General features: G+C 37.3%; 2 protein-coding genes across 2 annotated transcripts; one reads left to right on the top strand and one right to left on the bottom strand.

Moving 5' to 3' along the window:
• Positions 1–153,434: 153,434 nt before the first annotated feature.
• Positions 153,435–278,007, bottom strand: LOC131032592 (uncharacterized). The gene is made up of 4 exons (XM_057963610.2): positions 277,407–278,007; positions 222,191–222,269; positions 153,858–153,945; positions 153,435–153,708 (listed from the first exon to the last, which is right to left on the bottom strand). Exons 1-4 carry the CDS (start codon positions 277,692–277,694, stop codon positions 153,615–153,617), a joined length of 549 nt encoding a protein of 182 aa, XP_057819593.2. The 5' UTR covers positions 277,695–278,007; the 3' UTR covers positions 153,435–153,614.
• Positions 203,633–206,908, top strand: LOC131873676 (uncharacterized). Its single transcript, XM_059216843.1, has 6 exons — positions 203,633–203,672; positions 203,788–204,020; positions 204,121–204,273; positions 204,380–204,780; positions 204,889–205,015; positions 206,766–206,908. The coding sequence occupies exons 2-6, from the start codon at positions 203,807–203,809 to the stop codon at positions 206,906–206,908; spliced, it is 1,038 nt and encodes a 345-aa protein (XP_059072826.1). The 5' UTR covers positions 203,633–203,672; positions 203,788–203,806.
• Positions 278,008–288,358: the final 10,351 nt, after the last annotated feature.

Raw genomic sequence — 288,358 nt, 5'->3', positions numbered from 1 at the left:
ACCAACATTCTGATGGAACAAGTTATCCAACAGAGCCTCCATCTCCTTAGTGTTTAAACCTTGGGAAGCCTTAAGTATAAAACTTATTCTCACTAGAATATTGTATGTAGGACTAATGGTAACAAAACTCATTCACAAAGGAGGTAAATTTGAATGTCAAAATTGAAAACTATGATTAAGCAATGCAATCTGTTATAAAATGATTGGTTAACAAATAAATTAAGCAATGTGAATTATGGGTCTGAACAATAAATGCTTTTAAATCATAACATAACATGTCATAATAATTAGATTTAAAATACACCTGTAAAATTTTGCAACCCACAAATTAATTTTAGAATAACAAATTAGGGTTTTTGTGAATTTAACATCTAAATTTATGTAATCTGATTGAAAATAAAAGCTATGAGTGCAAATTTGAATTTTAAAATGCATACAAAAATATATTTGAGACAATAAATTAGAATTAAGGATGAAAGATGTCAGGTTTACCAAAATGTAATCGTGTAATTTGGAATTGCGGTTTCACCAATAAAGTTAACAAAACAACTACTAATCCAAATTAACCAAAACAATTGAAAGAGGGGTGAACCCAATAGATCTAGCCTCAATCCAAGAAACTAAGGGGCTAAGGTTCTGATTGGATTCACCTAGATACGAGTTTTCCTTTTTCTTAGTTGAATGTGGAATGTAATTGTGAAATTAAGGTAAGAGTATGAATAAATGAAGGAAATTGTTATAAATAGATTGTTACAAATATCCCACCAAGCCACAAACTGAGATCTAGGGAAAATAAGATGTTTAGACCCTGTTCCTAGAAGTTTTACCTGATTTTTCAAGACTAGGTAGCACAAATCCACCCTGGTCCTCTAAATTTTTCATCATCGAAAGCTAAACCTATTCGTCATCATCGACACTGTCAGAATTCCTGCATACAACTCCCATACCTATTCCCTACACACATAGAGATAGGAAATAGGTTGGGAATAAGGGTTTGCCTTAGGTCAAACCCTGATTTGGAATTAATCATGAAATTGAATTGCTAAGTGTAATGAAAGACTATAATAAAATACTTTACTTTTAAGAGAAATGTTGAAATGCTTGAAACAACAATGTATAACTTAATGAAGTTTTGTTTGACCTTCACACAAAGGTTTTATGGTTTCATGTAGAATGTCTTTATAAAACATTGATCATGGATGTCATCTTCAATACTTACACTTGAATTCACTTCTGCTCCAATGCTTTATGAATGATTGATTGCTTTCTCACTTGACTTAAATTTTGCCAAAATGTAATAGAGATCATAGAAGATTGATTATGTAATTGATTAGGTTTCAAATGAGAGGGTAGACCTCCTTTTATACTTGACTGCCCGAAAACAAATAGAATTTCTAGAGTAGGTCAACGTGGGATCCAATTTCCCACTCATTTGAGATGAACATTGTAGGGCCCAAAAATGGGTCCTAATTAGGAGGACTAGTGTGTTGGGCACCTTGGTCCTGATTTAGGATCAGGGCGTCCAACATCTTGGTCCTAAAAAATCAAGATTCACTTGAGGGGGGAAGAAGAATAAATGATGAAAATGCAAGATTGATATGGGGTGTGTGGAGAATCAATATTTCTATTAGGCATTAGAAGCTTGAATCCCAAAGTGAGGCCTAGGCGAGGACAAAATTGTAAGCGAGTACAATTTACAATGCTAAAACTACTTTTTCAAACACAAATTTACCCACTAATTCATAATCAAGAATGCCTTCAATTCCCTTTATTAGATAGGTCACAAAATTTGTTTCGTGTTAATCATTGTAGATACATCAATTTCCAATTGTCTTACTTCCACACCAATACTAACTATTGTTAGGATAACCAATGAACAACTGAGGGGGGGGGTGAATGAGTTGTTAACAGATTATAATAATTAATCCACTATACAACCTTAAACCAGAGCACATAAACATTTAAATATCGGTAAAGCAGAAACAGATGCCAGCAGATACAAATATCAATAAATAATGCAACTCAATAATAAAACAGATAATCAATGCAATGCAACCATACCACATAACACCAATATTTGTACATGGAAAACCCGGTAAAGGGAAAAACCACGGTGGGAAGCCTACCCACAGTTAGATGATACTTCTATAGAAAGTATGTAATACAATGAGAGGCCTGCACATGCAGGAAGGCACGCTATCTAGAGTGCACTACTCATTACAAAAGAGTTTCACTGACTACAAAGAGGTTAAAACCACCTCAAGATATTTGGACAACAATCCAATAAAATGAGCTGCCAGAGATAGCATCTACCATGCCTGATTACAGTCTCGGTTAAGCTCAACACCGGAGACCTTTGACCTCTTCCTTAAACCAAATTTGATCCTCAATGATCAACCTAAACTCCTTCACATATGATATTACAATTCATGACCATGATAATCGATCTACAATGAGGTCTTACATCAATTTATACCAACCCTAAGACCTAAACCAATTAGGTCGGCCACCTAAAATATATTACAATAATATCATTACATAAATAAATATTACAATGATATGCCACGTCGGTTTTAGACCAAAACAATATTAACCAATCCGTAAATCATCCCGGTAACATGTAGAGAACACGTTAACATGATATCACTCCATAACATAAATAGGCACCAAACCTATTCTGGGTCCACCACGCCAAAGGGACGTCTCCTACTGGTTGAAGCACGATTAGAGAACATCTTCAGCATCCTGAAAGCCGCACCAACACCACTTATGCATCCTATCAAGAATTCTCAATGAAAGCTCTATCAGTAGAACCTTAAACTTATGTTGGTAAGGGTTTACTAGAGTGTATGATAGCATCCGATTACCAAGTCAATACCATCTGACCAAGACATGCTCCTAAAGCACGTACCAAATGTAACCAAACACATTCCATTGATTCAAACATGTCAGAAGTGTCCAACAGATAGTCTCTTCTGTTGGTAGCACTAGATCTTTTGTTGGTAGCCAAAACCTGTCTGCCAGTAACCAACCATAACAACTAGTGTTGAAATCAATGACAAAACATCAATGCAACACATAATCAATTCCTCCAAAATGCCAACAAATGCATGAAGATAAGCTGCAAACATGTCGATTATCTCATCACTACGACCAATCAATTTCAAATAGTCTAAAGTCACATGATCTCTAGGGAAGAATCCAATGGCTTCTCCATATTTAAGATATATGTTTTTTGTAGTTGTTCAATCAATAATAAAAAATTTACCCATACCATAACTAAACAATATAGATCCCTGATCAATTTTGAACCTTTTAATGCTATTCAGAAGAGAGTCTCTAACTACATCTTGCCTTTTAAATAAATATGAGTCATCCTTTTTACTGACTTGACCTATAAGAATAGAAATCTCTTTTCCATATTAGAATGCCCATTTTGATCCTTCATAGAAAACTAAGCCATTTCCCTCCTCTGGGTACCTTCTTCACAACATCAAAATTGTTGATAAAAAATAACATTAATTTCCAAAACACTAATAAGCCTTCTCTACACAATCCCTAAGTTGTCTTGATACTTTGCAAAAACTAGAACAACAGTTTCTACTCGATATGACCTCACTTCATCAAAAAACTTCCCTGCAATTGTCATCTTCTTCCCACACCAAGGAGATACAACATACTTAATTGTTTGCCCCACATGTTGTTCAAGAGTGACTGCAAGGTAAACAAGAGCACCTAAACACACATGCTTTACATATAATATTTCCAAGCAACCAAAAGCAACCGTCATGACTGCTTTATTAATGTTAGTTAGTTTAGAAAGACCATTTTCTCCCTTTTTCACAATGACCAAATTCAAGAGAGAGAGGTTAGGATTAATGCATGCAAACAATTTTTTTGCATAATTGGAAACCCCATTTTTTTGCATAATTGAATTTGCTTCTTTTGGAAGTCTTGTGCTTGAAAATGAAGGTTTTCTATTTTGTCAACCAAACATTCATTCTTCTCACCACGATTAAGAACCTTCGCAATGTTGTTCATCATAACACTCTTCACTTCAAAAACCTAGTCTTTCACTTTTGTAAGGTTGTTGATCTCTTTTGGATGATCCACACAATATTTCATAAGTTCCTTGTGTTAGAGTAAAGTAATTAATTAACTTTACTCTCCTCTTAAGATTTCCCTTTATGCACATATTAGTCATTTAATAATTAATATTTAATTATTAAATGCACACACCTTAGGGTTAGGTTTTCCTTTTGGTGTTGATCTCCTTTATATGGATTTATCTATTGTATTATTCATATTCTTGATTCATTTTTCTCTGATAATACATCTTTTCACTTTGTCAGAGCCAAAACCCTTGTATTCGTTCTCTCTCTTTCTCTGTGATAGGTTTCTTGCATGCAGGTTTCTTTGGGTTCTGTGGATTTGTATTTCTCAAATCCTACATGGTATCAGAGCTGGATCTGCTGCAGCTTGTTCAGACTTTTGAAAGATTTTGAGATCCAGGTTTTGGTTGCATCAGATTTGTGTTTGTCTTCTGTTTTTTATTTTGGAATAGGGGGTATTTTTTCGATGCACTTTGAGCCCAAACGGACCTCACCGTTGATCTCGTAGCACCCAAAAACCCCTATTTCCATTAAAAATTCGTCCGATTTGGACACAATTGCTCCAGAAGGCAAAAAATTTTATGCCCCAAGGTCGTACGGCCCCAGGGCATGCAACACGAGGCGCAACAATAAAAAAAAAATTAAAAAAAAGTGGTTTTTTGTTTTTCGGTGGGCGCAGCCAGTTTTCAGGCCCGAGCCACCGGTGTGCCGCCCGGCGGTCACTCCCCGGCCGCCGCCGCCGGTGTGGCCCGGCAACCACCGCCGTGCCGCCCGCCGCCCATCGGCGCAGCCCACAGCCCGCGCCCTGCCCGCGCGCCGCCACTCCACCGTTGCCACCCCTGCGCCACCATCACGCCACCCACCACTAGCGCTAGCCCCTGGTCGCCTAGCAAGACCAGGGGCTTATTTTTTTTAGCCCTTGAGGGCTGAAAGGGCCTATCTGGGCTTTTTGGAGTTGTTTTACAAAATCGGGCATAACTTGGGCATCCGATCTCCGTTTTTCGAAAACAAATAGGCGTTGAAAATCTGACTCCGAGCCTGTTCTAATGGTATAGGAATTTTTTCAAATTTCTCTAGTTTGATTGCAGTTTTTCGTAGTCAAAGTCCGAAGAGCCTTTTTGCACTCCGAGGGGCATAACTTGCTCGTTTTTGCTCCGTTTTTCGAAAATGAATAGGCGTCGGAAAGGTGGTTCTGTGTTTTTTCTAGATCTATAGTATATTTCATCAATAAATTCTTTAGGTGCTCCAAATTTTGTCTCAACCCATTCCTGCTTTCTATCTTTTTCTGGCTTTCAGTTTGTACTGGGGATTAGTTTTTTGCATTGTGGGGGGGTGTTTTTCTCTTGCTTTCTGTTATTTACATCAGAAAACTAGAATATACAAACACCAATACAAAACAATCAAACCCCTTCTGCATCTTTTTTCTAGTTCTAAAAGACCACTTAATAATAATTAAAACATTCAGAGCAATTGAGGCACAGTTCATAGGATGGCCGACAAACCTATTGACTCTCTCACACCGCATAATTACCACACTTGGAAGGGTCACATGATGACTCTTCTCCAGTCTAGAGGGTTATGGTCCTATTTGGATGAGATTCAACCTCAGTTGACACGTCCCTTTGAGGTTATGCAACACAGGAACAATATGGATCAGGCTATGGGATTGATGGCTTTACACATTTTCGATAGTCTCCAGTTTCATCTTGAGGGTTGTCTCACACCTCGAGCCATTTGGACCAAGTTTGAAGGACTTTTTGGTACTGTCAACGAGTTCAGAGCTTTACAGCTTGAGGCAGAGTTAACTTCCTTGGTACCTGATTCGTTTCCTTCTATTGAGGACTTTCTGATGAAGTTCAAATAGGAAAGATCTATCTTGCAGGGTTGTGGTAAGACTAAGACTGATACAGAGTGCATTTTCCTTATCCTCTCCAAGCTTTGGGGTCCATTTCAGATCTTCTCTTCGACCTTCTATTCCACCATGAATGCCTTGGGTGCTCGCCATGTCATGCCTTCTTTTGAGGTCTTTTGTGATCTTCTGACTCGTGAGCAAGCTAAGCTTAAGCAGTTGGATTCACTTTCAGGTTCACAGAACCAAGCATTGGTAGCCCAGTCCTCCAAAGGAAAACAGAAGCAGAAACCGAAGCCTAAGAAAGATTCAGAGGCTAGTGAGAATCCCTCCAAGCCACCACCTAAGTTTGAATCAAAACCACAGTCCAATTCTAAATAGGGCAAATCTTCAAAGTCTGGTGAGTCTTCCTCCAAGACTAAGAAGAAATCAGGTGATCCTTGCAGTTTTTGTGGCAAGGAAGGACATCCCATTTCCAGGTGTTGGAAACGTTTAGAGGCTTTGGAGGAAGCCATGCAGCAGCATAATATCAGTGCACCACAGCCTCCTTCACAGCCTACAGGGAAAGGTCATGCTCTTTCTGCATGAGCATTGTCCTCCGCATCCACTTGGATTCTAGATTCTGGTGCCTCTCACCATATGACACACACAGAGGATTTGGTCACCGCTCTTGCCCCTACCGACACTAGACATATTGCAGTTGGTGACTCAGCACAACTTTCCGTTCAGGGTTCTGGTACTGTTTCATTGGATGGTGGTTGTCTTCAGGATGTGCTTTTGGTTCCTGACATTTTGACAAACCTTCTATTTGTTTATCAGATTTGCCACTCTGGCTCTGGTAAGACAATTGAGTTCTCACCTCATGATGTGGTTATTCAAGATCTTCATGATCCTAACTTGGTTGTGGCTACTGGGAGTGTGGATTCTGCATCTCACTTATATAGTTTTGATGGCTTTGAGAGTTCAGACACTGTTGGTTCCTCTCTTATAGCACATGCAGATTCAATGAGCAAGCTTTGGCATGAGCGTTTTGGCCATGTCAATTACAGATATCTACAACAGATGAGTACATAGGCACTTGTGATTAGGCTTCCACAGATTTCTTGTACGGATGGTGTATGTCGTGGTTGTATCCTAGGCAAACATCATCGAGATCCTTTTTCTAAGGGTCAAGCCTCTCGTGCTAGGGCAGCCCTAGAGTTGGTACACAGTGATCTTATGTCCTTTCCAACTCCTTCCTTTTCAGGGGCCCGTTATGTACTCACTTTTATTGATGACTTCTCCAGACGTACATGGGTGTACTTTCTTAAGTACAAGTCTGATGTCTTTGACTCATTCAAGATTTATAAGACATTTGTGGAGAAGCAATCTGGACTTTCTATCAGGCGAATATGCACAGATAATGGGGGGGAGTATGTAAATCAAGCTTTCAGAGATTTTTGTACTGAGCATGGTTTACAGCATCAGTTTACAGTTCCTTACACCCCTCAGCAGAATGGTGTTGCTGAGAGAAAGAATAGAACCTTACGGGAGATGGCAAATTGTATGATACATTCTTGAGCTATGAGTTCTTCATTTTGGGTTGAGGCAGTCAATTGTGCCAATTATATTCAGAATCGGATGCCTCATAAGGCATTGCGACATATGACTCCTGAGGAGGCTTGGACCCATGTCAAGCCTGATGTTTCTACATTCTGAGTTTTTGGTAGTGAGGCTTGGGCATTTATTCCTGATGCTCAGCAGAACGCCATGGAGAGGAAGAGCCGACCACTCATATTTGTTGGCTACTATGAGGATGTTAAGGCATACAGGTTGTTTGATCCTACTTCCAGAGAGGTCTTGTTTCGGCGGGATGTCCAATTTGATGAGTGCTATCCTCAAATGGATTCTCCATCACCAGCTTCTCCCTCATTGCCTACTCCTTCCTCTTCATCTCTTGAGGATTACTTATCTCTTGAGGATGATGTAGATGATGATCCACCATCTCCACCACCACTAGTTGCTCCATCTTTGCCGAAGTGGGCCTGTGATGCTGTTGATGCAGCTGGTTCTTTGGCAGGTGATCCTTCAGATACTCGTCGCACTCGTGCTCAGACATCTGGTTCTAGTCTTTTGAGTCATGCCCTTTCAGATGATCCTCAAAAGTTTTCAAAGGCGACAGGACACCTTGAGTGGGATAGGGCCATGAATGAGGAGTATTCTTCTTTGATGAAGAATCATACTTGGGATCTTTGTCCTCTTCCTAAGGGAAGAAAGTTGGTTCGGTGCAAGTGGGTGTATCGTACCAAGTATGCTACAGATGGTTCTATTGATAAGTATAAGGCCCGTCTTGTTGCGAAGGGGTTTTCTCAGGTAGAGGGTATTGACTACTCTGAGACCTTTGCTCCTGTTGCCAAGATGAATTCTATCCGCCTGGTACTTTCACTTGCAGCTTCACAGGGATGGACAGTGTTTCAGATGGATGTGAAGAGTGCTTTCTTGCATGGAGACCTACATGAGGAGATCTATATGGAGCAGCCTCAGGGATTTGTGCAGGACACTTCTTTGGTTTGCAGACTTCGTCGTTCATTGTATGGTCTCAAACAAGCCCCTAGGGCTTGGTATGAGAAGATGGACTCTTTCCTACTTTCCTCTCACTTCACATGCTGTCATTCTGATCACACTGTGTATATTCAGCGTCAGGAGGGTGATCTTTTGATTCTTGTGCTATATGTAGATGATCTCATTCTTACAGGTAGCTCATCCTCCATGATTCAGAGTGTTTAGAGAGCTTTGATGGAGCAGTTTGAGATGACAGATCTTGGTCTCTTGCACTTCTTTCTGGGTCTACAGGTTATTCAGTCTTCGGATAGGATTTCCATATTTCAGGAGAAGTATGCTCTTGATATGCTTCAACGATTTGGCATGCTTGATTGCAAGTCTGCCCCCACTCCATTTCAGTCAGGTGTTGTTTTGTCTTCCACTTGCTCTACTCCTTCAGTAGACCCCACTTTATACAGGTATTTGGTTGGCAGTTTGTTGTACCTGACACATTCTCGTCCTGATCTTTCCTTTGCGGTTGGCCTTGTCTCTCGGTTCTCCCATGATCCTCATGAGAGCCATTGGCAAGCAGCCAAACGTATTTTGAGGTACATTCAGGGCACCACACATTATGGCATTCACTACACTTCAGGATCCCCTCACATCATTGGCTTCACTGACTTCGATTGGGCTGGTGATGTCAATGATCGGAAGTCTACTTCTGGCTTCATTTTTTGCCTTGGTTCTGGTCCTATTACATGGTCTTGCAAGAAGCAGTCTGCTATTGCATTATCATCTACAGAGGTTGAGTACCATGCAGCAGTGTTAGCCAGTCAGGAGGTTTTATGGCTTCGGCAATCGATGACAGAGTTTGGTTTTCCTCCAGATTGTCCCACTACTCTTTGGTGTGACAATCAAAGTGCCATTCATATTTCTCGCAACCCAGTGGAGCATTAGCGGACAAAGCACATTGAAATCCACATGCACTTCATCAGACAGATGATTCAGGATGGTTCTCTCATCTTGGAGTATATTCCTAAGAGAAGCAGGTTGCAGACATCTTCACTAAACCTTTGGCATCTCCGCGCTATCTTCAGCTGTGCTCTATGCTTGGGGTGAAGGAAGTTGTCCTTGGGGGGTCTCAGTGAGGCCTTCCTTCCTTCATGTTTTTTTCAGCATGTTTCTGTATCTCTTTTTGGAGAGGAGTTTTTTCCCACTGGGTTTTCTCCTTTACTCCGCTTTATAGAGATTTTCTTGTATTCGGGTGCCTGATCAAGCCTTGTTGTCGGGACACTCTTTTGCATTGTAGTTCCTTTGCTTTCTTCTGCATTGTTTGTAGCTGCATTGTAGCTCATCTTAAGGGGGGGTGTTAGAGTAAAGTAATTAATTAACTTTACTCTCCTCTTAAGATTTCCCTTTATGCACATATTAGTCATTTAATAATTAATATTTAATTATTAAATGCACACACCTTAGGGTTAGGTTTTCCTTTTGGTGTTGATCTCCTTTATAAGGATTGATCTATTGTATTATTCATATTCTTGATTCATTTTTCTCTGATAATACATCTTTTCACTTTGTCAGAGCCAAAACCCTTGTATTCGTTCTCTCTCTTTCTCCGTGACAGGTTTCTTGCATGCAGGTTTCTTTGGGTTCTGTGGATTTGTATTTCTCAAATCATACACCTTGTGTAGAACCTCTGTTATTTCATCCCACAATTTTATCTTTCTCCTGCTATGGAAAAAAAATGCTCCACATCCCAAGTAGTTAACAAGCCTACATATACTTAAAATTTGCATCACCTTTGTTCTCTATTTTTAACTTTACCGCACATATGATCCTTTATTCATGAGATTTTGTCCCATTTGTTCCTCAATTAGATTGTTCTCTTTCCTTTCCATTTTAGGTTTGGGATTTAATTTTTCCCTTTACCTCATCCCCTTTTGCATCAGTTCATTCCCTTGTCACTTTTGTAGTGATGTTTTTCCTAATTGCATCCCGATTAGGGTTTTTTGCTCCTAATTTAGCCCTCTTGTTCAACCTCTTTCACACCTATCTATATTCTTCCCTTTTCTTCCCACTCTTGGTGTGAAAGGTGCATTTTGACCCCTGATTTAGCTTGTTTGTGTTGGATTTTTACCCTCTCACTTCGGTAGTGTTTGTTTTGACCATTTACTCCATCTCAGTTTAGGGTTTTTAAGCCCGCTTTTAGGGTTTTGCCTAGTCATATGAAAAAGTTTCATTTTGACCTCTTTTCTAGTCCCAGGGTGTTGCATTTGTCCCTTTTTCGTACGGTGACCCGCTTTAACTTGGTTTACTTGGTATTGCTTGGTTTGCCCTAATTTGCAGTTTTTCACTCGAATTGCCTTGTTGCCTATCCAAAACTTTTTATTCTTTCCAATTTCATTTATTTTGACCCAAATTGACTTAATTTGACCCCTTTTAGGTCCTTGGACGTTAGTTTGACTATTTTTCCCTTTTAGGTTTAATTTCTTTACTAATTAATTAAGCCCCCTTTTTACTAATTATTCCACTCTAATTTATCATCAAACCCCTTCCCCTTTTAAAATTAATTAAATAATATTTTATTATTTGATTAATTAATTTTGATTTATCCCCTTTAATTAAACAATCTTAATTGATTAATTAAAGGTGCATTCATTTTAACCTATAGTTAAATAATTCATTTTAATTATTCAATTATCTACTTATTTCTTTGAATTAAATAAATATCTTTATTTATTTAATTTTCGTAATTATCTTCTCGAATGAGGATAATATCTGCTTTTTTCATTTTTTAATTTATAATATCTTCCCAATTTGGAAAATGGCAACTTTGTCTCATGAATTATCTTTGATTTTCAAAAATCCTAAATATCTCATTTTAATTCAATTTTTAATTTGAAAATGAGGTATGCATCCCCAAAAATCTACTTTTTGGCTTTTTCGTAGCTTTTTCCCTCTTCTCCTTCATCCTTCCCTGAATGATAACTTTGTCATGCGTTTGATCTTGTTCGTCCACCTAATCAAAAATCTTTTTAATCTTGCTCGTTCGTCGAGTCTCCAATTTCTTTTTATATTGAGGACTCCCCTTCAATCAAATGATCTAACTTTCATGCATTTTTACTCAGTCGAATCAATAATCTAGTTTTTAGCATTTTTATTTTTTCCTAATTTTGAGTAATCATTTAGATTAATCAATGTCATTTTGTCTAGATAATCATCTTTAATCACACATTTTGAGTAAGGTTCACATATCAACCCCTTTCGCTTTTGTTGTTTCATACACCTGGCTTCTCAAGAGAAACATATCTACATTAGAGCCAAAAGGAAGAGAAACAAGGTCTAATCGAAGAAGCAATTAATGGTTTGCATTCATTTTATACTTTGTTTCAGTTACTCTGTAGGTAGGATTAGGAATTTCAGCTTGCAATTTGAGTTTTTGTGATTACCTTAGGTAGATTGCATGCGATGTTTCATTTTTTGACCTGATTCTCGGTTTCCTGATCTACAAAGCCATCAACAAAAATAGATTTAAACTAGGCCATAATTTAATCATTAGGATCAATACCTTGTTCAGTAACAATATCATTTTCAACAACTGATACTTAAGAAAATTCCATTTGTTGTGTGGAAAAATTCTTCCCTGGGCTTTAAATTTTTGAGCAAATTTTACTCCTTAATTTTCAAATTGCTAAGAAATTCCTCAATAACAAAATCAGCTTCATCATATAATTGATCTAAAAACCTCTTTTGGGTAGCCAAATCCTCACACAATGATAGATATTTTGTATGCAATGAAAGAGTCGGCGTGGATTGAACAACTCCCACTTCAAGGTGGCCCTCTACTACATACAAGGTGACTAATTTTCTACCCCAAGCAATTTCCATGGCCTCTTTCATTACTTTTCATCTATTAGATTCAAAAGTAACTTCACATCCTTAAGAATCCAAATGTCTAGATGAGATTAAATTTTGTTTGAGCTAGGGAATACATCTTACATCCTGTTACAACCAACTATTGCTATCTTTTAGTTTTAACAAAAATATCTCCTTTACCAACAGTATCACAATATTTAGTATTACCAAAAAAAACCTTACAAAAGTCATCGTGGCTCTCTACTACATACAAGGTGACTAATTTTCTACCCCAAGCAATTGCCATGGCCTCTTTCATTACTTTTCATCTATTGGATATAAAAGTAACTTCACATCCTTGAGAATCCAAATGTCTAGATGAGATTAAATTTTGTTTGAGCTAGGGAACACATCTAACATCCTGTTACAACCAACTATTGCTATCTTTTAGTTTTAACAAAAATATCTCCTTTACCAACAATATCACAATATTTAGTATTACCAAAAAAACCTTACAAAAGTCATCGATTTATAGATTTTTGAAATACTTCTTTCACAAAGTGGCATGAAAATATGCTCCCGAATCAAGCACCCAACCATTGGTTGTAGTTTCTCTTAAGATTAGAATAAGAAAACTAACATCTTTTTTGTAAGCTAGTCGACTCCACCATCTTTTGGCTATTTTTCAAATTTATTATAAGACCAACAATTCCTTTTGATGTTGTCGTATTTGCCATAATACTAGCAACCAATATCTCTACCTTTGGATTTTGATCTTCCTCGTGATATCACATGACTTGTTGGACTTTTCCTTCTCTTTTATTTATCTTCCCCTATCATCTACATTCAAAACATTACCTAATGTTAGAGTCTCATCCATGCTCTTCCTTCACATTTCCTTGCTTAGAATTACACCAACAACATAATCAAATTGCAATGTATTTGATTCAGAAATAAAGTTATAACTATCATAATCAAGCTATCCCAACTTTCTGGCAAAGAAGACAAAATTAATAGATCTTGAACTTCTTCATCAAAACTTATTTTTATAGACACTAACTAATAGGTAATTGTATTAAATTTATTTAAATGTTCTTCTATAGAACCATCTTCAACCATTTTCATATTAAAAAACTACTTTAAATCATAAATATTTGATGTTGAAGTATTATCATACATATTCAAAATACTCATTAAATCAACAATTGTTGTTTCTTTAGATATGTTAAATGCTACATATGGAGATAAACACAATCGAATCACTGCTAGTACTTTTCCATCCAAAATATCTCAATCTTCATCTAGAATAACTATTGATTTATTTGCTTTACAATGCAATGGTCACCACAAATCTCTCTGGTATAAATAATCCTCCATCTGTATTTTTCAGAATGGATAATTGTGGTCATTGAACCTTTCAACCTTTCCTTCTTTTGTCAAAATTGATCCCACTCAAACTCAAATCTCTCATGTCAAATGATCAAACACAACCATCTCTAATACCAATTGTTAAATAATAGTGGATTAACAAAAATAAAGAACAAAATTGGAGATTCATAAAACAAGAACAAGACACAACATAAATTTATAGTTGTTCACCATAAAGACTACATCCACTCTCAAACAAGGCAATATATTATACACTATTTTTAGATACATTTCATACAACAACAACATGATCTTTATAAATAATCATAACAAAATTATCCAAAATGTGAAAGAGCCAAAATTTATTGGAGGGAAAAGAAGTGACTGATGGGTGCCATATTCAATAGGAATATCATTGACCTCTATATTCCATGTTCTCTCCACCTTGGTGGAAACCCTTCGAATTCTTGTGCACATTTGTAACATGACAGTTCCAACAATCACAAGGTCAAAGACACTTCAACAATAACTATTAGTTATGCCCCCACATGGCCTCACAAAACAACTTCCCCTCTGTGATTTCACCAAGTCATTTGGAACTCCCCAATGGCCTTCCAATCTATGACAGTTCTTTTTTTTTGGTATTTATGTATGCCCTTGTTCCTCTACTCTAAAATATGTTGGAATGATATAATTAAGGAAAAACATTATATTTTCATAAAGAAGCAATCAAATCCTTCCTTTGAGGTCTTAGGCACTCCAACATCTTGAATTACTCAGTTGGATGAAATTTTTGTTTGTTGTTGATATTGAGAGTGGATCTTTATGTCTTTAGAATTTTTTTTTTGCATTTCTATTTTCTATTCTTTGATTTACATTTAATTGTTTACTTTATACTCAACCATTAATGGCTTAAAATAAATTAGCAGCTTAATTTAAAACTCGTAAAGAGGGGACAATTTTTCTTTCTACTATAACTTGCAAACATAGAGGTATTTTTTTAGTGTAGATACTCATTGAAAGCTTATTGAAAGCCAATTCTAATGAATATTTTCACACATAGGTTGGATCTCAAATTAGAGCACTTTTTAATCATTTAGTACATATGCAATTAAAAATAGGCCCTTTACCGAGAAATTGACAAAATTGAGCACTATTTTTTTTGTAAAACTGCATATTTTAACATACTTCTTTCACAAAGTGGCATGAAAATATGCTCCCGAATCAAGCACCCAACCATTGGTTGTAGTTTCTCTTAAGGTTAGAATAAGAAAACTAACATCTTTTTTGTAAGCTAGTCGACTCCACCATCTTTTGGCTATTTTTCAAATTTATTATAAGACCAACAATTCCTTTTGATGTTGTCGTATTTGCCATAATACTAGCAACCAATATCTCTACCTTTGGATTTTGATCTTCCTCGTGATATCACATGACTTGTTGGACTTTTCCTTCTCTTTTATTTATCTTCCCCTATCATCTACATTCAAAACATTACCTAATGTTAGAGTCTCATCCATGCTCTTCCTTCACATTTCCTCGCTTAGAATTACACCAACAACATAATCAAATTGCAATGTATTTGATTCAGAAATAAAGTTATAACTGTCATAATCAAGCTATCCCAACTTTCTGGCAAAGAAGACAAAATTAATAGATCTTGAACTTCTTCATCAAAACTTATTTTTATAGACACTAACTAATAGGTAATTGTATTAAATTTATTTAAATGTTCTTCTATAGAACCATCTTCAACCATTTTCATATTAAAAAACTACTTTAAATCATAAATATTTGATGTTGAAGTATTATCATACATATTCAAAATACTCATTAAATCAACAATTGTTGTTTCTTTAGATATGTTAAATGCTACATATGGAGATAAACACAATCGAATCACTGCTAGTACTTTTCCATCCAAAATATCTCAATCTTCATCTAGAATAACTATTGATTTATTTGCTTTACAATGCAATGGTCACCACAAATCTCTCTGGTATAAATAATCCTCCATCTGTATTTTTCAGAATGGATAATTGTGGTCATTGAACCTTTCAACCTTTCCTTCTTTTGTCAAAATTGATCCCACTCAAACTCAAATCTCTCATGTCAAATGATCAAACACAACCATCTCTAATACCAATTGTTAAATAATAGTGGATTAACAAAAATAAAGAACAAAATTGGAGATTCATAAAACAAGAACAAGACACAACATAAATTTATAGTTGTTCACCATAAAGACTACATCCACTCTCAAACAAGGCAATATATTATACACTATTTTTAGATACATTTCATACAACAACAACATGATCTTTATAAATAATCATAACAAAATTATCCAAAATGTGAAAGAGCCAAAATTTATTGGAGGGAAAAGAAGTGACTGATGGGTGCCATATTCAATAGGAATATCATTGACCTCTATATTCCATGTTCTCTCCACCTTGGTGGAAACCCTTCGAATTCTTGTGCACATTTGTAACATGACAGTTCCAACAATCACAAGGTCAAAGACACTTCAACAATAACTATTAGTTATGCCCCCACATGGCCTCACAAAACAACTTCCCCTCTGTGATTTCACCAAGTCATTTGGAACTCCCCAATGGCCTTCCAATCTATGACAGTTCTTTTTTTTTGGTATTTATGTATGCCCTTGTTCCTCTACTCTAAAATATGTTGGAATGATATAATTAAGGAAAAACATTATATTTTCATAAAGAAGCAATCAAATCCTTCCTTTGAGGTCTTAGGCACTCCAACATCTTGAATTACTCAGTTGGATGAAATTTTTGTTTGTTGTTGATATTGAGAGTGGATCTTTATGTCTTTAGAATTTTTTTTTTGCATTTCTATTTTCTATTCTTTGATTTACATTTAATTGTTTACTTTATACTCAACCATTAATGGCTTAAAATAAATTAGCAGCTTAATTTAAAACTCGTAAAGAGGGGACAATTTTTCTTTCTACTATAACTTGCAAACATAGAGGTATTTTTTTAGTGTAGATACTCATTGAAAGCTTATTGAAAGCCAATTCTAATGAATATTTTCACACATAGGTTGGATCTCAAATTAGAGCACTTTTTAATCATTTAGTACATATGCAATTAAAAATAGGCCCTTTACCGAGAAATTGACAAAATTGAGCACTATTTTTTTTGTAAAACTGCATATTTTAACATACTTCTTTCACAAAGTGGCATGAAAATATGCTCCCGAATCAAGCACCCAACCATTGGTTGTAGTTTCTCTTAAGGTTAGAATAAGAAAACTAACATCTTTTTTGTAAGCTAGTCGACTCCACCATCTTTTGGCTATTTTTCAAATTTATTATAAGACCAACAATTCCTTTTGATGTTGTCGTATTTGCCATAATACTAGCAACCAATATCTCTACCTTTGGATTTTGATCTTCCTCGTGATATCACATGACTTGTTGGACTTTTCCTTCTCTTTTATTTATCTTCCCCTATCATCTACATTCAAAACATTACCTAATGTTAGAGTCTCATCCATGCTCTTCCTTCACATTTCCTCGCTTAGAATTACACCAACAACATAATCAAATTGCAATGTATTTGATTCAGAAATAAAGTTATAACTGTCATAATCAAGCTATCCCAACTTTCTGGCAAAGAAGACAAAATTAATAGATCTTGAACTTCTTCATCAAAACTTATTTTTATAGACACTAACTAATAGGTAATTGTATTAAATTTATTTAAATGTTCTTCTATAGAACCATCTTCAACCATTTTCATATTAAAAAACTACTTTAAATCATAAATATTTGATGTTGAAGTATTATCATACATATTCAAAATACTCATTAAATCAACAATTGTTGTTTCTTTAGATATGTTAAATGCTACATATGGAGATAAACACAATCGAATCACTGCTAGTACTTTTCCATCCAAAATATCTCAATCTTCATCTAGAATAACTATTGATTTATTTGCTTTACAATGCAATGGTCACCACAAATCTCTCTGGTATAAATAATCCTCCATCTGTATTTTTCAGAATGGATAATTGTGGTCATTGAACCTTTCAACCTTTCCTTCTTTTGTCAAAATTGATCCCACTCAAACTCAAATCTCTCATGTCAAATGATCAAACACAACCATCTCTAATACCAATTGTTAAATAATAGTGGATTAACAAAAATAAAGAACAAAATTGGAGATTCATAAAACAAGAACAAGACACAACATAAATTTATAGTTGTTCACCATAAAGACTACATCCACTCTCAAACAAGGCAATATATTATACACTATTTTTAGATACATTTCATACAACAACAACATGATCTTTATAAATAATCATAACAAAATTATCCAAAATGTGAAAGAGCCAAAATTTATTGGAGGGAAAAGAAGTGACTGATGGGTGCCATATTCAATAGGAATATCATTGACCTCTATATTCCATGTTCTCTCCACCTTGGTGGAAACCCTTCGAATTCTTGTGCACATTTGTAACATGACAGTTCCAACAATCACAAGGTCAAAGACACTTCAACAATAACTATTAGTTATGCCCCCACATGGCCTCACAAAACAACTTCCCCTCTGTGATTTCACCAAGTCATTTGGAACTCCCCAATGGCCTTCCAATCTATGACAGTTCTTTTTTTTTGGTATTTATGTATGCCCTTGTTCCTCTACTCTAAAATATGTTGGAATGATATAATTAAGGAAAAACATTATATTTTCATAAAGAAGCAATCAAATCCTTCCTTTGAGGTCTTAGGCACTCCAACATCTTGAATTACTCAGTTGGATGAAATTTTTGTTTGTTGTTGATATTGAGAGTGGATCTTTATGTCTTTAGAATTTTTTTTTTGCATTTCTATTTTCTATTCTTTGATTTACATTTAATTGTTTACTTTATACTCAACCATTAATGGCTTAAAATAAATTAGCAGCTTAATTTAAAACTCGTAAAGAGGGGACAATTTTTCTTTCTACTATAACTTGCAAACATAGAGGTATTTTTTTAGTGTAGATACTCATTGAAAGCTTATTGAAAGCCAATTCTAATGAATATTTTCACACATAGGTTGGATCTCAAATTAGAGCACTTTTTAATCATTTAGTACATATGCAATTAAAAATAGGCCCTTTACCGAGAAATTGACAAAATTGAGCACTATTTTTTTTGTAAAACTGCATATTTTAACATACTTCTTTCACAAAGTGGCATGAAAATATGCTCCCGAATCAAGCACCCAACCATTGGTTGTAGTTTCTCTTAAGGTTAGAATAAGAAAACTAACATCTTTTTTGTAAGCTAGTCGACTCCACCATCTTTTGGCTATTTTTCAAATTTATTATAAGACCAACAATTCCTTTTGATGTTGTCGTATTTGCCATAATACTAGCAACCAATATCTCTACCTTTGGATTTTGATCTTCCTCGTGATATCACATGACTTGTTGGACTTTTCCTTCTCTTTTATTTATCTTCCCCTATCATCTACATTCAAAACATTACCTAATGTTAGAGTCTCATCCATGCTCTTCCTTCACATTTCCTCGCTTAGAATTACACCAACAACATAATCAAATTGCAATGTATTTGATTCAGAAATAAAGTTATAACTGTCATAATCAAGCTATCCCAACTTTCTGGCAAAGAAGACAAAATTAATAGATCTTGAACTTCTTCATCAAAACTTATTTTTATAGACACTAACTAATAGGTAATTGTATTAAATTTATTTAAATGTTCTTCTATAGAACCATCTTCAACCATTTTCATATTAAAAAACTACTTTAAATCATAAATATTTGATGTTGAAGTATTATCATACATATTCAAAATACTCATTAAATCAACAATTGTTGTTTCTTTAGATATGTTAAATGCTACATATGGAGATAAACACAATCGAATCACTGCTAGTACTTTTCCATCCAAAATATCTCAATCTTCATCTAGAATAACTATTGATTTATTTGCTTTACAATGCAATGGTCACCACAAATCTCTCTGGTATAAATAATCCTCCATCTGTATTTTTCAGAATGGATAATTGTGGTCATTGAACCTTTCAACCTTTCCTTCTTTTGTCAAAATTGATCCCACTCAAACTCAAATCTCTCATGTCAAATGATCAAACACAACCATCTCTAATACCAATTGTTAAATAATAGTGGATTAACAAAAATAAAGAACAAAATTGGAGATTCATAAAACAAGAACAAGACACAACATAAATTTATAGTTGTTCACCATAAAGACTACATCCACTCTCAAACAAGGCAATATATTATACACTATTTTTAGATACATTTCATACAACAACAACATGATCTTTATAAATAATCATAACAAAATTATCCAAAATGTGAAAGAGCCAAAATTTATTGGAGGGAAAAGAAGTGACTGATGGGTGCCATATTCAATAGGAATATCATTGACCTCTATATTCCATGTTCTCTCCACCTTGGTGGAAACCCTTCGAATTCTTGTGCACATTTGTAACATGACAGTTCCAACAATCACAAGGTCAAAGACACTTCAACAATAACTATTAGTTATGCCCCCACATGGCCTCACAAAACAACTTCCCCTCTGTGATTTCACCAAGTCATTTGGAACTCCCCAATGGCCTTCCAATCTATGACAGTTCTTTTTTTTTGGTATTTATGTATGCCCTTGTTCCTCTACTCTAAAATATGTTGGAATGATATAATTAAGGAAAAACATTATATTTTCATAAAGAAGCAATCAAATCCTTCCTTTGAGGTCTTAGGCACTCCAACATCTTGAATTACTCAGTTGGATGAAATTTTTGTTTGTTGTTGATATTGAGAGTGGATCTTTATGTCTTTAGAATTTTTTTTTTGCATTTCTATTTTCTATTCTTTGATTTACATTTAATTGTTTACTTTATACTCAACCATTAATGGCTTAAAATAAATTAGCAGCTTAATTTAAAACTCGTAAAGAGGGGACAATTTTTCTTTCTACTATAACTTGCAAACATAGAGGTATTTTTTTAGTGTAGATACTCATTGAAAGCTTATTGAAAGCCAATTCTAATGAATATTTTCACACATAGGTTGGATCTCAAATTAGAGCACTTTTTAATCATTTAGTACATATGCAATTAAAAATAGGCCCTTTACCGAGAAATTGACAAAATTGAGCACTATTTTTTTTGTAAAACTGCATATTTTAACATACTTCTTTCACAAAGTGGCATGAAAATATGCTCCCGAATCAAGCACCCAACCATTGGTTGTAGTTTCTCTTAAGGTTAGAATAAGAAAACTAACATCTTTTTTGTAAGCTAGTCGACTCCACCATCTTTTGGCTATTTTTCAAATTTATTATAAGACCAACAATTCCTTTTGATGTTGTCGTATTTGCCATAATACTAGCAACCAATATCTCTACCTTTGGATTTTGATCTTCCTCGTGATATCACATGACTTGTTGGACTTTTCCTTCTCTTTTATTTATCTTCCCCTATCATCTACATTCAAAACATTACCTAATGTTAGAGTCTCATCCATGCTCTTCCTTCACATTTCCTCGCTTAGAATTACACCAACAACATAATCAAATTGCAATGTATTTGATTCAGAAATAAAGTTATAACTGTCATAATCAAGCTATCCCAACTTTCTGGCAAAGAAGACAAAATTAATAGATCTTGAACTTCTTCATCAAAACTTATTTTTATAGACACTAACTAATAGGTAATTGTATTAAATTTATTTAAATGTTCTTCTATAGAACCATCTTCAACCATTTTCATATTAAAAAACTACTTTAAATCATAAATATTTGATGTTGAAGTATTATCATACATATTCAAAATACTCATTAAATCAACAATTGTTGTTTCTTTAGATATGTTAAATGCTACATATGGAGATAAACACAATCGAATCACTGCTAGTACTTTTCCATCCAAAATATCTCAATCTTCATCTAGAATAACTATTGATTTATTTGCTTTACAATGCAATGGTCACCACAAATCTCTCTGGTATAAATAATCCTCCATCTGTATTTTTCAGAATGGATAATTGTGGTCATTGAACCTTTCAACCTTTCCTTCTTTTGTCAAAATTGATCCCACTCAAACTCAAATCTCTCATGTCAAATGATCAAACACAACCATCTCTAATACCAATTGTTAAATAATAGTGGATTAACAAAAATAAAGAACAAAATTGGAGATTCATAAAACAAGAACAAGACACAACATAAATTTATAGTTGTTCACCATAAAGACTACATCCACTCTCAAACAAGGCAATATATTATACACTATTTTTAGATACATTTCATACAACAACAACATGATCTTTATAAATAATCATAACAAAATTATCCAAAATGTGAAAGAGCCAAAATTTATTGGAGGGAAAAGAAGTGACTGATGGGTGCCATATTCAATAGGAATATCATTGACCTCTATATTCCATGTTCTCTCCACCTTGGTGGAAACCCTTCGAATTCTTGTGCACATTTGTAACATGACAGTTCCAACAATCACAAGGTCAAAGACACTTCAACAATAACTATTAGTTATGCCCCCACATGGCCTCACAAAACAACTTCCCCTCTGTGATTTCACCAAGTCATTTGGAACTCCCCAATGGCCTTCCAATCTATGACAGTTCTTTTTTTTTGGTATTTATGTATGCCCTTGTTCCTCTACTCTAAAATATGTTGGAATGATATAATTAAGGAAAAACATTATATTTTCATAAAGAAGCAATCAAATCCTTCCTTTGAGGTCTTAGGCACTCCAACATCTTGAATTACTCAGTTGGATGAAATTTTTGTTTGTTGTTGATATTGAGAGTGGATCTTTATGTCTTTAGAATTTTTTTTTTGCATTTCTATTTTCTATTCTTTGATTTACATTTAATTGTTTACTTTATACTCAACCATTAATGGCTTAAAATAAATTAGCAGCTTAATTTAAAACTCGTAAAGAGGGGACAATTTTTCTTTCTACTATAACTTGCAAACATAGAGGTATTTTTTTAGTGTAGATACTCATTGAAAGCTTATTGAAAGCCAATTCTAATGAATATTTTCACACATAGGTTGGATCTCAAATTAGAGCACTTTTTAATCATTTAGTACATATGCAATTAAAAATAGGCCCTTTACCGAGAAATTGACAAAATTGAGCACTATTTTTTTTGTAAAACTGCATATTTTAACATTCTATATGCAATACCTTGATGCATTTTAAAAAGAACTAAGTTATAAAGTGCCAAAATCTGGATGGGTCACCAGATATTGCATAAGCGAGAAGTTGGGGCAGTGGGGAGGGGGGTTGGGAGGGGTGTGTCTTAAGTTGTGCCATTGTGCACTTCCATGCTTCTTGTCATTGAACACTTCCACATCTCCCTTTTAGCATATCACGTTTTCAAAAAAATCTACTATGCATAGAGTTCAACAAAACCATTAAGCCTTTAACACCCTTCAACTATAATGAATGGAAATTGGTCGTTTCCCTTATTTTGAAGAATTAAGGATTATACAAGGTAAATATAGGTATAGAAAAAGATCCCAATGCAACAAAAGATAAAGAAAAATGGTTAATAAATGTGATCAAGCCTTTAGCTTTCTATGTCTAAATATATCTCTAAAACTTATATTCCATGTAGAAGGCTTGAAAACACTCAATGAAGTTTGGCTAGCCCTTGAACAACTCTCAAGGAAGGTTGATGAACTAGGAAGTCATGAATTAGAAAATGAAATCTTAAGTTTTAGTCTAGTAACACTTTGAAGTACTATTTCAAAAAAAATTTGTTGGTGTAAATAAATATTCATCATGGATATTATTACACTTTACTTAAGTTAACTTAGGCTAATGTATCTCTTTGTAGTTTGGATATGAGACACTTAGGGAAATGTACACATAGGGATATAGCTTGTAGGAGAAATTCCACCTTTTGTGGTCTTATTTTGCGGTTACACTCCACATTCGGTGGGTCATCCACCTCTTGTGGAATATTATATTATTTCTCCTACCTACCCCTAGTATTTCTTACCTACCCTTGTTTCTCATTGAGCCACATGTCATGATTGTGTGCTCACATATCTATATGGCCTTGCCTATATAAGTAGGCTCATATTCATTGTATTGGTTAATCCAGTTGATCATTTGTATATTGATGAGAATACAATTTGTTCTTGTCATTCTATTGTCTCTCTTTATGCTTTTCATTGTGCCCTTGATCTACCCCTGCAGTACCTTTTCGCGGGTTTTTGCACGTCCTGTGCTCCGGTAGCATCTTCGGGCCCCGGCCTTGCCGCTCCAGCTGCCACCATCGGCCCTTCGGCCCGACCCTGCCATCCGTGTGGCCCCATAGCCACTTCGACAGATGTCGTCGACTCTCCAGCTAGGCCCCCACCGATCCTCTGTCGTCGGTACCTTCACCACTGGCTCCTCTAGCTCCAGGCCCCAACCCCATCACCATTGTTGGCAGATCTCCCGCCAGCCACCGTTGACAGCCCTCCAACCATCACCACCTCACCAGTCGAGCCCACCTCAGTCTGCCACCTCAGCAGCCAGGTCCACCGCCTGCCACATCAACACTGCGGCAGGTGCCCAATCAGTACCACATCAGAATTTTCTGCCCAGTTAGCCTGGTCCAGGGGTGCGACGACCATTTTGACGGTCCTACGACCGCCAAATTTAGAATAGTGTTTTTTCGACATTAGCATTTTTTGAAAATTTTAGACCCCTCTTTATTGAGCAGTTTGGATTTTTGGGTCAACTTTGGAGGCTCATAACTTGCTCAATTTTTCTCCTTTTTGGGTGCAATTTTTTTTTATTTGGGCTAATTTTTCATTCTCTTCGTAGTGGTGTGGTTATTTTCTGATTTTGGTGTATAGGTTTTTTAGAATTTTTGGATTCTCTCAGCTATACCTATCCAATCCTTGATTTTGCAACTTCAAAGGCTTCGTTTGGGCTCATACGACCTCCTTTTTAGGTGCCATTTTTTTTTAAGTGCATATTTTTTTGTCTACTTTCATAATCTATGATAGTTTTCAGATATTTTGAGTGGATATTGTACTTTTAGATATTAGTCTTTTTTGGCCTACTTGATACTTGTAATTTGCTTGGATCTTAGTTTAGATCACTTGTATTATTAGTTTGAGTCTCCTTTGGCCTCATTGAGGCAGTTGTAAAGTTAAAATCAGAAGTCCACTTTGCCATTTTTTGCAAGTGGCCCATTGTACGTGCACTAAGTATAAAGTGCCAAATCATCTTTTTTTTGGGGGGGGGGGTTCTTTGATTGAGTGAATTTGGGGGGGTGTCTTGTGTGATTATGCCTCTCTTTCCTTGTGCTCTTTCATTTTTGTTGCAATGATTCCTCATAAATTTCCACCTTTAACTCCACATAATTATGCATCTTGGAAAATTAAAGCATGGAGCAAATTAATGGAAAAAGGTCTCACGCATTACATAGATGGAACAATAGCGGCACCACTAGATCCTAAGACTGATCCTAATGCTCAGTTAGAATGGCACGCTAAAAATTGCATGGCTCTTGGAACTTTGCACAAGTATGTATCAGATGACCTCATTTTTCATATTGAGAAGTGCACAACAATCAAAGAGGCTTGGGATATATTTCAGAAATTGTATGGTCAAGTTGATGAAATCGGAGGTTACAAGATTGACAATGAGCTCACCAACTTGGATCCCAAGAATTTTGATACAATGCAAGATTCTGTGACCAAAGAAAATGAGCTAAGAGCAAAGCTTAAGGATTGTGGAATTGACAAAAAGGATGCTTAGTTGATATTCAAATTGTTGGACAAGCTTGCACCATAATATACGACATTTGTTTCTAGCTTCCAAACTCATCGTTTGTCAGTGGGGAGTTCCTACACTATGCCTTCATTTGATGCTTTCACAGAAATGTGTTGGAACAATCTAAGTTGTTGAACATGGGACTTCTCAAGTCTTCAAAGTCCAAGGATTTGGTGGCTAATCAAGGGAATCAAGGAGGTCAAGGCAAAGATTTCAACAAGAAGAAGAAGCAATCTAAGTCAAAGCCATGGCAAGAAACAGGGCAATCCTCCTCTCCATCACAAGGCAATTTTTCATCCTCTTCCAAGAAGGGGACTCCACCTAAGAAGGATAAACCAACTTGTGCTTATTGCAAGAAGTATGGTCATGATGAGCATCAATGCCACACCAAGCAAGTTGATGAGTTGACAAATCTTCTTAAGAAAAATAGCATCAACTTGCCATCCACCTACACAAAGAAGGATTCAACTCCTTCCTCTTCCTCACAGTCTAAGGGAAAAGGGCAAGCATTTGTGGCTACAACAGGTTCTTCACAGCAATGGATACTTGACTCGGGTACCTCTTATCACATGGGTTCTACAAAGGAGCAGTTTTCTTTATTGGAACCATCAAAGGTACCTCACATTAACATAGGTGATGATACACAAGTTGAGGTTGAAGGGAAAGGTTCAGTTGACAGGGATGATGGAACATTTGAGAATGTTCTCTATGTTCCTAAGTTGTTTACCAACCTTCTCTCTATCTACCAAATCACTCACTATGGGAATGGGAAAAAGGTTGAGTTTACACCTGATTCAGTTGTAGTAAAGGAACTTGATAATGATGCCTTGGTAGCAGTGGGACAAGTCAATGACAACTCAAGGATTTATTCATTCTCCCACTTTGTGCCAAGTTCTCCTTCTAGGGCCTTGCTTACTCATTCAAATTCAGAAAGTAAGCTATGGCATGAGCGGTTTGGTCACCTTAACTACCGCTATCTTCAGCAGTTCAGGACTAAAGACATGGTCACATATCTACCTCGAATCAATTTTTCAGAGGGTGTATGTTCAGGTTGTTCCATGGGCAAGCATCCCAAGGAGAAGTTCAATAAGGGGAAAGCTTGGAGAGCTTTGGAAGTTCTTCAACTTGTTCACAGTGATGTAGAAGGTCCATTTCCATCACCTTAATTTAGTAAGGCCCGCTATGCCCTCACCTTCATTGATGACTACTCCCACTTCACTTGGGTTTACTTTCTTATTCATAAGAGTGAAGTATTTGAGAGATTTCAAGAGTTCAAGACTCGTGTGGAGAAGCAATCCAAAAAGTGGTCAAGATTCTTCGTATAGATAATGGGAGGGAATATGTGAATAAAAGACTGGAGGATTTTTGTACATTTGAGGGGATTGATCTTCAACATTTTGTTGCATACACTCCATAGCAGAATGGAGTTGCAAAGTGCAAGAATAGAACTCTCAAAGAAATGGCTAAATGTATGATACATGCACGTTCTCTTGATCCCGCCTTTTGGGTAGAGGCTACCAATTGTACCACACACATCCAGAATTGGGTTCCTCACAAAGATTTGCAACGTACTACTCCTTTTGAGGCTTGGGCTGGTAGGAAACCTATTGTGAGACATTTCAGAGTCTTTGGGTGTCTAGCATGGGCTCGCATACCTCTGCAGAAACGCAAGGCATTGGAACCTCAGAGTAGGCCTTGCATATTTGTTGGATATCCTGAGGGCATTAAGGCATATAGATCGATGGATCCTGAGACACATGAGGTGTTTATTGAGAGGAGTGTTCACTTTGAGGAAAGCTCTCATATCTTAGCCTCTCTACCTTCTCCACCTTCCTCCATTGTGGACAATGATGCCATTGATTTAGATGATGAGACTCCTTCAACTCCGACTCGCAAGGTTACACCTCTGTAGGGTCTACTTGTAGTTGAGGAGCCTCATTCTCCACCTCCACCTAGACATCATTGGGCTCGACAGACACTTGAGTCAATAGGTTCTCTTGTTGGGGATCCTTTAGATACACGGATGACTCGATCACATCATCAGAACCTTCCATGTGCATTCATTGCTACCGCTTTCGATCCATAGACATTTTGGGAAGCATCAGAGGTTCCTAAGTGGGACCAAGCTATGGAGGAAGAGTATAGTTCCTTGATGAGGAACAACACATGGGATTTAGTCCCTCTCCCTAAGAGGAGAAAGATGGTTTGATGTAAGTGGATCTATTGGACCAAATTTGCAGCAGATGGTAGTGTGGATAAGTATAAGGCTCGACTTGTTGCGAAAGGCTTCTCTCAGGTTCCAGGTGTTGACTATACTAAGACCTTTGCACCCATAGCCAAGATGAACTCCATTTGCTTGACACTTTCTATTGCTGCCACTCATAGTTGGGATGTACATCAGATGGATGTGAAGAGTGATTTTCTTCATGGGGATCTTGATGAGGAGATTTATATGGAGCAACCACAAGGTTCCCTCCAAGATTCTTCCTTGGTTTGCAGACTAAGGAAATCTCTCTATGGCCTTAAGCAGGCCCCCAGGGCTTGGTACGCCAAGATGGATTCCTTTTTTCTCTCAGCAGGGTTCACCAGGTGTCATTCTAATCCGAATGTCTACATTTTGCGATAAGATGACTCACACTTGATACTTTTGCTCTATGTTGATGATTTGATCATTACAAGGAGTACCACATCGATCATTAGCAATGTCAAATCTGCTTTGCATGACAAATTTTCCATGACTGACTTGGGTCTTTTGCACTCTTTTCTTGGGATAGAGATTTCACAGTCATCTTCCGGGATCACTCTTTCGCAACCCAAGTATGCTCTTGATCTTCTTGCACGCTTTCATATGGTTGATTGTAAGCCTACCCCAACTCCCTTTCTTTCAAAAGTCAAGCTTGAGGCTCGATGTTCTTCTCCACCAGTTGATGTCACATTGTATCGTCATCTTGTGGGTAGTCTCATCTACTTGACTCACACACACCCTGATATTTCATTTGCGGTTTGCATGGTTTCCTGCTTCATGCAAGAACCACATGACCTTCATTGGAAAGACGCCAAACACATCCTTCATTACATCTAGGGTACACATCACTATAGGATTCACTATGCAACAGACACAAGACTTCACTTGGTTGGTTACACAGACTCCGATTAGGCTGGCGATCTTGATGATTGCAAGTCTACTTCAGGTTACAACTTTCACCTTGGGTCGGGCCCCATTTTTTGGCAGAGCAAGAAGCAGCATGCTATTGCTCTCTCTTTGACCGAGGTTGAGTATCGAGGCGCTATTAATGCAACGACTGAGACCATTTGGCTCCAATAGATTCTCACAAAGTTTGGGTTCACCACTCCATGACCGACAGTTTTACATTGTGACAATCAAAGTGCTATTGCAATCTCAAAGAACCCGATCCAGCACCAACGGACCAAACACATCGAGATCCATATGCACTACATCCGAGAGCTGATTCAGGACCAGGTCATTGATTTGCAGTATTGTCCTATAGCAGAGCAGGTTGTTGACATCTTTACCAAACCTTTCACCGAGAGTAAGTTCCAGCAGTGGCGAGCTCTCTTGGGGGTGTGGGATGTCTCATTAGGGGGGGTCCGCTGACTTCTCCTTCCTCTCTTATGGGGGGGACTTTTTCCTCTTTGAGGTTTTGTCCTTCTTCTTTGAGAGTCTTTTGTACATTCATCTCTCTTTTGGGGGGGAGTTTTTTCCCGCTGGGTTTTCTTCCTTTCTTCATTTGTGAGAGATTGCATTGCATAGTTTTGCTTGCATTTGCATATTGTACATGGGTACCTATCATGGCTTTGTAGCTGAGACCCATCTTGCATTGCTGACTTGAGTCTTCATTCCCCTAAGTTGCACTTAAGGGGGGGCATTGGTGTAAATAAATATTCATCATGAATATTATTATACTTTACTTAGGTTAACTTAGGATAATGCATCTCTTCGTAGTTTGGATATGAGACACTTAGGGAAGTGTGCACATAGGGATATAGCTTGTAGGAGAAATTCCACCTTTTGTGGTCTTATTTTTCTGTTACACTCCACATTCGGTGGGTCATCCACCTTTTGTGGAATATTATATTATTTCTCCTACCTACCCCTAGTATTTCTTACCTACCCTTGTTTCTCATTGAGCCACATGTCATGATTGTGTGCTCACATATCCATATGGCCTTGCTTATATAAGAAGGCTCATATTAATTGTATTGGTTAATCCAGTTGATCATTTGTATATTGATAAGAATGCAATTTGTTCTTGTCATTCTATTGTCTCTCTTTATGCTTTTCATTGTGCCCTTGATCTTGGTAAAATCTCACAAATTCAAATTAGTAAGGTTGCAACTTAAAGAATGTGACATAGAAAAGAAAGAGGACCAACTCATTCTTTGTATTTTTTCTAGACTAAGTCTTGACTATTCTAGTTTTGTACCCACCTTTTATTCCAGTAAGAGAGCTCTTGTAGCCACATACTAAATGCCATATTTGGAAATTTTCATTGTAAGCTTATTAAGGCAACAAGATAAGTTAATCCAAATGAGCACCTTGAAGGCCACTAAACCTCAAGCCCTCATTGCAAGAAAAGGTTAAAAAAAGGCTTCAAACAAAGGGGAGAAACAAAAATATCAACAAGATAAGGAAAGTAAGGAAGACGATAAATCCTCCAATCAAATTGACACTTTTTCAAATCAAGGAAAAACCAAGACAGAAAAAGTGAAATGTGTCTTTTCCACAAAATCAAGACATAATAAGAATACATGTATGCAAAAAAGGATTCATCACCTAACACATATTCTTGAGCAACATGGGATTTTTTAATCCAACAAAGAGTGTCCAAGTCAATGAATAAATCTAAGGGTCATGCATTCTCAACTTTCAGTATGGATTGCTCATCTCCACCATCAATTGCTGCATTAGAATTCAAAGACGTTCCACCAAGATAATCAATATATTTTTCACAACAAAGTGACACATGGAGAATTTGAGCATCATATTATGGGGAGACTACATATTCTCTCTTTTAAATTTCCTATAGGAGATCATTTCATGCATATTTTGTATCATCTCTCTTTTGGGGGCTAGTTTTCCTCCCGTTGGGTTTTCTACCTTTCTCCGCTTTATTGGAGACTTGCATTGTACATGGGTACCTACAATGGGTAGTAGCAAGGACCCATCATCGTCGTCGTCGTCGTCGTCATCATCATCATCATCATCATCATCATCATCACCATCATCATCATCATCATCATAATCAACAACAACAACAACAACATCATCATCATCATCATCATCATCATCATCATCATCATCATCATCATCATCATCATCATCATCATCATCATCATCATCATCATCATCATCGTCGTCGTCGTCATCATCGTCGTCATCGTCGTCGTCATCATCATCATCATCATCATCATCATCATCATCATCATCATCATCATCATCATCATCATCATCATCACCATAATCAACAACAACATCATCATCATCATCATCATCATCATCATCATCATCATCATCATCGTCGTCGTCATCGTCATCGTCGTCGTCGTCGTCGTCATCGTCATCGTCATCGTCGTCATCATCATCATCGTCGTCGTCATCATCATCCTCATCGTCATCATCATCATCATCATCATCATCATCATCATCATCATCATCATCATCATCATCATCATCATCATCGTCGTCGTCGTCATTGTCGTCGTCGTTGTCGTCGTCATCATCATCATCGTCATCGTCATCTTCATCGTCATCGTCATCGTCATCGTCATCGTCATCGTCATCGTCGTCGTCGTCATCATCATCATCATCATCATCATCATCATCATCATCATCATCATCATCATCGTCGCCGTCGTCGTCGTCATCGTCGTCGTCGTCGTCGTCGTCATCGTCGTCATCATCATCATCTTTGTATACATTACTCCCTAAGTTGCACTTAAGGGGGGTGTTGGTGTAAATAGAGACATTACATAATTAGTTAGTAGTTATCTACTTCTTAGGATGACATATTCACATTGATTAAGTTTACTTAGACAAGAATTAGATATTTTTCTCCCCTTGAATGTGGTTGAGACGTGTAGTTACCTAATGAGACACCTCTTGCATACACCCATCACTTACCTATACATTTGTCAAAATTACTCATAGGTGTCCCACATGGGGTATTTACTAATAGTTCCTTACCTTCTTACTTCACTTTCTTTTCTATATAAGAAAGCCTACATTGTACATTTTACTTATACTTTTATTTTATTATTCTTGTATTGAATTGTTATTTTCAGCTTCATAGATTGAGTGTACATTTGCTTGACTTATATAACTCATTGATGTTAGTTTTCAAATCAATGATCTTAGAAAAACTAACATATCATTCTCAACACTCCCATCTATGAGAACCAAATATATTATATGCAAGTCATTTTGTCACTTGTTCAAACAACCTTTGTTCTATAAAATTTTTTGATTTCCTTCATCATGTTGTTGAGTTCCAAACTTCTCATGAAATGCCAATGAATGAATATGATAAGAAAACCTTAGTTGTGCATATTGTAGTTTGTTGATTGAACAAATTATGTGCAAGGACAACAACTGTATAGTTCAAATATCCATTTTGATGCATCACCATCATAGTTTTAGCTCGTATTTTCAAGTAATGCTTCCCCTTTCTATGAAAACAACAATTTAGATTTAGGATCTAGGTGATAAACAAAGGAACCAGTCTTCTCTAGAGGTTCCCTTTCATAATAGGTGGCCCACAACTTGAAACTTATCCAATGTTTCACTAGGTTATTGAGTTAGTAGCTCAATAAGGGGTGTCAACTTTAGTGATAATAATAATGAAATTTTAAGTGGATGGAGATGTTGGCATGTGGAACACATCCCTTAACATAGTTATATTCAATATGGATAAATTTTGTAATCAACTATAGTAGGTGACAAGTGAGCCTTCATTAAGATTACCCTCTATTATGTTCTGAGGAGGAGGTGTATATAAAGGAGCTGATTGTCATTGCATGGATATGTCATGAGTTTGTTACTGTGTTTCAAATCTCTTGGAGATATAGCATGGAATGACTTCTTCAATAAGAAGTATTGTATGTTATTGTACTATTTATGTGTATATTGGATATTAAGACATTTTGGGCTATAAACATCTCTTGTTTGGTATGAGATCAATCTTCTACATTGTCTGGTTTTCATTATTAAGTGTTTGGATCATATCATAAATGCTCATATTTCACCTACTAAGATCCCCTTTATTTCTCCCTCCACAAATATGCAAGGTTTTTTCTCCTAACAATGTTCGAGTCTTGTATTTTACTAACTTACGTAAACTTTCTAAATATAATTATAAAGTGTAATTTGTTCTTTAGAATTGCACCTTTGCAAATAAGAAATAACAAGTGTGATTAGTTTTATGTTATATTTTTCTTCTAATGTCTTAATATTCAATCTAACAATTATTATTTTTTTTGTGAAAGGTTTAATTTAAGGTTTTTTAGTCTAATTTATGTGTAAGTCAAAATTATAGAAACATGTGTAAAACCACTATGGGGGCTCCTAATGGGGGTGTTGTGGATGTGAATATGACTAGGGACCCCATGGTTCTGACCACTGTTGGTGCCGCTGACATGGGTAGCTCTGAAATGCAAACCCAGGACCCCATTGATGTTAAGGATACGACCCCTATGAACACGGGCACTAAGGGTCTTATGGGCGAGGAAATTTCCGATAACAAAGCCCTGGACTCTGGTAACTTGGACCTGGATTTAAAAATGGTTGAACGGTTGATGCAATCTATCCCCCTGATGGGATTGGTTAATAATAGTGATAGCTCCCTTGCTGGAGGTGTGCCCAAAGAGATCGAAGAGACTACAGATGACATGGCTGCTGAGAACCCCCAAGGTGTCCCTACTCTTCAGCAAATGAAAAAACTGAGCACGGATGTGTTGAACATCACACAGAGGATTGAAAAGCTCGGCCCTATGCTTAATTTGCAGACTATCAAGGATGATGTCAACCGACTCAAGAACAAGATGGAGGCTTGAGAAGCCCAAATGGCAGGCCTTAACAAATTCCATGCGCAAGTGTTACACAGCTCGACACTCGCCCTCTCTCTATTGAGGGAACGTTTTGCGAACATGGAAGAGGACAAGCAAGAGGCTAGGGACCTTTACAAGTTCCTGTCCAATGAATGGAACAGTGGCATCCAATGAATGGAACAGTGGCATGGATGCCACTGGGGTGCGCAAGGCACCCCTGTAGTTTGTTTTTCGTTTTTTGTTTTCTGTTGTTGTTTTTTATTTCTAAAGACTAATTGTTGTTATAGTGTTGTTTCCGCACTATGATTTTTAATAGTTATGCTATATAAAGGGTCAATGTCCTTGTTCTCACTGCTTTATTAATCAAAAAAATGTGTAAAACATTATTCCAATATCTCTTATGATATTGGAGATTTTATATTCAACAAGATTATTGTTTATAATTTTAATTATTTAATTTAATAAATAAATCAACAAATCTTTCAAATCAACCAAATCAATTTTGGATTCATAAATATTTTAACCAGCCTCATTCACACATGACATGATAAATGTGAATAAAGGAAATGTTTGTTTGATATGATATATGTCAATAAATGAAATGTTTTACAAACTTAATAAATGTAAATAAATAAAATGTTCTTAAAATAGATAAAACAATAAATGATATTTAACTGAAAACTATGATATATTTCATGGTGACTAGTATATAATGGACAAATATCAGTTAAATGACATGTCTGACATTTTGGGCCCCTTGAAGTGACTGCAGTATATAGTCTCTGCCTTTAATCTCTCCTCACTTTTAGATTGTGGATTTTACTGATACAAAAAGCCATGCATAAACTCTTCTAGCCACACCTAGTGCATCCAGGCAATTTAAACAGAAATGTTAATCCAGGGAATGTTAACTGCCCATAAAAATATTTATGAGGCAAATAAAGCCATTCAGTTGATTGTTGGATCTGTTTATTCCATAAATCAATCATGAGATGTTCATCATCCATGGCTCATATGAAGCTCCTGTTGATTGCTCTGCTCATTCTGCAATGTGGGCTTGCTCACTGTGGATGCCACAACAGATTTATTCTTCAAAGCTTAACGTCCCAACAAAACTTGGTATCTGATGGAGTTGATAAATCCAATCTGCTGGAACTCACAGAAATGCTTATAACAGAGTTGGGATCTGTTAGAGCCAAGTCTTTTTCTGCAGGTTTAGTTCAAAGAAGTTTCTGAGTATTACAATTTATTTATCAAAATAGGAAACAAAATATTTAGAGAACTTAACTTCTGCTGGTCTCTTATGGGGGCATCTTGGTCTAAGGTTTAAGAGATTTCATGAAGTAAAATACAATTGGTACAAGATTAATTGAAATATCTGTCTTAAAAAAAGGAGCTCCTATTTTTTTTCAGGTAGGGATTTTTCAATCCAGATTTAAGATTCAAGAGATCCCATGAAATCCAAAAAGAAAATTGCTTTGAAAAATAGCATATGAAAGAGTGGAAAAATTCTGATTATTCATGACAGATAGGCAGTCCAAATATAACTATTTGTGGAAATGGGTAATTGGGTAGCCTAAAAGTAATTATTTTTATTTTAAGTAAAATTTAAATTTTGTTTAATATAAACAAGATAATCATGTAAAATTACTATTTAAACTATTCAATAAAATTATTATTAATTTAAACAGTGTGTCCAAAAACTAAAAATTTGATAAAATAGTTCAATTTTTTCTACCTATTCAATGACAGTACTAAGGAACAGGATGACTCAGGTTCAAATTTCAGCACTACTTGTCAAAAGTTTAAGAACAGAAATAGATTTGAAGAGCTGAAATAGGCATAAAAACACTAACCAAATATAAGCAGGGCGTGAGGTAAAGCTCCAAGCCACCCACAATAGCAGGACCCATTACATTTAACAGAAGCTTGGCCGCCTTGAACATGAAGAAACCATACAAGCCCAGCAAAAACAGGGTACCAAGCACGGTTTTGTCAAAAACCCACAAAGTCTCTTCACAGTTCGCAGAAGAAGATTTGGCTCTCTAAGAGATCGGGAATCTCTTATAAGAATTTGTGTCATTTCCACTAGATTGGATCCATCAACTCCATCAGTTACCAGGTTTTATTGAGATGTGGAGCTGTGAAGAATAAATCTGTTGTGGCATATCTACAGTGAGCATGCCCACAGTGCCGAATGAGCAAAGCAATCACCTGGAGCTTCATGCTAGCATTGGATTATGAAGATCTCATGACATAAACAGGTTGATTTAAAACATTCGCCGGATACACCTTGGCCATAAGGGTTTATTGCATTCTTCTAAATAGTACTTTTTTCAAAAGCTGAAGTTGAATTCAATGATATAAAAGTAAGCATTTTTTCTATAAGATTGAGAAAACAAGCTGAAATCAATAATATAAAAGTTTACATATTTTTTTACAAGATTGAGAAAGCAAGATCGCTTCTGCACAGGTGATCTGTGAGAATAAGTAAGGGAATTGCTCCTGCACCTGCCGTGGCTACTCAATCTGCAGCTGCGTCCGCTACTAAGGGCTCTGGGTCTCCAACTTAAATGGGATCTGTATGTGGAACGTGTACAGAGACTGGAAGGGATACCGTGTGCTATGGAACAGGATCCGCGCCTGGAGGACCTGCTCCTGCCTTTACTGTCTCTGCTACTTGCTCCATCGCTGCCTCTTACTCTGCAACAACTCAATTAGAACCAGGAGATAGAGGGGGATCCACCAAGATTGAGAAGATGAAACTAAATTCAATAATATAAAAGTTCTTTTTTTATTCATAAGATCAAGAACATCAAGCTGAAATCAATAATTAATATAAAAGTCTGCATTTTTTCCACGAGATGAGAGATAAAATTGAATTCAATAACCTAAAAGTAAGTTTCATCGAATTTTTTAATTAGATTAATTAGAGGGAAAGGAAAATCAGACTGAATTCAATAATCTAAATGTCAGATTTTTTTATAAGACTAAAAAGATAAAGCTAAAATCAATAATATAAAAATTTACATTTTTTTTCATAAATCTGAAAAAAGCAAAAGTGAAATTAATAATTTAAAAGTTAGCATATGAGGAATAGATTTTCACCAATATTTTTACATTATATACAGATCAACATGCTAAATATCTTTTTTTTTGAACTTCCAAAACATTTTATTTATTTACATTTATTAAGTTAGTAAAACATTTTATTTATTGAAATTTAGTATATAAACAAAACAACGTTCCATGGAAATTTTGAATGTAACTATTATTTTTGTGTTTAATTTAATTTATTTTTTTTAAAAATCTATTTAAAAGAGGTTTGTTAAAAAATGTAATAATTAAATATTGATTAGTAAGATTTTTTATATTAGTTAAAATGTCTTTGATTTATTTGTAAGATTAAATATTTGAACTTGTTTTAATTTTGTTAAATATAAAACTTAAGTATAAATTTATTTATTTATTTTTTGATCGACAAAGGCTATGTCAATTTTTTTATATTAGTAAGGATGTTTTATCTTTACAAAAAAAACATAATAGTTTTAAGCTTGGGTTACTGAAAATAAATATTGGAGTTGAGGAAAAATCAACTCTACAGCTCCCAAAGATCACCTACATAAAAACTTGTCATAGAAAGAGAGAAGCAAAAAAACTATGGACGCCAGAATTCAGAGATCCAGAAAAGAGGAGTCATATTGATTGTGCAACAAGAATGCAATTCAATAATTACAATTGTTATTAAAATACAAAGAGAGAATCCTTATAAAAGGATACTCAAAACCCTAAAGAATTATAAGATTTCTAAGTTTAGCTTAAACATAGAATATAATAGACTAATAATTAAATAAATAATTATTAGCTAATAAAAGATAACTCCAACACCCTCCATTAAGATGAACTTAGGGAGTAGCTAAAAAATCATGTAAAAAAAGCAGGAAAGCAACAATGGGTCCCGACAACTAGGCCTGATGAGGTACCCAAGTACAATAAAATCTCTGTAAAGTGGAGAAAAAAGAGAAAACCTCGTGGGAAAAAAAATCTTCTATAAGAAAAGATGAAAGCTCAAATGAAGGACTAAGAAGCCTTCAAACAAGAGTGTTCCAGAAGATAGGAACAAAAAGAAGAGCATGAAGAACACCACTGAAGCATGAAATAGCTGCAAACATTGACGAAGAGTAACTGCTGATCTGAAGAACCTCCACTGAAATAGAACATGACAAGGTGGAGAAGATTATAATCTGCATGAGTGCCCTCAAATGACACTACTCGAATCAGATGGCAAACAAAGGCAAATAAATGAACTCAAAGATATAGATGGAATAAAACACCAAAGCCTAGAGAGTTGATCAATTGAACCAAGGAATCATTAGAACAACATGATAAACCTCCCCATAATGTTCAAAAAGGAGAGGGACAAGTACACTGAAAAGAACGACCAACAAGAACTGCATGACAAAGAACCAGGAACATTGAAGGTGCAGAGAAAGTACATAGTGTCGTGGAAGGAACACTCACTTGACACACATCATGAGGCTAATGTTGTGGAAGGAACACTCACGTGACAAAGGTAGATGGAAAACAAAAGGCAAACATCAACCCCCTCCCATGACACTTTATAAGTAGTGCATGTACAATAAGGCACAAGATGTGCAAGATCCCAAGTATACAGTGCATGATGGCACTTTATCTCAGTGTGTGTGCATAAATAAAATGCTACAATGATCAAAAGAGACAGAAGACTGGAAATAGAAAGAACAGCCAAAGACGAGACATCCTACTCAAAGAAAGAGATCCCAAGACCTGAAATGTCTAAGATATTCACCAGAGTGCTAAAAAACAAAAAAACAAAATAAAATATACCTGGATCAAAATTTGGAAAGAAAAATTATATGAATGGAAAGAACATAGAACAAGTTTTCGAACGATATAAAGTTTTCAAAAAACGGAGTGTGGATGCTCAAGTTATGTCTCTCGGAGTGCAAAAAGGAACCTCTGGCTTTGATAGCAAAAAATGCCATCAAAAAAGAAAAATAAAAATTTCAAACCTTCAAATCTTGATAGATCTCAGAAAGAGATTTCCGATGATATAAGGTTTTGCAAAAAATGACTCTGTTTGCCCAAGTTATGGCAAAAAAACCAATAGCTTGTAAAAAACCCTTCAAGAAAAAAAAAACCTTGCTAGTGGCAGGGAGGTGGTTGTTGGGTGGCGGTCGAGCAGAGTAGGTGGAGGGTTGGCGGCCAGCAGGTTGGCAGGGGCAGTGATATCGGCCGGAGCATGCAGTGGCGGTTGGCTTGGGCGGGCAGGGGCTGGGCAAAGCAGGCAGCGGGCGGCGGAGCAAGTAGCTTTTGGGCGGTAGCGATGATAGGTCTCGGGAAGAGGTGGCAGTGGAAACTCCTGGGCGGCAGTGGTAGCAAGTCCTAGGCGGTGGCAGCGGCAACGCCAACTCTCGGGCGGCAGCAACGGCAGGTCCTGGGCAGTGGCGGCAGCTCTCGGTCAGTGTAAAGACCACTGAGTGAGATCACCGAGTCATGATCGTCTGGAAAACCAGTGGTAACTTCCAACGCGGCCCTGATGGTCCGCGTTAACCCATTGGCTTGGGCAAGCCATTAAATTGCACCCAAATTATTTTTTTCGAACTGTGTGCCCGAGGCCGTACGACCTGGACTTAAAAATGTTTTTGCCTCCTGAAGACTTGGCACCAAAATATGTCAAATTTTATATCAAAATTCATGGAAACGACCTCCTAAATCTAACTGTGAGGTCCTTTTGGCACCAAAATGTACCAAAAAATCAACTACCCCCAAAAATGAAAAAAAAATAACTGCACAAACCCTGAATACACAGATCTAAAGAACAAGGCCCAAAATATCTCATGAAGAGAATAGGGGCATGTAGATCTAGAGCTCTGATACCATTTTGGAGTTGATGAAAAATCAACTCTACAGCTCCCAAAGATCACCTGCATGTAAACCTATCACAGAAAGAGAGGAGCAAAAAAGCTATGGAGGCCAGAATTCAGAGATCTAGAAAAGAGGAGTCATATTGATTGTGCAACAAGAATGCAATTCAATAATTACAATTGTTATTAAAATACAAAGAGAGAATCCTTATAAAAGGATACTCGAAACCCTAAAGGTGAAAACCCTAAAGAATTATAAGATTCCTAAGTTTACCTTAAGCATAGAATATAATAGACTTATAATTAAATAAATAATTGTTAGCTAATAAAAGATAACTCTAACAATAAACTACTATCCATCTTCTCTATCTGAGTAGTTTTGATTATACTTGTCTATAATAATTAAAACAAAACAAAACATAGAAACATCTCTTTGGAATTAGAAGGAACCAACAAGAATTAAGTTCTAGAAGGACTGTCTCGACCCCTGCTATGGCCACGACCACCAGCCCAACCTCAACCATGTTCCATGCCACTGCTACCTCCACCAACACTAGCAAGGGCTATAACATTTTGAGATTCCCCACTTGGGTGGGAAGAGGCAATCATTTCTTCATTAGATGCCCCACTTGGGAAGGAAGGGACGATTGTTTCTTCATTTGGGAGGAAACCATTGTGAGTAGTGTATTTTTTGAATTCCTACTCCTTGTTTTGGTCCCCAGAATGCTCTGACAGAACTTTCCATTTGAGGAATTCAACCGTTGTCGAAACATTTTTTCTGTGTGTTCTCCTAGTAGGCCCCTTGAGGTCTAGTAGAAGAGGATAAAATATCATATTTGTTCCATCTTCATGGGTGGCTTCAATATTTGCTGGTCGCATGACACTAGAACCTGACAAAGCATAGGAAAGAATCTTGTCAAGCCCACCAAGTAAGTTAGGCTCAAATAATTCAGAGGTGAGGGAGGAAGTGGGGGCTTTTGAGAATCATGCATCCAAAATAGAGGCAACAAACCATGAAGAGATCTACGTATTATCCCTATAGTATTATTTCCTATCAAGGTGGCCCTGTCCCAAGATCATCTTTGTTGCCATAATTACTAGAAGGTTAACTAACTGTGTGAAGGAACCACTTAATTCTTAGATCCATGATTTCCTTGAAACATCTTTGGCGGACATTGCTAGATAAATAGATTGGGGTGTCCACCCCTAGGCTTAGAATTGGATTTGTGGGAAACTTGATGACAGTTCTAAAATTTTCTGCCATTGAAATGTTTGGAATGAAACCCTATGATCAATTCAAGAAAACCAAACAGCTATAGGAGAAAATAGCTAGGTAGGAAGTAGAACAATATGAACAAAATAGAATGAAGTGTCTTCTTTTAAAAAAACACAATCATCCCAATGAAAACGAGTCTGGCGCCTCTAGAAGGAAGTGCATGAAAAGACATTCCCATCCCGCAAGAAGGTAAGAATTAAATGTCTAGACCCTTAGAAACACCGCATTAATCCAAATTTGAGGTGGCCAACTTGGCTTGGAGATGACAAATCAGACTTCCATAGGGAGAAACTAATGCATCCCCCCTACGAAACAACTATCAAGGCAAGTGGAAAGGACATGGGACTTAAATGACATGGGACTTAAATGAAGGAGCCTTTTAGAGAATAAAATCTAGGAAATAAATTGGTAGATCTCTAAAATTTTGAGAAAAGCAAAAAACATCGTGTCAATTTTAACGATGGAAGTAACCGCCAAGAGGCTACCAAAGGTAGAAAGAGCCATCCTGAACGAGAAGAGGAAAAAGGACCTCTGTATCTTAGCCAACAACCCCTAAAATTGGCTTCTTTTTTAATTTAGAGGAGAGTAAATAAAACCTACCAAATCTAGTTGAAAATAAAGGATGACACAAGCCTTGGAAAATTTTGGCATTGGTAATTTAAATAAGTAGTCCCTCCTGATAGCACCATAAATACATCTACACCAAAATGCCATCATCTGACTTGGACTCTAGATTCTGATTATGGACAACTCAGAATGAGTTCAAGCCACTTCAAAAGATAATGCTATGCCACCTCAACTGCCAAGAAGGGAGTTTGGCATCCATTTCGTATGAGGAAGTGACCATTAAAAATTCAAATTTAGACAATTGGAAAAGCAAACAGCATCTGTCACTTCGGGAGCTTATGGAAACGTCAATTCTTCATCCACCAAAGCAAGGAGACATAAATGACTCTGCCAAATACCATCATCCTTCTCTATTAACAGTTATATATTTCAAGCATCCCATGTTAATTTTAGACCAGTAGTTAGAATAATTCTAGAACCACCTCAATTACCATGATTAATGAAGATCTTCCATTGCATTTGGAAAACAATGGTTAAGAATTCAAATTTACTGATGCCAAAGCTGAGAAAATAAAAAGATAAGCTCCCTTTCATTTGATTAAAGTAATCATTGGGTATTCAAATTCCAATTGGTTTGATTGTCACTCAGTCCCTTGATATTGATTTAATCTATGGGGATAGATTGATTCCTTTGCCCACCACCTTAGTTCAGATCCTTTAGCCACTAGCTTGGAGAGTAGATCGGCCTTTGTATTGGCTTCCCTGTAAATATGTCCAAGTGAATAGTGATCAAACTCAGACATAATTAACAAAGTTTGTTCCAATAAGGCCTTTAAATGTCAATTAGGCGTGCTCCCAACTCTGATCATATTAATCACTATGATTGAGTCAGCTTCAATTTCAACTTCCTTGATGCCTTTCTTGAAGCACTCAACAAGACCCATGAGAAGAGCCTTGAACTCTGTCATATTGTTAGTAATCGAAGGCACTAAAATAGAAAATTTGCTTATAAAAGATCCAATGTGGTTCCTAACGATGCATCCTATGCCAGAAGGTCTTGGGTTGCCTTTTAAGGCCCCATCAAAATTGAGTTTTAACTAGCCAGATTTAGGTGGGGACTAGACAACAGAGCTTCTTGCTTCAACCTTCTTTCCAAACAAGAAGGAATTTTAATGTCATTCCATCTAAATCTGATCTTATCATCCCAATCTATAAATTCCCTATTGGGATTGAGAGAGAAATCCAATCTGCAGTTAATGATCTCAACTATAGAGCTTTCAATCAAATTGATAACTGACTCTACTTTCCTAGCTTTGCTGTCAAAAATTATCCTATTTCACTCTTTCCAAACTTCCCAAATGAGAGAGGAGGGGAAAGGACTAAGAATGCCATCTTTAGGTTTGATTGGTCAACCTTGGAAAAGGGAAACAATGTCATTAGGAAGAGCAGTAATCCATCCTAGCTTAGCGCAAAGCCACCTCCAACATTTGGTTTAGAAAGGGCAATTAAGAAGAAGATGACCCATTAATTCCTCTTGAGCCTTGCAGAGGACACATCATGAAGGCCCTTCAAAACCCATTTTATTGAACCTTTCTATTGTAAGAATTTTCTTTCTTGTGGCTAGCCAAGCAAAGACTCCCGCCTTAGGTATTAGTCTGCTACTCCAAAATAGTTTATGATTCATTCCAAGATTATTTTTCTCAAGCTGACTTCCTAAGAGATTATAACCTTCTTTGGCAGTATATTGACCTGATTTTGAAGGGAACCAAATTAGAGAATCACTTCTAGGTCTAAAGAATAGTTGCATTTCTTGGATAGTAATATTAAGTTGGTCTATTTCATTAGGAGGGAGAGGGAGCCCTTCAAATATTTTCCAGCATCACCCAAGGGGATCTTTCTCAATGTAAACAACATAATATTTAATATGTGGACCCAGGTTAAATTTGAGCTAGTCTCTTGTAGTTTGAATGGTAATCAAGCTATAAATACTTGGATAGCTCCCTCCCCCCAAGAATCCTCCCAAAATAAACTTGAGTATCCATCATGAACTTCCCATGATATATAGTCAGCCACAAGGGGTCTACATTTAATTGTGAAGTTCCATATTCTTGATCCTTTTGGCGAATTAATTACTCTCATAAAATTGACAGGATCCCCATCCTTGATGTATTTTTCAAACATATGTTTTACCCATCTTGTTGATGGTTTTTTAACCATCTTCCACACAAGTTTTTTTCCTAAAGCTTAATTTTGAAATTGCTTATTTTGGATACCCAAACCACAAAAGGATTTTGGTTTACAGATTTTATCCCAAGCAATTAAAGCAATTCTATGCCTCTCCTCAGAGCATTGCAAAAAAAAATCTCAGTTTTTTGAATAAGAAAAGAATTCATCCCTGTAATAAGGGCAAGGTAGGAGAGAAGATAAATGGGGAGTGTTGAGATAACCACCTGGAGCATATCAATTTACCTTCCCATGAGTCATTTTTCTTTCCAAAAGTTAGTGTTGTGCTTCGTTTTCATCCTTAACGGATCCCAAAGTTTTGAATTCCTCATACCTCTGTCAATAGGGATTCCAAGATAGACACAAGGGAGACATCTTTTTTACAATTGAAGATCTTTAAAATTTTGATTTCTATTTTTGGAAGGGTGGAGAAGAAATAAATCTCTGAATTTTCTTTGTTGACAACCTAACCAGATGTCTTTCCATAGCAAGTGAGAATTAATTGTATTTTAGTTGCCTCTCTTGGATTGGCTTCTCCCATCAATAGGTTATCATCCGCAAATTGTTGGTACATGGCTGAAAATTTTTTGGGTATTTTTATACCCTTTATCAAACCTCTTGTGTGCATATCTTTCATTACTCTGCCCAAAGCTTCTGCCATAATGATGTAAAGGAATGGGAAAAGAGGATCTCCTTGTTTAATACCTTTGGAGGCTGAAAAATATCCTTCTGGGGTCTAATTTATAAGGATAGAAAATCTTGGAGTCGAGATGCATTCAAAAATCCAATTGATCCATCTATTGTTGAAACCAAAAGCCTACACGACTTTACAAAGGAAGCACCAATCAACATTGTCATAAACCTTTATTATATCCAATTTAATGGTCATCCCTACTTTATTAATGTTTTGAAGTGTGTGGATTGCTTCTTGGGCAATTATTACTCCATCAAGAATTGATCTTCTTGGAATAAATCAAGTCTGCACTTCCAAGATTACGTTGTCCATAAGAGTTTTAAGCTTGTTACTGAGCACCTTCAAAAGGATTTTATATATTGTGTTGCAAAGAGATATAGGTTTGAAGTCTCCCAGCTTAACAACTTTCTCTTTTTTGGGGAATGAGAGCAATGACTGTATTGTTGATTTCCTTGAGAATATTGGAATTATTTTATTTTTTATTTATAAGTTTATATTTATTTAAAAATATAAAAATTATAAATTTATTTAATAATATTTTTTATTTTAAATTTGAATATTAGATAAATTTAATTTTTAAATTATTATATATTATTTTGAAAAATAAATTAATTTAATCTAATATATTTAATATTTTTTTGTTATTTTTAGTACATTAATCGTTTTTACAATTATAATATGTTATCATTAATTTTTCTGGTTTTGATTGTAATATGTTATTTTTTATTTTTTTTGGTTTTGATTGAATATGTTATTTTTAATTTTAATTAATCTTAATTTTGATATTGATTGTAATCTTAATTTAGGTGGGGTTGAAATTAAACAATGTTTACATATTTATATCTAAATGTTTTTATTTTTTATTTTTTAGATGACAACTTTTTGTTTTAATCTATGTTTGGTTTATCTATACTTAAGTGTTCTTGTAGTATAAATGATTTTATTTTTTATTTGTAAGTTTATATTTATTTAAAAATATTAAGATATATACTTATTTACTAATATTTTATTTTAAATTTCAATATTAAATAAATTTAAATTTTAAATTGTTATATATTATTTTTAAAAATAAATTAATTTAATTTTAATATATTTTATATTTTTTGTTAATCATTTTCAAAATTATAATATGTTATCATTAATTTTCCTAGTGTTGATTGTAATATGTTATTTTTATTTATTTTTGGTTTTGATTGAATATGTTATTTTTTATTTTTTATTTTTTGATTAATCTTGATTTTGATGTTGATTATAATCTTAATTTAGTTAGGGTTGGAATTAAACAATATTTACATTTTTTACATTTTTAATTCTTTTAATAATTTATTTAAAGTTAACATATTATATTTTTATCTTTAAGGATGTATTATTTATATTTACAAAAGTATATAAGATAAATTTATTCTCAATTTTATTTTGAAAATTCTTTTTATCAAATTTCATCCAAATCTAATTTCAATCAAACATGAATACAAAATCAAAATATAATTTCTATCAAAACCAGAATTGATTTGCATTATCCAAGTTGAGTACCATAGTACTTATGATTTCAGCAGTTGCTTTTACAACTTTGTGGCTCAGATTCATAATTATGTGGAGGGAACCCTTAATGTTGTTTATCTTTTCCTCAAAATCAGAAACCTTCCTTTCATAATACTTCTTCAAAATCTCAATGGCCTCAATAGGCTTTTTCAAACAATCTACCATCAATTTTTTCTCTTCTTCGGTCCAAATTGCTTTTACACTAGAATCCCTACTATTATCAGTGTCAGATGCCTCCATCACCTCTAATTGACTTCTAGCAGACCTCTGTTTAAACTGTAATTCCTTGATCTCATGGAAGACCCATTTGAAGAGATTGAAGAAATCAATAGCAATGTTTTTCACCATACCCATAACATCAAATAACTTCTCACAATCAAGTTTCAAGTGTTGGGAATCAACATTCAACTCCAAAAAGGATGAGGATCTTTCTTGACCATGAGAGGTAGGGTGAGGTGAAAAAGAGCCACTCGAATCAGGGGATAAACTAGCATTATTCTTTTCCACCCTGTAGGAAGGGCCACCCATCTCCGCATTTTTCCCCTTACACATCCTAGAGCTTTCCTTCCACCCCATGGATTTACTTCAATCATCATTAGGGGAAGGTTCAGAAGAAATCCTAGTGTTCTACATTTTTCCAAACCCAACCATGGAGGGAGTAGAAATATCCTTCCCCTTCCCCTTACCTTTCCCCCTAGTCAAAGATTTTTTGCTAGCTTTGGGAGGATTTTTAGTCTTCTTAGGGGGCACATAATCTTCCTCCTCAATATCAGTATCCTATTCATCCTCCTTAGACCCACTAGAGTTCATCTCATCCTCCTTCGAGACATTGATAACATTGAAAGGAGAAGGCAAAGCTTTAACATGGTCATGAATTAAGAGAAGAAGACTTTCGTGTAGAACCATATTTTTAACATGGTTCTTCCTATGATCCTTAATGTTGGAGCTTAGGGAAGACAAAAAGAAGAATGGAATGGAAACCCTTACCTGATGCCTAAAATGATTGAGAAGTATAAAGTGATGGTTGAAGGCTCTAGTAAAACACCCATCTAAAGTGATATATTCCATTAGAACTTTCAAAAGGTCCCTCCAAACTGGCTTAATCTATGACATATCATAGCTTCCCTATGGAGACCTAACCATTTTCTCTCTTTCCTTCTTTGATTTAGGAAATTTATTCACAACTAGCTTAGAGTATTTTCTATTTATATATAATTTTATGCCCTCCATAGACAGACCTGTTACCTCCAAGATAAGCTTCTAATCAACCACCGCATTTCTACCACACAAGGAAATATTTCCATTTTTCCAACCCTTGGCAAAGAGCTCAGTGACATTTGGATTCCACCCATGAAGCTTCTCAATGTATGGAGTGAGCCCACCCCTAACCAGAATTTGCCACATGGTCAAATTCTTCCTCAAGCCATAGCAATCAATTGGATCTTCACGACGCCTATCATCCCCCATTTTGATACTAACAATGCATATATGCTTAGACCTATGTCGAAGAATAGAAAACCATCCATGCCACTAAAATACCTAGAAAGTGTGTGGGTAAATAAGACTTAATCTAGCAATAACTCTGCCCACATGAATAAATGCATTGGGAATTATACCATAACACATAAGAGAAATCATGACACAATGCGAGAGAGGTGGTATTAAATTATTGGAAAAGGTGGGAGTTATTTCCTCTTCCATGAATCTCATCATACTTAAGCAATGTTGCAACATATTCATCCAGCTTGTCATTGAGGTTCCATGTCATCCTTTCTCTAGCCACAACCCCTTTATTGGCAAAAAGTCTGCCACCGTGTTATTTTCCCTGTAGGTATGGGAAATCACACAATTTTCAAAAGTTTTGATGATTTTTTTAAGATAAATTAATCCATCCCTCTACATTCCAAGAAGGCTTATAGTTCTGATTAATTAAAAAAATAGGTTTTTAGGACCCAAAACCTTTAACATAAGTTTTAAGAAAGGACACCAAAAGGAATAGAGCTTAAGAGCCGCATACAAAAAGACTGGTAAAAAAACCAGTGAACAGAAAGGACAACAAAACTAACAACAGCTAATAAACTAAGAAGGCGCTACACAGAAATTTTCTTCAACAAGTCCTTCGCCTTTGTCACCAGCTCATCGTAAGAAGCCCCGATAGCTTTAAGGTCTTCCAGATCCTTATTGGGTTTTTTATCCTTCTTTTTGCCTCTGGTGCAAGTTCTGGGACCTTGAACTTCCCCTCTTCCTTCCGTTTCCGGGTCAATGTCCAGGATTTCCTTTTCATCGTCCAGCTTACTGATGAGAGTGTTGGTGTTGTTGGCTGAAATCTTCAAGATGCTAAGGCTCTATTCAGCAATGTTCTTCAGGCACTCCTCAATTTTACCAATTTTGCCAACAGTTTTCGTTAGGGTGTGGTCATTAATGTTAGCAAGATTCTTTCTTTCCAACAAATCCTTCTCAATTTTTTTGAACCTGGGGTTGAAAGAATCTCTTGTGTCTTCAGCTTTGGCGATGGTACTTTTTAGGTCCTCTATGAAGTTGGCCATGGTTTTCCCTTCCCCTGTATTGATGGTTTCTAGGATCAAGATTCTGTTACAAAGTTTTTTATTTTCATCCACAGCTTTCTTGTAACCATTGATGAGCCATGTAATGCCCCTACCCTAGTCGGACTTGTAATACCTGTTTGACCTTGGTTGACTTCCTATGTGGCATTCTTGAATGGTAGGTTAACCATGATGCAATGTGTAGTTTAGATAATATAAATAATCGTGCATACCTATTATTGTGCTTTTGCTTCGATTTGCATGTAAATGTAATTATTTCCTAACCCTTGTGATAAATCTTGAGCTAACACCTTCATTGAATATGTATATGTATATGTATGCTTGCGTGATTCATGGGTGCAGGAGATTGCAGGAACGACACCGCCTAAGGTGAGGTTCATCTCCTTCGAAGTTCGCAAGTTTGAGTATACCTCCTTCATCCTTGGAATTCGGATTTGGTGGTCATAATACTCTCATCTTGCCTTAGCCATGGTCGGGAGAGCGTCATGTGTGGTTCATGGGGCTTTCTTTTTGTTGGGTTGCGTGTCGGGTGATTTGGTGGACTTCCTCGGTTTGCGTGCCTGGCGCGGGGTAAGTGGAGTTTGTTATCCCAGATATTCAATTCAATTTAATGAGTAGAAGTACGCACTAGTATTTTGGAAATTTAAAATAGGTAGTTTTCTTTTATACAATTAATCGTTAATTTAAAGAGATTGCTTTAATTATTAATGTAGCAAGCTTAAGGTATTTAACTTGGATTAGTGTGCTCATTTACGTATTTGTAGTTGAGAATTTAGAATAAATAAGACTCTTGCATTAGACTAGTCATTTATTTGAAAAGGTCACTTTACTATGTTATAGCAAGTCAATTTAATAGTTAAATTCGATAATAATGAATTTAATGAGTTATGCGTTTTAGAAAGGAAAAATTTAAAAGTCAATTGAGGAATAGAAATAAATTAATCATTTTCGCATGTTGGAAGAGAAAGGGTAAATTGTATTATTTAAAAAGGAAATTATTCTTTTTACTTGCAAATTAATATAGTATAAAGGATTGATTTTTGAGATTTAAATTAATTTAAATATCTCCCCCTTGTTAACAGTTCAAAATATAAATGTAGGCCTAAATTGATATTGAGAGATTAAAATTAGAATTAAATAAGAAATAAAAGCATGTTAATTTTAATTAGAATAAAACAAGTTAGAATTATTGAGCAATGGAAAATAATGGTTTCCACTTTCTTGTTCCTTTTATTTTCAAAAAAAAAATGCCTAAATTCGAAATTGAAAATTAGTTCAAAAATAGGGTTTCTCATTTTAACCTAGCTTTGGAAACATTTTGGGGGTTCTCTCTTTTGAGGGATCTTTTTGGAAATGGAGATGGGGAAAAATGTTGAAAAAAAAAATGGAGTTCTCTTGCTTGGAGTTGAGCAGATTTGGGGAGCTCTTCATCAAGATTCTTGCCCGGAATGCATTATGAGGTAGGATTCGAATCTACCTTTTTATTTCTTGTTGGATAAAAGAAAAAGAGGATATTACCCATGAATGTTTTTTTTTGAAGGATAGTTTCAGTTTTCTTTTAAGCTTGGTTGTTCTAGAATCAAATTTTGGTTCTCAATAGATTTTGTGTTTAAACTTGATGAGGAAATATAGTTTTCCCATAATGGAGTTTTGGGTAAAATCTGGAAAATGAATAGGTCTGTGAAACACAAAAAAAATAAAAAAATAAAAAAATGAATGATGCAATAATGAAGGATTTCATTTTTGTTAAATTTTTATGCAAAAAAAATGGTTTATTCGGACTGTGAATCGAATCAAAAAATTAAACAAAAAAAAAAAAAATATAAAATTTAGGGTTTCGGGGGGGGAGCCGAAGCTCAACCCGCCCCTCCCCGCGCGCCGCTCGCAGTTCCTTTCGGTGCCCACACACAGTGGGGGCCGAGGGGACTGCGTCTCCCATGGAGGCCGCAGTCCCTCCCGGCGCCACTGTGTGGGGAGCCGAAGGGCCTGCGACCCCCACGGAAGGCGCAGAACCCCCGACTCCACTATGAGTGGAGGCCGAGGGGCCTGCGTCCTCCGTGGAGGCCGCAGCCTCTTCGGCTAGGGCACGGCCGCCCTAGGGTTTCGCCGCCTAGGGTTTGGCCGCCCTTTATTTTTTTTTAAACTGTTTTTTTTTAAATTAATTTTATTATTATAGTTAAAACTTGCATTGGGGGTTTTCATGGTATAAAAGGGGAGATGCTTATTGATGCAAATTTGTTTTAAGTAATATTGGTATTGTCAAAATGAGTTGAGATTTTATATTAGTAAATAATGTTTGAAAAAAAAAAAAGGGGGAAATTTACTTATTAGTATAAATTTATCATAAGAAATATTCTTGTACTAAAATGTGAGATGTGGTTTATATTCTAACAAGTATGTTTAAAATAAAAAGGGGGACAAATGTATATATTAAAATATATGCTAATATAGATGACATCTATTTATCATATATTAGTAAGTATATATATAGATTATTGGGCTTTAATATAGCAATGACTTGGATTGTATTTTTAAACCGAATGATAAATCACTATAGGATAAAGAGTAGGTTAAATGGAGGTGATGGTCTTTAATCCTTAAATGTATGCAATAGAAGCTAATTTAGCTCGGAAATGATTTTTCCATTTCTTCGTTCACTCATAATGTATTTGTTCTTCATAGAAAAAGGGTAATTTTGTTTTGTGTCGTTAGAAAAGGGGCTAGACTATTGTTGTAAACCAACTTGTCATCAGTGTTTATCTAAGGGTTAATTAATCTGCTTAGACGTTTATGTCAACTTGAGAAAGTGTTGTAATTACCCGTTAACGCTTGAGCATGGCTTATTATTTTGGTAATTTGATGCGTCTGTTATAATAGCACGTCCTTGATAGGTATGTTGGGTCCCCGTCGTCTGATTGCTTTTGTCTGACCAACGTCGGTCAAGTCTCCATTTAGGGTATCGTCAAATATGGAATCCTTGTTTTTGCTTGATGTATTGGATAGGATCCGCTTCAAATGGGATCATTATGCAATTAACTTCCGAGGTGGCTGTTGTATATTGGTTGTATTTGCCTAAGTGCGAAGGATGTAAAAGACTTATAAATTATGTATTCTTAACTATATTAAATGCCAGAGGGGTCTTGCAGTTGAGCAGACCCGGAGATGTAGCCCTGTAGGGGTGAACTCCGAGATCATACCTGTGTTATGCGATGTTTTAGTTTCCTTTGTTTCATGCTTTAAGTTATCATGTATGGTTGTTATCTTGTATAAGTGTATGATGGAAAATTAACGAATTTAAATCAAATGCACAAAATCAAACATCTTGAGGAATGTAGTAAATCAAATTCATAAGACATTGTAAATTATGTTTATGGCAAAGTATTTAAAATATGTTAATTAAAGTTGTAATAGTGGAAAGAATCTTGCTAGATTACATCGTTGGATTAACTTGTTATTAAGCATGTAAATTGAACAAATGGGTAGGGGAAATAAAGATAGAATTAATGTTATAATTTCTAAGATGGAATCTAAAGGATGATCATCATATAGGTATTTACTTTTTTTTTATCTTCTTAAATGAATTAACGCCATGTTAATTATATTCCACTATATTGGATAAAGTTGTTTAGTTATTTACGCTTTAATCTTAACAAATAATCCTTACCATAATTAACTTGGAAATTGGGTTAACTCAACTATTTATCCATAATTGTAATCCTTAATAAAAGAATCCCTTATAATTGCTAAAATGGAACTAAAATGGGAAGTATGGGTATAGTTGATTTTATCTCAACCTTAGTAAATGTATCTCTTCATGTTAACCTTATTTGATTAAAAAGGAGTGTCATGCAATAAGATAATTATACTTTAATCCTAATGAAAGAACGTCACTATGTACTCATGTTTTAATCATGTAATGATGAATATCATCTTGATAACTATATTTTAATTTAAGGGATGCTCTCATGTGTCCTAATACATTTTCACCTTATTGAATTTAGCCATCTATTAGTATTAATAAAACTTCAATGAATTCTATGGCTACTCACAATTTATCTTTCATAAAAGAACTACAACTCATTAGTTGGCTATGCATGAAATCAAATGAAGGGACCTCACTCTATTAATTGTAGTTTATTCCTTAATGAATGTATCTCATCTTATTAGCCATACTTATAATATTAAAGGATGATATCAATTGTGAATGGATACCCTTAACCCAATGAATGAACTTTGTTATAGTTATCACATTGAACCTTAAGGGAGGCCTCTTAAATTAAATAGGTGTTAATGTGCATTGGGTAGATAACCTCACGATAGCCTCCTAACCACCCAAAGTAAATGAACGCTTCCTATCTATTAAAAGATGTCAAATCATTAAACATATGTATAATCAAGCCTTAAGCATTATCTCGTAATTAAGTCATCCAGTTTATTGGATCAATTGATGCAAGTTGAGCTAGGTGTAAGGTTATGTAATCGCGTTGGGAAACTCCTTAGGATCGTTTAGCCTTCCGCTGTGTTATCTAAGTTTCAGATAACTCCAAATTATCTTAATGTTGTAACTTTTCATTAACGCTCTTAATTATTATTTTAAAAAAAATATATTTACACTCTAATTGAGTGTTTTTAACTTAAACCCTTAGGGGTTTCTTGGCGGGGCATTACAAGCCACTCCATAGTTTCCATGAAACCATGCAAACCCTCGGGGGGAGGGTTAGAGGGGGGGTCAGCTTTTCCAGGGGTTGTCTTTTCCTCTTTAGGAGTGTGCTGGATGGTAGTGTCAATAGCCCTAAGAACCTCTTCCATGGTCTCCTTTTCCAGATTTTGATCATCTTCCAGGGCCTTAACTTGCTTGTGGGCTTCTGGTTCCTTAACAGTCTCCTCTTTCTTCTTGTGCTTTTTCCTTGCCTAGGTGTGAGCTTTAGTCTTCTTCTTCAGCCGACCTTGAGGGTGCTCCTCCCCTGAGTCATCTGAAGTCGCTTCTTCTGAAGAAATGCTAATCAGGGGACTACCTTTAAGCTTTTTGCCTTTAGAGGATGAAGGTCTGGCTTTGATGTGTTTCCTCTTCTTCCCACTTTCATAGTCTGAGACATCCATGTTGTCCTCAGTATCAGTTGAAGGGTCACTTTCAGACTCCTCTTCCTTAGAGAAGGAAGGGTCAGATCCCTCATCCTCAGAATCTGCAGAGGGCTGCAATCAAGCAATTTGGTTGGCCTTAAGGTGGTCATAGATTAGAACCATAAGGCCTTGGTGCATGGTCGTATCACCCCGTGGGTTCTATTTGTAGGCCTTCAGGGATGCATTCATTGAACATAGCAAAAAATAAGGGAAGTTAACCTTATCATTGTGCCTAAAGCGATTCAATAAAACAAAGTGATAACCATAAACTTTGGTGAACCTACCATCTAGAGTGATGTACCGCATTAAAACAAAGAGGACTTCCTGCCAGGGTTTGGCAAAAGCCCTGGGCGGGTAGTAGGTTATGCTCAACTTTACCAGTCTTTTCTTCTCTTTCTCAGTGACTAGGTATCTTTCGATAGCTTCCCTACTGACTTTCCTATCTCTGTAAAATTTGCACCCTTCTCTTGTGAGGCCCGTAGCTTGAGCAATTAAATCTTCATCGATTTCTACAGTTTGGTCTCCCATTTTCAGCATGCTCTTTTTCCAGTTTTTGCAGAAAAAACCGGTGATCATACCGTCGCGACCGTGGAGTCTCTCCATGAATTTTGAGAAGCCACCCTTCTGCAGAATATCCCAAACCTCCTCCTTCTATTTCCATTCTTTACAACTACTTGGTTCATATCGCCTCTTGTTACCACCCATGTTGTCACTGCTCAACACCAAATTTTCAACCTTCCAGAGCATATTAGCCGGTGATTTTTTCAGAGCTATCAAAGTTACCCAGAAAGCGTGGGAGCTTATGGCATTGGTAATATAATAAATGAGTCTCTCATTATTATAATGACTCAAAGTACTCAAGTCAGTTCTTTTCATAATTATCTTGTCCATCAAGTATCTTAGGAGTACTTTTATAGCGATCATAGCAAATGATTTGCCTGACATCTTCGGGGAGTCCTTGTTCTCCCATCCATGTGGTAATTGCTTCCTTGTTAACCACCGCAGTGGCTGCCCAGTCAACCGAGCCATTGGCCTCCCGGTATATGTGGGATATGTAGCTTTTTTCAAAGGTACTAATTATGTCTCTAGCAGATATGATGATATTGTTGATTGACCATGAAGGTTTTGAGACCCACTTAAGACAATTTATAATATTGTTTGAGTCCCCTTCAATCCATAGGTGGGAACAATTCCATTTCTTTGCTAGGAGGATCCCTTGGAGAGAAGCCATCACTTCAGCTTTATAGTTACCATTGAGGAATTGAATAATATTATTCAAGTCTCCTTCAGCCCAAACACATTTACAATTGAGCTAATGAGCCAAATTTAAAACTTGATAGGCCCCAATGGCTTTAGCAATGTGGTTGGTCAGGCAACCCAAGGGGAGTGCCACTGCTGCAATAATTTGACATCTTTGTTGGATGTCATCCTTCCACTTCAATCACTTCAACATTTTGTTTCTTTTAATCTTTTTCATCCACCAATATAGTAATATAATAATAATGTAGTCTTAAAAAATTTCCTTTTAATAATAATAATTTTGTACTAAAAGTTTTTTTTTAATATTTTCAATGGAATATAGAAATATAATAACAAGAATATATTAAAACTTAATAGCATAATCATATATTTATAATAATTTAATGTTAATTGCAATATCATAATATAATAATGATTTAACATTAATTTAAATATAATTATGTGTTGGAGGAAAAGCGAGATCAGGTGACTCGGACCTAATCTTACCTTTGCCAGCACATTGGGAATATGAAACAGCCTAGGGAGACAGATCACTTTGGCTACTTCTTGTGATAAAAAGAGAGCAAAGGAATATCTCTTAGGTTTTCTATTCCTCTTGTTGCAAATGATGAGAAAAACTAGGGTTTGGATGATCAACTAGACTAGGAGATAAAGAATGAAGTATAAATGAACTTGGAATTGCACAAACTTGCAAATATGAAACTAAGATATTGAAAGAATTAAAGGGGGGGGATTTTGGATGTGTACCTGATGTTGCAAACTGAGCCAAACTGACCAAGACCAGGGTGTCATGCCGTTGTCCCTTAGAATATGGTAGAGAGTTGTAACTAGAAAGATGGAATCTGAAGGTCCTGAACCTAAAACCTACTACAAATCACTACAAAATGGAGGGACCAGGGCGCCATGCCCATGTCCCAAGAATATTAGGGTAGATCTAACGATTATGGGTGGTTCTGATGTCTTTTCCTATTCTACAACTACTTCTGGGTACCTGTTCTTGCACCTACAACTGAAAAGGAAAGGTTTGGGTGGCTATATAGGGTTTTGCCTTAGTCAAACCCCTATTTTGGTGATTTCCACCTCCACAAATAGCTGATAAAGTATTGAAAATATGTGTGCTAGAACCTTGTGTGTATGCAAGATCCTAAAATGAAAGAAACTAGAGCTACCCTACACATGAGAATAAACCCTAAATGTAAATGTGAATGTAAATGACAATTCTTCAAACTAGACATGCTAAATGATCTAAAGCATGAATTTAAATGTGCAAATTGATGTAAAGAAGCTCATACAAAGACATGAAATCATACCAATCCCCAAGGGAGATTACTCTTCAATGTCTTCAAGGCTCCTAATTGATGATGAATGCTTGATGAAATGTTGTTGAAGACTCCACATAGGCTTCTCTTTCACTACATAGAAGGCTCCTTGTGCTCCAAAAACCTTCTCTTAGATTCTTAGAAAGACCCCTTCAAATGAAGAAAGAGATCTCTTATGTATGAAACCCTAGATCTTAAATTCGACTTAATTTCATCTTTAGGCTGACCTAGGATTTGAATTTCCTGCCAATATTTTTGGGTTAAGCATTATAATATCATAGAGTTGTGCTCCCTAAATTTTGGGAAAAATATCAAGGACCATGTGCACTCTCGCCACGGTCAGACCAACTTTTCACCAAATTTTCAGGGTTGTTAGATAAGATTACATTAGAGCGAATCCCAAAGTTACAACCAATTTCGAGGTGTTTTGATATGTGAAATCAAGCCTTAAAGGTCGAAATAGGACATACTTAGGGTTTATGATTAAATGATTTATTGGAGGAATAAAATAAAAAGGGGCACACTTAGGGTGAAGGGCCAAATTTTATGATGTTGGGAATGATGAAATATGACTTTAGATTTAATTTAATTAATTAATTAATTAAATGCTTAAAGGGAAATTGCAATGCAAAATGCAAACACACTAAGGCGGGTGCTAAACTAAGTGTGAAATTGTACCACCCTAGCAAGGGTGTACAATTAACGACAGTACAAATTATATAGTAATTTTTCAGTATAATAATGAAAAAATATGATATCTTTTAGTGGACTTTACCTATATTCCTCTAAAAATAAGTATGCTAGTTTATAATTGTGTTATTTTATCATGTATTTGATTTCCCTTCACTAAATTCTCATAACTATGAGATTCACCTTGATTATACCTTTGTTTTGACTATTTATAATAATTCTCTAATGCAAGAGGGAGGATTCACATCAACACAATAGATTTATTTGTGTAACCCTTTAACCATATCAACGTACTAAGACAAAATATGCCACTTGTGAACAATCCTTAATATCTTTCAGTAGAGACATAATTAAGCCAATTTCTTCAGTGAGATTTAAGAAAGCATAAATACAAACCTTTCCTCCAAGTTGTAGTCAAATCCAACGATTAAAAATAAAGTTATGATACTTTTCCCAAAACTGCTAACCCTAGGTAAGGTTCCAAGCAACCTGCACCAAATTGCTTATCACTTTTGAAAGACAATGAAATTGAATCAAAACACCTTATATTAAACTATAATAATTTTTTTAACTTTTTCAATTGGTTTTAGGGATTTTATGTACCAACAATTTCCAAACCACAAATTTTGTAACCTATTATCTTCACCAAAAACTGTCAAACTAGAAAGCCTTCACCAAAATCGCCATCTTACACAAAACTCAATAAAGTTTAATGATACAAAAATATTTGGAAATTAGAAACAAATATATTTCCATTCATATATTATATTCCTCAATATGAGACCATTAAAGGGCTGTAAAATAGCATGTTTTAGACTGCAAATTCTGAAAAACTTTAAAAAACAATGTAAGGATGCTACAAAAATAAATTTTCTTTATTCCATCCTTCTCCAACCTTCAAAAACCTTCACCAACTCTTTTAATTTATGTTGGAGGCCATATTTATTCCCTTTTCAACCAACAATGATCAATTACAACTGACTTTTAAATGACTTGACCCTTCACCTTCCACATACAACCAAAAATGCAAAATTGCATGACAACATTTGACAACATGACAACTTTTCAAAATATTTTCTATATAACCACAAATGACCTCCTAAGATTCAAACTCAATACAAATAAGTCCAAAATTATCTAAAAGACCTCATTACATTATCAAAACACAATGCTAAAGCCAAATTTACTAAATTGCCTCATGGAGGCATAAAGTCCATCAGGTGCTCCTACACTATACTCTCAACCAAATAAAATCTCCAAGTCCTCTTGGAGTGAATGAAGTAACAAGTCACCGTAATCAAGTTATCCTCCTTGATGCCTTATATGGTCTGCCCTTTACCTTGGATTTCATCTTGAACTTTGGTTTTCCATTGTTTACAATCTCAACAAGAACTATGTATACTCCTTCCTTACTCTTTCTCCTTTTTGGTGTAGGTATTATCTCTTCACCTTTGGTCCTCACTTTTCCCATCTGTTTCTCTTCCTTCAACCTTATTTCTTTGTTAGGATCACAAACCTCTTCTATTTCCACATCTTCATGGTTTTTCATGGTTGCTTCCTTCATGGGTATGTCTTCATCTACCATCATCTTAGCTTGCTTGGCTTGTCCAACTCTAACTTTTCTATTCCATTCATTCTCAATGGCTGCATATGTTGTCCATAAATCTTCTTCTTCATCATTGATTGTTGTCCTTGTTTGTTTTCTTTGATAAATCTTGTTAATGGGCCATAATACCCTTTTATTTATTTTCAAGTGCCAACTTTGTTGCTGCATCTCAATTCTTTTGTCCAATTCTTCTATGTTTTTTCTTATTTGCTCCATAGCTTGTCTTATTTCTCTTATCTCTTCCTCAAACTCTTTTTGCCTCATCATTTCCTCTTTCCTCTTACTCTCTTTTTCTTCTTGTCTCTTCTTTTTCTTATCCTCTTGTGAACCCTCACCTCTCAAGAACCTCCTCAAAAAATCCATTTCTTCAAGAAAGTCCATTTAACCTTGCTTCCACATTGTATTTGCCTCACCTAGGTCTTTCTCTTCTCTACCTATTCTTTTGGCAACCAGGTTCTCTTCTCAACCTACAAACACACAAACACTCTCTTTGCCCAGAACTTCTAAGCTTTCATACCAATTGATGTAAGAGTGAGGATTCATATTAACACAATATATTTATTTTTATAACCCTTTAACCATATCAACGTACTAGGACAAAATCTGCCACTTCAGAAAAGTCCTTAATAACTTTCCTTAGAGACAATTAATCCAATCGCTTCAGTAAGATTAAAGAAAAGAGTAAATACAAACATTTCCTTGAATTTGTAGTCAAATCCAATGGTTAAAACAAAAGATATGATATTTTTCCCAAAACTACTAACCCTTGGCAAGGTTTCGATCAACATGCATCAAATTTCTTATAACTTTTGAAAGGCCTAATGAAATTGAACCAAAACACCTTTAGATAAAACTAGAATAATTTTAAAAACTTTTCCAATTGGTTTGAGGTATTTTATTGTACCAACAATTTTTATACCACAAATTTTGTAGATTGTTATCTTCACCAAAAACTGTCAAACTGGATAGCCTTCACCAAAATCGTCATCTTACACAAAACTCAATAATATTTAATGAGACAAAAAGATTTGAAAACTATAAAAAAATATATTTCCATCCATATATTACAGTCGCCAATATGAGACCATTAAAGGACCATAAAATAGCATGTTTCGAACTGCAAATTCTGAAAACTAAAAAAAACAATGTGAGGATGCTACAAAAATAAATTCTTTATTTATTTCATCATTCGCCAACCTTCAAAAAACTTCACCAACTCTCATAATTCATGTTGGAGTCCATATTTATGCCTATTTCAACCAACAATGATCAATTACAACTAACTTTTAAATGACTTGACCCTTCATCTTCCACATACAACCAAAAATGCAAAATTGCATGACAACTTTTTACAATATTTTCCATATAACCCACAAATGACCTCCTGAGATTCAAACTCAATACAAATAAGTCCAAAATAGTCTAAAAGACCTCGTTACATTATCAAAACACAATGCTAAAGTCAAATTTACAAAATTGCCTCATGGAGGCATAAAGTCCATCAGGTGCTCCTGCACTATACCCGCGACCAAATGAAATATTCAAGTCCTTTTGCAGTGAATGAAGTAACAGGTCTCCAACTTATAATTCTCGTCCTTGATTCCTTCTATGGTCTTCCTTTTTACCTTGGATTTCATCTTGAACTCTGTTTTTCCCTTGATTACAATCTCAATAAGAACTATGTGTACTCCTTCTTTACTCTTTCTCCTTTTTGGTGTAGGTATAATCTCTTCACCTTTGGTCCTCACTTTTCACATCTGTTTCACTACCTTCAACCTTGCTTCCTTGTTAGGATCATAAACCTCTGCTTTTTCAACACCTTCATGGTTTTTCATGGCTTCTTCCTTCATGGGTATATCTTCCTCTACTATCATCTCAGCTTGCTTGGATTGTCCAACTCTAACCTTGTTATTCCATTCTTTCTCAATGGTTGCATATGTTGTCCATATATCTTCTTCTTCATTATTGATTTTTGTCCTTGCTTGTTTTATTCTTTGAAAAATATTATTAATGGGCCAAATACCCATTTATTTATTTTCAAGTGCCAACTTTGTTGTTGCATCTCAATTATTTTGTCCAATTATTCTATGTCTTTTCTCATTTGCACAAAAGCTTGCTTTATTTGTCTTATCTCTTCCTCAAACTCTTTTTGCCTCATCATTTCCTCTTTCCACTTCCTGTTTTTTTCTTCTTTTCTCTTCTTTTTATTATCCTCTTGTGAACCCTCACCTTGCAAAAACCTTTTTTTAAAATCCATTTCTTCAAGCAAGTCCCTTTAACCTTGCTTCCACATTGTCTTTTCCTCACCTAGGTCTTTCTTTTCTCTACCTAGTCTTTTGGGAACAAGGTTCTCTTCTCAACCTGCACAAAAACAAACACACAAACACAAAACACTTTGTTTGCCTAGACCTTCTTATTTCTGATACCAATTGATGCAAGAGGGATGATTCATATCAACACAATAGATTTATTTTTGTAACCCTTTAACCATATCAATATACTAGGATAGAATCTGCCACTTGCGAACAATCTTTAATAACTTTCAGTAGAGATATAATTAAGCCAATACTTTTGGTGATATTTAATAAAAAGTAAATAAAAAAATTTCCCCCAACTTGTAGTCAAATCCAACAATTAAAACAAAAGTTATGATACTTTTCCCAAAACTACTAACATTAGGTAAAGTTTCAAGCAACCTACACCAAATTGCTCTTCTCTACCTAGTCTTTTGGAAAAAAGGTTCTCTTCTCAACCTGCACAAACACAAAAAACTCTCTTTTCCTATACCTTCTTATTTGTGATACCAATTTATGCAAGAGGGATGATTCACATCAACACGATAGATTTATTTTTGTAACCCTTTAACCATATCAGTGTACTAGGACACAATCTGCCACTTGCGAACAATCTTTAATAACTTTTAGTAGAGATATAATTAATGCAATATTTTGGTGAAATTTAAGAAAAAGTAAATACAAATATTTCCCCCAAGTTGTAGTCTAATCCAACAGTTAAAACAAAAGTTAAGATACTTTTCCCAAAACTGCTAACATTAGGTAAGGTTCCAAGCAAGCTAAACCAAATTTCTTATAACTTTTAAAAGACTTAATTAAATTGAACTAAAACACGTTTAGATTAAACTAGAATAATTTTTTAAACTTTTCCAATTGGTTTTAGGGATTTTATTGTACCAATAATTTCCATACCACAAATTTTGTAGACTGTTATCTTCACCAAAAACTGGCAAACTAGAAAGCCTTCACCAAAATAGTCATCTTACACAAAAATCACTAAAGTTCAATGAGAAAAATATTTGGAAATTAGAAAGAAATATATTTCCATCCATATATTATAGTTCTCAATATGAGACCATTAAACGGTCGTAAAATAGCATGTTTCAGACTACAAATTCTAAAAACTTTAAAAAAACAATGTAAGGATGCTACAAAAATAAATTCCTTTTTTATTGCATCCTTCTCCAACCTTCAAAAACCTTCACCAACTCTTTTAATTCATGTTGGAGGCCATATTTATGCCTTTTTCAACCAACAATGATCAATTGCGACTGGCTTTTAAATGACTTGACCCTTCACCTTCCACATACAACCAAAAATGCAAAAATACATGACAACATTTGACAACATGACAACTTTTTAAATTATTTTCCAAATAACCCACAAATGACCTCCTAAGATTCAAACTCAATACAAATAAATCCAAAATGGTCTAAAATACCTTGTTACATTATTAAAACACAATGCTAAAGCCAAATTTACTAAAGTGCCTCATGGAGGTATAAATTCTGTCAGGTGCACCTGCACTATACTTGCAACCAAATGAAATCTCCAAGTCCTCTTGAATTGAATGAAGTAACAGGTCTCCATCTTCAAATTCTCCTCCTTGATGTCTTCTATGGTCTTCCCTTTTACCTTGGATTTCATCTTGAACTTTGGTTTTCGCTTGTTTACAATCTCAACAAGAAGTATGTGTACTCTATCCTTACTCTTTCTCCTTTTGGGTGTAGGTATGATCTCTTTAAATTTGGTCCTCACTTTTCCAATTTATTTCTCTTCCTTCAACCTTTTTGCCTTGTTAGGATCACAAACCTCTTCTATTTCAACATCTTCATGGTTTTTCATGGCTGCTTCCTTCATGGGTATGTCTTCCTCTACCATCATCTTATCTTGCTTGGCTTGTCCAACTCTAACCTTTCTATTCCATTCATTCTCAATGGATGCATATGTTGTCCATAAATCTTCTTCTTCATAATTTATTGTTGTCCATTCTTTTGTCTAATTCTTCTGTCTTTTCTTACTTGCTCCATAGTTTGCCTTATTTCTCTTATCTCTTCCTAAAACTCTTTTTGCCTCATCATTTCCTCTTTCCTCTTCCTCTCTTTTTCTTCTTGTCTCTTATTTTTCTTATCCTCTTATGAACCCTCACCTTGCAATAACCTCCTCAAAAAATCCATTTCTTCAAGCAAGTCCATTTAACCTTGCTTCCACATTCTTTTTGCCTCACCTAGGTCTTTCTCTTCTCTACCTAGTCTTTTGGCAACTAGGTTCTCTTCTCAACCTGCATAAACTCAAATGCACAAACACATAAACATAAAAATACAAAGCACTTCATTTGCCTAGACCTTCTGAGTTTTCAAACCAATTTATGCAAGAGGGAGGATTCACATCAACACGAAGATTTAATTTTGTAACCCTTTATCCATATCAACGTACTAGGACAAAATCTGCCACTTGAGAACAATCCTTAATAAATTTCTGTAGAGACAATTAATCCAATCACTTCAGTGAGATTTAAGAAAAGAATAAATAAAAACATTTCCTACAAGTTATAGTCAAATCTAACGGTTAAAACAAAAGTTATGATATTTTTTCCGAAACTACTAACCCTTGGTAAGGTTCCAAGCAACCTGCACCAAATTGCTTATAACTTTTGAAAGTCTTAATGAAATTGAACCAAAACACCTTTCCATAAAACTAGAATAATTTTTTAAACTTTTCCAATTGGTTTGAGGGATTTTTTTGTACCAACAATTTCCATACCACAAATTTTGTAGACTGCTATCTTCACCAAAAACTGTCAAAGTGGAGAGCCTTCACCGGAATCGCCATATCCTACACAAAACTCAATAAAATATAATGAGACAAAAATATTTGTAAATTATAAACAAATAGATTTCTATCTATATATTATAGGCCTCAATATAAGACCATTAAAGGTCGTAAAAGAATGTTTCTGACTACAAATTCTGAAAACTTATAAAAACAATGTAAGGATGCTACAAAAATAAATTCCTTCTTTATTCCATCCTTCTCCAACCTTCAAAGAGTTGGCATATGATGAAGTGGTGTTAATGTATGTTTGGCATTGATGTTCAAGCAAGGGAACCGGTATGAACCGGTATGTATGGAGATCGGCAGTGGTTATGGACAACCAAAATGGAGTGGACCGGTGTCGGGGTTCACTAAGTGTGACTACCGGTTGGTAGTCTCAGTTCAGTTCTAGGGTTATCAGTTTGGCTTATGTGGGGCAACCGATGATTTTTTGTGACCTGCTAGGTAAGGAATAAGGATAAGGATCAAGACACCACGTCAGCTGTGTGAAAGACTAAATGCATTAATTGCCTACCTTGGCAATGCACATTTTTCTTAAGTGGTGTGGGAAGAGTGCATGATGGGTTATTAATTTGTAGATGTGGTAAATATCGGACGATGCAGAATGTCTCAAGATCTATTTTAGATCGTTTAATTCTATGCAATGTGTTTGGATGGTCAGGATCGGACCGCTTGTAAGTAGATGGTCAGGATTGGACCACTAGTAAGAGTAAACCTAAAATATTTAGGGTTTAGGGTTTATGCTACCGACCTAGTCGTTGTCTATAAGGTCAATGAGTTTTGTTATTGTAGAAGTTGGCAAAAGTTGTACATGTGTCCACATGTTGGAGATTTGATACTTGCCAAACCAGAGAGAGATATCTGCAAAGTGTGATTGCAGAAGAGAGGAACTAAAAAGGATCTGCCCTAGCAAGTTGTGCTATCTTCAAATTAGTGTTTTACCTATTATCTTCTAATCATTCCAATAGATGGAAAATCCCTTGATAGGGTAGCTTTAATAGGATTTGATGTAATTCCTCTAACCAGGTGGCTCAAGTTTACTAAGTTATTTAAATCCTCTAGCAAGGTAACTCTTAACAGGGTTTCAACCTTTAATAGGGTATATAGCCATCCCTTAACCGGGTGATCCCTAACATGATCGGTTCCTAACAGAATCTTTATTGTAAATTATTTAACCAGACTAGGCTCCTAATAGAGCGGACTTCCAAAGAGTTCAAAAACAAGCTTGTGGATTTTCATCCCCATCGTGGTTTTTCCCATTCGGGTTTCCACATGAAAAATCTATGTGTTATGGGTTGTGAGTTTTTCATGTGATGATTGTGTGATTCTGATTAAGTCTGATATGCATGCAATGTCAAATTGGTTATGATATTATTGATATAACTCATGCATGATTATATCAGTGAAGTAATCTTCATGGTTTGAAAGCTATAAATTGTTGTATGAAGTATTTATGTTTAACCGGTATAGCTATCTGGAGTATCTTTATTTAATGGGTATTGCTATAATTAAGTTGAGAGGTGATGATTACCGGTTAGCTGTGTTTTGATTTATCAAAGTGTTGAAGTAGTAGTTTTTGTGTGTACTGATTCACCCCCCTCTCAGTACCGGTTAGGACCTTAGTTGTTCATCATTATTCATCAATTGGTATCAGAGCGCATCCAAGTCCTCGGTGATATAAGCTTAACCGCTTGAGGTAAAAGATCATGTTTTAATGATGAAGAGGGAAGGTCCTAAGTTCAATAAGGAAAAATTTAAAATATGGAAGGAGAGGATGAAGATATATGTCAAGAGTTTGGGTGCACAACACTAGAGCTATGTTCAAAATGTCTATGTAATCCCCACTGGCACTCTAACCAATGATCAGAAAAGAGAGATACAAGAAAATGGGCAAGTCATGGAAGCCCTTATTAGCAGCTTGTCTGATGTAGAGTTCATTGATGTACAAGACAAGGACAATCTGAAAGAGGTATGGGACAAACTGGAATCCATTTATGGCAGTGATGAACATGTCAAGCAGGCTAAGGAAGCAAGCCTTAGAGGAAAGTTTGAAAATATGAGGTTGGTTGAAGGAGAGACCATTCAACAGTATGGCATAAGAATCAAGATAGTGATTGGAGAAATCAAGAACACTGGTGGAACAATTGATGATCCTACTATTGTTAGTAAAGTTCTGAGATCACTCTTACTGGTCTATGCAATTAGGGTTGCCGCTATTCAAGAACTAAGGTCTATCAACAAAACCAAGGTTTCCTTAGACTCTATTATTGCAAAGTTGACTATATATGAATTGAATAGCTATGATGGAAGTGTTCAGAAGATTGAGTCAGCCTTAAGAGCATCTGCTTCCTCTGCACCGACCAGGAAAGGAAAAGAGGTCAATACCAGTTATGAATCCAGGCCAAACAAAGATATGGACGATGAGGAGATTCTAATGGAGTTTGAAGCTCTTCTTGCCAAGAGACTTCCAAAAGGCACCAGAAAATACAGAGGTAAGCTTCCTTTGAAGTGTTTTTCCTGTAATAAGATAGGACATATAGTTGTTAACTATCCTAACAATGACAATAAGGATAAACCAGAGAGGTTTAGGAAGTATAAAGGAGCAGGTAGGAGAAATTGTCTTGTTGCAGTGGATGAAGGTTCTACAGATGAGGAATCTGAGGATGAAGAGAATGAGGACATAGTGTTTGTGGCTGTCAAGGAGGAGTTGTCTAACCAAAAATACCTTGTCTCACATATTGACAACTCTAACAAGTGGATCATTGATAGCGGGTGTTCTCATCACATGACCGGTGACCAGAGAAAGTTTATGTCTCTTGAAGAATATGATGGTGGTGTCATCTGGTTTGGCAACAATGCACCATGCATGGTGAAAGGAAAAGGATCCATCTCACCGAATGGAAAGAGCAGTGCAGATGATGTATACTGGGTGGAAGGCCTTAAGCATAATCTTTTGAGTGTTGCTCAGTTGAACGACAAAGGACTTATACTGGAATTCAAAGGTGGAGTCTATAGAATAATTGGAAAGAGTGGAGAACTTATTGCCACTGGTAAGCAGACCAGAGGAAACTCATTTCAACTAAATGCCAAGATTAGTCAGTTCCTAATGGCAAAATTTGATGACAGTTGGATATGGAATAGGAGACTTTGTCATGTAAATTTTGACAATATTGTAAAGGTTAGTAAGATCAAGGCAGTAAGAGGATTGCCTTTGCTGAACAAACCAGAGAATGCCTTGTGTAGAGAATGCCAACTTTGGAAGATGTCTTCCTCAACATTCAAATGTAAGTCTTTTTCCTCAAAGAAATTACTTTATCTAGTGCACACCGATATGTGTGGTCTGATGAAAATTAGAAGCATTTAGGGATATCGGTACTTCATGATTCTTAAAGATGATTGCTCAAAAATGATGTGGGTCACATTCTTGAAAGACAAATCTGAGGCATTTGGAATGTTCAAAGCCTTTAGAGCATTGGTGGAGAAGGAAAGTGGTCAAAGGATTAAATGCCTGAGAACCGATCAGGGAGGTGAATTCACATATGATGAATTCAATAAGTACTGCGAGGATAATGGTATTAAGAGGCAATTGTCAGCCCCAAGGACACCACAGTAGAATGACATAGTTGAAAGCAACAACAGGACTGTGGTTGAAGCTGCAAGAACTATGTTGATCCAAGGAAATGTTGCTCACATATTTTGGAGAGAAGCAGTGAGCATTGCAGTCTATACCATGAACCGGGTACTCATTAAGAAAGGTAAAGTCAAAACCCCTTATGAGTACTGGACCTCCCACTGTGAGTTATTTCAAAGTGTTAGGGAGTAAATGCTATATCAAAAGAGTGAGCATCTGAGCAAGTTTGATGCTAAGTGTGATGAAGGAATATTTTGCGGATATTCCACTAAAAGAAAATCTCTCAAGTGTTACAACAGCAAGACTCAGAAAATTGTTGAGAGTATCAATGTCAGGGTTGATGAATCCACTGAGAAGCCTAAGGAAACTGGCAGCAAGCAAACAGAACATGAACTAGGTTTAACCTTCTAGGAACTAGTTAAGAGAGAAATAAGTAAAGACCTCAATGTTTATGTACTGGTAGAAGCATCAATTGGTGAAGAAGAAGATGAAGCTGAAAATGAAGAGGAAAAGCAAGTGAAACCTGCTATAGTCATTCCTAGGTATGTAAGACTACATTATGATCCAAACCAGATCATAGGAGACAAAGATGCAGGAATACTTACAAGAAGAAAGGTGAAAGAAAACTCTTGCATGATTTCAGAATTTGAGCCTAAGACCACTAGAGAGGCATTTACCAATGAAGACTGGATAAAGGAAATGGAAGAGGAGTTGGACCAGATAGAGAAGAATGCAACATGGTCCTTGGTACCCAGACCGGAACACAAGAATGTCATAGGTACCAAATGGGTCTTTAGGAATAAGCTGAATGAAGAAGGCACAGTGGTAAGGAACAAGGCAAGACTTGTATGCAAGGGATATGCTCAGGAAGAAGGAGAACACTATGGAGAAACCGTTTCCCTAGTGGCTAGACTGGAAGGTGTCTGAATGCTACTTGCATTTGCAGCATTCAAGGGATTTAAGGTATACCAGATGGATGTTAAGGCTGCCTTCTTGAATGGAATTCTGGAGGAAGAAGTGTATATTGAGAAACCAGATGGGTTTGCTTTGTCAGAAGATAGTGATATGGTGTGCAGATTACACAAAGCCCTGTATGGATTGAAACAGGCACCAAGAGCATGGTACGAATGGTTACACTCTCATCTTGTGAAGATAGTATTTCAGAGAACAAGTGAGGACAACAACATCTACTTGAAATATGAAGGTGGTCAAATTTTGATATGTGAAGTATTTGTAGATGATATAATCTTTGGTGGAGACAATGATATGAGTCATGCATTTGCAAATGAGATGAAAAAGGAGTTTGAGATGTCTCTTATTGGAGAGATAAAGTTTTTTATTGGTCTACAAATTTAGCAGATGAAATATTGTATCTTCATTACCGAGTCCAAGTATATCAAAGAGGTATTGAAGACCTTTGACATGGAGGAGAGAAAACTAGTTGGAACACCGATGGTAACCAGCTGCAAAGTAACAAAGGAGGATGATACAACATTAGTGGATGAGAAGGAGTACCGGTCAATAATCGGTAAGTTGCACAATGTGGTGCACAACAGACTGGATATTGCTCATGTAGTGGGCATAGTGGCCCGTTTTCAGAAGAGTCCAAGAGAATCCCACTTGGTAGCAGTAAAGAGGATTCTTAGATACCTAAAAGGAACAATTGATTATGGATTGTGGTATCCATATAATGGTGACTTTGATCTCAAAGTGTTTACCGATATAGATTGGGCAGGAAATGTGGACGACCGGAAGAGCACAACTGGTGGAGCATTCTTCCTTGGTGGAAGACTAGTCTCGTGGACAAGCAAAAAGTAGAGTTGTATTTCCTAGTCTACGGTTGAAGCAGAGTATGTGGCAACATTTATGAACTACACTCAAGCAATCTGGATGAAGCATGTATTGAATGGCTTCAAAGTGATTATATCTGAACCGGTGAGTATATTTTGTGATAATACAAGTGCAATAAATATTTCCAAAAATTCGGTATTGCATGCTAGGACCAAGCACATTGAGCTTAAGTATCATTTCTTGAGAGAAAGAGTTTAGAATAAATAAGTTGTGTTAGAACATGTTTCCAGTAAGGAGCATCTAGCAGACATATTCACTAAGCCCTTACTGAAGACTACATTCACCTATTTGAGAGGTGCATTAGGGGTTCTGGCCCCTTCATGAAGTAAATTAAAGATGTGTGCTCCACATCAGTCAGGTACTACAATGTCAGACCTTACAGGATTGATGTGTTCAAGGATGCTACTCCATAGGGGGAGCAGCATAGTGGAAATTGCTAGTATATGTATGATGTTTTGTTATAGTGGAGATTGGAAGCTTGTGCCTCCACTTTGGTATTGTTGTCAAAGGGGGAGAAGATATATTGATTGGAGAAGATTGATGGGAGAAGATATATGTTATAGTTGCACCGATATATGTTATTAATAATGGTGCAGATACTGCGAATGATACACTGAGTATTACCATCAATGCCAAAGGGAGAGATTGTTGGCATATGATCAAGCAAGGGAACCAGTATGAACCAGTATGTATGGAGATCGCCAATGGTTATGGACAACCGGAATGGAATGGACCGGTGTTGGGGTTCACTAAGTGTGACTACCGATTGGTAGTCTCAGTTCAGTTCTAGGGTTACTGGTTTGGCTTATGCAGGGCAACTGATGATGTTTTATGACCTGCTAGGTAAGGAATAAGGATAAGTATCGAGACACCACGTCAGTTGTGTGAAAGACTGAATGCATTAATTGCCTACCTCGGCAATGTGCATTTTTCTTAAGCAGTGTGTGAAGAGCACGTGATGGATTATTAATTTGCAGATGCGGTAAAGATCAGATGATGCAGAATGTCTCAAGATCTATTTTAGATCATTTCATTCCATGCAATGTGTTTGGATGGTCAGGATTGGACCACTTCTAAGCAGATGGTCAGGATTGGATCGCTTGTAAGAGTAAAACTAAAATATTTAGGGTTTATGCTACCAACCTAGTAGTTGTCTATAAGGCCGATGAGTTTTGTTATTGCAGAAGTTGGTAAAATGTGTACGTGTGTCCGCATGTTGGAGATTTGATACTTGCCAAATGAGAGAGAGATATCTGTAGAGTGTGATTGCAGAAGAGAGGAACTAAAAAGGATCTGCCCTAGCAAGTTGTGCTATCTTCAGATCAGTGTTTTACCTGTTGTCTTCTAATCATTTCAATAGATGGAAAATCCCTTAACATGTTAGTTTTAACAGGCTTTGATGTAATTCCTCTAACCAAGTGGCTCAAGTTTACTGAGTTATTTAAATCCTCTAGCGAGGTAACTCTTAACAGGGTTTCAACCTTTAACAGGGTATATAGCCATCCCTTAACCGAGTGATCCCTAACAGGATCAATTCCTAACAGAATCTTTATTGTAAAGTCTTTAACCAGACTAGGCTCCTAACAAAGCGGACTTCCAAAGAGTTCAAAAACAAGCTTGTGGGTATTCATCCCCACCATGGTTTTTCCCATTTGGGTTTCCACGTAAAAAAATCCGTGTGTTATGGGTTGTGAGTTTTTCATGTGATGATTGTGTGATTCTGATTAAGTCTGATATGCATGCAATGTCAAATTGGTTATGATATTATTGACACAACTCATGCATGATTATATCAGTGAAGTAATCTTCATGGTTTGAGAGCTATCAATTGTTGTATGAAGTATTTCTTTTTAACCGGTATAGCTATCTAGAGTATCTTTATTTAACTGGTATTGCTATAGTTAAGTTGAGTGGTCATGATAACCGGTTAGCTGTGTTTTGATTTATCAAAGTGTTGAAGTGGTAGTTTTTGTGTGTACTGATTCACCCCCCCTCTCAGTACCAGTTAGGACCTTAGTTGTTCATCATTATTCATCACAAAGCTCTTCACCAACTCCTGTAATTCATGTTGGAGGATGTATTTATTTCTTTTTTCAACCAACAATGATAAATTACAACTACTTTTAAATGACTTGACCCTTCACCTTCCACATACAACCAAAAATGCAAAATTGTATGACAACATTTGACAACATGACAACTTTTTACAATATTTTTTATATGACCCACAAATGACCTCCTAAGGTTCAAACTCAATACAAATAAGTCCAAAATAGTCTAAAAGACCTCGTTACATTATCAAAACACAATGCTAAAGTCTAATTTACAAAATTGCCTCATGGAGGCATAAAGTCCATTAGGTGCTCCTACACTATACTCATGACCAAATGAAATCTCCAAGTCCTCTTGGAGTGAATGATGTAGCAAGTCTCCATCTTTAAATTCTCCTCTTTGATTCCTTCTATAGTCTACCTTTTTACCTTGAATTTCATCTTGAACTTTGGTTTTCCCTTATTTATAATCTCAACAAGAGCTATGTGTACTCCTTACTTACTCTTTCTCCTTTTTGGTGTAGGTATGATCTCTTCACCTTTGGTCCTCACTTTTAACATATGTTTGTCTACCTTCAACCTTGCTGCCTTGTTAGGATCACAAACCTTTGCTATTTCTACACCTTCATGGTTTTTCATGCCTACTTCCTTCATGGGTATGTCTTCCTCTACCATCATCTTAGCTTGCTTGGCTTGTCCAACTCTAACCTTGTCATTCCATTCTTTCTCAATGGCTGCATATGTTGTCCATAAATCTTCTTCTTCATCATTGATTGTTGTCCATTCTTGGTTTCTTCTCTAAATAATCTTATTAATGGGCCATAATACCCATTTATTTATTTTCAAGTGCCAACTTTACTGTTGCATCTCAATTATTTTGTCCAATTCTAATATGTATTTTCTCATTTGCTCCATAGCTTGCCTTATTTCTCTTATCTCTTTCTCAAACTCTTTTTGCCTCATCATTTCCTCTTTCCACTTCCTCTTTTTTTTCTTCTCGTCTCTTCTTTTTGTTATCCTCTTGTGAACCCTCACCTTGCAACAACCTTTTCAAAAAATCCATTTATTCAAGCAAGTCCCTTTAACCTTGCTTCCACATTGTCTTTTCCTCACCTAGGTCTTTCTCTTCTCTACCTAGTCTTTTGGGAACAAGGATTTCTTTTCAACCTGCACAAACACAAAACACTCTCTTTCCCTAGACCTTCTGATTTGTGATACCAATTGATGCAAGAGGGATGATTCACATCAACACAATGGATTTATTTTTGTAACCCTTTAACCATATTAGTGTAGTAGGACAAAATATGCCACTTGCGAACAATATTTAATGAAAGTCAGTAGAGATATAACTAATCCAATATTTCTTTTGATATTTAAGAAAAAGTAAATACAAACATTTCCCCCAAGTTGTAGTCAAATCCAACAGTTAAAACAAAAGTTATGATAATTTTCCCAAAACTGTTATCATTAGGTAAGGTTTCAAGCAACCTACACCAAATTGCTTAGAAATTTTGAAAGACTTATTGAAATTGAAACAAAACACATTTACATTAAATTAGAATATTTTTTTAAACTTTTCCAATTGGTTTGAGGGATTTTTTGTACCAACAATTTCTATACGACAAATTTTATAGATTGTTATCTTCACCAAAAACTGTCAAACTGGAAAGCCTTCACCAAAATTGCCATCTTACATAAAACTCAATAAAGTTTAATGAACAAAAAGATTTGGAAATTAGAAAGAAATATCTTTCTTTCCATATATAATAGTCCTCAATATGAGACCATTAAATGGTCATAGAATATCATGTTTTAGAATACAAATTCTGAAAACTTGAAAAAAAACAAATGTAAGGATGCTACAAAAATAAATTCCTTCTTTATTTCATCCTTCTCCAACCTTCGAAAACGTTCACCAACTCTTTTAATTTGTGTTGGAGGCCATATTTATTCCTTTTTCAGCCAACAATGATCAATTACAACTGACTTTTAAATGAATTGACCCTTCACCTTCCACATACAACCAAAAATGCAAAAATGCATGACAACATTTCACAGCATGACAACTTTTTACAATATTTTCCATATAACCCACAAATGACCTCCTAAAATTCAAACTCCATACAAATAAGTCCAAAATGGTTTTAAAGACCTTTTTACATTATCAAACACAATGCTAAAGACAAATTTACTAAATTGCCTCATGGTGGCATAAAGTTCGTTAGGTGCTCCTCCACTATACTCGCGACCAAATGAAATCTCCAACTCCTCTTGAAGTGAATGAAGTAACAGACCTCCATCTTAAAATTATCCTCCTTGATAGATTATATGGTCTTCCCTTTTACCTTGGATTTCATCTTGAACTTTGGTTTGCCCTTGTTTATAATATAAACAAGAACTATGTGTACTCCTTCCTTACTCTTTCTCTTTTTGGGTGTAGGTATGATCTCTTCAACTTTGGTCCTCAGTTTTACCATTTGTTTCTCTTCCTTCAACCTTTCTACCTTTTTAGGATCAAAAACATCTACTATTTAAATATCTTCATGGCTTGTCATGGTTTCTTCCTTCATGCGTATGTCTTCCTCTACCATCATCTTAGCTTGCTTGGTTTGTCCAACTCTAACCTTTCTATTTCATTCATTCTCAATGGTTGCATTTGTTGTCCATTAATCTTCTTCTTCATCATTGATTGTTGTCCTTTCTTGTTTTATTTTTTGAAGAATCTTATTAATGGGTCAAATACCCTTTAATTTATTTTCAAGTGTCAACTTTGTTGTTGCATCTTAATTCTTTTGTCCAATTCTTTGATGTCTTTTCTCATTTGCTCCATAGCTTGCCTTATTTCTCTTATCTCTTCCTCAAGGTCTTTTTGCCTTATCATGTCCTCTTCCTCTTCCTCTCTTTTTATTATTGTCTCTTCTTTTTCTTATCATCTTGTGAACCCTCACCTTGCAATAACCTCATCAAAAAATCCATTTCTTTAAGAAAGTCCATTTAACCTTGCTTCTGCATTGTCTTTGCCTCACCTAGGTCTTTCTCTTCTCTACCTAGTCTTTTGGAAACTAGGTTCTCTTCTCAACCTGCATAAACACACTCACACAAACACAAAACACTATCTTTCCCAAACCTTCTGAGCTTTCATACCAATTTATGCAAGAGGGAGGACTCACATCAACACAATAAAAAACAATGGTAACCCTTTAACCATATCAATGTACTAGGACATAATCTGCCACTCGAAAAGAGTCCTTAGTAACTTTCCTTAGAGATAACTAATCAAATAACTTCGATGAGATTAAAGAAAATCATAAATACAAACTTTCCCTCAAAGTTGTAGTCAAATCCAACAGTTGAAACAAAAGTTATAATATTTTTCCCAAAACTGCTAACCCTTGGTAAGTTTCCAAGTTGTTGGCCATTTGGTGGAATTGATTATGTGTTGCATTGATGTTTTGTCATTGATGTCAACACTATCTGTTTGGATGCTTTACTAGCACCCTTCTAGTCCCAGTAGGTTGAGTGGTTTTATGGTTGATTTGGATCTTGCATGATCCAGTAGGATTCGGTATGATCCAGTGATGGCATTGGCTTGTTCATGATTCTTACACTCATATCTGGTCATTTGGTTTTGGTCTGGCAATTGGATGTTGTCCTGCTTGTTGAGAAGCTTGATTTCTGGTTCCAGCGAGGGTTTCACCGGTAGAGCTTTTGGTGGAGATCTTTTATGAATTGCTTAAGAAATGTTGGTGTGGCTTCTAATAGAGTTTCAGGATGTTGTTGGTGATCATGTTCGAGACCTAGCTTTTGGAGATCATTGATAAAGCGTGCAGACCTATACTTGGTCTCGATTTATCTAGGTTATGGACCGGCATTGATGTAACGTATCGATAGGACCTATTGATGTATCTCTGGGATGTCTTATGTGTTGGATATTATTTGTTTTTCCTAAGGCCGACATGGTTTGTAATTTTGTAATCAGTTTATTGTCTAGTGGTCGACCTGATTGTTTATGGTCGAGGGTTTGTATATATGGATATAAGATCTCACTATAGATCATTATGGTTAATGTAAGAGGTCATGGTCAAGGAATGTATTATGTCAATAATATAATATCATTCAAACAAAGGAGTTGGTCGATCATTGAAGATCGAATTGGGTATATGAGGATTTAATCCTCTTGTTTTGAGCTTAACTGAAACTATACTTTGGCATAGGAGATGTTGTTTCTTGTAGTTCAACACTTCTCCGGATTGTAGTCTGGATTTGTATGTAGTCAGTGAGACTCCTTTTGTGATGAGCAGTGTGCTCTAGGTTGTTCATCTTCCTGCAAGTGCAGGCCCCTTCATTTAAATTTGCATACTTATTGTAGAAGTATTATCTGACTGTGGGTAGGCTTCCCACCATGGTTTTTCCCTTTAGCAGGTTTTCCATGTACAAATCTCTGTGTTGTGTGAATGAATTTTATTCTGTGATTATTGTTTATGCTTACTTGGATTAACTGCTATTCTAATATTATTGTTTTGAGTTTCCATATTAATGTTTAAATTGCTAAAGCTTTCAATAATCTGTGACAACTAATTCACCCCCTCCCTCTTAGTTGTCTTCATGTTATCTGAACTGTCTAACAATTGGTATCAGAGATTTGGTCCTCTCCGTAGAAAGCTTAACCGCTTGAGGAATATCCTATGGCAACTAATAGTTCAAGTTCATCCAATTCTTCTGGAGCTATCTTTAGAAGGGATATTCTGAGGCTTGATGGAATAAATTACACAGTATGGAAGATTTAGATGGAGACTCATCTAAGATGTCTTGGCAAGGAGATTTGGGAGATCACACAGAATGGTGTCACACCCTATAATCTAGGATCTGGAAATCCTCCTCTGGCAAACCTGGAGAAGGAGCTTGAGAATGATTGCAGAGCAAGAGAAGCCCTCTTGTGTGCACTTTTTGATCAACAAATAATGGGATTAACTGACAAATCATCTAGAAAGGCTATATGCGATAAGTGGGAGACTCTTAATGAAGGTGACCCTATAGTGAAGATTTCTAAACTTGATGGTTACCGGGTGAGATATGAGAACTTGAAGATGGAAGAAGATGAAAGGATTACTGCATTCATACAAAGGGTAAATGAGATTGTTATGGGAATTCAATATTGTGGTGGAACTCTGAGTGAAGATGAAATAGTTTGTAAAGTCCCGAGAGCCCTACCACCGACTTACAAAATGAAGGCCACTGCTATTAATGAGTTGAGAAAAATGGCTAATACATCTGTCAACAAAGATACCTTGGTTGGGAAACTATCCTCTTTTGAGCTTGAGGAATTTGGACCCTTTGAAGCTATGAAAACTGAACCTTCTTTTCATGCATCTACATCTGCAACCGATAAGCAAGACTGGAAAGCTTTATATGCAAAAGAGTTATAAGATATGAAGAGAGAAGATGATGAGTTTGAGCAACTTGAAGCACTATTTGCTAGAAGGGTACCAAAAGGACCGATAGGAAGTAAGTATGAAGGAAAAGTACCTTTTAAATGTTTTGCATGCAATAAGATTGGTCATTTTGCATCTAGATGTCCTGAAAGGAATTCAAGATTTGAAGAAAGAGTTAAAATATCTTTTAATCCTAACCCTGGATATCAAAATAAGTATAGATTCAAGAAAAACAGAGACAAATCATGCTACATAGTGGATGATGAAGGCATTACTAATTCACATGATGAACCGATAGAAGACTCTGCTAGTGGATAGGGCAATGGTAAAGAATAGGTTTTCTTGGCTATCAAGGAAGATGATCCGACACTAGATATACCAGAAGAGAGGGCACTTGCTACTAAAATTGAGGACAAGAATGAATGGGTAATTTATAGTGGTTGTTCACATCATATGACTGGAGATAAAGGGAATTTTTTGTCTTTGCAAGAGTTTGATGGTGGACTAGTTAGATTTGGAGATGACAAGGTATGTATGATCAAAGAAAAAGGAACTATATCATTGGATTGTAAGAAAAATACTGACAATGTTTATTATGTTGAAGGTTTGAAGCATAATCTTTTGAGTGTAGGACAATCGGTAGATAAGGGATTTCAATTATAGTTCAAGTATGGAAAATGCAAAATCATTAACAGATCTGGCTTGGAGATTGCAACCAGTACACAGACAAAAGGTAATATCTTTCATTTGAACTCTGGTGAGAAAACATGTTTGATTACACATATTGATGAGAGTTGGTTATGGCATAAAAGGTTGTGTCACGTGAATTTTGATTGCATTGTGAAGATTAGTTCAACTAAGGCAATTAGGGATATACCTAGCATTATGAAGCCCTATAATCTGATATGTAAAGAATGTCAAATGGGTAAACAAGTCATAACCTCTTTTAGGAGTATACAAGATAAATCAAATGATGTTCTTGACCTTATTCATATTGATGATTATTCTAGAATGATGTGGGTTACTTTTTGGAGAGAAAAATCTGAAGCATTTGAAAAGTTTAAAATCTTTAAGGCTAAAGTGGAAATTGAGACAAGATTGAAGATTAAATGTTTGAGATCAGATCATGGTGGAGAATTCACTTCCGGTGAGTTTAATAACTTTTGTGATAAGTATGGTATAAGAAGGCAATATTCTTCTCCCCAGACACCTGAATAGAATGGAGTTGTGGAAAGGAAGAACAAAACTATCTTGGATGTTGCTAGAAAAATGATGATGGAAGCTAATCTACCTCATATGCAATGAGTACAATGGTTTACACATTCAACAGAGTACATATAAAAGGAGAAACCAGTAAGACACCTTATGAATTATGGTTAGGCAATACCCCTACAGTTAAGTATTTCAGAATTTTTGGTAGTAAATGTTATATCAGGAGAGAAGATACTATTGGTAAATTTGATCCTAGATGTGATGAAGGCATATTTCTTGGTTATTCTAATGAAAGCAAAGCATATAGATATTATAACAAGAGATTGCATAAAATTGTGGAGACTGCTAATGTCAAAGTACATGAGCTGAGAAAAAGTCAAATCAAAGTTTATGAGAAGGAATCGGCAATGGAAACAATTATATCCCAGCAGCACCTTTACTGGAACAAAGACTTGAACCAGTTACTCTGGCAACATCAAAGAATTCTATAGTAACTGAAGAACAGGGAAGAGGAACAGAGAGTTAGAAGACTCCTAGGTATGTGAGATTGAACCATTCTGAAGATCAAATCATTGGGGATAAGAACAATGGAGTGATGACAAGAAGAAGACTAGGAACTAATGAGGTATGTTTAATTTCACAAGTTGAACAGGTATCAATAATTAAGGCTTGTAAAGATGAACATTGGTTAAAAGCTATGGAAGAAGAATTAGATCAGGTTCAGAAAAATAACACATGGACTTTGGTTCCCCGGCCTAAAAATAAAAATGTCATTGGAACTAAATGGTTTTTTAGGAATAAATTGAATGAGGATGGTCAAATTATAAGGAATAAAGCTAGATTGGTTTGTAGAGGATATTCTCAGAAGGAAGGAATTGATTATGGAGAGACCTTTGCACCGGTAGCTAGGATTGAAGTTGTAAGATTATTTCTTGCCTATGCTACTTATAAAAACTACAAAGTTTATCAGATGGATGTTAGATATGCATTCTTGAATGGGGGTCTTGATGAGGAAGTTTATATTGATAAACTTGATGGTTTTTCACTATCAAATGATACTAATATGGTTTGCAGGTTAAGGAAAGCTTTATATAGACTGAAACAAGCACCTAGAGCTTCGTATGCAAGGTTGGACAAATTGATCGTATGATGAAAGAATAAGTATCCAGTAGATTACTCAGAGGGGGGGGTGAATCAGTAAATAAAAAAGCTGATACAAACTTCCCAAACTCAAACTCAATCACACAAAGTAAACTTATCAATGAAATACCACTTTTAAGATCAATACTCATAAGATTACCGGTTGACTATTATAGCAACTTAACAGTAAACAATATTCAACTTGTAAACATCCAAATGCTTCATTTCTCAATGCTTTCAGTTACCATACTTCATCAGTAATAGTTAAGTAGTTAATCAAATCAACAATAAGATCATAACCACAAAAACATTCTCCACATGATACAAGTATTTATACGTGGAAAACCCAAATAGGTAAAAGACACAGTGAGATGGGACTCACGAGAAAATATTTGAACTCTTCTAAAGTTCACCCTATTAGGAGACTAGCATATTAAAGCTTTTACAAAAAGTCTTGTTAAGAACTAATCCTGTTAGGAATCACTCGGTTAAGGGATTGACTACAAATTCCTTGTTAGAAGCAAGTACCCTGTAAGGAGTGACGATTTGAGAATCCAATCTAATGGACCACCTTGTTAGAGGATTTAATAAGTAACCAAGCTTGTTAGAGCTTACCCAGTTAGGGGATTTCAGTTTTGCTGTAATTATTAGAAAACAACAGGAGTTTCTTGATCTGTCTGAATAGCAATACATTTGCTTGATCAGATCCATTTAAGCTTATATCTACCTTTACTCAAACTACAGACTCATTCTCCAGTTAGGCAACCACACACTCAACTGATTTCTGCCAACTCTTGCCAACACCAAAATAAAACAACTTCATCGACCTTAAATACAAATCAACTAGGTCGGTAACATAACAAAGATCTAATCTTCTCATCATCGAGATTACAAACAAGTTGGTACAAGCATGACCGTTGGATTTCATAGAAATCTCATCACATCAATCAAGAAAACCTCACCCGCTCCTTGATTACTACTTCATCGAGCTTTGTAACTCATCACGTGCTTTGCATTAGATGCAATACAATTTGCTCCTTCCCTAGACAAATAAACGTGCCAAAACATTTTGAACTTGTCTTCATACAATGACCTTATGTGTCACCATCATTACAGCTCAAATCATAAACCAACATAACCAATTCAACAACCTTAATCGGTTAGGGTTTAGAAAAAATAATTGATAAGGTTTTACCGGTTACATAACATAGAAAGGGTTTAACCTTATACACTGGTTTACCGGTTCAGCTCACCAACTTACATACCAGTTTACAATAACCTTTACAATGTTCTTCATATCAAGTTCTTCTTACCGGTTACAAGACAATATCATTACCGATTCAATTGACATCAATGCCAACATAACATATCATTAATGCAATCTTCGTGCAAACGCCAACAATCTCCCCCTTTGGAATTGATGGCAATACAAATATCAACACCATTTCTTTGCTACTGTGAATGTGAATAGGAATCCTGGTTTACATTACCAAGTATTCACATACTCTTTGTCTTCAGTCTGTCACTGGTTTTCCTGTACACATAATCACATAATTCTTCTCTCCTTTGACAACAATGCCAAATTAAAAGTAAAACATGTAATGTCAAATTTTCACTGTGCATCAACAACATACTACAACTTGATGCTCCCCCTATGGAATACATCCACTTCTACATCAACCCTTGTAAAAAATTTATAATTAATTCAAGGATTGATGCAATCAACATCATATTCAGCTAACTTCATGAAGAGCCCCCAACTGACTTCTAAGATACTCAAAAGTAGTCGTAGGAAGAGGCTTGGTAAAAATATCTCCAAGCTACTCCTTGGTAGAAACATGCTCTAAGATAACATCTTTACTCTGAAATTTTTCCCTCAAGAAATGATACTTCAATTCAATGTGCTTGGTTTATGCGTGCAAAACAAGATTCTTAGAAATATTAATGGCACTTGTGTTATCACATAAGATCTTTATAGGTTCCGAAATCTTCATCTTAAAACCTTCCAAAATGTGCCTCATCCAAATAGAATGTGTGCAATTCATATAAGCTGCAACATACTCAACTTTAGCAGTAGATTGTGAAGTACAACTCTACTTTTTACTACTCCATGATACAAGCCTTCCTCCAAGAAAAAATGCTCCACTGGTTGTGCTTTTCTGGTTATCAACATTTCCCGCCCAATCAACATCTGTATATGCTTTCAAATCAAAGTTTCCTCCATATGGATACTATTATCCATAGTCAACAGTACCTTTCAAGTATCTAAAGATTCTCTTGGTTTCTATTAGGTCTTATGATTCTTCTGGAATCTACCAACTATGTCAACTACATGGGTAATGGTCGGTTTGCTGTGAACAACATAGTGTAACTTTCCAATCACTGACATGTATTCCTTCTCATCAACAGACTTAGATTCATCTTCCTTGGACAACTTACGAGTTGTAACCACTGGTGTCCCAACTTGTTTACAGTCACTCATGCCAAAATTATTCAAAATCTCTTTCACATACTTAGACTGTGTAATAAAAATACCATTGTTCATTTGTTGTATCTGCAAGCCTATGAAATTTTTTATTTCCCCTACTAAAGAAATTTCAAACTCATTTTTCATTTCATCTAGAAAACTGTTGCTCGTGACATTATTACCTCCAAAAATAATATCATCAACAAATAATTCACTGACCAATATTTTGTCTCCTTCAGACTTGAGATATATATTACTATCATCACTGGTTCTTAGAAAGCCTATCTTCATTAGATGTGTATGAATCCTTTCATACCATGCTCTAGGTGTCTGTTTTAATCCATACAAAGCCTTATGCAATTTACATACCACGTCTTTCTCATCAGTCAATGCATAACCATCTATCTTCTCTATGTATACCTCTTCTTCCAATATTTCATTCAAAAATGTAGACTTAATATCCATCTGATATACCTTGAACTTCTTATGGGCTGCAAATGCAAGTAAAGTTTTGACACCTTCCAGTCTTGCTACTGGTGCAAAAAATTTTCCATAATCTTCTCCTTCTTCTTGTGCATAACCCATGCACACTAATCTTGCCTTGTTGCAAATTACAACACCATCTTCATTCAATTTGTTCTTGTATACCCATTTAGTACCTATAAAAATTTTATTTACCAATCGGGGTACTAGGGTCCAAGTGTTGTTCTTCTCAATTTGATCCAATTCCTCCTCCATAGCTTTAACGGAATAATCATCGCCAAATGCCTCCTTAGCAGTTCTTGGTTCAATGGTGGAGATCATGCAAGAATTCTCTCTGATTCTTCTTCTGGTAAGTACTCCAACATCCTTATCTCCAATAATCTTCTTAGGATTGTGATTTAGTCTCACATATCTAAGAATAACATGATTATCATCTTCAGGTTCAACTACTTCTTTGTCATCATCTTCTTCTGAAGTTATCTGTACCAGTTGAACTATTGCATCAAAATTTGCTTTGTCGGTTTCAGATTTTATAGTTTTTGGTTCTAAAAATAAAATGCAAGGATCTTCATCCTTTTTCTTTGAATTGGTTCCTTTTGTGACTTCAATAAATTCATCCACTCGAACAATATCACTCTCAACAATTCTTTATGTCCGGTTGTTAAAACATTTGTAGGCCTTACTCTTGGTGGAATAACCAAGAAATATAACTTCATCACTCTTAGCCTCAAGTTTGCTAATGTAATCACCTCTCTTAATAAAAAATTTTCTTCCAAATATCTTAAAATAGCTAACATCAGGTGATCTTCCATACCAGTAATCATAAGGAGTCTTTTCCTTACCTCTCTTCACCAGAATCCAGTTCATTGTGTAGACAGTTGTGCTGACAGCTTCTCTCCAAAAGGTTTTTGCTACACCTCCTTGTATCAACATTGTCCTAGCAGATTCAACAACTGACCGGTTGTTTCTTTTTGCGATGCCATTTTGTTGTGGTGTCCTTGGTGTAGAAAGTTGTCGTTTGATACCATTCTCTTCACAATACCTAGTGAATTCCTCAAAAGTAAATTCACTGCCTTGATCTGTCCTCAAACATTTTATCTTCTTACCTCTCTCTTTCTCAGCTAAGACCCTAAATTACTTGAACTTGCCAAAAGCTTCAGACTTATCCTTCAAGAATGTGACCCACATCATCCTTGAGCAATCATCAGTGAGAATCATGAAATATCTATCACCTTGAATGCTTTTTGTTCTTATTGGTCCACAAAGATCTATATGAACCAAATCTAACAAGTGCTCTGCTGAAAAGGATTTTTTTTTGAAAGTTGAAGAAGTCGTCTTTCCTAACTAACATTATTTGCAAAGAGTATTAACCGGTTTGTCTAAATGAGGCAAACCTCTAGCTGTCTTGGACTTACTCACTTTAACAATGTTATCAAAGTTTATATGACAAAATCTCCTATGCTAAAGCCAGCTATCATCTATTTTTGCAATAAAACAGTTGCTAACTTTAGAATTGAGATGAAACAGGTTACCTTTAGTTTGTTTCCCAGTTGCAATCAATTCACCTTTGTTGTCAAAGATTTTGCACATACCATTTTTAAACTCCAATGGGTATCCTTTGTCATTGAGTTGTGCCACACTCAAAAGATTGTGATTTAGACCTTCAACCCAGTAGACATCATTTGCATTGTTCTTCCCTTTAAGAGAAATAACTCCTTTTCCTTTAACCATGCAAGGTGATTCATTGCCAAATCTAACTACACCGCCATCAAATTCATTCAAGGAAATAAATTTGCTTCGATCACCAGTCATATGATGTGAACAACCACTATCAATGATCCAATCATCAGAGTTATCCATCCTGGATACTAATGCCTTTTGGTTTGATATCTCTTCCTTAATAGCTACAAAAACTATATCTTCACTAACATCATCATCAACTTCTTCATCAGTGATACCACTACCAATAGCAATAAGACAATCTCTTTTGCCTTTACCCTTATACTTCTTGAATTTGTCTCTCTTTTGTCATTTTCATCATTAGGACAATTAGCCGCTATGTGACCAATCTTGTTGCATGCAAAACATTTTAAAGTTAGTTTACTAGTGCCTCTAGGCAACCGCTTTGCCAACAATGCTTCAAGCTCCACTAAACCATTTTCATCATCAGCATCTCTGCTGGATCTAGATTCATAACCATGACTAGTATCTCTACTTTTTCTCATAGATGGGTTAGAAACAGAAGCTCTTAATGCAGACTCAGATTTCTTTATACTACCATCATAATCATTTAATTCAAAAGCAGTAAGCTTGCCAATGATGGATTCAAGAGTTACCTTAGTTTTTTCAATGGACTTCATCTCCTAAATAGCTGCAAATCAAATAGCATAGACCGATAGCAGGGTTCTCGGTACCTTACTGATCACTATGGCATCTTCCACTTTCCCTCCTGCACTCTTAATTTCACCGGCTATCTCTTTTATCCTTTGACCATACTACTGGATATTCTCACCTTTAGACACCCTCATGTCATCAAACTTTCCTCTTAGACTCTCCTCTTTAGCAATCTTAACATGTTCATCACCACTATAAATCTCTTCAAGTTTTTTCCATACTTCATATGCAGTTTCAAGACCATGAACATATACATATTCAGCATCAGACAGGGAACTGATAATAGCTTCCAGTGCTTGATGATTTTCTTATTGTTCTTTCTTTTGATCATTAGTCAAAGTTCTGGTAGGTGCAACATACTGAGTTTCTACATGATCCCAATACTGACTTCCCAGACTCTTGATGTAAATCTTCATTCTGTCGCTCCATATCCTAAAGTTATCTTTGTTGAACTTTGGAACTTCCTTCTTCATCATGATCTAGTATATCTTTTCCTCAAGTTGTTAGCCTTAGACCTTAGAGGACCTAAGATGCTCTGATACCAATTGATGGTATGATGAAAGAATAAGTATCTAGTAGATTACTGAGAGGGGGGGAGGTGAATCAGTAAATAGGAAAAGTGATACAAACTTCCCAAACTCAAACTCAATCACACAAAGTAAACTTATCAATGAAATACCACTTTCAAGATCAATACTCATAAGATTATCGGTTGACTGTTATAGCAACTTAACAATAAACAACATTCATCTTGTAAACCTCCAAATGCTTTATTTCTCAATGCTTCTAGTTATCATACTCCATCAGTAATAGTTAACTAGTTGATCAAATCAACAATAAGATCATAACCATAAAAAACATTCTCCACATGATACAAGTATTTATACGTGGAAAACACAAATAGGTAAAAACCACGGTGAGATGGGACTCACAAGAAAATATTTGAACTCTTCTGAAGTTTGCCCTATTAGGAGCCTAGCATGTTAAAGCTTTTACAAAAAGTCATGTTAAGAATTGATCCTGTTAGGAATCACCCGGTTAAGGGATTGAATACAAATGCCTTGTTAGAAGCAAGTACCCTGTAAGTTGTAACCTCAGTAGAGGATTTGAGAATCCGATCTAATGGACCATCTTGTTAGAGGATTTAATAAGTAACCAAGCTTGTTAGAGCTTACTTGGTTAGGGGATTTCAATTTTGTTGTAATTGTTAGAAAACAACAGGAGTTTCTTGATTTGTCTGAATAGCACTACATTTGCTTGATCAGATCCATTTAAGCTTCTACCTGACTTTACTCAAACTACAGACTCATTCTTCGGTTAGGTAACCACACACTAAACTGATTTCTGCCAACTCTTGCCAACACCAAAATAAAACAACCTCATCGACCCTAAATACAAATCAACTAGGTCAATAACATAACAAAGATCTAATCTTCTCATCATCGAGATTACAAACAAGTCTGTACAAGCATGACCATTGGATTTTATTGCAATCTCATTACATCAATCAAGAAAACCTCAATCTCTCCTTGATTACTGCTTCATCAAGCTCTGTAACTCATCATGCACTTTGCATTAGATGCAATACACTTTTCTCCTTCCCTAGACAAATAAACATGCCAAAATATTTTGTTTTGAACTTGTCTTCATACAATGACCTTACGTGTCACCATCATTACCACTCAAATCATAAACCAACATAACCAATTCAACAACCTTAATCAGTTAGGGTTTAGCAAAAACAATTGATAAGGTTTTACCGGTTACATAACATAGAAAGGATTTAACCTTATACACCGGTTTACCGGTTCAACTCACAAACTTACATACCGATATAAAGTAACCTTTACAAAGTTCTTCCTATCAAGTTCTTCTTACCGGTTACAAGACAATATCAATATCAATAACAATATCAATACTGGTTCAATTGACATCAATGACAACATAACATATCATTAATGCAATCTTCATGCAAATGCCAACACAAATATCTTTTGAAACTTGGTTTTACTAAGGGAAGTGCTGACAGTAATTTATATTATAAAATCACTAATGATGATATACTGATTGTTGAAGTATTTGTTCATGACATTATTTTTGGAGGTGAAGATAAACTATGCTTAGAATTTTCTACGAATATGGAGAAATAATTTGATATGTCTATGATTGGTGAGATGAAATTTTTCTTAGGTTTGCATATTACTCAGAATGACAAAGGCATTTTTATTTGTCAAACTAAATATGCTAAGGAATTGTTGACGAAATTTGGTATGGGAGATTCTAAACCGGTAAGTACACCTATGGTTACAAGTGAGAAATTGACAAGAAAAGATGTTTCTGCATTGGTAAATCCTACAAGATACAATTCTATGATTGGAGGTCGGTTTTATTTGACTCAAACTAGACCTGACATTATGAATGTTGTTTGTATTGTTTCAATATTTCAGAGTGATCCTAGAGAAAATCATGAGATGGCAATGAAAAGTATTTTTAGATACTTGCAAGGTACATCAAAATATGGCTTATGGTACCCTAAGGATGATAACTTCACTTTATGTGCATATACAGATGCTAATTGGGCTGGAGATGTTGATGATCGAAAAAGTACCTTCGGTGGATCTTTCTTTCTTGGAAAGAAGTTGGTTTCACGAATCAGCAAGAAACAGTCATGTACTTCTCTATCTACTATTGAAGCTGAGTATGTTGTTGGTGCTACTAAGTGTACACAAGTTTTATGGATGAAGCAAATGTTGAAAGATATAAAGGTGGATTGCAATGCACCGGTAGTTATTCATTGTGATAACTCTGTTGCTATTGATATATCAAAGAATCCGGTATTTCATTCTAAGACAAAGCACATATCTATCAAGTATAACTTTTTGAAGGAGAAGGTGTAAGCAAATGAAGTTAAACCGGTTTATGTGAACACTAAAGAATAGATTGCAGATATTTTTACTAACCCTTTATCCAAGGAATAATTTGAGTACCTGAGAGACAGATTGGGGGTTTCTGCCCCTCTGGTAGAGACTTGATTTATGCAGTTTGGCATCAGTTTGACATGCATTATTAGATATACTATTCATTTCGGCACTGATGTGGGATGCTACTGGTCAGGGGGAGTAGTCAGCTTTTGAGATTCTGAGGTTTATACGTATGCTTTGATATTTTTGTCAGATTTCTATCATTGTTGTCAAAGGGGGAGAGATGGTGATGTGAAAAAGTTAAAGAAAGAGCTTTACAGAGATATTATTCAAAGGGGGAGACTTGTTTGGAATTTCTTGATACTTAAATATTTTTCACATCTAGTGTTTCCATCAATGCAAAAGGGGGAGATTGTTGGTTGTCTTCCACATGGGGAGACTTGTTTGGCATTTCTTGGTACTTAGATGTTTTTCATATCTAGTGTTGCCATCAATGCCAAAGGGGGAGATTGTTGGCCATTTCGTGGAATTGATTATGTGTTGCAATGATGCTTTGTCATTGATGTCAACACTATCCGTTTGGATTCTTTACTGACACCCTTCTGGTCTTAATAGGTCGAGTGGTTTTCTGGTTGACTTGGATTTGGCATGATCCAATAGACTCTGGTATAATCTGGTGATGGAATTGGCTTGTTCATAATGCTTACACTCATATTTGGTCATTTGTCTTTGGTCTGGCAATTGGATGTTGTCCTGCTTGCTAAGAAGCTTGGTTTTTTGTTCCAGCGAGGGTTTCACCGGTCGATCTTTTGGTGGAGATATTTAATGAATTGCTTTAAGAAATGTTGGTGCAACTTCTAATAGAGTTTCAGCCTGTTGTTGGTGATCATGTTTGAGACTTGGTGTTTATAGATCATTGTTGAAGCCTGTGGACCTATACTTGGTCCCGGTTTATTTAGGTTATGGACCGACATTGATGTAACGTGTGGATAGGACCTATTGATATATTTCCGGGATGTCTTATGTGTTGGATATTATTGGTTTGGCCTAAGGCCAACATGGTTTTCAATTATGTAATTGGTTTATTTTCTGGTGGCCGACCTAATTGTTTATGGTCGAGGGTTTGTATATATGGATGTAAGATCTCACTATAGATCATTATGGTTAATGTAAGAGGTTGTGGTCAAGGAATGTAATGTGCGAATAATGTAATATCATTCAAGCAAAGGAGTTGGTCCATTATTGAAGATTGAATTGGGTTTATGAGGATTTAGTCCTCTGGTATTGAGCTTAACGGGAACAGTACTCTAGCATAGGAGATGTTATTTCTTGCAATTCAACACTTCTCCTAATTGTAGTCTAGATTTGTATGTAGTCAATGAGACTCCTTTTGTGATGAGCAGTGTGCTCTAGGTTGTTGGCCTTCCTGCAAGTGCAGGCCCCTTCATTATAATTCACATAATTACTATAGAAGTATTATCTAACTGTGGGTAGGCTTCCCACCGTGTTTTTTCCCTTTACCAGGTTTTCCACGTACAAATCTTGGTGTTGTGTGAATGGCTTTTATTCTGTGATTATTGTTTATGCTTACTTGGATTAAATGCTATTCCGATATTATTTTTTTGGGTTTCGGTATTAATGTTTAAATTTCTAAAGCTTCTGGTAATCTGTGACAACTGATTCACACCCCCCCCCTCTCAGTTGTCTTCTAATTATCTGAACTGTCTAACAATAAGCAATATGCACCAAAATGCTTATAGCTTTTGAAAGACAATGAAATTCAACCAAAACACCTTTAGATAAAACTAGATTAATTTTTAAAACTTTTCCAATTGGTTTTAAGGATTTTATTGTACCAACAATTTTTATACCACAAATTTTGTAGATTGTTATGTTCACGAAAAACTGTCAAACTGGATAGCCTTCACCAAAATCGCCATCTTACATAAAACTTAATAATATTTAATGAGATAAAAATATTTGGAAATTATAAACAAATATATTTCCATCCATATATTAAAGTCCTCAATATGAGACCACTAAAGGACCATAAAATAGCATGTTTCGGACTGCAAATTTTGAAAACTCAAAAAAAACAATGTAAGGATGCTACAAAAATAAATTATTTCTTTATTTCATCTTTCTCCAACCTTCACCAACTCTTGGAATTCACGTTGGAGGCCATAATTATGCCTTTTTCAACCAACAATGATCAATTACAACTGACTTTTAAATGACTTGACCCTTCATCTTCCACATACAACCAAAAATGCAAAATTGCATGACAACATTTGACAACATGACAACTTTTTACAATATTTTCCATATAACCCACAAATGACCTCTTAAGTTTCAAACTCAATACAAATAAGTCCAAAATAGTCTAAAAGACCTTGTTAAATTATCAAAACACAATGCTAAAGTGAAATTTACAAAATTGCCTCATGGAGGCATAAATTCCATCAGATGCTCCTGCACTATACTTGTGACCAAATAAAATCTACAAGTCCTTTTGGAGTGAATGAAGCAATAGGTATCCATCTTCAAATTATCCTCCTTGATTCCTTCTATGGTCTGCCTTTTTACCTTTGATTTCATCTTGAACTTTGGTTTGCCCTTGTTTACAATCTCAACAAGAACTATGTGTACTCCTTCCTTACTCTTTCTCCTTTTTGGTGTAGGTATGAGCTCTTCACCTTTGGTCCTCACTTTTCACAATTGTTTCTCTAGCTTCAACCTTGCTGCCTTGTTAGGATCACAAACCTCTGCTATTTTAACACCTTCATGGTTTTTCATGACCGCTTCCTTCATGGGTTTGTCTTCCTCTACATCATCGTATCTTGCTTGGCTTGTCCAACTCTAACCTTGCTATCCCATTCTTTCTCAATGGCTGCATATGTTGTCCATAAATCTTCTTCTTCATCATTTATTGATTCCTATAAAAGCATAATGATAAAACCCTAGATGAAAACCCTAAAGGAAAATTAAATTAGTTAATTCCAATTGTCACAGTCATAATGAATGAGACAACTTAAGCTATTATTAGCCTAAATTAATATTTAGGAAAAAGAACATAATTTTAGCTTAAAATTGAATAAAGTGGTTAGAGGTGTTGGGAAAATGATGTCTCAACCTTGCGTTTACATGAGGTTACTATTTATAGTCCTTGCTTGTTTTCTTCTTTGAACAATCTTATTAATGGGCCAAATACCCATTTATTTATTTTCAAGTGCCAACTTTGTTGCTGCATCTCAATTGTTTTGTTCAATTCTTCTATGTATTTTCTCATTTGCTCCATAGCTTGCCTTATTTCTCTTATCTCTTCCTCAAACTCTTTTTGCCTCATCGTTTCCTCTTTTCACCTCATCGTTTCCTCTTTTCACTTTCGCTTTTTTTTCAGGTCTCTTCTTTTTCTTATCCTCTTGTGAACCCTCACCTTGCAAGAACCTTTTCAAAAAATCCATTTCTTCAAGAAAGTCTCTTTAACCTTGCTTCCACATTGCCTTTGCCTCACTTGGGTCTTTCTCTTCTCTACCTAGTCTTTTGGGAACTAGGTTCTATTCTCAACCTGCACAAACACAAACATGCAACCACAAAACACTCTCTTTTCCTATACCTTCTAATTTATGATACCAATTGATGCAAGCAGGATGATTCACATCAACACAATGGATTTATTTTGTAACCCATTAACCATATCAGTGTACTAGGACAAAATCTGCCATTTATGAACAGTCTTTAATAACTTTTAGTGGAGATATAATTAAGCCAATATTTTTAGCAAGATTAAAGAAAAAGTAAATACAAACATTTCCCCCAAGGTGTAGTCAAATCCAACAGTTAAAACAAAAGTTATGATACTTTTCCCAAAACTGCTAACATTAGGTAAGGTTCCAAGCAACCTACACCAAATTGCTTATAACTTTTGAAAGACATTGAAATTGAACCAAAACACCTTTAAATTAAACTAGAATATTTTTTTAAACTTTTCAATTGGTTTGAGGGATTTTATTGTACTAACAATTTCCATACCACAAATTTTTTAGACTATTATCTTCACCAAAAATTGTCAAACTGGAAACCCTTCACCAAAATCGCCATTTTACACAAAACTCGATAAAATTTAATGAGCAAAAGGATTTGGAAATTATAAAAAAATATATTTCCATCCATATATTATAGTCCTCAATATGAGAGCATTAAAGGATCGTAAAATAGCATATTTCAGACTACCAATTCTAAAAACTTAAAGAAAACAATGTAAGGATGCTACAAAAATAAATTCCCTCTTTATTTCATCTTTCTCCAACCTTCAAAAACCTTCACCAACTCTTTCAATTCATGTTGCAGGCCATATTTGTGCCTTTTTCAACTAATAATGATCAATTACAACTGACTTTTAAATGACTTGACCCTTCACCTTCCACATACAACCCAAAATGCAAAAATGCATGACAACATTTGACAACATGACAACTTTTTACAATATTTTCCATATAACCCACAAATGATCTCCTAAGATTCAAACTCCATGCAAATAAGTCCAAAATTCTTTAAAATAACTTGTTAAATTATCAAACACAATGCTAAAGCCAAATTTACTAAATTGCCTCATGGAGGCATAAAGTCCATCAGGTGCTCCTGCACTATACTCCCGACCAAATGAAATCTCCAAGTTCTCTTGAAGTGAATGAAGTAACAAGTCTCCATCTTAAAATTATCCTCCTTGATACATTATATGGTCTTCCCTTTTACCTTTTATTTCATCTTGAAATTTGGTTTGCCCTTGTTTACAATCTCAATAAGAACTATGTGTACTCCTTCCTTACTCTTTTCTCTTTTTGGGTGTAGTTATGATCTCTTTAACTTTGGTCGTCACTTTTCCCATTTGTTTCTCTTTCTTCAACCTTGTTGCCCTGTTAGGATCATAAACGTCTACTATTTCAACATCTTCATCATTTTTCATGGTTGCTTCCTTCATGGGTATGTCTTCTTCTACCATCATCTTAGCTTGCTTGGCTTTTCAACCTCTAACCTTGCTATTCCATTCATTCTCAATGGTTGCATTTTTTGTCCATAAATCTCCTTCTTCATCATTGATTGTTGTCTTTGCTTGTTGTATTCTTTGAACAATCTTATTAATGGGTTGAATACCCTTTTATTTATTTTCAAGAGTAAACTTTGTTGTTGCATCTCAATTCTTTTGTCCAATTCTTCTATGTCTTTTCTCATTTGCTCCATAGCTTGCCTTATTTCTCTTAACTCTTCCTCAAACACTTTTTGCTGCATCATTTCCTCTTCCTCTTCCTCTATTTTTCTTCTTGTCTCTTATTTTCCTTATCCTCTTGTGAACCCTCACCTTGCAATAACCTCATCAAAAAATCAATTTCTTCAAGAAAGTCCATTTAACCTTGCTTCCACGTTGTCTTTGCCTCACCTAGATCTTTCTCTTCTCTACCTAGTCTTTTGGCAACTAGGTTCTCTTCTCAACCTGCATAAACACAAACACACAAACACAAAATGCTCTTTTTGCCCAGACCTTCTGAGCTTTCATGCCAATTGATGCAAGAGGGAGGATTCACATCAACACAATAGATTTATTTTTGTAACCCTTTAACCATATCAATGTACCACAATAGAATCTACCACTTGAGAAGAGTCCTTAATAACTTTCCCTAGATACAATTAATCTAGTCGATTTAGCGAGATTTAAGAAAAGTGTAAATACAAACATTTACTCTAATTTGTAGTCAAATGCAACAGTTAAAACAAAAGTTATGATATTTTTTCTGAGAACTGCTAACCCTTGGTAAGGTTCCAAGCAACCTGCACCAAATTGCTTATAAATTTTGAAATACTTAATGAAATTGAACCAAAAAACCTTTAGATAAAACTAGAATAATTTTTAAAACTTTTCCAATTGGTTTGAGGGATTTTATTGTACCAACAATTTTTATACCACAATTTTTGTAGATTGTTATCTTCACCAAAAACTGTCAAACTGGATATCCTTCACCAAAATCGTCATCTTACACAAAAATCAATAATATTTAATGAGACAAAAAGATTTGGAAATTATAAACAAATATATTTACATCCATGTATTATATTCCTCAATATGAGACCATTAAAGGACCATAAAATAGCATGTTTCGGACTGCAAATTCTGAAAACTTAAAAAAAACAATGTAAGGATGCTACAAAAATAAATTCTCTTTATTTCATCATTCTGCAACCTTGAAAAACCTTGACCAACTCTTGGAATTCATGTCGGAGGCAAAATTTATGCCTTTTTCAACCAAGAATTATCAATTACAACTGACTTTTAAATGACTTTACCCTTCACCTTCCACATACAACCAAAAATGCAAAATTGCATGACAACATTTGACAACATGACAACTTTTTACAATATTTTCGATATGACCCACAAATGACCTCCTAAGATTCAAAATCAATACAAATAAGTCCAAAATATTCTAAAAGACCTCGTTACATCATCAAAACACAATGCTAAAGTCAAATTTACAAAATTGCCTCATGGAGGCATAAAGTCCATCAGGTGCTTATGCACTATACTCCTGACCAAATGAAATCTTCAAGTCCTGTTGGAGTGAATGAAGTAATAGGTCTCCATCTTCAAATTCTCCTCTTTGATTCCTTCTATGGTTTGCCTTTTTACCTTATATTTCATCTTGAACTTTGGTTTGCCCTTGTTTACAATCTCAACAAGAACTATGTGTACTCCTTACTTACTCTTTCTCCTTTTTGGTGTAGGTATGATCTCTTTACCTTTGGTCCTCTCTTTTCACATCCGTTTCTCTACCTTCAACCTTGCTACCTTGTTAGGATCACAAACCTCTACTATTTCAACACCTTCATGGTTTTTCATGGCTTCTTCCTTCATGGGTATGTCTTCCTCTACCATCATCTTAGCTTTGATTGGCTTGTCCAACTCTAATCTTGTTATTCCATTCTTTCTCAATGGTTGCATATGTTGTCCATAAATCTTCTTCTTCATCATTGATTGTTGTCCTTTATTGTTTTCTTCTTTGAACAATATTATTAATGGGCCATAATACCCATTTCTTTATTTTCATGTGCCAACTTTGTTGCTGCATCTCAATTATATTGTCCAGTTCTTCTATGTCTTTTCTCATTTGCTCCATAGCTTGCCTTATTTCTCTTATCTCTTTCTCAAACTCTTTTTGCCTCATCATTTACTCTTTCCACTTCCTCTTTTTTTTCTTCTTGTCTCTTCTTTTTCTTATCCTCTTGTGAACCCTCACCTTGCAAGAACCTTTTCAAAAAATCAATTTCTTCAAACAAGTCCCTTTAACCTTGCTTCCACATTGTCTTTGCCTCACCTAGCTCTTTCTCTTCTCTACCTAGTCTTTTGGCAACAAGGTTATCTTCTCAACCTGCACAAACACAAACACACAAACACTATCTTTTCCTAGACCTTCTGATTTCTAATACTAATTTATGCAAGAGGGATGATTCACATCAACACAATGGATTTATTTTTGTAACCCTTTAACCATATCAATCTACTAGGACAAAATTTGTCACTTGCAAATAGTCTTTAATAACTTTCAGTAGAGATATAACTAAGACAATATTTTTGGTGAGATTTAATAAAAATTAAATACAAACATTTCCACCAAGTTGTAATCAAATCCAATAGTTAAAACAAAATTTATGATAGTTTTCCCAAAACAGCTAACATTAGGTAAGGTTTCAAGCAACCTACACCAAATTGCTTATAAATTTTGGAAGACTTATTGAAATTGAAACAAAACACCTTTAGATTAAACTAGAAAAAAATTTAAAATTTTCCAATTGGTTTGAGGGATTTTTTGTACCAACAATTTCCATATGACAAATTTTGTAGACTGTTATCTTCATCAAAAACTGTCAAACTGGAAAGCCTTCACCAAAATCGACATCTTACACAAAACTCAATAAAATTTAATGAACAAAAAGATTTGGAAATTAGAAACAAATATATTTCCATCCATATATTATAGTCCTCAATATGAGACCATTAAATGGTCATAAAATAGCATGTTTCAGACTACAAATTCTGAAAACTTAAAAGGATGCTACAAAAATAAATTCCTTCTTTATTTCATCCTTCTCCACAATTAAAAAACCTTCACCAACTCTTTTAATTTGTATTGGAGGCCATATTTATGCCTTTTTCAACCAACAATGATCAATTACAACTGACTATTAAATGAATTGTCCCTTCAGCTTCCACATACAACAAAAAATGCAAAAATGCATGACAACGTGACAACTTTTTACAATATTTTCCATATAACCCACAAATGACCTCCTAAGATTCAAACTCCATACAAATAAGTCCAAAATGGTTTTAAATACCTTGTTACATTATCTAACACAATGCTAAAGCAAAATTTACTAAATTACCTCATGGAGGCATAAAGTCCGTCAGGTGCTCCTGCACTATAATCGCGACCAAATGAAATCTCCAAGTCCTCTTGAAGTGAATGAAGTAACAGGTCTCCATTTTAAAATCCTCCTCCTTGATACATTATATTGTCTGCCCTTTTACCTTGGATTTCATCTTGAACTTTGGTTTTCCCTTGTTTACAATCTCAACAAGAACTATGTGTACTCCTTCCTTACTCTTTCTCTTTTTGGGTGTAGTTATGATCTCTTCAACTTTGGTCCTCACTTTTCCCATATGTTTCTCTTCCTTCAACCTTTCTACCTTGTTAGGATCACAAACATCTACTATTTCAACATCTTCATGGTTTTTCATGGTTGCTTCCTTCATGGGTATGTCTTCCTTTACCATCATCTTAGCTTGCTATTCCATTCTTTCTCAATGGTTGCATATGTTGTCCATAAATCTTCTTCATCATTGATTGTTATCCTTTCTTGTTTTCTTCTTTGAACAATCTTATTAATGGGCCAAATACCCTTTTATTTATTTTCAAGTGCCAACTTACTCATTTTCTCCATAGCTTGCCTTATTTCTCTTATCTCTTCCTCAAACTCTTTTTCCCTCATCATTTCCTCTTTCCTCTTCCTCTCTTTTTCTTCTTGTCTCTTCTTTTTTTATCCTTATGAACCCTCACCTTGCAATAACCTCCTCAGAAAATCCATTTCTTCAAGCAATTCCCTTTAGCCTTGATTCCACATTGTCTTTGCCTCACCTAGGTCTTTCTCTTCTCTACCTAGTCTTTTGGCAACCAAGTTCTCTTCTCAACCTGCACAAACACAAACACAAAAACACAAAACACTCTCTTTTCCGAAACCTTCCGAGCTCTAATATCAATTGATTCAAGAGGGAGGATTCACATAAACACAATATATTTATTTTTGTAACTCTTTAACCATATCAACGTACTACGACAAATTTCGTCACTTGAGAACAATCCTTAATAACTTTCATTAGAGATATAATTAAGCCAATCACTTTAGTGATATTTAATAAACTATAAATACAAACATTTCCTCCAAGTTGTAGTCAAATCCAATAGTTAATACAAAAGTTATGATACTTTTCCCAAAACTACTAACCCTAGGATAGGTTCCAAGCAACTTGCACCAAATTACTTATAACTTTTGAAAGACAAAGAAATTGAACCAAAACACCTTTATATTAAACTATAATAATTTTTTAAACTTTTTCAATTGGTTTGAGGGATTTTATTGTACCACCAATTTCCATACCACAAATTTTGTAGCTGTTATCTTCACCAAAAACTGTCAAACTAGAAAGCCTTCACCAAAATCGCCATATCTTACACAAAACTCAATAAAATTTAATGAGACAAAAATATTTGGAAATTATAAACAAATATATTTCATTCCATATATTATATTCCTCAATATGATACCATTAAAGGGTCATAAAATAACAGGTTTTAGACTGCAAATTTTGAAAACTTAAAAAAAAAACAATGTAGGGATGCTACAAAAATAAATTATTTCTTTATTCCATCCTTCTCCAACCTTCAAAAACCTTCTCCAACTCTTGAAATTCATATTGGAGGCCATATTTATGCCTTTTTCAACCAACAATGATCAATTACAACTGAATTTTAAATGACTTGACCCTTCACCTTCCACATACTACCAAAAATGCAAAATCGCATGACAACATTGGACAACATGACAACTTTTACAATATTTTTCATATAACCCACAAATGACCTCCGAAGATTCAAAATCAATACAAATAAGTCCAAAATGGTCTAAAAGACCTTGTTACATTATCAAAACATAATGCTAAGGCCAAATTTACAAAATTGCCTCATGGAGGTGTAAAGTCCATTAGGTGCTCATGCACTATTCTCACATACATTTTGATGTTTTAACTTTCAAAGTAATTCTTCAGCCCATAGTCATTAGATCCCATCTCTTCTTCCTACACATATTGATAGCCCTATTTATATACATTTTATTCATCTACCTTTTAAAATACATTAATATATATGTTGTTTATATCTTTAACTATATCCCTAACTCCAAATTAGAATTTAGATCATAATTAGGTTAAATAAAAATAAAATTCAATTGCTTGCTTACTTTTTGGATTTCATTATGTATAGTTTTGTTTGCATCAATAGTGTGATCCGAAATGTTGATGCAAACAAAAGCATACATAGTGGAATCTAGATACTAAACAATAATCATAATCGATTGTAGAAATCTAATCTCTTAAAAATAACATATTACTATTACAAAATTAATTAATCTGCTAAAAGACCCAAAAAAATTTAAGTATATTAATTAATATACTTAATATAAAATATAACAATTTAAAAATTATTTAACATTCAAATTTAAAATAAAAATATTATTTAATAAAATTATATATATTTTAATAAACATGAAATTAAAAACACATTTTTTTAAATTTATTTAAAAATATAAATATAAATTTTTTATTTTATAATAATGTACTACAATTTTAAAATTAATTAATTCACTAAAAAAATATTAAATGAATATAATTTATTTTTTAATTAATCTATAATAAGTTAAAATTTATTTAGTATTATATATATATTGAAAACAATATATTACAATTTATAAAAATAAAACTTTACCTTTTAAACATATGAGTCTAAAATTTGAGTCCATGGAAGGAGAATTGAAGTGCTCAACACATCCAAGTATATGGACATGATATCTGCACTGTACACCGTACAAAATGTAAAACTGACAGACAATGTTATTGATGGGATACCCAAGATATGCGTATGGGCCAATCAAAATGTGAAGTGACAGATCACATCTGGATATAACAGTTACAAATATCGTAACAACAATACGAGACCAATGGATGGTTACTAGTGAAAGGGATACAGCTAGTGGATACATGCAAAACGATGAAGGTGAAACAGCAGCAAAGAGTGTCAGCCAAATGGCTACAACTTCTTACTATTATTCCCCAAAATCAAAGTTACATAAGCATGTGATCAAAGATACATAAGCACATGCCAGTCTGATTTTTTATATCTCTAATGGAAGAGATGGAACATATCATACAAAGAAGTTGTTGTAATGGTTCTCTATCAAAACCTGCACCTGGATAGAAATTATTTACATAATTTGACATTCCTAAAAATCCTTGCAACTTCTGAGTATTAAGAGGAGGTTGAAATTCAAGGATCTTATTTTTAATATGAGGTTGAACCTCAAGTTTTCCAGCATTAAGAATCATTCCTAAAAATTTACAAGAGTTTGAGCACCATTAAATTTTAGAGAGGGACAAGACAATCCCTTAATTTAAAGCTAGTCTATAGAAGATTTCTAGATGAGACTTATGCTCATCAAAGTCTTTACTAAAAATAAGAATATCATCTATATATACACATAGGAAATCTTCACAACCACAAATAAATTTATCCATCCTTTCCCGGAAATAAAAAAGGAGCATTCATTAAACCAAAAGGCATCACTGTCCATTCATAATGTCCAAAAGAGCAGTTGAATGCAGTCTTGTATTGGTCTTCTTTCTTCACTCTAATCTAGTAGAAACCTAATTTGCAATCAAATTGAGAAAACATTTGCATTAGCAACCTTTTCTAATAAATAGCTCTTCTCTGGAATTGGATAAGGGAAGGGAATTGTGATTGCATTTAATGGCCTATAATTTATAACCATTATTTTATTTTTCCTTATTTTTTCAGATTAATTGCAAACCATAAATGCATAACAATTAAAATCAGATTGAGAATGCACAATATACTTCCCTCTTTTGAGTTCTTTAATTGCTTCTTACATATCTGGATAATCATGAGCTAGAATTGCTATCTTTTTCCCACTTTTAATCTTAGAATCAAGTTTTAGTTTGATCTCCATCTTTGGCATCTCCTTGTCCCATAACTTCTGAGGATCTTTTGAGCAGACATCTTTAATAATAGCAACTTTTAATTCTGGTAGAGGTTCAACTATCTAGATCCTTCTTATGGCTGGATATTTTTCAAATGCATACACGTCTTGGAGTACTTTTTTTTTTGCCATTCAAAGTGAATATGATACTCTTCTTGGTGCAGTCATAAGGTGTATATATGTCAATGAAATTTCCTCCTAATATAGCACATCTACAGGTATTTGTTTCATGGCAAAGAAGTCACATTTGAATTTCTTCCCTTCCAACTCCACTACTTGTTGATGATTGCACTTGTCATAGCTAAATTCATTCCCTTGAACATCACAAGTAGTACATGTTGTAGTATGAGTTAGTTGTTCCCAATTGGTAAGAACTTGTTCTTTACAAAAGGATAGAGATATGTCAGTATCAATCTGAGCATCATACTGTTTTCCATTTATTGTGTCATTTTTTGAGTTAGTTGTTCCCAATTTTTGAGAACTTGTTCTTTACAAAAGGATAGAGATGCTTCAGTATCAATCTAAGCATCATACTATTTGCCATTTATTATCACGCTTATGTATTGAGAAAATTTTCATGTAAGGAGATGTACTAAATATTGTGGCTCTAATTATGGCTTGGGTTCTGGTAGGACAAACATAACCATTCGAACATTTTTGAGACCTTTTAGAAATGGAGAGTATTGTTCATTTTCATCTTCATATTCTTTTTGGATGCAAGAAATAAATTGATTATGGTTTAGACTAGAGTAGGATGTACTAGGGACATCTAATTCTTCTTCAATAATCACATATGGACAAAATTAAATATCACAATCAAATATTCTAAGATATGGTTGTTCTTGAGAGAATTGAGAAATAGCTCATATAATAGGATCCTCAGGTATAGATTTTTTATTGAATTTCCTCTCTCGTATTTTTGCTATTAAAGGAGTAAGTATTGATGCTTTTATACATACCCGGGGAATATCTTCTTCGAAAGGGTTGAATTCTTGAAATTCTCTTTGGAGGTCTTGATATTGCAGTGGTGACTGTTGGAATGGTGGTTGCTAAGTCATGACAAGAGGCCTTGGCTATTGTTTCTAAAAAGGTAAATTATATCTGTTGTTGCACCCTCTTCCTTGATATCCCCTTCTTTTTTCTTATCTTGTCTGGTTCATCAATATAGTGGTGAATTCATCAGGCTCTTCATCTTCTAGTTGCTTTTCAGTTTCTTGTAGTGTAGTAGAAAGGTCATCTAAAGTAGCTTCATCTTCTTCATCTACTTCTTGAATTTATTCAATAAGAGGTTCATAGATATTATCCTGTAGATAAAGATCTTCTTCATCTACAACATCCCACCATGTTGTTGCTAAAGGATCATAATTTTGGCAATATGAAGGAATTGATTACGTGTTGCATTGATGTTTTGTCATTGATGTCAACTCTAGCTATTATGATTGATTACCGATAGACAGAATTTGGTTACCGGTAGAAGAACTAGTGTTACCGGTAGAATGGACTATCAGTTGGATACTGCCGACATGTTTGGATCAATGGAATATGTTTGGTTTGATGTGTTGCATGTTTTTGGAGTATGTTTTGGTCAGTTGGTATTGACTTGATGATCAGATTCTATCATACATTCTAGTAAGCCTATACCGGTAAGGGTTTAAGGTTTTACTGGTAGAACTTTTACTAAGAATATTTGACAGGATGCATAAGTGGTGTTGGTGTGGCTTCTAGATGGAATTTAAGATGCAGAAGGTGATCTTTATTCATGCCTCGACTGATTGGAGACATCTCTTTGGCACGATGGACCCAAATTAGGTCCAGTATCTATCTAGGTTATGGACTGATATCATGTAACGTGTTCTCTACATGTTACCAGGATAGTTTATGGATTGCTTAATGTTGTTTTGGTCTAAAGCTAACATGGTATATCTTTGTAATGTGGATGTATTTAATGATCTTATTGTAATATCTTTTAGGTGGCCGACCTAATTGGTTTAGGCCTTAGGGTTTGTATAAATTGAAGTAAGATCTCTTTGTAGATCATGGCAAAGTAAAAAAATGTGCGAATAATGTAATATCATTCAGGCAGAGGATTTGGTCGATCATTGAAGATCAAATTGGGTTTATGTAAGAGGTCAAAGGCCTTCAGTATTGAGCTTAACCAGGATAGTAATTAGGCATGGTAGATGCTATCATTGGCAGTTCATTCTTCTGGATTGTTGTCCAATTATATTGAGGTGGTTATAACCTCTTTGTAGTCAGTGAGACTCCTTTGTAATGAGCAATACGTTCTAGGTTGTGTTCCTTCCTACATGTGCAGGCCCCTTATTGTATCACATAATTTTTGCAAAAGTATTATATGACTGTGGGTAGGCTTCCCACGGTGGTTTTTTCCTTTACCGGGTCTCCACGTAAAAATCATGGTGTTATGTGGTATGGTTGCATTGTGTTGATTCTTTGTTTCATACTTAAGTTTTATTGCTTACCAGTATATGTTTCTGTTATTCTAGTATTAAATGTTTATGTGCTCCGGTTAAAGGTTATAAAGTGGTTTCATTAATATAATTTGTTGACAGCTGATTCAGCACCCCCCCCTCTCAGTTGTCCACTAGTTATTCTAATAAGTGGTATCAGAGCTTTGGCCCTCTTTTGTAGAAGCTTAGCCACTTGAGGTAGATCCTATGACAACTAATAATTCAAATCCACTGATAACTATTTTCAGAAGAGAAATCCCTAAGCTTGATGGAACAAACTATGGGATATGGAAAATTCGAATGGAGACTCATCTTAGATGTCTTGGCAAGGATATTTGGGAGATCACTGAGAAAAGATACACACCTTATGATCCAACATCTGGCAATCCTGCTCTTGCAGACTTGGACAAAAATATTGAAAATGATTGCAAAGCTAGAGAAGCCCTCTTGTGTGCACTCACTGATCAGCAAATCATGGGATTGACTGATAAATCATATGCAAAGGTTATGTGGGATAAATTGCAAACTCTAAATGAAGGTGACCCTACTATTAAAATTGCTAAACTTGATGGTTACCGGGTAAGATATGAGAACTTGAAGATGGAAGATAATGAAATAATCGCTACATTTATGGAAAGAGTAAATGAGATTGTCATGGGAATTCAATGTTGTAGAGGATCTCTGAGTGAAGATGAAATAGTTTTTAAAGTTTTGAGAGCCCTACTACCGCTTACAAGATGAAGACTACTACAATTAATGAATTAAGAACAATGGAAAACACTTTAGTTAACAAAGACATTCTAATTGGGAAATTATCGGCTTTTCAGCTTGAACAATTTGGATCCTTTAGGGCTGCAAAATCTGAACCTGCTTTTCATGCATCATCATCTACTGACAAAAGTGATTGGAAAGTCCTATATGCAAAATAATTGGAAGATATGAGGAAAGAGGATGAAGAATTTGAGCAACTTAAAGCCTTATTTGCTAGAAGACTACCTAAAGGACTAGTTGGAAGTAAGTATGAACGAAAAGCACCTTTTAAATGTTTTGCATTTAATAAGATTGGTCATTTTGCATCTAGATATCCTGAAAGGAATGCAAGATTTTAAGAAAGAGTTAAGAAATCATTTAAGCTTAATCAGAACAAATTTAGATTCAAGAAGAAAAACTATGCTACATAGCGGATGAGGAAGGAGTAAGTGATGACTCGGATGATGTGTAATGCCCCGCCAAAAACCCTAAAGGAAAACAGTACAACTAGGCCACTAGAAGGGCGTAATAATTTTTTTTTTAAAGAACAAGTGCTTAAATTATATCACTTGTACGTTTAATAACACATCAGAAGTCTAACACTTGATTCCCTAAGGGTTACCAACGAAGATCACTTTGTAGATTATATTAACACCACGGAAAAATCCTATTGTTCAACTATTTTAGGAAAACTAAATGTTAAAGATAAACACTACACATACATCTAAATTTCATAATGAAAGAATCAAAGTACTCTAATGCATTCATTTTATATATCCAAAAGATTAAAACAACTGAATTAACATACATTCCAAGAATTCCCCTTTACAATATCCATTAATACATGTTTACAAAAATACCATGAATTACAACGTTACAAAATCAAGGTTACATAAAAGTTTGATACAATGACCTCAACGTTTCAACTGAACAATGATCACAAACAAGAGCTGGTATATGAACCACGAACCAAGAACATCAGCAAAGCCCTTCCTCGCCTGAAGATACATTCCAGAACATCCGATAGGAAGTGGCACTACCACCCGACCATGTGATCCCGAAAGGGAACCACCCCACCGTGCTAGGGGATAGTAGAAAACCCTCAAGCAAGCAAAGTAAGAAAAGTACGAAAGAACTACAAGACTCCGCAAACATCCATGTGACTCAACTCACAAACACTAGTGACTCTAAGGAGAGAGTGTCATCGCATAGCTTGATGGTTACCATGGTAGGCCTCCTAGGTCCCGGCTCTCTGTCCTGGTAACCTCTCCCGGCTTCCGGCTCCAACTAAGTCTCATGCGGACCCTACCAATCCTTTCGTGAAGACAAGGTGGTAAGTTTTCCATTCCAGGCCTTCTCGTAACATTATGAGCCCTGTACAAGCACTACACCTATGCACGAGGCACATTATCTTAATTAATATTTATTCTAACCATCCCCCTATTCAATTATTAGGTTATCACTTTTTATCTAACTTTCGACGGGTTATCCTGTCATCCACTTTGGGCACGACCCCCACTCGAAATCCACTCTCTCTCATAGGACACTATAGGAAAGGTCTCTCTATGAGAACTCTATGGCGACATAGATAGCCATACCTGATCCTGACAAACCACAGGTGAAAGAATGCACGATTTACTAACCAAAGGTTGACCATTTGGACAAGACACACAATGGCTCACATCCATAAAGTTATACATCGACACCTGACCAAGGAAACATAATAACATAGGACACAACGATAATGCAACAAGAATTCAAATTTAAACTTGACAGAACACCATTTACACATGATCCTAACACAAGCAATCTTTCCTTAAAACAGTCAAATGCATAAACAACTTGCAAATAAAGACTTCCAGAAAATAAGAATTACAACTATATTAATACACTATTTAATAAATCATAAGCCTAATGTTTCAATAGTAAACCATTACTCCCCAAACTCTCCTAGAGAAGCGACTAATAAGTCTTAATACCTATGTTCTAAACGCAAGCATAAATTTCTTTCATATAATAAAAAGTGTGCAATATGTTCTTAAACTGTAATATTCTAATCATTTAAACAAAATTCCACTACTATAGCTAATAGCTTAATTAAATCTAAAACCCTATGATTTTTCATTTAACTATCCCAAACGACTAATGATACCTTTCCATAACCATAATATAAGAAAGATCATAATCATAACTTATAACAAAAACTTCCGTAAATAATAAGCCAAAACTAAAGAAATTTCTGACCTCTTGTAATCTTGACCGGTTTGCAAGACCTCGACGCCATTCCGCCAAAGAGTAACGTGCCTTGCTTGTGAACCTATCTCCAATATACTCCCAACTCTATCTCAAAACTAACTCTCTTTGATACTTCAAAAGTATCCTCTCTATATCTCTATCCTATTCTATTTTTCTCCTCTATTCTATTCTTTCCTCTATTCCACTCTTTCCTCTATTCTATTCTTTCCTCTTAAGTCTACCGTCCTTCCATGGATGTGAATGAATGTCCCCTTCTTCCTTCCTCCCACCTTTATTTATCCTAAAATTCCCTATGACTTCTCCCCACTCATAGGCTCGATGATGGTGATTGATGAGGAGTCCTCTATGAATTACGTTGAATTTCAACTTGACTTTATCTCAAGTCTTTAATTATTCTAATAGTTTATCCTATCCTTAAGTCTACATGTCTAACATGTTATTGCAGTTTGGAGTGCATGTGTCGATTACGCATCTCTCCCTATCATTAATTTTCCTATTTTTATGGCACACGTGCCCTCTCATTCATTTCCTTCTGTTGTTATCAACCAAAGGTTGTGGACTATGTAACAGTCAACGTCTTCCTTTGCGGACTGAGGGAGTTGTCATGGGCGAGTATTAAGCTCATGCTGCCAAGACTACTCATGATCTCCTTGTTATCTATTAACCTATCCTTAACTAGCGATACATGCATTTAGCACGTGGGCTATGCCTTGGAAGAAGCGGTCCATGTTCATTGTGGAGCAGGTTCCATCGCGAGGAGGAGTGGGCAGGTTTAGTATAATGAAAAGCGAGAGGGGTGGTCGGTGGTAATACCGACCCCTCATTTTAAATAAGGGGGTGGTCGATATTACCGTCAACCACCCTCTTATTTGCTTTATTAACCCTTCTTTCAACCCACAATTTATTTTTAATTTGTTTTATTTTAATTTCCATTTTTTATTATATTTTTAATATTTATTAATGACTTTCATTTATATATATATTAAACAATAATCTTGTTTAAACGATTTCTTAATAACCCTTTTTCAATATATAATAATATATACTATACATGATTTATTTCATTTTATATGTTATATTAAAGAAAACCTTGTAAAATAGGATATATATATAATAACTGAATTATATATATATATTACACGTTTGATTTATTAAATCCAATGTAAAAAGTATATCGAATATGATGTATATAATTCTAATTTATATACATCCATATTCAAAAACATAATAGTTCGAATTGACGATATTATCTAATGATAATTCAATCACTTAAGCATTATTTAAAATAACTACACATAATTAACAGTTGCCCTTGTGTATATAATATATATATATTCAAACGATCAAGTCGTAATTATCGAACTGACATGCATAAGAAATTCATATATTTGTAAACACAACAATCATTAATGAAATCACATCCTCTTATACTAAGATATTAAATCATCTTTTGTAAACAACGTTAAGTTGCTAAATCACTTAACTCTTTTTCTTCCAAATACCAAACTACTTATCACTCATATAGATGAAATAAACGTAACAATTATCAATAACATGCAATAATTAAAATCACTTAAACACGCAAACTGAGCAAACATCAAGCGATTTCTCATAAAAGGTCAATCAACAAAATACGAAGGTCAACGACTGACAGAACAACTAACTGACGACACTCACCCGAGTGTAACTAAACAAAATAGGGTCAACTACTATCTCCTCCACTTCCATCGAAAAATATAAGGCATGCTCAGACCTATGAAGCTAGGTGGAGATGATACCCCGTACCTACCCGGTACTTGTACCTGCAATAACCTGCATCACTGAACAACACATGCATACATACCATATAGAAAACACAACAAACACACCAATGAAGGAGAATCACAACGTTCCCTATCTCACCGGAGTGAGTGAAGGAAAATCGTCTCCTTGCATCCAATACACTCGTAGACACACAACGTACATTGCATAGATAAAGTAAAGTGTCAGTACATAGCAATAATCCATACAATGCCATAAATCACAAGTACTGAAATACTGCAAATAAATTATGCATCTCATATCCAGATAAAGCATAAAATAATGTCATATAAGTCTGAATAACAAATCATGGTAATGTATCCACTGAAAGAAAACAATAATAAAATATGAGTCTAATGAGTTCAAACGAGTAGGGGTACTACATTCTCCCCCCCAAAACTAGGCTTACTCCTGCAAGCCTAAAACAAATAAGAATACAGCTTTCTCATATTCGCTGCATCTTCCCAAGTTGCCGAGGTCTCATCATTTGGGTCACATAGGACCCTTACCTGGTCGATGGTGCGACCACTAAGGATCAACTTGGCAGTCATCCACTGCTGAAAACACTCTTTTGATATCCCTGCATCTCCCACTATAGGCTCTGATGTTGCTAGCCTCTGACTTCCTATATTGTGGAAATGCTGAGGGCACTGCGCGGCTCTATGACCAAACTGCCCACAAGAGAAGCAAGCTCCTCTACCTGGTCCTCTATAACCTATTGGTCCACTAGACTACTGGAAACTTCCTTGGCTAGGGGTGTGAGATTCACTCTACAAGGACTGCCTTATAGGGCCCTGAAATTGTTTCGGTTTCGACAGTTGCTGCTATTGCTGCTGTCCACCCTTAGCGGGTGCCTGAGGAGTCCTAAATGGTGCAACTGACTGGGACTAATTTCCCTGAGCTTTATTCTCACTGGAAGGTGCACTCCCTATCTGCATACCTGGCTAACCACCAAGTGCACGACTAAGGTTCAACTCAACTAATCTAGCTTTTGCCACAGCTATCTCCACTAAAATTGGCTCAAACACCTTAACACCTCCACTAATGTGGTCATTCAAGCCCCTTAGGAAGTGTTGTACAAGCATAGCCTCATCATTACCAATCCTAGCATATTGCTTGAGCTCATAGAACCTGTGCTCATACTGGTCTACTATCATACCATACTGATGCAAAGTGTGGAACTCATCTACCCGAGTCTGTCTCCACTGGGGAGAGAGAAACTGTGCCCTGAATCTCTCTAGAAATAGCTCCCATGTCATGGTGTTAATGCACACGCCGATCTTCTCCTTCTCTAGTCTCCACCAAATCGAAGCAAAGTTTTTGAGATGCATAATAGCACATCTTGCCTTGGTGTTTCTACTGTATGGGAACATAGCGAAACACCGATCCAAACCGATAAGCCAAGTCTCTGCCTTGAGACCGGTACCCATACCATCAAAGAAAGGAGGGTTGGACCTCATCAAGTCCTTTATGTGACCCAAGGAAGTTGGATCTCCATTAACTGCAATCTCCCTCCTCCTAGGTGATCTCTCCCTTTCTCTCTCCTCTGGAATTGGCTGATCAACCTCAGGCCTCAAACCTAACCTAGCAAGAACCTCTTGAAACATTTGTCTCAACTCATCCCTTTTGGGAACTTGTTCTTCTACATGCGGTGAGTCCTGATGAACAGACTATTTTGTCTCAACACTAACATGAGTAGGTGGTGGTGAAGGACTGTGATGATCAGAACCATGGCCCCATCCTCCACCTCTGCCTCCACCTCTACCTCTATTGCGACCACCCATACGGCCACCTCCCCTAGCTCTCCTAGCCATGACCTAGCACTACAAAAGAGAAAATGGTTCAGATCTATGGCAAAGATAAACAAGGGAAACACAAACATTAAGACCTAAAAAAGGTCAAGTTGAAGAGGCACACTACAAATCCAGAGTACCCAGTGTTGAAACTTGGCTCTGATACCAAATGTAATGCCCCGCCAGAAACCCTAAAGGAAAATCGTACAACTAGGCCACTAGAAGGGCGTAATAAAAAAAAATTTTAAAGAACAAGTTCTTAAATTATATCACTTGTACGTTTAATAACACAGTGGAAGTCTAACACTTGATTCCCTAAGGATTACCAACGAAGATCACTTTGTAGATTATATTAACACAACAGAAAAATCCTATTGTTCAGCTATTTTAGGAAAACTAAATGTTAAAGATAAACACTACACATACATCTAAATTTCATAATGAAAGAATCAAAGTACTCCAATGCATTCATTTTATATATCCAAAAGATTAAAACAACTGAATTAACATACATTCCAAGGATTCCCTTTTACAATATCCATAAATACATGTTTACAAAAATACCATGAATTACAACGTTACAAAATCAAGGTTACATAAAAGTTTGATACAATGACCTCAACGTTTCAACTGAACAATGATCACGAACAAGAGCTGGTATATGAACTACAAGCCAAGAACATCAACGAAGTCCTTCCTCGCCTGAAGATACATTCGAGAACATCCAATGGGAAGTGGCACTACCACCTGACCATGTGATCCCGAAATGGAACCACCCCACCGTGCTAGGAGATAGTAGAAAACCCTCAAGCAAGCAAAGTAAGAAAAGTACGAAAGAACTACAAGACTCCACAAACATCCATGTGACTCAACTCACAAACACTAGTGACTCTAAGGAGAGAGTGTCATCGCATAGCTTGATGGTTACCATGGTAGGCCTCCTAGGTCCCAGCTCTCTGTCCTGGTAACCTCTCCCGGCTTCTGGCTCCAACTAAGTCTCATGTGGACCCTACCAATCCTTTCGTGAAGACAAGGTGGTAAGTTTTCCATTCTAGGCCTTCTCGTAACATTATGAGCCCTGTACAAGCACTACACCTATGCACGAGGCACATTATCTTAATTAATATTTATTCTAACCATCCCCCTATTCAATTATTAGGTTATCACTTTTTATCTGACTTCCGACAGGTTATCCTGTCATCCACTTTGGGCACTACCCCCACTCGAAAGCCACTCTCTCTCATAGGACACTATAGGAAAGGTCTCTCTATGAGAACTCTATGGCGACACAGACAGCCATACCTGATCCTAACAAACCACAGGTGAAAGAATGCACGATTTACTAACCAAAGGTTGACCATTTGGACAAGACACACAATGGCTCACATCCATAAAGTTATACATCGACACCTAACCAAGGAAACATAATAACATAGGACACAACGATAATGCAACAAGAATTGGAATTTAAACTTGACAAAAAGCACCATTTACACATGATCCTAACACAAGCAATCTTTCCTTAAAACAGTCAAATGCATAAACAACTTGCAAATAAAGACTTCCAGAAAATAAGATTTACAACTATATTAATACACTATTTAATAAATCATAAACCTAATGTTTCAATAGTAAACCATTACTCCCCAAACTCTCCTAGAGAAGCGACTAATAAGTCTTAATACCTATGTTCTAAACGCAAGCATAAATTTCTTTCATATAATAAAAAGTGTGCAATATGTTCTTAAACTGCAATATTCTAATCATTTAAACAAAATTCCACTACTATAGCTAATAACTTAATTAAATCTAAAACCCTATGATTTTTCATTTAACTATCCCAAACGACTAATGATACCTTTCCATAACCATAATATAAGCAAGATCATAATCATAACTTATAACAAAAACTTCCGTAAATAATAAGCCAAAACTAAAGAAATTTCTGACCTCTTGTAATCTTGACCGGTTTGCAAGACCTCGACGCCCTTCCGCCAAATAGTAACATGCCTTGCTTGCGAACCTATCTCCAATATACTCCCAACTCTATCTCAAAACTAACTCTCTTTGATACTTCAAAAGTATCCTCTCTGTCTCTCTATCCTATTCTATTTTTCTCCTCTATTCTATTCTTTCCTCTTGAGTCTACCGTCTTTCCTTGGATGCGAATGAATGTCCCCTTCTTCCTTCCTCCCACCTCTATTTATCCTAAAATTCCCTATGACTTCTCCCCACTCATAGGCTCGATGATGGTGATTGATGAGGAGTCCTCTATGAATTACGTTGAGTTTCAACTTGACTTTATCTCAAGTCTTTAATTATTCTAATAGTTTATCCTATCCTTAAGTCTACATGTCTAACATGTTATTGCAGTTTGGAGAGCATGTGTTGATTACGCATCTCTCCCTATCGTTGATTTTCCTATTTTCATGGCACACGTGCCCTCTCATTCATTTCCTTCTGTTGTTATCAACCAAAGGTTGTGGACTATGTAACAGTCAACGTCTTCCTTTGCGGACTAAGGGAGTTGCCATGGGCAAGTATTAAGCTCACGCTGCCAAGACTACTCATGATCTCCTTGTTATCTATTAACCTATCCTTAACTAGCGATACATGCATTTAGCATGTGGGCTATGCCTTGGAAGAAGCGGTCCATGTTCATCGTGGAGCAGGTTCCATCGCGAGGAGGAGTGGGCGGGTTTAGTATAATGAAAAGCGAGAGGGGTGGTTGGTGGTAATACCAACCCCTCCTTTTAAATAAGGGGGTGGTCGATATTACCATCGGCCACCCTCTTATTTGCTTTATTAACCCTTCTTTCAACCCGCAATTTATTTTTAATTTGTTTTATTTTAATTTCCATTTTTTAAATTATATTTTTAATATTTAATTAATGACTTTCATTTATATATATATTAAACAATAATCATGTTTAAACGATTTCTTAATAACCCTTTTTCAAAATATAATAATATATACTATACATGATTTAATTCATTTTATATGTTATATTAAAGAAAACCTAGTAAAATAGGATATATATAATAATTGAATTATATATATATATATATATATATTACACGTTCAATTTATTAAATCTAATGTAAAAAGTATATCGAATATGATATATATAATTCTAATTTATATACATGCATATTTTTTGGATTAGATATCATATAATCATTACATATCAACTCATTCGAGCATCCAACTTATTACAAATATCAGCTTCTTTCGAGCAAACTAACAACAAGTGGAAGACCAAGGGTCACAACTTAGAAATCCACTTAGGAAGACCAAGAGTCTACATAAAAGGTGTCCCTCATGGGAGTTGAACTTGGGTCTCCACATTGCGAACTCAATGCTTTAACCAACTAAGCTCAACCCCTTGGACATATACATGCATATTCAAAAACATAATAGTTCAAATTGACGATATTATCTAATGATAATTCAATCACTTAAGCATTATTTAAAATAACTACACATAATTAACAGTCGCCCTCGTGTATATAATATATATATTCAAACGATCAAGTCGTAATTATCGAACTGACATGCATAAGAAATTCATATATTTGTAAACACAACAATCATTAATGAAATCACATCCTCTGATACTAAGATATTAAATCATCTTTTGTAAACAACGCTAAGTTGCTAAATCACTTAATTGTTTTTCTTCCAAATATCAAACTACTTATCACTCATATAGACGAAATAAACGTAACAATTATCAATAACATGCAATAATTAAAATCACTTAAACACACAAACTGAGCAAACATCAAGCGATTTATCATAAAAGGTCAATCAACAAAATACGAAGGTCAACGACTGACAGGACGACTAACTGACGACAGCCACTCGAGTGTAACTGAACAAAATAGGGTCAACTACTATCTCCTCCACTTCCATCGGAAAATATAAGGCACGCTCAGACCTGTGAAGCCAGGTGGAGATGATACCCCGTACCTACCCGGTACTTGTACCTACAATATCCTGCATCATCAAACCACACATGCATACATACCATATAGAAAACACAACAAACACACCGATGAAGGAGAATCACGACGTTCCTTGTCTCACCGAAGTGAGTGAAGGAAAATCGTCTCCTTGCATCCAATACACTCGTAGACACACAATGAACATTGCATAGATAAAGTAAAGTGTTAGTACATAGCAATAATCCATACAATGCCATAAATCACAAGTACTGAAATACTGCAAATAAATTATGCATCTCATATCCAGATAAAGCATAAAATAATGTCATATAAGTCTGAATAACAAATTATGGTAATGTATCCACTGAAAGAAAACAATAATAAAATATGAGTCTAATGAGTTCAAACGAGTAGGGGTACTACCTGATGAACCGGAAAGAGACTCTGCTAGTGGATCCAGCAGTGGAAAGGAATGTATGCTCTATGCTATAAAGGAAGATGAATCGGAACCGGTTATCAAGAATGAAGAAAAGGCCCTGGCAGCAAAAATTGAAGACAGGGATGAATGGGTAATTGATAGTGGATGCTCACATCATATGATAGGAGATAAAAGAAAATTTATGTCCCTGGAAGAATACAATGGCGATCAAGTCAGATTTGGGGATGACAAAGCATGTATGATCAAAGGTAGAGGTATTATTTCTCTAGATGGTAAGCATAATACTGATAATGTTTATTATGTAGAAGGTTTAAAGCATAATATTTTAAGTGGTGGTCAATTGGTGGATAATGGATTTCAACTTCAGTTCAAAGATAGAAAATGCAAAATCATTAACAGAACTGGCTTGGAGATTGCAACCGATACTCAGACTAGAGGTAATATCTTTCACTTGAACACCGGTGATGAGACATGTTTGATTGCTGATATTGATGAGAGTTGGTTATGGCATAAGAGGTTGTGTCATGTTAATTTTGATTGTATTGTTAAGATCAGTTCAACAAAGGCAATTAGAGATACACCTAAGATTATAAAGCCTCATAATCTGGTATGTAAGGAATATCAATTGGGAAAACAAGTTAGAACTTATTTTAAGAGAATACATGATAAATCTAATGATGTGCTTGATTTGATTCATACTGACTTATGTGGTCCAGCAAGGACCAGAAGCTTTCAAGGTGATGGGTACTTCATGCTAATAATTGATGATTATTCTAGAATGATGTGGGTGACTTTTCTAAGGGAGAAGTCTGAAGCTTTTGAGAAATTCAAGATATTTAAAGCAATGGTGGAAACAGAAACTAGATTGAAAATCAAATGTCTGAGATCAGATCAAGGCGGTGAGTTTACATCTCATGAATTTAACAGTTATTGTGAGATAAATGGAATTAGGAGACAGTTATCTCCACCTTGGACTCCTCAGCAGAATGGAGTAGTGGAAAGGAAGAATAAAACCATTTTGGATGTAGCAAGAACTATGATGATGGAAGCCAAATTGCCTCACATCTACTGGAGAGAAGTAGTGAGTACAACATTCTACACATTCAACAAAGTTCATATCAAAAGTGAAACCAATAAGACTCCTTATGAATTATGGTTTGGACATACACCTACTCTTAAATATTTCAGAATTTTTGGAAGTAAATGTTATATCAAAAGGGATGATTCAATTGGGAAGTTTGATCTTAGATGTGATGAAGGGATATTTCTTAGGTATTCAATTAAGAGAAAAGCATATAGATGTTATAACAAAAGATTGCAGAAAATTGTGGAAAGCACAAATGTGACAGTGGATGAGCAATACAGAGATCAATCTATATCATATGATAGGGAACCAGCAGTGGAAATTATCATAACTGATCCAGTAATGCCTCAACCGGTACAAGACACTGAGACAGTTACACCGGTACAATCAAAAAATTTAAATGTGACTGAAGACCAGAACAATGAACCTGAAGTTCAGAAGACACCAAGGTATGTAAGATTAAATCATTCTGAAGATCAAATCATTGGAGACAGAAACAAGGGAGTTATGACAAGAAGAAGACTGGCAAATGAAGAGGTATGTCTTATTTCTCAAATTGAACCAGCATATGTTATTGAAGCTTGTAAAGATAAATATTGGTTAAAGGCTATGGAAGATGAATTAGATCAGATAGAGAAGAATAAGACTTGGACTTTAGTTCCCCGATCTAAAAATAAGAATGTTATTGGAACTAAATGGGTTTCTAGAAATAAAATAAATGAGGATGGTCGAGTTGTAAGAAACAAGGCTAGACTGGTTTGTAAAGGATATTCTCAAATAGAAGCAATTGATTATGGTGAGACATTTGCACCAGTAGCTAGAATTGAAGTTGTTAGACTATTTCTTGCCTATGCAGCATACAAGAACTATAAGATCTATCAAATGGATCTTAAAAGTGGATTTTTGAATGGTGAACTTGAGGAAGAAGTATACATTAAGCAGCCTCGTGGATTTTCATTGACATATGACAAAGATATGGTTTGTAGGTTAAGGAAAGCATTATATGGATTGAAACAATCTCCTAGAGCTTGGTATGCAAGGTTGGATAAATATCTTTTGAAGCTTGGTTTTACTAAGGGCGGTGCTGACGGTAATTTATATTACAAGATCACTGATGATGATATTCTGATTATTGAAGTATTTGTTGATCATATCATTTTTGGAGGTGAAGATAAATTGTGCATGGAATTCTCTAATAATATGAAGAATGAATTTGAGATGTCTATGATTGGTGAGATGAGATTTTTCTTAGGTTTGCAGATTACTCAGACTGACAAAGGCATTTTTATCTGTCAAACTAAGTATCTAAGAGAATTATTGAAGAATTTTGGTATGGATAATTCCAAACCGGTAAGTACTCCTATGGTGACAAGTGAGAAACTATTTATCAAAGACACATCTGCACCGGTAAATTTGACAAGGTATAAGTCTATGATTGGTGGCTTGTTATATCTAACTTAGACTAGACCGGATATTATGAATGCAATAAGTATTGTTTCAAGATATCAAAGTAATCCTAAAGAAAATCATGAATGTGCAGTAAAGAGGATATTTCGATATTTACAAGGAACAACAAAATATGGCTTATGGTACTCTAGAGATGATAACTTCACTTTATGTGCATATACAGATGCAGATTGGGCAGGAGATACTGATGACCGGAAGAGCACTTCTGGTGGAGCTTTCTTTCTTGCAAGGAAATTGGTTTCATGGATCAGCAAAAAATAGTCATGCATTTCTTTATCTACTATAGAAGCAGAATATGTTGTAGCAACAACTAATTGCACACAGGTCTTGTGGATGAAACAAATGTTGAAGGATATCAAGGTAAATTGCAGTGAACCGGTAGTTATCTATTGTGATAACTCTGCAGCAATTGATTGACATGTCTAAGAATCCAGTATTTCACTCTAAGACTAAGCACATATCAATAAAATATAACTTTTTGAAGGACAAGGTGGAAGACAAGGAAGACAAATTGGTTTATGTGAACACTAAAGAGAAGATTGTAGATATATTCACTAAACTGTTGTCTAAGGAATCATTTGAATATTTGAGAGACAGGTTAGGGGTATCTACCCCTCTGACAAAAACTTAATTGATGGAGTAGAGTATCAGTCTGGTATGCATCATCAGCTTTATCCTTGCTCTGGATTGATGTAGTGGTGCTACTACTCAGGGGGAGCAGTCAGCTTTGAGATTCACAGGATTTTGATATCTATGTCATATCTTTGGCATTGATGTCAAAGGGGGAGAGTTATATGTGAAAAATAATGTCATAATATGTCATATGAGGGAGAGATTCAGATCAGTTTCAGATTGGACTGCACTCCTCAGGGGGAGTTGCTGGGATTTTTCAGTTTTTCATTGTTATATCTTCCATGAGAATTTTTTGGCATCTCTTGGCACTTAGATGTTTTCTTTTTCATATCTAGTGTTGCCAACAATGTCAAAGGGGGAGATTGTTGGCAATATGAAGGAATTGATTATGTGTTGCATTGATGTTTTGTCATTGATGTCAACACTAGTTGTTATGATTAGTTACCGACAGACAGATTTTGGTTCCGATAGAAGAACTAGTGTTACCAGCAGAAGGGACTATTAGTTGGATACTACCGACATCTTTGGATCAATATAATATGTTTGGTTTGATGTGTTGCATGTTCTTGGAGTATGTTTTGGTTAGTTGGTATTGACTTGATGATCAGATGCTATCATACATTCTAGTAAGCCTATATAGGTAAGGGTTTAAGGTTTTACCGGTAGAGCTTTTACTGAGAATCTTTTATAGGATGCATAATTGGTGTTGGTGCGGCTTCTAGATGGCATTCAGGATGCAGAAGGTGATATTTTTTCATGCCTCGACTGATTGGAGACATTTCTTTAGCGTGATGGACCCAAATTAGGTCCAGTATCTATCCAGGTTATGGACTGATCATGTAACGTGTTCTCTACACGTTACTGGGATGCTTTATGGATTGGTTAATGTTGTTTTAGTCTAAAGATGACATGGTATATCATTGTAATGTGGATGTATGTAATGATCTTATTGTAATATCCTTTAGGTGGCCGACCTAACTAGTTTAGGCCTTAGGGTTTGTATAAATTGATGTAAGATCTCTTTGAAGATCATGGCGAAGGAAAAAAATGTACAAATAATGTAATATCATTCAGGCAAAGGATTTGGCCGATCATTGAAGATCCAATTGGGTTTATGTAAGAGGTCAAAGGCCTCCGGTATTGAGCTTAACCAGGACTGTAATCAGGTATGGTAGATGCTATCATTGGCAGTTCATTCTTCTGGACTGTTGTCCAATTATATTGAGGTGGTTATAACCTCTTTGTAGTCGGTGAGACTCCTTTGTAATGAGCAGTTTGCTCTAGGTAGTGTGCCTTCCTGCATGTCCAGGCCCCTTATTGTATCACATACTTTCTGTAGAAGTATTATTTGACTGTGGGTAGGCTTCCCACCGTGGTTTTTCCCTTTACCAGGTTTTCCATGTACAAATCATGATGTTATGTGGTATGGTTGCATTGTGTTGACTCTTTGTTTCATACTTAATTTTTATTGCTTGCCGGTATCTGTTTTTGCTATTCCGATATTAAATGTTTATGTGCTTCGGTTAAAGGTTATAAAGTGGTTTGATTAATATAATCTGTTGACAACTATTTCACCCCTCCCCCTCTCAGTTGTGCACCAATTATTCTAACACAGAACATATTGCTTTTTACAAGAACAATCTAGTGCTTTGTGCCCTGGTTTGTTACAGATATAATAGATAATCTTTTGGCTCTATGGGGGAGGATGAGAGTGTTTGCACAAATATTTGTTCTTGGGTGCATAACAATTTCTTTTTCTAAAAGTTTTTTTCTAGAAATGGACTTTGCTCTTCCTACATTGCTTATGGATTTTGCGTTGTGATTTTGTAAAAGGGTTATATCTATTGGAGTCCATAAAAGTAGGGGCAGTCCTTCATGCTTCATCTTTTGTAAACTTTTGTTGATATTTACAATCATCTATAAATTTCAATATCTAATCTGTATCAAATTGAATCAGATCAATAATAGGACAATCTTGTAGATTAAGATTGCATAAATCAAGATATCCCATCACTATATCTAAAAGATTGTATGGCAGTCCTTCAAGATATTGTGTTTTTTCCATTTCAATCTAATTTTCATCCCTCAATTGATATAGAAGTTGTCTGAAATCATTTGAGTATTTTGTAAAGTCTTTCAAATAGCAACATTTCATCTACAAAATGTTTTTTATGCTTCTTCTTTTTTTCATGACAGCTTTGGGACAAAATTCATTAACCATTTCATCCATTAGGCACTTAAGAGAATCAAGATGTTCTTGCCTATGGGTAGTTTACCCTGTTCGGGGATCAACAAGTACTTGGGTTATGACCTTTTGATAGACTTTTGCATCCTTTTATTAATTAGATTTGTTGGTCCACCAATCTCTAACAATGCCCCACAAATAATTGGTAGCAAATTTACAAGTAGTTGCTTGATCAGTTCCTATTATCAGACATGTATTGGTCCAAGCTTCTATTTTTTGGTGAGGATTTTCATCTTGGTCTATGTCTAAATACCAAGGTTGTATGCTACAACTTGTCCTCGTCATCATCAATCTATCAGCATATTTTTTGGCTCTTTTTTCTTGAATTTGCAAGAGGTTTGGAATTACCAGAGTATTTTTTTCTAGTTTTTTCTCTTGATTTATCAAGAAATATAAAGAGACTATTAAATCATTCAAAGAATGATCTATGATATCAAATCTATTGATCATTGTTTCATTTCTAACCTCATAATGTTGTACATGAGTAATTATAGTCTGCATATCATCACCTCACTTATGGAAATTATTTAGAATCTGATTAGACTGTAACTTTAATTGTTCTAGAGATATTTTGTATTTTTTAGACTTTCCTGGTCTTCCACAACAACGTTTCCTATTTATTGTACATTATCATGTGATATTGTCACTTAATTATTTAGAGCTAAAATATTTGTACAAAAATCATCTACATTTTGCTGCAAGTCTTCACAAAACTTTGATATGTAATTTCTATGCTTGAATTCATTAGATGGCTCCTTTTCTTCTGAAGTACTTAGTTGGAAGGCATACTGAAAGAGAGAAACAATACCATGTTTTATCTTGAAATTACCTCTAATGGGTGGCCATCTTCCATTTTTATAATAGGATGCTTCTTTCTCTTTATACCATTCAAGTGTTTGAGCTCTAGACAATGTTTAAATCATGTCACATAAAGGATGATTCACCTTTTGTTTTCCTTTATTTTGCATTGGCATAGGCTCTAAAATTCCCCTTAAAGGATCTGGTCTATTGTTGAGGGGAACATCATCATCCTCTAATTCCATAAATAATCGAGCCTTCTTTCTACTAGAAGATGCACTGAAAGATGATCTAGCACTTTGAAATGTTTTCTCAAAAGGGTTGTAGCTACTCTTGGTTGACAGAGATCTAAGCAGTATGCTTATGTGGTTTTGAGACACATTGTGAACAAACTTAGTAGCTTCTAGAAATTTAGGAGCTACTTGTTGCATCCAATCAATTTTCCATCTTGTTGGAATATCGATAGTATTGATATGTCCTCTTTGTAACTGGACTTCTCATTCAATGTTCTAGCATAAGGCAAATTTTCTAGAATAGCAGGATTATTTGTGTTTGTCATACTGTAGAGGATTTGGAGCTGGACAGAAGAATATTTGAATTTACCAAACATGTTTAATCCATATAAAGAACTAAATACTCCTCAACAGTTTAATTAACCATATTTTACTTTTGTACTTGACTTATCTCGAGCAACAACTATAAGATTAGGGAAATAGGTGAAACAAACAGAGTACTTTGTTAACTTAGACAGACTTGCCAATTGACAGGCATAATTTTAATCTACTTGCCTCTGATCATACAATGCTAAGTATGATATAGGCCTAATATTTTCAAGAACTAATGACCCAACAGTGACTTGAATGGCACCGAAATGCACAAAATTTACATCTTTATGTTGTCTAATATATTCTATTTCTTCAACTAGGTAAATAGACAACATCTTGGTTTGGAATGTTTGTTGGGGTTCATATTCTAATGTGAGCTCAACAATTTTCATGCGAGGCACAACAAAATGCTTGAATGTAGACCTAGAAATAAAATTCCTTAAAGGATTTGGGTTCAAAACACTCTTCTTATAGACAGATTCTACTTTTAATTGAGGAGGTTTATAGATGCTTACTTGTCATTCAATTGTATTTTCTAAAGTATCGATTTATGGAATATCTTCTTCGATCATCAAGTCTCCAACCATTGGTTGAACAAGTGGAATATAAAATAATCCTTCCATGCTTGCTTCATTGACACATTCAACACCATCTTGGGTAGCAAATATCTGAAACTCAACCATTTTCTTTCAAGAGTGACAAGTTAGGATAATCTAGAGACACTTACAGGGGTTTTACAAGAGAAATAAGTGGACTTTAGAGTCACAAATGAACAAAAAGAGGGTAAATAGAGAAGAAAATTCTCAGTTGATCTCAACATCAAAAGTGAAACCCAATAGAGATGAACTCTTCATACTCTAGATAACTTCTCAAATTCTCTTTACTTGAAATGGATTGATTAATTAAACGACAAGTAAGCATCTATAAACCTCCTTACTTAAAAGCAAAATCTATCTATAAGAAGATTGTTTTGAACCCAAATCCTTTAAGGAATTTTATTTCTAGGTCTATATTCAAGCATTTTGTTGTGTCTTGCATGAAAATTGTTGAGCACAAATTATAATATGACCCCCAACAAACATTCCATACCAAGATGTTGTCTATTTTCCCAGTTGAAGAAAGAGAATATATACCTAAAAATGTAAATTTTGTTCATTTTGGTGTCATTCAAGTCACTATTGGGTCATTAGTTCTTGAAAATTTTAGGCTTGTATCATACTTATCACTCCGTGATCGGGGGCAATTAGATTACAATCATGCCTGTCAATTGTCAAGTCTTTCTAGGTTAACAAATATTTGACCAAATCAGAGCTTAGTGAGCTCTTTAAGGTTGGTCAAGCAATTCAAATTAGAATGAGATTACAAAAAACAATAAATTAGTGCAATTGAAAAATGGATATTCTTTTATGTAATGCTAGCGATTAGAATTTGTGACAGAGTTAAAAATATCAATTAAAATAGGGTTGAAAATTTAAAAAAATTGATAGAACATCTTTCTACCGTATATCATAGACCCAATCTTGACACAATCAATATATGATGTGGTAAACCTCAATTATAGAATTACAATTAATAGACTCCTAACAAATTTTCAATAATTTTTCAAAAATATAAATATATTAGAAAAAATCCATAATTTGTAGCCTTAAAGTGAATTTATGAAAAAAGCATAAAATTGCAATAACTCAATACAAATTGATGATTAAAAGATAATCTTTATCCTCCAACTTTACTAAAATAATTATATAAAATTTCAAATCTATTTTGAAGTCATGGGTATATCTTATAAAAATAGGGTTTTTATCCTCACCTTCACTCAGTTATAGCTCTAATATCTTATGAGCACACGGTTATACTAAGAGGGTGGGGGAGGAGGTGGGAGGGTGGAAGGAATGGGTTGAATCAACATAACAATAAACTTTTACTTTTCCAACTTAATATCAAAATCCTATAACTTAATCTCATAAGCATATCTATTGCATATTATCATTCATACAAAATCTAACTATCATACATCATAAATAGAACACAAAAATTCTTTTACAAGTTTGCAGGCAACAACCCCTCATTCAATTCGTAAGCACCAACATGCTAGAGGCACCAACCTCACCAATATGAAGCACCACTGATATGAGGCACCAACCTTAATATCAATTTCTCCTCTATCCAAACTACATTTTTTTAATTGTCAATTCTACATCATGAAATCTTCACAAATATGCAAATAGATTCTTCACATATCTTCTCTTGAACCCTCTTTCAAATTTGTATATGTTTCCGTTTCAATTCTTCATACAAGACTACCTAAATCTAAATAATATATCCTTTTATATTATGTCCCACAAACTTTGATTTATACCTTCATAATTCTACTCATACTTATATTCTTCCTTGTAATCATGCATATACTCCCTTGTTCAAATCTACCTAAAACATCTTCATATATTTATCGTTATTCTTAACAACCTACTCTTTTTATGGACTGATTTTTTTTATCTTCACTACATCTCACTATAGTTCTACTCAGCCAATTGCTAGTGTGTATATATGATTTATCTTCAATTTTCCACTTATAAGTTTCTCTCCACACCCTGTTGATAGATCTATTTTATATATTCCTTTACTACACCCCATTTCTTCATTCAACTTTCCACAGTGGTTTTATTTCATCCACTTACCCTTTCATGAAGGGTGCAAACTCTTTTCAAAGAGTCGTTCCTTTTCGAGGGAGATGTACCTTTGTTAATCATCTTAATGTAAATTATTAAGCATTAATTGTTATTTCTAATCACATGTCTTAAACATAAGTGCTATTATTAACTGAAATGCCACTTTCATGAGAATCAATCGAATATGAATTTCATTGCTAATGTTATCTTTACTTATTACTATTAATCGATGTTATATTGTTTTATCAAAACAATTCTCAATGGAATCATTGCTACATGAGATATATAGGGGAGAGGACCCAATAATTGAGCATCCTAATGGTGTGCTTCTCAAAATCTTAAGTGAAATTTTCAAATCACTGTTGATTTACTTTTACATGGCAAGTCCCCTACTTGTGGCTAAGGTTTCAGAGTCACATCATCAAATATAATGTCACATCAGCATGCTTTCTGCCAAAGTGTCCAAAAAGGCCCAAAAGAAAGTGAGACTGATACTTGTGCACTAAGTCATGTTTTATCAGTGTGTTGATGTGGCATCACATGATTTGTTGCTTTTGTAGATCTAAGGAATACATTTCATTCAATTATGGGTTGTCATCATCAATAGTAACAACTTTAAAGTCATAACTATTAGTACAATATTGTCAAAAAAAAAAATTGAACATTAAATCAATAAATCCTATCACAGCGATTGAAACACACTCAACTACTGGATCCTCTCCCCTAATCATTATCATTTATAACTTGATCACTCAAATTTTTACTCATAAATCTAAACAAATTACCTCCTCCTCCTCTACATTGTTGTATTGTTTAATAAAATTCCAAAGAAGTCGATCCCATCTGTAAAAACTGCCGCCCTTCTTCTTTCTAAAAGGTTCCCTTGTTTATAGTCACAAATCTTCATGTCTACTGTCAACTAACACATGAAGTCGGCTGTTCATATAAGACATATAAACTATTATATATTATGGATCAAAGTCGCTGCCATATCTTTCTTCAAAATAGATCACAATATTTAACATGATTGTCGATGTATGCACTCCCTTACCATACTCCATCGCAAAATAAATGTCTTTAATCAAATGTCACTTCACATATTTATCGTCTGCTCAAAATCAGAAACCAATGCATAACCTCAATCGCTGCTAATGAAGTTGGCCATGAACAAATTGGTGCATTACAGAAGACATATTAATTGTCATTCTTGCATTCCCTTGTTTCATCCGCACCTTCATTCTCCTCTTAACTGAATGTCTTAATAGGGTGGACCAATTGCATCATTCATTCTCTTCTAACCATTGTACATGGAATGCCTTTGTCTTGGGTGCAAAACATGAAGGCATTAGGAATCTTTTCAATTCTTTTAAATCAAACCTCCAAACTCTTCAAGAGTTCGATTAGTTTATTCCATACATAATAACATGAATGTGTATTCCATACATAATAACATGAATGTGAGACTTAAGTTCATCCATAAGATACTTACCCATCCTTATCTATTGATTAGTGGCATTTGGCCATCATACTTTCACAACTAACTCATCTCTTATATCAATAATGAAATCTAACAATCACAATTAAGTTATGTAGAACAAATTTATCATTATTATATATAGTATAACATTTAACAATGTATTAGAAAGTATTGGAATTGTCAATTTATCTTTATTTATCCATTATTCCTACTCCTTTGTTCCATACAAGTATATTTTTGCATTTTAAGTATTTATTTGGAACCCAAGTAGAATAAGTTCCTATAGAAGTTGAATTTTTGTTATGCTTAATAAGCATCTCTTAAAGGCATGCAAATATAAAAAGTATTCACATGTAGGTTTCGTAATTTGAGGCACTTAAGGACTTCCTTTGTCAAATTGATTAAAGTAGGAATGTGCATAAGTAATTTTATATTTTATAATTATAGACTTGGTATTCTAAATGGTCAATTCCTCTCTCTATTTTAATTTCTTGTACGCATTGATGTAAGATAAAGGGTGTTTCTTTACATTGCTCTAGCAATGGGCTACCAATTAAAAAATAAAATCTCTTTGAAAAATGATTAATTTGTGTACAATATATACTTTTTTTAAGCAATCTCTAAAAAATAGATAATGCATCCCATAGTTTCATTCAATATGTCATTTATCCTTTTTTGTCACTTTGAATATGCTTAATCTTATTGGTTTTTATTAGTAAAGCAACGTTAACCAAGGCGCTAACCTTTAACATAGTCAAACACTATCAACAACACATTAGCAGCACCAAAATATCAGATGTTGGCCCTTAACACAACAGCCCGAATGCAGTGAGAAACAAAACATAGTCATACAAGGCAAAAAAAACCCTATCAAACTAGAAAACACCCAAAACCCCAATCAAGGAAGGGGAGAGACACCTGAACCCAGACAAAGTGGGGTTTGGGGGAGGGGAGAAGACTTCCCCTTCCACCTGCGAGAAACCACAGCCCAAGCGATACTGTCAATCGGGAGGGACCTCACAAGGTTACAATCAGTAGTGTCAACATAGTGTTGCAGTAGAATAGTAGGAGGTTGTTGCATAACAACAAGAAGTTGTTGCGAAACAACACCATAAGCAAGTTTAGTAGTAGTAGATCGAGGTTGCAGAACAAGAGAAGCTAGGGTGGGGGCCTCACGAACTAAGGAGGTCACAATAGGAGGATCAATAGAAGCTTCAGTAGCAGTGAGGGAAACAAGTTCCTCCTAAGAGGAGACATCATCCTCATGAGAGGAGCCATAAGAATCAAAGTCGAAAGCATTGATTATCAAATGATTAGCAGTTGCATTCTTCCACCAAGTAGCAATACCCCTATGGCATGGAATAGAACAATCTGCAGCAAGATGACCTATTGAGTAGTATTCCCGATAGCGAAAAGGGAGGCCCTCATAATCCAACATTAGCATTCATGGCCTATCACCATCCCCCAAGAGAGGCAAAGAGATGTCAATGTCAATTAAAATGTAGGCAAAAGTATAATGCCCCATGGAAGACATGGAATCATCCAGTTTCAAGAAATGGCCAATAGAGTTGCCAATGGCCTCATAGCAAGATTGCTCCTAGAAATGGAGAGGAAGATTAGGAAGGCAAACCCATATTGGACACACATTAAGTGGTTCAGTAAGGGGGTTAAAAGAAGTTGTCCAGGGCTTGACAAAAAGAGAATGATCTCCCCAAGCCCACAACTTTCCTAACACCAAATCTCTAACTGAGGAAGAAGTAAAGGAAGCAATGAAAAAACCTTTAGCACAAGGAATTTAAGCTTAATATTAAAAGCAACCAGAGGCTTGCACGAATCACTCACCTAATGATGGAGGTCTGGAAGAGAAGGCCAAAACCCAACAAATCTACACACCAACGCACAACATTGATAGAAATCAATATTTTCCACAACATCATGACCACAAACCACTACAAGGGAGGATTTGGCACAGGGAAGAGGACAAATCCCCTTAGGAGGATGAGCAGCAGATTTGGCCACACAAACAAAACTTAATCTTATTGTTAAATATGATAATAAAAAATGATTCACCAATGTAAACATTAAATTAACATGTTGAAAAAAATAATATATATTTTTAATTTATAATTAGGTAGATCCATTGAATTATTTTCCCATCATTAACACTGGTATCATATTGTTGTCAATCAAATCTTGCACCTTATGCTTCAAATGAATACAATGTTATGCAATGTGCGCTATAAATTACTTTAAGCTCATATTAGAAGGTGTTTAGAGTCTTGTTCTATCATGCTAAACCTAGTCCAAATGTAGTATTATGCATTTTTTGGATGTTGTCTTATGTCTCCTAGGATTATAGGCTTATTTAGCATTACATACCTCTTATGACTTCAAGGTGTTCATCAAACTACCAAATCTTTCTAATGGCTCTATATGTGTGGGATCTACAACCTAGGCAGGAGGATAATATAGTAAATGTAAAAGTTTATTTGAATTATCATAAAATGATATTTTATTTTGTAGATAGTTAGTTGCATTAAATATTTAACACATATATAGCTAGGAAAAGGAAACATGGGATCCCTATTCTTTAAGATCATATAATATTGCATACAAAATTCTTAAGCCACTTATTTTCTCATTTTAAGCTTGACTTTTTGTCTTATTTTGCTAATGATGGGTGAGTGTTTCTATTATTTTTGTCTTTTTCACGTGATGTTTGATTTCTAATTGTGTGCATTAATGGTGGATTCATAAATTCTCTTTATTTTTATTACTTTAGTACTTACAAGAGGTAGATCATATGGCTAGAGAAGAAAATATGGAGATAATTGATGAAATTCATAGTTTTCTTCCTTAATGTGAGAATTTTGATCATCAAAGTCCTTAAGTTTTTTTTCTTCTCTCTACGACTTTTTACATCATAAGAAAGGGTTTTAACATTATTATTGTGTGAACTTTTTAACATTAACATCTAGTCGAATTTTGAATGGGGAGTTTGAGCGAGAACTTGGACGTGCAACCTGCTCCTTTGATCATGACAAATTTGCAGGGAAATGATGTTACTGTAGGACAGGAAGGATAGTAGACGAGACAAGGTGGTGAAAAGATGGATGATGGTCAGAAAGAAGGCACGATTTTTAAAGAAGGGGAGCCACAAAATGGGGGGATTCCAGATGATCCTAGCAGGGTTTCTCGTGATAAGGGGGTCGGATTGTTGATAAACCTTGGTCCTCCCTTTTTGGTGTTAAAGCTGGTGGTAAGTCGATGTTCTCTTTTGTTAGCAATATTTTGAAGTCAACTTCTGGTTATTTTTCCATTGTTGTCCTTGATCAGGTGATAGATCATAACATCTATATTATGGATCTATCGTTAGTTGGCAAGTTGATGGGCCCTAGGCCTAACATTGCTTTTGTTAGAGCTTTTGCCAAGAAGAAACGGTGCTTGAAAGGTTAGATAGAAATTATGGCTATGCCAAAAGGCTTTTTCTCCTTTTCCTTTTCGTGTGAAGAAGATTTGTCTGATGTTATTTGTGGAGGTCCTTGGGTTATTGGGAAGGCCTTTGTCACTTTAAAGCGTTGGTCTCCCAATCTAGATCTGAATGATGGTATTTTTTCTTATGCCCCTATCTGGGTCAGATTGCCTAGCTTTCCCTTAGAATTCTAGCATGAGGATGTGTTTAAGGGTCTGGCAAGCTCCTTTGGGGAACTCTTATCTGTTGACTCTATGACGGTGGCCAGGAAAAGAATGGTTTATGCTAGGATCTGTGTTTGTATTACTCATAACACTAATCTTCCGTCCTCGGTGGATATCATTTCTAAGTTGGGGAAATGGACTCAGCCAGTGGAATTTGAGACTGTCGTTTGTCTACTTCCATTGTAAAAAATCTGGGCACTGGGCTAAGAAATTCCTCTGCAGACCAATAAGATTGTTGCCCCCAAGAGTAACCCTAAGCAACAGATATGAAGAGAAAAAAACTAAGGATTTTCAGGGTGATGTTGGTGTGGTTGAGACTTGTCCTAAATATTTTGTGTGGATTCAGATTGGGGATGGCATCCCTTTTTATAAGGCTAATGATGTTCAAGGGGGTCCGGTCGGTTCTACTACAAATGTTTAGATTCAATTAGAGCAAGGTGATGTTAATGATAATCCGAAGCCGAAGACTTTAGACCAATAGAAGGAGGATAGAGAAATGGAAAAAGGAAATAGTGATGATGGTTCTGATAAATTGGAGCAATGTATTGCTAGAGATTGTTTAAAGCCTAATACATCTAACCAGCAACTTGAGGACGGAGAGATGGAAGAAGAAAATATTGATGGAGGGGCCACTTTTCCTAGTCCTGAGCGTATGGAAATGGAGGATTTGAATGTTGTTCAACCATCCTTGAATTGTTCGAGTTTTCAATCTATGGAGTGTGTGATATCCACTTACCTCAAGGTGGATAGGTCTCCCCTTTCTCAAACTTCATTGGAGATCAATCAAAAGCAGCATGTTGGTGGGATTGGTCCCCTGAAATCGGGGAAAGAAAATAATGTGCCTACTTAGACAGTTTTAGGGGGTGAAGTCTCATTTACTCAGGTGGAAAACAAGAAGTTTAAGAAATCTGTGCAAAGTGATGGGGCTTCACAAGTTTGTGTTTCAACTAGGCAAAAGTTTAAAGCTGATACTGGCACCCCAAATTCCCCTCCTGGTAGGAGATCTACTAAATGGATTAGAGATCAAGAATGTTAGTGTAATATAGCAGATGGTAGTCAGAGGACCATCTATGAGGTATGTTATCCTGCTAAAAAATGAAATTCATTTCCCAAACCATAAGGGGACTCAATGCACCCCATAAACAAGATATTATTCATAACATGGTTAGGGATCATAAGATAGATGTTGTCCTTATTCAAGAAACTAAAATGGTTAAGGAAAAGGTGAAAAATCTAAAGTTTTTTAAGCATTATGGGGTGGTTGGTAGTAGTTTTGAAGGTGCCTCAGGCAGGAATGCTATTTTCTGGAATCTTAGCTATATTAAGGGTGAAATTTTTGATGTGGATACCAATTTTGTCTTTGTCAGGTTTCATCATATTAGGGATGACTTTACTTGGGTTTTTCCTAACATCTATGATCCCAATTCTAAAGCAGCTAGGAATAAGTTTTGAAAGAAACTAGAGGTTCATCGTTCCAAGAATAGTAATGACAATTGGATTATTATGGGAGATTTTAATACTCCCCTTCATAATTTTAAAAAATTTGGAGGCTCTCAAATTCAAGTGGATAGTCAGTTGGACTTGATGGCTTTTATTGATGATCATTCTTTACATGATGTTGATATTCAAGGTGCCTCTTTTACCTAGACCAATAGGAGTGTGGGTGCTGATTTGATTCAAGTGCATCTGGATAGTGCTCTTATCTCTAATAATTGGCTGGTGAAGTATGGTTGCTCTCTTACGGCCCTCCCCAGGGTTGGATCTGATCACTTCCCTATTTCTTTTGTTGTTGAGGCTATTGATGGTAAGAGAAACTTTCCCTTTCACCATAATGGAAGAAGCTCTTGGCAGATACTTGTTGAAACTGGTTTCAGAAGGTTACTTTCAGGGTTTGAGGCCTTCTTCATCTAATCTTGTGTGCTCCCACTAGCAGTTCGTGGACGATACTATTCTTTTGGGGATTTCTACTATTAGGGAAGCAAGAACTTTGAATAATTCTCTTAATATTTATAGTAAGGCTTCTAGTCAAACGATTAATTGGAATAAAAGTTCCCTTTTCTTTTTCAACACTCCAGAGATCAGGCAGTGAAGGATTGTGGACATTCTTGGTTGTGACATTGGTTCTTTTCCTTCTACTTATCTTGGCCTTCCCCTCTATCTAAAACTGCCTCATTCATTTTGGTTGTCTCTGATTGATAGATTCAATAAAAAGTTGGCGGGTTGGAAAGGTTCTTTGTTGAGTCAGGCTAGGAAATTACAACTTCTAAACTCTACTCTTCAAAATCTCCCAGTCTATGCTTTGATTCTCTTTAAAATTCCCTCAAAATTTGATGAAGTTATTGAAAGGATTCAAAAGCGATTCCTCTGGTCTAGGGTGGAGGAGAAAAAGTGTATGCCTTTTCTTGCTTGGGAGAGTGTTTGTAAACCTATAGCGGGAGGCGGTTTGGGTATTCAATGTATCTGATCCTTTAATAAAGCCCTATTGGCCAAGCAGATATGGAGGATTTTTGAAGATAATCATGAATGGAACTCGATCTAGCGTAGCAAGTATATGTTCTATTTCCCCTCTCTGAAGGATTTTTTTAGTTCGGAAGATCTCCCCTTGGGCTCTTTCCTTTGGAATAATGTGCTCAAGGCTAGAGAGGTGGCTATGATGGGAAGGGCTTGGAAGGTGGTAAATGGTAAGACCATTAGATTCTGGGAACATTTGTGGCTCTCTCTTGGCCCTCTATGTGACAATCTTGATTTTTCTCCTTTTATGGAGGATTGTAAAGCTACTTTTGGTGTCTTTGTGGTAAACTACTGGAAGGGCTCTGGGTGGGTTAATTTTTCTGATGTCTTTCCTTTGCTTCTTCCTATCCAGTTGTCTCTTCTCTCTTGCCTCCCTTGTTTGAATTCTCGGGATTCTTAAATTTGGAAAGGAACATCTTATGGTCGCTTCTTGATGGCCTTTGTTGTCTCCTTCTTCCTCTCCCCCCCTCATTGGGTGAATGCGTGAGTGAAGAACCTTACCCCTAAAATTAACATCTTTTTCTGGCTTATGCTTCAGAATAAAATTCTTACTACTGATAATCTTTATAGAAGGGGTTTTTTGCTCCCCAACAGATATTTTCTATGCTTACAGGAGGAGGAATCAGTTTCCCATACTATTCTCCATTGTTCTTTTGCTTTTGATATTTGGAGTAGGGTCCTTCAAAAGTGGAACCTATGTTGGGTCTTCGCTCAGCATATTTTGGATTTATTTAAGTAGTGGAGGTGTCCTTCTTCTAATCCTACCTTAAAGATGTTGTGGGCTTTTATTTTCCCTCATGTCTCTTGGGGGATATGGAAGGAGAGGAATAACCGTATTTTCAGGGATTCTTCTCTTCTCCCTGATGTGGTTGCAAAACAATTTGCAGGGCCATCTTTGAGAATATTTGTTAGGGGTCCCACAGATACTGAGAGGGGGGGGTGAATCAGTATCTAACCGGTAATAAGAATTTCTTAAGTTGAAACATGCAGAACATAATATAACAGTGTACCGGTATGCAAGAAATAATGCAATAAACAGAATCAAGAATATCCACATGAAAAGTACACCATAACACAAGATGTTTAACGAGGAAACCCGGTGTGGGAAAAACCTTGGTGGGATTTGTGACCCACAATATTCACTCACTGGCCAATAAGAGAATATTACTTACAATAGGGGCATGCACATGTAGGAAGGCCAACTGCCTAGAGCTCACTACTCAATGGGAAGTCACACTGACTTACAATAAGGATTATACTAATCCAATGACTTGTACTACTTTACAATAGCATCTCCAATGCCAAATTCAGTACCGGTTCTTGCTCTGTTCTTTACATATACCCTTGACCTATAATTCACACATTAGGTCTACCTAATAATTTTATTTATGCCCTTACATCACTTTTTTCAAATGTCTATAATGATCTCCTTTATATACAAGTCATTTTACAATTTGCCAAGTCGGCTTACAATAATAAACAAAATATTACATATCAAAAATTTTGTCGGCCTTTGTGTCGGTATACATATTTTCTTCTGTGTCGGTGTCGGTGTAGAGTGATTTGTTGATGCTGGTGCACTGTCTTGCCTGTGTAATGCTTTGCCAGTATAATGTCTTGTCGGTGCCATAGGATTGCAAGGTTGCCTGTAAAATGCTTTGTCGATATAATGTCTTGCTGGTGTCATAGGATTGCAAGGTTGCCATCAATGACAAAACCTTCAATCACATACAATGTCTCATTTGAGTGTCCATATGCCAACAATCTCCCCCTTTGGCATTGATGGCAACACTCATGAGAAATTTCAAAAAGTATCCAAAATGTGTAGTCCAAAAAAAATGTTACCAAAAATGTTTACCAAAAATATGAGAGCTCCCCCTGAGTATATGATTCCTGTGTTTTGAACTTTCTCATCCCACTACTCCCCCTTTGGCATCAATGACAAAGGTTGTCAAAATGTCAGTAGAGTTTGTAGTTTCATCTATCCATATCTTCAACCCTGTAGCTAGGTAGTTATTATCTGAAAAAGAAATCCCAAAATTAAGTTTAAACTATCCATAAATTTCTTACTATCTTTTATTGTTGTCTCAGTTCTTTTTACTGTACTGGTGAGATGCTGCAAATGCTCTGCCAGTGTTTTGTTGCCTTGTGTTAATGCCTCTGAGATTTCCTTCCGCAAAGATGCTAAATAGTCCAATCTTGGACTCAGTTTAGATCTCAAATGCTTTGCCTTGTTTATTATTCTCTCTTTTTCTCTTTCCAGTTTGAGCAATTCTTCCTCAAAATTTGCTATCTTCTCTTCAAAAACTGATAATGAATCCGATGAGTTGACAAAATTGTCTGCAAGCTTATTTATCTCATCTTGTGTCTTGCTTATTTTCTTTTCAATATCTACAGTCAAAAAGTTTGTTTTACATGTATCTTTATATAGATTTTTTGTATTCTTTCAACAAACTACATAGTTCCGGTAGAAGTGTGTCAAAATTTCTGTTACACTTCTTTATTTCCTCATCAAAGAATTTTTGTTTCTCTTTTTCTACCTTATCCTTTATTGATTCTTCCTTTATTTTCTCAATGTTTTTAGAAATATATTTACACAATGTGTCCAATTGTCCTAAAGAATCTTTATTATCTATATTTCAGTTTGGAGCTATTGCCTTCAAAATTGGTATAGAATCATCAATTACCTTATAAGCCTGTGAACTACAATCAGTTATTTTCTTAATAGAATCTAATAATACCTCAGTCACATTTGTTGACTTGAATGTTGATGATGACCCAACAATCTGAGTGTCGGTGGAAGTAACCATGCTTGTATTGACCTCTGGTAGGTCAGTTTGTGTCTGCATTTCTTTTAGCACTGGTTTTCCTACTTCACTACTTACCGGTGGCACTGTTTCCTTATCAACATGTTCCGGAGCCTTTAGCTCTGTTGGTTTCTCTGTATGTTGTGTTGTCTCTATTTGTGCCTCAAATTCTACCTTTTTCTCTGTATCTTGTGTCATTTTCTCTGTTTCCCCTGCTACCGGAGGCTCATTAGCCATATCTAACTTGTCAGTTGTATCTTTATCAACTATTATGTTGATCTTTTGGGTATCAACACTTACAGTATACAGGACTTCAGAATTAGGATTTTTATCCTCTACATCCATACTTTCTACTGTCGGTTGATCTTCAATAGTTATAATTTTCACCAGTGGGGGTAGGTTGTCTTTAACTTTTATGCTTGGTGATGCACCAATTTTGCCTTTCCCCTTGTCTTTGTCCTTCTGATATACCTTTATAGGTTTAGGGTTCCTGTACTCTTCTTGTTTTTCCTTGTCAACCAGGAATATGTCCCAACCATCTTCTGTTTCCTCTGTTACTTCAGTAACTCTTCCTACCATCAGTGAAATGTGTCGGTGTGCAATAGAGAATACTGACTGGTTCGCCTGAGCAATCAAATCATCAATTTCCTTGGGAAAGTTTACTAGATATACAGCAAGTAGTTTCTCTATTTTTATTTTCTTATCTAATTCAATCATTGGTTGCCTTCTGGCTTCTAACCTTTTGAACAAATCATCAGGAATTTCATTTTCTACTTCCATCAAAAATTTCTTGTACATGTCCATATGCAGTATCACACTTTCCTCAACTTACTCTTTCTCATCAGCAGATAGAGTGTCATAAATTTTCTCTATGTTTTTCAGTTTTCCTTCCTCTGTGATTTCATTTAACAATATATCAAGAGGTATCAAGTCATTGTTTGTCCTTTTCCTTTTCTTTGGTGTCAGCTTTTTCTTTGGTGTCAGCTTTCTAACCGGAGATCTCGCTGCTTCTTGCTTTTGCCTTGTCCTTCTAGGTGAAGGAGTGGTTGTCGGTGAGGGATCTCTTTTTCTAACAACTCTTTTAAAAGTTGTTGGCATGTCACCTTCTAAAGAAGTACCTACCGGTGATAGGTGAGTTTCAAGTTGTGGGGCTGCCAACTCATCCTCTGTTATGCTGGTTTTCTTTAGTACATCTTCCTTAATGGCCTTTGCTTGCCTGGATCCTTTCCTCACAAATGCCTCAACCTTCTTTACTCTTTTCTTTGATTGTATTTGGCTTTCTATGGTCTCAGCACTACCAAATACTTCTTCCTTAGGTTCATTTGGAGCTTCCAGAAGTGCTTTAGCATAAGTTTCAACTATGTGATCATCTGTCTCATAGCCCATTTCGGTTACCCAAATTGTCCTTGAGATGACCGCTTCCATCCAGATTTCATCTTTCTTAATACAAAGCATATATCATCTTTGTATTTTTCTACTATTTTCTAGGATAACTTTATTCTTTGCTTCATTTTGGTCTTCAATGCTTGGAAAAAGTCATGAATATTGTTCTCCTTGTTCTCACCCATGGTATTGAACAGTTCTGTCAATTGCTTTCCTACCGGTATGTCATATCCAATTTCTTTATAACCTATACCGGGAACCTATTTTGTTATGTGTAGCATTAGACATACTAACAAATTTCCAAATCTGAAAGTTCCTTTCTTGTCCTTTTTTATTTTTCCAAGGTTGTCTATTAGTTCATCCTTTAACCATTCACAGATGTCAATTTTTGCATTGTTTGTTACCATATCATAAGCACTCTTAATGCATAAACTTGAAACTGAGTTAAGTCTATTAGCATGAGTGGCTTTGTAACCTAATATCATACTTATGAATCTCACATTGATATCTTTTACATCATTAACCCTTAGAGATCTCTTATCGAATGTTGCACTTGTTAGTTTTGTAACTAGGTCATTTGGAACCTTCTTGGTTTTGTCTGGTCTCTTACTGGTGGTTGGTAACCCTGTGATAGCTTTCACGGCTTCCTTGGTGATCTTATGGATTGCATCTAGCCAGAAAAATTCTCCATGAACTCTGCTTAACACTATCCTAATCACATCCTTTGGAAATTCAGGAATGCTAAGGATTTTTGTGAATCCTAGGGTTTCAATAACCTTGTGTTCAACTTTAACATTGTCGGTATCATCACATATTATGGTTTTATACATGGTTTTGATTTCCTCATCTCCTAACTCTTCAATGTTGCAGTGGATGTACATTATAGGGTCTTTAGCATATACAACACCTTTAGGGATTTGAGAAAAAGCACCTAAGGTATCATCCTTCTTTGCTATCTCAAGGACTAACTGAAATACGGGCCTAGGTCTTTTGATTACTTCATCAATAATAGGGTTTGCTATGTATTCAATTGCAGAGGTGGACGCCATGATTAAATACCTTTTTTTGCCTTAGATGGATGATTGCTTGGAGTGTGCTTGCTTCTTGCTCGAAATGCCTTAGCTCGGAATCTTTGCGCTCTCTGAAAATTTGAAATCACGGTGAAATGAAATGGAGCCAAAACCTTATTTTTATAATGTCTTTTCGCCATCTACCACATTAATTGCATGCCGGTTAAGTATTCACTTAACATTGTCTGCCGGTAATAAGTAATTTTCAACTTCTTATCTCTAACCGAGGGAATAATTAGCACTTATGTCATTTGATTGTCAAACCCTCAAGGAAATTTTCTTCAATTAGATGAAGAACTTCCTGTCGGTGGAGCACTACTTTGTCCTGCCGGTGAAGCATCACTTTGTCCTACCGGTGGAGCATTGATTGGTTCTACCGGTGGAGAAGTATTCCCAATATTTAGATCTACTTTTCTAATCCATTGCTTTGAGAATTCTTGCTTAACCTCTTCAACTTTTTCTTTACCTTTCAAGCTAGCACTTTTGTTGTCTACCGGTGTACCTTTACTTCTACAAAATTTAGCAATATGCCCAATCTTGTTACATGCATAACAAGTTACATTATTCTTCTGAATAACTTTCCCATGACCTATGTCAGTTTGTGTTCTGCATTGATTTGATAAATGTCCAAATCTTCCATAAACATAACATCTCACATTCATTCTGCAGTTTTCAGAGTTATGACCAACTTTGTTGCATTTTGAACATTGACTGGTGGGTGTATTGATATTCTTATAATTCCTACATCTACATTCATTTTCTCTATGACCATACTTATTATAGTTAAAGCATTTTCCATTGAATTTATAAGCATTAGGCTGTCTTACCGGTTTGCTGTGATCTTGAGTATTTGCAGTACAGGAGCTTTCACCAACTTCAAAGCCAATTCTAGAAGTGTCACCTTTAGGTTTTTGATTCTTCATTACGGTACCAAGTTCCTCTAAGCTTTTCTTGAATTTTTCTTTGTGTTGATTTGTAGTTTCCAGTTCCCTTTCCAAGATTTCTTTTTGTCTCATCGGTTCATTTGAGTCATTCTGAGTATGCATCAGATCTATCTTCAACATGTCATTTTCATAGCTAAGTCTTGTGTTCTCATTTGCTGCATCACTTAGTCTTCTGGTCAATTCTTCTTCATTCTTCTTTCTATCCTCAATCTCTTTGCAAAATCTCATAGTCATATCCTGCATTTCATTTTTTGTTGTCATGATCTCTTGTTTCAACTTGATTATCATATCATTAAGTGATTCCTTTTCATCATTCTCATTTTGCAATTTTTCACAAAGTTCTCTTCTCTTATTTCTTGCAACAGTAAAATTTTCTTGAAGTGCCTGAATGATATCCTGAGCTGCTCTCAAATCATCTTCTAATTTGATATTTTGCAGTTTCTCTGCATCATAGTCTGTAAGAGCTCCTTCAAGTTGCTTCATTAGATTTTCCATCTTTACCGGTGTCAAGATCTTCCTCAAGTTGTTAGGCTTTTGAAAACAGAGGACCGGGCTCTGATACCAATTGTTAGGGGTCCCACAGATACTAAGAGGGGGGGGTGAATCAGTATCTAACCGGTAATAAGAATTTCTTAATTTGAAACATGCATAACATAATATAACAGTGTACCGGTATGTAAGAAATAATGCAATAAACAGAATCAAGAATATCCACATGAAAAGTACACCATAACACAAGATGTTTAAGGAGGAAACCCATTGTGGGAAAAACCTCGGTGGGATTTGTGACCCACAATATTCACTCACTAGCCAATAAGAGAATATTACTTACAATAGGGGCATGCACATGCAGGAAGGCCAACTGCCTAGAGCTCACTGCTCAATGGGAAGTCACACTGACTTACAATAAGGATTATACTAATCCAATGACTTGTACTACTTTACAATAGCATCTCCAATGCCAAATTCAGTACCGGTTCTTGCTCTGTTCTTTACATATACCCTTGACCTATAATTCGCACATTAGGTCTACCTAATAATTTTCTTTATGCCCTTACATCACTTTTTTCAAATGTCTATAATGATCTCCTTTATATACAAGAATCATTTTACAATTTGCCAAGTTGGCTTACAATAATAAACAAAATATTACATAACAAAAATCCTGTCGACCTTTGTGCCGGTATACATATTTTCTTCTGTGTCGGTGTCGGTGTAGAGTGATCTGTTGATGTCGGTGCACTATCTTGCCTATGTAATGCTTTGCCAGTATAATATCTTACCGGTGCCATAGGATTGCAAGGTTGTCTGTGTAATGCTTTGCCAGTATAATGTCTTGCCGGTGTCATAGGATTGCAAGGTTGCCATCAATGACAAAACCTTCAATCACATACAATGTCTCATTGGAGTGTCCATATGCCAACAATATTAATGTGGTGTTCAATGTTGTTTTTTTGTTTTCTTTTGTCATGAGTAGTTGTTATGATAGTCCTGCCTCTAAGGAGTGGAGAGTTGTTATGCCTAGAATTCAAAGACAGGTGAAGAAGACTAGAGATGGATCTGTATGGAACTTTCCTCCTTCGGGATGGGTTAAAATTAACTTTGATAAGGTGGCTAAGAACAATCTAGGGCCAGTAGGGTGTGGGGGAGTGATAAGGGATGAGCATGGTAGGTGTATTGCAGCGGTGACACTCCCCATGGGAGCCCAGACCAACCACCTTGTTGAAGCCATGGGTGTCTTCCAAACATTTCAAATTTCTAAACAATTACGATCCAGGAAGGTGTGGATTCAGGGTGACTCGAATAACATTATTCAATGCCTAAGGGGGAAAAGTAAGCCTTCCTGGACTATTGAAAATATCATTAAGGCCTCTATGAATATAATCAAAACTTTTGATGAGTCCTACATTTCCCATAGCTATAGGGAAGTTAATTATGTAGCAAATTATTTTGCCAATATAGGGGTTATTCTTGACTCGAGAAAGACTTGGTTTAAGGAAGACACCTTGAAGGTTGAGGTTCGGTCCTTTCTCATGCTCGATCGAACACATGGAATATTTGAGGAGATTCCTACTAAATTCGATGATGAAAATAATTAATATTGTCATCATTTTTTGGCTTGTGTTTGGTCTGAATGCCTTCACTTATAATTATTTCCTCTAGACCTCACACGTTTTATGGGTGTTACTTGTTTTGGAAGGTGTTGCTAGTTTTTTTGTTATTGACTCTGTTTCAACGAAGTGTTGTTTCTATGTCAAGATTTGAGACTATGGGGGGTAAGAGACCCAGAGTGGAGTCAACTAATTGTGCTAACTGGAAGACGAACCCTACCATTCGGTATAGGTTGCAAAAGGGGGGTGTGATGCCATTCTTGGAGAAGCTGCATGGGCACAACCAGAGTATTACTAGGTAGTTTGTGAAGGGGTGGAAGAATGGTAAGGTGAATCTGTTTGGTAGGGTTACAAAGATTAATGATGAGCTTATAGCTGAAGTGACAGGCATGTCTATGGAGGGGATAAAATTTTATAGAAATAGAAAGATCTCGAATGCTACCATGAATAAATTCCCCAAGAAAGATAAGGAGCGTGAGCACCTGGTGAAAGCGAACAAGACCCATTTTGAGCCACATCAGATTAAGGCCATTTGGAGGGGGCTCTTGAGGGCGATAATGGAATTTTTCACTTTGGATAGCAGATTCACCAAAATTTACGGGTATCATCTTGTGCTCCTTAACCATTTTCTCCATAATGAGAAAATTTATTTTTTGTTTTATCTGTTGTCTTCTTTGAGCGCTAGTATTTCTGATTTTAAAGAGAATACCTATGTAAATCCAAATTTTCACCAAGGATTAATATCTCTTATCTATGAGCATTTGAAGGTAAGCCTTCTAAAAACCCTAGCAAGCCCCCTCACAATTTTGTAGAAGAGATTGATGATAGTGAGGATTCAGAGTCGGAGGATTTGGATATTGATAGTAATGATGGGGATTTCCTCCCCCACACCAGCAAAAAGGCTAAAACTGGGCTTAAGTTGGTTGCTTCAAGTGTTAATAAGGGGGTCCCCTGTTGTTGGTGGAGAGGGTTCGAGTAAATAACCTAAGGAGAAATATCGAAAGACCACTTTGATAGTTTCAAACAGATCTCGTGAACTGGACTCCTCGAATCAAACTCAGAATGTCGAGGTGTAATGCCCCGCCAGGAACCCCAAAGAAAAAACCCACAACAAGGGTGAAACAATTTTTTTTTTTAAGTATAAACATATTAAGTACATTAATAACAATGTTTGCACAATAATAACACAAGCGGAAGACTTACACCAGAATTCCTTAAAGGGTTACCAACGAAGAATTAACTAACAGATAAATTCCACAATTAAGATTAATCCAACTAACCATCATTTACTCAATGAACACAAGAAGCCATAAGCAATAGCAGTTACACCATTGAAAGATTGACAGGATACAATATAATTTCTCTTCAATAAGCATTTACACAAATCATAAAGAAAGCTGATAAACAACATCCCAAACTTAGGATTACATTTATCTTCCAATACATGCTCTCAAAATACATATAAAATTAAACTTAACCAAATACAAGGTTACATAAGTTTCATAGTACAACTGACCACATAGGTCTCCAAAGAATAATAATCTCCAAACATGAGATAGGGCATGAGTCAGGAACCACAAGAACACCTGCGAAGCCAATCCTCGCATGAAGGTACGAACAAGAACATCCGATGGGAAGTGGCACTACCACCCGACCATGTAATTCTCATAATGGAATCACCCCACCGTGCTAGGAGATAGTAGAGGACCCTCAAGCAAGCAAAAGCATGACATGGTCGACAGAACAATACGACTCCATGATAGCATAATTTGACTCCACAATAATCCAAGTGGCTCAACATCACAATACACAAATAAACCTAAAGAGAGAGTGTCATCGCATAGCTTATGATTGTTATCATGGTCGGCCTCCATAGGTCTCGGCCCCCATCCTGGGTTATCCTGGTAACCTTTCTCGAACATTCGGCTCCAACTAAGTCTCATGCGAACCCTACCAACCTTTCATGAAGACAAGGTGGTCGGTTTGCCATTCCAAGCCTTCCCACTACATCATTAGCCCTTTACAAGAACTCACCCATGCGCGAGGTACAATATCTTATATAATGTTATAAACTACCCACCTAATCAATTAATTAGATTATCACTTATTATCTGACTTTCAATGGGTTATCCTGCCATCCAATTTGGGCGCGGCCCCCACTCGAAAGCCACTCTCTCAAAGGACACTAAACAAACATGGTCACTCCACGAGGACCCTATGGCGAAGCAGACAGCCATAACACCACTATCCAAAAACAAGTGGTCAAAACAAGGACATACTGACTCTTGGTTAACCATAAGGAAAAGACACTACATGGTTAAGACAACGAGGTCATCATATATCACTTGGTCAAAGGTACTAAATACGCCATAACAAGATGGCTGAACCAAAGACGATAAATAACACAAATATAACTCTTTGCAAGGAAAGTTAATTTCACTAAGTCCGCACTCAGACAATCTTGAGAAAATCGGCATCATAAGCACTTGCAAACTTCATTGATTGAAAATTAAATAAAACACCCTTATATGACATTCGCATCTATTTAAATTTCCAAATTCAATACTCCAACAAGAATAAAATCCACATAAATATTCAATTGAATAAAATATGAATTAATAATAGACATTTTATCCATTTCCAAAATACATCCAAATTTACCAATTTGAATTAATAATTCATTCCTTGATTTCAATAAATAAATTTATTAAATCAAGATAAAATCACTTTATAAATTACCATTTAAACTTTAACTATAAAACCCACTTTAAAATGCATTGTGTCTTATAAAAAAAATATTAACAGCATAATATAAATTGTACCGCCGAGGGTACAAGGGCACGCGGGGGCCAAAGCCTACCCATGGTAGTGTTGTTGTCGAAATAGCAAGCACTACCTGCCGGTAGTACTGCTACTACCGGTAGCAGCCACTACCGATTGGTAGTACTGCTACCGATCGATAGCAGTCCTACCGACCGACCAGTAGTGCTACTACCTGTGGTAGTCAAACACTATTGTCCCGCATGGTGGGGCTAGCCCACCATGGGGTAAGGTAAGGTTAATTATATAATAAAATTTATACTTCCTTAGCATTTAAAAATGATTTAACAATAACTCAATTCATCCCTTGGTCATTTCACGGGCACACACACACAGTGCCAAACACCAAAATTCAAGGGACATTTACCCATAAGGCAAATGGTGAATTAAAATCACATAAGAACCTAATGAATAAAGATTTAGGCAACAATAGAATAATTTAACAGATAGGAGAAGGATTAAGATAAATTTCCTCACTTCCATTACACGGGAAGAATTCCTTACATCTATCAAGAGGTAAGCAACCAATTTTTGCCAACAGAACCTTAAATCTTGGGCAATTAGATACTAGAAAGCACACAACAAGCTAAATCTAATCCTTCCTATTCCAAATAGAAGAGATAATTCAAGAATTTGATTTTGCATGAACAAATAACAAACAACATATAGAGAAATGAACCATTTCTTTCCTATATGCAAACATTTGATATGAGTTCTACAAAATCAACAATAATAGGCACTCTTTCTTTCATTCCAACCATTCAACAAGGATTTACAAGAGATTTGCATTTTTCCAACACACAGGAAGCAACTAAAATATTCAAAATTAAATTTCAAACAAGAAGAGATTATCCAACCTTCATGCAAACTAGCAAGCAAAATGATGGAAGAATCCCAATCCTTGCAAACCAAATCCAATTCCAGCTCCTCTTCCAGAATGGTTTTCCAAATTTCTTCTTTCGAAATTTCTGCCTCTTCATTCTTGTTAACTCCCAGGAATATATGGGAAAATAATTTTAACCTAAACTTTCTAGGTTAAAAGTTTTCTCCACCAATCAGATTAAAATATTTAAAAAGTAAAAGCAATTAGATTTACCTTTATCCAAGAACAATTTTTTTCCAACAAATAAAATACAAAAGTCAAATGGAAAGGTAGAAAGAAAAATTTTTATTAATTTTTTATTTTTCAAGATATTTTCTTTCAACATAATCATTTAACATTTAAATGGCTAGGCAATTATTTATTTCCTTCCACAAAATATTAATACAACTTTACACAATAAAAATAAGCCATTTAACCATTTAATTCTAGCAAATCCATTTATTTAAATTAAATCAATAGATTTATGAGCATAATAATCAACTAATTACGCCAGCATAAAAATAGCATCATCCACTCAATTAAATAACCATTCAAATAAACGGAAACACGCAAAATGAAGGATGATCAAATGACGACTCGCAAATGTCCAAACCAAAGCACTATGACTCGCATACCGGCCAGACAGGAAAGATAACCAACTGACAACACTCACACAAGTGTAACTGCGGGGCAAATTAGGGTCCAACAACTATCTCCTCCACTCCCATCGGACATATAAGGCACGCTCAGACCTGTGAAACCAAGTGGAGTCGATACCTCGTACCTACCCAGTACTTGTACCTGCAATGTCCTGCACCAAAGAACCAAACATGCATATAGACAAATATATAAACAGACACAACACGCACACCGATGAAGGAGAATCGTGATGTTCCCTGTCTCACCAAAGTGAGTGAAATAAAATCATCCCCTCGCATCCCATACACATGCAAACACGCAACATATAAATAACGCATCACACATATAAGGTAAAAGTGTCAGTCCATGATAATGATCCATAAAAATAGCATTAATCATAAGCACTAAGATACTGCATGAAAGCATACACCACAAATCCAGATAAAGCATGAAATAACATCGCATAAAGTTTGAATCAATATACAATAATTCTCCACCGAACAGTCAACTGGAGTCAAACACAAATACAAAAAGAGTTTGATCAAGGAGGGGTGCTACATGAGGTGTCTTCTTTCTCCTATGGTTCGGAACACAATTCCCAAGAGTCGGTGGATTTTACTTCACAAGACTTTCATCCTAAACAAGAGATCCCATTCGATGTGTTGAATATTGCCAAGAAAAGCTCTCTAGAGGTTTTCTATCTTTTCAGGTGGGTGTTTTATGAGATTAAGAACATTAATCTCAAGCGGCAGTCTTTATCTTCCAAGATAAAAGTTGTGCAAGCTAATGTGAGTGTTGGGGACAAGTCGCATGTTGTTGTTGGTACTCATCTTGTTAGTACTGGTAAGGAGGTGGCTAAGGGGGCTTCAGCGGGTTCTTTATGGACTGAAACCGAAAAGCAAGTTATGATTGATTGTATGGAAAAAAAAACATGGAAGCCACCCAAAAGGTGAAGGAGATTTGTGATAAAAAAATTTGTGGATGTTAAGGCTAGGATTGCCAAATGTGAGGCTACCCTTTGAGGCATTATGGAAAGAAATCATAATATTGTTAAGGCCTCTGTTGAAACTATGTCCACCATGGTTAGCAAGTTAGAGAAATATCATATGGAAAGGATTGTTGTGGATGTGGATAAGGATGTGGATGTTGGTGTTAAAGAGTCGGGTCCTCCAGGCAAACACACTCGTGCAAGCCTAAAAAAGAGAGTCACTAAAGTGCCCCAAGACATTCTGGAATTGAAGAATGCTACCAAGAAGATGCATCAGCTGAGTGCTGATGTTGCTAAGAATTTAAAAAATTTGGGTTGATTTTTTTGTTTCTGTTGTTGTGTCTGTGTTAGCTTTTTGCTATCTTGGTGGGTTGGGTGGTCTTTTTTGTTTGTATCTGCTATCTCTCAACCCTGTGGGGTTTTGTTTGATGGTTTTGTTCTAATTGGACTTTATATGATATATCTTATGTAATTTTGATGTAAAGGTTTTTGAGTCCCTTCAAAACCCATTTTTCTATAATCAAAAACATTATTATTGTGGTAGTAATCATTTGTACATTTATATTTTACGATAATGATGATATTAATGGTGTGATCATCTTGATGATGTAGGGACAATGGAGACAAAAGTATTAATGCATTAAAGGAATTGTGTAATTTAGAATTGTACCAAAGTTTATCACACATATTGACCATCATTATTGGCAGTCATGCATTGAATTGAAAATTGATAATAACATTTAATGTCCTAAATTATTATAAGAGAGTTGAATTATGAACAATTTAAAGAATGATCTATGATGGTCATTTTAATATGACTTAAAATGGTGAAGATAAATTACAGGGTGTATTTTTTGAGGGGAATGAAATAAAATAAATTTTATAACAATATAAAAGAAACATAAAATTCATTTGGAAAAGGGTAAATACGATAATAAGGGTATTCGGTTTACTTAGTCTAATTTTCATAAGAGCTCTATGAGAGTATTTTTCAAGCTTGCTAGATTCATGATGGGTACTTCTTTTTGGTGTTTTCCTAATGTCTAATATTCAACTCTCTTATAAGAGGGTTGTCTTAATTGAATTGAATATTGAAAGTAACATTTGTATGCCCCAAATTATTATAAAAGAGTTGAATTATGTAACTAGTTAGCTAACAATTTAAAGAATAATCTATGGTGGTAATTTTAATATGATTTAAAATCGCGAGGATAAATTACACGGTGTGTTTTTTGAGGGGAAGGAAATAAAATAAATTCTATAACAAGGTAAAACAAAGAGAAAATTCATTTTGAAAAGGGTAAAAATCATAATAAGGGTATTCAACTTTACTTGGTCTAATTTTCATAAGCGCTCTTGGAGAGTATTTTCCAAGAGCTTACTAGATTCATGATGGATGCTTCTTTTTGATGGTTTCCCAATGTCTAATATCAATGTTGTTAAAGTATCACATATCTCTTATTGGACCATCATTGTCCCCTTGTGTCACCCTCCTAAAGTTCTTATAGTACACAAGAGGGGTGAAATATAGATATAGACTTATGTGGCTACACTTGGGAAATAGAAGATCAATGTTCTTCCTTGAGTTTTTCAAAATAAAACATATTAAAAATTATTGTGTTGATGGATATCTTATTGAGGATGATTCTAACATCATAAAGGCCTTTCATTTTTTTATAGTAATTAGTTTCTTTGGATGCTAATTATGAATCTTTTGCTAAAGTAAGGAATGGTGTTTCTAAAGTTGTACCATGTAAGATTAGTAGTGAAGATGCTACTAGCTTGTATAGTGCTCTTTTTAATTGTTGATGTTATTTCTCACTTGGAAAAAGGTAACTCTCCTAGTTGTGATAGTTTTCAATTGTATTCTACAAAGTTAGTTGTAATTAGATCCATAAAATTGGAGGTTATAAGTCTTGGTATCCTAAGCCCCCATATTAATAAGGATAACGTTGAATTGATCCTTAAAGATGGTGATCATATTCTTATCAAGAATTGGAGACCAATTATGATTCTAAATGTGTCTTACAAAATATTTGCTAAGGCTTTAAAATTAGGAACTAAAATTCTTAAGATTATTTTGCCTACCCAATTAAGTTTTGTCAACGGTGGATATAATCCTGATATTTTAATTACCAGCTACAAGTGCATGCACTTGGGGAAAAAAATTAATTAAAATTTTACCATTATTAAAAAATCTTATGATAGAATTGAGTGTACTTTAATTATTGTTATGTTTTTTATTAAGGAAAAACAAGTTTTTAAGGGACCATAAACCCTTTACAAGACAGGTTTTAGAAGGACCTGCAACCCGAACCGAAAGATAAACTTGAAAGACCACTCAAAGAAATAGAACACAAAAGAGATTTGGCACAGCCAATCAAAAGAAGGGGAACCGCAATAAAAACCCCCACCAAAAACCACCAGGCTACAACAAACCAACAGCCCTAACCCAACCAGGAAGGATCAAGAATTTGACCTACCCTTGTGGGATCAAAAGGTCATATCAAAAGAGGACTAAGACAATTTAGATTTTTTACTTTTAACAGTAATCCATCCCTCCTCAACCCTAGCAGCAGCCTCTTGCCAAGAGGATGGGTCCAAAATAGAGGACCTCCCATCATCAGGAGGAACAGAGCCAGCATCCAGAGAGGCAGAGACACAGAAGATCCAACAGCAATCTGAGATGCGGGAGGGTCATCCATCGAAGAGGAAGATCCAGCATTTTTCAAACGATCACTCGGGATGCCACCGCAGGCATCCACACATACCTAAGGCAAGGCAATGCCAGAAACAGAGGTAGCAACCAAAGGCATACCCTCAGCCTGAGGAACCTATGCCACCACCTAGGAGAAGCTTTTCTTTTTAACAAAATAGTGTTCAGAGGATGCACCCTTCCACCAAGAAGCAAATCTTTTTTTCAACGTCTAAAGGGGATACCTTCAAAGTCGAGTGGTTGGACCCAAGATCCCAAGGAAGATTCAATCTCTAACTTAGCTGGAAGCCCTTTCGAGACATCAATGTTAACCAAAATATGAGCATAAGTAGAATGATAAATTTGGTAAGATTCCTTATCAATCATTAGGAATTCGCCTAAAGCCTCCCCCGCTTCCTCTAGCAGAGAGTCCGTCCATAAATGAAGGGGAAGGTTAGGGAGCCTAACCCAAATAGGAACCTCATTAAATGAATCAGTAGATGGGTTAAAGCCTGAGAAGCAGGGTTTAACCATCAAAACATATTTGTCCTCCCAGCTGAAAGGATTAATCCCTAAGATTTTCGATCTATCCTTTGCATATTCAAATTTAGCAATGAAAAAACCCTTGGCTGAAGGAAAAATGTTAACTGAACCTTTTATGATCGGTTCCCAGTTTTGGGAAATCCAAGTGTGCAGCTAAGGAAGGCTTGGCCGAAAACCCCGAAACCTACAGATCAAACCATTAGCTTCAAACACAGAGGAAGTGTGGATGATCTCCATATCAGTATCAGCAGACACCTTGAAAACCAAAGGTTTGCACATAGAAACAGCCACAGGCCCCAAGCCACGAACACCCCGATCAGCAGCAGAGGGCGCTGGATGCACCGTATCACCATCCTTCGAGGAAACCCCTGCAGAGCCCCCATTCACAGCACCAGGCAAAGTCTCACCAGCCTCACTAAGGGGAACAGGGGGCTGGACGCATCACCAGCCGACCTTGGGGTAGACCGCTTCGCAGCAGCGAACGTCCTTAGGGCAGCGGCGACGGCAGCGACAGACGCAGACGGCCTTAGGGCGGCAGACGGCATCGTGTATCATTTCTATTGATATTTGATTCACGTTAATTATTGTTATGTTAAAGTTGTTAGGCTTTGGGGGATATTTTTGAAGGATGGCAAGTGTTCTTCTCAAAGATGCTTTTTGCTCAAGTTAATGTTAATGGTGTCATTTTTAAATTTATTCCTCTTTACAGATGCATTAGATAGAGTTGTAATTTCATTCCTTGTCTATTTGTGTCACTAGCAAAGTCTATTCATTATTGTTGAGAGATCTTTCTCTTGGTCCTCTTATTATGGGGTTTAGGTTTCCTTCTAGGGAATTTATTAGTGGTCTACAATTCGTTAATGCTACTTCTATCTTATTAAAAGTAATGACATTAATTCGAATAACTTAGATAAGAGAGTGAATATTTATTATATGACTTGTGGTTCTAAGATTATTGATCAAAAACTAGCTTTCTTAGTTGGACGAATTATAGTACTAGTCAGAATATGAACAAAGGTTGGAAGTGTGTTGGTCTTAATGTGGTGGTAAGATACTTAGGGATTCCTTTTTAGCTTAATCTATCTCTCAATGGCATGTGGAATTGGATTATGAATACTTAAGATCAATCTAAAAATTGTGAAATGGCAAGGCAGGGCTCTTTTTTGAGTTAAATGGTTTTAACTGTATTAAATATTTCCTTTCTAGGCTATATATTTCACTTCATGTTGGTTGGTCACTTCATCTAAGGTTAATCACTTTAATAAGGTTACTAAAAAAACTTATTTTCTCTAATGATAAGGGTAATAGGAAGTGTCATGCTATCTCATGGGATCATTATACCAAAACAAGAAGTTTGGGAGGTCTAGACTCAACATATATTTTTCTTCACAATGTTTGTCTTGTACTTAAATGGGTCATTAAAGTGTTGTAAGGTAATGAGCCTTGGAAGGTTCTGGGGTTTAATATTTCTAATAGTGGCCCTAAATAAAATTACAATTAGACTAAACTTTATCTTTGGAGCATTTTTTAGAAAGTGATACTAAACCTTTTGGTTGTGTAGTTTTGGTTCTATTATGGAGGATTTCACAAAGGTGATGAGGTTTTCAATAAAAGTGAAACCAAGGTATGGGGATTTCTTCTTTATGATAGTATTTGAATGGTAAGAATTATCTTATGGCTCATATAAGTGGTTGTCCCTCTCAGGAATGAGCTAATAAAAGACTTGTGTAAATTGAAAATGTGCTCGTAAATTAAAGTTTGATTTCTTGGGAGACTCCTCAATACAAGTGCAACATTTTTAGCAACAAAAAAATATCATTTTACATGATTAAGAATGTAGATATAGATAATAATTTTGATGTTTTGTGGGACATTAATCTTTGGAATAAAATAAATGTGCAAATGGTAAAAACACTCAATCTACCCATATTTTTTTATATTCTATTTTATCTTATTCAAATGTTTGGTTGAGCAATTATATAAAGTTTGGACCCTTATGATTCTACACATGTATTTAGTCTCCCCATAGTAAACCTAAGTATCACTTTTTAAGGTCTATGTTGTTGTATAACAAAGTAAATTGTAGGTGTTTCTACGGAAAAATTGCTCATGCTTAATCAGATTTAGGAGAGTAAACCACTAATACTCCAATCTCATTAAGCAATCCCATAAGCACAATGAAAATCAATCAAATTGACAAAACAATAAATAATAACATTCAAAAACCCCCTTTTATCAATTCAATAGGCTTTCATTGCTCTTCTTCATCATCGTGTTAGTGTGGCTCTCAGTCTTGTGTTGGAGTGCCTACATAAGTTAGACACAATAATTTTGAAGATAGTGGTTAGAAAAATTGAGGAGAAATGGGTTAAATTTATAGATTCTGGAGGATGAGAATATATAGTTGAGATTCATTCTGAAATAGAATTGATCAATGACTGAGATTGCTTGAGACAAAACTAATTGAGAGTTTAACTCATTTGATTGATGAGTCAACTAGATTTATTGATCAGTGAATTGATTAGATTGATCAGATGACTGAGTTGATTGATTTGTTAATTGATTTGATTGTTCTATTCCAAAAAGGTGATTGAGAGTTGAAAAAGGTGATTGATGAGTTAATTGAGTTAACAAGGGAGATGGTTGAATAGATTGCTCAGTTGACTAAATTGATTGCCCAGTCAGTCTGAAAGTTAGTGGAGTTAGAATTTCAATATGTGTTGTAGGAATTTGAAACGAAATTCACATTTGATTTGCATTTTATTTGAATTTGGATTTTCGAATAGTGAAATGCACGTGTAATTTATAGAAATTTGATGAAATTAGAATTTGGGGAAAATTTGAAATTTTGAATTTTGAATTTTGAATATTAGAAAAGAATAGGTTAGTTAATTAAATTATTTTAGGAAATTATTTAATTTTTTAGAAATTGAATTTTAATTGAATAATGAAGATTATTTATTTAAAGGTTTTAATCATAATTAATTAAATAACAAATATTTAATTAATTTAAAGAAGTGATTTAAATGATGAATTGATTAAAAGAGAAAAAAAATAGAATAATTAGTAATTTTGGAGAAATGTGATGACGAGAATTAATTCAAAAGAATAATAATTAGCTTAATTAAATAATTGAAGAATTATTTAATTAATAAGATGAATAATTAGCATGCTATTGATGAGACATTTTTAGGTGTCTACAGTAGGCACAATCATGCATATTCATGAGTTTAAGTATGCAATCATGTGCTTAAGTTTTGTTTTGTCTTTAATAATGTGAAGTCAAATTTTCGTGTGTTTTTTAACTATCCTTTTGCTAAACTTGTTTGGAATTATTTTCACCCTTCTTGGAATATTTTTGTTCTCAAAAAGTCAATTAGCTAATCTGGCATTCTATTTCGAGCTATTAAATATTTAATTATATTGAAAAATTCCAAAGATGTGGTTCATCATATCAACTAAGATTCTTTAGTTTGTGTGGCTTGCTAGCAATACAGAGGTGAACATTCAAGACAATAATTTTTTATTTGCTAGCTTTTCAAAAAAGTCATTATTGCTTCAATGGTCAACAATGTGGCTCAATGTTCTAGTGAGATTGGTAGCCCCTCTTTGACAAGCAATAATGAGGTTTATAAGTCACTTGCTAATGAGATGCTAAGCAAGGTCAATATGGTGAAGGTTTTGGGGGATGGTAGGATTTTTGTAGTGGCCCTCATTGCCATTAGCCTCTCAAATGCTTCTTGAAGGTCTTCGAAAATAGATGGAGCTAATGTTTCCCTTTATGAGAAATTCCTAAATGAGGATTGCGAGCAAAATGAATTTGAGTTTGAGGAGTTTCCCAATTTTATCTCGCTTGAATAAGCAATGGTTGGGTGAAATTACTCCTTGTGGTTTTTTTATTCTCCCCATTTTAAATGCAAAATAGGGTCATTCAACAAAGAAAGATTTCGACACTAAGGATAAGCTGGTTGAGGTTACTCAAAGCTCCTTAGAGCCCTTTGGTTTTAAATTGCCCTAATTTGATTGTTCTCCCTCGGTACATGGGTTTTTTCCCCATTTGGACTTTGTTCAAGTTTGCGGATGTAAAACAACTCTAGTGTTATACTAGTTCCTTGTTGAATATTTGTTGTTTCATTAGACTTTATAATCTTATGTTTCTCATTTTGTAAAAGGTTTTGGGCCCTTTTAAAAACCCACCTTTACCTTTAATAAAAAACAATGTGGTCGTGCATGTTCATAATAAAAGGGAAGCTAAAAGCAAGTCTTGATTGCTATACTCATTATTTTATTAGTTCCAAGTCTCATAAGGAAGACACATTTGATAATTTATCTCTTGTTAATGTTAATTGACATTAGCAAGATGGTCTTGTTGTTATGGCGATAATGTATAATGCTTTGGATCCTAAACCTTTTGCATTGATTGGAGGCCCTTCTCCCTAGGACTTGAAGAGTAAGGAAATTAGTATTCTAATGAATGACAATAATGATTCTAGTCCTTTTGACCCAAGGCTCTTGAATTAAATGCTTAAGGATTATTCTTTGCATCTTTTGATTCATTCTATTCTGAGTGGTCATTCAATGACAATTAATAATGTTGCTTCTAGGTACATTTGGCATGGTTTCAACTATTGGTGGTTCTACTTTTAATTATAAGTTTTCTCTTGGTGTTAGTGGTATTTTTGTTTCTCCTAAGAAAGGAAAAAATATGGATTGTAATGAAATTGCTCAAGATTGATCTTAAAGGGGTTGGTAATATTTCAGATTCTATTAGCGATGATCCATCCTTGCCAGTCCCAATTTTTCTTTATCCATATCTACTTAAATGAACAACTTGTTGATTTTAGAGTTAATGCTTGAGTTTTTTATTGTCAAGTTGGATAAGAAAAAGTTTGGGTTAATATCTATTAAGTGACTATTATTTAGAGATGATCAAGTTGTTTTGTTTTCTATAGATTCTATTATTGGGCTAATGTTACATCTATTCTGTTGATTGACTATTATTTATAGATGATCAAGTAGTTTTGGTTTGTAAAGTTTTATCTCTTGGGATTTTCTTATAAATCAACTAAATAGGTGGTTGATATAGTACTATAGTTAAGTTTTTATATGTTGATATCTTGGTCATCGTATTAAATTATGTCGATAAACTTTGATATCCAATGTTCTTCTAAAATGATATTTTAAACGTATTCCAATCTTTTAAAAATAAATAAAACAAATATGAAAGTGGTGATATTTGCCCCAACAACATTTAGTTTACTTATATAATGTTCTCAATGTTGTCCTTAAATATATGTGATGAAAAGACTTTGATGCAAGAACACTTGATCTTGAATGGAACACCTTTGAGACCATTCACATACAGAAGTGCAAAAAGTTGATCAAAAATACTTTGGCTTGTATGTCAAAAATTTGTAGCAAATGACCTATAAGGCATGACTAACCTCAATAATATCAATCCAAATTCAAATTAGATTAGATTGCTGAGAATGTGACGCTCATACTTTTCTACATATGAAATCGTTGAGTTGAAAAGGAAGGCAGTAAAATGATTTGCAAGTAAATGAGGCACAAGGCAAGGAGTTAATAGGGGCTTCATTGAATGTCAATGATATCACTCAAGTTGAGGATGATATCATTCCTCGATAGGAATACTTATCATCCAATATGAGAGCCCCCATATAGAAACATAAAAGCTTTAGTAAATGAATAAATTTATAGAATATAAATATAGATTTATAATTTTATTCATATTGATAAATTGTAAGACATTATAATGTATATCAAAATTGTTTTTAATCTATTAATAAATAAACAAAATACTAGGAGGTTCTCTTAACTCAGTTTATGCATGCTTTAAAATATTATTTTAACAAATTTATGTGTTTATTAATATTTCGAAAATTTGTCAAGTTTTTGTGAAGTCTTGATTTTAAGTCATTTTAAACTAGTCATTTATTTTTAAGTCCAAGTTTGTTAAACAGTGTTAAGGGTTTTGTTTTTATATGTTTTTTACATAGATAACCTGATTTTTCTAATTTAAAAATGATACTTTTCCACATGGACTAACTCAAAAGGGAATTTTCGGTTGGCCCATTTGATTCTGTTGTTGGAGACCACAGTTCAAATCCCCCCAAGGACATCTTAGTGCTGAATGCCATGCTAAACGATTACCTTACTGCTTGTTTTACAGGTGGTTTGCAGCAAGGAAGTGCTGGAAGGATGTGGCATGAAGATAGCCAAATGGTGATCATTGTGCAGCAGGTTGTTTGTGGGAGCTATAGCTCCATTGGTTTCATCATTCATGTATAAGGGTTTGGACCCTTTTTAAAACCCATCTCTGTCCAGTTCATAATTCCACTCAAAAGCAGTCACCCATAATTTAAAATATAAAGAAATTAAATTACTTGTATTGTTACTATTCTCAAAAATTAATCACGATGAACAGATTATTTGCATAAATTACCAACTTATGAGGAGATTTGTCAGAAAGATTCCAATTTTCCATATTATACAAACTAAAGTTTAAACTACAAGCCATCTTTTAATAGAGGAAAACAGAAACCATATTAATTATAGAACTTGCCTATTCAGCATCAAGAATAACCACAATATACAAGACAAAATATAGTGACAAAATGAAAGGAAGTCTGATCAAGGCTCAGTTAGTCCTGGTTTTCGTAATTGCTTTATTAAAATTCTCCAATTCGGAAGATATGCTGCCATAGACATTTTTTATTGTATCCCGACAACTCCTGCATGATCAATTAGATAACGAAAACATTATTAATATCCTCCAAAACTGAGAAAATTGGTATGCAACACATGGCTAAACTGTCAGTATTTTATACTCGAATGAAAGCTTCAACTGAGAGTAATCAGATTAAGATCTTAAAGGACATACCCACAAGCCTCTTTGTTGAAATTCTTTTCATTAATACCATACAATTTTTTAAACACATCTGGCTCCACTCTACAAAAGTAAGGACGCTCTGCAAACAAACTCAATTTATGTAAGAAACTCCACCCTCCTTATCCCCCAAAGTTTTTCAATTCCAGAATCAGAAATAAGTAAAAAAAAATTGAAACAAGTCATGATAGCTCAATTGTAACTTGTACCTGTTCAATTATACAAAAACTATTGGTTCAAGTTTCTCCCAAAAAGTTGGAAGTCTAAAATTTTAAATTAATCATTAAAGATATTCATCTCCACTTGAATAAAAAATTATCATAATATATATATATATATATATATATCTTTAAGAATGGCAAGCTAGAATTCAAATACAGGTGGTTTTCAGTGGCAAATTTGGTTTTGTGCTTTGGTTAAACATTTTATTATTTCCTATAACTGAATTCAAACTATAAAAAACCCCATTCCCCATGTTCATAAGCTTGTTTTATTTGGACCAACATAAATTTTAGATCCACCCAATCAAATTTGTAATGACAATCAAAATATACTAATGGTATACTTTCACAACATAGAATCACCAGGGTTAAAATCGACGTGTCTTCAAATTGGGATAAAAATATATAAGATAACGAAGTCCACGTCTTCCATTTGGATCTTCTTTGAAAATCCCCCAAACTTTTTATTGCTATCAGCTTGGGGACCTTAAAATACTAAGAAACTCTTCCTGCTATCTAAAAAGATAAAGAATTTTGGAATTGAATTGATGACAAGTTTCACTGAATTGGGAAATGGAAAAACATATTTGTCTTGAAACAAACGGGCCAAGGTCTGCTGTACAAGAAAGCGTGAAGATATGTATCTGAAATTTAAGCCTAAGAAATCTGTCATAAATATAACAAATAATTATTCCAGAACTACCTCCATATCCTACTCTACCTTTCATTCATCTCCACCTTTTCTATACTGATTAGTAATTATATTAATAAAATTCGTGTGTGTGTGTGTGTGTTACCTTCATATCCTACTCTACCTTTCATTCATCTCCACCTTTTCTATACTGATTACTAATTAAATTAATAAAATTCATGTTTGTACGTGTGCATGTGCGTGTGTACGTGTGTGTGTGCGGGTGTGTGCGTGTGCATGTGTGCGCGGGTGTGTGCGTGTGAGTGCGGGTGTGTGTGTGCGTGCGCATGTGTGCATATGTGTATGTGTGTGTGTGTGGGTGCATGTGTGTGTGTGTGTGCGTGTGTGCGTGCGTGTGTGTGCGTATGTGCATGTGTGCACGTGTGTGTATGTGTGTGTGTGCATGTGTGTATGTGTGTGTGTGCATTTGTGTGTGTGCGTGTGTGTGCATGTGTGTGCGTGTGCGCGTGCGCTCATGTGTGTATGCATGTGTGTGTGTAGTCCCTTCGGGAAACCAGACTAATCACTATGGTGAGGCTATGGCAGCTTTATTGGGTTGAAACTGGCTCAATCCAAAGGTTTCTCTAAAATATGGCTAGAGGGGGACTCTATGAATATCATACAATGCTTCAAGAATAACTTTAATCCTAGTTGGACTATTGAGTCTTTGATTATGGATGCCCGTAATATAATAAGCTCCTTTGTTGAATGTCACATTTCTCACATCTTACGGTAATGTCCCCTTCTCATTAGTCCTCAGATTTTCACGGGATTGGCTTATCATCCAACCCTCGTAGGCCAAGAGGAGTGTTTTGGGGGTTGAGTTGCAGTGATTTGAGGCTTCACATTTCATGATTTATGAGTCTAAAGGAGAAATAAGGAGTTTACACGTATTACGAGGCATGTTCACTTTTAATATTATTTTATAAAGTGCAATTAATTTAATATGTGTAATAAATAATAATAAAGTGCATCAACCCTCATAAGGAGATCTTCTAGAAGAAATGAAATGATTGGATAAGAATGAAATAAAGGTGGGGAAGTAATTCATTGTTGATCATCAGTTATCTTGCATCTTCTCTTGTATGTTGACTTGTGGAGCCGGAAGGTTGTCTACAGAGAATCATTTGGGAAAGGAAACTCCCGGTGATTGGCATAACTGAGGAAGTGAAAGACCTTCCGAGGGGTGCGATTGGGAGGGAGACATTTTCAGTCTTCCTAATTGAGCATACCGAAGAGTTTTGCTGTTGGTCATGGTGGTTGCATTGAACATTTTCAGATTGACCATTTAGTCATCATTTGCATATCGAATTTGACCAAGGAGAGATAGCCGAGCCTATTGAGGAGGTTCTTGGAGGAATATCACATGCTGGTAACTCACAATCTCAGTCTGAAGTAAGGGCCGATCTGCACATTCCAACCACGATTTGCTCATTACATTTCATTGAAGCATTAAAGTCCCATTTGGAGGTCAGCAATTTTCATAAAGGACTTGGGCAATTCTCTTAATGATAATTTGGAGGTGTATTAATGAGGAATCGGCCACCTATTAATTGCAAATCAGAAAATCGAACCTGACTGATATCACCTTCATTTTGGCACCTAGCACAAGCATTGGGCTTCTAAACTTCACTTTGAGGAGGGTGATCTATCCTAGTCTACAGGCCGATCATTTTGGAGGGATCTTGAGGAGAAATCAGCTACCTTATTTCGTGTTCTCAGTCCTCATTTCACAGCAGCAGGGATGGCTTCAAGGGTGATTCGATTTGGCACATTAAGGAGTCTTGTTGTGGATATTGCTTCCTTCTTCAAGGTGATTTGTTACCAGGTTCTACCATCTTCATTCCATGTACTATTTCTTGGTTATGTGTTAATGTCCATGGCTGTCATATGTACTCAGACTAGCTGGAAGTTGTAAAGATGATAACTAAGAGTCATGGTTATTGTTATTCATTGTAATTAGACCTTTTAATCTGAATAAAAGAGATAGAAGCTTGCATTGGTCTACACTCCATTATATGCATCATCTGAGGATGCATACCAAGTCTTTGTCAAAATGTCAGTTAGCTGAAAGTGTTATCTATGAGTCTAGTTTGGTATAGAACTCTTCAAGTTTGTTGTATGTGCATCCTAGATTATCCTCCAATCATTATAAGACACTTATAATTGTTCATTAGTAGCTGTTAGCTCATGTTCCAAATCTGAGACAAACATATCAGTAGCACATATAAACCAAAATCAGAAACTATTGGAAATATATTCCTTGTTTTCAGTCATCAATTGGACAGGGGATATTTCATCTACCGCAAAGGTAATAAGCTAGTGCACTTCTTCGCTAATGTGGGGGCATCTAGGAATTCAAGTGTCAGCTAGGATGGCAACGACCCTCTCCCCTTGGAAGTTACTACCATTATCCAAAATGATTTCCAGCAGCATTGGATGTGATGTGCTTTCAAGTGTCATGATGACATGTAATAATGCCACATGCTTTCTAGGTATTCTTTGCGGCCTTTTCTTTGGCATCGGCGTTATTGGCTGTTTTCAATGGGATTTCATTGGTGGGGCTTCTCTATTCAAAATTGGGCCTGGATTCTTCTTTGTCTGCTACTATGTTGGACGATGGGTGGGGACCAGAACTGAGTTGAGCCTACATCGTGTGAGGGATTTAAGAGGAACCATGTTCTTTGGATAATTATTAGAAGGGGCGATCTAGCTACTTACATCCAACAGCTACATTGCTATGATCCCGTGACCTCAAGGAAGTTTATTCAAGGTTGGAAAAATCAAACCCTTATTTTGTAAGGAGTTTTCAATTATTGAAGAGTTGATTTCCCATGTAATTGGACTTTCTATGGAGGGAATCTTTATAGATAGGAAGGTCATGGAGGCCACAATTACCCAATTTCTTAAAGGAAAGGAGAAAGACATATTGGTTCAGCAGATGTTTGGAGGTTATGATAGAACTTCAATTAAGCCCATTTTGGTTGATGTTGCAAAGATAATAATGCAGTACATCACCCTTGATGGTAAGTACACCACCATCTATGGTTTACATTTCACTTTGCTAAACCATTTCAAGTATAAGCTTGTAATGTCCCCTTCCTTGTGATGATGCATTCAATGATCCATTGGCCTATTCCGGAGACCCGTAGGCTATGTGGAAAGGAGAATTAGGGTTTCCATGTTCTTTGGAGTTCTGACCAAGCTTGTCAAGGGTGAAATGTGAACTTACTATTTTTAGTAAATTAGAGTTTGGCTGTCTGGATGGTGCAGTGTTACTAAGCTCGCCAAACTCTTTCTCTGGTTGCGAAGATCACGATTGTTCGGAGCATTATTTCATAACTTACTATTTTTAGTAAGTGGCAAATTGGGGCATTCTATTTTTGGCAGTCCTAAATTTGGTCCTGATCCAACACAGTTCAGTGATCCTCATTGCTCAGCCTCATCCGGATTTTGTTGATAATTAGTATTGGAGTTATAAGCGATTTAATTAAATATTATTTCCTTATCCTAAGGTTTATTATTTAATTATTTTATTATTGATTGATGTTATGAGGAATTGTGCATAATATGATATTTTTCCTAAGTCATGCCTAGGCGAATTATTTGATGATTAAAAGGAGACTTTATTTTAGACAGCAAATTTATTTTATGCCAAAATCATGGTCCTCTCTCCTGGGCGCGATTTTTGACTTGGGAAGTGGGTGCCATACTTGGGTCCACCACATGAAATGAAATGCAGTTTGAAAGAGGTGGATTTGGAGACAATTTCATTTGGATTCCAGACTTGAAAAGCTATATATACAGGTGTTTGGCTCCTCATTTGATTATCCAAAGAAAATATATCGTTATGCTATCGGAATGACTCCAGACTTCTTTGAGGGTGAAAACCTCCTAGATCCTTCTTTCCAGTTTCGAGTGTGAGATATCACTCCTAGCTGTGGATCGAATTTGTGAGCTACTTGGTGTACTTGGGATTGCATTGGGTTTGATTTTGAAGAGTTGTGTGCTACTGCGTTTTTTGGTGTTGCTGGTGTGTGTTGGCTGAAAGTGTAATTTGTTCGTAGCTATCTGCGTGTTGAGAGCATCATTTTGGTGGTGAAGGCTCATTGGAAGCATATAGGAGAGACAATAGTTCTCCTACACTGGCGTGGCATTTGGGGGACTCTCCAATTTATGGTTGCAAATCGAAATATTCAGCTAAATCGCCATTTCCAGATTTGCATTGGGTTGCATGCATCACTTTTGCTACTCTCAGGTTGTTGTTTCAAGGTATTGAACTGATCGCCTATGTTATACCATTCATTTGCATTTGGTTTGGCATGATTTCATTCAGTTTTGAGAAAGTTACGAGCATTTTAGTGGTTTTGGGTGTGGTTGGTTCTATATTTTATTGACTCTGATTTCAAAACAACAAGTCGTGATTTTGTTGTTTGAATTTGATGTTGAATACTAGAGATATGTAATTAACTCTATCTTCTCTCGCATCTCTATCTTTGTAAGATTGTTTCAGTAGTACTGATCAATTTTTCAGGTTGCATTATATGGTATTTCCCACTGAACAAGTGGAAGAGAATGGCTTAGCCGCCTTCTTGTTTTGTAATTCAGCTTTGTCCTCCCACTCAGAAAGTGGTTGAGTGATATTGTCCTCCCGCTGAAATATGCGGTCGAGTGATAGTTTCTATGTATAAGTCCTCCCGCTGCATAAGCGGTAGAGTGATTTGGTTCTGGTTATGCTCTTGTTCCCTTGGCCGCATTATATGGTATTTTCCACTAAACAAGTGGAAGAGAATGGCTTAGCCGCCTTCTTGTTTTGTAATTCAGCTTTGTCCTCCCACTCAGAAATTGGTTGAGTGATATTGTCCTCCCGCTGAAATATGCGGTCAAGTGATAGTTTTTATGTATAAGTCCTCCCGCTGCATAAGCGGTAGAGTGATTTGGTTCTGGCTATGCTCTTGTTCCCTTGGCCAGTTTACCACCAAGTTCTTGGTCTTCATCCCGCTGAAAAGTGGAAGGGGCTGGCTTGCCGCCCAGTATTGTACTTGCATTGTAATTTCCAGCAAATCAGTGAGCTAACGAACCCCTTATCACCGTATGCTCTCACCTTCCCACATTGGGCTCTTGGTGATCAAAAAGTGGAAGGGTTACTTTCAACAGGATTGAGATTATATTTCCTAACTTTAACAGGTGCATTGTAGTATTTGTTGTGTTTAAAATCCGAAAAAATTAGTGGGAATATTACAAAGCTCTTCAGTTCTTTTTTTGTTTTCCTATTAGCATCCATCAAAAAAGAAATTATTGATCACTGGAAAAACCCTAAGATTCCTATTCTTCACGAGGGGCTCATTTTGTTGATCATGGAATATTTTAAAGAATCCTCCCCCAAAATCCCTAGAAGGTTCCTAAGAAGGCTAAGAAACAGATTTAGGTCCCTACTAGTTACTCATTACTCAGACATGCCTACTAAAACGGAGGATATTGAAATTGACGAGACGGAGGATGAAGATTATGTGGATGAAGGGATGAAGTCTAAGGAGGATTACTCAATGTGTATGGTTTCTTCCCCCCTCCTAAAGCTAATTTGGGTAAGAAGAAAATTCCTTCTAAGAAGAGGGTGTAGTCCCGCTCTTCTTGGACTAAAGGGTCAAATATTGGTGAGGAGCAGGATGGTGATATGCCACAGCTGATGTCAAGCAAGTTAAGAAGGTGAATATTGGGGATATGCATCAAAAAGAGATATCTAAAAGGAAAATCTAAGGCATTTGATCACTAGGTTGAGTCTTCCCACTTGTGATGCAGAAGCATCCTTGGTTCTTGGCAATCTTGCATCAACCAAAACTATTTTTTCCAGTTTGTTTTTTGTTTTGTAGTTTTAGCATTTCTTTTTGTATTTTCTTGCATTGGCTCACCGGATCTTGCGGAATTTGATTTTGCTTGAAGACGTGATCATCTTCCTTAATCCTAAACCGCAGAGCATTTGGATCATTTTCCGGCAAGTCATCAATTCCGCATTCTGAGACAATTTTTCGGCACCGGAACCACTTGGACCTATTTGCATTGGTGAATCTACCATATCCTTTTCGTAGCTTGCAGAGCCCAATTTGTTGATTTCAATGTTCCTTGGCGTATGCCCGAGCTTCCCTTCTAATCCACACTTCATCCTTTGGATTTTTCGGAGGAATCTCTTTGGCGGAGGCCGACCTGTTGGCTTTACACGTTTGATCTTGTTCTTCAGCAATTGTTCCCTTTTGGGCTGACCAGATCCCCTTGGATCGTATAAATCATTGTAGTTGAGCTTTAGAATTCATTCTAGAGAAGTAAGATAGAACATAGAGGATAGATCTTACATTGAGAGGTCCGGAGTTGATCAATTTTGTACTTGAGCATGTATGTAGCAGGCCAGTGAGCCGAACCCTGTAATCCGGATGTTACTGGTTATCTGTAATCAGTTTTCATGATCTAATTCATTCAGTTCTGCATTGTCTCCATCATATCCTCTTGTTTTTGTTGTGTTTACTCTTGCTGCTTGGTCTAGATTGATCTCTTTAAGGTCTCTCCTAATCGGTGACTGTACCAAGTGGTATCAGAGTGAGATTTCGTTCCGGAGATTGCGTTAACCTAAGAATTTTGTTGTATAGTGGCGGATTGTGGATCCGATGGCGTAAAGATGGCACGAAGAGGAAATAGGAATGGTGGAGCATGTGGGAATATAGACCCTGCTATGACGGAGATGTTGAGAGGAATTGCAGCCCGATTGGAAGCCGTTGAGACAACCCAGAGAAGAGGCCGACATATTGAAGATGTGAGTGAAGATGAAGAAGAAGCACCGGCAGAACAAGTAGCAAATCCACCGGCGATCGATCCAGATGAAGAGAGGTTCTTGAGGGTTTTAAGTAGAGCGAACACTAAACCACATTTTAACCCACCAGAATATGACAGAAAGTTGGATTCGGATGAATTAATGGTTTGGATCTCGAAGATGGAGAAGTATTTTGATTTTGAGAACACCGCAAAAGAAAGGAAGGTAAAGTATGCGTGTACCCGGTTGAAAGGTCATGCATCTCTTTGGTGGGAACATTTGCAGGTCGATAGACAAAGAAGAGGAAAAGAGAAGATCAAATCATGGGAGTGGATGGTTGCTAGGTTAAAATCAAAATTTATACCAGCTAATTATCAAGTGAACCTATTCCGAAAGTTATAGAACTTGAAGCAGAAGGAATCTGGTGTGAAGGAGTATACCAAAGCATTCTACCAGTTGAATAGCAAATCCGAACATGTCGATGATGAGGTTGAACAAGTTGCGAGATATTTGAATGGACTAGGGATGTCTATACAAGATGAACTCAATTTGGTCAAGTTACAGAATGTTGAAGAAGCTTATCAATATGCCCTGAAAGCTGAAGAGAAGTTGAACCAAAGACATGAGCAAAGACAGAGAGGTAGAGGTGGAAGGTTTTCCGGAGGAAGATTTCAAGGAGATAGAGGAACCTGTATGGATCACAACAAGGACAAGGAAGTAAACAAAGAAGGTAATTCATACCGGAAGGATGACAGAAATTTATACTAGACGAGAGAACCCGATGGTTACCATAATGAAAATTTTGGAAAAGATGATAGAAGACAAGATAAGAGAATGTTTAAAGGCACTTACTTTAAGTGTGGAGGAAAGGACATCGTACTTTCGAATGTAAGAAGACAGAGAACACTGGGAGAACAGCATTGGTGGAAGAAAGCCCCACCGGAATCAGCTAACAAACCAAAAGATGGAGAACTGTTGATGATGAGGAGAGCTTTGTGTCATATCGGAGGAGATGAAGAGCCCTGCAAAGGCGAAATTTGTTCAAGACCAGATGTAAGGTCTCCGGTAAGTGTTGTAAAGTTGTTATTGATAGTGGTAGTTTGGATAATCTTGTTTCAGAGGAAATGGTGACTAAGTTGAAGTTGGAAAGATTGAAACACCCTAAGCCTTATCAAATAGCATGGATTCAGGACGATCATAAGTTGTTAGTAAATGAGCAATGTTTGGTAAAATTGAAAATTGGGAATTATCATGATGAAGTCTTGTGTGATATTATGCCTATGGACATTTGTCACCTTTTGTTGGGTAGACCTTGGCAGTTTGATAGACAAACAATACATGATGGGGGAAAGAACATATACACTATTGTAGCAAATCGGATGAAACAAACCTTGTTACCCTTGGAGGAGCCTTTGAAGAGTGAAGTCTGTACGAATGCTAGAATCTGTTTGGTGGATGGAAGGAAATTTTTGGATGGAATGACACATGAGAATGTGTGTTTTGCCTTAGTTCCTAAGAAGATTGAAAACTTGGAGCGTGAAGAACAACCTGAAGAGATAAAGGAGTTACTAAAAGAGTATGAAGACATCATTTCAGATAATGTGCCTGATGGATTACCACCTGTGAGGAGTATCAATCATTGCATGGACCTAATTCCTGGAGCTAGTTTGCCTAACAAAGCTGCACACCGGATGACACCGGCAGAGAATGAAGAGTTGAATAGACAAGTGCAGGAATTGCTAAAGAAAGGTTTGATCAAAGAAAGTCTAAGTCCTTGTGCAGTGCCAACAGTGTTAACACCTAAGAAGAATAGAGAATGGAGGAAGTGTACCGATTCCAGAGCAATAAATATGATCACAGTGAAGTACCAATTTCCTTTACCTACAATGGATGACATAATGGATTGTTTGAGTGGAGCCAAATACTACACAAAGATAGACTTGAAGAGTGGATATCATCAAATCAAAATTAGAGAGGGAGATGAGTGGAAGACAACATTCAAGACAAATGAAGGATTGTATGAATGTTTGGTGATGCCTTTTGGGTTGACTAATGCACCAAGTACTTTCATGAGGTTGATCAATGAGGTATTGAAGAAATTCTTGGGTAAGTTTGCTATTGTATATTTGGATGACATTCTAATTTTCAGTAAGACAAAAGAGGAGCATTTGTTGCATTTAAGACAAGTTTTGCAGAGGTTGAGGGAAGAGAAGTTGCTGATAAACCTTAAGAAGTGTACTTTCATAAAGGAAGAGTTAGTCTATTTGGGATTTGTAATATCTACAGATGGATTGAAGATGGACCCTGAAAAGGTAAAAGCAATTGTTGAATGGCCTACACCGAAAAGCATTGGAGATGTAAGATCATTTCATGGATTGGCTAGTTTCTACTAGAAGTTTATTAGAAATTCCAATTCTGTTTGTAACCCTATGACTAAGACAATGAGAGGGGATAGGAAAGAATTCAAGTGGACAACCGAAGCAAATAAAAGTTTTGAATTGCTAAAGCAGAAGGTCACTGAACAACCTATGTTAGCTTTATCGGATTTCAACAAAGTATTTCAAGTGGACTATGATGCAAGTGGGAATGCAATTGGAGCCGTATTGAATCAGGAAGGGAGAGCAGTAGCTTATTTAAGTGAGAAGTTGAATGATGCAAGGAGATATTTAGTGTATGATCAAGAATTTCATGCCATAGTTCAAGCCTTGAAGAAGTGGAGACATTACCTTGTTGCCTAAGGAGTTTGTGTTGTATACTGATCATCAAGCCTTGCAGTATTTGAAGAGTCGGAGTAAGTTGAATCAGAAACATGAGATGGGTAGAATTTTTAAAAAGTTACACCTTTGTGTTGAAGCATAGAAGTGGGAAATCTAACAAAGTTGTTGATGCATTAAGTAAAAGGAGGAATTTGTTGACAGAGATGAGAGTGATAGTATTAGGATTTGAGGAGTTGAAGACCTTATATGATGATGACCCGGATTTTAAAGAACCTTGGAAAGCATGTAGAGAACAGGTTATGGTGGACAGAAGTCAGCGGTTGGATTATTTCATTCAGGCTGGGATGTTATTCAAAGGAGTTCAGTTGTGTATGCCTAAGAATTCGATGAGGGAGAATCTGATAAATGAAAAAACATAGTGGGGGATTAGCCGGACACTTTGGTGTTGATAAAACAATAGCATTGGTAAGTTAACATTACTTTTGGCCTCAGATTCATAAGGATGTTAAGAAATTTGTGCAGAGTTGTAGAGTTTGTCAAGTTGCAAAAGGTAGTAGTCAAAATGTGGGATTGTATAAACCTTTGACAATACCGAAGAGACCTTGGGAAGACATAAGCATGGATTTCATACTTGGATTACCTAAGACACGGAGAGGAAATGATTCTACATTTCTGGTGGTGGTTATATTCTCGAAGATGGCTCATTTCATACCTTGTAAGAAGACATTAGATGTGGTGCATGTAGCTGACCTATTTTTCAAGGAGGTAGTGTGATTGCATGGATAACCTAAGAGCATAGTTTCAGACAGGGATACTAATTTTCTTCGTTATTTTTTAAGAACACTTTGGAAGAATATGAAGACAGATTTGAAATTCAGTTCTACTTTTCACCCACAGACTAATGGACAGAAAGAGGTAGTAAACCGGAGTTTGGGAAATTCACTGAGATGCCTAATTGGAGATAAAACCGGAAGTTGGGATTTGATTCTTGCACAGGCAGAGTTTGACTACAATAATTCAGTGAACAGGAGTACCGGAAAACACCTTTTGAGATTGTTACTGGAGCACACCCTAGAGGTATATCAAAATTTAGGGATATCAGTAATGAAGAAAAGAAGAGTGCAAAGGCAAAAGAATTTGCAGAACACGTGAAGGCTTTACATATTCAGGTTAAGCAACATTTGGAAGACATGAACAAGTATAAGGAGAAAGCAGATGAGAAGCGCAGACATAAAAAATTTGAAGTTGGCGATGAACTGATGGTATATCTGAGAAAAAAGAGATTTCCAGTTGGAACCTATAACAAGTTGCAGATAAAGAAGTTTAGACTTTGTAAGATCTTCAAGAATTGATGCAGGAGCACCGAGTGAACCAAGTGTACCTCCTGATTCCAATGACCTATATGGAGTCAAATATGAACATTGAGTTCTAGATGGTTTCTTGTGTCAAATAAGGTCTAATGAGACCAATAGCATTGTAATAAGGTCATTTGACCATTCATGTAATCAAGTTGTCTAGATGGTCCTAGGAAGGTCCTAATTTGGCCGATATTTGTGCAAATGAGTCAAAATGGGTCACATTGATGTAATAATGTAAAAGTTGGTTCCAACGGTCTATTTGGACCTATTTCAATGTGTTTAAGGTCATGGTTTAATAAAATGTTGGAAGTTGTCATTATTGACAAATGTTGTCATGACCAACTTTTCTTTGTAAAGGGTAGTTTTATGGCTCCAATAGTCAAATGGAGTTTAAAAGGTGGTTGGATTGGTTAGATAGGTTGTAGGGGTATAAGTATATCCCTTTCCCTCGAATGAAATGGTGCAAGAATTGTAATTTGATGATAAAGGGCAATAAAAGCATTGAACTTTTGAAAAATTCCCTGTGAATTCTAACGGTACCAGTCTGAGTTTGGATTTGTTTTCCGTACTAAGAGGCATTGAATGACATTATCTTCTGATTTGTTATGAATCTCCATTGACTTACCTTCCTTTTCCAATTGGTGGAATATAGTTTTATTCAAATTTGATCAATTTCTTTTTTACTGTTCTATAAACTGCTGTAGTTGACAGCTTAAGAGGGGTTTTGAGAGTCATTTTGTGAATCTGACCCATTCTGCTTTATGTAAGCATTGTGGCTTGTGGAATGGGTCTAATATATTGTAAGATAAGTGTTTCTAACTTTGAGAATGCAGGAGAGATCATAAATGCATAAGGAGGATACCTTAGGGGTAATGAGTCACAAGTTGACAAAGAGCATAACCAGTGCCATGTATTAGTCTGAGAGTTTTCATTGAATGAGGGCAGCATTTTATGATGGATTATGTTTACACAAGTCATTATAATGGTGTTGGATCCTTTGGTTGGGTCTAGAAGTGATCGGAAGTGAGAGATTAGGAAATCCCTAGGTTTGGGTTCCTAAAAGTGAGGGTTTTGTATTTGAATAGGTAAATGGGCATGGCACCGCCTAAAACCTTGAAAATCCTTTGTTTTGAAACATTTCCTAAGACTGTTTGTTGGTGTGAAGGTCTGGAGTTGTGATCCAAAGGGTGTTCATTTGGAAAAGTGGGCTAATTTGGCCTAATCCTAGTAGGACAGAGTATTGAAACTGGGTATTGGTCCAAAACAACCATATCTGAAATTTAAGTATGTTGTGAAACTTGCAAATGGGTATCTGAAAGTGTGTTTTGTTTTCCAAGAGGTTTGAGAAAGTTTTGAGTTAATGTGCAAATACCCGATTTGAAGGGCTAGTAGGAATAAACCGATTAAGTGTTGTTTTGTGTATTGGGGATTGAACCAGTCAACTTGGGTATGTGGAATCTTGTGTCAGGGTTTCATAGGTGTGTTGAACCCCTAAGTCATGTTTGGTTAAGCCATTGAAGTTGAAAATCCCATTTGAGTGATTTGGTGAAGGTTTGTGAGTGCAAGGTGTGAAGGGTTGAGGAACCTAGTATTGGTTGGCAGAAGTGTATTTGTGCCAAGTCATTTGAGTGAGATAAAGAAGTTGACACAAGGCTCCGCATCATATTGGTATCAGAGCAAGGAAGTAGGTCCCTGAAGAAGATAGTTGGGTTTGGAGAGAAGTGTAAGTAAGTGGTTGAAGTCAAGATGCCTCCTAAGAGTGTGGGTACTGCTAGAGAGTTACAAGAGTTGAAGGAGAAGAATGCAACGTTGCAAAAATCCTATAATGAGGTGATGGCAAGGATTGAAGCCTTAGAGTCCAAACAAAGAAGGAATGTTGATGTAGGAGATGTGAGTGATGAAGAGGAAGAAGAAGAGGAGTTCCAAGAAGCATGGTAGGAAGAACAAGTAGATCTTGAGGAGCAGCAAACACTCAGATTGTTAAAGGCAGTGAAAGGTGATCAGTACAAGGCAAGAATTGACCTACTTATCTATGGTGGGAATCTAAATGAAGAAGAGTTGCTTGATTGGGTAGTAGCCATGGATACTTATTTTGAGAGTGAAGAGGTGCTAGAGGATCAGAGGGTCAAAGTGGCAAAGACAAAGTTGAAAGGACATGCTCTCCTATGGTGGGATTATGAACAGGCAGAAAAAAGAAAGAAAGGCAAAGCCAAGATCATATCTTGGGATAGGATGGTTGCAAAACTTAAACGTAAATTTCTTCCTAGAGATTGAAGTTTAAATGTTTAAGAAATTACAAAGTATAAGAGTATGAAGGGATGAAGATGAAATTGAAAAGGTGGCTAGGTACCTTGGTGGTCTTAGATTCAATATTCAAGATGAGTTGGTGATTGCTAACCCCAAAAGTGTGGAAGAATGTTTCCAATTGGCACTCAAGGCTGAGGAGAAAGTCAAAAGAAGGTAAGAGAAATCCACAAGAGGAAGAGGCAGCAGTAATAACAGAGATAGAGGTACACTTCCTTCACAAAAACAAACCCATGAGGATCAAGGTGATACAAGCAAAGGTAAAGAACAATCATTTTCTGATTTTAGAGGTGCATTTGGTAATAATAGAGGCAGATTTGGTAGAGGTTCTTGTAATAGTGGGAAAATGGTGAGTGATAGATCAAGAGGAAAACTACCCTTTCCCTCAAAGAGATGAGAATTTCACTATTGATTATCCTTCAAGCACTTTTCACCATTACATTAGGAAGAGGAGAGGATAATTCACTAGATTCAATCTCTCCACACAAAGATGGTAGATTGAATTCTGAATGAATGGGGAATGCTAAGTTGATCCCCTCTTCCTTGTTTGAAATAGAAAGGAAATTGATTGAATTATGTAGTGCAAAAGTGACAGAATTGATTATAACTTGAGATCGGAATATGGGATGAAGTTGTGCACATGGATCTGGCAGTAAAATGTCGAGACGAAGTCACCCTGCGAATTTGAGGAAAAGTTGCCCAGACCCTGGCGGGAATGTACACGGTCATCCGAAAAGTCCGTGAAACGAAAAGGGTTTTTCCACCTCTGCAAATGAAGCCCAAATCCAAACATACAACTGCGCACCTGCAACCTACACACAAAAAAGAGAGGAAAATGGGTTGGGATTGGGGGTTTGCCTTTAGGTCAAACCCCAGTTTTGGAATTAACCAAGTAATGAAAGAAAGTACTTGCAAGTAGATGTAAATGAAAGACTGAATTGTAAATCACCTCAAGGGAGGTTGTAGTAGCAATGTTGATAGAAGTACTTGTGTGGAATTGAATGTTAAAATCAATCTCCTCTTTAATGGTTGAATCCTTGACTTGAATGCAACACCTAGCCTTAAAGGGAGACTTGAGAATGCTCAATGCTGGAAAAGAATGCATGATCGCTTGTACATACTCTAATCTTGTCCAACTTCCACCTATTAAACTTATGCAAATGAGAGGATGAATGCCCGTTAAATACATGTTAGTGGATTTGAATTTCATCACGGGTGGACATCAGGGGAGTTTCCCGCCCGAGGCACAACCAACAATGCAACCCTAGGAAGGGTCCTACCCCAAAATAGGGCAGGGACAGGGGCGCCACGCCCCTGTCCAAGGGGGGACAGTGGTGCCACACCCCTGTCCAACCCCTTTCTCTAGGGCAAAGTGCAAACGGGGTGATGCAGAGGCCAAGAAAGAAGCTTTTTCCACAAGCTGAGCAATCTCCGGGCTTCGATCAGGCTAGAGGATTCGAGTTCGCATGCGTGAAGACCCTAATGCAGTCAAAAATTGCTGGGGTCGCAATTTTACAACACTGCAATTCTAATCAATTTTCAAGAAGATATTATAATTCTAATGAATATGGTCATCCTTCTTTTAAGTGTCCTTAAAAGACAGCATCATCATCATCTAAGGTAGACAAGAGGGTTGCTGTCATGTCCCCACATTTGTAGAAAATATAATTGATATATTTTTACCATAACATATGTAAAATCATAATGAAATTATTATATCATATTATTAATTTACACTTTATATTGATTAGCAATGTTCAAAAATACATTATAAGCAATAGAAAGCAACTTACTAATTCTATTTCCTAAGACCCGATAACCTTTGGTGAATTGGTGGGAATACTAAGTATTACCCACGTCAGATTGTGGAGGGCCCCGCTAGGTAAAAGTGGTGTCCCTTCATACTGGCTACCAAGAGAAGTATCGTGACTTTCCACCACGATGGTTGGAGAGGTTAAATACCCCTCCTCCCTGTGCAAATCAGAAAAGGAGGAAAAACGGAAAATCAGGGGTCTGCTGGAAAGGAAATAAAAGAAAGGAATCTCCAGGGTTGCCAACAGGGATAAGGGAAAGTCAACAGTGACAGGTATGTATAAGTCTGACTTTTGATTTAATATTAGAATATAACCAGTCAGCAATTTATATATATTAAAATCATATTGGTATGTAATTATATATAACTGCTGTGTGTAATCTTAATCAAATGGGTGGCATTTATATGATATTAAGTTGAGAAGCAAATAATATATAATTATTCAAACAATATTGAAATGATTATACATAACAGTACTGTTTGTTAAACATAATAAATATAGATATACATTTGTTAATGAATCCAGAAGGAATAAGGCAATCAAATGCAGTTTGTAATAAATTGCTATAATACTGTAAAATGCTAATAATATAAGATGCATCAATGAAACTTAATGAATAATTCTGATTTAAAGTAATACTAACAGAAAGAACTGTTAACAATCTGATATAAGACACTAAGCAATATGATATAATGGAAGTATAATAACTATGTCAAATGCAATTGATTATCATAATTAGTTGAGCTGAATGACAAATATGATTTCAGTGGGAATATCATAATTGGTTCATTGCATACGAGGGACCCTCTCTTAGGTACGCCACTCCATAGTGGATGCCTAACCCCTGCCACATGGAGCCAAGAGGGATGAAGCATCTGCTCTTGGGCTTAAGAGAGGGGGTGGTTGTGATGAGGGGGAACGGCGATAGGATACCTCGCTGGGTATGCCACTCCATGATGGATGCTTAATACCTGCCATATGGAGCCAACGGGGATATGGTATCTGCTCTTGGGCCTAGGAGGGAGGATTCCTTGGACACCCTATCCAACTAGCCTACCCTAGTGTAATGAGGAATTGGATAGCTAAGAAAAGTACCTAGCCTATAAATCTGATTTTATCTAACAAATCTGACTGTATCTGACAAATATAACAATCTGAATTTATGTAATAAATCTCATACTAATGGTAATTAATGCATTAAGACATACGTCATTCGACATACTTTTTAGTGTGTGTTTCAGTTTTATAAGTATCATTACATATATATTCTCTGGTTTTTATGCAGGAAAACAATAAACAGAGGTACTCCCCTAAACTTAAATTAGACTTGGGTAAATTGGGGCTAACTTTAAAGGTACAGCTAACTAGGGGACATTACAGTGGTATCAAAGCTATACAAGGTATTGAGGAAGATAGGAGAAGTAGCTTATGAATTGGAACTCCCTCGCAATAGCAGAATTCACAATATATTTCATGTATCCCGCCTCAAAAAGGTTTTGGGGCAGCACACCATCCCATGCTCTGAATTGCCACCCTTGGATGATGAAGGGAAGTTGATCTTGGAACCAGAAACTATCCTCAATGTGCGAGAAAAGAGGTTAAGAAACAAAACTATTGAAGAATACCTAGTCAAATGGAAAGGTCTACCGATGGAGGATGCGACTTGGGAAGGACCTGAGATATTTGATCATCCAAATTTGAAATTGCTTGAGGACAAGCAATCTCAAGAAGGGAGGACTGTCATGTCCCCACATTTGTAGAAAATATAATTGATATATTTTTACCATAACATATGTAAAATCATAATGAAATTATTATATCATATTATTAATTTACACTTTATATTGATTAGCAATGTTCAAAAATACATTATAACCAATAGAAAGCAACTTACTAATTCTATTTCCTAAGACCCGATAACCTTTGGTGAATTGGTGGGAATACTAAGTATTACCCCGTCAGATTGTGGAGGGCCCCGCTAGGTAAAAGTGGTGTCCCTTCATACTGGCTACCAAGAGAAGTATCATGACTTTCCACCACAATGGTTGGAGAGATTAAATACCCCTCCTCCCTGTGCAAATCAGAAAAGAAGGAAAAACGGAAAATCAGGGGTCTGCTGGAAAGGAAATAAAAGAAAGGAATCTCCAGGGTTGCCAACAGGGATAAGGGAAAGTCAATAGTGACAGGTATGTATAAGTCTGACTTTTGATTTAATATTAGAATATAACCAATCAGCAATTTATATATATTAAAATCACATTGGTATGTAATTATATATAACTGTTGTGTGTAATCTTAATCAAATGGGTGGCATTTATATGATATTAAGTTGAGAAGCAAATAATATATAATTATTCAAACAATATTGAAATGATTATACATAACAGTACTGTTTGTTAAACATAATAAATATAGATATACATCTGTTAATGAATCCAGAAGGAATAAGGCAATCAAATGCAGTTTGTAATAAATTGCTATAATACTGTAAAATGCTAATAATATAAGATGCATCAATGACACTTAATGAATAATTCTGATTTAAAGTAATACTAACAGAAAGAACTGTTAACAATCTGATATAAGACACTAAGCAATATGATATAATGGAAGTATAATAACTATGTCAAATGCAATTGATTATCATAATTAGTTGAGCTGAATGACAAATATGATTTCAGTGGGAATATCATAATTGGTTCATTGCATACGAGGGAGACCCTCTCTTAGGTACGCCACTCCATAGTGGATGCCTAACCCCTGCCACATGGAGCCAAGAGGGATGAAGCATCTGCTCTTGGGCTTAAGAGAGGGGGTGGTTGTGATGAGGGGGAACGGCGATAGGATACCTCGCTGGGTATGCCAATCCATGATGAATGCTTAATACCTGCCATATGGAGCCAACGGGGATATGGTATCTGCTCTTGGGCCTAGGAGGGAGGATTCCTTGGACACCCTATCCAACTAGCCTACCCTAGTGTAATGAGGAATTGGATAGCTAAGAAAAGTACCTAGCCTATAAATCTGATTTTATCTAACAAATCTGACTATATCTGACAGATATAACAATCTGAATTTATGTAATAAATCTCATACTAATGGTAATTAATGCATTAAGACATATGTCATTCGACATACTTTTTAGTGTGTGTTTCAGTTTTATAAGTATCATTACATATATATTCTCTAGTTTTTATGCAGGAAAACAGTAAACAGAGGTACTCCCCTAAACTTAAATTAGACTTGGGTAAATTGGGGCTAACTTTAAAGGTACAGCTAACTAGGGGACATTACAGTTGCATTTGCTCAAGAGGAGGAGGAGGTTGATAGTAGTCCAAGGGAGGTTGTATGCAATTCAGAAGTTGGTGAATGTTTGATGATCAAGCAGCATATCTTGAAGACCTCACAGGAACCTGAACCTATCCAAAGGAGCCTCTTTAGAACAAGGTGTCAATGTAAAGGTAAAGTGTGTACTCTTGTTGTTGATTCCAGGTCCACTGATAACATGATTTCTACTGAAATGGTTGACAAGTTACATTTGGAAAGATTGTCTCATAATAATCCTTATAGAGTTTCTTGGGTCAATGATGATGTTAGTCTATTGGTTAAGGAACAAGCAAGGGTTCATTTTCATAGCGGTCAATATAAGGAGAGTGTTATATGTGACATTTTACCCATGGAATGTAGCCATATTTTACTTGGTAGACCTTGGCAATATGACAACCATACTAGTTATGATGGTAGGAGAAACACTTATACTATTGAAAAGAATGGGGTTAAGTACACTTTATGGCCAATGAATGATGGTGTCAAGGGTAAGAATAAAATAGTCATGTTTGGGAAGAAGACATTGCTTGAGGATGAAGAGTTGGTAGCCAAGTCACAGATAAAAAAGGTTGGAAATTATAATTTGTGTGAAGGTATAGTGGTTGGTTCAGTTTTATGTCCATTTGTATAAGACATGGTGAAGAATAAATCTGATGTTGCGGGTAAGAAGGAGCAGGTACAACAAACAGAGATGGAGGAAGTGGAGAAGAAGGTGCAAGGACAAGCACCTATTGAAGATTCTTGGTATCCACCAAGTACTATGGTGGTTGGAGTTCCTTTGTGGACTAATTGGTTTTTCTATTCTGGTTTTTATCAGTTTCTTTCAGGTTTTCAGTAGGCTGGAGTTGATGTTCCCTCATGGGACATGAGGATTTTTCAAGGGGGGAAGTATGGTGCAGGAGCACCGAGTGAACCATACCTCCTAATCCCAATGACCTACATGGGGTCAAATATGAACATTTTGAGTTCTAGATGGTTTCTTGTGTCAAATAATGTCTAATGAGACCAATAGCATTGCAATAAGGTCATTTGACCATTCATGTAATCAAGTTGTCTAGATGGTCCTAGGAAGGTCCTGATTTGTCCAATATTGTGCAAATGAGTCAAAATGGGTCAAATTGATGTAATAATGTAAAAGTTGATTCCAAGAGTCCTTTCATGTCTATTTGGACCTGTTTCAATGTGTTTAAGGTCATGGTTTAATGAAATGTTGAAAGTTGTCATTATTGACAAATGTTGTCATGAGCAACTTTTCTTTGTAAAGGGTAGTTTTATGTCTCCAACGGTCAAATGGAGTTTAAAAGGTGGTTGGATTGGTTATATAGGTTGTAAGGGTATAAATATGTCCCTTTCCCTCGAATGAAACGGTGCAAGAATTGTAATTTGATGATAAAGGGCAATAAAAGCACTGAACTTCTAAAAAATTCCCTACGAATTCTAACGCTACCAGTCTGAGTTTGGATTGTTTTCTGTACCAAGAGGCAATGAATAACATTATCTTCTGATTTGTTATGAATCTCCATTGACTTACCTTCCTTTTCCAGTTGGTGGCACATAGTTTTATTCAAATTTGATCAATTTATTTTTGACTGTTCTATAAACTGTTGTAGTTGACAGTTTAAGAGGGGTTTTGAGAGTCATTTTGTGAATCTGACCCATTCTGCTTTATGCAAGCATTGTAGCTTGTGGAATGGGTCTGATACATTGTAAGATAAGTGTTTCTAACTTTGAGAATGCAGGAGAGATCATAAATGCATGAGGATACCTTAGAGGTGATGAGTCACAAGTTGACAAAGAGCATAACCGGTGCCATGTATTAGTCTGAGAGTTTTCATTGAATGAGGGCAGCATTTTATGATGGATTATGTCTACACAAGTCATTTTAATGGTGTTGGATCCTTCGGTTGGGTCTAGAAGTGATCGGAAATGAGAGATTGGGAAAGCCCTAGGTTTGGGTTCCTAAAAGTAAGGGTTTTGTATTTGAATAGGTAAATGGGCATGGCACTGCCTAAAACCTTGAAAATCCTTTGTTTTAAAACATTTCCTAAGACTTTTTTTGGGTGTGAAGGTTTGGAGTTGTGATCCAAAGGGTGTTCCTTTGGAAAAGTGGGCTAATTTGGCCTAATCCTAGTAGGACAGGGTATTGAAACTGGGTATTGGTCCAAAACAACCATATCTGAAATTTAAATATGTTGTGAAACTTGCAAATGGGTATCTGAAAGTGTGTTTTGTTTTCCAAGTGGTTTGGGAAAGTTTTGAGTTAATGTGCAAATACCCGATTTGAAGGGCTAGTAGGAATAAACCGGTTAAGTGTTGTTTTGTGTATTGGAGATTGAACCAGCCACCTTGGGTATGTGGAATCTTGTGTCCGGGTGTCATAGGTGTGTTGAACCCCTGAGTCAAGTTTGGTTAAGCCATTGAAGTTGAAAATCCCATTTGAGTGATTTGGTGAAGGTTTGTGAGTGCAAGGTGTGAAGGGTTGAGGAACCTGGTATTAGTTGGCTGAAGTGTATTTGTGCCAAGTCATTTGAGTGAGATAAAGAAGTTGACACAAGGCTCCGCATCAGAAATTCAATTCTGGAAATACATATGAAGTGGAGCTACCAGATAGTTTGAGTATTTCACCTGTATTCAACATTGCAGATCTATATCAATATCATGAATCGGAACTCAGCGAAGATAGTATTATAGACTTGGAGAAATAGTTGCTTTGGAAGGAGCCAGCTCAGATTGAAGACATTTTGGATAGTAGGATTGGACGTAGTACTCGAAGCAGTCAGTATAAGGAGTATCTTGTGAAATGGAAAGGCAAACCAATTCAAAATTCATCTTGGATTTCTCAGGCAGAGGTGGACCGCCTTGGTTTTCCTCTAACCCCAGCAAAGTGAGAGACTCACTTTTTCAACAGCCTCAGATGTCTGATGCAGGAGCATCGCTGGTTCTTGGCAATCTTGCATCAACCAAAAATATTTCTTTTCCAGTTTGTTTTTTGTTTTGCAGTTTCAACATTTCTTTCTGTATTTGCTCACCGAATCTTGCGGAGTTGGATTTTGCTTGAAGACATGATCATCTTCTTTATTCCTAAACCGCAGAGCATTTGGATCATATTTCAGCAAGTTATCGATTCCGCATTCCAAGACAAGTTTCTAGCACGAGAACCGCTTGGACCTATTTGCATTGGTGAATCTACCGGATCCTTTCCATAGCTTGCACAACCCAGTTCGTTGATTTTGATGTTCCTTGGTGTGTGCTCGACCTTCCCTTCTAATCCGCACTTCATCCTTTGGATTTTCCGCAGGAATCTCTTTGGCGGAGTCTAACCTGTTGGTTTTACACGTTTGATCTATTTCTTCGGCATTTGTTCCCTTTTGGGTCGACCAGATCCCCTTGGCTCATATAAATCATTGTAATTGAGGTTTATAATTCATTCCAGAGAAGTAAGATAGAACATAGAGGATAGATCTTAGATCGAGAGCTCTGGAGAGCTCCGAAGTTGACCAATTTTGTTCTTGAGCATGTATGTAGCGGGCCAGTGAGTCGAACCTTGTAATCTGGATGTTACCGGTTATCTGTAATCAGTTTTCATGATCTAATTTATTTGGTTCTGCATTGTCTCCATCATATCCTCTTGTTTCCGCTGTGTTTACTCTTACTACCCGGTCCAGATTGATCTCTTTGAGATACCTCCTAGCCGATGACTGCACCAACTTGGGTGAGCTGAAAAGAGTTGGTTGCATACACACCATGTCAAGTATGCGCACCTCCTTGCCTTCGCTGACTGACATAATCCCGTGCACACCAAGGTCAAAGTTTGCCTTGACCATTGGTTTCTTCTTTGTGACCAGTTTGCTCTATATAGGCTATTAAGCCTCATTGTAAAGGATTCTCTCCCTGCTGGCTTGAGCTACTCTTTGCTCTTTGACTTGCCTTGAAGACTTGTATATTTTCTTATATTTCTGCAATCGTAAGTTTGGCCATTGTCCTAATAATAAATTGAAATTATCATTCGTGCTTCCCTTCAACTTATGCACGATCTGTATGTTTTCTTACCTTCGTTGTAAGTGTATGTTTTGTGGCTTTCTCTCACGTATATGATGTATTAACTTGTTTCTAAATGTGACTTGTGGGAAACCTTCTCCCCTTTTGACATTCAGCAGATTCTAACTTCCATACATGCATTTGGGATCATTCATGCAATTGAAGTTTGTGCACCTCTAGGGTATTTCAATTTGTTCTTTGAGTCATTTTGGGGTGGGGAGAAGAACATCTCTTATCTTGGTGCATCACCTTCTTTCATTTAAGTATTTATTTCTTCTCTTTTCCTCTACAAGTTGTTAGGATAGGTTTAGAACTAGAATTTGGAGTGTTGAATTGGTTCAACACCTACACTTGGATTGAGAAGGAAGTTGGCCTTCTCCAGGGATTCAACCCCATTGTGCAAGGTCCCACACTTTGGGGTTGTTTCCATGTTTCACAAGATTGCTGAGTTGATGGCTCAACAAGGGTGCAATCCTTTGTGACAATAGTTTTTGGCACACCCAATGGAACATATCCTTCATCAAGCTGAATATTTGGTATGTTCTTCAATGCATTCAGCCTTGGAGAGGCATCTTTCAAGCACCCAGCGACTCTACTATCAATTTGGCATGTTATTTGTCTTTGGTTGAGTAGATCCATTTGCTCTTTTAAGAATTTCATTAAAAAAGTTCAACCTTTTCCAAATGCTTTATAATGAACACATATCATGGGAATATCTTCTTTTCCCATTCTTCCCATTAGCCTACTAGTTATTTTCCTTCTCATCAGCAATATCAAAATAGGAATGCTCTTGGTTTCATCCAAAACAATCAAGCTGCAACAAGGTGTCAGCACATCCAATATACTTGCCACCCTCCCACCCCTGCTCAATCTTCTTGGCAACCTAACCATGCTTATCAACAACCCCAAGAAGCCTATTTTAATCCCTTCCAACATGGCCATCAAAATGTGAAGAGCCTAGAGGATGTCATTATCAGGGAGGAATATAATGTTGAACTTCCAAGAGCAGTTAGAAGTTGTTGAGAGGGAGCAGGCATATAGTCTACAACAAGGTCGACTTGCTTATCAAGCTCAACTTCAACAACAACAGATGGAAGCCCAAAGACAACAACATGAGGACTTCCTCGCAAGGCAGCTTGCTTCTGCTATAAAGGAGGAAATTAAGCAACTACCAGCTATAGGGATGCAGCTCATACAAGAGAAGGGTTTTGCCCCTAAAGTTCCCAAATTTGAAATCCCAAGCTGCAAGGGAGACCTTCCAAGCCTTCAAATAATCCTCCTAGGTTTAAAATCCCAAGTTTCAAAGGAGATCAAGCTGTTGTTTTAAAAGAGCCTTACCCTCTACAACCTCCCTTGCAACACCCCCTATCAAATCAATCTCTTTTTCTTGAAACTATTTCACTCTTCAAAGGTGGACCTGTTGTCTAGAAGGCGGATTGGCTTGATCATCAAGGGGGAGGGGAGGTATTGTCTGCTAATGGTGAGCTCCCTTACCCTCAACAAGATCAAGGTTTAGACTTGCTACAAAAAAAATTTGAAGATCATCTACAACAACAGGGCATTGAGTGAGGATGTAAGGACATAGAGGAGCCAGTTAGCTCAGCTTGTGATATTGATTATTCAAAATATATCTCATCCTATGATGAGAATGGTGAAGAAGAAAATATTTTCGATTTCTTACCTACTTTTGTTCCATTTTCAGAGGATAGAATGGAAATTGATGCTCCTTTATGTTCAAAGGATATGGTTGTTGCTGCCACAAAAAATGATATTATTGCTATAGGTAGTATGGGGAAAGAATCATGCCATGAGCCTAAGATTATTGCAGTTGGTTGCCAAGAGGAAGAAACAAAAACGGAGAGGCAATCTAGAGATTTTAGATCTTCTTATGAAGTGCCTTGTAAATCTGACATTGGTGCTGATGAGCTAAGTATCAGCACATGTGATTATGATGTATGCCATTTTTTCCCTATCCCAAAGTATGATGATGTTGAATATGAAGTCTAATTCAAGGTGAAGATGTTTCTTTTAGCATTAGGGACAATATACTTGAGCTTGAATGTTTCACTTGGGACCAGTGTATCACGGATGGTGATGTTGAGCAGCAACATATATGTCAAAAAAGTAGTCCCCTTGTTGCTCAAATTGACAGTATACCAGAACTTCAAAGTTTTCTATTTGATGTGCACGAGGAGTCCCATTGTGCAGGTCAAGACAGAGATATGGTATACTTTTCATCACCATGTGAGTTTGAGGCCTTTTCTTTTGGTTTCAACCAATGTCTAGAGGAGGTCAGCTATTGTGGAAACAATGATGCCCCCTTGTATGAGGAAAATGCCTTCTATTTCACAGGGTATAGTTCTTTTGATGCTAGCCTACTCCTAAAATACTCCCCCCTTGCTACTTGATGCATTGCCAGATGTCTCAGATGCCTACATTCTATGGCTTCCTTATGTTGGCAAGGTCAATGGTGAAGTGTTCTTTCACCATATAAGTACTATGTATGATTTGATGCATGCATACAAGAGACTTCAATTGTTGCAGTTGGCTGGTGAATGCAACTATGGTATGAAGGAGATCAGCTCCTTCAAAAGATTTGTCTTTAATAGAGCCAAATGCACCAATTGCCTCTTGTTGTAAATCAATGTAAATATTAGATTAAGGTTGTTTTTCTTTCATAAGTGCTTTTGCACCCGCTACATTCTCCTTAGGAGGGTGTGTACCCTAGTTTTCAGTTTCCCTCCAAGTGTTGGCACACACATGTTTTTGGGTCCTTCCAATGACTCGATGCCCTATGGGTGCTTAAGGCTTCTAGATTCAATGCTTAGCAGGTAAGCATCCCGCAAAGGTTGCCAAAATGTTGTCATTTTATGACATCCTTGGTCCATCAATGAGAACCGATCAGAGATATGTTCCATTGACCAGCGCAAACCCAATTGATCAAGGACAAAACCAATGGAATCATGAAATGTTAAGTACGGTCTTGTCAGGATTTGGATGTTCCAAGCCTTTTCCTTTATATCCCCAAAATCCCGGAATTCCCAGTTTCCAAGCCTTCTCCTTCATGACCTCAAAATCTCGAAATCCTCAAGTTTGAAGCCTTTTTCTTCATGACCCCCGAATCTCAAAACCCCCAAGTTCCAAGCCATTTCCTTCATGACCTCGGAACCCCTAGGTTCTAAGCCTTTTCCTTCATGAGCCCGAAATCCCAAAATTCCCAATTTCCAAGTCTTCTCCTTCATTACCCTGGAATCATGGAACCCCCAAGTTCCAAGCCTTTTCATCCATGACCCCGGAATCTAGGAACCCCTAGGTTGCAAGCCTTTTCCTTCATAACCCCAGAATCCTGAAACTCTCAGGTCCCAAGCATGTTCCTTCATAACCCAAGAATCTCGGAACCCCCAGATTCCAAGCCCTTTCCTTCATGACCCCAGAATCCCTGAATTCCCAATTTCCAAGCCTTTTCCTTCATCACCCTGGAATCCCAAAATTCTCAGTTTCCAAGCCTTCTCTTTCATGACCCAAAATCCCGAAACCCCCAAGTTCCAAGCCTTTTCCTTCATGACCTTAGAATCTCAGAACACCCAAGTTCCAAGCCTTTTCCTTCATGATGTCGAAATCCCAAAACCCCTAGGTTCCAAGCCTTCTCCTTCACAACCCTGGAATCCTGAAATTCTTAGTTTGCAAGCCTTCTCCTTCATGAACTCTAAATCCCAAAACCCCCAAGTTCCAAGCCTTTTCCTTCATGACCCCGAAATCCCAAAACCCTCGAGTTCCAAGCCTTTTCCTTCATAACCTCGAAATGCTAGAACCCCCGAATTCCAAGCCTTTTCCTACACGATCCTGAAATCCCGGAACCCCCAGGTTCCAAGACTCCTCTCCCCTTGCGGCAGGACCCGACGTCCAACTTTTGATGACTTGCAACACTTCCAGATGACATGATCAACAATCAAGGCTCTTGATGCTTCACCAACCCCTGCGACTTGTCTACTTTCATTCATGGAGCTAAAGGGGCGCATTTTGTTTTTTGTAGGGTTGCCATCAAGTGGAGTTTAAGGCCATGCTTATTTATGGTTACTTGATGGTCTTCATGTTAGGCCTGCATGCTCTGACTTTGGAGTCTCAGGCAATACACCTTCTAGAGGTACTTTTTCGTTGGGATTGCCTTGTTAGGGTATGGCCATGTTGGTTGCATACACACCATGTCAAGTCTGTGCACCTACCTGCCTTTCTTGATTGACATTCTTCTGTGCAAGCCAAGGTCAAGGTTTCCCCTCCTTAACCATTGGTTTCTTCTCTATGACCAATGTGCTATATATAGGCTATTAAGTCTCATTGTAAAGGGTTCTCTCCCTGCTAGGTTGAGCTACTCTTTGCTTTTCCACTTCACTTGAAGACTTGTATATTTTCTTGCATTTCTCCAACTATAAGTTTGGCCATTGGCTTGAGAATCAATTGAAATTATCAATCTTGCATCCCTTCAACTTATGCATGTTGTGTATGTTTTCTTACCTTCAATGTAAGTGCATGTTTTGTGGCTTTCTCTCACATATATGCTATGTTGACTTATTTCTGAGTGTGACTTGTGGGAAACCTTCTCCCCTTTTGATATTCAACAAATTCTAACCTCCATACATGTGTTTGGGGTCATTCATGCAATTGAAGTTTGTGCATCTCCGGGGTATTTCGATTTAAATAAAGTTTGTACATCTCTAGGGTATTTCAATTTATTCTTTGTATCATTTCAAGGTGGGGAGAGGAACATCTCTTATCTTGGTGCATCACTTCCTTTCATTTTAGCATTTATTTCTTCTCTTTTCCTTTGCAAGTTGTTAGGATAGGTTTAGAAGTACAATTTGGAGTGTTAAGTTGGTTCAACACCTGCACTTGGATTGAGAGAAAATCAGCCTTCTCCAAAGATTCAACCCCATTGTGCGAGGTCCCACACTTTGGGGTTGTTTCCATGTTTCACAAAGTTTGTTAGGGGTCAATAACACATGTTAGTTTATAGTTGGTTTGGTTGTTTTATGTTTTGTTATGTATGAGTTGCCGAAAGGTTCCCGTGGGGTAGTTGGTAGTTAGTGATGGTTGGCAACTTGGCCAACTGTCGAGTCTATATAATGTATGGATGGAACCTCGGCAAGTTAGCATTGTACTGGCATATTTTGGAATCTAATAAAGATATCATCATTCTTCCATAGCTGTTCTGTAATTGTTATCTATGCTTTAATATACATTAATGTTCTTGTTATGAGTTGTTGGTACGTGTGGAATATCTCTGTTTATCCGTGAGTTTATCAACCTCACTGTAAGGACTAAACATTTTGGCGTCGTTGCTTGTACGAACCTGGAGATAACTATGGCTGCAGGCGGAAGGAATTAATGGGTCGACCATTCAACCAACAATTAACTGTCATAAACAGTGACACACACGAAAAGAGTACCGAGGAAGAGGCATGAGAGGATCAATTGACAACAGACTTGGTAGAGTTGTGGGACGTGTCAATCACGAAGTATGTGCAGAGGGAGGCTCAGGAGAGAGCCGTCTCTGAAGGCACAGAACGTGATGAACTCACCGTCAACACTCCCGTCTTTGATCTGCTTGGGAGCATTCCAAGGTTGCTCGCCAGAAAATCTGATTGCACTCCAAGACCGAAGAGAGGAAATTGTACGGGAACTCCGTCGGCAACAAGTACTCCAAAGATACAAAGAGCGAAACCGTAGGGAGGAAGACGAAAGGGATACAAACCGACGCCGTACCCCCGGCACTTAATGCCCTTACGGCCAAACAAAGATAGATGTACCACTACCACCGAAGGAGTAGACAAAGGAACCATACGGAGATCCCTCCACATAAAAGAGCGGGCCGAGCGAAGACAACGGCTAAGGGAAGTTGCTGACTCAAGGAGCCTTGAGGAACGTAGCAGAACTCGGAGTGTGACTCGGAGTCGTAGTCAGGAGAGACAGAGACCGTGTACGTGGAAGGAGTTGGACGAGGTCGCCAAGAACCTGCCACTTCCAGACGTAGTGGAAGAGGATCCACCGACCAAGCCCCATACATGACGTCGAGTGAAGAAGACTACGAAGCCGAGTCGCAAAGCAGTCCGTCAAAGTATTCTGAACAAGGAGAGGAGGCGGTACGGGATCTACACGAAGAGATAGCCAATATTTTTGAAACAACATTATCCCGCATCGGGAATTTGTCCTTGACAGAGGAAACCAAAATAGGAGGGTCAGACCCAGAAACCCCGGGAAGGAGGGACTATAGGAGCGAGAGTGACTAAAGCCCTGAGGACAGGGGTGGACACGTAGAAGGCTCGGGGATGGAGCAATACGGTCCAACCAGGTCAAACGCATACGGTACCTTCCAGACACATAATACCTTCTAGGCATATAATAACTTCCAGGCGCTACATAAAACCCTCTAGACAAAGACAATGGCACAGACTCCAGAGAAACAGAAGCTTCCAAAATTCATGGGCGACGGGTCGGAGGACCCTGTACGACATTGTAAGACATGCATGACCATTTGGGAGGCAAATGGTCAAGACGACCAGGATTACTGGTTGAAAGCATTTCCGTCCACCCTGCAAGGAATAGCAATTGACTGGTAAACAGACCTAGATGCCCAGTATAAAACATCATGGAATAACTTGAAGAAGGCTTTCCAAGAGGAGTTTAAACTCCTATAGGATGACAATGAAATCGTGGCGGAGATTTACAATACCAAGCAAGGAAAAAGTGAAAGTGTGCAGGCCTACAACAAAAGGCTGAGGGAACTGCTTAACAAAATGGAGAACCAACCGGTTGATGGCCTGAAGAAGAGATGGTTTGTCGAAGGACTCGTACCATTCCTCAGACGGAAGATGGTGGTCCCTCCACCCTCGTATGACGAAGCATACAACCACACAATGGATATTGAGAGTGAAAATAAGACATCCCGAGGGAAGCGTCAGATGAGTGATGGAGATAGTACGGATGAAGACAGCGACGAGTAATATAAGACCATACAAGCACTCCAAAGGGATATGATGAGGATGATGAAAGAACTGAAGGCTGACAAAGAAAATGGCAAGGAAAGGAACTATGGTGCACAGACTGTAAGACAGAAGGGCACACTAAGGGGAGTTGCCCTCTAAAAGTCTTCAGTGACATCTGCCAAGTAATAGGACATTCCATCAAGGAATGCTCGTACAACTTGAAAGCACGGAGCACCCAAGTGCTCTGTGCCCAACCCGATCAAGTCACACCGCCAGCGACACCTCTGAAGCCGGCATTAAACTCAGACACCTCTCCTAGAGGGTACCGAAACAACTGGCGAGGTAACAACAGGTCCAACAATAACACGCCGAGTAGAATTCAGTACGACGCAAAAGGACGACCCATGATCCAATGTCAGAAATGCAATGAATGGGGTCACTTTGCGCGGGAATGTCAAAATGGAGATAGTGTGAGGAGTTTGTTGTGCAAATGGTGCGGTCCAAGAAATCACGAGGACACAGAGTGTCCAAAGCAAAAAGGGGTGAATATGCTGGAGGTAAAGGAACCGGAGGAAGGTGTACTAGCAATCACAAGATTGCAAAGTAAGAAAGCCACGTACCCTAACCCTCGCACGAAGAAGGAAAGACTCCAAGAGGCCAAGGCAGACATTGAACGTGCGATGGAAGAAGAACGGAGGGCCTCGCACCCGACTGCTAGTACTCCACTTCAGTCGAGACCGGAAAAAACTATCATTAAGCAGATGTTACAGACCACTATACCCATACAAGTATTTGACCTCCTACAAACCATGCCGCAGTTGAGGATGGCCTTGACAAATGCAGGCAGTGACACAACCACCGACCAGGAACACCGAACAGCGACATAACCATCTAGTACGGCTTCGGTGATGGAACCTGGTACGGATGCCATAGATCCTATGCTGCTCACTGTAAGTATTGGTTGGAAACCTGTCGTGGTAGAGATGGAGATAATGGGGCAGAAGCTCACAAACACCATTGTGGATGGTGGGTCTGGCGTCAACATGCTACCCGAAGAAACTTGGAGGGGTCTTGGCAAACCTACCCTTTGGCCACCAACATTCCACCTCATCGGCACGGATCAGCACGGCATCAAACCCCTCGAGACTATCATGGCACAAAAGGTGGTGATTGGGACACAGCAATTCCTTCTGGACTTCGTAGTCATCCCACTGGAGAGGAAAGCGTACAATGCCCTCCTCGAAAGGGGATGGCTGATTATGGCTAGAGCCAATCATAACTAGAAGAAGAATACACTCTCAATTGAGAGTGAAGGCCATAAGCATGTGATTAACCTAAGGAACTAGGTCGTCAATGAAGAGCTTGCGTCATCTGACTCTGACTCGGAGGATTTAAGCAGATGGGAGTGGGGTTCCGAAGGAGACAGGGGAGGGATGGAACCCAACGAGGAAGGAGTACTGGAACTGGACGAATGCTCTGAAGATGAAACTAGTTCATTGGTCGACCTCTTCCATTGGCAGATGGAGGACTACGAGGTCTTCCACCTAGAGTGCCACATGCTGCAAATATGCGAGATTGGGGAATCAAGTGGCGGTACAGAAGAGCAGTCATTTCCCCCAGAGTACGGTAGGTACCAGGAAGGGGTGGCACGGGTGGATGACGCACCAGCCCACCGGTTTGAATGGGATAAACCTATCAAGTACGAGGAAACTGATGTGAAAAGGTCAATCTAGGCAAGGACGAGACCCACAGGTGATACTCATAGGGGATGATTGGAACCCCGTACTGAAGGCGGCCGCCTTCGGGATATTCCTAGAGTACAAGGACGTCTTTGCCTGGACATACAAGGACTTGAAGGGAGTACCTCTAGAACTGTGCGTACACTGCATATCCCTCATACAAGGAGCCCAACCCGTACGAAGGAGACCGTAGAGAATGAACAAGAACTACGCGGCCAAGGTGAATGATGAAATCAACAAAATGTTGGAGGCTGGGATCATATTTAAGGTGGAGACAAGTGACTGGGTCTCCCCAATAGTCATTTCTCTCAAGAAGGAGGCTAACCAGATAAGGATATGCGTAGACTTTAGGTATCTAAACGCAGTAAGAATCAAAGATCCATTTCCAATCCCATTCACAAACAGGATCTTGGAAGAAGTAGCTGAGCACGAGATGTACATGTTTCTGGATGGGTTCTTAGGATACAATCAAATAAGTATTGCAAAAGAAGATAAGCTAAAGACTACATTCGTGGTGGAAGAGGGGGTGTACGCCTACAATCGCATGCCCTTCGGGCTATGTAATGCACCGGCAACCTTCAAAAGAATAATGTTAAACATCTTTGACAAAATCTCCACAAGGAACTTCATGGCGTTCATGGATGATTGGTCTACTTTCACTTGGAGAATGTATGGGGAGGTGTCAGAAAGCTAGGCTAGCTCTTAACCCGAAGAAGTGCAAGTTTATGGTACCGCAGGGAAAGCTCCTTGGCCACATTGTTTGTAAAGGACTAAAGACAAACCTGGACAAGATAGGGGTGATCATCTATATGGAGAGTCCGATGAATGTAACAGGGGTGAAGTCATTTTTAGGCCACGTTGGCTACTATCAGAGATTCATCAAAGGCTTTGTGCAAGTCTCCTGGCCCCTAGACAAGCTGACAAGGAAGGGAGAGTCATTTGTGTGGGGTACGGAGAAGGAAGGAGCCTTCAAGGAACTGAAGGATCGGCTGGTGAGTGCACCAATCCTGGTGTACCCAGATTGGAATAAAGAGTTTCGCGTACACGTGGATGCTTCCAACTTTGCCATTGGGGCCACCCTCGTACAAGTGGGGACGTAGGGACTGGATCACCCTGTCTTCTTCGCCAGTCGGCTTTTGTCGAGGGCTGAACGGAACTACAGTACAACGGAGAGGGAGGCGCTAGGGATGGTGTGCGTTGTTCAAAAGTTGTCACTACTTGTTGGCTACCACGTTCACGTTTTACATGGACCACTAGGCATTGATGTACTTGGTAAATAAACCGATCATTTAGGGTCGGGTAAGTAGATGGCTACTACTTTTGCAAGAATTCACCTTCACCATTATTGTGCGGCCAAGGAAGTCCCATATGATAGCCAATCAACTGTCATGGATCAGGTTAGGGGAGCCAACCAAAGGGGTAAATGAGGACTTTCCGGATGCGCACTTATTCCAGATTGCAGTACTACCATCGTGGTACGAGAAGATCGGCCAGTACCTCTCTACTTCCACATTTCCGCAAGGGATGCTACCAGGGGAATGGCAGAAACTAGCACTAAAGAGTAAGACCTTCCAACTAATCAACAATCTTCTGTATAAAATGGGACCTGATCAAATCTTGAAGAGATGTGTTATGGAGGAGGAAATCCCCAATGTCTTAAAGGAAGCACACAACGGATTAGCAGGGGGACACATGGGACCTGATGCAACTGCGCGGAAAGTACTTCTAGCCGATCTATGGTGGCCAACTCTACACACTGATGCTCGGGAGTGGGTGGTTGGGTGTGACACTTGCCAACCGGTGGGGAAACCACTCAAACAAGACTTCATGCCCCTATTCCCCTCCCATCCGCAGGAGCTATTTGAAAGGTGGGGTCTGGATTTTGTGGGACCTTTGAAGCCAAGCAATATGCATAGATGCAAATATATTGTGGTAGCTACAGAATACCTCACTAAGTGGGTAGAAGCGAGAGCCCTACTAGATAACACTACTATTAGTACAGCACGATTCTTGTATGAACAAATTGTCACTAGGTACGAGATACCCCTTCAAATCACAAGTGATCGGGGAGTGCATTTCGTCAACCAAGTGATTCGTACCATGACTGTTGAGTTTAAAATCTTCCACAATCTCTCTAGCCCGTACTACCCGTGAGCAAATGGACAAGCGGAGGTGACCAACAAGGTATTGGTGTCAATAATCTATAAGTCGTGCGGGGTGAAGCAGGAGGATTGGGAAGAAAGGCTACTGGCAGTACTATGGGCTTACTGCACGACCTAAGTCACTACAAGGCATACCCTGTTCCAGCTCATGTACGAACAAGAGGTCGTGGTACCTGCGGAATACACCGTACCAAGCCTGTGGGTGGCAGTGGACAATAGACTTGGTGCTAAAGACAGTCTGAGTGCAAGGCTTGGCAACCTGGTAAAATTGGACGAACAGAGGGTAATGGCACAATGGGCAACGGAGGTAGCGCAACGACGGCAGAAGTTCTGGCATAACAAACACCTGCGGTGAGTCAACTTCCGACCAAGACAGTTGGTATTGAAGTATAACGGCCGTAACAAACTGCAACCAAGGAAGTTCAAACTTCGTTGGCTCGGACCCTATAAAATCAGGGAGGTCGTGAAGAACAGAGCAGTGAAGCTATCCACCTTGGACGACAACCCAATCAGGGAACCAGTAAATGGTTTGAAACTAAAAGTTTATGGAGAACAAAATAAACCTGTGATAGCAATCAACATGTTGGGATATGCTACAAAGGGAGACTAGACCATCGGGCAAAGTAGGGAAGTGGAAGAAGACCCGATGGTGAAAGTAGAGCCTTATCGAAGGGACGAAGACTGGGCCAAACCGCTCACATTCATGGAAGAATGACTTGTGCGGAAGGTGTTGCGGTTCCAAGGATCAAGAAACACCTCACAAATGCATAATTTGGGGACCCGGCTATGTGGGTACGGATTTTAGGTCATTGGAAGAAGCGGGCTCCATATGAGGGTCTTCGAGAGGGGTATGTAGCGTATGACATCAATGAAGAAGCCGAAGCCAAAAGGAAAGCCGAGAATAGAAATAAAGAGGAACCTGCAAACCTGGAGGAAGAACTTGACCTAAAGGAGTACGGGACAACTCTAGGACCCTGTTTGAAGATGGTGCTGAAAACGGAAGACTTGTTCATCATTGCCTCCCAACTAGGCGAATTGGAAGTCGGACCAAACTCATTGTACCGAGTGATAACCCCACAGGAGCCCCAGAGGTGGACGGAGAAAAGGTAACATGGTACCAGCAGTACGGAGCCCAGCGTGTCAACAAGCGGTATAAGGGAGTGGAACCCACTCCGTTGGTCGATAAGATATGGGATTTGGAGTACGTGGGGACATGTTGTGCAGAAGAATGCTATAGGAGGATGTCGCACGTATGTATGTGGTTGCATGATTCCGAGACAAAGTTAAGGCCTCAGGACGACCCTTCAGGAGTAAAGAGGAACATAGGAGATGGGGATGCCAACCAAGGACCAAATAAAAGATGGAAGGTAATTAGAAGATTCAGAACGCACGGCAAGGGAACAATAAAGAAAAAATCAAGTATCCATACAGCAACGAGGAAACTAAGGGGGCGAAAAAATTTAGAGGCATCTGAAAAGGCAATAAGCTATCTTGTAGATCAAAAAGGGCTAAATGCACGATGAAAATGGACCCCGGGATACCTTAGTAAATTGAAGGTACAGAAGGTTGAATTTAAGAAATATTATCGCATGAAGATTTTAAAGCAATTGTTAAAGGAGGTATTAAAAGTTGAAAAAGAAAAGTATGTGGAAAAAATAAAGAGGACGGGGTTAGTAAGCATTAAAAACTTAAAATGTAAACCAAAAGTAATGGAAGTAGGGGAAAAACACATTTAATAAAAAGGCACTTATTTTATAAAAAATTAATGAAATATTTATGCCTAACCCTAACCCTGGAAAGATCAAATTATTATAACAAGCCCCAAACAGCCCCTTTGTACACACCGCACAAGCAAAATCAAATCCGAGGAAGCAAAACTTGTCAAAGAGAAAATTTCAGAGGAAAAAGAAGTTGCCAAGCAAGATTGTACGGGTCCGTACGCCTCACACCAGCCCAAGCATAGACCGTACGGCCACCACGAGCTGAAGAAACTGCATCATCCGTACGGACGGTAGAGGATAAGACAGAAGAAATTTGAGAGGTGGAGCCGGAGAATCCGTACAGCCTTGATAGACTGTACTATGTACGGCCTGAGAAAGTAGGAGTGGAAAATCCATACGGTGTGGATAGCCCATACGGTCCACGACCAGGCAAGACAAAAAAGAGTTTGTACAACGTACTGCCAGCAAACTGTGAAACTCGTGCATACATGAATCATTCGTACAGTGTACGACTGACGAAGAAGAAAGTCTTGCATAGTCCGTACGGTGTACAGCCCGCAAGGCAAGGAATCTGTACGTGTGGGGGGGACATACCATACAGCAAAGCATTACACTCGACATCACAGGAAACCAATCCGTACGATCTTGTACGGATATCAGCCAGTAAAGAAGGAAGGTCGTACAACCAGAAAACGTGCATCCCATACGGATAGGATCCGTACAATCCCTTCCTAGCAGACGTCAGTACACGCAGGGAGCAGTTGCATAAAAAATTTGAGGGTATCTGTGTAGAAATTTGTGCCATCCGTATAGAGTTGTGTACTATTATGTCCATCTGGACACTCTTGGTGATGCCATACAACCAACAAAGAGGAGGAACCTGGACATAGCAGTCGAAGTTGAAGAAGATAGCAGCATGGAAGATTTAGATGAGGAGGTGGAGGGAACAGAGGAACAAGAGAGTGGAGATGAAGGATTCCGAATGGCACCACACATTGCCGGAGAAGAAGAGGAAGCAAAATCACAGCAACAGGAAGGGGAGGAGGAAGAGCGGCATGGAGGATTGTGAGCACAGTGGAAAAGAACGCGGGTGAAATTTACGCCCCCCAAATTACCTCCTTCAACGCACTTGGTACCGCAGGAAGTACTCACAATGGCTAGCCCGGTAGGCGACATAAGACCAGTAGGAGTGTTGTTCAGGAGAGTTGATGAAGGGGAGCCTCCAGTACAACAACGTGTCGCTGCCGCAGATCGACCTGGCTGTACTCTAATCACAAGTCGTACTAGCAACAGAGCATACCAGTAGGCCAGCAGACCGTACGGGTAGTGACTCAGGCAGCGTAGGAATGATGGACCGTATGGTGGCAGAGAAGGATGTGCAACACAGTCTGAAGGTAGCAGTACAGCACGCAACTGTACTAGAGGAAGTTGCACCGAAGGCAGCCATGCAAGAAGTAGTCGTACAAGAGACAGGTACTGGTACGACATGTACTAGTACCGAGGGGACCGTAGCAGTTGAGGATAGTACAGTACCAGCAGGAAGGTATGAGTCTGGGGATGTACCAATGGCAGGAGGATATGGTCTGGAGGAGTTGGCGGTATTGGACACACAAGCTGACGAGGATATAGATGCATCTTTGGACAAGTGGCTGGGACAGTTTCCACTCACACCTCACCTTCCCACTTCGCCCTCACCGCACGCCATGGTCGTTGGGCAGAGCTAGACACAGCATAGGACCGCTCTTATCATAAATCAGGTCCACGATGAGATGATGTCTGCAGAGGAGCAGGATAGAGCGACTGGAGGTGGTGGACATGACTCGAAGATCATTGATGTCGAGGAGAGAGGGTCCAGAGGACCACCGGCAGGTCTTCACCTCACACCACCAGACCCTAGTGATCTAGCAGCCTCGCTCTTGCGGTTCCTTGGGGAGCTACAGGGGATCTCAGATATAGCCCGAGGTATGGCACAGTTGACTGAACAGATGGATGTCGGCAACTCACTGACGCTGAGAAGCTGTTCCACTTCATGGCTTCAGGATGTGAGGAGTTTGCACGCCACTTTGAGCAGCAGGGGTGGCTAGACAATAGTATGCCAGAGATGGTACAGGAGTGGAAGCACGTGCGACTAGTGGAGGGAGTGGGCACCCTGGGAGCCACCTTGCACAGTATGGAGGGATTGTTCTGGAATGTCTACCTACAAATGCAACAGAGTCAGATAGAGCAACAAACCCAGCGGTTGTACATAGAAAAATTGGAGAAGGGGAAAAGCGTGAGCAGTTGGCCGCAGTAGAGAAGAACTTGAAGGTGGAGTTGGAGACTAAGGTAACCACTTATGAGACTCGTTGCAGCATGCAGGAGAAGGAAGCACAGGCACTGGCAGCACAGGTGGCTGACCTCACTCTGCAAATGGAGCAGAAGGACAAAAAACTATTGGAGGCTACACACATGGTCAAGAAGGCACATGAGCAACAGCTGATTGCGAAAAAGAACCTCAGACTCCACACAGGGCGACAACCTTCTTCTTCGGCCAAGACAGGGATGCGTCCTCCCCCTCCTCAATCTTAGTCTTTTGTTTTGTTGTTCTATCTCCTCGTATCTTAGTCATCTGGAAGACGACTACTTTTTTGGGGGGGGGGCTAATGTTAGGGGTCAATAACACATGTTAGTTTATAGTTGGTTTGAGTGTTTTATGTTTTGTTATGTATGAGTTGCTGAGAGGTTCCCGTGGGGTAGTTGGTAGTTAGTGACGGTTGGCAACTTGGCCAACTATCGGGTCTATATAATGTATGGATGGAACCTCGGCAAGTTAGCATTGTACTGGCAATTTTGGAATCCAATAAAGATATCATCATTCTGCCATAGCTGTTCTATAATTGTTATCTATGCTTTAATATACATTAATGTTCTTGTTATATGAGTAGTTGGTATGTGTGGAATATCCTTGTTTATCCGTGAGTTTACCAACCTCACAGTAAGGACTAAACAAGGTTGCTGAGTTGATAGCTCAACAAGGGTGCAAACTTTTGTGACAACAGGACCCACCAATAGGAATAAGCAAATTTATCAATAATAGCATGATCTAGCATTGATAAAATAGGGAATTATATAGGTCCACAAGTCACTCACTTTATAGGTTTGTAATAGATATTAACCCCTCGCAACACAAATATTAAAGAATGCATTGCATCGCTCCTATTTTTATGAAATATACCCTTACTTTTTTTCAAATTTTTCAGTTTCAAACACCATGAAAACACCCATTAGGGTTAGAAAGAATAATCACAACATTATTGAAAGTAACCCTTCCACTTTCTGATCACCAAGAGCCCAATGTGGGAAGGTGAGAGCATACAGTGACAAGGGGATCGTTAGCTTCAATAATCCACTGGAAATTACAATGTTGGGTGGCAAGCCAACCCCTTCTGCTTGTCCAGCGAGTAATAGAAATTTAACAACAGTTTCGTGGTATGACCAGCCAATTGCAATGCCAATGAAACTGAAGTAAATAACAATCACTCAACCACTAATTCAATGGGAGGACTAAAACGAAAATAACAATCTACTCAACCGCTTATTCAATGGGAGGACAACATTACAATAAGAAAAGATAGGTGGCAAAGCCAGCCTCTTCCACTTATTTAGTGGGTCATGTGATACAATCCAGAAAGAGATAGTTGTTAGTACTACTAATCAGCTTTACAATATATAGCATGAGATTTCAGATTAAGAGCATCATTGTCCATCGCTGCAAATAATTAATTGTGCGCTCCAAAGCTACTAAAGACTAACAACTCCCAAACACACTTCTCACTATCAATTTTCAGAATCTGATGTACCAAACAACATGCTAGAAAACGCAGGCCAATGACTTCAAGACTCACAAAATAGTCACAACTTTGCCCACACTCAACAAAATGACCCCAAATCAATTGCAAATGAAGGCTAGAAGCTAGGCAATTAAACCAGGACTAAAAAAATGCGACAAATACACCAAAATATAAATTTGCATGCATCCCAAGGCAGCTCCAAAATGAATACACCATATTATGCACTGAAAACTTACAAAAATTATCGCCTAGAGCATAGGGAAAGAATGAGAAAATACCTAGAACCATCAGATGTTCACGCAGAGACTTATGAGAAAAACAGACCAACAGCCACACTAAAAAATAGCAACCTAGAACTCACACACGGCACTCCAAAATCAGATAACATTGAACACAAACTTCGCAATAAATTCCATCTATTCTCCTGAGTGAAGAACAGTCCCACAGTCTCAACTGGTCGCTATCTTTCAAGCGAGAAGCTAAGCATTCAATCTAGAAGGAAGCATTCCTCGAAGCATTCAATCAGCATTCCGGCAACACTTCGTTACAATATTCATGGATGAGAAAAATGAGAGCCCAAGGCCTTTATTTATAGCCTCACATCATACCAAATTCATATTCAACTCCAACTCAAATGGCGCCCAAATTCAAATGACTTTCGTTTCATCTCCCTGGCATTTTGGCGCCCCATTATGAAGGTAAAATATTTTGCCAAAAAGACTAAGGATAAAAATATTATTCCTCCTCTCCAAGTCGTCCAAGTCTGAATAAAATAAATATAAGCCTTAATCATTTAAATATACCTTCTTCAATTACTGACAACTGCCAATGTTGATCTGAGGCCAAAATACTGAACTGCATTGCCAGAAATAACCAATTGAACTGGACCACAAGAATCCGTCAAAAATAGTACTGCCAGAAATAGTACTTATTATAAATAGCTTACTACTAAAAATAGTAAGTGTTTCCAAAGCAATTTTCACCATATTTTGAGTAGTTTTTGTACTTACTAAAAATAGTAAGTCCAAAAAAGGTCTTCAAATTCATTTGCATGTCATACCACTACGAAGCTCTCTGAAAACCCAGAAAAACCTAGAGAAATAAGCTACCCTCGCCTCCACTTACAAAAAATAGTAAGTTTGCCAAATTCCGCTGCTTGTTATGCATGTGCCATCATTGCAAAGCTTTCTAAAGACCCAAAAGGAATCCAGAACCCAAAATGACAAACTCCAACATGTAAGCCACCAAAAATGTTAAAACATCCTCCCAGAGGTAGGAAACCCTAATTTTTGGTTCTGATTAGCCTACGAGTCTCTGGAATAGGCTAACAGTCAACTGAGTTGATTACTGCTGAGAAGTGGACATTACAGTCCGCCCTCCCCAAGATTTCTTGTCCTCAAGCAACCGCAAGTCTGGATGTTGCAGAATCTCCTCGATCTCACAAGAAGCATCCTCTACAAGCAAATTCTTCCACTTCACCAAATACTTTTTGATAGTCCTCCTCAAAGAGCGTTCTCAGGAATCAATGATCTCCTTTGGAATCAACACCAACTGTCCTTCCTCATCTAGGGGAGGTAAATCTAAAGAGACCACAACATTGTGTCCAAGTGCCTTCTTGAGGCGTGACAAGTGAAAGACATTGTGCACCTTGCTACTCGCTGGTAGCTCCAACTCGTAAGCCGTTGCACCAACTCTCTTGATGACTCTGAACAGCCCATAGAAACGTGGCTTGAGTTTATGAGCTCCACTCTTCTTGAGAGTAGACTATCTGAAAGGCTGAAGTCTAAGATAGACCATGTCCCCAACCTCAAATGAGCGCTCTACACGTTGATCAGCTTACAACTTCTGTTGTTCTATGCAATCTAGAGATTATTCTTCAAAGCCATCAAAATATCTTGGCACTGCTGCACCATGTCCTTGGCTTGAGGGGCTTTGCTATCACCAAACATCAAATCAGCAAAGCTAGGAGCCTCATAGCCATAAAGTGCCATGAAAGGTGACATTCTAATGGACATGTGGTAGGAAGAATTGTAGCAGTATTCCCCTAAATGTAGCCATCTCACCCATGCTTTCTACTGCTCCGAGATATAATTTCTGAGATAGTCTTCCAAGCACTCCCTAAACTCTGAATGATTCATTTTTGTGAAGACTAGATAGTTGAGCAACTACACCCCTATCTTCGTGGCATCATCAATCTCTTCTGGAACCTCCTCATACTCACTTTCCCCTGTTTCAGTTTGTTGTTCTGAATTTTTAGAATCTGATCCATCAACAAAATAGGCTTCCATACAATGCGCATTCCCCTTTCCATGACACTTGTGACCCGGGGCCCATGGTTCCTTGCAAGAGTAGCACAGATTCTTTCTCCGGAGCTCTCTTTGCAGCACATCATCCAACCTAGAGGGAAACTTCTTGGACTGATTTGAAAATTCCTTCTTGTCCTTTCGATAGGGGAAGGGCTTGGACTGAAATTTAGACTTAGGGGCAGCCAACTCCATACTCCTTGACTTTTTGATAGCTTCATTCAGCGTTGGAGGATCAAACGCTTTCACCCAACCCCTCAATGACTCTTCCAATCCTTCAGTAAAGACGACCACAAGTCTCTTCTCAGTAATGTTTGGCACCATCACAGCCAATCTTTGGAAATCAGCTCTGTAGGCATCTAATGATCCTTGCTGCCTCAACTGTGCAAGTCACGGAACTTCACCTCAGGATCCTTGGTATCGAACCTCTCAATGAGCTTGTTAGTGAACTCATTGTAGGTCACAATAAGGCCATGGCCAAGACTGACCAAACCATGGTACCACCACTAGTGAGCAGCCCCGTCCAAATGCAGAGTGGCGAACTTGATTGCATCTTCCTCCAGCATCGGTCTCAAGGACAAATAATCGTCCAACTTTTGAACCCATGCTCTAGCAAAACACTTATCACCCCCATCAAAATGTTCTCTAGTCACCTTTCCAAGAGCTTGTTGATAGTCTCTCGAAGTCCACTTCTCTTCTTCTTTTGGTTCATTAACTGGTCCAAAGTGAGGATATTCTGAATCTCAATAGGAACGGAAGCATACTCCATGTAACAATTCCTTATCTCATCAACTGTTGGGATCTCAACTTCAGGTTGTGGCAATTCTCTAGGTAGGAAAACAAGTTGTAAAGGTCTTGAAACTGAACCTCCAGGTGTTCCCCCATTAATGCTCCCTTGGTTACTTCCGTTTCCATTACCCCCAGAGTTATCAGAGGTGTTGGCATCATGACCATTAGTGGGTTGATTAAGATTCCCACCAATATTCTGATTAAGTTTTGCCAACAACTAGGACATCATGTCCATCATAGTGTCAAATTTTCTTTCTGCTCTAGCTTCTGCAAACTCGGTCTGCTCTGCCATGGTATCAACTGCTCTCTCTCCGTTTCTTAAAACCTCTGAAAAAGCCTCTTCAACCGGCACTACTGGAATCGCAACTGCTATCTTCTTTCCTCTCTGTTGTAGTATCGGACTTCTCTATTGCTCATGGAGATCTCTGATCAAACTGACACACAGGCTGGCAAGAAAACTAGCTCTAATACCATTGAAATATCCCCTTACTTTTTTTTTCAAATTTTTCAGTTTCAAACACCACCAAAACAATAGTAAGGGTTAGAAAAAATAATCACAACACTATTGAAAGTAACCCTTCCACTTTCTGATCACCAAGAGCCCGATGTGGGAAGGTGAGAGCATACAGTGACAAGGGGATCGTTAGCTTCAATAATCCACTGGAAATTACAATGTTGGGCAGCAAGCCAGCCCCTTCCGCTTGTCCAACAGGTAATAGAAATTTAACAACAATTTGGTGGTATGACTAGCCAATTATAATGCCAATGACACTAAAGTAAATAATAATCACTCAACCACCTATTCAGCAGGAGGGTTGAGGATGAAAATAACAATCTACTCAACCACTTATTCAGCGGAAGGACAGCATTACAATAAGAAAAGATAGGGGGCAAAGCCAGCCTCTTCCACTTATTCAGTGGGTAATGTGATACAATCCAGAAAGAGATATTTGTTAGTACTACTAACCAACTTTACAATATATAGCATGAGATTTCAGATTAAGAGCACCATTGTCCATCACTGCAGATAATTAATTGTGCACTCCAAAGCTACTAAAGACTAACAACTCCCAAATACACTTCTCACTATCAATTTTCAGAACTGATATACCAAACAGCGTGCTGGAAAACACAGACCAGCAACTTCAAGACTCACAAAAACACTCACAACTTTGTCCACACTCAATGGAATGACCCCAAATCAATTGCAAATGAAGGCTAGAAGCTAGGCAATTAAACTAGGACTGACAAAATGCAAAACACACCAAAATATGAATTTGCGCGCATCTCAAGGCAGCTCCAGCATGGTACGACTAGGGCAGAAACTCGACTTGCGATATTAAAAATGAATACAACATATTATGCAGTAAAAACTTACAAGAATGATCGCCTAGAGCATAGGGAAAGAACGAGCAAATACCCAGAACCATCAGATGTTCACACAAAGACTTATGAGCAAAACACACCTACAACCACACTGAAAAACAGCAACCTGGAACTCACACACAGCACTCCAAAATCAAAAAACTTCGAACACAAACTTCGCAATAAAATTCCATCTATTCTCCTGAGTGAAGAACAGTCTCAACTAGTCGCTATCTTTCAAGCAAGAAGCTAAGCATTCAATCTAGGAGGAAGCATTCCTCGAAGCATTCAATCAGCATTCCGGCAGCATTTCATTACAATATTCATGGATGAGAAAATGAGCCCAAGGCCTTTATTTATAGCCTCACATCATACAAAATTCAAATTCAACTCCAACTCAAATGGCACCCAAATTCAAATGACTTTCATTTCATCTCCCTAGTATTTGGCGTCCAATTGCTTTCCACCCCTAGTTGCCACTTTAGATAAACACTAGGCTTATAAAATATCGTTGCTTTTATCAGAAAATTAAATTGCATTTTGGTGCCCCACTATGAAGGTAAAATATTTCGCCAAAAAGACTTAGGATAAAAATATTATTCCTCCTCTCCAAGACGTCCTTGTCTGAATAAAATAAATATAAGCCTTAACCATTAAAATATACCTTCTTCAATTACTGACAACTACCAATGTTGAGCTGAGGCCAAAATACTGAACTACATTGCCAAAAATAACTAATTGAACTGGACGAAAGGAATGTGCAAGAAATAGTACTGCCAAAAATAGTCCTTACTATAAATAGCTTACTGCTAAAAATAGTAAGTGTTTCCAAAGCGATTTTCACCACATTCTAAGTAGTGGTTGTACTTACTAAAAATAGTAAGTCCAAAAAGGCCTTCAGATTCATTTGCATGTCACACCACTGTGAAGCTCTCTGAAAACCCAGAAAAACCCAAAGTAATAAGATGTCCTTGCCTCCACATACTAAAAATAGTAAGATTGCCAAACTCCGTTGCTTTCTATGAATCTACCATCATTGTGAAGCTTTCTTAAAACCCATAAGGAATCCAGAACCCAAACTGACAAACTCCAACATGCAACCCACCAAAAATGCTAAAACATCCTCCCAAAGGTACTAAACCCTAATTTTTTCTTTTGACTAGCCTATGGGTCTCCGGAATAGGCTAACGGTCAACTAAGCTAATTACTACTGAGAAGGGGACATTACATTTTACTTCCTGTTGTGCCTATCGCACACCCCACCCCGTCCTTGATGTAGGCCCCCGTGGCAATCTGCGTAAGTGGTAGAGAGGAGTCCAAGCGAACATTTTGAGTTCTGTCAAGTCTAATGACTGCACAGCATCACCTTTTACACCAAGTTGTGGGTTGGGTTGTGGTGCTCTAAGGAGCTCGAGCCATTGGCTTTCAAAGCTAGAAGTAAATCCCAAAACTTATGAAGGCAACAAAAGGAGTGAGCTCACTCGAATCCTCCACCATCCCTTCCAATGGCCGAGGTTCCAAATAAAACGAAGTCATGCAAACAGCCTTCTTTTCCTGAAAGTCTTCAAAACTGTAAAACTCCAAAATCACATACTGCGGCTTCATGAGCCGAAAATGATCAAAGGAAAACCAAATCACAAATTTTGGATCATTGAGCCGAAAATAACAAAATACACCATTTGCCTGAAGAGTCATTCAAAGCTTTCCTAAACTCACAAAATCCCCTCATCGATCAAAATATAAGGGGAAGAAAACGTCAAACTCCCAAGATGGTCTCATAGGCCGAAATTCAAAGTATAATAAATCGCGCATCAGTCATTTTGGCCAAAAATGGAGTACGGAGGTCAAATTGGGCAATAACACTTAAGAGGCCAAAATCATTTTTTAAACTTTCAGAATCCTCTTGTGAGCTGAAGTTGAAGGATGAAGAGCTACTCATTTCAAACAAACCCTAGTCCCACGACCATATACGAAGTTCGCCAAGTTCACAAAATCTTTCAGCAGATCAAAACCCACTCAAAACTCTCAAATCGGTGAAATAGGCCGAAAAACATGTGAAAACTTGCAAAATCGTGACTCAGGCCAAAAAAACATAAACTCTCAAAACTTGTCAATTGCTCGAAAATGTCAAAAAGATGGTACTTTAACTTAAACTCGCGAAATTGCTCAGTGACCCAAAAATGACCAAGTCACCCAAAAATCGCTAAAAGGAAGCATTTTGGCCGAAAGGTAAATGAAGTTCAAATCGCGTGAGAAATGTCGAAAATAAAGCAAAAGGTAAAAATCATGCAATTTCGCCTCACAGGCCAAACATCGCACCAAATCATCTTTGACCCGAAAAGGCCTCAAAGGGAAAAATCACGCAAAATGGCTCTCTGGGCTGAAAATACGCAAAATCTCTGACGACGCCTCCTTAAGACCCGAAATAGACTTGAGGTAAAACCGTGCATAAAGCCTGAGTAGGCCAAAAATGACTTAAGTTTGCTAAATCGGCTTCTTGGCCGAAATTTCAAAGTTGCAAGCCTCGCAAAGCATGGTTCTTAGCTGTAAAAACTCAAATAAAATTCGCGCGATATCATAGGTTAGCTAGAAGTTAGCTAGGCGACAAAAGTAAAGGCTCAATTAAATTAATGAGGAACGCCCAAAGCATAAAGGTCAAATCGCAGACTTAGATCAAAATGTCTGAACTTTATTCAAAGGTGATATAACTTAAAGGCCCAAAAATAGAATCGCCATTTTTTTTTAGTTGAAAAGTCGAGTTAGGTGAGTGTTCCCCCATTTTTGTTCAATGTATCGAGTTTCAGATTCAAAAGACTTCACAGGACGGAAATTCGCAATGAACATTGTGATTTTAGAATAAAATCTCGCATTTCACCTATTTCGCTTGAAGTTGAGAAAGTGGAGTGAGACTTAAAACTAAAATTTCTTGAAACCTTCAGTGTTCCCAAAAAACATACATCTCACAAAGAGCTTCTCAAGCCCGAGCTCCACAGGACGTAGCCCGACATCGCATAAAATTTAATATTTGTTAAATTAATTTAATTAATTTTTCAAATTGATTTATTAAAAGTGAAATTGATTGTTTGCAAGTCGAAGGCATCGTCGGGAAGAACCAGGAGAAAGCCTGAAACACAAATCGAAGAAGGATCGCGATCAAAGCCAGGAGCAAAGATGCAGTGCAAGATCAAAGCGATGAAGCATTGGGAAGCGTGCCACCCAGACAATAAGTTAAAGTCCACCATCGAGACCAAAGACAAAGAACATAGAATGCTACCCGAATTATGCATTCTCGAGAAATGCACAGCTGGATCTAATTCCAAAAATTCAGTTTGGAAAACTGAAATTGTTTAAATGTAAAATTGCTTGTGGGCCCCACTCAAGATATTTTGAAACAAAGGGGAAAGAAGTTAGTTGTGGACAGTTATGTCTATCTGCCAAATTGACCAAATTGAAGCCAAACAGTTGTAGGTAGTTGGAATTGTGGTTGAAGGGATAACTAAGAATTAAGTGGGTATGGGCAGCCTTATTTTGTGGAATAAATCAGGACCCTTGGATGCACTCCATCCTGGCCACTAGTTCAAATCGTAAATCTATAAAAAGTAGAGGCCTTTCTCATTGTAAAGGGTTAGAGTTTTGTAGTTAGATTTTAGAAGTTAGAATACGTTAGATTTTAGGAATAGCATAGAGATGCTACAGAAATTGTTGTAATAGGCAGCAGAAATCAATATATAGACATTGATTTGGTGTTTATCATCTTGTTTTCATTTTGTTTGCATGGTTTCTTTCAGCTAGTTAATTTTAGAGTGCAGGGGTTTGAATGGTGTAGTGTGGAGGGGTATTTGATGCATTTCAGGTTCATACCATTGGTGGCTTGCTGATTGTAGGTCACCGTGCATGGTTAGTTTGAGCCCAAACTGTGCTTAGTTCAACTGCAGGTGTTTGTCTTAGGCTGTGCCAGAATTGCGTGCCTAAATGAGTGTCTCCGGTCTAAAAATCCTTCATCCCTTGGAGATTGCACCGTTCTTGTCGAGTTGTGAGGGTGTCTCTCGCAAAACAAGAACTAGTTTATCGAAATCTATCTACCGTTGCATCAACTGTTATCATCCTTGTCCTTAGGCTTCCTGAACCCTTCTCTTTTGCTTTTATTTTCCAATCTGAGAATCACAGCCAGAGAAACGGGACTCGCCCGAAATCACCCAAACTCGGCAAGCCCGAGTCCGAGTCAGGCCAAACGAGTCACAGGGGCTCGGACTCGGACTCGGCCGAGTCTGCAGAGTAAACTCGCTAGACTCGCCGAGTTGGCGATTTTGGCCCAAAATCGCCAAACTCGGAGAGTCCCGAGCCCTGGACTCGGCCGGCGTTGGCACAACTAAAAAGTCAAAAAAAAAATAGTTTGGAAAGTTTTTTTAAATCCGTTTTTTAATGTTAATTGTCTTCTAGCCCTAAAAGTGACTTTCATTTCATTCACTTGCAAAAAAAGGAAGAGTAAAGTGAGTTGGGAAGAAAAACAAGGGTGCATAGAAGAAAAACCAGCAAGGAGGAAGCTCAAGTTTTCTTCAATTTGTCACATTGGAGGAGCATTGTGTTTCGATTTGGTGCATCAAGAGTTGGATAGGAAGAGTTTGCAGCTCATTTCAAGCTTGTTGTAAGAGGTAAGATTGTTTTTTTGAACATTATTTTGTTTCTTATATGCAAAAATTCCATTTTCTATTCATTTATTTTGAAAGTTTTACATTTTCTTGTATGCAAGATCTTTTGTATGTTTGTAATTTGTATGTAGCATGTAGTATGTAGTTGTACTATGTAGGGTTGTATGTAGGGTTTGTAAATTTTATTTTTTTTAAATTGTAGGGTTTGACAAACCCTACAATTTTTTTTAAAAAAAATTTACAAACCCTACTTTAGTTTTTTTGAATGTATGTATTAATTTTATTTTGTATTTGTAATGTTTTATTGCAGCAAACTTCACTTTATTATTTGCCTCAACTTCAACTTTCACAAAACTATCCTAAAATGTCTACTTCAGCTTCTAGACCCCCCATGAGAAAGGACCCTGCTTGGAAATATCATGAGGATTTTCCAGGGCAAGGAAAGGGGCAAACAAAATGTATGTTTTGCAAAACAATATTCCATGGAGGTATATATAGGCTGAAATACCATATTGCTGGTGTGCGTGGACATGATGCCGAACCATGCCTAAAAGCAGTCTCTGAGGCCATACGTGATTGTTATGTAATGGTTGAGGAGATTGAAAGAAAAAAGAAACAAAAGGAGGATCGAGCGGCCATTGGGAGAGAGACAGTTTTAGGAAGAGGGACACAGTTAGGTTGTGTTGGAGGCCCTTCTTCCTTACCTCCATATCATCCCACTCAGTTTGCTACTGCTGGTGCTTCCGTTTTTGCTTCTGCTTCTATAAGTGGCAGTGCCACCGCCACTTCTCATGCTCCTACCACTAGTAGTTGTAGTGGGAATGTTACCATTGGACCTAGGATTCGTAAATCTAGGTTGGATTCCTTCTTTGTGCCTCGAACTATTCCTGGGTCCCAACCATCGCTTGAGGGCATGGGTTGGAACAAGGAGGTCCATGATGCTACTAAAATGGCAATTGGCAGGTTTTGGAGCTACAGCTGTATTCCATTCTTTGTAGCCAGGTGAATGTTTTACTAACTTTTATGTTTGATAACTTTGATTGTTTTCATTTTTATACTTAACTTATCTCATTGAATTTTTATACTTAACTTATCTCATTGAGTTTCTTTGCGACAGGTCTCCTTATTGGCAACAAATGGTTGATGCCATTACCATATGCGGGGCGGGGTTCAAAGCCCCTAGTGAGAGTGATTTGAGGGGACCCATTTTGTCTCAAATGGTGGATGATGTGAAAAAGGATTTAGATGAACAACGCCACATATGGAGCACTAAAGGTTGCACCATCATGACTGATGGTTGGACGGATAGGAGAAATAGAACTCTCCTTAATTTTCTTGTTTCTTCCGCAGGTGATTGATTAATTTTAGTTTCATATAGTCGTTAATTTTTTATTTTTTATCTAATGGTTTATTGAATGATCATTGACCTAGCTTTATTTTTTTATTTCAGGGGGCACCGTTTTCATCAAGTCCATTGATGCCTCCGCCCATTGCAAGAATGCCACCTACCTATGTGAGCAGATAGAGGAGGTGATTGAAGATGTGGGTGAGGAGAACGTGGTACAGGTGGTGACCGACAATGCAGCAAATTATGTTGCTGCGGGTAAACTTTTGATTACAAACTAATTTTGTTTGCAAATTAATTACTATCTTGTAGTTTGTACCTCCATTAATTACAATTTACAATGCAACAAATTATGTTGCTGCAGGTAGACTATTGATGGAGAGGCACCCATCTATAGTTTGGACTCCATGTGTTGCTCATTGCATTGACCTCATGTTGGAGGATATTGGAAAAATCCCATGGGTCAAGAGATGTGTAGAAAGGGCAAGAAATGTCTGCAAATTTGTATATAATCATTCATGGGTGTTGGCTCTTATGAGACAATACACAGAGCAAAAGGAGTTGCATCGTCCAGGAATCACAAGATTTGCCACAAACTTCCTCACATTGCAGTCCATGCTTAGGTCTAAACCTGCCTTGAGACGTATGATTGTTGGTGAGGAGTGGTCTTCCTCATCCTATGCTACCACCCCTGCAAGGATAGAGATGGCAGACTGCATTTTTGATGAGCAAGGCTTTTGGGTCCCTTGTGATGAGATAGTGAAGGTAATTTTTTTATAAATTCTACAATTTAGCTTCATGTTTTATAACTTATTATATGTATTCTCTTATTTGCTCATTTTTCTAAATTACACAATATTTTCAATTTTGCAGTTTGTTAAGCCCTTGGTGGTTTTGTTGCGAGTTGCGGATGGAGATAAGCCCGCAATGGGCTATATATATGAGGGCATGGATAGGGCAAAGGAGGCCATCAATTCGTCTATGGAGCAGATGAGAGCAAGTATGGTCCCATTTGGGAGATCATTGATAGGAGATGGCATCATCAGCTACATAGGCCCATCCATGAGCCAACCTATTATCTGAATCCGGCATTCCGTTTTATCCCTTCTTTCAAGGCTGATGCGGAGGTCCTTAATGGGCTATATGCAATTATGGAGAAGATGGGACCTGCTGGTACTTCTCAGATTGACCTTTTTCGAGAGCTACAGATGTTCTCAGATGCACAAGGGGAGACCTTCTCTCGTCCTGTCGCCAAAGACGGTAGGACAACTATGATGCCAGGTAAAAATAAATTGTTAGGCTTAATTTTAGTTTCATTCAATACTATATTGTAACTTGTTAAATGAGTTCATGAGTGAGACTGATTTTATTTATTTTTCTCATTTCAAACTCAAATCATTGGTGGAACTTTTTTGGCCCAGAGACACCAAATGTTCAGAAGTTGGCCATTCATATCTTGAGCCAACCATGCAGCGCATCAGGTTGTGAGCGCAATTGGAGTATGTTTGAGCACATACACTCCAACAGGCGCAATAGATTATCTGTGGAGAAGATGAATGATCTCGTCTTTGTTCACTACAACCTCCGCCTGAGAATGAGAAAGAATGCAACAGTTGACATGTCTCCTATCATTCTAAATGAAGTTGATCTTGAAGTAGAGTGGGCCAATGAGAATCAGACAGCTCCTGGGACTCCTACAGCTGTATTTAGTGATGATGACATTGATTGGATCGACCAGGTAGATATAGAGGCTGAGGCTATAGCCATGGCAGAGGAGCAGAGAGCACGAGCAGAGACAAGAAATACTGAGACTCAGAGTGACACAGTTGTTCCTGATGTTGGTGAGCATGACACAGCCGTTCCTAATGTTGGTGAGCATGGCATGGTGTCACGAGGAGCAACTATGGCTGTTGAATCATCCAGGACCTACTTTAAACGCCTTCGCAGGGGACCAGGGCGAGAGGGTGCACGGCCCTCTCAGCCATAGGCTTGTACACTTGTAGTTGTATTTAGTATTTACTGTTTACCTTTGGTATTTGTATGAAACATTTGATGATGATCATATGATGACATGGATTTTTTATTCCATGAGTTTTGTAATATTGTATACATTTGACAATATTTATATATCTATGTTTCTTATTTTCTTCAGCTACAATTTGCGTTTATGCTTATGTGATTGATGTATACTTGTGTATGTAATCAAATGAGCCGAGTTTAATGATGTTTTTGTGTCTTTAAGGTGTATTCAATAAAGGGTGTCTAAAACAAGTTTTAAATCTTTAAAAATCTCTAAATTTCTTGAGTTTTTCACTTTCCCGAGTCCAGCCGAGTCTGGAGCCGAGTCTGACGCCGAGTCCCGAGTCCAAGTCCGCGCCGAGTCCGAGTCCCGTTTCTTTGATCACAGCAGACCAGCTTGTTGCAAAACGTAAGTCCCCTTGTGCTCCCAACAAAACACATCGATCACCCAGTTATTCCGCGGTCAAGACCTGACAATCGAAAACTTGAGGTCGTCTTCATTGATCAATTAAAACAGCATTAGGGTTTTCCTTCTCTCAAGAGAGGATAGGATACTCGGCGAGATCATTCTATTCTACATTGGCCGGATGGAGTCGTAGTTCCGCGACTTTAGCCATGTCAATAGAATTGGCGCTAGAGGGAGGGCCCCTATCAGGTTTCTTGCAGCAAGTTGAGTCTAATCGACCTTTCCAATGCTATATTTGAGATATACAAGATCCCTGTTAAACCAGAAAAGCCAAAAAATCAGAAAATACCAAAAATATTTCTGAGTCAGTATGTCGAGTCGGTCGCTTCATCAAGATTGTCCGCAATCCGACGTTTTCCAATTCCAACGGAGGTTGAGTTTGCAGCTGTATCTCAAGCAGCTGTCTGAATTCACATCTGCATGTCACTATAGAATTCATGGCACAACGAAGCACGAAGAGTCGCGTTGCTCGACATTTCTATCAAGAGTGGAGCTCGCATTGTAGGGGCAGATATTCTTCTGGGATATCCCCAAACCAGAGGAGTTCACGCAGTCGAATATCCCCAATCCTCTATCCAGCATTGTTGAGTTTACAAGATTCAAGAATCTGATTGAGAACCAGTTTGGTCTCGAAGAGGAATTATGTTTGGAGAGCATGCTATCACCTTGGTGGTACAGAACTCACCACACCCCACATTCAGTATTCACTTGCTCATTATGCATGGAGGCAATTAGTCAAGTCAAAGCCCAATATGGACTGTCGAAAGAACCAAAAGAGAGCATCACCGGCAAAGTATGGAGTGCTTACCTTGCTGCAGATGAGTACAGAAGATCGCAAAATCAGCGTAACACTACACTCCCCGATGATGAAAAGATGGACTTGCCAAGTGTTCAACAAGGTGAACCAATCAATCAGACTCCGGCAGCAAATGATTTTGCTATCCTTGTGCCAAAAGAAGATGTGACCGCAGATGACAGTGATGTCACTGCGCCTGAAGAGGACAAGACTGAAGAAGAAGACCATCAAGTGAGCTCCCTAGATCAGCTCGACATTGAGGAGCAGTTTGCAACGGCCTCACCAATGAACGATGCAGTCCAAGAGTCCGTCAAAGACATTTTTGAAGGTCAATCGCTCGACGAGTCCCTACTGTTTGCAGACATGCTGACAGAAGTGCATAAGACTGCATTGTTCATACAATCCGAAGATGCACCGACAGATGATGCACTCCTCTTTCCTTAGTTCGAGTTCGGTTTTGAGATCGACTTTCAGCCTAGGCAACTCGATGGAGGATTCGATGCTAATTTGCGCAAACTGGACGTGAGCAAGATGTTGCACCACCAATGGCGACCTCCTGATAGGGCTGCTGAAGATCTTTCGCTACATGACACCCCGCATGACTTAGAAACACACCAGGTTGTTTCTTTCCCTCATGTTGTTAATTCTGAAAGTTTTCAGTTTGATTTTGAATATTCTGGGAAAAAAACTTGTAAATGGGTTAACCACGGACATAACTTCCTCAACTGATAATACTGCCCGACGTCCTGGTTAAACCTAAGAGTGGCCAGCTGAAAATTTTCTTTTCAAAATACAAAGACAAGTCAGCCAAAATGAGAATTGTCCCCGTTGCCCTGTTACTATTGCACATACTGAAAAATCACCCTGGGTCGAGAACACATGCATACAGTCCGCACTTTGTACAGTCAGTTTCTTCTTGTATATAGTTAGTTTAAGTTTTGTTTTCTGTTTTAGAGTAGTTTTCTTTTTTGTTCTAGCTTAGATTTCCCATTTTTCTGCTTTAGTTTAGTTTGTTTTTCCGTAGTGTAGGTGTCCTTCTGGTAGGGGTATGTTTGCTTTTCCCAACATGGGTATACGAAGTCAGGAAGTTTTTTTTTCGGCTCATTTCTTAGATGTCCACTTTGGTAGAGCACCTAATTGATGGTTCCCCCTGTAGTCGGTCCATTTGGTTTAAGGCTTAGTCATTCTAAAAATTTAGTTGCTTACTACGTTTTGTCACCGAAATTGTGATCAATGCACTTTTAAACGCTTTAAATCGCTTAGGTTTGTCGTTTTATCAAAGGGAAATTATTGCAAGTAAAAAATCTGAAGCTCTGCTTCAGCGACCACTGTAACGCTCAATCCCACGTAGCCTTCATTACTTACCAACCAATGTGAAAAAAGGAAAAAAGAAAGAAAAAATCAAAAGAAAAGAAATTGAAAAGCAAAGAAATATCCAATGCTTGGCTATTGGGAATGCAGACACCTCTGCCGATATACAAAAGAAAGTCTACCAGAAACATAGCAATCTCTGTGAGCTTACAGGCGATAACCTCATCGAAGCTATAGACGCCCGCTGGCAGCGAGGCAATATCTAGGTTGCTTTTGAAGTTAGACTCGTCCCACATAACTTGTCTTGACTGAACAATGATATCTCGACTCTCTTTAAGCGGGAATGAACTTCACTGCACACACTTGATTTTCAAAGTTGATGACTTGATTCAGTTTGCAACCTTATTTTTATTTCGAATCTCTCTTCTGTCATTTGGGTAGTTTTGTGGGGTATTGTTGTGACCATTTCACACATCGCCCCATTAGAATGGGGACCCCCTCTATTTTTTCGCTTTTGTTTTGCTTGTTCTTCTCTCTGCTTTTAGGGTTCTGAGTGAGTGAGTGGTCTATCTGGGCTAGGGCTAAACCTTAGGGTTTCTTTTTGATGTTATTCAAGCTGAGTCCAGTCAAATTTTGAAAGTTGTTAAGCGTCCTCCCGAAGATTGAGATGATTGAAATAAGGTAGGTCTTTTAGGAGAGTCAAACAGGTCTCAGGTTAGGTCTAATAAAGGTTTTTAGGGTAAAATCCAATTTTGACTAAGTGATAGCATTTTTGAAGGTGAAATTGTGTGTTCTTGCCTAGGTGAGTTTTGATCAATTTTTTGAAGCAAGATGATGCCTGAAGCAAACAAATTGCTCCTGACCCTTGTTAAGGGCCTAGGGCGAAATTTATCCCAAGTGCAATTTCTTGTTTTTGATAGGCTTGCTAACTGGTTCCTGACCTTGAAAATGACCTAACTTTGCCTTGTGAAGCAGTTTGGGACTTAAATTTGAAGCAGTTTGGCCTAAAAGGGTAAAATTGCTCCTGACCCTCAGAGAGGGCCCAGGGCGAGAATGTTGTTTAAGTCATATTTGTCAATGACTTTTCTAAATTACTTTGTGCAGGGTCTCCTGGAAGGATGATTGAACGTGAATTGATGCTTTGGACGGTTTGGAGACGTGAAAGATGGTGAATTTTGGAAACTAAGGAAAAAATTGCTACGGACCCTCACAGAGGGCCCACAACGAGATTTTGATTTCCTTCATTTTGTAATGAAAAGAGACCAAGTTTTGATCATAAATGGAAAATAAATGACTTTCTCCACCCACCTGAGGAAGTTTTGGCTAGAAATGATGAAGGACCTTGTTGAAAACAGAAAAATCGCTACGGACCCTCAGAGAGGGCCCACAGCGAGAAATCTTATAAGGATCATTGCAAGCTTTATTTGGTCGATTTGAGAGGTCAAGAGCATGATGAAGGATAGAATGAACATAACGAAGTATCCAGACGTGATCAAAGATGATGAATTGAAGGAGTTTTGCCCAGGAAAGGAAAAATCGCTACGGACCCTCAGAGAGGGCCCATGGCGATTTTCTTTGTGTTCACATTTTTGGACCTTTCTTGGACATGAATTTTTATTCATAGCAAAGAACAAGACAATATCTCCCTTGGCAAAGTGATTTTAGATGAAAAGTGAAACATTTTAGTCTAGGTAGCAAAAATCGCTACGGACCCTCAGAGAGGGCCCACAGCGAGATTTTCAAATATGCATTATTCTTGCAAGATCAAAGTGATTTCATGATTGGAGGGGATGGAGGAAGGCAAGGTCTATCCGTTGAATATAATTTGGAGGATCAACACGAGGAAATCAACCCAAAATGAAAAATCGCTACGGACCCTCACTGAAGGCCCACAGCGAGAAATCGCTACGGACCCCCACTGAAGGCCCACAACGAGCAACCTAAAATGGGAAGTTTTCATCCAAGTTTGAGGAAAGCTAAGGTTAGGCATGGGTTAGAAACGATGTTTGAAAAGCCTTGAAGTGAAAAGAAATCGTTGAGAATCAATATTTTGAAGGCAATTACAAAAATTGCTACGGACCCTCAGAGAGGGCCCATAGCGACTTTCCAGTTTTCTCTCCTTGGTTTGAAGAATTGAGATAAAATTTTGCTTGGATAGGAGGAGAACGTGATGTTTTATGCCTTGGAGGTGATTTGAAGATTAAAACATGAAGGAATTTGCCTAGAACCAAGAAATTGCTACGGACCCTCACTGAAGGCCCACAGCGAGAAATCGCTACGGACCCTCACTGAAGGCCCACAGCGAGATTTTCAAAAAATGTATGTTTTCTTCAAAATGGTGCTAAGGCAAGGCTTGGACAGGGAGAAAAGACCTCCAAGGGCAGGATGAATATTATTTTGCCTTTAAAACTTGATGATTTTGGTCAGAAAACGAAAAATCGCTACGGACCCTCAGAGAGGGCCCATAGCGATATTGTTGAAAATCCTCGTTTTACCTTGCAACAACAAAGCAAATTTGGTTGGAGTGGATTAAGGGAAGGCATTGCCAAATGATGAAAGAAGTTTTAATGAAAAATGATGAAGAATCAAGCCTAAATTGCAAAAATCGCTACGGACCCTCAGAGGGGGCCCACAGCGAGAAACTTCAAAATCACACCTTTTCTCCAAAATTGGATTGAGCTAAGTTTGCAATTCAATGAAAGGACCTAGTTGAAATGCCTTGAAGAAATTTTGGAGGTGGAAAAGTGCTAAATTTGAGCAAGAAATGAAAAATCGCTCCTGACCCTCAGAGAGGGCCCATAGCGAAATTTGCATTTTCACCTATTTTTCCTCAATGTCAAATTTGAAGTGCAACACGTTAACGAGATATCAATTTACCCTCCAGGAGATTTTCAAGTTGAAATGTGGAATATTCAAGGCTAAAAATCAAAAGTCGCTCCTGACCCTCAGAGAGGGTCCAGGGCGAAATCCTCATGAAATCTCATTAAGCCTTGTTTTTAAAATTAACATTCTCCAAATTGCATTAGATCGCCAAAATTGCTAATTTTGAGGCATTTGAAAAAATTAAAATTAAATTGGCATTTAATAAAAGACATATTGGCATTTAATAAATTAATTTTAAGCCTTAAAAAATCGAACTTCAATCGTGTCCAAGGAAGGAAACACTTTAGCTTACCTTTCAGAGGAGGCTATAAGTGAGGCTCTTCATCTTCCAGAGCATAAAGATATGATTTAGAAAAGTTTAGAAGGAGCCAAGTCAATGTACGAAGATGATCCTGACACCTGTTTGAACCTCATCAACAAGAATTGGTTGCTCAAAAGCCGTCCTCGTCTGAAAGATTCCTAACACACCACATAGGATTGATTTCCAGGAGGAGTACAGAGATTTGATAACTTTGCTCAATCGAGTTACAGGGGCTCCTCAAGCCTTCTACTTCTAGAAATGGATGTTCTACTTCATTCAAGTGATTGTCCAAGGGAAAGGAACGATTCATTGGGCCAGAATTATTAGCAATGGCCTGGATGTGCAGTTGGGAAGACTAAGGCCTACCAAGTCATTCCACATGAGCTCATATGTCATATATGCCTTGATCAGGAGTTTTGAGTATGCAGGGCTACCTCACAGAGGAGTGATCGGAAGAGGACCCGGAGAAGTGAGAGTTTGTGACTCTTATGTTCATTTGCATCATCCACCTGGAAGTGACTACAAGTTAGTCAATGATACCTTCACGATGAACATCACTAGGATATTGCAAGGCGGGATTCACAATCGACTATCTCTAGATGCACAAGAGCTTGTGAAGAGGTATGGTGCATGGTTCATCCAGTTTCAAAAGTTTACATACATCAGAGTTCAGGGATGTCCTTCACCTCCCTACATGTTGCCGAGATATCCGACAGATAGAATAGTGCTACTTGAGGTAACCAGACAATTGGTAGCTTGTGCAAAGGTATCCAGACTCAAGCATGGAAATGGATTTCCCGTACCTATCATATTGGGGAATTCAATTGAGGTATGTCCTAATACTCAAGCTTCAGAGGATGCAGAGAAGGAATTAGCATTGTATTCATTCACCTTCTTTGCCCCACAGGAGAATTTTGATCCTTATGGTTATATGGAGGAGACAGTTGCTAGGAAGTACAGACATGAGTTTCAGGTAGAAGACTTTTGGATGAATCTCTCAAGTGATTTAGAAGTGAAAAGAAAGATGCATTCCAGATTACCTTTAGATTTCATCAGGAAATGCAAAGTTTACAGAGTAGCCGATCAAGCTCAGGACAATGGCAGACATCTCCAGTCATCCTATGACAAAGAAGATAAGAGAGTGAAGATAGATTGGAGCGAGCCTGAGATTTCGGACTTGAGAGCTTTGATGGCTCCAGTTTTGTCATGTACTCACAGATGGGTGGATGTACAACATCAGAAGTTAAGAAAGCAGAACATACCAATGACTTTTACTTTGGAGGAAAGACCAGAAGGAGGAGCGAGCGTAAGTGAAGACAATTCTCATCCTAGAGGCGCAAAGAGGAAAGAAAGACCTGAGAAAAGAGAGCCCTCCAAGAAGAAGCAAGAGTCCAATCGAGATCGCCCATCAAGCACATCTTCTCGACATGGAAAGAAGGCAAGTCAAGCTGAAGGTCAAGAGAAGATGGTACCGGAGATTGATGAATCTATGGAATCCATGGTACAGAATGATAAAGTAGAGAAGGGACAAACAACTCAACATTCATCAAGTCAACCACTACAAATTGATGAGCTACAGGAGGATCAGGAAAATAATGATGAGGCGACATCTCCTCTCTGAGAAGATGAACCATTACCTAAGGAAATACAAGTGAGAGAGACAAGATCTGCCATTCCAGATTGGTTAAAAGAGAGACTGACAAGGGTGATTGTGATTGAAGATGAAGAAGATGTGATTGACTTAGAGAGCCTTATAGGAAATTCTCAAGAGGTAACGGAGAAGAAGAAGGCCACCAAGATGTCCAAGGTGATCAGGGATGAGACAGGATCCAGGAAGTTGTAGATAGCTACACCGGTAGTGGACAAGTATGAAGGTGAAATTCTTGCAGATGAGTATGATGTAGAAACATTTGAGCTGGGTCCACTCACTACTGAACAGGCAATGGATGAGGCAACCGATTCATTTGAAGCACTTAAGGGCAAACTTAAAGAGGAAATGGAAAAGAATAGGAAGCTTGAGAGAGAGGTCGGTGCTTGGAGAGGCTACTTTAGTCATCTCAATCAGCCCTTGAGATGTCAGGATCCAGCTTTATCTCCTGTGCAAGCACTTCCCCTTGAATCAGTTGGCGAGACAGAAAGAGTCAAGAGCTTGGTTCATCTTATGAGCTCTTGGATTGACAAATCCCACACGGTAGTTGTTGAATTTACAACAAGAATGATGAAGACAATCCACCGAGCTATCCAGGTCCTTGAGATTGTCCACAATCTAATGATAACTGTAGCCGCTTTCGCTCACACTAGAGATGTTATCATTCTTGTTCTGCAAGTAATCAGGCAAACACCAAGGAAGATCCTAGCACAAGAAAAGATAATGGATGGAGGAGCTCATAACCTACTTCAGTGGTCAACTCTACTCCAGATGAAAGAGGTTCTTTTCGAAGACATCAGCACCAAATGCAATCAAGTTGAAGGTGTCATCCATCCAATTCAGGATAAGGTGTTTGAAGTGTTGTGTACCATTCTTGGCAGGAGGATCGAAGTTGAGACGGATGTGGACCTCCAAGAGTTGGAAGAGAGAGTCAAGGTCATCTTTTGCAAAGATGAGAATGTCATCACAGATGAGCAAAGGGATCTAATGTTCACTACTGTGCTCCTGATTGAGAAGATCAAAGAATTCGAACCTGGATGGGAAACGGCTCTTCTCACTGCCTTTGATCAGGTTATCCACTTGGAGGAACGAATGAAGAATCTTCCTGAGATTCCTATTGCTGAGATTAAAGGAATTGTGTCCAGATTCGTTGCATATGCTAAGAAAGAGCATTGGAAAGCGAACAAGGTTCTAGAAGAACAGTTGTTATAGAATGATGTGGCATCTTAATTATCATTGGTCTATGTTTCCTCGACTTTTGTGCCAATCAAATATTTGGCTATGCATTTAATAATGTTCATCTAAAAAGGGAACTTTTTGTAACAAACCCTAATTAGGGTTTAGGTGTCAGAATCTCAGCCATTGATCTTCTTTTGATCTGGGCCGTTCATTGTAATTGAGGATGCTATATATACCCTCACTCATTTTCATTTTGTCATTAGATATTAAGGAGATAGATAATAGTTAGAGCTTTGGAGAGAAGAAAGTTATTTTGTAGCAAGATTGAGTAGTGAAGAAGGAATTTCGAACAATTGTTGTCTATTTTGGCTTTGAGATCAATAAAATATTGAAGTTATGGTGTTTTATTGCAATTCTTGTGGCTATCTTCATGGTTGTTTACTTTCTTGAATCATTCTCAGTCGAAGTAGTATTTAAGTTTGAAGGACTAAGTGTTGTGCTTGATCTTTGGTGAGATTCACGTTCCAAACCACTAGCTTCTTACTGATTGTAAGGACGCCTTGTGTGGTCGACTGGAGATATTTAGATTGCTTGAACCTTCAATCATTATTGAACCATTGATATGTATCTTTATGGTAGTATCTATAATTCTTGATGATTTGAAAATCACTAATCACCTTATAAGATCGCATCAATTCCAATAAAGTTGTAATTCCTTGGCAATACTGAAATTGGTAGAATCTTACCAAGTCTAGCCTACATTGAGTCATTCTTAAGATTAGATTAGTATCCATCTCTTGAAACCCTATCTTTTGATCTTTTTTAAGAATTTGTTAGTGTTAGGAAATTCCTGTTCTTGCAGTCAAGTAAGAGTAACACAGACCAGCTTTCAAAGTGCGTAAGACCCCTTAAAGAAATAGCATTCGCAACGACCACTGGTGCTTATCCACACATAGAGATCCTACAGAAAAGAACCTTGAAGTCACCCTGATTGATCCTTTTCATGATATCTTCAGCATTCAGAGGCTTTACTCAAGAGAGGATAAGGTACCCTTGGGTATTTTATTTTGTGTTTGATAGTGTACAAAATACACGTCAACAGGTATATACCAGAGATTCTGGGGTTCGATCTGGATAGTCATCCTTGAAACGTTCAGGAACATTTCCCAATCGAGTTGCCAATTGTTGTGCCTATCTCACACCCCACCCCATCCTTGACGAAGGCCCCCGTGGTTTCAATTTACCTAAGTGGTAGAGAGGAGTCCAAGCAAACATTTTGAGTTCTATCAAGTCTAATGATTGCATCGCCTTTTACGCCAAGTTACGGTCTGGGTTGTGGCGCTCTAAGGAGCTCGAGCTATTGGCTTTCAAAGCTAGAAGTAAATCTCAAAACTTATGAAGGCAACAAAAGGAGTGAGGTCACTCGAATCCTCCACCATACCTTCCAATGGCCAAGCTTCCAAATAAAACGAAGTCAAGCTAACAACCTTCTTTTCTTGAAAGTCTTCAAAACTATAAAACTCCAATATCGCGTATTGCGGCTTCATGAGCCGAAAATGATCAAAGTAAAACCAAATCACACATTTCGGATCATTGAGCCGAAAATAACAAAATACACCATTTGCCCGAAGAGTCATTCAAAGCTTTCCTAAACTCACGAAATCCCCTCATTGGCCGAAATATAAGGGGAAGAAAACGTTAAACTCCCAAGATGGTCTCATAGGCCGAAATTCAGAGTATAATAAATTGCACATCATAGTCATTTTGGCCGAAAATGGAGTATGGAGGTCAAATTGCGCAATAACACTTAAGAGGCCGAAATCATTTTTTAAACTTTCAGAATCCTCGTGAGCTGAAGTTGAAGGATGAAGAGCTACTTGTTTCAAATAAACCCTAGTCCCGCAACCATATACGAAGTTCGCCAAGTTCACAAAATCTTTCAGCAGGTCGAAACCCACTCAAAACTCTCAAATCGGTGAAATAGGCCGAAAAACATTTGAAAACTCGCAAAATCGTGACTCAGGCCAAAAAAAAAAAACTCTCAAAACTCTTCAATTGCCCTAAAATGTCAAAGAGGGCATTTTAACTAAAACTCGCGAAATTGCCCAATGGGCCGAAAATGACCAAGTCACCCAAAAATCGCGAAAAGAAAGCATTTTGGCCGAAAGGTAAATGAAGTTCAAATCGCGTGAGAAATGTCAAAAATTAAGTAAAAGCTAAAAATCGTGCAATTTCGCCTTACAGGCCAAAAATCGCCAAACATCGCACCAAATCATCTTTGACCCGAAAAGGCCTCAAAGGGGAAAATCACGCAAAATGGCTCTGTGGGCCCAAAATACACAAAATCTCAAACAACGTCTCCTTAAGACCCAAAATAGACTTAGGGTAAAACCGTGCATAAAGCCCGAGTAGGCCGAAAATGACTTAAGTTTGCTAAATCAGCTTCTTGGCCGAAAATTTCGAAGTTGCAAGCCTCGAAAAGCATGGTTCTTAGCCAAAAAAACTAGGGAAAATTCGCGCAATATCATAGGTTAGCTAGAAGTTAGCTAGGCGACACAAGTAAAGGCTCAATTAAATTAATGAGGAACGCCCAAAGCATAAAGGTCAAATCGTGCACTTAGATCAAAATGTCCGAATTTTATTCAAAGGCGTTTTAACTTAAAGGCCCAAAAACAGAATTGCCATTTTTTTTAGTTGAAAAGCCGAGTTAGGTGTGTGTTCTCCCATTTTTGTTAAATGTGTCGAGTTTCAGATTCACAAGACTTCACATGCCCGAAATTCGCAATGAACAAACATTGTGATTTTAGAATAAAATCTCGCATTTCACCTATTTCTCCCGAAGTTGAGAAAGTAGAGTGAAACTTAAAACTAAAATCTCTTAAAACCTCCAGTGTGCCCGAAAAAGAGACATCTCACAAAGAGCTTCTCAAACCCGAGCTCCATAGGACGTAGCCCAACATCGCGTAAAATTTAATGTTTGTTAAATTAATTTAATTAATTTTTCAAATTGATTTGTTAAAAGTGAAATTGATTGTTTGCAGGTTGAAGGCATCGTCGGGAAGAACCAGGAGAAAGCCTGAAACACAAATCGAAGAAGGATCGTGATCAAAGCCAGGAGCAAAGATGCAGCACAGGATCAAAGCGATGAAGCATTGGGAAGCATGCCACCCAGACAACAAGTTAAAGTCCACCACCAAGACCAAAGACAAAGAACATAGAATGCTACCCGAATTATGCATTCTCGAGAAATGCACAATTGGATCTAATTCCAGAAATTCAGTTTGGAAAACTGAAATTGTTTAAATGTAAAACTGCAAGTGGGCCCCACTCAAGATATTTTGTAACAGAGGGGAAACAGGTCAGTTGTGGACAATTATGTCTATCCGCCAAATTGACTGAATTGAAGCCAAACAGTTGTAGGTAGTTGGAATTGTGGTTGAAGGGATAACTAAGAATTAAGTGGGTATGGGCAGCCTTATTTTGTGGAATAAATCAGGACCCTTGGATGCAGTCCATCCTGGCCACCAGTTCAAATTGTAAATCTATAAAAGGCAGAGGCCTTTCTCATTGTAAAGGGTTAGAGTTTTGTAGTTAGATTTTAGAAGTTAGAATAGGTTAGATTTTAGGAATAGCATAGAGATGCTACAGAAATTGTTGTAATAGGCAACTGAAATCAATATATAGACATTGATTTGGTGTTTATCATCTTGTTTTCATTTTGTTTGCATGGTTTCTTTCAGCTAGTTAATTTTAGAGTGTAGGGGTTTTAATGGTGAAGTGTGGAGGGGTATTTGATGCATTTCAGGTTCATACCATTGGTGGCCCACTGATTGTAGGTCACCGTGCATGGTTAGTTTGAGCCCAAACTGTGCTTAGTTCAACTGCAGGTGTTCGTCTTAGGCTACGCCAGAATTGGGTACCTAAATGAGTGTCTCCGGTCTAAAAATCCTTCATCCCTTGGAGATTGCACCGTTCTTGTCGAGTTGTGAGGGTGTGTCTAGCAAAACAAGAACTGGTTTATCGAAATTTGTCTACCCGTTGCATCAACTGTTATCATCCTTGTTCTTAGGCTTCCCGAACCCTTCTCTTTTGCTTTTATTTCCCAGTCTGAGAATCACAGCAGACCAGCTTGTTGCAAAACGTAAGTCCCCTTGTGCTCCCAGCAAAACACATCAATCACTGAGTTATCCCGTGGTCAAGACCTGACAATCAAAACCTTGAGGTCGTCCCCATTGATCAATTAAAACAGCATTAAGGATTTCCTTATCTCAAGAGAGGATAGGATACTCAGCGAGATCATTCTATTCTGCATTGGTCGGATGGAGTCGTAGTTCTGCAACTTTAGCCATGTCAACACTTCCCATGAACAAAAGCAACAAAAAACTACAAACCTTTTAAATAACTTATCATAGATGCACAAAAAATTTAAAGGCATTCTTCAAATGACTTGAGAGATATAATGCTCTATAGGATAACATACAATCCAACACTATTTTCAGTGTAGAGCTGGAACCTTGCTAACTTTGGTTGAAAATAATTCAGAATTATAAGGCATGAAAAGTTAAAAGTTAAAAGTTCAAATACACATGATATGATACCTGTTTCATTTTGCGGGATACCGTACCACATAGTCTCTACCTTCATTTACCAGCACATCTTGGTATTTACAATTTAGAATCTAGTCAATGCCAACAATTTCAATCATAGAAACGAGACTCCAACTTGGCGCAAACTGGTTGAGGTTGACTTGACCTGGGACTTGGACTAGGCAAAAAAACGCAATGCAAACACGACAATGACTCGAAACGTTTTTCATGCACCCTTTATTAAATAAACCTTAAAGACACAATAACATCATCAAGTAGAAGCTAATTTGATCACATACACAAATATACATCAATCACATAATTCTAAATGCAAATTATAGTTGAAGGAAATAGCATACTTAGATATTAAAATATTGTTAAATGCATACAAAATGTGATATCCCCAACCAAACGAAAACTTTGGAGTGCAGCGTATCACCGTGATAGAATGCATCAGCTTGGTTCGGATTGAAGAGGACCGATCAGACAATCAGAACACACAGTTTCCATACTCGAGAGGAGGCCAATAAGTTTAGGCTATCATAATACCATCGTGATCTTCGAATCTCATAATCCGTCCCATTTAAGGATAACTAAGTAATCAGTTAACAAAGAGGTGATTATAATAAAACACAACTTCACGTGAATATACACATCCAATCCATAAGGATGTGATTAAACTTGCCCCTACGTGAAGGGACACATTGGATGGACTACGTCCATATATATAGGCAAACATTTCGTTGTGAGGAAAAAAGGTAGAAGAGGAGAAAACTATACTTCAGATTGGAGAATCAATTCCCAGAACAAAGACATAGCACATAAACGTGATCAGACCGAAGACAGATCCAGGCTCACCATAACTCAGAGGATGCACTAAGATACCATCTCGGACTGAGAGCACACAGTCAGAAGCTTCCAAGCAGAGTTAAGGATGTGGGAAGCCAAGAATAAAATTTATAAGTCTCATAAATAACGTGAAGATCAACCAGGGGGTCCTTTGCAGTGCAGCATTGGCAGTAGTACACAGAATTAAGAGGGAATTCTAGTATCAATTCTCATAGAGCAGAATAGCTATGCAGATTAATAATTATATTGATATTAATAATTAAAGATTCTATTCTTTACGGAGTGTGTAATTCAATAATTCACACTCAATTGGGTTCAAAGAACTAAGCACTGTCATAAGGACAAAATTATTAATTATTGGCATATCTACAATATCATAACAAAGAACATTGTAATTGCAATCCATTGAATTATTCAGTAAAAGACAATCTGCATCTCTAATAAAATAAATTGTAAAGAATCCCAAGGATAATTAATATATCCAATAGCCAAATAATAAAGAATTTAAGAAGGGATATTACACAAAACTCACAGAATATGAAATCCGTAACATCAAATGTTCCAAACAAATATCAAAACAATAACTAGAAGTCTATGGCTCGAAGGAGCTTGCATCCATCCTACGAAAGCATCTAAGGTAGGTCTCACTAACTAGTGAGGGTTCGGGAGTGGAGACACTAATGGGTTTGAGGGTAGCGATGATAAGTGGCACAAGGTGTTAGATGTGAGAAAAACCCAACGATAGGAATGCAAAATGATGCTTTAAGGGACATTTTAGGGTTTTTGGGTGCTAATTTCTTTTTGAAAAAAACGTCCAAAAATGTCTACTTTTGTTATTTATTGAGATTTTTTTTTAAATGATTTTGGCCGAGCCTAGGCATCAGGATTCACCAGGTCCAAGCTGAGTCCGTGAGTCCTGAGTCTCACTCTAGACTCGGACGAGCTTGAGTCTAGGCCCTTAGGACTCACCCAAGGTCATTCAGCTCGGGACTCCCAAGCAAGTCCCAGAACTCTAATTTCAATTGTTTGAGCAAAACACTTGAAATTGAAGTATAAGTCATCTATCCACAAGGCAACACTCAAGATTTGTAACTTCAACTCCTTTAGGATACAATCCTTAAAATCAGGAAGTGGATACTCAGGAAGAGTAAATCACAATGTATCTTCTTAGGTAAAGGATCCCTTGTGGATTCTATGATCCACCTTTGAGCAATTATATGCCAATTTTAGTTGGAACTCAGGAAAATATTATTATTATTAGGCAGAAGCAACGAACATTAGTTAGTAACAGTGTTTAAGGTCTCCATCAGCTGCATGCTATTTAGTATTTGTATTCATGTTATCTTTTTTTTTTTTACTGTATTAAATGTCACACCTTGCTCTCAATTTTTATTTGTATCTCAGAAAATTCCTTCAGTACATAAGGCAGCAATTGTTTGAGACTTGGCTTTTCTTTACACATGAATCCATCTCATCTGCTGAACATACACATTAAGAGTTGGTAAATACATTTCTTAATATTTTTTATCACTTTCAGTGTCTTTAGTTTGCATTGCAGAAATTTATTTTCAAGTCTACTCAGCTTGTTCAATCATTAACTGCATCAATATGGCCTGTAGTATTATGTGCATTAAATTCTATTAAAAGATGATGTATAGAAGAAAATTATTGGCATGTAATAAGAGGGATAATAAGTTATATTGATTAAGAAACATCTGAATCATAAATCACTCAGATTCTGCCTTTAACACTATCATGTTTCTCAACCAAATAACCTAGGATAAAGTGGCATCTTGTGCAATCAAATATACTAGAATAATTAAAGAGACGTCCAAAAAGGAAACTCAAATAAATTAAGCTTACGATCCATTGATTTCATATGGTATATAATTTTATGCTAAGTCGTGTCCAAATGCCAAACGTAAAAAATTAAAATGCAGGCACCAAATACATTTTCATCATTATGCTTGCTAACTAAACTTTATGAATGTGATTATGTTGGGAAGACTAATTCGAGAAATGATAAATAATAAATCTTTGAACAAGAAAAAGGTAAAATAGTAAATATCTGATAGAACTTATCTAACAAGATATTAAATGATAAAAAAAGCAGAAAAACATCGAGCAACAAACCTACCAGAATAAATAGAACATGTCCGATTGATTTTATCATAATTGACACACCATCCATCAGGACCTGTCATGCTCCAATACAGCTGCATTCAACATATTGGATCAAAACATCAGTAAGCGAAAAGATAAGTTTCAAGAAAGAAATATGAGTGGTCTGCTTTAATACAAAATCAAGCAACCATCTTGCCATTTCTATAACTAATTCAAAAAAGATGTTCCAAATTTTGTAGCTACGTTAACCACACTTGCCCATTTGGCATCATATTGACAACTAATAAAATGTAATCTCTTCAAGATAGCAACTATTAGCTAATATCAATATCCAGATTGTTAGTATAATGGGCAAACATGGTGTATAACTGTAACCCAGTGTTTGACAAAGTTCAGTAGATAATTATATTTTCTCTCCCCAATTACAAATTCCAGCAAGAACTCAAGTCCCAACCTGATGGAACAAGCTGTCGCAGACTTGACGGATCCACCTCTTTCAACTAAATACAGTCCATCAAATCACAAAAAGAACTGTGCAAAAGAACCTTCCAAAATAATATCCTATTACCAGCATAATGTTGCAAATCAATTAAACCTTTGATTGATTAAAAAAAACTATTCTGTTAATGTAAACTATGAAGCTCATAGTGTAAGGGGTTGTAGGATGGAGGTACATCAGTGGATTCATTAACAGCTTGGCTCAATTTTGAATTTCCAGACATCTGTAAGGCAATCCACAACTTGGCAGACCTGCACATGTAATAACACATCAGAGCCTATTCATCCCTAGAAATGGTCTAGGCCTAGTGATGCTCTCAGTTACCCTTTACTAGAAAAAACTCATAAAACTCATACAAAAACCATTAAGGCTATCTCCGATATTCTCTTTCGCCTCACTGCCTTCAACTAGATTTTATCCCTCAGTCACCCATTCCTCATTTACCTTCAACTCAAGATAATTAAAGCAAGAGCATCTGCAACAACAATCTTCCATTACCCAAGCAATTTGTGAATTATAAATGCAGGCTTTGGCAGATATGTGAAACCCTATCTATTGCATTGATGGTAGTCATTGGCTCCCTTGTCACTTGCCCCACTAGACATCCACGCGGTTCAATTTCAAATTTTCAATGATACTAGGATGAATGGCAGCACCAGTTGGAAGCCTACAAGGAGCCGCATTAACCTTTTGTACATTAATAGTACTTTCCTCATGCAAAGGGGTAGGTAGACAATAAAAATCGGTAAGAATGCAAAGGTTTGAAGGTTGGGATTAGTGACAAGGCATGGTGGCATGTGTAACTCATAAGTTTCAATAAGGAGCACAGTGGAAGCAAGGAATGGTTGGAAAGTGTGAAAGTAGAGGGAAGCCTACCATCCTGACAAAAATAGAGAGAAAAGCAAACCTGAGAGGGGTCATGCCAAGAAGGATAACACTGCCACTCCAACCACTTACATAGACTCATTAGCCTTCACGTGCCTTCACACTCGAGATCCATGGGGGACATAGGCCAGCGTCTAGGAGATGAAGGGGAGGGTCTATATGCGAAATAAGATCAAAAAAAGTATTGGAGTTGTGGACAAAACAAGCCTGCCCTGCTTGAATTTGCTAGCCCTCAAGCAATCCAAATCCAATAACCCAATTCATCCTTGAGACTTCCAAATACCTGTTCTTAAATCCTTGTTCAAGTAGATGAATTTTGTAAAAGCCTCATTCAATTCTCTGGAAGCCTATTTTATCTCTTTGTGGGATACATCCACTTTCTCATTTATAAATGATTCTACTAGTTGATCCATAGTTCTCTACAAAACCTTTACAACTATACTCAACTCGTTGCTCCCTCTATCCTGCAACTCTTAATCTTTCCTTGGGCTGCTTTATGTGCCGAATGTTCTCACTCCATGCTTTTGCTGCACTTCTCTAATATAACTGGAGGCTAAAAATCCTACACTTAAAAAACTTTCTACCACCATGAGAGTTTTCATCAAATTATTTCTTTTATAAGACATAATGTATCTTGCTTTGCGACTTTGAATAAAGAGAAAAAAAATATATTTATGCTTCATCTTTTTGCCTGTCATTAATCATATCCATTATCAAATTTGATGTATGGCTCAAGCCTCAACATGAGCTGCAAATTCATATACCTCTCTATTTTCATTGTGATTGAGAATGTTTTACCTAAAACTTCCTGATGAGTAATGAGGAAAGCATTACTGTAGCCTCTTCTGATTCTCCATGGTAATATACATCAATCATCAGTTTACTAATAAATTTGGCAAATTTCAAATCCAATTTGCAATTATCAACAATTTTGCAATGTTGATATGTAGCCACTATTGATTTACAACTATAGGAACATCCTGCACTTCTATAAAACTTTCTTGTTGAGCAATAGAAGTCTTCATGGAGAATTTATCAAATTCACTCTTAAGGGCATCAAAATCCTTGACTTCTTTGAAAACTTCATAATTTCCTATCAAAATATATTGAATTTCCTGAAATCTTGTGTCATGAGTCATTTTCTTTGATTGAAAATTTTGATCAATGGATGATTGTACCTTTGCTTGAATGTGGCTGCAAATTTTGTTTTGGAACCCATTCAACAATTTGGAGCTCTAACCCTTAAGGAGGGTTGGTCACAAAGAAGAGTTCATTATGAGCAAGGGCCTAATATGCACTTATTAGGAAGCACTCAAAATCTTCAATCATAACACTTCTTAAAATTTTATTCAAAATGTTTCCTCCTTATAATTACCAATATTTGTCTTCACCATGCTCTTCTTTTTTTTGAATCTTATGGGTTGTTCTAGTACCAACTTCCTTTCTCTCAATAAGAACAATCTATTTAATCTTTGCAACATCACCTTCCATTACCCTTTGCTAGACATGATTGGTTACAATAGCAATCCTGCTACTAATCTCATCACTAATGAGAAATCCAGAAAAGTCAAAGTTGTGTGATCTTCACTTTTCTCAATAATCTCTGCTCCTCTTGCAATTCTTCAATATACCCTTGACACCAAATCAACTTTGATTTATTGCAAGGTTTTTAACTGTGACTTGATATGGAAAGCAATACCTTTCATCAAATCTTATTCAGTATGTGTTTAGATTTGTAAATTTGAACTTCTCCCAAGTGTACACACTAATTCAATGAATAACTTCCAATTCTGCAACCAAAGGAATCGCAAGATTCTTTTGTGGTGTACCTACTACTATTTATTCCTTGTGCACCCTAGGGCAATGGTCATGCTTGGAACTTAATTCCAAACTTGGGATTTGTTGAGCTCCTTTGCCTAATTGTAGTCTTGGGAACAAATGGATAAGCACCATACTACAATTATGCAGGAAATCTAGAATATAAAAATGAAGTTTACCTTGCTTATCACCTTCCAAACTAAAGCCTCTGCTTGTCTCATTTGCCTGCTTCTTATGATGCTTTTTTGTAACTATGTTTGCCCCCTTGAATTGTAGATTATTTCAAACAGCATCACTTTGTCTTCCACTGTAGAGTGTAGCTTCACGAACTGTAAACTCAAGACTTCCATAACCTTGTCAGTATTCACAAAATGTATCTCATATTCTTCTTAGGTTAGATTTAGATTCTAAATGCAGGAAATGATGAGCCTACCACCCATATTGGATGTACCAAATATCTTGTCATTCTTATGTCTGAAAATACCTCTATGTTCCTGGATTAGATTGTATAGGCAGCTTTGTACAAGAGTCTACGTACCTTTATACATTTCCCATCCCATAATGACAATAATTTGAGCTTTATGTTTACAGACACGTGACTGTTTGAATCATTCCAATAGGCATTTAATGAATTATATCCTTGACCTCGGCCATACATAGCAGAGCATGATACTACAAATGCATCAAGTTATCATTACCCTTCTCTTTCTTAACCTTGTCATTTGCACATGAATTCAACCCATTATATGTGGAGAATATCATGCCAACGTAAATAATAGTAGCAAATGAATGAAAATCAATGTAACAAGAGAACTATTATTGTTCTATTTGGCATGCCATTGACTTTGTGTAGAAGACAAACATTTGTCAGCTTACTACCAACCACCATGTCACATTCATTGCCATAGTTTGATATCATATTTGAATCCAACTCAGGTAATATGAATTTTCTTACCTGAATTCTGAGTTGTTTCATTGCCACTGTCAAATAAGAGGTGACAACCCACTGTTCCATGCAACCACCAAACTCTATCATCATTCACAATGTTCTCCTTGCTCTCATCTATGATTAATTTGGACTTTCATCTTGGCCAGGTGTACAAGTTGCTGAACATATCAGCAAAAATTATATTAAACTTATTAAAATGAATATTTCCTTGCCTTAAAATCTTACCTATATCCCATCCATAATGCATAACCAATCTTAACAAAAGCAATCTGCAATTTCTACATTTCATTTGAACAAAATATTGCCTGGTTCCCAAATCCTTATGCATCTATTCTTTTGGATTTAAACCAAAGGATCTTTCTTCCCTTCACTACGAGTTATGCCTTTCATTCTCTCCACCTTCTTAGAATGTCTTCCATGGCAATAATGGAATTATGGCAGTAAATGTATACTCCCATTTGAGCTGAAATTATAGGGGTAGCTAGATAGCTTAACTTCTATAGCTGAGAAATTTACTTCAATACAATCATCCTTGTGATTAAGAATTTCAGTACTAGAATTAGATAGATTTTCTTCAATTACATGCCTATCAATATGCTGATTCTTATAATTCAATTTTATAGGGTAAGGGCTCAAACTTCAAAAGATTATTTTCAACTAAAGATACATTTAATATGTAATGTTTATTTCTCCTTGACTTAATCAAATACAAACATTTTGTTGTTATAATTTGCTAGCATATCTTTTTCTACCAAGGGCCCTTCAACTTCAACTTGTATGGCAGAGTATTTTCATTCTTGCTTACTAATCTAATCCTTCTCAATTTTTGGTAGTTGTAATGTGCCCTTCTCAGTGATCAGAAGTTCAGTTGGCCATTAGCCTATTTCGAAGACCCATGGGCTAACTGGAAGCAAAAATTAGGGTTTTCAACTTTTGTGGACATCTGCGTGTGCTATTTGATGATGGACTAGTTGGAATTCTACAATTCAAACTGTAGATTCCTTCTGGGTTTTCTGAGAGCTTCGCAAAGGTGTGACATGCATTTTGTTCGGGAAAGTTTTCAAAACTTACTATTTTTAGTAAGTTGATGGCAGTCGTCAAGGTTTCTGGGTTTTTTGAGCTCATCCACGGGGTTTGAAGAGCAATCTCTTTGGAGTTGTTTTCAGGACTTACTATTTGTAGAAGTGCTATATCAGGCAGTGCTACTCCTAGCAATTCAATGCAGAGCTCCAACCCAATTCAAATTTGATGATTTCAATGCTTCAATTTCCGGCTCTATTTGGCATTAATCAGTTGTTGAATTAAAAGTGATTTTATTATATATTATTACCTTAGCCTAAGGTTTTAATATTTTATTTTTGTGGAGGAACGACTTAGGAAGGGAAATATATGTTTTTTATCCTAAGTCTCATTTTATCTCCTAAGTCAGGTGGCGTCAGGAAAGGAAAATATTACACGCTTTATGATGTTTTTATGTTTTAACTTGATAATCTTGGAAAAGTTCGACTAGGAGGGTTGAAGAGGGGACGCCAAGCCTTGAGGGGTCATGAAATGAAATGCAAGTGAAAAAAGGGTAAATTTGGGCACCATGTGAATTTGAATTTGAGCCTTTGAAATCTATAAATAACAGCGTTGAATTCTCATTTAGTTTATGTTTGATGAATGATAATGTTATGTTGCCGGAATGGTACTAAAATTGTGCTTCAAAGTTGAGAGCTTCCTAGCAACCATCAATTTCGAACTTGAAAGACAGTGCCTAGCTGATTATTTGTGACTATCTTTCATCCAGAGAGATAGATTGTGTTGATTGAAGAGATTGAAAGATTTTCAGTTTTTGGTGTGTTGGGTGTGTTTCCAGTTTGCTGGTTTTTGGAGTGGCTGTAGGTGTTTTTCAGTCATATCTTCCTGCTCGAGTGCCTGTTTGTTCTAGGTTATAGCTCATTGGAAGCCTCTCTGTTGGGCGATTCATCAGCTGGAAGCTCGTGTCAAGTGGTTTGGTGTGCTTTTTTCTCTTGCTGATTCGACTTCCCTGCTGGCCATACATGTCCAGCCAACCCTAGGGCAGCATGCAGCATTTTCAATGGTGATTTGATGGGGTTGTTGAGCTAGGGGTCTAATCACCTATCCTCTAGCATTCATTTGCCGCTGGTTTGGGGCTGTTTGGCGGAGTTTTGAGTGAGTTGTCTGCATTTCATTGTTGTTGGTTCATTTTGGTGTTGCTGTTAGTTTCATTGAAGGTTGATTTAGTGTGTGATTGGGTTGCAATTTTCAGCGTTTCCATTGTAATCTCCAATAGAACTTTCCTTCTATTAGAATTGATAATTCTCTTGTTTTGACAGTAGTTGCAGATTTCATTTGAAATAACCCAGATAGGGTATTGGGTTGAAAATACTATCAAATTGAAGCATTCCATTCAAGATAGATCAAACAGTTCTGGAACAGATTTCTTATTGGATATAAACCAGATATGCCTAAACTGTCTAAAACAGAAATAAGGTATTGAAAACAATATTATTTATTTCTTATTGGATGATTGAGGAATACCAAGAGTTGACAGGATAATCTAGGGGAGGACCCATGGCGGTCTCAAACCCTTCATTGTCCATCATCAACGTTGCCTGAGTGAATACCTCAAAAACCCTCCACAAATACCTCTGAAACCCTCAGCAATGGCGAACTGTAATTCTGAAACTGAAACATGCTACTGTAACCACATCTACACTATTGTAGCATGCATGCAACAACTAGCACTGTTTGCTTGGGGTGGCATCCAAGGCTTGATGCTCAGGGGTTGCGTCCTTAGCATGGAATTCTAGCGGCAGACCAAAAATAATATAAAATCATAATGATTGCAAAATACCTCCTTTTCTTCCACCTTAGCAATATAACCCTCAACCCTAAAATATGCACTCCACCTTCAAACCTAAACTTGGCGATAATATTAGGGAAAAGAATAACCCTCATCGTTGATCCACAAGGTAGGAAGAAGTCATAAAATATCTAATTTATCTTGGCCCCAAGCCATGATTGAAAATCGCGAAGCCACTTAAGTGAACCGGAGCCCACCACTTATTGAATCAAAAGACTTCTCTAACTCAGAAAATTGGCTAAGTATGGAGAAGAAACATACTTAAGCCTTATTAGGAGAAAAAATAACAGCGGCTAGAGAAGGGACATGACAATCCTCCCTTCCCGAGATTGTTGGTCCACAAGCAATCGCAAGTTTGGATGTTGCAAAATTTCCTCTCCTTCCCAGGAAGCATCTTCTAAAGGTAAATCCTTCCATTTAATTAGATATTCCCGGATCACTTTACATCTCAGTTTTCTCTCTCACCAATCAGCAATGCCTTCAAGTACAAGCACCAACTTCCCAGACTCATCTATCCCACAACCTTCTTCAAACAGGAAACATGAAAAATATTATGAATCTTACTACCTAAGGGAAGCTCAAGTTCATAGGCAACTTCTCCAATCCTTCTAATCACCTTATAGGGTCCATAAAATCTCGGTTTCAATTTTTCTGCTCCACTGCTCTTTAGGGAAGATTGTCTGTAAGGTTGCAGGTGAAGGAATGCTAAATCACCAACCTGAAAATCCCTTTCCACGATATGCCTGTCTGCATACATTTTTTGCTGGTTTTGTGCATGTAGAATATTATCCTTCAACGATTTGAGTATATCCTGGTACTCTAGTATAGTCTCCCTTGCCCGGGGTACCTTGCTGTTATCAAAAGCCAAGTCCACAAATGACAAAGCCTCATATCCATACAGAGCTTTAAATGGGGACATCCCAATAGTCATATGATATGTTGTATTGTAGCAATGTTCATCCATATACAGCCATCCGATACATGTACGTTGTTGTCCTGAAACATAGTTTCAAAGATAGCCTTCAATCCATTTTACTGTTTTCGTCTGCCCATCTGTCTGAGGGTGATAACTGGTACTCGATGTCAACTCTGTCCCTACCAACCGAAACAACTTCTGCCAAAACAAGTTGATGAACTACTTGTCCCTAGCACTGACAATGGTATTTGGAAGACCATACAATCTGAATACCTCTCTTAAAAACAAATCAGCAACCTCTAGCATTGAGTAATCTATAGCAATGGCAAAGAAATTGGAATATTTGGTCAATCTGTCCACCACAAGAAATATGCAATCCTTCCCTTGTACCCTTGGGAGACCCGTGATGAAGTCCATTGAAATACCCTCCCACTTTTGTTCAGGAATGGGCAAGGGTTGTAGAAGACCTGCTAGAAAGGTATGTTCTGCCTTATTCTGTTGACAAATTAAGCACTCACGAACATATTGCAGCACCTCATTCTTAAGACCTTTCCAAGAGAATCTTTCTCAAATCCGCCTGTAAGTTTTAAAGAAACCTGGATGCTCGGCCATGGGAGTCTCATGTAAAGCTTTCAAAATATTCTGCTTCAACTTGGACCCTATTACAAGATAGATGCTACCCTTATAGTATATTATATCTTCTAGCATGCTATACCTATCATCATGCATCTTCCCGTCCAGTATATCACAAGAAAAAGAATCCTTAGCATATTCGGCCAACAACAGTGATTTCCAATCAGCTGAAACTTCTGCAAGTGAACAAAGAAAAGGCCTCCTAGAAAGTGCATCAGCCACCACATTTTTCTTCCCTTTGATGTATTCCACATCAAAATCATACGCCTGAATCTTGCTCACCCATTTTTGCTGCCTCTCATTAAGATCCTTTTGTTCCAAAAAATATTTCAAACTATTAGGATCGGTTCTAACAGTAAATTTAGCACCCACCAAGTATTGTCTAAATTTGGCTAAAGCATGCATGATAGCCAACATCTCTTTGTCATAGGTGGAGTACAGTTTTTCTGGATCTCTGAGCAACCTGCTCTCAAACACAATAGGATGTCTATCCTGCATCAATACTGCTCCAATTCCATATCCTAAAGCATCACACTCCACAATGAAAGGCTTTGTAAAATCCGGTAGTGCTAACACTGGACATGTACTCATAACACTTTTGAGTTTCTCAAAGGTAGCTTGTGCTTCTATGGACCACTGAAAAGCCCCTTTCTTTGTAAGATCAGTCAATGGTGAAGCTAACTGGGAAAAGCCTCGTACAAACCTCCTGTAATAGCAACATAATCCCAAAAACCCTCTAAGATCAGAAATATTTTTAGAAATTGGCCACCCCTGGATTGCCTGAATCTTCTCCTAATGTACCTTTACCCCATCAACACCTATCACATGTCCCAAGTAGAGAATTTCTGACATTCCAAACTCACACTTAGAAGCTTTGGCAAACAAAGATTGATGTTCCATGATGTTGAGGACAGCGTCTAAGTGTTGCAAATGTTCATCCCACGTTTTACTGTATATTAGTATGTCATCAAAGAATACTAATACAAACTTCCTCAACTATTTGCGGAATACATGATTCATGCAAGACTGAAAAGTTGTAGGAGCGTTGGTCAAACCAAAGGGCATGACAAGAAATTCAAAGTGCCCATAATGACAACGAAATGTTGTTTTCTGTATATCTTCTTCTCTTACACTTATCTGATGGTAGCCAGACCGTAGGTCAATTTTGGAGAAGAAAAATGAACCATGTAATTCATCCAACAATTCATCTATTCTAGGAATAGGGTAACTATTCTTAATGGTTCTTTTATTCAATGCGTTGTAGTCTATAAACATCCGTAATGTGCCATCTTTCTTCTTGACCAGCACTACTGAAGAAGCAAACGGACTAGAACTTGGCCGGATATGTCCCATTTTCAACAACTCCTTAATTGTCTTTTCTATTTCCTCTTTGAAGTGACGAGGATGTCTGTAAGGAGTGGTTATTACTGGTTTCGAGCCCTCTTCCAACTCAATAACATGCTCAAATCCTCTATCAAGAAGACATCCTGGTGGAATATCTCCAAACACTACACTGTGTTTGTCCAACATAGGCTGTATATCCACATGATAGGCTGGTTCTTTTTTGTAACACCATTATTAGACACAAAACAGTAGGCTACCCACTCAATGTCATCATGACGGAAAAGAGCCTCCATTCTTTTGGCAGAGACTACTCTGGGTCCACATCCGCCATAGCTTTCAACACTATTTTCTTACCCTCAACCATAAACTCCAACTTCATTTGTTTGAAGTCCTGAACATACCATTCTAAGGATTCAAGCCACTGGAGACTCAAGACAACATCCACATTACTGAGATTAAGAACATAAAATTTCTTGTCAAGGTATAGTCTCCCATTTGAATTTTAAGCTAAGGTAAGACTTGGGTACAACTCAAGGGAAAACCATCTGCCACAATCACATTAAATCCAAGGAACTCCTCTGCTTGAAGTCCACGTTTGCTAACAAGACTCCCATCAATGAAATTGTGAGTTGCACCGCTATCTACCAAACATACTGTTCACTGTCCCTTAATGACTCCTTTCAGCAAGAAAGGTCTACCTCTCGGAATTCTAGAGAGAGTAGCTACCTGTGGATTTTCTTCAACAGCAGTATCTTCCAATTCAATCGGTGGATTCTGAAACCCTTGTGTGTTATCTTTCTCAACCATTTCCTCGGACTCATCCTCATCTTCTCAGTGAACTTGAATTAAATGAAGTTTGCCTTTACCAAGGCAGCGGTGTCCTAGTTCCCAAGGCTCTTTACAAAAAAAAAACAACTTCTTCCTCCTAAGCTCATTTCTAGACTCTTGATCAGCCTTTGAAGGAGTACTTCTTGGTTGGTTGAAACTTGTATTCCTTTGCTGATTCGGGCCTTTTTTCTCAGCTTTCCATGGACTGTATTCTTTTTTGTGAGGCTGATGAGGTGCTGAAACTTCTAAATCCATAGCTAGTCCGATGGAATCATCAAGGGAGTTCGGCCTGTGAGCTTTCACTAAGCCTTTCAATCTATCATTAAGTCCTTCAACAAAGAGCATGGTGATCATTTTCTGAGGCATATCGGGCATCATTACTGTAATCTTTTGGAATTCATTGATATATGATTCTAGCTATTTGGTTTGCTTCAATTGAGCCAACTCTCTATAATAAACTTCTATATCTTTCTTGTCAAAGCGGGTGATCAACCTATTAACAAATTCTTCATATGATTGAATCATGGCATGATCCTGGGAAACGAGACCGTGATGCCACCAGTCATATTCTACCCCTTCCAAGTGCATGGTAGCAAACTGTATTGCCTTTTCCTCTTCCATGGGCTTGAGTGCCAGGAAGGTATCCAACTTATGAACCCATGATTTCGCTGATAGTTCTCTAGTTCCATTAAAAGTTGGAATATTTATCTTATTCAAGGCATCTTTATATTCCAATGGTTGGAAAGCTTGCCTCGCTGGACCTCTAGGCCTCCTGTCTCGTCTTTCTTGACGATTCCTGGCCTTGTCCCTACGCTGGTTCATGAACTGATTTAAGTTCATTAGCTGCCTTACATCAGCTGGTAGCTACATATATTCATCTCGTGCCACTATGACATCAACTGTGACGTGAGTTTCTTCTTCCTCTACTTCATGAGGGGGTTCTTTGTCATTTTGATGTGGTAAAAATTAAGGACGTAAAGGTCGATCAGACCTTGTCCGTACCACATTGGAGGCGGTTCTATCTTGATTTCCCTGTCCAACCTCACCTCTACTGTGATGACTACTTGACCTTCTTGAGCAAGCATGATCAGTTCTCAGTTGCCCTATGGTTGTGATCATTTTGTCCTGGAACTGTTGCATCATTTGCTGCTACTGATGGGCGAACACTGTCAAAAATTTATCCAATTGATTATTCAAATCTCTAGGCGGACTTGCATCTCTTCTTTCACCCATCTTAAGATTCAGCTGGGATAATTTCGGCTTCTTCATGTTGTCCAGACCTACTCCTTGTATTCTATCTGTGAAATTCTAACCCTCTGGAGTACATAGAACCTTGTTACAAGAACATGCAACGAAAAAGCACGAAAAAAGCAAACTAAACCCCACAGGCTGGCAGGGTATGTGGCTTCGATACCACTGAAATAACCCAGCTAGGGTATTGGGTTGAAAATACTCTCAAATTGAAACATTCCATTCAAGATAGATCAAACAATTTTGGAACAGATTTCTTATTGGATATAAACCAGATATGCCTAAACTGTCTAAAACAGAAGTAAGGTGTTGAAAACAATATTATTTATTTCTTATTGGATGATTGAGGAATACCAAGAGCTGACAGAATAATCTAGGGGAGGACCCATGGCGGTCTCAAACCCTTCATTGTCCATCATCAACGTTACCTGAGTGAATACCTCTGAAACCCTTCACAAATACCTCTGAAACCCTCAGCAATGGCGAACTATAATTCTGAAACTGAAACCTACTACTGTAACCGCACCTACACTGTTGTAGCATGCATGCAGCGACTAGGACTGTTTGCTTGGGGTGGTGTCCAAGGCTTGATGCTCAGGGGTTGTGTCCTTAGCATGGAATTCTAGTGGCAACCTGTTGTGACGTTTTCACACATCGCCCCATTGCAAATGGGGACCCATGTTTTTTGCTCATTTTGCTCGTTTTCGCTTTGCTTTTTTTTAGGGTTTTGTTAGTTTGTTAGTTGTCTGGATTTAGGGTCAAGCCTTAGGGTTTTAATTACCGTCTTTTCGGACCAAAATCCAGTCGGTTTTGAGAGCTTTTTGAATTTCCTTTTCTAGAATGCAAATTTTGAATGCAATGAATTCGCCAGAATGGTCTAATTTTCAATTGGAATGTTGATGCAGAGCTTAAATTTGTCTAAGTGTTGAAGATGAAATGTGAATTTTTGTCCAGTTGAATATTTTTGACCAAATTTTGACTTTTTTGATTTTGATCCTAGGCATTGGAAATGATTTGTTTTCGCCTTGTGAAGTGTTAAAATGTGTAAAATCATGATATTTTGGCCTGTATGAGCAAAATCGCTCCTGTCCCTCAGTGAAGGACGGGAGCTCGTTTTCAAATATTTTACTATTCCTGCAGGGTCAAGATGAATTACGAATTGGAAGTGATGGAGAAAGGCGAGATCTTTCCATTGAATATAAATTGAAGATTTTCATGAGCACAGAAATGCCTCCAGGGGAAAAATCGCTCCTGTCCCTCAGTGAAGGACCGGAGCTACAAATCCAATTTTGCTTTGTCCTTGCAAGATTTTAACGTCTTGACGATGTGAAAAGGTCCAAAGAGGTGCATTTTATCAAATGAATATAATTTGAAGCGCTGTCGGGGAGATCAACAAGGTGGCAAGTCCGGCTTGAGTGAGGTCCTGATCCTGAAATTTGGCTAAGTCTGGAATGTCCTGACCCTGAAATTTGACTAAGTCTGGAAACTGAAAAAACCTCCAAAAACTAGATTTTGCAATATAACTCCTGGAGGTCTGAAACCACTCTCAAACATCCTGAAAGTATATATGGAATATAACTTAAAGTATAAGAAAGAAGAAACATAGAAGGAAATGTCACATTATCCTGATAGAGAGTGCGAAAAGTCAAATTTCGCTCGTGTCCTTCTCCAAGGGTCCAGAGCGAAAAGCGCTCCTGTCCCTCTCCAAGGGACCAAGGCGAATCGCTCGTGTCCCTCACCAAGGGACCAGGGCGAAAATGCTTAGTTGAGCCATTCCTGACCTTCTTTGGACGAATCGAGACATCAAAGGCATGGTGAAGGACGAAATGAGCATGATAGAACATCCAGACTTGATCAAAAACAACGAAATGATGAAGTTTTTGCCTAGAGGGTCAAATTCGCTCCTGTCCCTCACTGAAGGACCAGAGCGAAATTCTTCATAAGGTACGATCTGGGCAAAGATCAAGCAAATTTTATGTTCGAAGGCAAGAAAGGAGGTCAATCGAACCCGTTGAAGACAAATTGAAGATTATCAAACGTCAACAAAGGACCAAAATGCTTAAGTTCGCTCCTGTCCCTCAGGAAGGGACCAGAGCGATTTTTGTTGTAGATGATTTTCTCGCCAAATTTCAACCGATCTCAAGGCATGAATGAATGAAAGGAGGCATTGCGAATCCATTGAATATAATTTTCGAAGGTGATGAAGTGAAATGAGGCCCACAAGAGCAAAATCGCTCCTGTCCCTCTCCAAGGGACCAGGGCGATGGATCTTCTAAACATCAAAGCGCCTTGTAAAATTCAAGTGAAATAAGAAAGGAATGAAGGAATAACGTTGTTTGTCCCCACAATGAAGATTGAAGTTCAAAGATGCAAGATCAAGGAGAAACAATGGAGATCGCTCCTGTCCCTCTCCAAGGGACCAGGGCGATATCATATCTAAAGGATATTCATTTGCAAGAACAAGTCAATTAAGCTCAAAGGACCTAGCGAAAATGGCAATTCCAACGTGGAAATAAGGACCTTGGACGTAAAAATTGCAAGAATCATGACCAAATTGATGGATCGCTCCTGTCCCTCTCCAAGGGACCAGGGCGATGAGGTACGTATCTTTCACCTTCACAATTTGGCATTCAAACAAACATTTTTGAATTTATTTTAAATGCTAAAAATCGATAATCTTTGAAAATTCAATTAAAATGGCATTTAAAATTTGCGCAAAACATTAATTAATTATTTTTGCCTTGTAAAAAAAAAAAAATCGAATTTATTAATTAATAAACAAGGAAATTTAATTAATTAATTATTGTTTGCAATAAAAATGGAGCGCTTGAGTTTATTTTATGAAGGTCGGCCTTTGTTATTTATTAAAAATCATTTATAATTGCTTTATTATTACCAAGTCGGCCTTAAGGTAAGTATGAGGTGAGCGCTATAAAGGGAGGGTGAGAATCTTCATTTTCACATTATCATTCTTCATTCACATGCGATTTGAGAAGGTGCGAAATTGTGTTCAAAGTGCGATTTGGAGTTTACTAAGCAAGGTGGTGCCAAGGTTATCCAAGGTGGTGCGAATCTAAAAGTTTCCACTTGAGCGAATTTGCCAAGGCATTAGAGATCACGTCCAAGACTTGAAGGGTGGCGAAGTTGATAAGGGGAACGTTCTTTTGAAGATCACACCAAGACTATCTAATATCAATTTTGCCTAGGCAAATTCTTTCTTTTGCATTCTAGAGTTAGCTCTCTCCTGAGGTATGGCGATATTGGTTTTATTGTCTTGATTTTGAATTGTTCATCGTCATTTCTTTAATTTTGAATTTTGGAATTTTGTTTTGCCTTAGCTCAGTCGTTTTTAGGAAATGGTTAACAAAGGACTTATCATTAAGTTTCCTAAAATTTGCTCTCTAATTTATGTTATGTATTGCAAAATCATGTTACTAATTTTGAAATGTTGTGTAGGCATCAAATGGAGATCTCATCAAGGAAAATCAAGCCGGATCAAGGACGGTCTTCGCCAGGACGATCAAGCCAGGACATGGGCGACCTCTTTCAATCCAGCGTTCTAAGGCGAGGTACATCATCTTCCTACACATCAAGGACGCAAGGAGTTAGAACAAGGGCTCGTTGAAGAAGCAAAATAGATCCAGATGAATTAATTAAAGCAAGTTTCTCAACAACATCAAGATGAATATCTACCAAGTTACAAGTGTCAGATGAGGTGGCGTCCTAGTCATCATTTCTCCAGTCAGTGTGTTCCACCTCAGCATGACCAGATTCAATGTACTTAACTCATGGAAGGTGGCACAAACTCCAATGTACCTACCCTGGCTATCCATTGGTCAATTTTTCTAAAAGGGACATGTGTCCAAGCAATACAATTTTATCATTGGTCAAACATTAAATGTTATGTAATGGTTGTAACAAACCCTAATTAGGGTTTTTCATTGTAAAATCTTGGCCATTGATCTTGAATTGATCTAAGCCATCAAATTGTATTGTGGGCACTATATAAGCCCAAACATTTCATTTGTAAAGGCTAATAATGAGCAATTAGAGAGAATTGTAAATAGTTAGAATAGTTAGAGAATAGTTGGAAGCAATTAGAGTAGAATAGGAGGACAAGGCAAGAAATTGTTGCCATTGATTGTAAACAAACTCCATTTTCATTGAAGTAATGGTGAAATATGTCGTTTTCTTGCAATTTGCATGGTTTCTTGTTGAGTCTTCAATCTTAGATGGTAGATGATTAGATGAATGGAGGAAATGTTATTGATTGATGGTGGAATTCGTACATCCATACTACTAGCAGTTTGTTGATTGCAGACTTGCCTTGTGTAGTCAACTGGAATCGTTCAGCTTAAGCTCAATTTCAATTTGTTGCCTCTTCATTGATATGCATCAACTTGGATGGTATCTATGCCTGCGGTGATGATTTGAACATCATAAAGCTCCCTTAGAAGATCGCACTAGTCTTGTGTAGATGTTCCATTGATGTCAAAACAAGATCTAGTTAGAGTTTCATCAAAAAATTAAGTCATTGCTCCTACATTCTTAGTATTAGGATTAGATCCTCTCTTCGCCCTTATCCTTTTTTTTCATTTTTTTTCAAATCTAAGTCAGTAAGAGCCTGTGTCCAACAAAGCAGATCGGAAGTTCAATCATCACATGTAAGTCCCCTTGTGATCCCAGCAAATCACATCATACCACTGGAGCTTGTCCACACGTAGAGACCCTACATCAAAGAACCTTGGAGTCTACCTAACTGATCCTTTACGCGAATCTTCAGCAATTAGAGACTATTTTCTCAAGAGAGGATAAGATGCCTATTGGTATTTTATTCTGTGTATGATTGTGTATAAAATACACGTCAACACAACCCAAAAATAATATAAAATCATAATGATTGCAGAATACCTCCTTTTCTTCCACCGTAGCAATATAACCCTCAACCCTAAAATATGCGCTCCACCTTCAAAGCTAAACTTGGCGATAATATTAGGGAAAAGAATTAACCTTCAACGTTGATCCACAAGGTAGGAAGAAGTCATAAAATATCTAATTTATCTTGGCCAAGCCATGACTGAAAATCGGAAAGCCACTTAAGTGAACCGAACCCCACCACTTACTGAATCAAAAGACTTCTCTAACTCAAAAAATTGGCTAAGTATGGAGAAGAAACATACTTAAGCCTTATTAGGAGAAAAAATAACAGCAGCTAGAGAAGGGACATGACATCATTATTGTAAGATTGTGTCAGTAGCACTAATCAATCCCTTTGCTGCAATTTACTTGTATTTCCCACTGCATAAGTGGAAGAGGCGAGCCATGCCGCCTATCTCTATTTGTAATGTTGTCCTCCCACTCCTGCTGAATAAGCGGTGGAGTTGATAGTAATTTTCATTTCTAGTCCTCCCGCTGCATAAGCGGTAGAGTGATTGTTGTTTCAGTTGTTTGGTTTGTTCTTGGTTGGTTTACCGCAAGGAAGTTTTAAAACTTCCATTTCCCACTATATAAGCGGAAGGGGTTGGCTTGCCGCCCAAGTTTGTAATAATTTTCAATATTTGCAGCTAACGAACCCCTCAACATTGTATGCTCTCACCTTCCCAAATTAGGCACTTGGTCATCAGAAAGTGGAAGGGTTGCAGTTTTCAGAATTACTATATTTTCATTGCTAACCCTAACGGGTCTTTGTTGTGTCGTAAACTGCTAAATTTCAAAAAAAAATTGTGGGGATATTATAGTAGCTCTAGTTTTGGCTTTTCTTCTTCTTTTGGATTATGCTCTACAATTTCATTCTTGGCTTCATCATTGTTCCGCAAGAAGTCATAATTGTTTGAAGTTAAATAAATATTTGTTTGTTTAGCTCATGCCTCAGAGGTATCCACCACCTTCTTTCCTAGACCTTCATCAAATTTCTCTAATTCTTCATCTAATTTTCCCTATCTTATGCTTTGGAATTTGTGGCTTGGTTCCCACAACTCTTTGCATGAGAAGCAAAGTTATATCTTTGAAGCTCAATTTTGTTATTATTTTTTTTTGCAACATGAGAGCCCTCATTCCAATCATGGTTGGAAGCAGGTGCCTTATAATGAAATTAATTTCTAGGCTTTGATTGCTCTAGTGTTGGAGTGCATTTGATGGATTATCGAAGTGTTGTTTTTCTTACTATTCTTCTTTCTGTGAGAACCCTTTCTCTTCCCCATGCCAAATAATCTCCTTCTTAGCAACCTCTTTCAATTATGACATTTCTTCCTTCCCCAACTCTTTATGTAGTTCTAGAGGTCTCTTTCAAGTGCCAAGTACCTATCAAAGGGTAGTGTAGCTTTGAAAGCTCTTGATATACCCTAGTATTCTTAAAAGATTTTGACAATCTCCTCTCTTTGTGATGTTTCAGCTATAACTAGATTTTGTTTTGGAAGCTTGATACATTCACCTCGGTTCTTATGCTTGGTTGTACCTCCAGCGCTCTTCATATTCATGAAATCTAAGAAAGACACTACTTCTTGAATCTGTAGTGGAAAATTTTTTTAGTTTTAGTAGAATTCCTTCATTAAACTTGGAGCTTGTCACAAGAATGTCTTTTTCTAATCAACAAAAGTGGGTCAAAGAGGTCTTTGACCGCCTTTGTTCTAATTACCATGGTCTCTTGAAGAGCGTGTTACACCAAAAATTAATTATTTTAGGAATCCAGTGATTAATAGGTTGGCAAGAAAACAAGCTATGATAATGTCTCGTGCTAGATTTAGGGCAAATAATTCAAATAGATACAAACCCTAAAATGCATAGCAATGTTTTCCACAGCCATAACCTTATAAAACCTTGGAAAATATCAATATTCGTAAATGCTATCCACCCTAAATATGCTTCACGATTCCTTAATTTAACCCAAAACAGAAAACACTAACTTATTGATGGGCTGTACTAAACCCAAATATTTACAACATAGTCATATGAAAACAATAAACCCATAGTACATTCTTTGAATTTGTGCATTTACATGGGACACTTAAATCCAAACCAAGCTTGCAAACAGAGATAAACAATAAATATCTATTTATGAATGGGCATAAGATACCCTTACAAAACACTATTTCACAATAGAGGTTGCTAATGGCAATAATCACAAACCCTAAGTACATAGAAGCTTTGATTACAAAATACCTCTTAGAAGAATAGAGCTATATAGTGTTAAAATGACCAGTTATTGCCTTAATGGTAGTTATAGTGCAAAACTTGCACTAACAACAACTAGAAGTGTCATTGCAAATTCCCTATCACAATTATCAACCATAATGAAAGCTCAATCACATTCTTTGTGCAAGTCCACCCTAACCATTGAAAGGGTTTTCTTCCTCCAACACTAGATCTATGGGGTTTTCATCCCACAATCTCCCAAATCTACACATCTCCATTCTCAAACCTCAACACCAAAACAAGTGTTGTGATTTTGGATTAGGATTTTTGGTGGTATTTTCAAAGATCATTTTCCATTGGTCTCTACAACCTTAAGATGCCAAAAGAAAGTGTTGAAAACCCCACAGTGGCCTTTGTCTTGGATCTAGCATGCAAGAATGGCTTCCTATACCAGTAGATCGTTATTTTTCTTCGCATCCAACTAGCCATGGCATCCTTCTATTGGGAAGTGGACTTGGAAGGTGTGGAAGAGGGTCTCCTACAACTTGCAACAATCCATAGCAATTATGGCAAGGAGTCCCTTTGGCGTTGAAACCATATCTACCACATTAATGGCGGTTGTTGGCTCCCTTGTCGCTCACCACACTAGACATTTGCGTGATTTAATTTTGATGTTACTAGGAAGAATGGCAATGCCAAGTGGAAGCCTACAAGGAGTTGTGCCAACCTTCTATGCATTAATGGTGCTCTCCTCATGCAAGGTGGTAGGTGGAGAAGGACAATAAAATTTGGCAATAACACTAATGTTTAAAGATCAAGGTTAGTGACAATGCATAGTGGTATGTAAAACTTTAGAGTTCTAATAAAGAGCATAGTGGAAGCAAGGGATGGTCAATAGGTGCAAAAGTAGAGGGAAGTCTGATATCCAAATGGAAATATAGAGAGAAGTAGACTTGAGAAGCGAGTAACTTTGAGAAGGATAACCCCACCACTCTAATCACTTGCATAGACTCATTAGCCTTCCCGTGCCTTCATACTCAAGATCCATTGGAACTTAGGTCGATGTCTAGGAGATGAAGGAGAAGGTTTGCATGTGAAATGGGATCGTAGAAAGCATGGGAGTCTTGACTTGGGCATTTCAGTCCATTGCATGAGTTACATGGAAATTTGACATGACGTAGTGACAAACCTATCACTCTTTTTGGATTTTTTTTAACTAATTTGCCATTTGACTTTGATTAGATGCCTACAAATGCCCCTCCAACCCTAAAGCATGGATTTCAAGACATTTTAAAAACAAAAAAGTGATATCCCTTATTGTGAGTGCAAAACAAAAATATCATTCATCCTTGTTCAACTTTCATTCTTGTTTTCCATAGCACAAATAGAGTTGAAGATTGATCGATGAAGGTTCCAAAGTGGTTGATTTGCTATTCCTGTGTGTCCAAGAGCCCATTAGTTATCAAGGAGATCGTACTTGCAAAAGAGCAAGGTTTTCTTCAAGTTTTGGTTTTTATTGTACATTTCTTTTTTAACAAATGAACTCTCCTATTTTGTTTCCAAATTATTATTTTGTGAGTGCAAAACAAAAATATCATTCATCCTTGTTCAACTTTCATTCTTGTTTTCCATAGCACAAATAGAGTTGAAGATTGATCGATGAAGGTTCCAAAGTGGTTGATTTGCTATTCCTATGTGTGCAAGAGCCCATTTGTTATCAAGGAGATCGTACTTGCAAAAGAGCAAGGTTTTCTTCAAGTTTTGGTTTTTATTGTACATTTCTTTTTTAACAAATGAACTCTCCTATTTTGTTTCCAAATTATTGTTTTGTTTTCATTATTCTATGAACCTATGTGTTGTGCGTATGGCACACCCCACCCCATCACTGACAGGGGGGGCCGTTTTGTGTTTGGTCCGCCCGCGTGAGAGAGAGGAGGTAATATTCGGGCCTTTCTTGAAAGCGTTTTTTCTTCCTATCAAATGCCTTTGAAATGTCGAGGATGGCCCTAGATTTCACATGAAGATGTTGGGACGGAAATGTAAAATTGAGTTCGCATTTCCTAAGTCAACCCCGTGTTTTTGCTCACAAGGCCGAGTTTTCCAAGCGATGGGGGAAATGAAATCGCACGAAATACTCATATAACCTGAAAATCTTAAAGAAGAGGTTAAACTTTCAGAATAGCCAAGTATGCCGAAAATTTTGCAAGAAATCAAAGTCACACAAATCATCCAAATACCCGAAAATCATCAGCAAAGGACGAAGTGAAAACTTGAAGTGGCCGAAGTTCGGCATTTTCTCCCCTAGAGTTTGACCTTTTTGACGGGAAATGAAATCGCCAAATCTAACAAAATGGCCGAATTCCAAAGTTGAGCGATTTTAGCATTTAGAACAGAAGTTCGACCTTTTCTACCATTTTGCAAACTTAGACTAAAACCTAAACTCGGCATGTTTAATGTTTTTGTGAGGAATAAAAGAGTTTGCGCAAATTATCCCAATAGCCCGAAGTTCCTCAAAAAAGAGAGGGCATTTAAATTTTGAAGCTAAATCACCTAAAGGCCGAAATTTCACCCTTATTCGCCCAATTCAAAAAAAAAATGAATTCATTTAACAAAGGGGGCGAGTAAGTAAAGTTTGGCATTTTTGTTAGATTTGAAAGGAAGGAAAAATCGCACAATTCAAGCCTTAAGCCCGAGTTTAACTTAGCAAAGGGGTGATTAGACCAAAAATCGCACTTTCTCAACAATATGGCCGAATTTCTCAAGATAAAGTTAGGCGTTCAAATCAAAGTCAAAATCGCACCAAATAGACTAAAGGCCCAAAATCCATAAAACAAGACAAGTTCGCAAAGGGCTCAAATAGGCCGAAACTGAGCAAAAGAGTTAATTTAGCGCAATAAGTCCTTTTAGGCCGAAAATAGGAAGCAAGGTAAAATCATACAAATCGGCTCATTTAGCCGAATGTGATCAAACTATGAAATTTGCACAATTCGCCTTCAAAGGCCGAAAAAATTAAAAGTGAAGATCGCACGATTAGAGCTAAAGGCCAAAAGGGCAACCAAACTCACAAAAGGCCCCATTGACCTGAAATTCATAAGCAAAGACAAAAAGTAAAAAATCGCACATTATAACTTCAAAGGCCGAAAAACTTAGGAGAGAGAATCGCGCAATCCGACCAAATTAACCGAAATTAGAAGTTTCAAATCACACAAAGCGTCCTAATAGGCTGAAAAGTTTCAGAAGTTAAAATCGCATCTTGCCAAAGGAAAATCAGAGTCACCATTCAGAGCTTAAAACCCTAATTTCACAAGGGATGTTTTAAAATTTAATATTTGTTAAATTAATTTATTTAATTTTTCAAAATGATTAATCCAGGTTGAAATTGGTTGTTTGCAGATCGACGAGTTGAGAAGACAGGATCACGATCGACACCATGAAGCGAAAATGCAAAGCACAAAACGACGATCCCAAAGCACTGCTAATGCAAGAATGCGCTGCAAAGCGTAAGGTCGAAGCGATGAGGCATGGGGAAGCACGCCACCACCTGAACCAGTAAGATTGAAGTGAATAACATAGAATGCTACAAAATATGCATTCTCAAGATACACGGCTGGATTTAATTCCAGAAATTCAATTTTTGAAAACTGAAATGATTTATTGTATATAACTACCTGTGGTCCCTACCTAATGTATTCAAAACAAGGGAACACGGGTCAGTTATTTCCAACTACCTGATTGACCAAATTAAAGCCAAATAGTTGTAGGTAGTTGGAAATGCGGTTGGGTGGATAACTAGGGATTGAATGGGCATGGGTTAAAGCTGCTAAGTTCTAGAAGGCAGATCAGGGCCGTTGGATACAATCAATCCTGGCCTCTGATTCAATATGTAAAATCTATAAAAGACAAAGCCTTTTCTCTTGTAAAGAGTTGGATAGTTAAATTCTAGTTAGATTTTTTAGGGTTACATTCTAGTTAGATAGATAGAGTTTTTGTAGAAGATTAGATTTTAGTAGTAGCATAGAAATGTTGCAGAAATTGTTGTAATAGCAGCTGAAATCAATATATGGACATTGATTTGGTGTTTATCATCTTGGTTTTATTTTGTTTGCATGGTTTCCTTCAGCAAGTTTAGATAGATCCTTTTGGTGTGCAGGTATTTGATGGATTCGGGTTCATACCATTTGGGATATGTCGATTGTGTATCCCTTTGTATGGTTAGCCTGAGCCTTTAAAATTGTGTTTAGTTCAATTGGAGGGGTCTGTTTGAGCTGCACCACAATTAGGTGCTTAGGCGTGCACCTGCAATCTGAAAATCTTCTATGTCCCCTTGAAGATTGCATTGTTCTTGCGAGGTTGTGAGTTATTCTGACTAAGCGGGGATTGGTTATGTCGAATCTGTCTACTCGCACACCAATCTTGTTGATTTTAGGTCTCCTAAACCCTTCTCCTTTGCTTTTATTTCCCATCTTGAGAAACGCAGCATCTTAGGATGCAGACCAACTTGTTGTAAATGTAAGGCCCCTTGTGCTCCCAACAAAACACATCAACCGTTGAGCTATCCCGCAGTCATGAACTGACATTTGGAACCTTGAGGTCATCCCCTTTGATCAACTAAAACAGTATTAGGGATCCTTACACAAGAGAGGATAGGATACTCATCGAGAAAATTATATTTTGCATTGGCCGGATAGAGTCGTAGCAATGCGATTTCAGCCACATCAACATTATGGCATATGCTTCCATTTTCTAAACAAGTTATTCATTTGTTTCAAATATATTGATTTTTTAACTTGTTGCCATAGAGATTACAATAGTAACTGGTTTTAGCTCCATGAGCCAACCCAACTTCAAAACAAGCTTGAATTATCTCCTTTGGAAATATGTTGATATGGTATCATAGCTTCCAAGTGATGGGGATTTTTAGATTTGCAAGGGGCATGGTCATCGGTTTTCGAGCTCATATAGGTAGGAGAAAGCTCATTTGTGCCAATTCTGGACTAGACATCAAAGCTTGTCCAAGAAAAAATAGTGTAGCATTTCATAGTATATATTAACGAGCAAGAAAAAGCAAACCAAGCAACAAACCACAATTTAAATCATCCTTTGTTAAAGAAAAGATCTTTTGGAATAAAGCCCCCTTCGTTGTCTTCCAAACTTCAACTTGTAGAGAGCCGCTCATTTTTTCCCACACCTAAAGGAAAACCCACAATCTTTGCAAATTATAGATGAAAGGAATTGTTGGAAGTGGCATTTCACAACAAGTTTGAAGAGATTGTTGATCAACACATAGGGAGATGTCTCTATGCAAATGAATTGGATTTGAATGTTGTTTGTTCACCATATTGGCAACAACTGATGAAAGCAAGTTGATGCTCCAAAAGTACACAAGGGCCCAAGTTTTCATAGCACCTTAATGGAAAAAGAGGTGAAGTTTGTGGATTGTGGGCCGAGACAAGGGTGTCCATTACTTTTAATAGATGGAAGAATACAAGAAAAAAGGCCACTAGTCAATGTTATCGCAATGTCCCTTAAAGGGACAATGTTTTTTATGGCAATGGATTGCAAGGGGGAGTTGAAGGATGGTGAATTTATTGCTAACATTCTCATGATAGCCATTGAGGAAGTGGGGCCTCGAAACATTGTTCAAGTCATAACAAATAATATCAAAAATTGTAGAGCAATTGAATTGTTGGTTGAGGAACATTACTCGCGCATCTTTTGGACACCCCATGTTGCCCAGTCCCTCAACCTTATGCTACAAAAATTGGCACCAAAAATTATTGGAGCAAATAGATGTATGTCAAGGCCAAAGAGATTCAAATGTTCATCACCAACTACCATATGTCAAAAGGCATATTGAAAAATTCTAAAAATTGGAGTTGTTGAGGGTAACTAAAACAATGAAATTTATTTTACCAAATATGTTTCACTAGTGTAAAAAAAATTTAATTTCTTCTTTATTTTTTTATTTTTCTAATTTTGATTTTCAAATAGGTTGTCAAGACCCATTTTGCTTCCAACACACTTGTCTTGAGATGGCTTATGAAGCGTTCAGGAGACACTTTCTAACATGGTCATCAATCAAAATTGGTCAATATGGACTATATTACCGGTTTCTTCCAGGGGACCTATTGTGACATTTTCACACATCACCCCATTGCAAATGGGGACCCCCTCTTTTTGCCGAATAAACCAAGTCTTTTGTGGTCAATGTCGTCTCCCAACCCTATGGATTGAGCCATCAGTCTAGATTTTGACCTTTGGAGGTGATGAAATGCCTCAGTCTAGATTTTGACCTTTGGAGGTGATGAAATGCCTAAGTATGGAATGGATTCTTAAGGAAAACATAGCCTAAACAGGATACAATCTTAATATTGTCATCAAGTTGAGAATTAGGGTTTTGATGTATTGAAAAATACATTGTGCTTATTGCTTTATCCTTTGAACTTTGCATTTTGCTAAATGTGAACTTGATTGATACTACCACTTCACAATGTTTCCTTGTCTTTTTCAGGTACATTGCGGGAAGCAAGACTTTGAATGCTGAGAAGAGGGCATCATTGAGTGGATGATATCATCATCCAAGGAAGAGATTGCAATGATAGAACAAAGAATGCACAGGAAGAGGAATGGAATGATGGATATTTAGCTAAGTGTCAAGATAACCCTAAGAACTGATATGACGAAATGAAAGAGAAACAACCAAGATTTGGTTGTCTCGAAAAACTCCTCCGTAGGGGTGAAAATGTGCTCCAAATCAAGGAATTAAGCGTTTGATGATATAATGACTTGGAATGATGAAAATTGATAAAAGGGGAGCTTGGACAAAGTCTATCCAAAGGGAGTCAGCATGGAAGAATTTAGTGTTGCAACAAAAAATATTTCCAAGTCAAAAATTATTGGTGGTAGAGGATAAATCAAAATGAAAAGGCAAATTTTGGCTAAGGCAAGGAAAATTCCTCCTTACCCATGAATTTGCGCCCAAAAGTAGGAATCCCTCACCATGGAGGATTTGCGCCTTCACCATAAATTCCTCCTCCACCCCTAAATTGTGCCCAAGGAAGCAGTTCAGTACATCAGCAGCCAAGGACAAAATCCTCCTCAAGGTCTCATTTGCACTCAACGAAGCAGTTTGTGACAATGTCAAGATTCTCTCCCAATGACAACATTCTTCCTCAGCCTCTAATTTGTGCTTTGAAAGTCAACACAAGGCAAGAAACAGGAATTTCTTCTTAGGCGAGGAAAAATCTTTCAAAGGGCCTAGTAATGATGATTTTTGAGTGCTTATGACAAACTTACTGTTTTTAGTAGTTACTATTTTTAGTAAGTATATTTATAGTAAATTTCATTGTGCCTCCATTTGGCCTAATTTTTGAGTTTGGGCACACTTACTATTTTTAGTAAGTCTATTTTTGGGCTACAAATGAAAGTCAACAATAAAGGAACAAGAGTATCTAGATCCAAGACCGGTGAAATAAACGACTAAAGCAGAAATAATGAAAATTCAACTACGGCAGCTAAATTTTGGTTAAGGCATGGTTTAATCCTCCTCCACTCTCAAAGTGTGCCCAAGGAAGCCTCCTGGAGCGTAAATCTCAAGGAGGGAAGTATTCTTCCTTAATTCAACAATCCTCCTCCACCCTCAAAATGCGCCAAAGAATCCTCCATGGGCAGAAGGATTCTTCCTTGAGTCCAAAATTCCTCCTTTGGGGTCAAAGTGCGCCCATGCACTCAAATGGCACAAAACCCAAAATTTGGTTAAGAATGGTAAAACTTCTTCTCTAAGGCTTAAATGCGCTCAAGAACTCAATGATATGGAGAAAATTTTGATTTAAGTATGGAGAAATTCCTTGACCCCCTCCAAAATGCGCCCACCTCTCAAATGGCATGAAATGATCAAAATTTGATTGAGTGTGGAGAAATTCCTTCTCCTAAGCTCAAGTGCCCTCATGAGCGCAATTTCACCATGTGCAAGGATTTTGTCACAAGGACAAATCCTCCTCCAATGCCCAAGTGCGCTCTCTAGCATAAATCATCTCCTTTGCCAAGGATAAACATTAAAGAACAAGAATCCCTTCCCATGTCTAGAATGCGCCCATGGAAGAGAGGTGACAAGAGACATAAATTGAAGTTCCTAAAGAGATATTTTGATAAAACATGGCATTCTTGACAAGTCAAAAAATGATAAAACATCAAGGATTCATCTATCCAATCAAAAGACAACATCAGGAGATCAGGAAGCATGGAGACCCAAGGTGAAGGAGTCTAATTCAAGACAATCCAGTTCAAGGTATTCAAGGTTCAAGATCTCAAAGACCAAATTTCAAGTACAAATGTAGAAGGAAGAATTCCCTGTGGAAATCCAAAATCAAAAGTCAGAAAGTTCAAGTGTGAAATATTTCAAGAATGATAGAATCGTCAACAAGGGAGTCCAATCCATTTCAAGAAGGTGAATTCCCAAGAAAGTAAATGGAAGGAAGAAGATGATCAAGGAGAGAGTTTCAAAAAAGTTAATCAAAGTTAGAACCTTGATCACAAAATGATGCAATTTGAGAATATTGCTCGTGATGAGTTGCCGAGTCTACATGGCACCCAACATGTTGACGTGGCGCCTACTCAGCTTCATCGGCCAGTCACGTTTCCAAGTCGACATGACCAGGTTCAATAAACCCGACTTATCTAAGAGAGCTTCTAGAAGTTGTTGATAATATTTTATATTTTGGTTTATATTCGAAAGGACAAGTATCCCTAAATGTAATTTTCTCATTGGTCAACTTGGCCCCACTTTTCTATGCCACATTAGCTATTGTTAATTTGTTAGTAAAACACTAATTAGGTTTCCATCTTGTAATCTCAGCCCTTGATTTCAAATCAATCTTGGTCATTCATTTGTGGGAGGACCTCTATAAAAGGCCCTGCCTTCTCATTTGTAATTCATATTTAGCTCATTAGAAGTGAAGAGCTCTTGCTCCTTAGAGCAGAAGTACAGTAGGAGGAGAAGGCATTGTTGTAATACGTGGAGAAATGAAATTTGATTTCATTGAAGATATGGTGGACTCGTGTTTATTTCAACTTGTTGCATGGTGTTCTTCCAATGTCTCATTTGTTAGACAAAGTACTTTGGTTTTAATGGAGAATGCGATTGTGTTTGATGAATTTCCATGGCTCATACTTTTCTTGCATAAGTTGCATGTAAAGTTAGCCTAAGCCTTTTATATGGATGCTTAACTTCAATCATTGAATGTGCATTGTTCATTATGATAGTGTTCATTGTGATATGAAGATTCTTTGCATAACCCTTGGAAGATTGCACCAGTTCTTGTGGAGTTGTAGTTGATCTTAGAGAAGCAAAACTTGGTTTATTTGGAATTTATCCATTAAAGCACTATCCATTGGTATCATTGTCCTTAGGAGTAGGTTTAGATCCTTCTAACCCTTTCTCCTTTAATTTCAGTTCATTTCAGTTGTGTCATTTGAAGAAGCATCATGAGATTGCAATTTTCGATGAATAAATTCCAGCTAGCATTGTAGAAGAAGTGAAGAACAATCCAAATGTAAGTCCATGTGATACCAACATATCACAACGACCATTGAGCTTATCCACACATCAGGACCTAACAAAGAACCTTGGAGACACCTGTATGATCTCTCACAATCTTAGCATGCACGAGATTTTTCTCAAGAGAGGATAAGATACCATGGTATTTTATTTTGTGTTGGTGTGGTCATAAAACACCCATCAACAGGACCCCCCCAGATCTTGGTCTGATTGCCCTTGGGTCTGAGTCAAAGTCCAATTCCCCCTAGGTTCTAACAAGGTCTAGCCCAAACACTATCGGTTTGTCCTTGCCGAACCCGACAAAACCCAAGACATATTTTAGAGAATTTTACCAAACCCATCGGGAATTTGGCAATAACATAAAATTTGTTGACTTTTTTTTAGTGTTTTCTAAAGCCAAAAAGGCAAATTCCCCCCCCCCCCCCCTCCGCGCCCTAATTTGACCTCTTAAAACACCAAAAAGGTAAAACCCATTTCAGTTTTGCACAATAGAATGAAAAACAAAACTTCTTTGCTCAATTGTTGAGCTTCATTTTTTGCTTGCCATTGCTCAAGGAGGGTTGAAGATTGATTGTTGCTTGTTCCTAGCTGGTTCTTATGCTACTCCAACATAGTTGCAAATGTAGATTCCTTCTCAAAGACATTGAAGAGGAAAATTTCAACAAAAGAGGTGTGTTTTTGTTGTTCTTTGTTTTTTTTTAAATTTGTCGTTGCATTTCTTTTACAAATTGAAATGAACTCTCTAGTTTAGTTTTAGTTTTTTCATTTTGGTTTGTCGAATGGCAAGTGCTTCTAATGCTAGGAATGAACCCAAACTCTCCCCTTTGGAAATATGTGGAAATGGTAGAACAACTTCCAGGTGGAGGAGATTTTCTTTGGATTCGTTCTCATTGCAAACAACCATATAGGAGCTTGTACAGCCGAGTGAAAGCATATTTGTGCTTTATCCCAAAAAAAGCATCAAATTTTGTCTTGGAAAGCCAAAAGGTAAAGGGCTTCTTGCAAAGGCACAAGTATTGGCATATATAGAAGAGCAAAGAAAAGCAAACGAAGCACTTGGGAAACAATCTTCTCATCCTTTGGTAAAGAGTAAGACTAAGAAAAGATTGATGGCCTATCCATCACCTTTCAATCTTGACCATACACAAGGCTACCCACTCTTGTCATTACCTCAAGAACACCCTATTCTATCACATAGGAGAGCAAACGGTTTGTTGGAAACATCATTTCACAATGAGAGTAGATAGATTGATGAGCAAGACATAGCTAGATGCATCTATGCTAATGGATTGACATTTAATGTTGTTCACTCACCTTACTGGCAAAAAATGGTGAGATCAATTAATGAGGCTCCAAAGGGGTTCAGGGGCCTAGGTTATGAGGTGTGTTCTTCCTTATTGGAGAAAGAGGCAAAACATGTAGAGGACTCCTTGAAGCCCATCAAGGATTCATGGATCGAAACAAGGGTGTCCATCATATCTGGTGGATGGGAAGATGCAATAAATCGCCCATTGATCAACGTTATTGCAGTGTCCCTAAAGGGGTAATGTTTTTTAGAGCAATGGATTGTGAAGGGCAAGTGAAGGATGGTCCATTCATTGCCAATATTCTTTTCCAAGCCATTGAGGAAATTGGCCCTCAAAATGTTGTTCAAGTGGTAACAGACAATGCCAAAAATTGTAGGGTTGTCGGGTTATTGGTTGAGGAGCAGTATCAACGCATTTTTTGGGGACTTTGTTCGGTCCACTCACTCAACCTAATGCTGCAAAAAATAGGCAACAAAATTGATTGGGTCAAACATATGTATGTTGAGGCCGAGAAGATCCAAATGTTTATCACCAACCACCATATGTTGCAAGGCATATTTAGGCAATTCTCGAGATTGGAATTGTTGAAGGTTAGTTAATTTTTATTTAGTTAAATAATAAATATGTCTAGTAAATTTTTAATTCTAATTTTAATTTTTTCTTATTTTGATTTTGAAATAGGTTGTTGAGACCCATTCTACTTCCAACACACTTGCATTGAGATGACTTTTGAAGGTTTGTGTGGCACTAGCTAGCATCGTAATCAGCCCTAATTGGAGCATATGGAAACAATCTAGCACTGCAAGGGCAGCATACATTAAGAGAATGATACTAGATGACTCTTGGTGGGATCGTGTTGAGTACCTCCTGAATTTCACTGAGCCTATATTGAGCATGATTTGTATATGACGACATTGACTCAATGATTGAGAAGATGAAAGTAATCATAAATGCAAACGAGCAAGATCCAGAAGAAATATTCTTCAAACAAATACAACAAATCTGTGTGGGGGAAAAAGTGACACTAAGCAAACATGCCCTAATCTCACTTTCAATCACACATTTGTGGAATACGAAAGAGCCTAGAGGTATCACACAATTGGCCACTTCTTTTTGTGGAAGAGAGAGCCACGGGCTACCTATTAGGATTTCTATTCCTTTGTTGTAATTGAAAGATAAAATGATGCAAGTTCAATTCCCAACCCCAAAGTGCAAGTATGAACTAATAACAAGATTGCAGAATTGAACTTAAACTATGGAAAGCTATAAACACAAGAATAAGACAAGAATGAAAATGCGTACCTGGTGTTAAAATCTGAGTGGAAATGTTCGGGACGGGAGCACGGGCGCCACTGTCCTGATTCTGCACCTGAAATTGTTGTTTTGCAACCTGAAAAGCTGTCAGAAAAATGCTGAAACTGCTGTCTGATAGAAGGACCAGGGCGCCCAGCGCCCCTGTCCTGGCAGGACTAGGGCACCCCACGCCCCTGTCCTGGTCTTTTTCTCTGCAATTTGGTGTGTTGTTCCATCTCAGTCTGCTTTCGTCGGATCTGCAACTTGCGGCGTCCTTCGAATCCCGAAACCTGCACTTATATCTGAAAAGGTATGGTGGGCGGCTATATAGGGTTTTGCTTTAGTCAAACCCCCGCTTTGGTGATTTCCACCTCCACGAATAGCCAAGTTGTATTGTAAAAGTAATGTGTGTGCAGACCTTGTGTGTGTGCAAGATCCTAAAATGCAAGTAAGCAAACTAGAGCAACCTAGAAAGTAAACCCTAATTGCTTGTAAATGATAATGTAAATGCTCCAAATCAAGATGTAAAGAGATCTAAAGCATGAATACAAGTGATATAATGAGGCTTATGCAAAGACATGAAAACAACATGAAATCATACCCAACCCCAAGGGAGGGGTACAAGCCAATCTTCAGTCAGTGATCCCTTATTGCTCTTCAATGTCTTCAAAGCCCTAAATGGATGAATGAAATTGATAGATGCTTGATGGATGGATGTTGAATGTTGTTGAAGTCTTCAAAGATCTGCTCTTTCGCTGCATAGAAAGCCCTTGAAACCCAAAATTCCGATCCTTTCAAATGAAGAAAGAGAGCTCTTATGTATGAGACCCTAGGTCTTAATTCCAACTTTTGGCTGACCTAGAGATTGAATCTCCTGCCAATTTCTTGGGGATAAGCTTTATTTTATGATTGGATCGCGCTCCTAAAATTTTGGGAAAAATGTCCGTGACCGTGTGCACTCCGAGCGCCATGGTCCCGACAACTTTTCACCAAATTTTCAGGGCCGTCAGATATGATGATTTTAGAGAGAATCCCGAAGTTACAGCTGATTTCGAGATGTTTTGACCCCCGAAATCAAGCCCCCAAGTTCAAAATAGGACCTAATTAGGGTTTTTGATTAAATGATGTATTGGAGGAATAAAATGAAAGGGGCACACTTTAATGAAAAGGGCCCAACTTTATGATATGGGAGATGATAAAATAGAACCCTAGACCTAATTAATTTAATTAATTAAGTGCTAAAGGGGAAATGTAATGCAAAATGCAAAATGCGCCAAGGCGGGTGCTAAACTAGGTGTGAAATTGTACCACCCTAGCAAGTGCGTACAATTTACGACGCTACATTTAGCCCCCACTTTAGCGGTCATATGAACACTACGTGCATATGCAAGCTAAAGTACAAAAAAGTAAACATTATTTGAAAAAGGATATATCCATAAGTCTGTCGAATGAAGCCCCCAGCGGTATCTGCAGTACACAGTTAGGAACCACAACCTACAAAACCACATGTTAGATCACAAAATCACCTAATGCTTACTAAGGAAGGTGATGAAAATTCGAGGGTAGCTATATGCCCCCCCCTGTTTCGGCTTGCTAATTTTAGTGAGTTGAAACAGGGTATCATGTTTACCACTTCGAATTGTTAAAGAATAGTGATGACAAATCCTCACAAGAGGATTCGATATGAGATCAAAAACTAATGGAGAATCATTTGGTAAGAAAGAGGACCAAATCTCAATTCCAACACAACAAAGAGTGTGAGGATTTGAGAGTTCTCTAACACAAGATGAAGGATGTAAATGGAAACAAAATGCAAAGAGAAGAAAAGAAAGGAAAAAAGCATGAATACACACATTGGTGATCCATGAGAAGAATAGTGAGAGAGAAAACATGGACTTCTTGCCCCTAGATCTTGTCTAGGTGATCCATGGGAAAAAAGGACATGGAAAACTAGCCCCTAGAGCCTGTCTAGGTGATCCATGTAAGGGAGGAGAGTGAGAAAGTCTAGCCTTATGCCGCTAGTTCCACTCCACCTCGTGCATGTGTGTGTAAGTGAGGTTAGAAGCATCTCATAGGAGTCTATGCCCGAGTATGCTACAACCTGTATATTTATAGTACAAAAGCGTGACATCTCGCTCTAAGAGTCTGTGCTCTGGTTCTGAGAATAATCACCTTGCATAAAAGAAAAATGGAGACATCTCGCTCTAAGAGTCTGTGCTCTGGTTCCGAGAATGACCCATTGCTCAAAAAGTGTAATGTTTATGTCATAAGCAAAGTAGAACAAGGATACCTACCTTCATCACAAAAGAAGATACCCCCAAAAATGCAACAATGTCATAGATCCAAGCAAGAGAGTTTTGCACTCTTTAAGCAAGGATAAGATAGTTGAAAAAGGGATATCTTGTATTATGTGTAAAGGAGATCCTTAGAGGAGAAGAGATCTTTGTACAAAAGACACCTATCCCCAAGAGGAATTGTCATAGACAAATACAACATCTTCTAAAATAAGGCAAAGAAGAGAATAAGAATGCAATACTTCCTTCTTTTGCGAGGTGAAAGTGATTCTTAAGGAAGGATGACGCTCTTTTTAACCCAATTGGGAGAGTGAATTCATTATGGATGTATTTTACCAAGTGCAAAAGAGGTTGTAGTCAAGGACTTACACCTCTTGTAAGAGAGAATCCTTGAACAAACAACAACAAATGCATACAAGGAATAACATCAAGTAATAAAGTTCACACCATCCACGAAATAGGAAAAAGTGGATCCTTAGATAAAAATAAGGAAAAATCATTGCCTCCCAAGGATAAGGACAATGAGAAGGACTTACACAATCTTCCAGGGAGAGATTTAGACATAAGCAAATTGCAAGACATTAGTGTATGTAAAATGCTCCTCACAAGAAGTGGGTAGGATAAGAAAGAGAATACACATCTTCTCCCGTATCTAGGAAAAGAGGATTCTAAAGCAAAGATGATCAATATTTCCACACTATTACCCCAAAGGGAAATTTTAACCATAAAAAGAAGAGATGTATGAAGTCACTCTTGTCCCCATAGGAACAAGAGATAACATAGAAAAATTAGGCTATTATGTTGCTTCAAAAATATGATTGCACTTGAAATTGTACCATCATGAATGACAACGAGCCCCCAGTAAATGAGCTACCAATGTCACATAATGATGAGTAACATAATAGCCATTAATGTTATTTAAAGACATGATAGATTGAATGAGGTATTTGAATATGACATGCTGAATGCTCAACTATAAGTGAGATCAAAAACAAGTATAAAATGATAAAAATTGAAGAAGGAAAGTTACGAGAAATCTTAGAAGAGAGATGAGTGTAATTTATTAGAGCCTTATCCCTGGAGGAAAGGACTTTATTATGAATAGGAGATAAAGATTCATAAGTGGATTTAGAAATTTGAGGGGAGTCATAAAGAGATTTGTTCATCGCCAAGATTTCCTTATGAGGGGAATGAGGGTTGATAGAAGTAGAAGATGATTTAGTTGAAGTGAGATCATCATCACTACTAAATATAGCATTCACATTGAGAGATGGTCTTTTAGATGCTTTGGTGGGCTTAGAAAGATTATATCCAAGTCCAAATGAATATTCATGCATGTTATGTTCTAAAGGAACTTTAATTCCTTGTTCATTTGCGCCACAACCATTTCCACTATAGCCACTCTTAGCCAAAATATGAAAACCACGACCATAACGATTAGCCATTTCAGAAAGAAAAGGTGGTTTTTCATAAGACAAAGAATCAAATTCTGCAGAATTAGAGGTGTGAGGAGAAGAAGTTTGAGAAGCGGCCACAAAATTATTGCTCATAGGTTCAGGTAAGACTGATTGATCTCTAGTTTCTTCCTTCTTTTTAACTTTAAGCTCTCTAGGAGGAACCCTATACTCACCTACAAAGGTGGGATTGAAATCAAGAGATCCCCAATCGTCTTCTGCGAAAACCTTCTCAGGATCAAAATCCTTCTTATGTGTAGATTCAAGTCGAGAAGAATCTTCTTCAGGAGCTCCAGACTCATCCAAAGAATTTTGATTATCAGAGGGTAATGATTCATCCATAGGTATCTTGTTTAACGAGTCATCACTAGAAGAGGAAGGCTTAGAAGAACTCCCTTTGGAAGTAGATGTTTGCAAACAAGCTTGAAAATTAGTATCACCTATCAAGGTATATGTCTTATTGTTATAAATAAATTTAACTTGTCTATGCAATGTAGAGGGGACAGCTTGCATACTATGAATCCAAGGTCTCCCTAATAGCAAGTTGTATGTTAGATTTCCCGACATAACATGGATAGGAGTAGGCACAGTAACAGGCCCCACTGTGATGGGTAAGGTGATAATACCTAATGAAGTTTTAGCCACATTATCAAAGCCTCGAATGGGACGAGAGTCAGGCTAAATAAGGGATGTATCCACATTCATCTTATGCAATAGATTAATGCTACACACATTAAGGCCAGAACCATTATCTACCAGTGTTCGTCTTATAGCAGTGTCATTTATGATAACCACAATCATCAAGGGATCATATTGATGTTGAATTTCACTAGTAGGCAACTCATCTTGAGTAAACACAATTTGAGCTTTAGGATTCATCACAGAGTTAACCAAAGACACTATATTACTAGATGTATTAGGTGGAGGAACATTCAAATCTTTCAAGGCATCTTGTAACATTCCATGATGAGCGGAAGAAGTTTGGATCAAATCCCAAAGGGATATCTTAGCAGGAGTAGTTTTAAGTTGTTCTATGAGATCATAGTCCTTACTAAGCATTTGTGAAATACGAGGAGCTTGAGGAAGAATAGGTTGGGAAGGGGGAAGTGAAGTTGGGATAACTGGAGGAGGATTAGGTTGCCTATTGTTTCTTGTGTTATAAGTATGGGCAACCGCATGATAACTCTCTCTAGTCAGTTGCTTAGCATATCATAAGGGCTCTTAGTAGAATAACCTCCTTGCACAGTAATAATAGGTTTCTTAGGAGTGCAAAAAGAATCATTAGCATAACCACCTTAACCACTAAGATAGGCTTATTTAAAGGTTGAGAATTTTGAGAAGGACAAGCACCTTGGACAGTGAAGAGAGGTTTGTTAGGTGTTTCATTCACATGTATCAAATTGATTGAGGATGGTTTAGAGGAATGAACAAAAGTGTTGGAAGAATTATTGATAGTCTTCTCTTGCACTAAAATCTCATCACGGATTAAATCAATTTTAGGAGAGAGACAAGGGGTAGGCATTGATGTTCTAGTAGGTAGAGTAATACTAGGAAGGGTTATATCATCCTTTATCATTAAAGGATCTACATGGGGAATAAACTCTCTAGGAGAACGATCAACATTACTCTCTAAAGTCTCACTTTTGAGAGGGAGATCTTTGAAAGAGATGTTAACCATCTTGTTTTGAACTAGGGTTTCCTTATGAGTAGAACCAAGTTGAGGAGAGGGAGATGCTTTATTTTTAGAGGGAGAATGATTGAGATTCAAGGAAGGTGAGAAACTATCAAGGGAGTTTTCAATCTTGATTTCATCCCCTTTGGCTAGGGGTAGAGAATAATCTACACCTTCTTCTAATGGTTCATCCCAAATAGTGAGGTTGTTGAAAGGAATGTTTGAGGTATTGTCAATTTCGGGAGAGGAGCTAACATTGTTTATTAATTCCTCATCCTTAGGAGGAAGAGCATCAATAGATGTGTTAAACTCATCCTCTTTCCTCAAAATATGTTCAATATGATCTTTAGGGGAGAGAGAACTAAGGAAATTGCTTATTATTTCATCTTCTTTCTCTAAGGGATGCTTAGGGGTAAGACAAACTTTAGGAGAAGGGTAAGCATTTATCATTAATTCATCATCTCTAGTGGGAATTTTGTTGGAAAAGGAAATGCCATCACTAGGAAATGTAGGGATAATGTCATCTTCTTGCACAAAAGGATCCTCATGAAGGGAGTGTTTTAGAGGAGGAACATGAACATATTTCTCCAAAGATTCATGCTTAGGAAGGAGATCTTTGAAAGAAGTGTTCATAACCTCTTGTTGCACTAACATGCCCCCATTGGAAGGACCAACTTTAGGAGAAACTAAGTCAATGTCCATCAATGCATTTTCACTTAGAGAGGCATCATGTAGGGAAGGTGAAGTAACATTAAGAAAGGTGTTTATGATATCATTCTCTTCCTCTAGGATAGCTAAATAGGAAGGGCACATTTTAGGAGAATTGTCAAGATCACTCTTAAAGTCTTCATCCTTAGAGCATGGGAGTCTCAAAGCGATTGGTAGCAACTCTTTTAGGCACTAAAATGTTGTTATAGATGGGGGGAGGTTCTTTAGGAGAAGGAAAAATTGAAACAAGGGAAGCTAACCCATTATCAAATCTATGAAATGAATGCATCATAACAACAATTTTCCTCTTTCAAATGATAACACATGCAAAATAGAACGAAATGTTTAATTTTAACCAATGCAAGCACTTAGAATGTAGATTTAGAAAATGAAATTTATGATTCAAATGAGTTCCTAAATCAGATTTGAAATTATTGATCCCGATTAAGCTATCCACAAGTTCAACAAAATTAGGGTTTTAGCAAAAATTCCTCTAAATTTTTTAATCTTGCAAGAAATTAAAACTTGTAAATACAAATTTGAATTTGAAATAGCATAAACACTCAAATTTGAAAACATAAATCAGAATTAGAGAACATTGGAGTTCACGTCGGGTTCACCAAAATGTGTGGCGGAAAAAGTGACACTAAGCAAACATGCCCTAATCTCACTTTCAATCACACATTTGTGGAATACGAAAGAGCCTAGAGGTATCACACAATTGGCTACTTCTTTTTGTGGAAGAGAGAGCCACGGGCTACCTATTAGGATTTCTATTCCTTTGTTGTAATTGAAAGATAAAATGATGCAAGTTCAATTCCCAACCCCAAAGTGCAAGTATGAACTAATAACAAGATTGCAGAATTGAACTTAAACTATGGAAAGCTATAAACACAAGAATAAGACAAGAATGAAAATGCGTACCTGGTGTTAAAATCTGAGTGGAAATGTTCGGGACGGGGGCACGGGCGCCACTGTCCTGATTCTGCACCTGAAATTGTTGTTTTGCAACCTGAAAAGCTGTCAGAAAAATGCTGAAACTGCTGTCTGATAGAAGGACCAGGGCGCCCAGCGCCCCTGTCCTGGTCTTTTTCTCTGCAATTTGGTGTGTTGTTCCGTCTCAGTCTGCTTCCGTCGGATCTGCAACTTGCGGCATCCTTCGAATCCCGAAACCTGCACTTATATCTGAAAAGGTATGGTGGGCGACTATATAGGGTTTTGCCTTAGTCAAACCCCCGCTTTGGTGATTTCCACCTCCACGAATAGCCAAGTTGTATTGTAAAAGTAATGTGTGTGCAGACCTTGTGTGTGTGCAAGATCCTAAAATGCAAGTAAGCAAACTAGAGCAACCTAGAAAGTAAACCCTAATTGCTTGTAAATGATAATGTAAATGCTCCAAATCAAGATGTAAAGAGATCTAAAGCATGAATACAAGTGATATAATGAGGCTTATGCAAAGACATGAAAACAACATGAAATCATACCCAACCCCAAGAGAGGGGTACAAGCCAATCTTCAGTCGGTGATCCCTTATTGCTCTTCAATGTCTTCAAAGCCCTAAATGGATGAATGAAATTGATAGATGCTTGATGGATGGATGTTGAATGTTGTTGAAGTCTTCAAAGATCTGCTCTTTCGCTGCATAGAAAGCCCTTGAAACCCAAAATTTCGATCCTTTCAAATGAAGAAAGAGAGCTCTTATGTATGAAACCCTAGGTCTTAATTCCAACTTTTGGCTGACCTAGAGATTGAATCTCCTGCCAATTTCTTGGGGTTAAGCTTTATTTTATGATTGGATCACGGTCCTAAAATTTCGGGAAAAATGTCCGCGACCGTGTGCACTCCGGGCGCCATGGTCCCGACAACTTTTCACCAAATTTTCAGGGCCGTCGGATATGATGATTTTAGAGAGAATTCCGAAGTTACAGCTGATTTCGAGATGTTTTGACCCCCGAAATCAAGCCCCCAAGTTCAAAATAGGACCTAATTAGGGTTTTTGATTAAATGATGTATTGGAGGAATAAAATGAAAGGGGCACACTTTAATGAAAAGGGCCCAACTTTATGATATGGGAGATGATAAAATAGAACCCTAGACCTAATTAATTTAATTAATTAAGTGCTAAAGGGGAAATGTAATGCAAAATGCAAAATGCGCCAAGGCGGGTGCTAAACTAGGTGTGAAATTGTACCACCCTAGCAAGTGCGTACAATTTACGACGCTACAAAATCATTGTGGAGAGATGGAACAAAATGACCACTCCATTGCATCTCCTTGCCTTTGCGTTGAGCCCAAAGTATTATAGTCAGGATCTCCTTACTGACACAAGAGTTGCCCCATATAGAGACCCCAAAGTTGCTCAAGGGTACAAGGCAGCCCTTCGTAAACTCTTTCACCAAGACCTACAGCCCAAGATGAGGGCTGAATTTATGAGCTTTACAAGCACAAATGATTGTGGTCTTGAAGCTCTTTGGAACAAGAGTAAGGTTCCTGCTCATAGTTGGTAGTACTTCCATGGAGAAGCATACCAGCACCTACAACCTATTGCCATCAAAATTTTATCGCAAGTTTATAGTTATTAAAAAAATCTTCTATCTTGCTTATATTTTAAATTTTAATTTTATTTATAACTCCTAACTCTCTAATTTCAAAATCTTGATAGGTTGCTACTTCATCTTCATCCAAGAGGAATTGAAGCACATACCCTTTCATCAACTCAATAAACCACGATAGGCTACACTCCAAAAAGGGTGAGGCCTTGGCCTTTATACATTCAAACTTGTGGCTCCTCACAAACAAGAAAATGCCTACAAAAAAGGGGAGACAAAGCAAAGGGAAATTGTTCCAAAGCATGCCAAGTTCAATGATTCAGTTTCACACCTTGCTGCACTTGGATTTGATGATGACCATGAGCTACCTAGTGATTGTGAGTCTGACTATGCAAGTACCGCTGCCAATGCTAGTGCTAGTGCCACTCCCAGTGGCATTGTTTGTGGTTCTTCTAATTTACCACAGCATATGAAGAATGATAACGTCTTTGATGACCCATATGATATTTGATCAATGATGGCTGATTGTTGTGGCTTGACATTATCACTTTTGAACCAAAACATTAATATGGTGGTGTACTTACTATTTTGCTATGTTAATTGACTATTAGCATAGTGGTGTATTTTGGACTTAACTACTGCTGCATATATGTATATATTTTTTATTGTTATATTTTTTGTACTAACAAATCCAAAACCAAAAAAAAAAAAATTGGCCAAACCTGCAAACCCAAACCTTGAACCTGAACCGAAGCCCAAATTGAGACCCGCAACTTAGAATATGGAGGCAATCTAGTACTAGAATGACAGAAAATATGAAGCAGATGCTCCTAGATGCCATTTGATGGGATCATGTTCAATATCTCCTCAGTTCATTGATCCCATATTAACTAAGATCCATAATACCAACATGGATAGAACTTGTTTGGTACAGATATATATAAATTGTTGAGAAATTTTTTTATGTCAGCAAGCATTGCCCCATATAGAGATGTTGAAGTCAACCAAGGTACAAAGAAGCGTTTCATAGACTCTTTATTGATCCTGATATTAGGGATGCAATTAGGATTGAGTTCATGGATTTTGTATGCTCTAATGACTCTAGTATTGATGCTCTTTGTGACAAGTTTAAGGCTGATGCTCATAGTCAGCAGTACTTCCATGGCCAATCATTCACACAACTACCTCTTCAATCAAAACTTAAATGCAATTATTATTTAAAAGCTTTAAGTTTCATTTATAATTTAAATTTTTAAATTTTATTACTCTTGACTCTCTAATTTTGTTTCAATAGGTTGCTATTTCATTTACATCTGAGAGGAATTGGAGCACATACTCTTTCATCCATTCAATAAAGTGCAATCAACTACACTTAAAAAAGGAAGAGGACTTGGTGTATGCACATTCCAATTTCCAACTCCTTTCACACAAACAAAATGGCTACAAGGAAGTGGAATATTGAGCCAAAGCATACTAACTTGGATGCTTCCACTTCCCACCTTGCTGCACTTGATGTTGAAGAAATATCAGCTAACGAGCATGAGACTGGCAGTACCAATGGCATTGTTTGTGGTTCTTCTAATATACCAGTACATGCATCAGCTACTATGTATGGTGATGATATTTTGAGGCCCCATATGACATTGATGTCTAATCAGTGATGACTAATTGTTGACACTCGACATTATTATTTCTAATTTTAAAACATATCATGACATTTGAGTTTGACTGACATTGTAGAATTTTTAATTTCTATGGTGATTTTGTTTAATATATGATGCTAAGTGGTATTCTAAACCTAATTACTACTACAAATATGTATATATTTCTGATTTTATAGTTTTTGCATGGACTAACCCAAAATGAACCCAACACCCAAAAAGAATTTGACCAAACGCATGAACCGAACCATGAATCCAAACCAAACGAGTAAGTTAAATGAAATTGTATTGCAGTAATTATTGATTTGGGACTCAAAGTTTTGTGCATAAATATTTGTATTCAATTCATAATGTCTTTTGCATGTTTATTTGAAATCAATCTTTGTGTTGTACTCACGCTTTTTAGTCTCTAATTCTAGCCTAAGTTACTGAGTTCTTTGAAATAGTCCCCCATGTATCAAAAATACAGACATGGTAAAAGTTCAGATCCAAAACGTTCCTAGGTTTGCTCAATGTTCAGCCCAGCCACCCCAATTACCCCATGGATCCTTCTTCGGCAAGCTCAAACCATACCCATGAAAAAATTCTAAAAAAAGTTTAATTCATTTAAAATACTAAAAAATTGCACAATTCTATTTCCTCGGGACTAGGTTTTACAACTCTGTACGATCGGAAGCAAAACTATCAAGCATTTTTCTGGATTGAGTGTGCACCTTTCATCTTTGAAAATTTATACTCGGTAGAGTTCTGTAGCTCATTTTGCATAAACAAATCTTCTCTCATGCATGACATTTTGCCCTTTATGTTATTATAGAGTAATTTGCTTATATCTCTTGCAATACAATATTAACGATGATCAATTGAAATTTAAAGAACTAAAAATTTGCTGCCCTTTATGCCCTATGAGAGGTAGAGAGATGTCTTGATCCCCTTGACTAATCCTAGCAAATAAACAGAACATTCTAGCAGCTATCCTAAAAATTATAGAGCAGATGTTACTATTATATTATATAATTCTATGTATAATATATTGAAGTATATGAAAGATTCCAAACAAAAATTTATAGTCCTAGCAAGAATTCAGATGCAACAGTGATAGTAACACACAGATTTCATTCATTTGATTTTAAACAGAAAATGCACAAACAGATTGCTTATTGAGATTGATCTCAATACATGTATCATAAAAGATCAGATATACAGCTTATCAACAATATATCAGATTATGCATCACAATCTCAAACTTAGGAGAACCATATTGTATTCAACTCCAGCTAACCTGTAGGTACTGTGGTATCCAATTAGAGTGTGCCTTAGATGAAGGCAGTCAACCAATGGCTCAGAATGCAAGTTCCTTGCTGCAAATGACTCTCGGATGTACACCCTTATATCCTTGCAGCTGTTGTCTCATCAGTTGGATTTCTAGTTACCCCCTACTTCTTACTTCAGCCTGTAGCTAGTGCTAATCCCACTCAAGTTGGGTTCAGTATAGACGCCTTGCAGTACACCAAAACTCAAAGCAATACCCTTCCAGTCGCAGCTGTGTAGGCAAATATAGGCTCAAGTAGCCTAAGATTAAAGACCTTTTTGGCGGTCACAGAGTTCTCCTACAGCTGTGTGTTCCTTTTGTATCTCCCTTGGAGTTGAGCTTCTTGCAGAGTAGCTGAGATTGTCACCTCAGTAGAAACACTTGCACAAAGACATTTTAAATCATCTAAGCATGAACAAAACTGTTTGCAGGGATTTCGTCCTACAAGAGCTTCTTCCAAGTTTGCATCTAGAAAGGAAATAACATTCGTTTAAAGCCAAATGATTAAAACCTTTGATTTCAAAAGCTATTTCCAAAACACCTATAAATACTGATCTAATTAAGTCAGCCACAAAAGAAGAAACCACCATAAAGCATGTCTGCCTCCTGGCAGATTTTATTAAAATTATTATTAATTATCATCGAAGTTGCATGGGTACGGGGGTACTTGGAGACGTCGGAGACTGGTACTAGTACCACTACAGCTATTTTTTCAAAATAGGAGACAGGGTACTTGGAGACGCCAATTTTTTTTTAATATAATTTAAAAATTTATAGAAAATCTGAAAATATATTGACACTTTCAAAACAAGAATTAACATTACCTTTGAAGTTTAAGTACACAAATGTGAAATGCCAAATGAGTCAAATCAAAATATCATACAATCATTGTGTCAAAGTTTCAAACTGATTACATATTGAAAATAGCTTGATAAGCAGCAAGCTGATATGCAAACAAAAGACTGGAAACAAAAATCAGAAATCTTATATCTATCATCTACTCTTCTATGCCATGATCACCCATATCAAGGTCCTCGGCTATGAGGCTCTCCAAAAAGTCATCACTCTCAAATTCAAGTTCTTCGAATGGTAGAATAGCAGGGGATAAATCAGTTAGTCCATCTGCTTCAACTACTTCGTCCATGATGGCTGCAACTTCTCCATTAGGTGAAATTTGATCCAATTTTGCTGAAGGACCCTCATTGTATCCAGGATCTACATGAGAGAGAAGACAAAGTGAGCTATGAATGTACACCAGGTTCTCTGCTTTCTTTGATCCTAATTGGTTCCTCTTTAGTGAAAGAGTGAACCCATAAGTGCTCCAGTTTCTCTCACAAGATGAAGAGTTGGCTACTTGTGAAAGCAATCATATTGCAAATGATTGCAATTCGGGGGCTTCACTTCCATGGTTCCACCACCACTCTATAAGGTCTTTCTTTACTTTCATATCATATATAGCTTCCACGGAACCAAAATCATCTTGCCCACGGGAAAACTTATTCCATTGAGTCCCCAAAATTGAAGCATCCTCACCTTGGCCATAAATCTTTTTAACTACTGCCCAAAATCTCTTCATTACCTCTCTATCTTGATGTGGAGCCCTCTTTTTGGTCACTTCTATATCATACCATTTAGGATTAAGGGCATAAGCAACACAATGAAGAGGTGTGTTAAGTTTGTTCCATATTCCATGTAACTTTTCCTTTACCAAAGGAAATAGAGAAATATATTTTGCATATGTTATTGTTAAGGCCCAAAAGTGCACCCGAAAACTAAGTTCTTAAAACCCAACACTTTGGGATAACATGGGAACAATCATGAGTCTGTGGGTAAACTATTGGTATGATTGGACCTCCGGATAGGCCGGTTCCTGATACTGATGGATCACTTATACTAACAAAACCTTGGAAAAAGAGCCTTTTTTGAAAAAGGGAGAAGGAAAAAAATAAAGATGGAAAGGAAACTAATAACCTAAATAGAGTGATACACCATATTGATCTGAAAAGAAAATGACAGAAAAACTCTCTAAAGCCACCTGTTTTACACAAAAACACCTCTGATTTATATCACAAAAATGTTTTATGCAAAGGATCTTAACTCAAAAAATTGAAAGGAAAAATGACTTTCTCAAACAATTAAACTGATAAATCACAATGCATAACCTGTGATTCATGCATGAGACAGAAATTTCAAAAGGTTATTTGATGAATAACACAATATGATAATTACTCTCAATCACACAATCAATAATAAGCTCAGAAATGTGAAGGCATAAACTGATATTTTATTGAATTTCCTGTCAAAAATGTAAATGTGAGTTACAAGAAAGAATTCTCTGTCAAGCTTGAGAATAAAATCCAGAACCCCCCACAAATGAAAAGCTTCTTTTCCTTTATACAAGAGAGCCCTCCAAATGCAAGGATAAGATGACTCCAAGTCAACTGAAGGTAAACTAGAGTGAACTCCAACTCAAAAGATCTCAAAATCCGAGCAAAGAAGGAAATCCACCTAAAAAGGCTTCAAATTTTGCATAAATGTGTGAAATCTGGTCCAAACTCTTGGTCAACTGAAGGTTGACCCATGAGACACTCAAAATCAAGCTTCAACTGCTGGAGAACTGGCACAAACCCATGCATAACTGCACCTTAAGCCTAAATCCGACCCCAAACTCATAAGATAACTTCACCTCTTTTGAGTTCAATGTTTTTCTTCCATATGCATATTGGGAATAAATATTAAAGACACAACTATAATAAATACTAATTGGATTTATAATTTATCCAATTAGAATATTCATTTTACAATTTCAATGTGTCTATGGGTGAAAAGTATTGAGTTCAAAAGGCTATAAAGATGCAAAAAATAATTTCCTCATAAGGACATGATGATAGGAAATTTTCTTTTATATGCAAAATTAATTAATTTAAATAATTAATTATTATATTAATGTTGCTAGAAATTTAATTTTTTCCAACATTAACATAATAATTAATTATTTAAATTAAGTTACATCTTTTGATTTTTTAAAAGTCTTTTGAAAGACTTAGGGGTTTTAAAGCCTCCCCACGGCTAGGCATGACATCCATCTCATAAGTGGGAGTTTAGAAACTCAACCACCATGTATTATTTGCATCACTAAAAAAAAATGAAAAGTAATCCCACGAAAAATGAGAAAAAGCGAGGTAAGGGAATATAGCGCCAGTATAACCTAATGTTGATCATTCATTTTGCATTTTTACACTGCTGAAGAGGTATTCCACCGCGCTGCTAGGGTTTGAACAGGGAGATGGAAAATTATGAACTGTGTGTTGACTCCCCTCGTTCGGCAGTTGTCTATAGCTTCAATCGATCTACTCCATTTTCGACCTTGCAGGGATTTCTTCATAAATCACAGCATTTCCTTCATTTGCAAAAACAAGAAAGGTACTTTCGAGCTGCATATTTTGAAGACTCTCTGCAATTTTTACGAGCAAGAAGCTGCGCTAATGGGTTTTTTCAATTCCTTGTCATTTCTGCAATTTGTACTAAATTTATGAACTTTGCTTGCATTTTTCCTTTATACAAAACTCTGCAATTTTTCGCACAGGCAACTGTGTTGATGGGTTTTCCGTTTTCTTTGTAATCTCTGCAATTTCTTCACAAGAGAATCAGGATCATGACAGATTTCCGCCCCATCTCCATTGATGAAAACTTTTGCCGTGTCATTTGAATCTGCTGGTGATAGTTGACCAACAGGTGTAATTGCACATTGATATAAGTTGTCAAAAATAGGACCTTGAGTTGTATGCAAGCTTACAAGGCATGTCACAGCCAGGTTCTTTACCAGTCCATAATTCTCGCCATCAGGGATGGAAATGAAACAAACCCTTCCCCTAGTAAAAAGGATTTCTTTTCAGTCCCATTTATAATGAAATACCCTCCAACTTCAAACGAACAAACTCCATTCTTCAAGTAATTCCTTACAAGTTAAACTACTCAAGTAGCAAAGATGCAATCTCACCATGATAGGAATTTGTCCAGCATACACACTTTTCCGTTCCTTACTAACAACTATCAGATTTTTTGCATCATTCCTTATTGAATTTGAGACTGCTTTTGATTTGTCATTTGTTTTCATCCCTTACTGAATGTAAACAATTGAGTCTTACTATCTGTTTTTGTTGGATAACCTATTGCAGCTTCTGATACATTCTGATTTTCAATTTTGTGTGCCTGCATCTGTAAAAGTTGTGTTCCTAAATCTTGAAACTGTAACATTATCTCCATTTTGAGACTTTGACACCCTCATTGTAACAATGACTCTCCTCCTTCGGCAGTATGCTTAGCATTTGTTCCCTTGCGATCACGAAGTAGTTTTGTAATGCTTTTTATCTCTTTAATCTCTGAGCTTCTTGTGTAGCTCTCTGAACAATCATATAGTTTCCATGAGCTGGGCTCAACCCTTGTGGGAGCCTCATTTAATCCCACTCATAAATGAAACCCTGAAGTATGTAGTTTTGGATTAAACTGTTTCTGCACATTTAAACAAACACAATCAGAAAAAACACTGATTCTCCAATGCAATGAGAATGACCTTTCCTCTTTGTTTTCTTTGATGTTTATTTTTCTGTCAAAAAGGATCATGATTGAATAATACAAATGCATAGGCATGATTAGCAGATAATTAGTCATTGCTTGGATCCCTTGGATCTAACACATGCCACTTTTTGACTTTTTCAGGACTAGGAGACAACTAGAGGCTAAAAGACACCAGGGATGCAGACCTACAACAACAGAATCAGACTTATGCCAGCCATATACCCCCAGGCAATGGCTGGTTCCCTTCTTATCTTTTTCTATGCATTTGTTTTATTCAATTTATGTATTTCTCCTTTGCATAGGAAAATAAAGATCACTCTCACGGTCTTGTGTGAGAGAAACATTTATTCAGTAGATTACTTTCTCTTAATCTTTCCAATTGTATAAAAATGAAATATTATAAATTGAAAACAATTGAAAGATTCTGGAATTTTTCTTTATGTTATTGTAATCTTTGCCTAGCACTTGAGTTTTCACTAAATTGTAATCAATATGAAAATTCAGTAACAGTTATCTTCTTGACTCTTTCACACATGGTATCTATTGCTTCATAAACCTCTCCCAAAAATGCTTTGTCTGAATCTACAAATCTGATCACCTCACATATGGGCTTAATAAAGTCCACAACAAACTTAATATCAGTCCAAAAATGTTCATCAAGGACCATACCTCTCACCTCAACTGCAATATCTGATGTAGATTGCTTCCAAGCTGCCCATACATCACTAACGACCGTGGAACACAGAGCTCCTTTGCCTTCACAAAGGCAGTCAAGAAGATTGAAGTAAGAAGCAAAACATGTATCAGTACGTTTGAGAAGTTCCACCTTGGCAAATTTACGATAAATGGCTTGTGTGTGGTGATGGTTACATATGAACATTTGTATTTTTCTACCCTTCTCTATGAGATCTAAAATCCATTGGAACTTGCCTATATCTTTGAGTGCATTATTCAATGAATGCACACAACATGGTGTCTAAAATATTTGTCTGTCTTTTTTGCACCAACATGCCTGCTACTTTACAAACAGGGGCAACATCAGTAACAACTTGGACTACATATGATGTCCTCACCTCCTCAATGTTGTCACATAGTTGGTCAAGAAGAAATTCTGTATTTTTTTCTTCCCCTAAACAATCTATTGCCTTCAAAAATATGGCCCTTTGCTACATGTTACCATGATATTAAGTAGTGGACAATTCTTAGCTTTCGTCCACACATCCATCGCAATACTACATCCTTTTGTAGCCCACACTCTTTTCAATGGTGCAGGTTGTTCCTCTAATCAAGTTTTTTCTTTATCGACTAGAGTAGTGCGAAGCTTTGTATATCCAGGTGGTTTATAGCCTACTGATGCATTGTTGATCACTTGGACCATCTCTCCATAGAAAGGTGAGCGAGCAGCATTAAATGGTATTCCATTTGCATAGAAGAATCGTGCAATTGCTAGATCAACTGCTTCTCGACCTTGCACATCAAACAATCTTCCAATGGGGTTTGAGCTGCCAATGTGTGATCTTTTGTGAGCATGTTCACTTGTTCCATCTTGTTGTGACCATTTCACACATCGCCCCATCAAAATGGGGACCCCTCTCTTTTTTGGTCTTGCTTTCTCTTTGCCTAGTTTTTCTCTGCTTGTTAGGTGTTTTGAGTGAGTTAGTGGTGGCCTAGGTCGGGTAAGTTAGGGTTTCATCCGTAGAACTTGCCTAGGGTTCTTTTTAAGGTCAAAATTGACCTAAGCTTGGGGAAAGTCATTTGTTCTGTACCTAGGACCCTGATGTAATTTTAGCAGGATCCTGACTTAGAAAGTTGGAGAATGTATATTTTGCAAGGGGGTCTTGAGGGGTTTGAGTCAGGATGAGTCAAGGTTATGAATTGTTAGGCAGGAGTCTTGTCTTCTGATTGAGTCAGAGTTGATATGATGAAGCAAGTGATCGAAGTGTAGGCTTGAAAGGCGAATGATAGCAGGAGCAAGCTTGGAAGAATGTAATTATAAGAAGTTGGCTTGAAAATTTGAAGAAAAGTTAAGGATGTAAGCTCAAAGAAGAATTTCACTCCTTGACCCTTCCAAAGGGTCCAAAGCAAATTCTACTAAGAATCTCCCTTGGTCCTAACTTGGGCTATAGCTTTTTGCTCCCAGGACTCAATTGAATGAAGAATGACTAATCCTTGCCATTGGAATGAGTTGCAATCATATTGGAGAAGGAATTTGAGCCAAAAGGAGCAATTTCCCTCCTAACCCTTCCAAAGGGTCTAGAGCGAACTCTCCTAAATGACACAAATATCCTCCTTGCTCAAGTCAAAGTTTTGTTCCTAGGACATGGTTGAAGGAGGATGGATACATTCTTGCCTTATGAAGTGAATTGAGGTCAAGGCAGTGATGAATTTAAGCCAAGGATGCAAATTTTGCAAATTTCGCTCCTGACCCTTCCAAAGGGTCCAGAGCGAAATTCCTAAAATCTCTATTTTGCCCCATGTTTGAAACTAAGATTTTTGTTCCTATGGCATGGATAAAAGGATTGATGCATACTTGTCCTTGGAAAGTGATTTGAGACAATGAAATGATGAAATTTGAGCTAAAATACAAATTTCGCTCCTGACCCTTCCAAAGGGTCCAGAGCGAAATTTCCCAAAGAACCTAATCTTCACCAAAATCATTGAATGGTTGGGCAAATTTGCAAGAATATGGAAGGAAATGGATCAAAGATCGAGTTTAAGACAAAGCCAAGTGAAAGAGGAGGTGAATTAAGCCTAGAAGAAAAATTTCGCTCCTAACCCTTCCAAAGGGTCCAGAGCGAATTTCTTCATAAGACATTCTACCTTTCTCAGACCTATGAACTAACCCATTCCTAAGCATTCTTGAAGGCAAATCACTTTTTTTAATGAGGAAAAGTTGAAAATGAAGTCAATGATGGAAAATTGAGCCTAAAACATCAATTTCGCTCTTGACCCTTCCAAAGGGTCCAGAGCGAAATTCTTGAGAGACCTTATTTCCTCACTAAAACCTTGAAATGAACACCACTTTGAGAGCAAGTTGCTTGATGGTGATAGAAGGAGGTCTGAGAAGTTAAATTCAAGGCAAAGAAAGGAGAAAGGAAGTGTGAAATGAGCTTAAATGCGACCCTTCCAAAGGGTCCAGAGCGAAATTTCCTATAACCCCTATTTGCTCCTTGTTGTGACCAAGATCTTGATTTCTAAGGCATGGTTGGGAAAGCATTGATGTGTACTTGCCTTTGAAAGGTGATTTAAGGCAATGAGGTGATGAAAATGGACCTAAAATGCAAATTTCGCTCCTGACCCTCTCAAAGGGTCCAGAGCAAAATCCTTAGCTAGATTCTCAATCTCACATAAGTCCTAAGGCAACCTTGTTTTGAGAGCAAGTTGACTTGATCATGGTAAGAGGAGGTTTGATAAGACAATTTCGAGGTGATTGGAGAGAAAAGGAAATGTAAAATGAGCCTAAGGAAGAATTTCGCTCCTGATCCTTCCAAAGGGTCTAGAGCAAAATTCCTAAAAACTTCTAATTTGCTCATGTTCAAGATCAAGACCTTGATTCATAAGGCATTGGTGGAGAGAAGATTAATATATACTCACCTTGAGAAGTGATTTGGAGCAAGGAAATGATAGAATTGAGACTTAATAATGAATTTCGCTCCTGACCCTTCTAAAGGGTCCAGAGCGAAATCCTTTGAACTCCCTATTTTCACCTTGTTTCGAGCTAGGATGGAGGCTAGTTGTGTGATCATGATGGGAGGAGGTTTAAAAGGTTAAGTTCAAGGCTGTGAAATGATGCAAATGTGAGGATGTCTATGTCTTTCATATGCATGGACCATGAAGGGACCTATGCCTTCAAATGTTGTTTCTTCATCTATTTGTACTTGAGGACAATGAAAAATGGCACTAGCTATGGATGTTGCTATGGCTGTCTTTGTTTTTACCCTTTATAATTTTTTGTCTTCTGCCAATGCTAGGTGTGCATTCATCTCACGTTTGATCTCTTCTGTGGTGTTGTCACAAGGCTTGGCATCATGACAAGTAGTGCCTGCAAGATGGTCAATTTTATGCCTCCATGAAGTAGCTTCTGGCATCTAATGCAAATGATTATCCCATGTGTAGGTCCTTCTATGCCATATTTCCAAGCAAGGTCTCTAACTCCTGCTGGACAAGTGCCTATAATGTGCATTGATTGGGCCAATCTAGATCCAAAGGCCTCTCTATTTACCATTGTATCTAACAGTTAGCCTAAAAGTACGAAGTGAAAATACAACATTTTAATTTTTAAATACAAAAAAAATAGCTTGACTTGAACCTCAAATTTATATAAATCAACATACATTAGTTTAAATCAACATAAATCAATATAATCTATACATTTTATTCTGCAAATTAGGCTAAAATAAAAAAATATTGTGTGTATAAAAAACAATGTCAGCTGAGTCTTTTCTGACTGACTGAGTTTTTGGCGAGTAACTTGCCAACAGAAGAACTCAGTGAGTACTCACTAAGTGTGCCATCTATGTATACACGGTTGCACCTGACCCTGAAAATCAGCTTTTAGCTAGAAAGAGTGCACGTGTGTTGATGGTTTATGTCGTTTGCTTTAAGATTAAAAAACTCAAAAATCTTTCATCCTGTGTATAAGTGTTGATAAGCTTTGTGCCCTTGCACGTGAGCCAAAAAGATGAGCGTTTGTTTTAAATTTCTTTGTATTGCAGCTTGAAAAAATGATTGTTTAGAATTCAAGGGGTATATATATATATACATATAAGGGAGCCATCCCCTCTAATCAAAATAAAGGTTTTCACCTTACACAGTATTTCATTTTGTGTTGTCTTGACAAGAGATAAATTCTAACACTAACATATAGAGGAGAGAAGACTTACTCAAAGGGAGAGCTGGTCTTGGGACACGTAAGGAAAGAAAGCTTCCCAAGGTAACATTTAAGAAATTCAAAACACACAAAAAAATTGGCCATGCAAGATTTTGCATAGATTCTTTGAAAATGTGTATGATGAAATTGAGTTGTTGAGAAAATTGGGTATCTCCCCAATATTCAATGTGTCTAAACTTTACTCATTTCTTGGGCAACTGAAGAATTACAACCGTGAGACAAGATTGATCGGAAGAAACAGATACTTGTAATGCAGCAAGATCAAATAGCACAGATTCTTGACGAATACATTGGCAAGAAGACCTGATAGAGCGAGCATAAGGAATATCTCATTCACCAGATGGATAAGGGGAGAGAAGAGGATTTGTGGATCACTGTTTAAGTAAGCCAACTTGGGTGGCTGAAACTCTCTTCTGCAAAAGCCATTCTCACAAACTTTTCACCAAAGTGTTTGATGCAAGAGCACCTTAGGGGTCGACTAATCTTGCATCACCCAAAAACATTTTTTTTATTTTTTATATGTGCATTGAGTATTTTGTTTTGTGATTTGGTGCATCTAGGATTGGGAACCTAAGGAATCTACCATTGTAATGAGAAGACCGGAGATTGAGACATCACTGCCACGCATAGATGGCACACTCGCCGAAAACTCGGCGAGTGACAAAAACTCGCCGAGTTTTTGGACCTGGCGAGTAGTAATGACTTCTACTCGCCAGGAAAACTCGCCGATTTTTTGCCAAAAACTCGCCGAGTTTTTGGCGAGTTTTTGTCCAAAACTCGGCGAGTTTTAAAGAAAAACTCGCCTGGGTTAGCATAACAGCAAAAAAGGGCCAAAAATACATGCATTTTTTGTTTTTCTATATGGTTTTGGGCTGAGAAGGGGTAAACTCACTTGGAAGGGCCACCCTGAGAGCCCACTATGCCCTCAAGTAATCGCCGAGTTTTTTGGTCTGTCCGTCAGGATTCATATATGGAATATAACATTTAAGTATAAGTTACTTTAAGTTATATTCCATATATACTGTCAGGATGTTTGAGAGTGGTTTCGGACCTCCAGAAGTTATAATGCAAAATCTAGTTTTTGGAGGATTCTTCAATTTTCCAGACTTAGTCAAATTTCAGTCAAATTTCAGGATCCTTCGGCGATGCCCCTTGACCCCAACTTTGAGTTGAAAGTTTGAAACTATGAGTATGAATGATGAAATTTCAAATATGATGAAAGTTTGAAAGTAGTTTTAGCTAGAGCTGGGGAGAGGAAGTTGTATTTACTTTTGGTTTTACAAAAACTATTTACTATTTTGCTTCCAGCCATCAGCATTTCTCATGAGGATGCGATTTTGTAGACACTTTGCAATCAAATATATCTAGAATCAGCTTGTTTCTTTTGTGTTATCATTTATTGACTCATTGGATGCATCTTCTCATTAAATTTTGCAAAAAAAATGCATTTTTTATTAAAATTAAGCGTGTTTTTACGTTGCCGAGTTTTTCGCCGAGTTTTTCCGAGTTTTTCCCGAGTTTTCGCCGAGTTTTTTTCTCAGGGGCTTGGCGAGTTGAGCCGAGTCGCGAGTAGTTCAACTATGCTGCCACGTATGCACACAAGCTGATGCAGGCTCTTACCTTTTGGACATGATGTGTGAATTCCCACAGAACGATGCAATGCACAGGGTCAATTGGGTGTTGTTTAAGCTTGAAGAGACCATGTAGAATTTGGTTCTTGTCTTGGAAGGTGGTTAAGTGAAGAAGCAATTTGAAGCCTGATAAGTGTATAATGATAAACATCTTTTGTCGATTATGTCATATGATGTAGTGCGATAGACGTGCAAGACTGGCAAGTGGATGCATTCTGGAAGCAGTGAATTAGAATACAAGCAGATGGAAGTTGAAACATCATAGAATCTTTAAGTTTCAGTTATAGATCTGCGGCACGGATGTGATCTTTCTGTTCCCACACCTGTGAGGAAGCTAAAACCCACTTTGTTAGCTTAAAAGCATTTTAGTACCTTGAAAACCAGCTATCGAGTGTTCAAGTATAAAGTTGGGATTGCTACTTAAGGCAAAGCAGGGTAGTCATTGGCCGGGCTAAGCTTACAAAGAGCTAGATTGTATTGCAAAAGGTCTCTACAAATATGCTGAATATTGTTGGTTGGGTGGCATACGTTCATTAGATTCCATACATTTTGGAGTGATGCACAGGACTTGTTATCCTTCTGCTTATGATTAAAACAAAGAAATTTTCAAAATTCCTAGTTTAACATTGCCTTGTGCCTTCGTTGTGTACTTTGGGCAACTATTGGCCAGTCGTTCATTCTACCTGCTTACCATTTCCATCAAACAGGTGAGCTTTGGCCATGTTGGCACAATCCGCAGCGGCTTCCAAGCTATAAAAGTGTTATAAGCTTCATAGTGCCGTACATGTATCTAGTTTATGCGAGTTATAGGAGTAAATTTTGGCTGCCTTTTTATGATTGTTGGCTCGTTCACAATGTTTAGTTAGGGCCAGTTGCGGACGCAAGCACCAGACAAGTAGAAAACTTGAGCGGTATCTTCTAAGCCAAGACTATATGGTTTTCTAGAGGAAGATGTCATCATAATTGAAGTTGAAATTCACCTATGAAAATCCCAGGGATTTCTGACATGGCCTTATATAGTTGACCGGTGAGAGTGAACTTGGTAACCTTATAGATTTCACAGAAGTGAAAAACCTCCAACTAGGTTTTGTCAACTAAAAAGTATTCCGTGCATGATGGTGCATTCAATCTGATTGGTCGGCTGATATCCATTCAAATAAAATACACATGAGAGGTACACCAACGGGTAGTACGAAAACTTACGACTATATCATCAACATCCATAAAGATATCTTCAGGGGGTGCAAAAGAGGGGCCTTTAGCCAATTTACAGCATGCTCCACACCCACTCACGCAACTCCATTTCTCATTTTCCTCCCTCGGCTGCTTCCCATTGTCCCTTTTGGCCTTAGACTGTACCTGCCTTGTTTGAATTCTCTTTCTCGCCATTGCCAGTATATTTAACCTTGGCATGGCATTGTTTCTCACATATTTAGGCGATGGAACGACCGAACCCATGCCTGTATTTCTTAAGTGTATTGCAGTCATCATCTTTTCTATGATAAGATATCGATAGCTAATTATTGCGATCAGGCCTGTCTGCGAAGATACATATGTCTAAGGCTACTGTAAATAGGTGGAAATGACGATGGAATAATCTGAATTGCTGGTTATGTGTGTATGGTATATGCGAGAGAGATTTAGCGACTAAAGGGGTAGTGCTGACGTTTATGAATCTCAATCTACACTAGAAACTCCAAATAAAATTTAATATTTGTAATTTGGGAAATTTGCATCCCCTGCGAACTACCATTTCTCACTTTTACATAATATCTTGGGGTTTTTAGGCCAAACAAAAATATCATCAGGTCGGAAAAGTTTCAGGCTGTCCGGAGACTCTTTTATGCAGTAGGAAAGCTATCGTTATCATATTCGTATTTTTAATAAATGAAAAAGAACTATTAACCCCCAAAGCAATTGGTTTAAAAGTCAACTTGTATGCATTTACATTTGCATATGCACAGCTACCGTGCCTGACATGACATGATACAAGCATCCATTAATTTAGTAGTCTTACAACTGCACAATCTCCTAAATTTCATTTGATATCTGTATGCATTAACTCCATCTGATATTCATACATGCAGTTGCAACAAGTGGTGTAAGGCTCCCCAATAAACAAATAAAAACAATTTAAAATAAAATATAAAATTGGATTCATGATAAATCATAGAAATCAGACATAACTTCCAAATGAAGTGACTGATTGTTTCCCACATATTTTCAAATTTAAAAATCAACTATTCCAATTGAATGCATTCATTCTCTACATTCCAATGATTTTATAAAAGGAGATTGTGAAAGGTCATTTTCATTACGAATTTTTTCCTATTTTCTCTTAATATCATCTGCAACATTTAGCACTTAAGAAAGCAATAAAGCACATTCGATTCTGGAAAAGAATTTTTTCAGGTTGGTACACTTACACTCTGTGTAAATATTATCAATGAGTCCAAATATATACACAACAGTCTAATTCATTTTTTTTAATCATGTCAGAGATTATTCTGTATCACTTGTGTCTTATCATGAATGTTAACCTTGATATAAAACAATTGTTTTCTTTTTTAATCATATTAGAGTTGCATCTTTGACATCTGCATGTGGGGTTTTTAGTAAAATTATTAGTTGTATGTCATGGACTCTTTCATTGAAATAATATCTTTCATTTCCATATTTTTTTGATTTCATAATACATATCTCTATACACATGTATACATTTGTATACACATACACATGTATACCTTGTATACATTTATAAGCAATTGTATACACATGTATAACTCTGTGAAATTAATATTGTATGTCCTCATGGATTTGATTTTACTATAGGTGAAATAATTACTATATGCCCTCGTGGGTTTGATTTTACTGTCATCGCATTATCTGTATACACATTTGTGCATTTGTATATACAATTATACATGTGTATATACATGTATACACGTGTATGCATCGTGTATGCATCTGTATACACTAATAATTTGTACACGCCTATATATAGGATACCCAAAACTGGAGAGGAGATGTTTTTAGGGTTCAATGGCACTTGGTTATGCATGACAATGTAGACTTGTACATGGTCGAGGGTGGATATATCAAGTCGCCTCGCACTCCTAGCTTTAATGTTAACATGTCTAACAGGCCCATGCACATAGACACTTATAATTAGGTGTTATTTCAATATGCAAATGGATATACATGTATAATCCTATATACACATGTATGCCCTTGTGGATTCGATTTTACTGTGAAATAATTAGTGAATACCCTCGTGGGTTTGATTTTATCGTGAAATAATTACTATATGCTTTCATGGGTTCAATTTTACTATGAAAAAAATATTGTATTGCCCTCATGGGTTCTATTTCCATAATACATATATGTATACACATGTATACATATATGTATACACATGTATACATATATGTATACATGTATACCTCTATATACACATGTATATACAAGCATATACAATTATATACACATGTATAAATATGTATACCTTTGGATACACATGTATACACCTATATACAGTTGTATGCACCTATATACAATTGTATACACATGTATACCTCTGTATACACCTATATACAGTTGTATACACGTATAATTATGTCAAATAAATAATGTATGCCCTCATGGGTTTGATTTTACTATATGCCTCCAAGTAGCATCTACCACTATATTCTTCATGCATGTTTGTACGTTCAATGATTTCAGTTTGACAATATTGTTATCAATCCAGGTTTAAATATAACTGTTAATTGTATAATTCCATATGTTGTGAGTCCAAGTTTATTGTTCATCATGCCACCCAGTAAAAAGATCGGTAGATCAAGAGGAAGGAGGTCAATCAGAGTCACTCGTGGGGTGCACTTCACTAATATTGAGGAAGTGACAACAATCCCTAACAAAGGAATTGTTCATTCTAACTGTGCTGCTAAAGACCAAAATGTTCAACCGGCTGTTAAAATTGTTGTTCAACCAACTATTCAAACTGTTGTTAGATGTACACCCATGTACAAGGGGACCAAAGAAGACATGGAATCAGCAATACTTTTTGTTGAAGAAAACAAAATGTCAATTAGAGGGGCATCTATCAAGTATGGTATCCCCACATCTAGTTTGAGGTCATGGTTGATAGGTGTAACATCAACAAGGATGAGGTGACCATGTACCATATTGTCTAAAGAGGAGGAGGTTTGAATAGTGCAGTGTTGCGAGGACATGGTTGAAATTGGACATGGTCTCGTGATTAGTCAGCTTCAATCAACCATAGCCCAAATAATTGTTGATAGGCCCAACCCATTCACTAATGGTATGCCAGGAAAATCATGGTGGGCAAGTTTTCAAAAAAGGCACCCAGATTTGACGATGAGAATAATTGAAGGAGTGGACAATGATAGAGCAATAATGTTGCAACCTTCAATAGTGTCATCCTTCTATGACAACCTTGAAAACATTTACAAGTTGCACCAATATGGATCGAGCCAAATTTGGAACTGTGATGAGACTGGTGTGCAGGCTGGTAGAAATTGTGGCATGAGAGTGATTGCCAGATTGGGACAGAGATGTATGCCACACTTGATATCAAAAAGTAGAGAGTGGATCACTGTGTTAGATTGTGTTTGTGCAGTTGGTTTTAGTATTCCTAGATTTTACTTGTTCAAATAAAACAGGCACATGAGGAACTACATTACAAATTGTGAGGCAGGGGTATGCATGGCAGTTCAAGAACATGCATGGATGACAAAAGAACTTTTTCTTAATTGGTTACAACACTTTGCAGCTTCAATCCCCGACTATGTTTCACCCTCTAATAGGGTCCTCCTTATCTTCGACGATCATGGTAGCCACGTGGTGTACAACACAATTGAAGAAACAAGACGTTTGGGAATAGACTTGGTAATGCTACCAACTCATACCAGCCATAAGCTACAACCACTTGATGTCAGCATCTTCTCCCCTTTCAAGAATTACTTCAAACAACAAAGATCAAAATGGATGCAAAACAACCCCAACATTGAAATCGGTCGTGAAGAGTTGGCAACTATTGCATCAAAAGCATTCAAGGAGACATTAACACCATGGAATATCATGAGTGGATTCTGTAGGATTGGAATTTGGCCACTTGATCGTTCTACTCTTCAAAATGATATGAGGTCAAGTGAGGCCTTCGATGTTCAAGAAGATATGCAAACTAGGGGAATAGAAACAGATGCAATAATAATGGAAGATCAACCAGAGCACATTATGTCATAACCCTCTTTTTTTATCTTGATTGGACTTCTTCTTCTTCTTATTATTATTATTATTATTATTATTATTTAAAAAGGGGGTAAAAACTTTATTGAAAATCAAACACAAGAATTGCAAAGAGACTCAAGGCCCCAAGGCCCTAGAAAAGAACCACAAGCCCAACCCAAAATCAGCCAATCCCATACCCATCCAAGTCCTCGACCAGAATCTTTTGCAGGTCTTGACAATAATCCGGGGAAAGATGATCCCATCCTTCAACTTTCCAGTCACTACCATGTTCTGAGGCCCACTTGGCCAAACAATCTGCTGCTCTATTCCACTCACGTGGAATATGGATGAAAGACACCTGCTCCATAGCTGAGCTAATATGAAGAATCTTATGAACAATCTCAGCCAGCTCCCAATGCACCCCACTCACCTTTTGCTCTGTCACCAAGTTCACCACAATTTGTGAATCCGATTCACAGATAACCTTTCTACAACCCAACTCCCAGGCACACTCCAAGGCATAGAGAATAGCGGAGCCCTCCATAAAATTATTAGAATGTCACCCTTTATGAACTGAAAATAAGAGGACCACTTCCCCCACACAATTCCTACCCACACCACCAATCTCAGCAGGGCCTGGGTTACCCCTAGAGGAGCCATCGATATTAATTTTGATAATCTCATCCTGAGGAGGGACCTATCTTCCAATCCTTTGAACCTTCTTCAAAAAACGTCTACCTCTCTTGACACAAGCAGAGGCAGGGGACAATTCTTGCAGCCCCAACCTGCTCACAATATTCGCCTCGTCTTTATTCAGAGGAAAATGCACCTCACATTTAGCTTCCACTGTCTCCTTGTTCATAACTATGATTCTATTCCACACCTATTGAACCATCAGTCTGACCTCACGAAAGATCCTCCTGTTCCTCTCGAGCCAGATCTGCCACAAAATGAAGATGGGCCCAATGTACCAAATAGTCTAGAGGAAGGAGGAGAAGATAGGAGGTCTGCCCAAGTTGCTCCAAAACTTCACCAGTGGATCCACGTGAACACAAGGATGCTTCCACACACCCCACCAATAGTGCCATATAAGCATGGAGAAGGGGCATCTGAAAAACAAGTGTGAGGAGTCTTCCTCCCCATTACCGCACAAGGCACAAATGGAAGGCCCAAAAAATCCTCGCTTATGGATATTGTCCCAGGTTAGGCATATGTTCAAGGCCAAAGTCCAGGTGAAGCAATTACACTTTGGCCAAGAAAGAGTATTCCACACCTGTTTCCACCAAGGCACCTCTCTTCCTTCAAGTCTTCATTTCAATAGTACCTAATATCCACTGGCAACAGTAAAGACACCCTTAGGATTCGAGAGCCAAGCAAGTCCATCCTACCCTTGAGAGAACTACAGTGTCTATTCGCTAGAATGCCATACAACTCCGCACACTCTTCCTCCATCCTAGCAACTAGCCACTCATTAGGGGCCTTCCACCACTCCATCTCCAGCCACCCACACCTATACACAACCTTGAAGTCACTCACCCTAGACCACCCCACCTCCAAAAACCTCTGGCAGAGAGTCCCAAGGTTGGGAAACTGATCCAGGACGGGGGGTAACCATCCCAAGAGTCATTCCAGAATAGGACCTCTTCCCCCCTCCTGCAAATCCAAAAGAGAACTTCCTTAATAAGGGAGGCCCCTTTCTTAAGAGTACTCCAAATCGTTGAACCTTTACCCTCAAGCGGATATCTTGGAATTTCCTCCATCGGGATCCTGTGCATATATTTGTAGGCCAAAATCCTAGCCCAGCCACGATCTTGCTCAACACACCACCTCCAATACAATTTAGCTACCAGAGCCTCCCCAAATAAGATAGACTGCCTTAGACCAAGCCCCCCTGACTGCTTCGGGCTACACACCAACTCCCAATTGACAAGACTCCATTTGGAGGAGGAGAGGCTACCTGCCCATAAGAATTGCCTAGCCAGAGAGTCCAATCCCTTCAAGAACCACTTAGGAGCCACTTGAAGCATACATTGAAAAGTCGGAAGAGCCTGAACCACTGATTGAATCAGCTGAACCCTCCCAGCAAAGGATAACCATCTATTAGTCTAGTGATCAAACTTCATGCAAATTTTATCCAAGATGCCCTGCCAGGATTCCTTGGGAGGGTTGCCAGGAGAAATAGGAATACCCAAATAAGTCAAGGGCAAGGAGCCAACTTGGAATCTTGGGATAAGAGCAATCCTCCTTTGAATAGGACCAGAAGTGTTGAAAAAGAGGATAGAAAATTTATCCTCATTAATCATCTGGCCCGAAGCTGCAAGATAAATATCCAAAACCTTTCTCAGATTAGTGGCCTCTTTGATTCGAGCAAGACCCATCAGGGTCGTTTCATCAACAAACTGCAAGTGAGACTGCGATTGCAAGTCATTACCCTAGCTCCATCCCTAAATAAATCCTCGACCCACATTATGTTTAAACCTCCCCAGGCCCTCAGCCAAAAGAGTGAATAGGTATGGCGATAGGGGGTCCCTTTGGCGAAGACCCCTAGACGCACCAAATAGCTCAGTATGGTCACCATTGATTAGCACCGAGAAAGATGTAGACGTCACACAGCTCATTACCCATTGGATCCATTCATCAGCAAAGCCAAACGCCCTAAGAATCTTTTGAAGGAGGGACTAACGAACTCTATCGTAAGCCTTAGCCATATCCAACTTAATGAACATAGCTTTTTCCTTGGAATTTGTCATAGAGTGAATAGTCTACATAGCTATGACCACCCCATCCAAGATTTGGCGTCCTTCCACAAACCCACTCTGCTCCTCAGAGATAACATCCCCCAGACACTTTTTCAACCTATATGTTATCAGCTTAGATATAATCTTGTAAATCACATTGCAGAGAGAGATGGGTCGGAATTGGCCTAATGGTCAGCCCCATCACACTTGGGGATGAGTGCGATGAAAGTTGCATTCAACGCCCGAAGCATCTGCTTATTCCTTTGGGACTCTTGAACTACTTCCCATAAGTCCAATTTGATAATATCCCAGAACTCTTGAAAGAATTCAACCGGGAACCCATCCGGACCAAGGGCCTTTCCCTTTCTCATGTGAAAAACAATCCTCTCAAGTTCCTCCAACGAAATGGGACCCATAAGCCGCTCATTCATATCCCTAGTAACTAAAGAAGGGATGCAATCAAGAACTTAATTATCCTCCATCGATTCCCCCCGAGCCTCCTCCTTGAAGAGGGCCCGGAAATAAAGTAAAGACTCCCTAGAAATCTACTGCAATGATAAGAGTTGCTCACCTCTATCATTAACCAAAATTGGAATGGCATTTCCATGTCTTCTAGCTTTCACCGAGTTGAAGAAGAAAGTCGTGTTCTTATCACCCTCTTGCAGCCAATCAATACAGGCTCTCTGTTTCCAGAATATTTCCTCCCTAAGCTCCCATTCCTCTAGAGCCTTGACAACCCTGTCTTCCTCCCTAAGCAAGGCTTCAGACAAACCATGCTCTCTGATGTTACTGGTGATTGCATTTAACACAATCTAAGTAGCTTTCTTAGCATGGAAAATATTTCTGAAACCCCGACAGTTCCACTTTTTAAGCTGAAACTTAACAAATTACAATTGCTTGGCAAAAGTATACATAGCAGTGCCGAAGGCCAGCCTCCCTTGGCTTCACTAATCTGCAACAAGAGTCTGCAAAGCAGGATCCCAAAGCCACATAAGCTAGAATTTGAAAGAAGGAGAGCGAGCTACCCAAGAAGAAGAAGAAACCAACTTGATGGGCCAGTGATCAGATCCTCTCAAATCAAGAATCTTTGAGCTAGTAGACCACTCCCCACCAATCCAAAAACTAGAAACCACAAAATGATCCAATCTTTCCGCAATCCAATACTCCCCCATCTTCCTATTGTTCCAGGTGAACAGACCATTACCAGGCTTAATGTCAACAAGATGCAACGAAGCTATATTATCTCGAAAAAGGAGAGATGAAGGTTCTAACCGCATAACACCCCCCTTCTTCTCACTCAACTCAAGGATGGAATTGAAATCGCCCACCATAATCCAAGGATGCAAAGGGGCCAGCCTCCACATATCTGAGATATGGACCCATAAATTCTTCTTACCCTGAAGATCAGTGGGGGCATAGATGTTAGTAACCAAGATATATTCCCCAGTCTCAAGACTAGAGACAACCCCGAATAACGAAGATCTGGAGGCCACCCACCAGTCAAGACGAATCCTTAGAGGGTTCCAAATACAGGCCACCCCTCCCGAGGAGCCCACAACACCAATACACTGACACTGGCTTCTCCCCCAAATCTTTGGCACCAAATCCATCATACTTTCCACAGAAAGTTTTGTCTCCTGCAGAAAAAGGATATCAGGAGCATGGCTCCTTATCAACTCGCGAACAATCCTTAGAGGGTTCCAAAGACAGGCCACCCCTCCTGAGGAGCCCACAACACCAATACACTGACACTGGCTTCTCCCCCAAATCTTTGGCACCGGATCCATCATACTTTCCACAGAAAGTTTTGTCTCCTGCAGAAAAAGGATATCAGGAGCATGGCTCCTTATCAACTCCCGAACAACTTTTTGTCTGGGGCCACTGTTCAAGCCCCTCACATTCCATGATAAAATTATTGGCATTTTGATGATTATGTTGTGATTGTCATTGATGGACACACACTTGCTATGAGATCACTTTGTGAATGTATGAATTATGCTCAACCGGTAATTGTTCCAAACCAGTATCATGTTGTAGTCTTTAGACTATTGATGTTATGAAGAAAGTGTTTACCGATCTCAAGCGGTATAAAGACCCAAGCGGCATAGAGAGATTAAGCGGTTTAAGGATCTCAAGCGGAGCAGAGCAAAGGAGCCAGAAGCAACAGTTATCTTTTTCCCAATCTTCAAATTTTGTCAACCAGAAATCTGTTTGAACCGGTATTACTCTGAGTTACCAACCGGTAACCAGAAAAGTTGTATAAACCGGTAATACTCTGTGATGAGTTACCAACCGGTATATTTTTGTGATGAGTTACTATCCACCGACACTTTGACGGTGATTTTGTGTCGTGTTACCAAATGTGTCTAGATACAATGAACCTAGGAACTTGCAAATGTAATCCTATTGGAACGACATGAAATCATATTCCTTTTAAGGACATCATGTCTAGGGTTTTGTATGTGTATGTATGAGTGTAGCTGTTAGGTTTTGGATTGTCGTTGAAGCTCTTGTATGTACGATCTTAACTGAAAAGATCAAGTCTGTGTACTGCAATAGAGTGTGGATTTACTGAAGACTAAAGTAATGCTGAAGAGAATTAGCTATGAGCTACAATGGATCTAATCAAGCAGACTGTGCCATTTGCTAGATCATTCACTTGTTGATTACTCACATCTTTGACAAGTAAGAAAACCTTAACCGGGTAGACCCAGAAAAGCCTTTGTAAATCCTCTAACAAGGTGGTTCACATCTATGGATCTGAAATCCTCTCACAAGGTAGTCTTTAATCGGACTTGTCTCCTAACAGAGATTGAGATTCCTAACAGGATTTGTTATGGTAAAGAACATTGTATGACCTTAACCGGTCTAGTTACTATTTTGCAGATAGTTACTTGTGAGTTTCATCTCACCGTGGTTTTTCCCATTGGGTTTCCATGTCTAAATCTCTTGTGTTATGGTGATTGTGCTTCTATGGGTGAATGCCTTATTTGTTATTTGGTTTGTATGTGTGTTAACCAGTCTGTTTGTTAAACTGTTTTACCGGTTTACTGTTAGACTGTTAAAGTGTTTAAGTACAGTATTTTTTGGTATACTAATTCACCCCCCCTTCTTAGTATTCATCAAAAACAATCATTTAGGGGGATTGGAAAAGTGTGAATCCAGAGTCTTTACTGACCCTAACTCAACCAAATTCTTCCCCATCAATTTGATCTTCTCTAAGTCCTTTTTTCTTCCAGCCTTAGAACTCTTCTCTGATGATCCTTTCTTAATGTCCTTTTGGTGGAGACCCAAGTGTACACCCATCTTGTTACTTTTGGCCCCAACAGGTTCCATTTTTTTAGCATAAGAAGAAACCTCCCCCCCAACCAACTCCACTACAGCACTAGGTATGGATCCCAACTGGTCTACATCTGGCTGATCCATCTCAATTTGTTGGCTCCTCACAATTTGCAAAGCCTAGGTTGAGTCCCTAATTACACTATCATCTGCCAACCCTGGAGCACCCTGATCCAAAGGAGTCAGCCCAAGGTTTACCTTCTGCTGGGTGAGGTCGTCAAGGGCTTCAAACCTGTTGAAAGTATCCTCCTCCCGTCTCACCTGTAAGGGCCTCTTTTGTCCCCAATTCTTGTTCTTTGTCTTAATTGGGACAAAACCATCAGTACCCACAGCTTCCCCAGTCATGGCGGCTTTTCCTTTATCAACCCCATATATGTTACGGGTCAGCTGTTGAGATTGTTGCACCGTCGGTTTATACCTAGGGCACTTGCCCTACAAGTGACCGTACTCATGACACAGGCGACACCAGAAAGGTAAAGTCTCATAATCCAGTTGCTAAACCCAGAAATAAGAACCCACACACATATCAATAGCATATGGCAAAGGCTTACTAAGATCAATCTCAACACAAATGAGAGTGAAGGTCATTACCCTTCTCCCCAGGGTTTGCGAGGATGCTCCAACTGGCCTCCCAAGCACTGAAGTGAGCATCTGAAGCACATCCTCTCGATAGCATTCCACCAAAAGTCGCGGTAAGCGGACCCACACTGGGACCCTATTCGGGAGTTCCTCCGAAGGGTTGAACCCTGCATGCCAGGGTTTGATAAACAATCCCACTTGGTTGTAAAAATATGACCCTCCTTCAAAAACCCTACTTCGATCCTCCAT

Source organism: Cryptomeria japonica, chromosome 2 (genome assembly GCF_030272615.1).
Source record: "Cryptomeria japonica chromosome 2, Sugi_1.0, whole genome shotgun sequence".
NCBI lineage: Eukaryota > Viridiplantae > Streptophyta > Pinopsida > Cupressales > Cupressaceae > Cryptomeria > Cryptomeria japonica.
The sequence above is the reverse complement of the archived record's forward strand: the minus strand, read 5'-3'. Positions and strand labels throughout refer to the sequence as shown.

Excerpts from the sequence above, each read along its gene's own strand:
- LOC131032592 (XM_057963610.2), bottom strand. The coding sequence starts at position 277,694 with ATGATGACTGCAATACACTTAAGAAATACAGGCATGGGTTCGGTCGTT. Across the intron at positions 222,270-277,406 it reads TGGATGTTGATGATATAGTC|CTGTATTGGAGCATGACAGG; the intron begins GTAAGTTTTCGT and ends TGTTGAATGCAG. Across the intron at positions 153,946-222,190 it reads GACATGTTCTATTTATTCTG|AGCGTCCTTACTTTTGTAGA; the intron begins GTAGGTTTGTTG and ends GTTTGTTTGCAG.
- LOC131873676 (XM_059216843.1), top strand. The coding sequence starts at position 203,807 with ATGGTTGATGCCATTACCATATGCGGGGCGGGGTTCAAAGCCCCTAGT. Across the intron at positions 204,021-204,120 it reads TTTTCTTGTTTCTTCCGCAG|GGGGCACCGTTTTCATCAAG; the intron begins GTGATTGATTAA and ends TTTTTATTTCAG. Across the intron at positions 204,274-204,379 it reads AGCAAATTATGTTGCTGCGG|GTAGACTATTGATGGAGAGG; the intron begins GTAAACTTTTGA and ends ATGTTGCTGCAG.